The sequence below is a fragment of the Rhyacophila brunnea genome, unplaced genomic scaffold (assembly GCF_057557595.1).
Source record: "Rhyacophila brunnea isolate RB1 unplaced genomic scaffold, BYU_Rbru_1.0 scaffold_3, whole genome shotgun sequence".
NCBI classification, from domain to species: domain Eukaryota; kingdom Metazoa; phylum Arthropoda; class Insecta; order Trichoptera; family Rhyacophilidae; genus Rhyacophila; species Rhyacophila brunnea.
Window position 1 is genome coordinate 18,047,390 of NW_028232965.1, and position 210,219 is coordinate 18,257,608.

General features: G+C 33.7%; 9 protein-coding genes across 20 annotated transcripts; 5 read left to right on the forward strand and 4 right to left on the reverse strand.

The window, feature by feature from the left end:
* The first annotated feature begins 2,436 nt into the window (after positions 1-2,436).
* On the forward strand, positions 2,437-32,439 carry LOC147067996 (cyclin-dependent kinase-like 4). Its single transcript, XM_085952560.1, has 10 exons — positions 2,437-2,604; positions 4,985-5,179; positions 16,444-16,613; positions 18,759-18,880; positions 28,595-28,920; positions 30,134-30,355; positions 30,650-30,798; positions 31,606-31,808; positions 31,934-32,013; positions 32,342-32,439. Exons 1-10 carry the CDS (start codon positions 2,437-2,439, stop codon positions 32,396-32,398), a joined length of 1,692 nt encoding a protein of 563 aa, XP_085808686.1. The 3' UTR covers positions 32,399-32,439.
* Positions 32,440-32,927: 488 nt separating this feature from the next.
* On the reverse strand, positions 32,928-122,705 carry LOC147067997 (SH2 domain-containing protein 4A-like). 2 transcript variants are annotated; one of them, XM_085952027.1, is made up of 10 exons: positions 122,283-122,705; positions 105,079-105,136; positions 49,159-49,282; positions 44,418-44,549; positions 40,794-40,979; positions 39,680-39,940; positions 38,667-38,841; positions 37,067-37,351; positions 35,029-35,229; positions 32,928-34,829 (listed from the first exon to the last, which is right to left on the reverse strand). In XM_085952027.1, exons 3-10 carry the CDS (start codon positions 49,261-49,263, stop codon positions 34,714-34,716), a joined length of 1,461 nt encoding a protein of 486 aa, XP_085808153.1. In that variant the 5' UTR covers positions 49,264-49,282; positions 105,079-105,136; positions 122,283-122,705; the 3' UTR covers positions 32,928-34,713. The 2 variants fall into 2 exon arrangements, with proteins under 2 accessions (XP_085808153.1, XP_085808154.1); XM_085952028.1 differs by lacking the exon at positions 105,079-105,136 and having other exon boundaries at positions 122,283-122,691.
* An 11,521-nt stretch (positions 122,706-134,226) lies between these two features.
* Positions 134,227-153,820, forward strand: Nmdmc (NAD-dependent methylenetetrahydrofolate dehydrogenase). 9 transcript variants are annotated; one of them, XM_085952036.1, is made up of 7 exons: positions 134,237-134,377; positions 136,869-137,049; positions 140,341-140,525; positions 140,838-141,108; positions 144,568-144,776; positions 145,029-145,154; positions 153,546-153,820. In XM_085952036.1, the coding sequence occupies exons 2-7, from the start codon at positions 136,970-136,972 to the stop codon at positions 153,662-153,664; spliced, it is 990 nt and encodes a 329-aa protein (XP_085808162.1). In that variant the 5' UTR covers positions 134,237-134,377; positions 136,869-136,969; the 3' UTR covers positions 153,665-153,820. The 9 variants fall into 9 exon arrangements, with proteins under 9 accessions (XP_085808166.1, XP_085808162.1, XP_085808163.1 ...); XM_085952037.1 differs by having other exon boundaries at positions 136,937-137,049; XM_085952033.1 differs by having other exon boundaries at positions 136,962-137,049; positions 153,546-153,819.
* A 2,197-nt stretch (positions 153,821-156,017) lies between these two features.
* LOC147067999 (glyoxylate reductase/hydroxypyruvate reductase) lies at positions 156,018-161,144 on the forward strand. Of its 2 annotated transcripts, XM_085952030.1 has the most exons (4): positions 156,018-156,222; positions 156,348-156,601; positions 158,721-158,982; positions 159,192-161,144. In XM_085952030.1, exons 2-4 carry the CDS (start codon positions 156,444-156,446, stop codon positions 159,831-159,833), a joined length of 1,062 nt encoding a protein of 353 aa, XP_085808156.1. In that variant the 5' UTR covers positions 156,018-156,222; positions 156,348-156,443; the 3' UTR covers positions 159,834-161,144. The 2 variants fall into 2 exon arrangements, with proteins under 2 accessions (XP_085808156.1, XP_085808155.1); XM_085952029.1 differs by having other exon boundaries at positions 156,018-156,601.
* Positions 161,145-161,460: 316 nt separating this feature from the next.
* On the reverse strand, positions 161,461-162,597 carry bug (thioredoxin domain-containing protein bug). The gene is made up of 2 exons (XM_085952041.1): positions 162,531-162,597; positions 161,461-162,417 (listed from the first exon to the last, which is right to left on the reverse strand). The coding sequence occupies exons 1-2, from the start codon at positions 162,571-162,573 to the stop codon at positions 161,540-161,542; spliced, it is 921 nt and encodes a 306-aa protein (XP_085808167.1). The 5' UTR covers positions 162,574-162,597; the 3' UTR covers positions 161,461-161,539.
* Positions 162,598-170,393: 7,796 nt separating this feature from the next.
* Marcal1 (SWI/SNF-related matrix-associated actin-dependent regulator of chromatin subfamily A-like protein 1) lies at positions 170,394-185,156 on the forward strand. The gene is made up of 13 exons (XM_085953131.1): positions 170,394-170,862; positions 172,434-172,549; positions 173,886-173,983; positions 174,868-175,002; positions 175,719-175,908; positions 176,164-176,344; positions 176,756-176,906; positions 177,910-178,074; positions 180,355-180,505; positions 182,216-182,347; positions 182,500-182,625; positions 183,174-183,233; positions 184,624-185,156. Exons 1-13 carry the CDS (start codon positions 170,490-170,492, stop codon positions 184,855-184,857), a joined length of 2,112 nt encoding a protein of 703 aa, XP_085809257.1. The 5' UTR covers positions 170,394-170,489; the 3' UTR covers positions 184,858-185,156.
* Positions 185,157-189,080: 3,924 nt separating this feature from the next.
* Positions 189,081-200,220, reverse strand: LOC147068002 (uncharacterized). The gene is made up of 8 exons (XM_085952577.1): positions 200,182-200,220; positions 199,716-199,936; positions 197,159-197,276; positions 195,108-196,695; positions 191,822-194,326; positions 191,111-191,349; positions 189,514-189,718; positions 189,081-189,155 (listed from the first exon to the last, which is right to left on the reverse strand). Exons 2-8 carry the CDS (start codon positions 199,858-199,860, stop codon positions 189,081-189,083), a joined length of 4,875 nt encoding a protein of 1,624 aa, XP_085808703.1. The 5' UTR covers positions 199,861-199,936; positions 200,182-200,220.
* A 546-nt stretch (positions 200,221-200,766) lies between these two features.
* Positions 200,767-202,711, forward strand: colt (carnitine/acylcarnitine carrier protein colt, mitochondrial). Its single transcript, XM_085952147.1, has one exon. The coding sequence runs from the start codon at positions 200,842-200,844 to the stop codon at positions 201,733-201,735; it is 894 nt and encodes a 297-aa protein (XP_085808273.1). The 5' UTR covers positions 200,767-200,841; the 3' UTR covers positions 201,736-202,711.
* A 250-nt stretch (positions 202,712-202,961) lies between these two features.
* Positions 202,962-207,820, reverse strand: LOC147068004 (G patch domain and ankyrin repeat-containing protein 1 homolog). 2 transcript variants are annotated; one of them, XR_015071343.1, is made up of 3 exons: positions 207,569-207,820; positions 207,021-207,249; positions 202,962-204,869 (listed from the first exon to the last, which is right to left on the reverse strand). XR_015071343.1 is itself a non-coding variant. In XM_085952478.1 (2 exons), the coding sequence occupies exon 2, from the start codon at positions 204,851-204,853 to the stop codon at positions 203,849-203,851; it is 1,005 nt and encodes a 334-aa protein (XP_085808604.1). In that variant the 5' UTR covers positions 204,854-204,869; positions 207,021-207,251; the 3' UTR covers positions 203,803-203,848. The 2 variants fall into 2 exon arrangements, 1 of the variants encoding a protein (XP_085808604.1); XM_085952478.1 differs by lacking the exon at positions 207,569-207,820 and having other exon boundaries at positions 203,803-204,869; positions 207,021-207,251.
* Positions 207,821-210,219: the final 2,399 nt, after the last annotated feature.

Sequence of the window (210,219 nt, forward strand, 5' to 3'; positions counted from 1 at the left end):
CGCTTAGAAAAACTGAAAAACGGGCCTAGAGTCTGACTCCCAAGTACGTGCATACTATTATTGTGTGTTATCACTTATCAGTTATCAGTTATGTCATATTCAGTAATAATTAATTTAATTTTCAGGTTTTGATTATCGGAAAGAGATACGCTGATTATGTTTAAGTAGGTAGGTACTTATTACGTATATGCGTGGAATTTATGTTTTTTTAATCTTTTAATTTGATTTTTCAAATAAAAAATAAATAAAAGGATCGACAATAAATACCATATAGGTCAGTGGCGCACCCAGGGGGGGGGGCAAGGGGCCCTGGCACCCCCCAAAATATGAAAATCATCAGAATGATTTTACTTATTGAAATTGAAAGCCAATAAACTATACCTTGGGGCTTAGGCAAATAACACGGCAAAAAAATTAATTGTAATTCTCCAGCACCCTTTTTAGAAAAATTTCTTAGATTTTAATTTCTAACACAAAAATTTCGAAAAAAGTCGGGTTTTTTTAGACCGTTCCCTAATGAACTGTCAAAAAATTCTCGGTCTCCACCCGAATTCCAGAGTGGTGTAGGTCATGGCTGGGGAGGGCTGACAGGGCTCTAGCCTGGGGGCCCGGGCTGTGGGGGGCCCGGCGTGTCGGGTTGACCAGATAAATGAGATAAACACACATCATAAATTAGCTTTAATAGTAAAAAAAGTCGCCTGCGGCGCCATTATACTTCGTGACCATGAAAATTTTAAATTATATAATTGTCTAATATATTTTCTGATTATTATGTGTCGATACTCGACAGCTCTATTATTAAAGTAGATGTATTGAAATCCCCAATAATTCACTGTATAAGTACCCTCAATTTGAACTAAAACACAATTTGAAAAACGTTAATGTAGTGTTTCACACTGCCTTTAATCTAAGCGGTGAATAGGGGGCCCGTCAAATACCCTAGCCTGAGGGCCCGTTTCAGGATGTGGGGACCATGGTGTAGGTACACCGAGTGCAATAGACAAAATACCGATGAACGAGATATTAGGCTGTGTTGTGTTGAGTAGGTTGTGTATAAGTTAAATGCAATAATACTTTTTTTTTGTCCATTTTCAATTAATATTTTGGAACCTCACTATTAAAAAACCAAAAATCTACGATAAACATTCGGTGGTGGTGTAAATCAAAAGAACATTTTTTTTCGGTGGAATTCGGCATACATATTGTAGCTCTCTAGCCAGACCAGTGTTCCCCAAACTTTCGACATCTGTGTACCCCCTTCTATAATTTTCGTAACACTGAGTACCCCTCGTCAAGGAAAAATGCATATAAGTACTTTAATAACAATCAAAATATATTTATATTTTCCTTTTTTAGTAAACAAAATAATAATAAACGAAAAATAAATTCATTCATAATAAATATAAATATGTAAAAGTTATATTTTAAAAAATAACATTCATCATAATCAATGAGAAGGATGAAATTGTTTATGTTGAAACGACATATCATCGTAATTTGGTTCCCTGGTTATTAATTTTAATCTGAGATACGGTTCCACACCCAAAAGGCTGTTCTTTTTTTTTGACTTAATGTCTACAAATGCTGAAAAAGCTTTAAAAACTTCACATAGATACTAAGTTGGAAAAGGCAAGATGTATTTCAAAAATTTCTCTGTTAAAACAGGATACACATGTTGCATTTGCAACCTAAATGATGTTTAAGTACAATCCTTATATTTATTTTGCAAGAATCCGTCTGAAGCTAATAATTCTAACATTTGCTCTTCTTCCGCATGCGATAAACCTTCTAGCATGGATGTTGTATTAATGCTTGTTGCACCAGGCGCAGCCATAGCCTGGTGCAGCGCGTGCCCCCACCAAACTCTTCCCGTACCCCTGGGGGTACGCGTACCACACTTTGGGAAACACTGCTCTAGACCAAGCGGGTAACACAGCCAATATTATTTGAGTAATGTTTTAGCATACTAGGTGCACATGTCCAGCATGGTCGCTGTAAGTCACTTCCAATCCGCCAGTCGCTGATGACACGCTCAACGGTTACCGCCACTATGCCTCCAATTTAATAAAAACTAGGAGAAACTGTACAAATATATCGCCATGTATTGTGAAAATATGTAAAAATAAGTATATGAAGGAGAAAAAGAGCCTATGGGACTAATTTACATTCTCCTCCTTGCCCCCCCCCCCCCAATATTAAATCCTGGGTGCGCCACTGATATAGGTACATAATAAAGAAATGTTTTTTTTTGTTTTTTAGATGCTGAAACACTCAATAATGGAAGGCTTTTTAAAAATCCCAAAATATGGAAACTCATGTGACAGAAACAAATGAAAACACTGCACCGGTATATCAGCTGTCAAATTCACGACAGCATAATATTATTATTAATGTCAGCTTGGATGGCGGTTGTGAACCGTTGAACACTCCAATGAGATGGACAAGTACGAGCAAATTTCTGTCGTCGGCGAAGGTTCTTATGGGGTCGTGATGAAGTGCAGGCACAAGGATTCCGGACAGCTGGTTGCCATCAAGAAGTTTCTGGAGACCGAGGATGATGCGACAGTTAGGAAAATGGCATTACGGGAAATTAGAATGCTCAAGGTAAGAAAAACACAATTGTATTAATATAGTTTAATTTTAATTTGGTCGTTCATTACCTACTCCCAATTCCTTGTGTGCACGCCTAGGTGTGGTAATTAATTATAATAGGCAGGTAGCTATTAAAATTATGGGAAACAATGATAAAAACATTTACAACTTAATATCTAGTACCTAGATAGAATTAACAAAGAACTTTATTTCATACCAATATTATGTATTGATTGTGCAAATATGTATATTGTACTTTATGTAATTGTAATATATTTCTGTTGCGATATTATTAATTATGTAGTAAGATGGCAAAACACGACATGTCCGTTTTTCTAAATTGTTCAGTAGAGAAATTTTAAACTTCAAAAATATGATATCTTGGAGATCTTACTGAGACGAGTCTGAAAGTAGGTACACATAACTCAATTTACGGCCATACTTATCATGTTTGCCATCTTACTACAGACAACTATCTATGTAGATACCTACCTACATGTTTAAAATGGTTATGAATGGATGTCAGTTCGAAATGATTTGACTAAAGTGAGCAATTACATTGGATATAACATGAATTATTGAATGAGAATCGATATAATTGAATCAATCAAGCTATTTTATTTGGGATTCGTGAAATCAAAGAATAATATGAAGGTTATTCTACTTGCCACATACTTTAATACAGTGGTTTCCAAACTTTATGTTACTAATCTAAAATCTAAAAAATCTAATCTTGCCCCCTCCCATTTATTCCATTAAATATTACAGACACCTTTTTAAATAGTTTGTAATATTAATACAAAAATGAAAAAAAAATATAAAAAAATAAGGTTTTACTACTTACATTATATTATTTTAAAATTAATTTGTTTTTCATGCGACGAATGTGCTTGTTTATTAGCACAATCAATTTCAATGGTAGTCAATCCAAATTCATCATCGTTGAAAATTGCATTAGCAAACTAACCAAGAACACAGTAAATAGATTTTTGTTTGGTTCAATAGGTATATCTGGCGCAGAAATCATAAGTGGAAACATGCCAAACTTTTTTTTTTTGTAATTTTGATTTCCAAAGCTCCAATTTATTATGAATGCCTTCACTTTGTCTTTTTAAATCAGTGAATGCATTTAGTGGTCCTTACATTGATTTATTCACTCTTTTTTTTTAATTTCAACCAAATAGACTTTAGTTTATCAACAAAATTATCGTTCCTAAACAAATTTGCCTGAAATTTCAACATTATGATTTGACACTTTTATTTCATTTTTTCGCGAGATATCCAGCGCGCTTCACAATAGTATAAAAGTGAGGTAGGTATTATAAAATTAGCCTTCATATTTTCAGACATGTTTGCAAACAACCTTTTATAGGAGTGTTTTTTTATGTAGTTTATAGCTAGCGGCCGTTTTATAAACTATGCATTTGCAAACTGCAAACCTATGGCTACATTAATTGTGTTAAACTTTTCGCACCTCCCTTTGCAACACTCCGCACCTCCCCAGGGAGGCGAGACTCCCAGTTTGGAAATCGCTGCTTTAATATCTTCATAGGCCTCGGTTTTGAATCCCGTATCACGCAAATTCACATGTTGTTTTTCAATGTGTGTTTGAACAACAGGTTAAGCAAATGGTGAACACTGATTTCTCATAAAAAAAAACATTAGTGTAAAAACCTTTTCGTGAGGCAGCCAAGACCCATACTTCATATAATTTATGAGGTTGTCAACTTTTATCTGAATGCAGGCGCAAGGGGGCGGGGGATTTTTGGGTCCAAACCCCCCTCCCCAGGAACGAGAAAATAAAGAAACATGAATACAACTTATTTAAATGAATGGAATATTACTTCTTTTCCTTTTTCGTCATGACCCTTCGGATGCTTTGGCTCTCGAACAGTCTTCTCAACGGTTTGGTCCTTCTCATTTCGGCATTCTACGACACGCACCTGTGCAGTGGAACTCTTAAATTGGTGCAACCATCTGAGGCAACTAATGTTAATATTCTGACGCGGCATGTCTAAAAGATAAGACAGCGCGTATGACACGAATGGACACTAACGATCCTAATAATGATGACCGTTAGTTCACGCGCATTAAATAACCGGTCTTGGATGCGACAGCTCGCAATAGACTCAAAAAGCAGTGTCTGTGTATAGGCAATGCACCCGGAAAAGTGCGGGGTCCACAGTTGGTGCAACATGACAAACTATAAGACAGTATATTGTAGTAGACGGGGTAAATTTAGAAGTCAGTGGCGCTTGCCAGATTTCTTTAACCTCACCCACTCCCTGTCTACTCTCAGTACGTACATGGCTTGACAATCCACAGAATAGACTACTGAATACTAATACTTTTTAATAACACCAATAAAAATATGTTTTATTTGTTTCTGTAGAAATTAAGGCATGAGAACTTGGTGAGCATGCTTGAGGTGTTCCGGCGAAGAAAGCGCTTTTACCTGGTATTCGAATACGTGGAACGCACCGTTCTTGAAGAGTTAGAGGGTGCTGGCGGAGGCCTTCCTGACGATGTAGTCAGGAGACATGCATTTCAACTACTACGAGCACTGGATCATTGCCACGCTAATAATGTAAGTGATATATGGCGATAATTTAAATTTACTGTATTTGGATAGAACTTGGGTGGAGCAGGGTGAACGGAGGGATTCCGAGCACTAACCTTTTGAAGATGAGACTCATGGATTCCTTGAGGACTCCTGGGCTCAGAGTCACTCACACGCACACTTGTTATGTTTATGGTGGGGTTGTGTTAGCGACGGTTATATTGGCGCTAAATTTAAAATCTGCTCAGGATACATAAAGGTTTGGAGTGGAATTTTGATATTTTGGCTCCTACATTACTACTGTCGTTTATTACTTCGTAGTAGCAGTAGTCATCGTATATATTATACTTTCTATAAACTCGATATGCTATAAATTACCGCACTGTGATGGCCTAAAAATACCAACTAACATTACCATTGCGTCACGTGCCGTCATGCTGAGATAGAGACAGAAATTTTGAGTTAGAGATAGTGAGTTACTATTTATTTTCTATCTTAACGTTTCTATCTCTCTCTATATCAGCGTGACAGCACGTGACATCACGTAACATGATGGTAATGTGTTAGAGCCTTAATCTGTCAACATTTTATGAGAGTATTCTAATTAAAATTTGTTGTGTTTCACGGCGTTTACGTGTATGTTTTCTCCCTGTCTCATTCTTTCGTACACATTTATATAATATTTTTCTATAGTGCGTTACAGACAGACAGTTAGATAAATCAAGACAAATATATAAAACATTATAAGGGAATATTTTAATATAAATAATAAATGCAATTGAATTTAAGTATCTATAAGTGTTCTAATAATATTGGGAACAGCCAATTTTTGGTGGGAGGTTAATTAAAATTAAATTAAAATATAGTTAAAAGATTTGTTAGTACCGGTATCTGTCCATAAATTGGTCGAAATACATTTTATATTTATCAATAAATGTAGGCATTCAATTTCAAGTCTGTACAATTTATAAAATAAACTTTATTTACTTTCAAAAATTACACAGATACTTTTACAATACATTTCGGATGGATGTCATAATGTTTAGTACATAAAATATGTTACCAAATGGCAAATCAATATTATCAGCACGAATAGTACAAAAAATATTAAATTTGGAAGCCTACGACGTAGACCGGCTTGATTGTATTGAGTGCTACGACAAAATACGACGTATCCGATCAGTGTTGCCATCTGTTTTAAACAAAAAACACAAGTGCATTATTTATAACAATGGTTTACAGTTTAAGTATTTCTATTTAAAATGGTTTTAACGAAAGGAAAAGGGCGTTAAGTCTTAATATTGAAGAATGTGTTAAATATGCCAAATGAATCATAAAATGCACAAATAGGAAAAAGTATAAATCGATTAACTTGACTCTCCTGAAAATTAACGACTTTAGACACCTTCTTCCTTTCGCACATATACCTACGTGTTCTATGTCAGCATATAATTTTAGTTTTTCACTTCAGAGTTGGATTCGAGGACTTTTTATTTAGATCTTCCAAACTGCCAATCGAAAATTTCCCTTTCGGATTCAGATGCTTGAAGTCTTTATTTTCTCGTGACAATGAAATTGTGTACACGTGTATATATTTTTTCATAATATTAACTTCCCGATTTTCAAAGTTATAGTATTTTTGTCGTACTATACCTACATGGATGCATTTTTTGATATCGTACATAGTACGCACTTACGCAGTCCAAATCATAGTACACAATAGGCATACCAGTGTTGAGTGTAGTACAGTTGGCAACACCAACCCGATGCTACGTCATGATTAGTACGATCACGTGGCCTTATTATAATAGTAAGTACCTACCTACATTTTTTTAAATCGTCATGCCCACATCCTAAATCACTCTTATACATTTAGTATTTGTAGAAATCTAGTAATAATTGACAAGGTCAACTGGAAATAGAAAATTATTCTATCCATGTTTACATAATGAGGTTGTTTTACAAATAGATTTGTCATCACGATAAGGCATGTTTCATTTCTATTGAATTTATTATGTATTAAATTTTTACGAAGGCACATCATCATCTATTGTTATTTATGTACCGAGTACCTACCTTAAGTATTTAATAATATTACAACCGATATTAAATACATTTAGAAATTACTTCTTTTTTACGGTTATCATTCTGATTTTCCAAGCGATTCGTAGTTTTAAACTAAGTAGTGAGCAGATGGGCACCTCAGCGAAAGTTGTGCTCGCGTTCCATCAATCATTATTTTGTCCTGTTCAACAGCAACCGTTCTTGACTCAACATAATATTATTATGATAATATTTAGTATCTAGAATATATAAAATGATAGGTATATTGTCATCGTAACTACCGATTCATACAATACATACATGCAAATAGCCATTAAAAATGCACATCGACTGAAGATATGGACAGGCAACGTTTATCAGCGCCGCAGGTGAAAATACAACGCATTTTTATGAAATATACTCTAAAAATATATATTTATTTTCCTTTTTGTCTCTATTTTCTGCATATATACCATCTACCCCCACGGGACGTCACTGTATTTTTACTTATAATTAATAATGTATTTATTCTGATTGATTTGATTTAATATGTTGATTTAGTAATAACACAATCGAGAGCGTCCCTAGGACATACGCTGCCCCTTAAATAGACTGAAAATGCCGCTCTTCCGTATTTCAAGAAAATATTATTATCCTTCACGTATATTAAAAAAAAAGATTTAAGAACCGGAACTTTATAATAGCTTGAGGATTTTACTAGACGGCTCGCTGGAAGTCGGATATTTTACGAACCGGTACGCCATTTTCGAGGTTTTTACGAACAGGAACGCCATCCTCGGAAATCCCACGAACCGGAACGGCGCTCCGGTGCGTTCTGCTCCATTCCGAGCACTGACCTCGCTAGATATTCAACAACCTACTCGCTCAACCAGCCACGAACCTTCCGTATGACACTGCTGTTTTAACCTTTATAATCGCAAATTTAGCCATAATTTCAAATTTAATTTAATAACTAGCTACTTACTTATTTTGAATAGGTACCCCCTAATATCTCATACGTTTGCGGTTATAGCTATACCTTCCTGGTTTCAATGCATATAAACAATAAATGGTACCTAGCAATGTATCATATTTTCCAGTAGCAATCAGAGCTTTATCAATTATTTAAGCTTCCATTATATTAGTAGGCACCATCTAAGTATGTCCGATCGAGCTAGTAATTTCTGAAGAATTGAAGAATTATTCGGTATTTTCATATAAGTACATAAATGAAATTGCAACTGTTAAGCTTTTAGTAGAGCTTTTTTCATAATATAAGTAATAACATATTTCATAATGATAATAGCAATAATTTCATACAAACGCATAATAATTAACGTTAAATTAAACTAATAGTTTGTGATTCGGTATATTGTTCTCAACCACTCATTAATACGTAAATGGATGCGCTCACAGGAAAATGGTATGGGGGGGGGTTCATTTAAAAATATCAATAATAAAAAATTTACTACCTATTAATATTTAGTGGTTGTAGGGGGCGGGGTTAACAAATCTAGCCGGAGCTCCTGACATTGTAGCTGAATTTGCTTACCTACTTATAGCTTCTCATCGTTTCAACCGCAGACCTCACACTTTGCCAGATACATTCCCCGTACCTAGATACTACGCTCTTTTAAGTCTAGCGATGAACACCTGTCTTGCAGTCTGATTGAGTGATAACTGATAGTGATAACAGTGATAACACTGATAACATAACACTCTGACAATCCTTGTGCACGCGCCAGGACAATGCATAATATAATTTTACATTTTGGTAGGCATCTAAAGAAAAAAATGACTGTTTGTTTTAGTGTTTTGCCTGCTGCCAGTTCAAAAACCCTTTTGTTGGATAGACAATAAACTATTATTAGAGGAGTAAGTAGGTACCTAGGTCTATTTAGTATAAGCAAAAATATTGTTAAATCTGACATTTGCACGAGATGTCGTGCAATAATAATAATTTGAAGTTGTGGATATTGAAATTTATATCTCTGGCGTTTTGTTTCGGCACGAAATTGATAAACTGTTTTGTGCATATAAATAATAATTGTTGACGTTATAGTTTGGAAACTTTTTTATTTACTATATAATCGCTTTTGGATAGAAAGTAATAAATTAGATGTATTGTACCTACAGTTTTAGACAGAATTTAGGTTAGGTAGGTAAAAAATAAGTAAAGCGGATTTCTAATAAGGATTCTACCATTCTAGGTACCGTAACATCTAGCTAAGAACCGGTGCATGGAATGTCACGAAACGTTATAGGTAGGTACATACGCTATTTTACTGCGTATTGGCTGTATAGGAAGCAAATGTGGTGTATGTAGGAACATGAGCCAGGAGTTCATAAGATAAGTGACAGATTGGTGTCGTCTGTCCAACCATATGATTCCCATACCAGCATTTGAAATAAGTACTTACCTACTTATTAATGCATAACATTGTAAATACGCAAATACACATGACTGGTGGTATTAAATACATCTCATTGTACGATTGTAGTATCAGTAACGTTGACATTCACTTCCGAAAACACACGCTATCTCAGCACGAATACGAATTTCTTGCCATGTTAATTAAAAATATACGAATCTTGTGCCTACTCAGGTACCTACCTACTTTAGTAGGTATAATCATAATGTATCCACAATGAGTCAATAGTTGATTCAGTCAACCACTTGACTGACAATGCAACGGTGATATTATATAAAGTTTATAATATTAACTACTTACTTAAGTATTATTTTATAATTACTTATTCAATTTTCATCATAAGATATTACTTACTTATAAGATTGTATAAAATAATGCTCTTAAAAGAAATAAGTAAGTACCTACCTACGTAGGTACTATAAAACGTTTGCTATAAATTCTTAGTATCTTTGTCAAAGATCTTTTATAGTCTAATACGGGCTTTGCTTTATCGCAATAGGTAGGTATTTACCTAAGTATTTAAAATTGTAATAGCAAAATTTGCCTATCGGCCTCATTTTTTTCACATCTACATTATGAATAGGATGAAAATCAACTAAAAATAAGAATTAAACGAAGTACCTAGGTACCTACCTACAATAATTATTTACATAAATTGTAGGAACTTACTTACTATAATTGATAAAAAAACTACCTTTTACCTTCTTATAAAGCACTGGCGAAGGGTGGAAGTAGGTTGTGGAGATACGATACGAAATAAATAGTGCATAGGTACTAAAATTTGTCAGTTATACGTTATCTTATACCTAATGTTACCAGACGTCCCGTTTTATGGCGGCGTGTCCCGAACCGGGACGCCAAAATGCCCCGTTTTTGAAAAGAATGTAACTTGTGACCAAGGTAAGTACAGAAATATTATTTGAGTACTTATTCACTTTTTACAACGTTTTATTAGCTCGTATTCTTATTTGTCCGGTGGTTGTTTGTCCGGTACAAATCTTGCAATCGATTTTTAACTAACTTCCCGACTAGCTAGACATTTGAAACTTTTAAAATATATCAGAACACGATGCCAATGCATTCTTTTAATACTTTTAGCCATCTATCTATAATTAAGTAGAATTGAATTCATTTTCAGTTAATTCTGTTTTGTACGAAAAGTTATTTTGGAAGAAATCCGTAATCCAATCCACTATTATTGGTTGCTAGGAGTCTGGGGTCCTAGCAACTAAATTATTAATACTATATACGTGCGTTACTATGGAAATCAATATGAAATGTCAAAATGATATTTCAATATTATTTCTACCAAATACAATTTTTTTGATCGTTTAAGCTAGTCAAGTCAAGTTTATATGATTCAACGTAAATTTAAAAACGTTGTAGGTATATAAAAAGTACTTTTTATCTTGTAATTATTTCTAATTACATTACACCGCAAAAAGTTTCTGAATGGAACACTGGGAATGTTTCAACCGAAAGTCGTTGGGTGGAATTGTTCAAACACTTTCGCGCCAATAATTTGGATAACAAAAATTTTCGTAAGTATAATAAAATTATTGAATATATTTTATATCTGCCCGGCACTAATGCACATGTACAAAAGTTCTTCTCTCTCGTGAATGTAGACGAGTGAAAAAACACAGTTGAAAGTAGATGTCCTTAAAGCAATGTTAATTATAAAAGTAAATTCGAAAAAATCCTACCAAGAATTTCATACGTTTTTGAAATCAAAACCAGATATTATACTATAATTATAATAATAATAAATTTGTTCTTCGGAAAAATATAACATAAGATACATTTTCATGTAAGTATTTATACCTGTGTGTACTTTTCACTAATAAATAATATAATAATAATATGTACTATTAAGGGGGCAAAGGAATAGGCTACCTACCTAAAAACGGGACGTTTGGTCACGTTAGTTAGGTACTTATACTGTTTGTTTTCATTGAACCAATAATACAAACTACAGACGGTATTGGTTAATTTTTAAAATTCAATTAAAAACCCCACCTAAATGTAACCGTACCTAATAGATGTTAGATTTAAAAAAAATATTCTTTCTAGGTATATTGACGACCCCAAAAAGTTTTTGGGGTCGTCAATATACGTATTTAATTTTGCCCTCGTTAAAAGAAAGGTTACCCATAAAAGAGATCTTTATTTTGTTGCACAATTTAAAAAATGGGTTCTAGGTATGCTGCATGACTTTACTTGCATAAAGCGTCAATATTGAGCTACTTTACAAGCTGTTTGTTGGCGAATTTAAAAGCGGGCGATTCAGCTACTGCGATTGTGATGATGGCACACAAAACTTTCTATTCGCTGAGAAGCCACAAGCCAGCTACTATTTTGACAGAACGTAGTTCGTTTTTTTACCGCGAGGTCTCTACTGCGGAGACGCAGTAGGCCCACACGCCGGCGTGTAGCGTGTCAAGTTGACCGGATTTCAACTTTTTTCGGTAGAGTGTTTATAATCTGCTTGTTAGCTTGTTCGATGATGGCACTGGGCGACTTTACAGGCAGATTGTAAATTCGCCAACAAGCAGCTCGTAAAGTAGCTCAATGTAATTGACGCTTTAGATCGATACACCTAGGTACCTAGTAGGTAGGTATGGCTTGATCGTTAAAATTTCAGATATTCTGAGGTCCTTCCTAATTAAATACAATAATAAAACCCCATATAACCACTGCAACAAAGTATGAACTAAAAAGGCATTACGACTTACGAGTTTAAATTTTACACAGATTTGTTTTTATTTCTCCGCTGGTCCGCGGTTAACGACATATTTGGGAACGAAAATCCAAAAGCAAAACAATAAATTATTAATCTATGGTAGGTAAGTTATTTCTTTCCATTTCTACATGGCTGCACAATAGGGTCGCCAAAATGTACAACCATACTTTCCGATCATTAAATTTAATTTGGTATGTAACTTACCTTACTTACCTACATATATTATAATTATATCCAAGTTTTTCCGATAGTGATATGGATAAGATTGAAATGATTATTGACTGATTTCATAACTAACGATGATAATCAATCAGTATCGGTGACGTCCCTAGTCAAAGTGCCCCCCTTCATTTTAGTTTTAAATTGTCAGAAAATTCGTTTGGTACCTAGGTACTTTACCTATTTTATTATTAATTAACAACTACTAACAAATGACACAAACATACATATTATACCTACGCCAAATGCTTTATAATACTTTACATCAAAAATCTTTAAATATACATACATACACACCATGATGATCAGAGTATTTCCGTGAATCCTACTGTCAAACATTTGTGGTTTTAGGTAAGTGCGTGGAGTTCTGTGGCGCTGACAGGTTTAGTGGCACCCCTGTGAAAACTTTCCCTGTGTTATAAACCGCAATCACTTACAATATGTATTACAATACAATAATTGAATAATAGGCAGTTACGTTGTCAGGATTTTCTTATGCTTCGATTACTTTTTAATCTGAGATGTCGATACTTTCTAATGAAATGACCGCATCTTCTGCTTAACAGCCACTGTTCTCAAAGTTGTAATAAGTAAGTAAGTATTTGTATTTGCTCCTTCAGTTTAGTTCCTTGTTCATGATCTGCCTAGCTAGCCTGACAGGACGTCACTGACCATTGTAGGTACCTAATAATTGACAACACTCATTCGCGTACATACAATTCTCATGCAATCTATACATTGATAGTATTATAAATAGTAGGTAGTTTAGGTACGTTATCCATAATACAAAACAAATCTAATATTAGTATACATAGTACTTACCTGTATTCAGCCTGCATTCAGCATTACATAACTTTTAATTGTACATATATAAATGTACCTAGGTATGACTTATTTATTGTGAGTTGTGAAACAATACATTCTTCTTCATTCTGTGTTCTCTTTAAAAAATGTTTATTTTCACCATTAAAAAAAAATGAAATCCAATTCTCTGGCAAACTACTTAATTACCTATTAAATATGTACTTAAGTAATATTTCTCTAATTATATAAACATTCCACCTACCTACCTACCTACTTATTTAATCTACATTATTTATACTACTTACATCAGTGACTTACTGATGTTATAGGTAGATTAATGTTGTCACTAACAGGAATGCTGCAATATTATTATAATACATAGATACTTACTGTATAGTCGTATCAAAACAAATCAAAAATCTACGATAAGAATGTTATTTTATATTATATTGGCTGTGATCAAAATCTACGCCAAGTGGTTAAAGTTGAAATTCAATACCGTCCCTTATCAATTCAGAACGCTTGGCGACACTCATTCCATCGAAGTTTTGAATAAATTACATATTATTATAGCTTTGTAGGTGGTACTTACGAACTTACGTGTGAATGATCCATGTGTTAGTTAGGAGCTAGAAGGGCGGGCGCATGTTGAAAAAAGACTGCATCCATAAAACAGATTGGTTTGTAGTGGTCTTTTTTTGAATGCGCTATTGACGGTTGTGGCGATTTCGTCACGCAAAGAGAAAACAAAGCTGCGATGTCCAATGATACAGGGGTCTACAACACTTCGCCGGCGAACACCTCATTAATGGCACACATTGTTTATTTAAGCTGTGTACTAAATTATAGTCATCTAATATTTTCATTTATATTGAGCGTATTGCAGCGGAAAAAAATATTTTATACACGCGTAAGTATCTAAATACGCGGCTCTCGTGATGCAGTGCGTAAGGCGCTGGCCTTCCATCCGGGAGCTCTGGGTTCGATTCACGGTGAGGACACGATATACTTACTTATGTGATTTTCTCAAAGCCTGGGTGTTTGTGATTGTTCAAAATTACTAACAACCACCTTGTACAAAATAACGAGGACACGGTTATTAATACTTTAAAAAAAAAGTTAGTACTCATGTAAATACACAGCATTTTAATAAAACCTATGTATGCAAAACGATTCCTTCCCAAAATTATTCATTTTAACCTCTGATTAAGTTTTAAATAAACAGATGTAGCATTTAAAATAGTTTATAATAAAATTAATGTAAATTCCTATAATCATTAACGCTTAAGACCCCAGAACACGTTATGGTGCATTTTTTCATACTGAACAATTCGTTATACGAGTCTACTAATGGCATACTAAAATTTCCATAGTTTTCTCAACGAAATGTATGCAAGTAAGTAAGCAAACGTTTAGAGCAAACCGCCATGTCGATTTTATTTACGAAGCGTTGCCAACATGGACACTATTGAATTTCCCAGTTACCAATATAGCCATACTAAATTCGTCGTAGAATATTTTTGTTATCAAATAGTGCTTAGTAGTTAACCAAAAGATTCGTATTAATCTCTCTTTATATAGTCGAAACTAATTGAGTTCAACATTGAAAAATCGCAGTAAAGGTAAATAACGTCAAGTAAGTATAAATAAACCATTCTACAGTGGCAACATGAGCGATTCGCAAGTGTATTGGTATTATTTGCCTGTTTCAATGCTAGCAAGCAATACGAATACAACTGCAAATCGCTTTTACCGTACCCACGATACCATTGTATGCTTACCGACATATTATATGCTTATTTATATTTTCCTCTCAGATTAAATTAGATGGAGTGTTAGAATCGGAGAAAGACAGAAATAATACACTATTTTTTTTTAAATCAACGAATAATTCATACGATTTAATAATGTACCTAACATTCTTTTATTGAACATACATAATTTGAAAGAGAGAAAAATCTTCTGAGAAATATATGACCACTAATTATACCTAAAGTTACCTCGATTTTAATCGAACTATGGCCCGGGCTTGATTCTAATGCTTATAATAGTGTATTAATAATTACTATACTAATAATGACTATATTATAATTACGTAGATATAGAACAGGTATACGGTTTGCAGTTTGGTAAGTACCCACATTTTTACATAAACCATTACGATTACATTATTGCAAATGTCATGCGAATTACGGTTTTTGGGTTGCTGTTGATATAGTTTACATTTATGAGTACCTATTCGAAATTGACTCAAAAAATATATTAATTTCTCTGAATATTTGGACTGGTTAGATCAGTTTCGCCAAATTGTAACCTGTTGCGAAGAGGTTGCTAAATGATACAGATCCAAAAAGGTTTGCGTTCCCTTACACCACCAGTTTAGTTTATTACTTTGGCATAATTTATTAGTTTCAACTGTGTTTTTAAAGTTGAATGCCATATTTGTATTACTATTCGATAACAATTTCAGTGGCTCTAAACATTCAAGTCATGCCTAGTCCAAACCAACATACATCAGTTCTGTGAACATAGCACATTAAACATTGTATATGCAGGTACCTAGATGCTGTTCGAAAGTTTTATCAAAATTGTTTCCGAACATTTACGTAGGTACATTTAATAATATTATCTTCCGCTTTGTTTTCCGCCGATGGGTAACATTGCATATAATATTATACAGACGTTCTTGGTCTAAATTCGAATTTAGAATTTCGATGGGCAAAGTGTGTGAATACTAAAATAATGCATGGCCCGAGTTCTCTCGTATAAATATTATTGTTTATTAAAATAGTTATTTACAGATGAAAGTAACACGTTGTTGTGTTATCCTGTCCAATCCGTCTGAAACCATTTACTGTAAAAATACACCTAGTTTGTACTTAAAAATGAACCATACCTACATTGCAATAAAGACGAATCTAGCAGATTTTTATGATGTTTCTGTTAACCATTTATGGAAAAGTGCCCACTTCAAATATTGTACTGTGTCGTATATTCTGTACGTCAAAACTTTGTATTACTTCCAATAATTGTTCATTGTTGTCCATCAGATTATTCATCGTGACGTGAAGCCAGAGAATGTATTGGTGTCGCGCCTCGGTGTAGTGAAGCTGTGCGATTTCGGATTCGCCAGAGTTGCCGCCCTCCCAGGTGAACCTTACACGGAGTACGTCGCCACTAGATGGTATCGTGCTCCTGAACTGCTGGTTTCTGATCCAAGGTAAATAGTAATAAAACTTATCACGTTTTCCGCTCCCTGAATCCTGCCGCCCGAGTGCTTTACACCCCCAAAACCCCGCTTGTCGCGCACCTGCCTCTCAGATAAAGTTAAATAAACAGACGTCTAGACGTAAATACTACTCAGTTTTTTGTTAGATAAATTAAGCCATTTCCAAGACTCGACAGTACTAAAACTAAACGCATTGTGCTATCTACTAGTTTCATTCCTCAAAAGGACTTGCTCAGCATATTAGCTTACGGCTCGTCTTAGGTAAGCGCGTTCGGCGGCGTGTCGAGCGGCGCGCGAAACTCAAATGTATAAACGTATAACCAAAAAAAAAGACTTTGTCTACGAACATTTTCACAACGGTCATACGTTTGAGTTGCGCGTGTTACTCAGCGCTCCGCCGACTTCGCCCACGTAAGACGCCCAGTTAGTGTTCTGACTTCTGGATTCATTAAAAAAACTTGTGGATTTCTTAAATGCGGGATTCAAAACCATAATACACTGATTTTGAGATGAAGTATCACTTCTCAACAGTGGATTCCCCGCATCTTATTACATTATACATATGTACCAATCTAACAGTTTTATTAATAATAAGCACTGTTATGGAAATATCCCACTCTAATATGAGTATATTTCTCTATACAAGCCAAGACTCGATAAAGTTTGCAGCATAATTTTTAAGTCATTGTACCTTTCCGATTACATAAATTATTATGGTAAATTTCTGTACAAACAATAAAATCAAATTTTTAGACGTAATACCTATTAATCGACATTTTTCTATGTTAAATCTGGTGATTTCATTAAGGCTATACTTCAGTTGAGGCATGGTCTAAAAAGACCGTGGCTAGGTGATGCGCGGATTGTGCAAATGACGCATGCCGAAGGAAATATAATTTGTCATAAAAATCCAACATGCGTCTATTGTTATATTACTAATAATAATAGTATATTCATTGAAATGTTTTCTTTTTTAATACGTAAAGTTTTTTAGTCATCTTTCAATCACTTACGATATTTACCTACCTACCTACTAACAGTGTTTTGATTTAGTTAATATTCTGGCTTACCAATTATATTATTATAAATATACTAAATTAAATATGAATAAACTTGACAAATGTTTAGAATCTCTGTTACGTGTCACACTCGCTTACCCACACACATTGTGAATATTAATGTACTGGGAAACTGTGGGCTATGGTTCGCCGTGACAAATTTAATAATAAACATTATTATATGTATCCTAATTGGAACCTTTTTTCTTTTTGTCAGAATACTACGTAGATTATCGAAACCCGTCAGAATCTTGTTGGCAAATTCAATAAATTATTATATTTTATGACAAACTCACACTTGTTTGCATTTTGATGAAATGCCGACGCGTGTGAATTGTACTCACGAACTAACGGTTTTCTGTAGGTAGGTACTGTACGAACCATTTGAAAGAAATAATAAATTATCGTGTAGGTATGTATGTGCAGTTCGCTGTATAGGTAACATTCACAGAAAGGAAGTTCCCTGGGTTCTTGAGTTTCCTGAGTTCTCTGGGTACATTATAAGTTATAAGATAACCGTGGGCTATTTACCGGAATCATATGACAAGTATAGCACTGAGTTCCCTGATTGAATGATTGCAACCAAATGATGCGTTGTTCCTGAACAATAAAATTCACCGTGTACCTACCTAGTCATTTTATACGCACGTGCGTTTTTTGAATACAATGTTTATTTTCTTGAGAGTTAGTGATGTTCGAATGTACCTACCGTAACTCAATTTGGAGAGCGCTTATGAGCAAGCATTAAAAAGGCCAATAGTTAAAATTCAGTCGTAGCATAGTGGTAATGCACAGGGCGCGATACCCAAGAGACGCAGGGTCGATTCCTGCAGGTTACTTTTTTCAAAAAAGATTCTCATGAGTGTTTTCAAAATTATGTAAGTATGTTCGATGGTACATTCTTAAAATCTCGTGAATTATTCGTTGAATAAAAGAAATACTTGGTTAATTAAAGATAAGTACGTAGGTACTTACCTATATTATTATGTTTTCGGTGAACTGCATACCTACCTACGTACAATTATTTAGGTGTAACCTTATAGGGAGGTAGGTACCTAACACAGTTTTTTTGACCCAGATATGGAGCCGAAGTGGATATTTGGGCTGTCGGGTGCCTTTTCGCCGAAATGATGACCGGAGATCCTCTGTTCCCAGGAGAATCGGACATCGATCAACTCTATTTGATAGTCAAAATCATAGGTAAGTTTTTCGCATTATTTTATTTACTTACTAATTAGCAGCGGCTTAGGGTCGTTTCAAACGGGACACCGATGTCGCGCTCTTATATAATAAGGAGGCCTTTGTATTCGAATAAAGGGGCCTTTGTATTATGTTTATGAACGCCCCAGAGCTAATGAGTCAACGCGTGTCCGGTACACTTTTCCGTCGGCCGCCACATTCTCAAGCCGCCGATACACTTGTTTTTATTACCGCAGCCAGTTTTATGTTCTAATTTATAACGCGACATTATGCATTGACTCATTAGCTCTGGGTCATTCGTAAACATACTACAAAGCCCTTTTTATTCGAATACAAAGGCCTCCTTATTATATACCAGCGCGACACCGGTGTCCCGTCTGAAACGGCCCTCATTCTGCAACTGCCTCCCGCTTCAAAATTAATTGTCAGTAAGGCCACAAAAACCTGGAAAATTCAACTGACTTCAGAAAATCGACTGTATTTTTACAACGTTTTTATTAGCTCGTATTCTTGTTTGTCTGGTGGTTGTTTGTCCAGTACAAATCTTGCAATCGACTTTTAACTAACTTCCCGACTAGCTAGACATTTGAAACTTTTAGAATATATCAGAACACGATGCCAATGCATTCTTTTAATACTTTTAGCCATCTTTAAGCAGAATTGAATTCATTTTCAGTTAATTCTGTTTTGTATGGAAAGTTATTTCAGAAAAATCCGTAAAAAGTAAAAGACTATTTATTATTGGTTGCTAAGGGGATGGTCCTAGCAACTAAATAATTAATATATACGTGCGTTACTATGGAAATCAAAATGAAATGTCAAAATGACATTTCAGTATTCTATATTATTTGTTTGTTTGTTTTTTATTTACTTCATATCAAGTTTGAGCATATTGATCATAATAATTCGACAGAAAATTTAAAAACGTTGTAGGTAAGTATATAATAAGTTCTTTTTATCTTGTAATTATTGTGTTTCAGATTGACTTCCATTAGTTCCATTCATCTTATAAATTACAATAATTGAGTTTACTTTGAAATTTGAATAAACTTTAAATTTAATAATAATCGTGTAGTAAAAAGGCATGGACAAACCCACGATAGCCGCGCGGCTTAAGCGTCGGCTTATAGATAGCGTCGTGGGTCCCAGGCTCGAACCTGGTCTGGCAAGTACCTACCGACACATATTGTTTTTCAATTTGTGCATGAGTCAGAGTATGGACCTAATAATATTTTTATTGTTGAGCAACTGGCTGACATCCATTTCTCGTAAAAACTAAATCTGTTAATACTAACCTCCCCTCTGTGGAGGCGCATATTATGATCTTATTAGGATCGGCCATGGTCGAAAAAAGGCATTAAAATTTTAACTCTTATGTGGTTGGTAGTAGGTATATTTTTCGTTTCATTATGATTATAATAACATTTATAACAAAAACAAATGAGTGCAAAAACTATCGTCGGTAATAATTTGTAAAAAAATAATTTGCAGAAGTAGGGACGCTTAGTAATTATAATTATTAAGTACTTACCTACCTATGTTACGTATTAAAACTTCAAACCAAACTTAACCCAAACACAAAATTAAGACCGAATAATAATCAATAGGTAGGTAACCAATTTATTCCGATAGGTAGGTAAGTACTGTGGTGAAAAAGAAGTCACACTTCGAAAACAATTAATAATGAATATTGATCAAATTGAGCTACATTTCAGAGAATTTTATTATCCATTCAAATGAAAATCGTTTTTTATACTGTCTTCAAATACGGGAGAACGGCATTTTCAGTCTATTGAAGGGTGGCACTTTGTCTAGGGACGTCACTGATTGTGTTGTTTGTTGTTATTACTTATTATTAGTATTACTAAATTAACATACTTAATAATAATAAATAAACTACATAATATGTACCTACCGTAAGTAATAGGTAGGTAGGTACAGTAAAAACGAAACAATAACGCGGTCGGTCGATAGTGTGCGTGCGTATGGGGAGCCGTGATAAATCCCTGGCAGCCGATGACCGCGTATTCGTACGTATACGTACATAAATACAATCGACGAACCGCATCATTGTTTCGTTTTTACTGTACAGTGTTTATTATAAAGTAAAAAGTCTTGTGACATCGTGGGGATAGATAAACCATAGGCGGAAAATGAACGCAGAAATGAGAATAAATAGGCACTTGAGTATATTTTTAGAGTAAATTTCGTAGAAATATGTTGTATTTTCGACTGCGGCGCTGATAAACATGGCATGCGCGTATCTTCACTTTCAGTAGGTATAGGTATGTATGTGCGTGTCTAATATTTGAAAACTGATTTTATTTAAACATTAGACACGGGGTACCTCCCAAGGTACCTATAACAAAAAATCGAGCATACGTAAATTTTTGGAAAATTATCGACTGCTCCCTCCCGGTCGTAAAATTTTGAGCGCTGAAAAAAAATATTCTATGTTGTGGTTGAAGAGTTAGATCCATGACCACGTCCGGTGCGTGCTATCACCATGATTTTTCGTATAAGTATCAATAGGTACTATCGCCTTTATTAAACGAATCGCAAAATAAACAGAGTACTTACCTATATCATAATATTATTATGCAGGTGAATCCAAAGTGCGCGCATGGTGCCCATCAAGTACCAAGTTATGGAGGTGAAGATTTGGAGACACGACGACTTCCTAACACAGGGCCGTTTATTCGAATACAAAGGCCTCCTTATTATATACGAGCTCGACACCGATGTCCCGTCTGAAACGGGCCTAATACATAATTGTCATTGTCGTCAAGTAGAGGAATCACAAAATAAAGTGTGTCAAGAGTGTGGGTACTATGTGGTATGTGGGTACTAATGCCAATTCCATTACAGCACACAACTAATGTTTATTCGAACAATATTTTTCAGTGTTCCCTTTATTTTTTCATGACTATGTATTAACTCTGCATTGAAAAAAATATAAAGAGCTTTGCAAAATCAAATTAGTAGCTCTAGGTACCTACCTAGTTTTCCAGTAATTTTTGAATTGTTTTAGAGAAGTGTGATATAATTAAATTTATTACAATTAATAACTCACAATGAAACAATTAACCAACTCACTCATATATTTATTTTACAATTTGGTATTTGCCCACCCATGCAATGGTTATTGTAGAAACAATGAGGCACACGCACAGTAGCGGAACTTCAAATTCTGCCCCCTTATAGGTATAATAAAAATCTAAGTTACCATCCTACAACTTCCCGAATAGTTTTATTTTATATTAAAAAAGTCTAATTAAAAACTAAAATAAAGTGAAAATATGATTGATGAGTAGTTAGTTGAACGCGGTAGAACCCATTCATTTTAACGGTTTTGAAATAAAGTTTTTCTTGATTCTACCATCGTCAAGTTATTTATATTGACAGCTGTTTCGGCTTATAACCCCATCCTCAGAACTAACTTAATAAAACAAATTGATCGCTGGAAGCTTAAAAACTTAGAAATATGTATGGGTATATTGCGCAAGCACCTATAAGTATGTTTTTCAATAATGTGCATACCTACTAAACAAAGTTGTGTTGCATGCGACTTTCTACTATTCATGGAATACAATGTATTTATAGTACCTAGGTCTAATAAGGCGTAAAACCCACTTAACGCAGCAAGTGGGGCTCTCGCGCAAAATTTCACAAGTGGCGCGTAAATCATCGAAAATACAACGTAATCAAATACGCCAGCGCACACTGGATTTGACGACGCATTATGCCCGCCTGCCCCATGAGTCATCGTTTTTTGGCTTCTCGGCGATACGAATTAACGAAAATACAACGTAGTCCATTCATTGAACATGGCGAGCAAAATCACGCTCCTCGAAGCGTCATCGATGCGACGGGCGAGAAGCCATTATTTAAGTACAGCGAACTCTTTGTTTAGTTATTGCGTGTCCGATTTTAATTACAAGCCCCGAGAAATTTAATAATATTTTTATTGCTTTGTTATGAGAGACGCTGATAATAATAATTATTTTGTGCTCCTTGAGCCCCTTATTACATAGGTGAAGGGTAATGCGCGGGTGGGAGGGGGCCTACTCAGTAGTGAGCGCACCGAACGCTTTCTTGGTGGGCTTTATGCCTTAACGCGGCATCTTACGTGGGCGAAGTCAATGCGAATGCGACGCGACGCGGGGTGGCACGAAAATATCAAACAGTGAACGCCACCTGTAGTAGCCTACGTTCAGATAAATGTTCACCCACATTGAGGTGCATGTCGCGGACTATCACGTGAACTCACGGCGATAAAAATGTCTATGGTTTCGTCATTTTGCAGAATATTTTGAACGTGCACCATCTCATAAATTCGCTGAATAATGACACAGACGAAGAGTGCCTACTATAATGTATTAGTAATTTGAATTATTTTTAATTATTCATGCTAATTTCAATTAATTTTAACAGTTTCTTCGTGTGCGTACGTTAAAATACATTCATAGATAATAGAACATAGCCTGCAGACCATAGATAATAGACAACATTCTCATAGAAAAATACATTGTTCCAACTGGTAAAAACAAAAAAGAACGTCAGTTTGACAGTTTGACGTGACAGACGAAAAGTGGCATGTGGAATATGATAAAAATGTTCAATTGTCGTTCATTGAATCATGCAGCTGCCGATGCAGTGAAGTTCAACGTGAAATGCGCTCATTCTTGTTTTCATGATTACGGCATATTTGCCAACTGACAATGTTCGTTTCAAGTTTAAAGGTTCAAAATGTGCTACGGGATGGGAGAATCAGTCTGATAAGATTTTAAACATCAAGAACAACGACATTACACACTTTTTTCCCGTAGCGGCAGCCCGTGACAGCAGGCGACAAGCACCGTGACATGTATCTCAATGTGAGTGGGCCTTAATACTCGGCGAGCGGTGCGGGGCTTCAGCGACGCGATCAAACGGGTAATATCATAGGCGGTAATTATTTACATACATCTAAATATTTCTAGGCGTTACCATTGTAATAAACAAATTGTATAAATGCGCGATGGTGATAGCTGGTGACTCAGCTACACGTTAGACAACGATGCCGCTTCGCATCGTTTTGGATCGTATCGCTTCAAACCGCATTGCGATCGCGTTCGCATTGACTTCGCCCACGTAAGACGCCCAGTAAGAAAATGAGCTTTTTTTATTTGAACGATTTGAGGAAAATAGGATGAAATCCAAGTCCGGAGCATAGACCTATTGAAAACGCAGTAACTTTTACCATGCACGGTTTTAGGGCGGTTTGGCCCTATAAAAAAATGAAAAGGGTAGATAACAAATAGATAACCCAATGTGTCATTATTGATTCTTTGAATCGAATTGGCTTAAATTCACTGGCAAACTATTTAGTAGGATTTCGTCTATGTCCTATGATGAAATCTTAAGAGAGTTGGTAAGTATCATGTATTGTGAGTCTTGTAACATTTAACAATTAATAATTAGTAAGGACACAATATTTTGTATTGCACAATATTTATCTCCAAATATGGCTATGCTGGCTTGTTAGTCACTATTTTTGCACACGTTTTCCATCCGCGATGGAATACAAAAAAAACTGGACATTTGTATATATTTTTTTAATCCTTTCTACGCCGCAATTAGTTAATTGGTGTAATTACGGCGCGTAAACGCGCTTTCGGCAGTTAACCGATTTGATCTACAAAATATTCGTAAATAGTTATTATAAAACATTCAAACAATTTTTTACAGTGTTCATTTATTCAAGAACAGAATAAAAATGTCTCTTGGTCTGGACTGTGTTTATTGGCTCAAATCTCTTTTAAAATAAGATATTTTTATTATATTTATATTCACCACCTCATATCACGAATAATGAAATTATAACTTCGCTACCATTCACTACAGACCCATCGCTTTTTCAACTCATGCAAGGTAAGATTATATGAGGCATTTAGCCGCGAAGACTGTGTCAAAGTTTTTCCGAATAAGTACATAATTATTTGTCACATACTAAAACTAAATAATGTGTAAACCAACTGTAAACGTGCATGTAAATAAAATAATACTTTGAAAAAGTACAATAACTACGGGTGAGGATTATTCAACATTTTATCATAGGGATAAAAGATAAGGTATGATAATGACATGGGTAAGTAAATATAAATATATTGCTTATAACGTTTAAGGATTGTTCGTAGATCCACAATCGGTCCGATTAAATGGTTTTTTTAATTCATTAATGAACATGCACTAACACAACTATTAGGGACATACCTACATAATATGTATGTTTCTAAGGTTCTTCAAAATGATACTTACTAATATTTTTATGTTAAAAAATAATCCTAACTTATGCCAAATTGCTATAAATGGTTGATTTTAGGTCCGTTTAGGGCCAAGACTATTTTTCTATAATCTAAGGCCAAGACACACAGAAACGCAGATGCCGTTGCGTCGACGCAGGTCCTACTTACCTATTTACCTATTTACCAATTTGAGTGATCTTACTTGATTAGCGAATTGCCCGGACTTTGCGCGTCTTTGACATCATTGAATGATAAAATATTCACGATTTTTTTGATTTGCGGGTGTTCGTCTACGTACACAATATGCAAACATTCCCTTGGCTACGGCACGCCACTGCACAATACCTAAGGGCTAAAAATGGCTAACATGGTTTTTTTATCTGACACTTTCATGATGATATTATGAGCTGTGCGAAATTCAAGTGCTAGAGGATTTTTATTGGATGCAGGTGACTTGCCTGGCTCTCTTCGTGATATGTCGTATTATCTATATTAATATACATACCTAACATTTGAATATTATTTAGACAGCGTTCCAAACCTTTTGCACCTGCGAATCGGTGAAAAATGGAAATCGCTCATGAGAAAACAATACCTCGTATAGTTAACACAAAATACGACATGTAAAAAACTCTCTATAGTCACTATTAATGCATATATTTTTTAATTTTTTTTGTATTTCACTAAGTATAAAGATTAATACTTAGTAGAATACGAAAAATACGTGATAAATTTGATGGAATCATAGGTTCTTATCTAGATTTTTCTCATCTCATGTATAATTAGTGTCATGTGGCATACGAGGTATTGTTTTATGACGATCGAAATATAATTCGCGGACTACAGTCGCAGAAACAAAAACTATTATTTGCATAGTAATTTGTTTATTAGTTTTTTTAATATCATATCCATGGCCCCACAAAGGGGGGGGTCTGACAGGGCTCTAGCCTGGGGGCCGGGCTTTGGGGGGGGGGGGCGTGGCGGATTGACCAGATAAGTAAGATAAACACATCACAAATTTGCTTTAATAGTAAAAAGGTCACCTACGTGCGGCGCTATCTTACTTCATGAAATTTTAATTTATATTATGTCTGTGCGATTTAATTTAATTTAATCAATATTATGCCGGGTCCACACCGAAAACAAGTCGCGCGACAACTCGTTAAATTTTACGATAAGCATGATAATTATCGTAAAATTTCTTAAGCAATTATGATAATTATCGTAAAATTTAACGAGTTGTCGCGCGACTTGTTGCCGGTGTGGCCGCACTTTTATGTCACACACAATTTACTTTAACATCGCGTGTTTATGTATAGAAACTTAAGTCGTTATTTTTAAAACCGAGAAATTAAGTACCTACCTAAGTAAATAGATACTTAAGTAAGTCATGTTATTTGTACCTACCCAAGATATAAATACGTCAGAGAAGGTCAATAATCTCATTGGAGAAGGTAATTTAAAGGAATTCCGAAGTTATTATGGAAAATACGTTTTTTTTAGCAATGATGCGGCACTTTATTTTATTTAGCATCTAACTACACCACTGAATATTGCAATAAAATTGTATGTTGACAGTAAAGTTGACAACACTTGAAAGATGCCAGATAAAAGTCGCTCTTCACGCCATCCTAAATTAGATAATTATTAGATGATAATTCTAACCCCTTTGGAAAGCAGCTAATTAAAAAAAATACAACACCGTGTTTCATTATTAATTGTATAGGTAGGTACTTACTTCACCAGTCGCCACGCATATTAGGTACCTACCTACCCAATGTTATAATGGGCTGAATATCTTCGATCTTCGTCTTCGTATTTCTCACTGTAGAACAGTGTTTCCCAACCTCCCCTTTCAAAATTTCATATTTAACTAACAAATTCTGAAAAAAATGTTTCGCTTCAAATAAAAAATGCACATAGGCAATACTATTTTTAATTTAACTTTTGTAAGTAAGCACCTACCTAATGTATATTATATTAGATGTACAACTCGGAAGAAAATTAGTGCGATCCTTATGCTCGATGTGAGCCGCAAAGAGTTTTTATGTGAGGTACTAGTTTGGTAAATTTTAATCTTAAATCTCCACAGTTTGTGATACTCGTATCAAAACAAATCAAATCATTTACAGCGCTAAACGCATTCAAATAAATATTATGATGGGAATGGCAACAGTAATTTTCTTGGAAAGTCATGGTTGCAATATCAAAAAAATATTTTCGAAAATGCGTTTTTAACAACAAAAAATGTACCTACCAAATATTAATGATTTGCACATTGCCCCCCAAAACATTTAAATTGTCCCCCGGTGGGGCGTACGCCCCACGTTGGAAAACACTGCAGTGTAGAGGCTGATTCTTTTTAATGTCCCCGTTAAATCTCTCCAGCCACAGCGGTCCCTGTTGTATTTCACCATACGTATAGGTGAAGGTATTTAGGCAGTTAGGCCATCGTGTGTCGTGTGTGTAGGCGAGTAGATCTAAGATCTTTGATGTTTTCGCCGACGATGAGACTTTCCAAAATTGTTTTCTATGGGAACAAAGAACTGTATAGGTAACTCTTTGGAAACTTATTTTGGAAAGCCAGTCCTTTACTTTTATTTATTCTATCACCTTTGGAATCCTTAGCATTAATCTTCAGCACCACATCTCGAATGGTAGATAGGTATCACTCGTACTTATTTATTTTACTTGCGGTCGGCCAGCGGTGATGCAGATGACGCAATCGATTTGTCATAAAATTTAAAAAGAGGTCTCGAAACAGTTCAAACCAGTCATATAATTATTATTAAATTTAAGAGATGCATATTTCTATTTTCTTTATATTTCATAAGATGCTATTAAAATATTATTTTATTTCCCAAATCATAATAAAATCCCTGCATCGAATATCAATCTAACATAAACACTCAAACAGTTAGGTAATAAATAAACCACTATGTGCCATCACTGTCATCTTCAATAATAATTATTTTTTAGTTACAAGATGTAATTCTAGGATGAGGACTGAAGGGTGATTAGTGCAGTAAAATATTTTCACATATTTCATTGTTTAGTGGGGGGGGGCATTATAATATAATATTTCACACAATAAGATAAAAATAATATGTATATTCCCAAGCGCTATATAAAACACTAAAACTATGATGACTTGCCAATACCAGATCAAATATTATATTGGCTACTTGCTGTTTTAAGTCTTAATGCACATTAGCATTTCTTCGCATATTTAATTAATCTATAGTGGAGCCAAGATGGCAATCATCCAGTTGTTATGGCATTCAAATTCCAGATGATGTCATCAAATCAATGGCATTCAGGTGGCACTGCCAATTCGTCCTAGACCTGATTGGATACCTACTGTGTTCATCCGAAGATTCCCAAGTTGATTGACATTATCTATTATTTCAATTTTCTGACCATATAGGCAAACTGTCCACACGGCAGCAGCAATTAATATCGCGACAGCCGCAATTACGTGGCGGTGGAATAATCAGCACCAGCGGAAGTGGAAATGGAAACGGCGGTGGCGGAGTGTCCGGTCCCGCTACTGGAGGAGCTGTTCGCGCCCTCAGAAGGCTTCTGCCGTCCAGAAGGGCACCGGCGCTGGCTCTCCTGGCCGCCACACTCCGTGCAGAGCCGGCCAGACGGCCGCCCTGTAGAGACCTGCTCCGGCACACATACTTCACACATGACGGGTTCGCAGATCAGTTCCCTACAGAGTTAAGAAGGAGGGCACAACAGGAAGCTCAGGTAAACATATTCATCATTATCATCCATTGATGTTGTGCAAAATGATGGATGGGGCATTGCAAACTGTTTGAAAAATATATTAATTCCGGACAATCATAATACAGCACGCCGATGCACGATCACAATGATAGATCACATTGTTGCACCGGTTTGTGATCTCCAGTGCTTCCACTCATGATATAAAATTGGTTTTGAACAGCACCTATCTCATATGAACACCTGTGGGTCTATTCTATACTTATCGAACACTAAATTGATAAATAGTATCAAACTTAGGGTAGGTTTGTATCAAAATATTAGCACTTATTGTAACAATTACACGAAGCCGGTTTTTATTGTTGCAATAAGTGCGATATTTTAACAGCAGCAAGATAGGTGCTGTTAAAATATAGCACTTATTGCAACAATAAAAACCGGCTTCGTGTAATTGTTACAATAAGTGCTAATATTTTGATACAAACCTACCCTAAGTTTGATAATATTTTTCACTTTATCACTTTAGCGGTCGATAAGCATAGAATAGACCCACTGGTTTCAAAAATACCTTTAGAAAAATAATATGGAGAAGTTCATATGGATTTAAGATCTTAGAGAAATAAGGGCAGGTAATGTGTGGCTTGAAGGTTATGCCTTGCTTGCAGGTGTCAATTAAGAAAGGTAGATTTCATTTAATCATCAAAATATCCGCCTGTGGTGCTAATGAACTGTGTATATCAGGATTTAAAAAATTCTCTTTGTGTATCTGTTAACATGATGAAATAATACAGGTAGTCAGAAGTAGGCAATGGCTGTACATAAAATTTGAGACTAAATATATGGGGCGACCAGGTAAATGTCTAAATTACCATCTAAATTAAATCCAATAAAATAGGCAGTTTTTCATAAAAATAGAAAAATATAGTTATTTTATACTGAAAGTTTAATAAAAAGATAATGAAATACATAAAGAAAGGCTTAAATCTCTATCATTTGATTGTAGGGGGTTTCAAAATCAGTCAGAAACTGGGGCCTCCATGTAACTTAACTCGCCAAGTGGTATTGCTCTAAATAGGTAAAAAAATAGTATTTTGCGTTTACTTTCTTGGCAGTAGAAAAGGTATTTCTGTCATCTTCTGTCTTGATTTGAATAAATCTTATTTAATGATCATAATATAACTTAGGCATTTTTTGGATATATCTAATCACACCAATTAATGTAATATCTTTTCACCAGGCTAATCCTCTGTTGAGAAAATGGCAACCTCCCAGTGGAGGGCGGCCGCAGCGCGACAACGGAGATGTGGCGCGGTCGAGAGGACTCATCGACCAGCCTCATCATCACATCGCTTCTCAACCGGCCGCTCCCTTGCAGCCCTCGAGCGTTCCTGTTCCCGTTCCAGTATTGCCCAATGTAACACTTGCTCGCGCACCGGGAAGGAGTGCCAAAAGCGCGGAGGTGCGCAATATTATAATACCATGCGGTCATATAAATTTAAAATGGATAGTGGTTTCGAATTTTTTTGTTAATTCTACGATATTACAGCTATTTAATTATCTCAAAATGGCGGAATATAGGGGTTACCAACTTTGAAACTGACAGCCTCACTTATGATTTATTTTATATGATCTCTATAAAAATATTTTTTGGGGATTATATTAGGTATATAATATTACCAAACTATTTAATTGCTATTACAAGATGACGTGTTCTTATACTAATTTTAATATGTAACGGAATTCAATTTTTTAGAGAGGTAGTGGAGAACGAGTAGCGGATCCTCCCCCCTCTCCTGTGACGCCCCTTTCTCCTCCGCCTCAACTTTTGCAGCCCCCTGCCACACTTCAATCCCGGCTGACGCTGCAACCTTCACCGCCTAATAGAAATAACATTATGACAAGGTAATCTATATGATTTTCAAAGTTATCTGGAATCGATTGCGTTTCAAATCAAATGAAATTTTATTATTAATTTAAGATAGATTGTTCACAATAATTTGAATCAGTCTAGAATGCACCCACCATAGAGCAGTGACTAACATGCACGGTACATGATAGGTGGATCGTAGACTCTAATCACATGGCCGGTTAAGGTTCAAGCAATATTTTTAACTAATTATCATCATCATCAGCCTGAATCTATCCATTGCTGGATGAAGGCCTCTTCAAGCTGCTTCCATTTCTCTTGGTCCTGTGCGTTGCACTGCCACATACTTCCACAGAACTTTATCATTTCATCGATCCAGCGGCCTCTAGGTATACCTAGCGGACGTTTTGTACCTCTTGGATACCACTGGATGACTAAATTTGTCCCAACGATTGTCTCTTCTTCGAGCTATGTGTTCAGCCCATCATAACTAATATATAATATGGATCCTAAACACTGGCCTAATTTTTTGACAATTGAGACATAGACAACGATAACAATTATGTTAAAACACCATTAATCGAGGATATTATGATCCCAGCTGGAGAGGAAATGTTGATTTACTTTAAATAATATTATATAGAAAATCCTTCATAAAAACAACTCATAGGAAGCACCATGTCTACATACTATTGGCCAATGCTTGGGGTGCTATCTGAATGTTGCACAAGGTCAAGGGTGCCAAGGGCTCAAGGGGTTGAAAAACACTGTCCTAGACTTTGAATTATAAAATCAATATTCCCCTGATAGTCAAGATAGATGCTTAATGTTGTATGTTCCAGATCGACAATACAACACACTTTCAATCAATTTCCATCGTCTCTGCATTACCAACCACGATCACACCTCACAAAACGGTTAGAGAAGGGATCTGGAATATTTGGTGAAGACACGCGCCCCGGACGAGGATATGATGGGATGCGGCCCTTACAGCTGAGACAACCTCGCCCCAATGAAGACTTTACTTTGCCAACACTTCCTGGAGGTACGATAATAATTTTACTGCAATATTCAATATGATGTTAGTGATCCTTTTGTAGGCAAAATAATAATTAGTTATTATTTAATTATGTACTCAATAGTAATACAAAATTCCATTCTCCTTTTCAGCCACTAGCAGCCCTTTAAAGAGTTCAAAAATTAAACTGCAGCCATTAGAAAATTCTTTGAATATTCCTCCATTCAGACAGGTAAAATTACATTTTATGATTTTTCAAATAAATTGTATAATAAAATGGCAATGCCATCTATGGTTAAAACTTAGTAGAGACATCTAATTTCAAATTGAAAGCAACGGTTATAAACTAATCTCAAAAGATGTCACTATCTTCTAAAATAACCTCTTATTATTTTTATCATCAGCTTTCAGTAGCAATAATAATGTTTCAATATAATTATTATTGTTTTATTAAATTTACAATAAATTGTGACGTATTCTAGTCTTTGTTAAATTCATGTAAGAATTTTGTTTGTTTCTTCTCTATAAGGATATATAATTGTTATAGTGTTTTGTTCCAGGGATCCGAAAACAATTCAGGAAACAGAACTACTAATAATTGCCTACCATACATGTAGAAATTTTAATTTCTTATTGGCAGCGATATAACATTTAATAGTGATTGGTGGTAAATACAATAGTGATATATAAATAAAATGTGAAACGTGATTAGCAAATAATAAAATAAATAAAGACTATTAAAAAATTCAAAACATTTGTACAGAACATTGGAAATATTTATATTAATAGGTTATTGTTATTTTTTGTGAAATTAACTATGCTCAAAATTGTAAATATTTAATACTAATAAATAAAAAAAATTGTCATCAAAAATATTATCAGTTTTTTTATATTATGTTATGCATCAAACTAATATACGTCTTGTATATGAATATAAAAATACAGTGATGAATACCCAGTATAACAGGTAAACACTCTGTAATGTAACAATCAAATGAATGAGAATTATATACATATCAGTAAGAATATGTATAGGTAGAGAAGAAAACAATAATAAAAAGAGTTATACTTTTATGACATGTTTATTTAAATACATTAAAACAATCACAAAATATTTTATAACTCAATGAAAGATATAAACAGGCACAGACAATAATGAAAACTTTTAAAGGAGGTAAAGCAAAACATGCAAAATGGATGAAAACATTATTTAAACAGACCAGAAAAATATATTGTTAATATTAACATAGCCTTATTGTATATAAATGTAATCTTATTTATAATAACGAGAGTACATCATAACTTTAATATTTAATAACTTTTAAAACAATTTATAATTATTACAATAAAATTATTTTTTCAGTTCTTAATTGTAAATTATATTAATTCATTACACGATTACTCGCGTATGAATAATTGACTAAGTAACTAAGAACTTTTAGAATTTTATAGATATACAAATTTAATCATGCCTAAATTATCTATGGCAATGTAATTAAGTAAATTAATAATATTATAATACCTATAGCATGACTAAATATCAGATAGGTCACATGCAACATTACACAGTTAATCTCATGACCGACACACATGACTGCATTTTGCAGTCGTAATCCCCTCACAACAATGTTTGTGATTCATGTGGCGAAGGCCTAAGAATCTTATTTTAACGTCACTTATTGTCTTTTAATGTACTAAATAAACTAATACAACACAGTAAACCTTCAACATAAAAATTAAATAGTATGTCTGAGATCTCGTCAATATTTAAAACTCTATCATTAATGTGGGAAAATAGTGGCGTCATTATTAAAATGAGAATGATGTCCCTCCAAAAGAAAAAAAATCAGGCAGCAGCAGAACCCACTCAGTGTGGGGGAGGCCAGTGTCTATGTGGGGTCCACTTTAAAATAGAATTACGTGAATTCAAAATACATCATCGTAGTACAGCTTGTTGAAACATGCATCGAGTATCTCGAATGAACAATAAAATTATACTGTTTGAGGTATACAGATGTTTTTTACACAATTTTATTATTCAAAGTCATATGATATGCAACCTCCCCCTTGTAAGAAAGCATATTCGGAGATACAAAAATTTCTGAACAATACATATTACAATAAAAGTGCTGGGCATTAACTTGGGAACAACGGACTCTTAATATCGTCACTGTTCTGGCAGAAGACACTAATTGGAAAAAATGAAATATTGAGTTAGTACCAAAATGTTCCTTATTTCAAACTTTACCGTCTGGAAACCTTCTTAATAGGTAAACAGTCTTTATTTTAAAGTCATCCTTTTTACGATTACTTAATAAACTCACATGATAGGCCATTATTTCAAACATTTTAACAATTTCAAGGTCAAATTACTCAAAACTAGTATTCTCCAGTTTGTGTGTTCTGCCAGAACAGAGACGATATTTCCCTTAAATCTTTTAAAAAATCAGAATATTTACTATTCTTAAATATTTGTTCTTTGTGGCCACGGTAAAAATTTGCCAGCAACGGAATTTTGTTCAATAGGTATATACATTTTTTAAATTGTGCTTGTGTTGAAACATTGTGATGTTACCTAATTTCTTTCCGGTATAAAATGAATTTTCTTCTGAATAAAGGCTTCACAAAAACATATCAAATGACTTCCTTATACTTAGTATAATATTATTACATCACTAGTAAAAGCATTAAAAATATTTACAGTATAGCTTGATTATAAAAAACACAAATTCGAAAGACATTTACAATTTTGTTACTATAATATTAAAGGTAATTTTTAATGAGATTGCATAGTTCACAGTAGTAAAAAAAATCTAAAATATCTACACAATGAATGCACTTATATCACAATCAGTTAAATTACCACAATTTGAAGTTTTAGTGGTATTTTATAGTAAAAATGTAATAACTGTTAATTGATTAAACATATTCTTCAGCTGACAGGAACAGATATAATTTGTGGGACAGCATTAGCTTCGCACGGTTTCAGTAGCAGTTCTTTACCAGCCTCCGTAATGAATTTCTTATTGTGATAGTCCAACAAGTTTGCTGAAAGCATACAAATTTATTAGACAGCTTTTTGTTATAAGTAAATTGTTTATTTATGGAGATAACAACAAATCTTTCGTCTACGAAACCTGCTCTGAAAAGTTTTAATACATAGGTATTCAAATTGCTTGCTTTATTTGCTGCCCCTAAGCAGTATTAAGTCTGCCTACCCCATAAGACATGAATATGAAATACTCACCAAGAGTTTTGTGGGACACCTGATTTGTGCCCACGAACTGGTAATGGGTATCTTGAGATGCGTCTACCAAATAATGTTTGCATCTCTGAGCTGAACGATAAGATATGGCATAACCCCAGATGCGTTCCGACACTCTCACCAGATATGAACCTTCCGAGCAATCTTGTAAAAGGCTTTCTGCTTCAGTTCTCGTAATTAAACCTAAAAATAAAAATTTCAAGATTTAGATAGATAATAATTTAATGTCATAAATGGTTGGCTAGTACTGATGGTATTGAGATGTTCGGGGTTCCAGCGGCTAGCTCAGGTGTCCATCGAACCCCGGATTCACAAAAAAGGAAGAGTTAAACGATTGGAGTGTAAATAAAACACGGCCTTTCGTGCTCGTAGTCTTCTAATATTTTCTTAATTTTTAGTTTTACAAATTATATTTGGGATTTTTACAGTTGTAGTCGTCAGGTCCATACGATTTGAAAACCAGACGCTCACTACTTTCTTTCTCTTTTTCAAATTTCGCGTACCCACGCCGTTCAGCAAAAAGGACTCTCGTGATTGGCCAAATTTTATCTCGTGATGCTTTTGATTTGACGAATCACGAGGACCACCCCGGCGCAGGCGCGTGGAAATTTGAACGTTGCCGGCAAGCGCGGAAAAATTTATTATATATGAATACTTATATTTAGTCTTAAAATTATCTCTCTCATCCATTATCATTTATACTTTTTTAAGTCAAATTAAATTTATCTTAATTACACCTCCGCCCAGTATATGATTTTCACACACCGGACGAAGGCCTTTACTTATGAATAAAAAAATTACATAGTTGAGCAAGGAATCAGATTAGATGTTTTATGAAGCCGTTTCTAGAGGTCAGGGTTACGTTTCGACTTATGACTACTAAATGATTATTTTACACCGGGAGAAGCCCGCCTGTAATAATAAAAACAGCTGTTTATGAATGTATTTTTTTTTGATTTGACCTATATATTTTACTATAAAATAATTATATCACACACATAGACAAAGTATGCATTAATTTTATGGAATTCTCGACCTATAGAGTTTATCTGATAACCTATTCTTTTCTCTGGGTCAACACAATCTTGACATACTAAATAAATAAAAATAATTATTTGATAAAAATAGTAGCACAATATTTCAGAATTATTTATCTAGGACAGGGTTTCCTAAACTTTTTCTGCAATGGAACACTTTGCAAACCCGAAAATTTTAACGGAACACTTAGCTTATTTTTTAGATTGATTCCTACTAGATAAGATTTAAAAAAAAATGTTATTAAAACACAAAACTAACAAAAGTCATGAAGTATAATAGCGCTTTTTTTTTAAAACTTTTTTTAACTATTAAAGCAAATTTGTGATGTCTATTTATCTTACTTATCTGATCAACCCGCCACACCGCGCCCACCCAGAGCCCGTGCCCCCAGGCTAAAGCCCTGTCAGCCCCCCCTGTGAGGGGCATGAAAACAATAATAGCTTGTTTTGAAAAATTGGGGGTACTCTTCTGACAAACTTGCCTAGAAATCATTTAAAGGCTGATCTTCAAATCAGAGTCACTAATTAAAGCTGTCACGGAAAATGGATTCCGAACCCAGGAATCGTCCTTACTAGTTTTCAGAAAATATTGCAAAAGTGTATAAAACCTTTCCAAATTGTCGCGGAACACCTATTCAGGTTTGGCGGAACACTGGTGTTCCGCGGACCATAGTTTGGGAAACCCTGATCTAGGAGATAATTTTATGACAAAATAGAGAACCAAATAAATTATCCAAAAGCAGTATGCTCAAAATTTGTTTGAGTTTACATGCTTATTTGAAATTGAATGGTATAAGTAGGCAAAGGAAAATGCCACATTTCGTAGCTTAAGAACCTCTGTGATCATTATAAGTGCAACTCTGAGCAAATTTTTCGCCCTGATGGTGGTCGACCTATAGTAGGGGATTGCACAATAAGAAGAAGATAGAAAATCGATAGATTTTTTTTAAAATTACAAATTTATAATCATTTTATATGTTTACCATGGAACCATTTAGCGTGATTTCCACTCTCATCAAGGCCAGCTCCACGGGAAATTTCACTCTTCGTAAACCACTGTATAATAGCATCTCTACTTGGCGGCTTCATTTCTTCGCTTAGGTTAACAGAGGGGTCCATATAGCAGATGTCGGATGAGTCTAGACTGGTAGGGCTTTGCCGAGGAGTCTCTTGAGGCTTGTCGCAAACTACCGATGATCGTCTATGTTCTTCACGGGCCCGTCGAGCTATTTCTCGTATTTGCGACTCTGCTTCTTTGGCTTTTCTCTCTAAAGGGAACATAAAAACAGATAAGATTGTTAATATATTTTTTTGGGCTGTCATAGTTAAATGATACAGTATTTGACTAATCATTTGTCCATTATGAGCTATCTCAGAAGTGACAAACACTTATCATGCTGTATGTCCTAGCAACTGCACAGTATATAATTATATATCTTCTGTGATTTGCGGAATAAAAAATCAACTGCTAGAATACAATATCTAGTCATAGTACTCGCTCAATAGTAGCATAGTCATAATAAAAAGCAACAATATATTAAATGAGACATCTATTTCCAAAAACTGATATTGGTGTCCAAAATTCAAAATTTGTAGTAAACAACATTTTTATCCACCATTTTTTGAATATGGTAAGTATTTTGAAATTAAATTAATAAGCCGATCCATTATTGCAATAAATATAAGCAAAATAAAAATTGACATAATATTATTATGTAAAAGCAGCTTTATTTGTATCATTTTAATACTATTAAGGCTATACTTTAGTTGAGGCATGGTCTAAAAAGATCGTGGCTAGGCGATGCACGGATTGTGCAAATGACGCGAGCCGAACGAAATATAATTTGTCATAAAAATTCAACATGCGTCCATTTAATGTTACGTTATTGTTATATTAGTAATAATAATAGTATATTCATTGACATGTTTTCTTTATCAAGTAAATGGGTAACGTTTATTAGTCATCCTTACATGATTTAAGAATATATTCATCCGACGCCATCACAAAACAAATTGACGTGCTTACACCTCGACTGTCGGTCTCCGATTGGCGACGAGTGAAAAATTTCGTCCCACCTACTGTTGAAAATTATTTGCCGTTTCACTTAGTTTTTAAACAATTTTTTATGCTTTTGGTAGGTTTGTGAAGTTTTATACCATTATAATCATTATATCAATCATATAACAAATGGAATATATAGATATGTATTTTTTGTTAGATTTTGACCATATTATGTGTCCGTATCAGTTTTATCAGTTTTTTGGAAATAGACACCATTTATGTTTAGTATTATTGAAATGTGTTAATTTAAATATAATAATACAAACATTGCTAATAATATAATGCTTCTCTTTACTGTCTTTAGTAGAAAGCCATGGTAAAAATAACTTTTTTATCAACCCAGACCACTGTCGCGCATTTCCAACATAAACAAAAAATAACATGACAATTAACAGGTTTTTATTAATAATTGTCCTAATGGACTAAACAGGTTAATTTAAAAAAAATAAAAGTAGCAGACATACAAAATAAAAATTGTGTTGGTAATCAAATAATATGTACAATGAATTATTGTTAGTGACCTTGCTCTTGCCACAGGAGATGTTGGGATCTGGCCGTTTCTTCTGCTTCCTGCAAAGCCTGCGCTTGACGATGGCGGATGTTCTTGAGGATTTCGCACGCTCGTTCTTCGGTAACTCTACGCTCCCACAATGCCACTCTCGCTGACACTTTATGAGTCTTATTGGGATTTATTTCCTACAACATAGATTTTTTTGTGAGAACTTCCACGGAGAAAAACCAGAAAATTAAATAACAATAAAAAAATTATAAATTATTAAAGCTCTTTAGAATAGGTACCTATACTTAACAATAAACCACATTTTAATAAATCTTTAGTTTTAAAAAAATGGGAGTTAATTTAATATTAATTTTTTTGATCACAGAGTATAATATATTGTGTTTTTAAAATTAGATGTTTATATTTACACAACATCCACTCTCAGATGGAGCATTTTGTCACCGAGTGATGGAGGACTTTTACAGAGTATAAAAAAGACAAGTGTGGGTCACCTTCACGTTTTTGTTATACTTATAATGTAATAATGTAGGTACAGTGCTATTTTTCTAGAAAAATACTTTCTTGAATGCTGGTTTCTTGAACTCCCTGATATGGGGGTTAGTGAAACTACTAAAAAATATGCATCATGGCATAGTGTAAGTACCTTATAAAAGTATTTCATAAATATTTTGGGATGTAAGTGCAATTAAAAATGCCATAATATCCCTGGAAATATCATCATTAAAACAAAAGCATATTTTTTAAAAATAAACAAGAAAAATTCAAAATTGATGAGTACAATATATTGTTTTGGTTGATATAACTATTGATTGATACAAAAATATGAAGACATTGAATTTAGAAAAAGATTTAACGGTATAAAAATAATCAATAATAATAAGATTTGCTCAAAAGGAGCGTCTGGGACGCTGTGTCCAGTCATTCCACTGTTCTGAGGCATTCTGGCTGAAAAATAGCACTGTGTAGATATATACTATATTAAAAACATATGTTTAATGAATAATAATAAATTACCTGTAGTATCTCTCGTCTTCCTTCGATTAAATTAAAATTAGTTATGTTATTTTTATAATTAGAATTATTCTGGTTATTATTACTTTTCTGGTAATTATTTGTAAAATCTAATGTTTTGGTGGGTGTGTTATTGTTGACTATAGGTTCAGATGTTTTTATTTCTGGCGTCATGTTCTTCATTTTCTCTCGAAGCTCGTCCACCGAACAATATATATCCATTGAGTCTTCGATATTTTCTGATTGTTTAGGTGAAATGCAGTTCTGAAATCAGTTTTACAAAAATCATAATATTTCTTTGAACATTGCAAACATTTTCTATCTATTAAATTTCATCAATTATACATCAAAATAATCATTTAGGTCAGTTATTTCAACAATGTAAGTAACTAACAAACAATGTAAGTAACAAAAAATACCCTTAATACACCTCAAATAGTATTTGTTGTCTATCGTTCTGTAATTATCAACAATTCTTGGTGGAATACTTACCATACCTACCTATACTTTAATTAACTGGATAATAATCATGTGGATTAAGTATTACTTTTATTTTATCAATACCTATGATGTGTAAAAATTATGTTAGACTACCATAAAGTTGTTCTATTATGAGAATAAATTATCATTTCATGTAGGAATATGGACATTAAAAATATAATATATTTATAAACGCGGGATTCGAACCAGCATCCACAGCTTCAGAGAAGCCTTGGTGCTCTCCCTCTACTGGAGCAATTACTTATGGCATCCACATCGTGAAGCGGGCCTCCAGGCTAAGGTTAAAGCCAGTGTGACGCTCTATAGTAGCGTTTTCCAAATGGTGTCTGAGGTAATGTTAAGGGTAGTTATTCAGTGTATTTTTAATGGCTCTACTTGAATTATGGAGTTGTCGAATATCGACATATTCTAAAATTGCATCGCAAAACCACCTATTTTAAAATATTAATATTCTCAAAGGAAAATAGTGCACAGGTGACTTTTTTTAATATCAGGGCAAATGTGTGATGTGTTTTTATATCATTTACCTCGACGACCCGCCACATCAGGTCCCCAAACTAGGTCTCAGAACAATAAGAAAATACTTAATAAATATCATCAATATTATTATTAAAACCTTTTCTATTGTGTTAATCTCTCCATTGTTGAAGTCCATCAATCCACTGACGATGAGTTCTCTCTCAACCGACTTTCGTAGTTCTTCTGTTTCTCTTATGGCTTGACTGTGAGCTTTCGCTTGGACTTCTTCTTCAAGGATTTGCTCAATTGTTTTATCATTCTTGTGTTCGCCCATTATCCATACCTGCAAATTATCAACAATGACACAAAATTATTATACTGAAAACATAACTGTATAGCAGGGGTCGGCACCATGTCCAACTAATAAGTCCCTAAAGTATAGAAACATTTAAAGCCACTGCATTCTTTATAGTTTATACTAATTCTTAATGTCAAAATATTTGTGTAAAAAAGAAAACGAAATCATAACTCATAACTCATTCTATATTATTGTCTAGTTTCTTAGGTTATTATCCAGGTACTAGGTAAATTATTCAAATTTCATTGACTATCGGAACATTTGTATGAGAAATAGGGAAAGGTAAATGTAACCGAAATAAATCTCAATAGTCTGTGATCTGCAGGCCTATGTTATAACTGGTGATATAAAGTCACCCGGCGACATGACGTAATTGTGACGTAAGCCAATACACGCTCGAGGCAAGCCGCCCAACACACACTGCTCACCATAGATATTATTATGCTGAAACACCTATTTGTGTATGGGGACAATGAATAACGCCAGTATTTGACTAGCGTTATTTTCTCGAATGCTATTATCACTCCGGTAGTACGTCACAATGATGTCATATGACGTCATGTCGACCGGGCGACTACAACTCGCAAGTTCTAACATAAGGCCCCTGTATACTGGTAGTAGGGATGTGATTATTTAAATATTCAAGTCATGTGTCAATAATTCCATAAATACCTATAAATAACTTTACCACATTCCATTCTATAAAGCCCTACATGGGCCCCACAGAGTGGTGGTTGTATTAACAGATTTTTGTTTTTATGAGAAATGGATATTAATCACTTCCATACACTGGGTTCAAATACATATTGAAAAAACATGTGAATTTTTGCCAGACCGAGATTCGAGCCCAGGACTGTGACGCATAACCGGTTAGTCATCGCGGGCGATTAACTTTACCTAACCTAAGCTAGCATTATTATTGTACAGCTTCTTTCATTCACCCACGATGGTTGAGCGGTAATTATGTTCCTTATTATGCCGTGGCTCCTGGGTTCGAATCCCGGGTCTGGCAAAAGCATGTGTTGTTTTGTTCAATGTGTTTTTGGACCCAGAGCTAGGTTGAGCAACATCCATTTCTCTTAAAAACAAAAGTCTTTTAATACAGGCCATATGAGACCATATGACCCTTTTAGGATCGAGCATGGTGATATGTGTCATCATACCTAGTAGGTGAGGATTGCAATCTCGTATAACATTTTGAATCCAGGATTTTGGGATTATTATTTTCAACCAATCCCGGCAGGATTTGTGAAGGCAAAATTTAATGTTTTCACCAATACATTATTTTTTAGTACTTAAGTATACCAAACTATGTTATAATATGGATCCAACGGAAAAAATATATTTCAAAACATTTTTTTAAATTATCATGAGGAAGAATAATTTTGTAATCTATAAACGACTTACCGATCTACAAACCGCAAATAAATAAATAGGTAAATTCGTTAAAATAGAAATGCTAGATTAAATTTTTTTGGAAAATCTGACAATAATCTTGTTAATATGACGAAAATTAGGACAATGTCCTTGTAACATTTTAAAATACTTTTAGAATTAGACGATGTTGTTAAATATATGAAATTAGAAGGATTTACACCGCAAGTTAAATAGATATTAATATATATTTATTATCTAAAAACTGTCACTCTCTTTGAGATTTCTTAAGTTCACGAAAATTCTCCATTTTGGGTAATAAAACATAAAAAAAACTAATCCCGAATAATTCCGTGATTCAGGCTTGTCAATCCCAAAGGTAACGGGATCAAGAAATCAAGCGGAATTACGGGATTGCAAACTAATTATGAAAATGAATTTCCATATAAATATTATGGACAGAGTTAACAATAGCCGCTATATTGTTATGTTATAACTGTAGCCAATAAAAAAGACAAAAAAGTATAATGTGGGAATGATACGCAGTAATTTACGCTATTCACGTCAAACAATACCGTTGTTATGTGCGAAATTCCGCATAAGAAAATTGTCATGTATTTATTGTCTATACTCTATATTAAGAATTTCAAAAGAAATGGTTAAGTTCAATGGTAAGTAATTGGTTCTCTTTACCGCAGCAGAATACAAAACGAGTATAGAATAATATTATAGATGATTACACCGTAAACAGTTAACAAAGTGATGCAATTTGTTATAACGGGTTAACAATCGTAACACAAATTTATTTGTTTGCGTTTCATTTAAACCCGTAATAAGCATAAAATGACAATATCAACTCAATAAGAGTTCAATATACTAATAATTCAGATTTTTTTTGTTTGTTAAATTAGCTCTACAATCCGATGTGGATCATGATCACCTCACAAAGAGGTTTCCTAACAGATTTTTGTTTAACAATAAATGGAGGATAGTCATATAGTATAGGTCCAAACTCCAAACACATATTGAAAAAAAAAACAAGTGATCTACCAGTCCGGTATTTAAATCCGAGACCCACGACTTTGTTAGCCGACACGTTACCGTTCGACGCTATGTTTTATAAACATAAACTTTTAATTATGTACATCAGGGCCAGAAAACCAGTCCATTTTTTTTCCGAAAATGAGTAAGTGCAGATTTTGTACCTAAATTAACATTTATATTATGTCAGGCCCAATTCACACGTTCACATTCATGACAGATATCCGAAATTCGTATGTAATAAAGCCGTAATTAAAATAGACATGAAAAATTGCGTTTTTCCGATAGTGTTCATTTTAGAGATATAGAATTTATTTGACAATTTTAAATCAGAAAAAATTGCTTGCATCGGCAAGAAACTAAATTAAATCTAATACGAATAGTAAAATAAAACACCAATAAATGAGACTTGTGTATAATTAATTAATGAATATGTATGAACATACTTATTGTGCTTGACAACAAAATATATCATTTTAGTCTAACGTAATCTACGCTCCAATGCCAAGACACTTGAATGCACCCTGTACCAAACATCAATAAGACCTCGATGACCTCAGATATCCAAAACGTTAGGAAGCACGCTTGGACAAACCTGATGGAGGCAAATGCGTGAGGATGCCAAGATACCCAAAGCATGCAATAGCGACACGAATCGGATACCTATTTCATTAGCAATTACAAACCCTTGGGAAGTCTTAGAAAACATTGAAAATGCATTTTGTTTCAGACTGATTATTCGATTTTTATTAGCATGCGTATTGTAAAATGAATTTCAAGATCACGACACCGTTAGGTTTGTCAACAGTTTTCCCTGAATCATCAATAATCATCATCACTCATCTGACTCATCAGCATTGCAAAAGAAGTTTAAATAGTTACACGAACATGCTTCAGAAGACACAGAAAATACAGTTAGATACTGGGTACTCAACAGTACATACAGTGTAATATTTTTGTATTGTATATTATTTTTATATTTGTAGAAATATCATAGTATTTTCTTACCCAAGGTTCTCCATTATCGCCGGAAAGAAAATTGACAGACTTTTTCTGTGCAGCAGTGAGCGACGCTTTACGATTAGCACCGGCTTCTTCTTGTTGGTTGAGTTTCTGGTCCCAGAGCCGCCACCGACGGACCTATGAAAAAAGATTAAAAAAACGAATTATAGATAGTACACACAAAAAATATAAAGAGCCGTTTAGACCAGCGTTTAGTTTTACACTGGAAACTTCAATTTAATAAAATAAGAGGTGCTGGTATATCTACTATCTTCTTTTTACAAACGAAATAGTGACACGCGTTATACTGTATTTATCGCATTAAAGTATCGGGTTTCTACTAATTTTATTACATTTTCTTAAATAATTTTCAAATCTAAAATGTTCGTTCGAACGACGTGACGAGCTTTCCAATTTTCATTGCAGATCTAATTTTTGAAGATATTTTTTTAACGTGATTTTTCAACTGATGATGAAAGCGGAAAATATTAAATTTAATGTAGGTAAGTAAGTAAATATTTATTTTGAGTCGTTGTCTTCCAAGTAGGTAATAGTCTTATCTTATACATATACAACATGAAATCAAATCCATAATATAATATATTTTTAAACAAACTGAAAGCTTAAATATGCTCGATAGAAAAGTTGAAAATAATTGTCGTAAGCTGCAGCGAGTTTTGTATTTAATAATAATTAATTCTTGCAACACATAATAAAAAAATAATAAAACGAGCAGAAAAAAACATTTTACCGCATCAAAGATTTTGTTGAGATAATAAAGCTGGCGAATCAATAAGCTTCATAATTAAACTGTAATTACTATCATAACATTATGGAATTCGAATTAAAATTGTACTTTAAAAACATTTAATCCGTTAATCTCAAAAAACTCAAAAGACTCATACAAAGCACTTTTTCGAAAACATTTAAAATTAATCTAATACCAGAGGAATGTATTTGACTGGGATAGATAATGTAATAGATTTATAACACCCACCGTTATTTTAAATATAGAATAAGCACGAAGGCTTGCTCCTATTTTGTTTTTTGACAGTTTAACCAATAATCATCATTTATGGCACTAGAACCCTTGGCAGGTCTTAGCCTCTCTCAAAAACTTCTTCCATCCTGGGTGATCCAGCGCTGATACTCTCCAGTTGCTTTGACCGAGCATTTTTAAGCCTCCCGTTGCGCAGTCCAGTGATCTCAATTTCAGCCGTCCACGTCTTCTCTTGCCATCGGGGGTTGCATACATAGTCCACCTTGCCGGTATATCCTTTTACATTCTATGCAGTCTCTGTATTTTCATATACCGCGTGATCTTATCGCCCCCATAAAGGGCGTACAGCTACTTTGACCTCCAAATCCCGCATTCTTAAATAGCCCCAAAGATTCTTCTGACAACTCTCCTCACAAAGATATCCATATTTCTCGTATCCTGTTTGCTGAGTGCCCAGCATTCTGATCCATAATGTTAATACCGGGCGCAGGTGAGTTTTTTGTTTTGGTTTTCCATGAGAGTGCTTTGCTCTTTCGAAGCTTTTGTAAGTTTATCCAATACATTGTACAAGAAACATATCGATAATAAAATATTATCAGCTTGATTTTTGAAAGCAATAATATTAAAAATTTTAATGGTACAGCAAAACGGAAAAATTATTCTTACAGACGTGAACATAGGTACTGCCTATCGAATTGTTTCTAAATGGGTATGGTATATAATACCTATCAGCGTTTCAAAATTTTAGCTAAAAGAATGATGGATATCTTAATTTTCTTGTCATAAAAAAAATACTAACGTACAAGATTAATGTGTTTGGCACGCAGGCATAGATAAGTGAGTAAATTGGGTAAAACTTAATATGATTGTATTCATTTCTCAATGATGCATTTTTTTATCTTACGACAGTGACATTAATATGAAACGAAGCGAATCGATATTTTTCACAAACTGTCAGTAAAAAAGGTTAAATCGAATAAAAGGAGACGTGATTCGAAATTTTCGTTAAATTACAACCATTGTAGCGAGATATTTCGAGACAATGCAAACCATAATCGGTTTAAAGATAAATAGATGGAAGGGCAATAAAATTATAGTACCTATTGCTGCTGAAAAAATTCACCAGTTTTGATTTTTTATATAAGTATTTAAATAGGTATTATGTAGATAATACATTCATAGATATAATATATCTATATACGAGGGTAGTCCCAGAAGTACCTGACTTAACAAAGAAAACACAAAAAAATTGGGAAAAAATATTTTTATTTCTCTACGTAGTCTACTTTTAGGTCGATACACTTTTCCCAGCGATTTTCAATAGCTTCACCTGTATATGGTGAGAATCGTCGAGCTCTTCAAAATAGCCATCAACCGCAAACTCCACCTCTTCATTGTTGGCAAATATTTTACCACCGAACCATTTTTTCTAGTTTAGAAACAGAAAATAATCCGAGGGGGCTAAATCTGGCGAATAGGGTGCGTGAGGAAGCAACTCGAACTTTAACTCATTGATTTTGGCCATCGCGATAACGGATGTGTGAACTGATGAATTGTCCTGATGAAACGAAACTTTCTTTTTCGCCAAATATGGTTGTTTTTTCTTGATTTCGTCACTCAAAAGCTGCAATAAATTTTCATAATACACGCCGTTGATTTAATTTTCCTTTCTGAAGATAATCAATGAAAATTACCCCACGCACATCCAAAAAACTGACGCCATGACCGTGCCTGCAGATGGAACTGTCTTCGCCTTCTTTGGAGCCGATTCTCCCCTTTCAGTCGATTGTTTTGACTGTTCTTTCGTCTCAGGTGTGAAGTGATGGACCCATGTTTCATCCATGGTTATGAATAGATGCAAAAACTTTGCTTTATTGCTGTGAAACTTCGCCATACACTCGATTGAAACATCCTCACGATGCTGTTTTTGTTCCATTGTGAGTAATCGCGGCACCCACCATGCGCACAGCTTTCTCATGTCCAAATTTTTAGTCAATGTGTGATGTACAACAGCATTTTTTGAAATGCCTACCATGTCTGCTAGCTCGCGCAATTTCAGTCGACGTTCATCCAATACCATTTTGTGGATTTTCGTCACGATTTCTGGCGTGGTCACCTCATTTGGTCGACCACTGCGATGTTCGTCTTGGCAGCTCGACCGAGCTCGATTAAACTCAGCCACCCAATATGTTACTGTTGTAAACAAAGGAGCAGACACCCCCAGAGTAGAATCTAGCGCCGCTTTGATATTGGTTGGACAGAAGCCTTTCAAATGAAAGTATTGTATCACATAACTAAGACCAATTTTTTTCCATATTTACAAATTCACTGAGAGCGTTCACTGTTGATGGCTGACAAATAATTACTGAACAACGTGGCGTCGTCAGACTTCAAACTTAGGCTTTATAAGGTTGGTACTTTCTATCATGGTCATTATTTTCAAACAACAACTGCTATCTATACACCAGGTCGGGTACTTCTGGGACTACCGGTACTAGCTTAAAAAATATTATACACTGGCACATTTTATTGTAATTAACGAATCAAATAGAACAACTATAAAGTTGCACTATGTAGTATATTATGATTTATGAATAATAAATAAATCGTAAATTTAACTATCAACTGTGGGCGCTTGATTGAAAATTTATATTCAGTATACGGTTATACGGCAGTAGGTACGCATTATCTACTTCTTCACAACCGACAGTCGGTCAATTGAAAATTACCAATCTCAGATCTTTTTGACAAGAATATCAGAACCAAAAGAAATAGAAAAAATGTCACTTCACATTTAAAAATGAATTCTATTTAGATTCTATTAGAAGTCCCGTGTGAACAAGGAAATAAAGCAAACGCCAGGGGCGGCAATTCGATGTTTAGTCAATTTTCATCTACTTAAACTCTACGTACAGGAATAACCAAACTTATTAGTGTGCAACACTGCACTACATAATTTATGTAATACTACATAATATATCTAAATCAATAAAATGCTAATCGTAAAATGAGCGAGTAATGGCAAATAAAGGCCTGTGGCGATATTCGTAGTTTAATTATTCGCGAATGGATTGATTTAAGAATGGCGATCAAAAAATGTTTATTTTATATCTTAGCTCCAAAAAGAATAGATAACTTTCGAGAATATTGTGGGTCGCATTTTGGATTTTCTAAAGGTAGCATATAAATTGCCTAGCGCCAGGAAACACAAAAAATAATGGGAGGTGGGTTGCTTTCTAGGCGTGGCCGAAACAAGGTTTAATTCTTCAGTGTGGAGAAATATGGGATAAACTTAAGCACGCATTAAACAATATGTTATTTTCATGTTACGTCTGTATCATGATATGCATTAGAATTTGTCACGTAAACGAAATGCGCATTCAATATTGGTAATATTTGAGGACATTCTGGAGGATTTGTATTTCTTGGGATGTTTTATGGCGTGACCGTCATTAAGTCATAAAACAAATTTCGATTCAAATTCTTGGCCTGCGGCGACTGGGTTCACATTTTTATTTATTTATCTGTTCTGTGGGTGGAAGTCAGTGAAAATTTCCGTGATATACTTTTACCATTAGCGATCAAATTCTTTTTATAACCTTTATGTACACTGAAAATATTATATCACGGAGTGGTTTGTTTCTTTGCTAGTAATATAATTGACAATACTCTATGTATATTAATAATTGTACCTACCTATATGTTGATAAATACCATTAATTTAACGAGTATGTAATAATAATTTACCTGTTCTTCTCTCATCCTGCAAAAGAGATTCTGTTTCTGCGTGTCGTCCAGCTCTGCCAGGATCTCTGGAGCGACTCTCATGTCACGAAGAATTTGTTGCAGCATTTTGAATCGGTTGATGGCACTGCAAAAAGAGAAAAAGGTTGGGTTATTTTTAGAAATACGCATATTATATCTGGAAGCTAAAAAATACCAGCATTTTACATATAAATTTAAGTTGAAAGATAAATTAGGTAGTAGGTATTCTGTTATTGATCAATCGAATGGATAAGAACAATCAGCCGGTGTGAATTCGAATCCCACACGGCCCATATTTTCCAGGATTTAAATACATACTATGTATCTATGATTCTCAAAAGGTTTTTCAAAACACTGATGTACATATTATATTTAATTAGGTAAGTATGTACTTTATATTATATTATAATGTCGTTTCGAATCTGTCTAAAATGGTCTAAGCTACTTCTTGCGTGGACAATACCTATATATCAATATGAAGGTATTGGTTTCTTGGGCGCAACATTTTAAAGATTGTTAATTAAAACATATATTTTATATAATAATACATAATATAAGTATCAGGGTCACGTGACGTGGATGGATTTTCCTTAATACCTTCTGTATTCAACGTTTTTTACACAACAACTGCTACCAACTGCCATGACAAATAATTGTATTTGTTATTTTATTGTGATGGTTATTGAGCTTCGCATGGTAGGGTACGCTGAACCCCGCGGCGAGTCGGTGTGTCACAACTAGCAACATTGAGATAATTATTTAATATCGTCAAATTTAACACTACGCCAATATCCCAAGAGAACAAAAGCTATTGTGCTTAATTTTCATCGGAAAATTAGCATAATAATTTCGCGCGGGCACTTTAAAATATCCATTATATTGTGATGTGTGGAAATAATGCAAAACTGGTCTTCGCAGGTTGCTAAAAATATATGTATTATTATTACCAGTGGTGTAACTAGAGCTGATGGGGCCCGAGGGAAAACGTTGCTTGCAGTCTCCCGATTTAGAGTAGGTGCATGTCGAAACAAACAATTCGTTGGAAAGAAGTCGTGCAAGTTTTGGGCTTAATATCTATGAAATAAAGCAAACTACAGTCGACTTTGTCCATATATGTAATTGCAACAGTATCTATTATTACACTGTACATTTCGTTTCGTTCGTTTATGCGCAAAAATTCAGAGAATAGCCATACATGTGGACAAATATTATGGGTTAAAAGGGGAGTGTAGTGTAACCAAGGACATCTAGGAATTTCATCAAATGAAATTTATAAAAACATATCGACCTAGATACATTTAAAAGTATTTTAATACACATCGAACAACATAAATAAATCAAAGATTTTAATTTCTATGTTCTTAGTACTCTTTAGGTGTTCAGCGGTCTGGAAGAGATACTTTATAATATCTATACTATCGGAAATCAAGGATATTTTGAATTTTATAATATAAACTTGTATAATTTTACATCGATACTCACCATTATTTTGTTTTATTCTTTCTATTCTATTTCTATTTCCCAAACTTTCTACAAAAACATATATATACCTACTTATAATTAATTAAAACAGAAATAAATGTTCGTCGAATGGTTTCTGATTAATATGAGTATCAAACTTCTTTTTTATGATTGTAAATTATTAGTTTAATAAGTTCTTACGAAGATGCCGACAAGATTTTAAATTAATAATTCATAATTTTATTCCATCTTTTACTACACCTACCTAAGTAATTAAAAAAGATCGATTTTTATAAAAAATAAAAATGTGATTAACTTGAAATTCCGTTGTTCAACCGACCTTTTTATTATCACAATACCAATAAATAATATAATAACACATTGATTACACAATATCGCTATTATGTATAGGTATTATAAATTAATACGAGATTTTGATTTTAGTTAATATTGGATTTACTTTATTATAAACTTCTCTGATAGCATATATTTGTTTATTAAATAACAATAACAATGCTGACTACAACCTACGAGCAGTGGAAGGATTTGAAGAGAATTTAAAGGTGTTGTCATTTCCGAATGAGCTAGCTACCAAAGAATTTTGTACAATGGGGCAAGATATGCAACCGTGCGTAAAGTACCTATACAATTGAATAAGAATGATTTATATAAAAAAAAATGAAGGCCAAATAATTAAACCATCAACCATAAAAATGGAATTGCATAATAATTTCAAAAAAAAGGAACAGAGTTTAAAAGCAATCAATAAGAAACCAACTAAACAAATTTTGAACATATAAAAAAGCCTAATCAAAATCTTTGAATCTCAACTCAGATACACTTAATAACGATTCCATAAAGATTTTAGTGACTTGGTAACTATATAAAATGGGATTCATGTCTACTACAAACAGCACTAAATAAATTGTTTGCAATTGACGGCCTGCTGTTGACTTCTTTCTTTCGTTACGTACTTACTTTATGTCCTGTTATTTGCGAATTTATGCGATTGTACATTAAAAAAATGAAGATTTCACGTATCAATAACTTATTTTTAGACTAATAACAATAATTTTAGGCGTCTGTCTGCGTCTCGCGGCCTAAAAATCATTCAAAATGCGACAAACTCGGTGACTTTTTTTAGCTATTCTATTCAGCATACTGTATATTATTTTAAAATTTCGGGATACTCCATAGAGGGTTTTATTAGATCTCCGAAATGTCAATCAAAATAATGTCCCTAGGATTTGAAACGCAACAGTTTTTTTATTCGTGTCAATTTATATACAGTACATATTTATTTTTTGAATCTATTATTTTTCCGATTTTTAAATTTATAATATTTCCAACAAGCAAATATTTCCAATTAAAGGACAAATGAATAATAAATCTAGAGCGCTAAAATAAAGGGCTGTCAGCTAAAACAAAGGACGGATGGGTGCCGTATGTACCATATACATAACGGCTCCGTCTCAATATACGAAGGTTCATCTTCATTATCTTTTAGTCATGTTCATATTACAATTTAAAAATGCGTAACGCACAGTAAATAATATACTAAATAGTACATAACTAAACATTATGATACTATAAATATTGATATTCAACGCCAGACCAACGTTAATAACCTATATTTAATCACAATTATTATTAAAACAATATGGGTCCAGAGTATCTCAGGTTAACTAGGTATATTAGAATATACTAATATGTATATTATAAATAAAAACCGGTATCACCGAAAACAAAATATTTTAATTTAAATTTCACTCATATAATTGGACTGTAAGTGTATAAGCAAAAACTACAGGAGAAAATTAATTAAATAAACGAAAATCGGACTTGCTCTCAAAAAAGTCAATCGTTCGATTAATAATAAATGAAAAAAAATATTGAAGAACAACTCAATGGATTCTGTGGGGGCCGGAGCTGCGATCGATTTAACGTCATTCTAATATCCGCCATCGATCCGAAGAAGTCAGCCATTTTCTCATCGGAAATATTGACAGTACATAATTATAATAATGAGAGTGAATGTACTACAATATGAAAATCTAATACTGAATTGATAGATACGTAAAAGTCACAGCCTCGAACCATAAAATATAAAACAATGGAGAACATTCGTCACAATGGGCCGCGCCCATGCGCCAATGCGAATTAAAATCTGTACCTACCCAACATCAAATCATAATGATGAACCATCATTGTCATTTAAACAAAAACTGGAATGGAATTAGCAAGTTGGTCATGAAAATGTTTCATTATATTGTTTTACAAACGCTGCAATACTTTCAACATACTAACATATGAATATTACATTTATCGGTTTTTAACCACGTCTCTAGGTAAAGTGTAAACTCAAAATGTCGCCTCCTGGCATGTGATGGTATTTTTAATTTAATTGCCTATAATATTTTACTGTTCCTTCCTTAGTATCATTTAAGGAAAATTTAATGAAAATCTTTGAAATTATGGGTGCGACGACGAAAAATCTTTTCATTTACACGAAACCTTCTTTCAAACATTCGCATTCATTCTTTAACCTGCAACCTCCAAACAGTGGTAAGTGTACCTACCATCAAAACACGTCACTAATATCATTGATTGAACCAGCATATTATTGTTTTCTACCTAAGATGATGTCCCACTGTGTTCCATTTGAGTTTCTTATAATTTATAATATTATGTTATGTACTATTAGTATATTAACCATATGAATGGTTTATAAATTCAAATTCGTCCATCAGTATCTCAGTTATCGAAACCTAAACATTCTAAATAAAGAGCCAAATCAGGAAGCCTGTGTATGTATGAATAAAGCTAATTCACTCAAAGTCGGTGATAAATATGTGGATGAATAAAAAACATTTTTTCACAAAACAAAACAAAAACTGTAAAATCGTTTTACATTGTCAGCAGAAATTGTTGTTAGGTAGATATTAGTGATTGCAGTCCCAAACTGATTCTCACTCAGAATTTCGGGATTAGTATTCACGATATCAATCCTGGGATTGGTGAAAATGTACAATTTTGTTATTGTGTATAATGAATACCTACTGAGTTTTATATTTTGATATGATTACATTTTAAATAATATTATTTACTTTCATTACCTTGATGTAATTTCCTACGTCGTTCATATTAGATTTTATTTAGAAAGTGTAACTTTACTGTAAAGTAATGTTTATTTATTTCATAAAAATACACTGTTTCGTATACATACATATTACATAATATACTTAAACTAATTCCGGGATTCCCCTATTTCAATCTCCAGATTTCGGACAAAAGTAATCGAGGGGGATCTCGGGATTGGATACCCAATATAGCGAGTGGCGAACCTATGGAACTCTCGAAAATTATACTGGCACAATTTCTGTCGAATTGTATAACTTAAAAGGCATTGCATTTTGGAGAGTATTGGGGAAAATATGGAAGAAAGTCAAGCCAAAAAGGGATTCTAAACGGATTTTGTCGCACTCTTAAAGGATCACTTGGCACGCCACCCATTAATACAAATATTTTTTGGCACCTAAGCATAAAAAAGTTCGTCACTCCCGCTCTGTAAACTAGCTTTTATCTCGAGGCGCCAGCAGTTGTACAATATATTATTATGACCCGTAAATTATGATAAATATACGCACATATTATACAGCTTATCTATATTTTTACTTATTTCGATGTTTAAATTTTCGTTAAAAAAAAAACATCGATCAAAGGTCAGAACCTCTTTATTATCATCGCAGCATACTCATCACGCGAGGGTCATTGCCTGACAGCTAATTATTATTATCATTAAAAATATGACAGATAAATAAATTGAATGATAAGCTAGAAGTGAATGCACTTTGTGCAATCTTATAAAGGTCGTCGGAAGATTGTAAATAAATAAATGCCGGATGTTGCGATGGCTGTGAAAACACAACAAGTAAAGCATTTTAATTCGAATGCTTTACAAATAACGTCAAAACACTAATGATTAATTGGTATAGAATGTTAACTTTCGTTATTTAACAATGCATATTTTTTACAGTTAGTGTAAACCTATAAAAAGTATTGGACGCAGATCCAATGATTTCACGAAAAAAAATATGTGTAGGTAGTAATTATTATTTTATAAAATTATGAACTAACGCATTCATTTCTGCGCTCTAGAACCCAGAATCTATACCAATGTACCTATAGCATAGTCGAACTCTCCATAATTTAAAATAAGAATCGAAATTTGGAAAGTTTTTTTTTATAAAGAAATAATGACATTTTTTTATTGTATGTCACTCCTACACACGTGATTATACATTAATTATCACTGATTTTGAATGATTTACGATATACTTGAGATTCTTTTTATAAACATAAAGTAGCGCATGGAAATGACCAGATTGACTCCAGACCAGACCATCAGACTAATTCTCAGTTCTAAGACGAACACATCATGCGGCGAATTACAACATGCCGATCTTATCCTCTGGGAGTGTCCCCATATTATGTCGGTGTCGGTTGAAAGGGAAGAGCTTCTCAGTTGGTCCGATGCGATTTGAGGGAAAATATTTCAGATTTCAAAAAGTTTGCAGCGTTTTAGGGTGAGCGAGATTTTTTCTTACCGAGGATTGACCGTAATATATTATATCAAAATAGAAATCACACACACTCTTGTGATTTATAATTTAAACTAAAACTTACCAAACGTATTTCATATATCAGTGGTTGCGAACTTATGGCACGCGAGATGATTTTGCATGCCACGCGAATGTTTTATTTTGAAGAGAAAAATAATAATAATGAATGACAGATCGCATTGTATAAAAAATAGCAGGCAAATACTCTTCAAGAATAAGCATTACGTTTAATATAAATATATTGCATAGGTCGGTCCTTAGACTTAATGCGTCACAAATAATATTATCGCACTAACCTCATCAGGCGGCGGGAATCCCACGCGCGAACCTCTGATTTTATTCGATTTACAATGCTTGAGACCACTGTAGCGAGAGAATGCCTGATCTGATCGGGGTAATTTTGATGTAAATTTGGATGTAAAAAAAAAGTAATACAGTAACAAAAAAAATCATTTCTACCTACAAAGTGGATGTACCAAATAAGAAACAAAAACTTGGTGGAGCTTGTAGTAATAATACTGGCAGCTTTCAAAATTTGTGGACCGAAATGTATGGCGTAATTAAAAAACGTTATAAAGCTATTATACTATGAGTGCTGTGTTTTGGGAGTAGTATATAGAGCCGATCACATCCTCTGGGAGTGTCCCCATATGTCGGTTGAAAGGGAAGAGCTTCTCAAGTCGGTCCGACCCTCAGTTGGACCGGTCGGCCATTGCGACTTGGTATCTACGAGGGAAAATTTCTCAGCTTTTAAAAAGTTTGCGGCATTATACGGCGAGCGAGAAGGTCTTTTCTCATCGAGAATTGACCGTAATACATTATATGGAAGTAGGGATCACGCACACTCTAGTGCACGCCAACCAAGGTCTTGGGAAGTTGCTCCTGGGACACTTTCGGCACAAATTTGAACAGCGCCTATCGTTCGTTACGCCACGGTATACGCCTGCATAACGGGTGTGGAGACGTGGTGGAGGGAAAAGCAAGTAGTATATAGAATACTATCATTTTTTAATAGTATTCCTAAAAAAACTATTTTTTTCTCCATGAAAAACTGCTCGGCACGTCAGATAGTCGAAAAATAATATTTGGGAAATTTTGGCACGCGTACATAAAAAGGTTCGCTAACCCTATTATATTTTAGATGACAATACAAGTTCAACCTTTTTGTTTAGGTACGCATATATCGCATATTAAGACTATCGATTTACTACAAATCGCAGTGTTTTCGACTGGTTGGGTACCTGCGGACTTAATATGTAGGGTATTTGACTAATGCACAATATGGACGGTTGGATATTGTCAATTGAGATAAATGCGGGCTCGGCGGGCTGCTGGATAAAATAATAAATAATTTCTCTCGGATTTGATTAGCGGATGTAGGCCAGCGCTGCGAATGTGAGAGCGATCGCCGATTTGCGAAACCGCATTCTGTCTTGTCTTGACATTTAACTATTTGCAGAATGTGCAGATACTAACACTACTTGGATACCACATTAGATTAGATTTAACAATGCGCCCGGAGGGGTGAGATATTGGCAGCGAGCCCTAAGCAGTGGCGTCCCGTGGGCGTAGGCAGGTCATGTGTTACATACGGGCGTCATATTATAAAGGTCAGCGAATAAAGGAAGGAATACAAGTATTACGAATTTTGAGAGCAGTGGGAGTTTTCCATGAAGCAGACGATGCGGTCGCTTCATTGTGAAGTACCTATCTATATTTTAGTTTAATAGACAACATAGGTAGTATTGTAATATGTTTACGGTTTATCGCACAGATATTTTTTACAAGGGTAAATCCAAACCTGTCAGCACCACAGGCCTTTACGTGCCTAAAAACTACCACTGTTTGAAAGCAGGTTTTGAGGAAATGCTCTGTAGATGGTGTCTATGTAATTTTAAAGATTTTTGGTGTATTTCCTAATACATCCTAAAATAAATAATAAAATAGGTAGGTAGGTACCTAACGAATTTGCTGACAATTTGAAATGAAAAATGATAAGGGGCCGTTCTGTATGCCTGGGACGTCAGTGGCCCCAAGAGATAACAAATTAATCGTATGTAATTTATATGTATATGTACATAGTGTAGTTATACTACGGATAGCTGCATTGCGCAACGGTCAGTGTTTGCTTCTATATGCATGTTAACTCCGAGACATACTATTATAGTCAGGCCGTGACACGAAACTGCATTTTTTAAGGTAGTGCTATAAACATAGGTACCATATAAGCATGAAGTTTGAAAGTTTTGACAGAAAATATGACGTAGTTAGAACGACGGAAAGCGAGAGATGCAATAGATTTCATGTAAGAGCAGTCTGAAATAATAACCGTAAAATTAATTAAATGTACTATATTATGTAATTCGTGCGCAGTAGAAGAAATCGCAATCTGCGAAACTTCAAGGTTAAGTTGTTCCACTGTAGTTACTTCGAATGCAATATTATGATAAAATGTTTGTAAAAAATGATATTGAAATAAATGGTAGATAATAATTTTGAACGAAATATGAAATCGAAAATCTTCATTAATTGCAAAAAGATTACCGCATTGCATTCGAATATAATCAATAACTAGCACTACCAACGAAATTCGCAATTCAGTGCGACGACCTGAATATAGTCGGCCTTGGGTAGCACCCAGGGGCCGATTTACCTGTGTGCTTAGGAATAAGACTCCAAGTCAGGCAAGTGCTCCTAAATTGAAAATATGTTAAAGTAGTCAACGTTTAAAAATAATATGAAAATAGTTTTTTTGCAATGTTTGTTTGGTTTGGTTATTACGACGAAAATATGCAGTAAGTAAATTTCTGCACTCAAAAAATAATCGTCTATTAATGAATGCAGAATTATTATCTTCTCTCGAAGCATTTATTGACGAATAATGAAAGGGTTTTTTTAGTATTGATAAGGATACAATGTCTTTGACAGAGGTTCTAAATACTCTCCATTTTTATAATATTTTTTAAATATTAAACAATAGTTCCCTCTACATAGAGCATCGATATAATGATAAGTTGGTGTTGGAATTGCATATAAGCATATTGAGCAAGAATAGGGGCATTACAATTACATATTTGGGTAGGTATAAGTACCAAGTTTTATAGATGAAGTAGATAACCCATGGATCTATATAAGGTGTTTGTCTTTTCCAAGAAGTTTTGCCTGCGATACTTATATTACAGTCTCCATTCAATGTGTTTATTCGCACAAAGATTTTTTGTGTATATTTTTTTCTGTTTTGTGTCAGCTATGTGTATACATAACAACTTTTAAAAGTATGAAAGTTAACTTGTAAATGTCAGATTGCCTTTGTGGGGCAATCGTGATGTGCAGTTCACGACTTTATGAACAAAATAAATCAACTCCGTGTACATAACAAAACAAATCCAATTTAGACGCTGTTTTGTGTTTTATTTAAATCTAAATGTAAAGTAAATGGCAAAGTAAATGGAACCAAAACCGCCAAATATTTATGATAACTGGAATTCTTTTCATAGTGTCTACTAATTTACTTTAAATATAATACCTTTTCGTTATTATTCAATATTTCGTCACTGTTCTGGCAGAGGACACTAATTCGAAAAAATGACATATTGAGTTAGTTATACCAAAATGTTCCTTATTTCAAACTTTACCTTCTGGAAACCTTCTTAATAAATAAACAGTCTTTATTTTAAAGTCATCCTTTTTACGATTACTTAATAAACTCACATGATAGACCATTTCAAACATTTTAACAACTTCAAAGTCAAATTACTCAAAATTAGTATTCTCCAGTTAGTGTGTTCTGCCAGAACAGAGACGATTTATAGAAATACAATTATTTTGCTTTACCGTACTTAAGTAGGTACTTCCTAAATAGGTTTATTATAATGTTGACTATTTTCCAGGTTGAGCCATCTTTCGTTTCCACATAAAAATTGCTGCAGCAAGTTTCAGTTCGATGCAAGTGCCATTTATGTAAGAATAAAGAAACAATAAACAACACAACACTAGTATCTGTATGAAAAATAAAAGAAAACGAAAAGAAAGAAGAAGTGGTGGAAGAAGCCTCAGGCTCAACAATAACAGGTACAGACAGTAACGTAAAGCCTGCAAAAATGGGAAAAAGACAAAGGGGAAGACAGATGTTAATGCGATGGAGGAAATAATGAAAGTCTTGCTAAAAGGTGGAGACTGGCAGCAGATCATTGAGAAATTAATAAATAAAGGAGTGGACTGGGTATACAAACACTCCAAAGAAGGACATTTAGGAGAAATTGTGGGGGAGGTTTTGCAACAAAATGGATAGTAAAAATCAAATTAGGATTGTGCAATAGAATTCCAGAACTATGAAGCAAAAAAAAAGAGTGAAATTGGAAAGTTATTTAACATAATAGTAGTGAGAATCTGAGCGGCGGATCCCCTTCTAGAAGAGAAGAGGCGATATGCCAGCAAGTCGCAGTCAAAGCCTCGGTAAAATAAAAAAAAAGTATTCTTAGTTTATTATAAAAAAAAATGGATGGATTATAGATAGGACACCAGGAAAATAGTTGCAAACGAGGGCAGATTCACACGTTTATTCAAAAATCCACTATTTACTCACTGTAATATCGAAGAACATGAATAAATATGCCAATATACAAGGATAACTGTGTATTGACCACTTTTGTGATGAATTGGGGTGTCTTTTAAGTTTACAGAGAATTTTGTTGTTCACTCTATGTATTCATAAATAATATAGCAACCAAACATAATATAAATGGTGAAAAAATACAGAAAAAAAACAATATACCTTAGTATTTCGTCTGTAGTTCCGTCAACTATTAGGCACGATGTAAAAAAGCACGTAGGTATTTTAAATAGACACATGGGGATATTTTATATATTATATACTACAGGGTTTGCGAACCTTTTTATGTACGCGTGCCAAAATTTCCCAAATATTATTTTTCAGCTGTCTGACGTGCCGAACAGTTTTTCATGAGGAAAAAATAGTTTTATAAAATTCTATTAAAAAATGATGATGTTCTAGATACCACTCACAGAATATAAAACACGTACCTATAGTCTTATCACTTTTTTCAATTACGCCATCCATTTCGGTCCACCAATTTTGAAACTGTTTACTAGTTTCTAGTTACTAGTTTACTAATTTCACCAAATTTTTGTTTCTTATTTGGTGAAGTCATTTTTTGTTGATAGAAATGAAATTGTTTTTTAATGTATTAATTAGTTTGGTTCTTATTGCACAAATTGGCATGAGAAATGTTCCGATCAGATGAGGCATTCTCTCGCTACAGTGGTCCCAAGCATCGTAAATCGATCAAAATTAGAGGTTCGCGGCGCGGTATCCTCCGCCGCCTGATGAGGTTAGTGTGATAATATTATATGTGACGCATTAAGTCTAAGGATCGACCTATGCAATTATATATTTACGTAATACTTATTCTTTTATACAATGCGTTCTCTCATTTATTATTATTATCGGTATTTTTTTTCTCTCTTCAAACGCGTGCCATGCAAAATATCTCGCGTGCCATAGGTTCGCCACCCCTAATATACTATATACTTATCGAAAAATTGGAAGAGACGTGAAAGTAGTCGTCAATGACGATAGAAATTATACTGCAAATTAATATTATTAATTAATAATGCGGCCTATATATGTAAGTAAGTATGTAGTATAGGTATACGATAAAAAGCTCGTTCATTATGTAGGTTTTAATAATCATAATATCAATAAAAATTAAAATACGGACAAATTAAAATATGAAAAGTATTATCGTAGACTAATTGAAATTAAAATTTTGTCGTGAAGTCTATATTTTACGATACAACGTATACTGTTCATAATTTTATTATCTACTTAAAATAAATTGAATTGGAGTGGATTTGTGCCTGCTGAAATGAAACATCAATAAATGGCTAGATGCAATCGCGTTAGAAAACCTTGCCGTAGTACCTATTCATAGCAAAAGTTGTCTTGCTAAAAAAACATAGCGATTGATGAAATCGTCATCGGTAATTGTGATACCGAGTTTCAAAGCTGGTTTCATATGATTAAAAACTTCTCAATCGTAAACTATTCCTAATGGATACGTTGTTATTACTTTTATAATAACACAATATTTGTGTCATATTTGTTGCATTATTCATTTTTATTTCGTATATTTAGAACTTTGGAAGAGCAAAAATATTACTTACCTAACGAGGAAAATGCGGTCTTGTCTTCCTAATTTAGACGATAAAGACAAGAAATATAGATACGCAAGATGCATTTTAATTGTGGTGCTGTCTAGTGTCTGTATCATGATGTTGGAAACTGCGGACACGGACGGTAGAAGATAGTATAAAATGTTATAAAATCCTCGGTTTGATTGCGCGACAGTATTCGGTTTATCATGGCAGAGGATAATAATATTGAAAAATCTCCTAGTAGTTGGTAAGGTTGTGGAGAAGGAGCTCGCTCAGATGGATGGACCAAATTAGGACTGCGACGGGTTTTTTTCCTCTGACACAGGAAGACACCTGCCCCTGCATGCCGAGAGGGATGGAATGCATCATTATCAGCAGATTAATTGAATTGTTAATTTATTATAATAATTTAATATAAAGCTAAATTTAAATAATGTATTCTTTTGGTACTAAAATATCAATTAATTATTCAGTAGTATAAATCAGCTGAAGAGCGGTTTTTAATTTATTTTGACCACACGTTGTCATTACATCATTTTTCTATAGACGCATAAACAGTAATGAATATTTTCCAGCGTAACGAAATTGCATTACATTTTGATGCACAAATACCTGAAATAGTTTGTTTGTGGTATGTTTATGGTAATGCACCTGATATGTACACCTAATTAAATTCGTGCTGTGCTTATGTGGCATGAAGCTGGAATTCGTTAATAGATATGATCTGAACATTAATGGAAAATAATATACGAGAGAAATTTTCAGCAATTATGCGGTGTTGCATCATGTTTAACTACTGGATAACTGAGAAAAACTCTCATTACCGTGTAAAATTATTTCGGATAATAAACTTTCATTGTAAATGTCAATAAGCAATGTAACTGCGTACAGTATAATTTAAAAAGAAACGTTTCGAAATGATTTAATTAAAAAGGTTTTAGTCACAAGCAGTACGCCAATATTTTGTTTTTAATGATGGAAAATACTCAAATGTAAAAATACGATGTTTATATGAGCACTTTTCATCAATTACCATACCTGCGGAATACATTATACTATTATAGAGAGGATATTGCGTTCACATAATACGTTGTCAAGGTGTGTAAATTGACCGTGATATTATACGAATGCGTGGTGTTTGAATAGTCACAATGAAAGCATTGTTTAGATCAGGGGTCCACAACAGTTGTTACCAGGGGAGCATTCGTTTTGAACCTTAGACAGGACTATACAATTGAGAACCTATGTCTGAAGTCATGTAAACATCATACGTTTGGTTCTTCTTGTTGGGATATTTTGGAGTTTGAAATTCAAATGGGGCAATCTAAGGCGGCAAAATAAGAAACAATCAACACGAATTATACAACTCTTCAAAGTATCTAGTTTACGTGGAGATGACATATTTGATGTGAGTGTGATTGTTTGCAAATGTGTATGTACTTATGTTCTATATCACGGCCCCCACAACCTAAAACGGCCCCCCTACCTATCGCTAAGTTTGATGGCATGTGTGACGCACAACAACAAGCGTTTTCAAATATTGTGATAGAGGTAGAAGTTCAGTTTATTTTTAGCGATGTTTTGTAGTTTTAATACATCTACTTGAATTATGGAATTGTCGAGTATCAACATAAAACAATCAAAAAATGCATCTTACAACCTCATATTTTAAATGTTAATAATCCCCTCGTGAAGTAGCCTTTTTTTACTATTAGAGCAAATTTGTGATGTGCGTTTATCTCACATTTCTGATAGACCGGCTACGCCCCCAGAGCCCTGTCAGCCCCCCTTGTGGGGTCCATGACCTGTATCATAATATAGTATTTAATCTAACCATTTCATTGTTTAGGAATATTTTGGATTTTCTTTGGGAGTAACTTAAATTTGGCATTTTTCATAACATTCATTAATTTATTCATGTTATACCTACGAAAAGAAAATAAAGAAAATCGCATTTCGCGATTTTATCAAAAAACAAAAAAAAGATAAGATAGTTCTTGAACATGGCGCCTCATTAACAGAAGCCATTATAATAAGCTGTTAGCAATTTAGCTAAAAATATGACAAGCTTGATTTTTATATCGCAGAAAAGCACGTGATAAGATGTAATTCAGCGTAAACCACCGTGAACGATTTTTGCATTGTTTTTCTGTTGCTCATTATCTTCGTCCAAACGAAATCAAGCGTGGATTTAATATTGTGACACAATGTCAGAAATTAGTTCCGTTGAAATTGACGAATCCTGTAACATTTTTTGGCAGTCTTTTGTACAGATCTTTTTAACTGCGGATTCTACTATTTGCAACTAATCCAAGGGTATTGGATATTGCGGGGTATCAAAAAAACGTACATAGAAAAACTCGCTGGAGAATTGTTACGTAACAGTATACCAACGAAAAAAAACAGCGAAGTTCAAGTAAAATAAACGATTTCGTTGGATATGTAGACACTAATTGCACTGTCCTGTCGCTCGCCATTGCATATCCCCATGTCATACCATCATCCCGTAGCTATGCTATGCCGTAGACACGCTGTCAGTGACGTCCCGTATGGGCAGACAGACTGTGATAATTCAAGAAATAATAAATAAAAATAATAGAAATTAAAAAAAAAATCATCAGCAAATCAATACTCTTTAGCCAACCAAATGTTGAGACACATTCCCAGATCTTTAGATATGCCATATGGTATTTAGATAATATTCTTAGATAATGCAAACCTAGTCTATTTTTTATCACACGTAAATAATACTCTCTTAAGGCGAATCCTCTACATACCAGAAGCACCTAGCCGAAAAATATGAAGCTTGCAATTTGAGACATTTTTTTGATAATCTACATTTTGATAAAAAAAAAAATGATACAGTTAGGTATATAACGCTTATATAATAAATTAATACAAGAAAGTAGTTATAAACCTTATTATCTACCTACCAAGTAAAGGAAAAGAATAAAAAATAAAACTAACAAATAATTATGCATTGTTGAATTACTGTTTGTAAAGATACCAAAAGGCGAAGCCCGGGTTGCAAAAAAACGATCCAAATGAAATAGTACAAAACTTAAATCCATTAGAATTTAAATTCAAATTCCATCAGTATTCTAGATATAGCATAATATATTATATAAATTAGATAATAGGTACTTATATCTACTAAAATTTAAAAAAAAATCTAGCCATTATTTAAAATTGGAATACATGCATTTATTACCTACTAATTACTTTTCTATAAGCTATCGTTTAAATACAATTATGAATTAATACAATCAGTGAGAGGTAACAACATCGAAACGGATTATTACGAAGCAAACCAACTATTTGAGGTCACACAAGCTACTTTCGAGCTAGACAAAAGCATTCTGACTATGGCATATAAATTAATATTGTTTCTTACTGCGTTGGTATCGTTTGTTGTCTGGACCTTGTCACGATTCTGCAAGCCGGGTTGACCACTGCATATTGCAAAATCAACAAAACCAACGTGGTAATTTTAAGTCACGTATCAATTTCAATTCTCGTATTCTCGATGTAATGCAAAATTCTTACCTAATGACAGAGAACTTCTTTCTGTGCATTTAAAACGTTTACCTTACAACAGTAGTGAAGGATGGATTTAGGCTGTTGCTGTTAAGATCCGACATAAAAATGCACAATATTTTTTTTCAGTGATACACGTTTTCGTTGAATTAAGAATACATAATAATATTACAGGAGGTTTTCGTTAGTTTTTTTTTTAATTCACGAATCCCTACCAAAACAAAACCATAGTAAGTATATAAAAAATAATCTTCTATCTATAAAGTACCTAAAATTAATTTCTAAAATTTTATATGATTTAATGACATAATTTTAGATATTTTATAAATAGATGAATATTTTTCGACTATAATCATATTATGGGTTGGTTTCCGCAGGGTTTACTTGAATTTAAAAATAAACCAATACTATCTGTAATTTGCAGTCTTATTTAAATGAAAACAAATACGTACGACTGAAAAAGTTTATTGTGCATTACTTATGTTGGATCTTAACAGCCAACCTCCACCCTTCGCCAATGTCTTACGATAACTTTGTTTTACCAGGAAGTATTCGTAGATACCTATCTATTATTTTGAGATTAACACATTCAAATCGATAAGCATTTAATTATGTACCTATTCCCAATAATTCTTTAAATACAATTTCATTTGTCTGCTGCAATAGTCCTGTTCACTTTGTAAATGTAATTAAAAAAAAAAGATTATTGAATGTAAAAAAATATAAGGTACCTAACCAATGGAAAAATCTGATAATCGACTGGTACCCAAGAGACATAAAACCTCCGCATCGGCATAACCTATCTAGATGACGTTGGTACGACTAGATAGTGAAGTTCTAAGAAAGTACGTGACATCGACACACACAGGAGTGCGAGGAATAGAATCAGCTTGGGCGAAGCCTTGATCTAACGGTGAATTAATCCAGGCCGATTATCATTATAGAGTTATAATAACATAATAAATCGATAAAGAAACGGTAAATTGGTTGTTTAACTTATAAAATGAGATCTTATTTTAATTTAGCATATTATTATGTATATTATAATATATGAAAGTTTATAAATACATTTTCGGTCGGTGTATGAATATATGAATACCAAATAGACTTAAATGTGGCACTGGTGATGTCGATTCTACAAGTTTACGTATTTTCATTTTTCGCGAGTTATTGGTGGTCTTCGGTCGAATCGATTGAACAAGTCCGTTTTACGCTACTAATATATTATGGATCTGTCAATCCATATCAATATTTATTCAATTATACAACATACAATATTCTTTTACCTTAATAACAACACACGAGTTCAAAATCGGTTATTCTGTCACAATTTCAACGCGGGAGTATTTTTTAATGAAAGTGCATCGCACTAATATTACTTAATTGTTGTATTTTATTATCTTTCTTCTATTGATACAAGAATTTTATAAAGTAGCGCTTGTATTTCCCTACATTACCACAGGATAGAAAAGAGGGCAAGGCGGATATTATGGTCTCGGTGGTAGATAGAACCCGCATCCGCTGGGTTACAATTAATAATGATAACGATAACAAAAAATATGTTTTATTGTACCAGAGCAGTTGGTAGGAACAATTGAATACCTATAGTTGGAAATATACTTGGTATGCCACAAGACAAATTGATAAAGAAGGTCAAATAGGTAGGAATTTCATTCGATACACACATAGATAATTTTATAAAATGTTACGATAAAGTGCGCAGTTGAGTCGATTTGCAAAATGACCACTATATTTTGCGCTGCATACAATGACATATTAAATGGACAACTCACTTCATATCGGCGCGCACGAGAAATTGTGCATGAAAGTTATTCACAGATGTATAGGTAGACGTCTCGTGACCATATTATGATGTATCCATTTCCATTACGCGATACAAGCTCCGAGAATTTATAGTAATATAACCTTTATTGTAATGGGGTATTAGTGTCATTTCGTTAGAAACTGATTCTCGGTTATTTACCACTTCTCGGAGATTAGACGCAAGTAAGCCCAGCGCATCACAGGCGTCTGTCCAATGGTTTCTGTCATTCAATTGCATTGAATAAACATTCATCAAATGGCATTTTATCAATAATAAATAATACTAACACATGAAAAGTGATATCCCATCTTTCTTGGAGTGTTTAGTAGATTTTTTTTTACAATTTTTAACTAGGCACATTGGCATTTTGTAACACAATAACGGCGTAGTCAAAACCTGACAGTCAGAAATTTTGTATGGGCAGACCCAGCGGTGTCGCCAGACCGCTTGCAAGCAGAATATTCATTTAAGCGTAGGATACCGATATTCAAATATGAATTTCGCCATCCGGCAGACCCGACACATAGTGAGTGTTATTTTATTTTCCAGGTGCTTCGTCCATATTAATGTCATTGGCTGCATATTATGAAACCCATGGCTGGCTATCGATCATACACGACAATTATTGATAAAACGACATGCATTGACCAGTCATTGGATTCAGTCTACGTTGCTTAAAGAGTATAAATGATAAAAAATGTTATTTTCAATTTTAAATAGTGGGATAAAATAAATTAGTATGAAATTTATTTTGATACTGATTCTCAATTCGGTACCCGATAATAAGATAAGTCATTTTCTTTGTCGGCGACTGTCACAGTCATTATTATGGGAAGGTAGTGAAGTTGATGTTCAGAGCATTTTTCTAGAACAGGGGTAACTCGACATGAGGTAAATTATTTGTGGTGGACCGAAAAGTGTGTAAATATATTACAATCTCTTCGTCAAATTGTAAGGTAGGTTCGGATCTAAATGCACACTTGCTTTTTTGTCCACCACCCATCATTGATAAGTTTGATTTTAGTGATTGTGTGAAAATAGGCTATTTTTTTTTAATTTGACTAATTTTAAGGAAATCGATCACAATCAAGACAATCGTCTTGCGAATTCACTAATTTCGACCATTGCCAACAACATTATTAGATACAAATAATAATAGACGTCATCATCATCATCATCAGCCTGAATCTATCCACTGCTGGATGAAGGCCTCTTCAAGTTGCTTCCACTTCTCTCGGTCCTGTGCATTGCGTTGCCACGTACTTCCGCAGAACTTTATCATTTCATCGATCCAGCGGCCTCTAGGTCTACCTTGTGGACGTTTTGTACTTCTTGGATACCACTGGATGACTAGATTTGTCCAACGATTGTCTCTTCTTCGAGCTATGTGTCCAGCCCATCTCCATTTAAGGCTTTTAATAAACTCTATTACATCGCAAACCCTTGTCTGCTTCCTTATCCACTCATTCCTCTTTTTGTCCTTTCGCGTTATGCCCAGCATGCACCTCTCCATACCACGTTGTGCTACTCTAAGTTTCTGGATCTCTCTTTTACTTAGGGTCCATGTTTCACACGCATATGTCATCACGGGAAGCACACACTGGTTGAACACTTTGCGCTTTAGGCACAGTGGAAGGTCACTTTTGAAGACATTATTCAGGCGGCCAAAAGCACTCCAGCCTAGCTTTACTCTGCGAACAATTTCGCAATAGACGTAACAGACAATAACTAGGCAGTCGTTTTGTTTTATTGTTTTTTCTCGTCAACGTTATTTTTAATAGGTACCTTGTATTTTTCTATGCAATATTATAATGTAAGTATATTACAGCAACATTATTCTTTGTTTATAAATGGTATGTGTGATTTTTTTTTAAAGGTATGCAGAATAGTAAATAGGTTGGTTTGGTACTACGTTTAAAAATGGATTTGACATTGATTTGTAAAATTTATTGAAATTAAATTCTAATTTCAAAATTATGTTCGATATTCGAAATGTTTGAATTGGTAGAATGGAATTAATGATGTCGCGCGAGAGGCGTAGGTCGTGAACGGATACTTTCTATTAGATTTTTTTTAAATATTCGAAATTTAAGGTCAACCGTACATTTCTTTGATCAAAATCATATTGGACACATTCTCACAAACATTGTAAATATTAAAGGAAAAAAAAATCTAACAATACAAATTGAATTTGGAGAATTGGTATCCATTAAAGGCATTAAATAAATTATCGGAAGAGAAGCAATGTGATCGATTGTAAATTACATAGAGATTGCTTATTTACGAGATAGTATTCTTTGAATGTTGGTCATCATTTCTGTCTCGTTCATCTTCAAGGCAACTGAGCTGTCTTTGAATCACAGGAGGAGAATATTATTTAGCTAATAGAAATGTGACTTCTTCTTCGACTTCCCTAGCCGTATATTTTCCCCTATTAAACTATTGCACATTTATCGTTTTAGCGAAGTTGTTCTGTACACAAGGCGGCTATCGACGGTAGTTTATCATATTTATGTATTGAGAGGTTAATTGTTACAATGTCCTGTGTTTTAACAGCCCCTTTCTTGGCTGTGTTAACTTTTAGAGCGAGATAGACAGTTATGTCAGTATAGACGGTTAACTAATTGTAACAGATAACCGCCTCAATACATAAATATGACAAAGCGATAATATTTATCACTTTAGCAGTCGATAGCAGCCTTGTTATAGAATAGACCCACTGATGACGACAGCAATAAATTCAAATCTTCATAACAGATAATAAAGAAAGGAATAAAAATATAAGTACCTTATCAGTTTGTATTACATTTTAACTTCAGATGGATTATATTTTATTTATTAGGTGTCTTACAATTTTTTTTGTGTTAATCATTTAGAGATTGGTGATAGATGTCGGAACCTTACCAATAGATTATTTTGAAAAATACCCATGCCAGTGGATCCAGTTACACATTGATTAAAAATATAATATTGTCATTTAGCCTAGGGGCGTTATATTGAAAGAAAGTATCGATGCGAATAGGTATCGGTATCGGTAACGAAATAAACGTATTGATACTTTGTTGACTGTCCTAATGCAGCCAAAGCGATTCAAACCATAAACCAGCATATCAATAGCAATAAATGCAGTGGCGCATTTAGGGTGGTGGAGGCCCGACATACTGACTGATTTTGAGGCCCCCACGATAAAAAAAACATAAATTCCAAATATTTATTTGTATAAAATTTAGTTTTATTTGCATTTCTTCTTCGTAAATAGGCTACTTTACAAACTCAACAAACATACTTTACAAACTTACAATTAATATTAAAATACCAACACGAAAATTTCCAACTTACATAAATACAGTACCTAACTAATCTTCTTATAAAAAATATTCTCTTCCTTCCTTCAGATTTGTATGCACAGAATAAATAAATAATATTTCACTGTTTACATAGGTATTCAATGTGTAATAATTGTTACACAAAATCTACTACCTATCGATATAGTTATATTTTTATTTGACTAGGTAAATAATGTAGATACATTTAAAATGTTGGTATGTAGATACATTAATAATTTATTCAATGTTAGAGGCCCCCTTTTAAATCTTATGACGAATTTATTGTGTCATTTGCGTTATATAAAACCCGAAATCGAATGAATGTAGTGGCGAAGGGGGGAAATACTCTATTATAATATTATTATGTGTAAAAGATCTAAATTAGTTAAATAATTATATGAATGGACGTTATTAGCGTTATTATTTTCTCTTGAGGGTTTGCTAAAAGCTTTATCGAAATACCTACTCCGATAACATCAGTTAAATGAGACTTGTGAAAAATGAGATATCATTCTATTAAAGAGGAGAGGAAATCCGCTCTGACAAAACAATGCTTCTCGAATACTGGCTGACAAAGCAATTTCACGTGCTACATGGAAACGACTTCTTGTTGAGACCTCATTTTGTGGTAACATTTGACCTTTTCGAAGCGATGAATGCAGTGAAATGAAAGGGATTATTTCTACGAATGTTTCATTTTGACGTCATCTCGTCAACTATAGGTCGTGAAAAATGCTGGTAAATGTAGTTAAAAGATACCCAGGCAACGTTTTTTCATTACGACAAAATAAAAACGTTATGGATGGAAAAGCTAAGTTTACTTTATTTAATATTATTTCGTAATCGTTCAGCGCTATGCTATAATATAAAGAAAGGTAATTGTAAGAGTTAGAAACAGTGGAGATTACTTTAAGTCAACCTTTAAATTTTCTAGTAAAAACAATCTTATATGAAAAAAATAATGGTTCCCATTCAAAACGAATTTTATATATAGAGTATAGATTTATTTGACGCTGATGACGCAATCGATTCATCAGAAGCTTTAAAATGGGGCCTTGAAACAGTTCAAAATCGTCACACAAGTATTAAATTATACCAAAAACTTAATAAGATTTCAAGTATTCAATGGGCACCTACTTAATAGATAATTACAAAAACATCAAAAACGTATTTTTAAATTCGATAGTTATAGGTAAAAGTAAGTAAGTATGTCAATATTGTAAATAAGTATGTATTTAATATTTTTGAACGTTCCATTGAAGACATCAAGACTATTTTGAAATTCAAAAATAATTTAAGTAAGTACTAGAAATAATATTCCAATTTTTATAAATTTAATGTTGTCAACTTTCGAATGAAAAAATGAGGGCACATTTTATATGTATAGATGTCACACTAGGTACAAATGTTGCCATAATAAATTATATTCGATTATTGAGTATTTACATTAAAATTCTGTTATAGTAAACATATTGGTTATCTTTTAGGTATGTTATTATAAGTATTATACATACAAAAGAAGAGGTCAGTAGACTGCGTAGGTTTCGACGGACTAAAAAAACATTGTTAAGTTCTAAACATGGCATTAGATGTTTGCCTAATTTTGGCTAATACAATCGTTTCTAAATAGAGGTTATCATTGTATAATTTTATTGTTTTACTATGTAAGCTTTTTAAAACATTATAGCGATTTTTGTTCATTCATTCGTGTGGCGGCAGGTTATATTGTTGTATGGCGATGTTTGGAAAGGTTTTGTTGAGCGACTCCAGTATTAGTAAACTAACGTATTAGCGTGATGTTCGATAGTTTTGACTGAAAACAAAACATTGATCGAGAGAAAGTGATGCAGTAGACTTGATAACGATGGCCTAATGTTAATATTCCGCAAGTGACTTTTTACAAATTGTGCATGAAACTAAAAAAAATATATATTTAATATCCCGTATCTCACTGTTCTGTAGTTAACACATGTTGTAACTAAATAGCATGCCAATAACCAGTAACGTAAAAGATGGTAAAGCAAAGCACATAACGCCTAATATAATGATAACACCCAATAAAATGTGACATTTTATTATAAATAAAGATAAACATCCAAATTTGTTATATTACTTACTGTTTTACCTTTTAAATAATTCGAAAGTGACATTTTGAAGCTGAATTCAATACACGTCATGCAACACGCTTGACATTTTAGATGCAAGATACTGGCTATTACAGGTTTATTCCTGCAATGCTCAGATACGGAAAATTACTAAAATGGTTGTACTTACCATTTTTGTTAAAATAACTACAGATATGGGAATTTCACAGTCGATGGACAGTATTTTTGTTGTTTTTAGTAGGTACATCAAAAAGACATTTTCATTAGAACATCGATAAGTGCAGTTGAAAAAATAATCACATTTCCCCAGCCTAATTCCTGCGCACAACAAGAAATCGCATCCGCGAAGGTGAAATTGTACCAACGTAGTAATTAATAATAATCGTCCAGAGATACGCAAGTTGCTTTTAAAATGAAACCGAAGATAAACATTAACAAAGTTAATAATTTTCTTAGTTAATTAATACAAAATGGTAGCCATTAGAATCCCAAGGACTTACGACCATACATTATGTTATCACTATTGAAAGTATTTTCTGATAAAACCAATCAAACAAAAAAATCAAAAAAACTTGGTAGGCATAAAAAAACTAGCTTTATATCGAGACAGAAAATAAGGAATCTAAATACTCTAAACTATGACAAATATTAAATTTCCTCATTGAATCAAGTAAGTAGGTTAATGATAATTATAATATGTAACATTAGAATTTAACAATAAGTGAAATCAATATCTTATCGTCATATTATGAGGGTTGTTCACTGTATCAATGATGACAGTAATCCCGAAATACATGTTTTCTAAAAGTTATTTCGGAGACTCCCAATCAAATTTGTACCTGAGAATCAGACTAGGTATCTTATCTCCAAAATATAACACTTTTGGGGAAATACAACTATATTTTTTTCATGCTCTTAATGTTTATGTAATTATAGTTTTATTATTATAAGAATTTCGGGTTTCTATCATGAATAAACTCAAAGAAAGTGTGAAATGGGCTTGAAATAATAATATAAATATTGTGATAACATTGGTACAAAATCTGCACTTAACTCATTTTCAGATAATTGCTGAGATACAGAATTAATTAAGTATTTCAAACAACATTGTTTTCATAAAATAGATACATGTTATGTAAAAATATTCATTTAAAGACTACAATTTATTATCCGCCTACATTAATTATCTATGCGGATGTACGATGCACTACAGTATCCACTAAATGCTAAAATTCATTAAAAAAAATTGAACATATCATTTAAAAGATTATTTTAAGATAAAACAATAATATTTTTGCTCTGTTCGCAGTAATGAGTGTTGACTGGTGATAATTTTATTAATCTCTGTGACTAAACGTTAAAACAAATAGGTAGCAAACATTCAAAACAACCAACTGTAAGGCCGTTGGTGTTCGTAAATTAATAGTCATTAAAATATGTGTAATTTTATATAATCATAAATAAATAGTGATTTAAACAATTATTATTAATATCGTTGCTGGATTGCATTTTGTGAAATTCACAAGGTTACCAAGCATCAATCATTTTTGTGAAAAATCAAGAAAGGTGAGACAAATATTGAGTCATCGAAATCAAGGTTTCATAAATAAATTGTGTATGGTGTAAACTATTTTATTACACACGCTGTTCATATCAGATCTAAAGCAAGCGCAGCGATTTTACGAACACATACCCACAAATGTTTACTATGTTTGCCTATTTTATTGCTAGAGCATCAACATCCGGAAAATCCTTGCACACACAATACCTTCCTACAATTTCCGCAGTAAGTTGGATAGATTAGATGGGTACCTTACCAGCAAAGATATTAATATTTGAAAGAGTGCCGATAACCAATGCGATGCGCAATGAATTACTAATGTGATTTAATACACGTTTACCTGTCTAATAAAAAATGAAATAAGTTTTATAAAAATTCTTAGCTTACACACAGGTAATTTTTTCCACAGTTAATATCACTGGATATAAAACATAAGCACGCTTTTCCGGTAGCAACTGAATGTTTGATGGTTGGTCTAACAGTAATGATGACATTGATGACGATAAGTTACTGGTGAAATAATTATTTTATGATATTGTAGATACCTACTACTTTTATATTACTGAATACGAAAACTCTTTACTTCCTATATTTCTAATTGGGGGAGCATAGTGCAAGAAGCCGTGCGATTTCTCGCGCAACACCCGCATCGCATGGCCACGCGAAGTGTGCTTTGTCGCCAACATTGTATGATTGCTGATTGTCATAGAGCATTCGGGAATATGCAGCCTCAAGTGTAGTATTTCTGAATCTAAAGGAAATTCCTTCCTTATTTCCTGAAGAAATTAAAAATTCCTATTAAGGGGGGACGTGCGCCGCGTACGCAAAATTGAGCTTTTATGGTATTTTCGAAGCATGGTCCTGGACATTCCTTAAACGTTGTAGATAATCTATTTATATAATTTTGAAGCCTTTATATTTATTTTAAACATTTGATCACTGCATAAAGTAGTTTTACTACATAAAATAGTATTCTTTTAAACTTCTCAATCTAATGTTTTAGAATATAGTCATATTTCAGTACATCCATGTGCAGTTGTGTTAAGATTTTTTACATTTATAAATTTTTAAACGCATTTATAAAACCATTAGTAAAATTTATGGTGACATTATTATAGTAAAATATTCACGATTAAAAATTATATTGATAATCTCTGTGATTCCAAATTAGGCACTTTATTATTAAAAAAATGGGCAATATTAACACGTTTGAAGATAATTCTAAAGATACTGATTATAAGCTATATCCTTGACCATTCAAGTGTGATAAACATCCGACGAATAATGATTGTTTTATAATAATTATTAAACTAAGAATAAGGTAGTATTTTTTTGAAATACGCCATTTCTTTTGGCATTTCCCATAAACTATAACTGAAGTATGGAGTATGATCATGTTAACGCGCGTGTTTGAACATGTACCGTTTAAAAAAAAAGATTTTTTTTCGGTTAGGTTAGGTTAAAACGTTTTTATTCGACATTTATTATTTTTATTTTATTATTAAAATACACAATTAAATTGACAAAAAGTAAAAGATAAATTAAATAAACCTCCCCGACTGACGGCCACAAATGAAACATTAGTAATTCATAAGGGTTTTTTTGACAACCGTTATGTTCACAGTTTTATTCTAATGTAATTCTAGATCTAGACTAGAACGTACGTTAACTTTCCTAAGATCCGATTGAAGTCTTCGGCGATACGGAAGGACATTTTTTAAATTTTTTTAAAGTCAGTTATTACCTACATAGAATTTAGATTTTTGCCAAATAATATACATTTTGAAGTGTATCTAATTGAATTATTTTCTTGGATGAGGTCTTAGCTTAGAAGATTACAGCTGACAGAATGCGGATTTGCAACATGATAAGATTTACACTCATGTCATATATTTAATATATGATTGTTTTAACTAAATGTAACTCAGCTAAATGCATCACGACTCACGAATATCATGACTATGGTAGGTATTTTTTTTAAACTATGCTTCACTCGCGGAAAACATCTCGAAACAATAGATAACATTTGATTACATAACAGACCCTGCATTCGACTCCCATTAAAATATTACACTTAGGTACGTAAAAATAACGGTTTTTAGAATAATATCAACATCTAGGCAAGATAATATCTATTGTAAAGTAAAATAATATTATTGCTCCAAAGAAAAGCATTTCGGATGTAGGTACACAGAATGGAGGTTACATAAACAGAATTTATAGTTAGCCATTCGTGTGACCCATTAAATCTTTGTTCTTGATGAACACACAAGTAATGCGAAAAACGACACGTGAATTTACCGTAAGCGGGATTCGAGCCGAAAACGCCGAGTTTCAGATACAATCTCGCGGTCACCAAAATACATAATATTATGTACCCAGCGGTGATTTTCTTTGATTTATATGACGCAACCGATTCGTCAGAAAAATTAAAAGGGGGCCTCGAAAAAGTTAAAACCTGTCATAAATTAATATGCGTATTTCTCACAAATTTAGTATAATAATATTACTCAAAGTATCACAGAATCCCTAAATACAACATAAAAGGGGCCCATTACATAACCACTTAAACAGACGCGTACTTAGTTATAAACAAAAAAACATGTTATCCTCAATAATAATTATTTTTAATAAAAGGGTGTGATTTTTGGTTTTCTTTATCGTGGGGGGGGGAGCTCAAATTCTGTCGGTACGTCCCTAAACTCGCCACTGTCACGCAGCGCTTGAAATGGAAAATTTTACGAACCGGAGCGCTCGATAATACTACGAAAATATTAACCTATTTATCTAATTTTAAGGGGATTTTATAGAAATAAGTGTTTTTATATGGCATATTTAGCTTAGACCAGTCTTTCTCAAAGTGGGCGATAAATCCCCCCTGTGGGCGCTGAAGGCTTCCAGGGGGGCAGTAGAAGGCTCAAAGGCTCAAAGAAATTAGGGTGCGTTAAGGAAATCTAGAGGGGCGACGGCAGACAAATTCTATCTATAAAAATCCGACGGAATCTAGGTTGACACTGGGTTATGGTCGGTTGTTCAACGATTTCTGATAGCAATAAATTCAAGCCTGATATTAATAAACTCGTCGAAATACTTCAGATTCATCCTTCACATTAGATAAGTTTTATATAATATGATTAATTATGAGTTTTATTTCCTCTCATTGAAACATTCTTTGATCTAAGAAATAGGATATAGGTGACCTATAATAGGTCACACCCTATCTACCCTATCTATCTAAGTTAAAAAATATGGGGGGCACTAGATTTTTTTTAAATCTCAAAGTGGGCGGTGGTCGAAATAAGTTTGAGAAGCCGTGGCTTAGACGATCAAATATTTTTTTCCACGAGACGGAGCGATAATTTTGGAAATTGTAAGAACCGGAACGGTGCTCCGGTCATTTCGAGCCCTGCCACCTTGTGTACGAAGTTTTTGAATATTATCTTCCGTTTGTCATGAAAACATGATACTAGTCTATTATTATGACTTCGCTGAGGTCAAAAATATTTGTTTTATGCTCAAAATAAAAGATTTGATGTGGGACCTTGTTTTTAATTTGTTTACTTAGATAATGATAACGAAACATGTACCTTCGTGTTAGTAGGCAGGTAGTATATTATGTAGTTGGTTATATCTTTTACGGAAATGACTAAAATTATATTAATGTGATTTCTATTGTGACTGATGATGACTAATAACGAGTGACTAATCGGTTAAATGATGGTAGAACATCATTTTATTTTATGTGGATACTATGAAAACTATTTATCTAAAAAAATTATAACTCAGAATAATTATTATTGTTCTTTGTTTTTATTAGTAGGTCAGTCATTCACTCATCAATCATCATTAATAACAAGAAAGTCTAAAAAAATAATTGTCTATGTTTACACATAGACAGTGTTAATTTGTTATTTGATTAGAAATGTATTGATAATCAAATTGCACATTTGAAAATTAAATCCCTTTTTATAATAAATACATTGTTACCAATCATGGCCCCCACATTCTGATGCGAAGCACCCCAGGATCTTTGGAGGAGCCTATTACTGATCGGAAAAGTTAAGGCCTATGACGTTCTACAGTAGCATTTTCCAAATGATGTAGGTACGTGGTAAAATTAAAGTGAAGGTGGGTATTTTTAACGTTTTTTTTTTTGTATTATTGAATACATGCACTTGAGTTATGGAATTGTCGAGTATCGACACATAATAATTACCTACTATTAAAGGAAATTTGTGATGTGTGTTACGCCGGGCTCCCTCTCAGCCCGGCCCCCTTTGTGGGGGCCAGTGGTGAAGGGTGGAGGTAGGCTTTTAAGATCCGCCATAAATAGTGCACACTAAACTTTGTCAGTCATACGTATTTGTTTTCATTGAAATAAGACTACAATTTAAAAATGTTATTGGTTAGTTTTTAAAATTCAATCGAACTCTGCGAAAACCAAGTCTAAATAGATAATAGTCAAAAAATACTCATATATCGATAAAATATCTAAAATTATGCAATTAAAGCATATATAACTTTGGATATTTTATAGATACAATAATATTTTTATCTATTATAGTTTAATTTGGTCAGGGCTTAATGAATTTAAAAAAATCAACCAACAATATGACGTGTAATAATTTGTATTCTTAATCCAACGAAAACAAATAAATATGAATGAAAAAGTTTGCACGATTTTGACATATCGCCCAAAATATACCAAAACTATTATGGTTTGGTCCAGGCAGGGTTTAATTGATTTTTAAAAAATAACTAAGTAACACCATCTGTAAATTGTAGTCTTAGTTCAATAAAAACAAATACGTATGACTAACAAAGTTTAATGTGCACTAGTTATGGCGGAGCCTACCTCCACCATTCGCTACTGGTGGAGGCCATGGTTGTCATATTGGTAGATAATCTTAACATTAAACTTACTATAAAATAATATTGACAACCTGTACTCGATGTTCTATGACCTTGCATTATCTCCATAACTACCTAACAAATATAAAATAAGATATACCTATTCATTTTTAATTAAAATTAGGCAAGTCCAAACTTAATCACCAACTAACTACCTTTTATAAATAATTACAACATCGAACAGAAATAAATTTAGTGATGTCATCATCCGATCAGCAGGCATTATGAAACTGCTGCAGAAGTCTTCTGAAAAACGAGTCTGGCGTCCATACTGCTGGATTTTTAAACATGGCCAATGGCAGATTCCATGACAATGTGACCTTAATCAAACGATGTTAGTCCTGACAGTGCATGTTTAGTTCAGTTAGTTATTATAATTAATTATTATATTGCCAAACTGCTATTTATTCAAAAATTTGCGCGTACCTACTTCAATATAACTCGCTAGTTTTTATTATACAATAAGTTTTTTTTGCAAGAAACGAATTATAATAAAATTTAATTAGTACCTACTACATTTATGATTATGTTAATACTTTAAAGATCACTACATTCAACATAAGAATTATTTATTTACTGACATTTGACATAAAAAAATACAATGTTGCAGTGTTATTTTTCTTGTCGTGTTTTTCAGTACCTAGATCCTAGACCAGTGGTACCCAAAGTTGACTGGGCTCCGACCCATCTAACAAAAAATTCCAATCTTGGGACCCACCTCTTAGCTGTCTTCCCTAATGGCGAGTCGTGGAACTATTTAATGCTGTCTTATTTGTTCTAATTGATTGTTACCAATATGAATGAAAAACTGTTGAAATAAGAAACACAACTTAAATAAAAAAAAAATATTACTTAAATACCTACACCTGCAAGGTTTTTTTACAAAGTTATTTCAATGGGAAAGGATGTATTTGTTTCTTATTTTTCTTCATTACAGTTTTAGCATCAACTTCAACTTTAGTTACTTTTAATCGCAGTGAGTTTGATATATCCAATTTATTTCGGTATTTAGTTTTAATGTTAACCATAGCCGAAAATCCGACCTCAGATAGATATGTGGTAGTAAAGAGGAGGAGGACTTTCATAGCTTCATCGAACAGGCAATGATAATTATCAGCAACTGAGAGCAAGAATTTCGTTAACTGTTTACGATTGAAACTATTTTTCAGTGACGTATCTTCTGATAAATCAATGAGTTCTTCACTTGCTTTTGTTGACATACTAGTTGGTAAGTCGTCTTGAAATGGGTTACAAATCCAACGCAACGAATCAAACTTTTTCATCTCTTCCACAAAATAGTCGTCAAAGTTATTTATAAACAGTGATAAATGACTGGAAATTTCAGACAGTGCGTTCATCTTAGGCTGCACTTGGGTTTCAATAATAAAAGTTTTATTTTTTTATTATTATTATTTATATTTATGTATACAGTGGCGAGGGCCACTCAATATTTGCTCGCGACCCACTGGTGGGTCGCGACCCATAGTTTGGGAAACCATGTCCTAGACAGTATAGCTTGCAAAATTCGCCTCTGGCGTATGGCGTTAAATCTATCGTAACCTAACAGCAAAATACTTTAAACTTCTCATAAAAAGCTAAAAAAAAACACCAGATTTACTTGAAAATCAACATGCTGTCCTTTTTTATACCTTATATCTTACATAAATAAATAAATTTTACGTAAGTACAATATTTAAATGATAACCCTACTTAAGGAGGTACCACAGAACAGATAATAAATAGAATACCGATAGGCTATATTCAATGCGCCGCATCTTGATGCAGGGTTTTGAATGTGTGAGTGTCATACGAAAATAAAGCACGCATTATGCACGTGCAATAGTGTGTGTAATACACCAACATAAAATGAGCGTAAATGCATAAACCGAGAGCAGTTTTCAGTATTCGGCGTAAAACGTATTCTTGACACGTGTGTAAGTTTAGCCCGGATTCTTCCTTACTCGAGTCGGTTACCTGCTATCGCCTTACCCGTTATATATTTCAGTTCCTATTATTTCTGAGTTCCCTGGGAGGCACTTATTTAAATGATAACCATACCTACGAGTTTGTTCATGCACGGCTTGCCCAGGAAGCTGCAATTTCGACGAGATCCTACAAGCCGAGGAAAATGGTGTTGCGTTCGCCAACTTCTGGAGCGACACATTGTAGCTATTGAAGACCCGACACCACGAAGAAGAGTGATAAAATAAACAGAATTCGTATGTACATGCAAATAATAATATTGTATTACTAATTGTGCTTTGTGTAACAATAAATTCCCTTTCAATCTTTGTTCTCGTGAAAACAATGTTGATAATTATTATCTTTCAAAATGTCAGTTTCTAAACATTTTATTTAAATTTTGAAAAATCTAACATTTTTTCTGCCATCATTATCTGGTATATTTTTGTGAATGGCAGTTGGCAACACTTACAAAAATAGTAAGTGAGCACGAAATAAAAATGTATGATTTTCTGTTTTTACTAAATTTATTTATAAACACCATAAATATACTTATAATGTTTTTTTAATGATTTGTATATTTTAAATATTAGAAGTTGTTCACATTTGAACACGATATAAACTATAAAGAGATAATTATTATGCATTATTTAATATTATGGAAAGATTTGAATACTTATCTACTTTTATTTGCACATTACGAATGACATCACCAACTATACATATTTTCTAAACGCTAATTTTGGTTTGAATGTCGTTTAAGTGCTATTAAAAAACCGCTAAAATTATTAACTTCACAAAAATATATTAAGTATGTCCAATTAACGAAAAGAAAGGTACGTAATTGAATATTGTATTATAAATATATAAATAAACGAATAGAATAAGTAAATTGCCTAAAAAGAAATGTGCTGTATGAAAAACGAATGTCATGGAAAAGCAATCTTTGAATAATAAAAAAGTCACTATCAGCGTCTGTCCTTCTGAAAACCAGTTTAACGGTCGACCGATTGTGTAATGGAATTTTTGAGGCACGGTCTGCATTCCTTCGCGCATTCGCCAAATCTGAATAATGAATATATTCTTACTTGGTTTTACTTGGGTGCGGAAGAATTTCGTTGCACCAGCGTTGAACACGTACCTTTTCACCACATCGTCTCCAGAATGAGCGTAATTATTGCAGACTACTAGAAGATGACGTGTAGTTAGTTGTTTATTCATTTAATGTTTTACTACAATATTTGTAATTGCTACAGTTTTTTTCCATAAAATGAAAAATATTATTATAACAATAATTTGATAATAAATCAGAGTGAAGATCTTGCCGAGAACGAAGCGTCTGTCGAAAAAGTGGACTAAATTATAAAACCATTACATGTGTGTGTTTTGTATTATTTTTTAGTGATATTATTTTATTGTAGATATTTTCCTAAATAAAAAATCTTCAAGTCCACTTATGTAGGTGCCTCATAAAGTGCGATGTTTAAAGTTAAGTCTACTATTTTTTCCATAACTTTACTGGTTTATGTTTTTGCAATATTACAAAACCCAAAGGAAATCTTTAAATGTGAATATCTCAGTTGTCCAAGAACAAAATTAAGGGGGGACATGCTCAGCGTAGGTCAAAATGGAGCTTTTATTGCATTTTCAAAGCATGATCCTGGACATTTCTTAATCGTTGTAGATAATCTATTTATATAATTTTGAAGCCTTATTATCCTTTATATTTATTTTAAACATTTGATGACTGCTAAAGTATTTTTATTACATAAAATAGTATTCTTTTAAACCTCTCGCTCTAATGTTTTAGAATATAGTCATATTTCAGTACATGCATGTGCAGTGGTGTTAAGATTTTTTAGATTTATTAATTTTTAAACGCATTTATAAAACCATTAGTATAATTTATGTCGACGTTATTATAGTGAAATATTTACGATAAAAATTATATTGGTAATTTCTGTGATCCCAAATTTGACAAGAATTAGGCATTTTATTATTCAAAAAATGAGCAAGATTAACACATTTTAAGATAATTCTAAAGACACTAATAATTATAACCTATGTCTTTGACCAGTGGCGGCTCGATGACATTCTAGGTGGTTGGGTTTAGCCATTAATTATTAAATATACATACCTACAAAGTATCATACCTCATATTATACATTATATATCAAGCTAATTATTATAATATGATTTTGTTAATAAGTAAATGAGTAATTTTTCCTAAAAAATAATATGATTATCTGAGTCGTCACATCTAAAAAGTATGCTAATTAATAATAGTAATACTTATTATAGAATTACCATTAACAATTATTATAGAAGACAAACTACGACATACAGTGAGCGTTTTTATTTATCATGGGGTTATTTGACTGGGGATAAGACGGAGTGACCCCCCGGTCACCGAAAAATAGACGCTATAGCTTTTTTAATTTGTACATAGGTGTCATCGTGGAATAGGGCGTATTAAATTTAATTAATTATTTTAATATTGCGTAATCGTCAATTTTTTATTACATAATTTAGAAATATTACTTTATTTATTTGTATAATAATAATACATATATATATCTATACAATTTCGACGGGTTTAGATGGATAAAATAAATTAAATACATGTAATTAAGTAGGTATATTATGACAATGATAAAAATATCGGACGTGTATTTTTGACATGATAACGATGTGGGGATGGTCCCTAAGAACCCTTAACGTAGAGCCGCCCCTGTCTTTGACCATTCAAGTGTGAGAAACATCCTACGAATAATGATTGCTTTATAATAATTATTGACCTAAGAATAAGGTAGTGTTTTTTTGAAATACGCCATTTCTTTTGGCATTCCCCAGTGGTTAAGCTACAACATACGGCCGTAGCCATAAATTGACAAACTATAATTGAAGTAGGGAGTAAAATGATGTTAACGCGCATGTTTGAACATGTACCGTAAAAAAAACGGTTAGGTAGCATGGAAAATATAAGATGGAAATGCGAAACCCAGTCGCCAGAGACCAGGCTTTGTTTTTACGTAAAAAGCGATCAGTTAATAATTATTAATATTGACGACAGCATAAAAAATTTTTACCTCTCTAAAGATAAACCGAAACGCAATAATACTTATAATATGAATGTAAGTATTTGATTGAAAAAAATATTTTACAAAATACCTGCAATAAATTGCATGATTTACGAAAACGATTTTGGTAAAAAATAATAGCTTAACCTTAATAACACAGCTACGGGTAAGTAGCTTCTCTAAACAGAAGGTATTGTAACTTATTTCGCGCAGTCAAAGACTGATGCAATGTAACAATAATTTTGTCACCGCAATGACAGCTAACTGATGAAATATATTATTTTAATATGATGGTTTCGCTCAATTTTCTAGCTACAGAGTGCAGAAGTAGGGCGATTTCTTTCAAAGTGTGGCGCGCGACGACCGGTTGCCGGCACCCCGCCAAGCGAGACGAAATATTTTTTATTCCAACAAGTAAATGAATTAATATAAGCGTATAATATGTAATCATTGAATTCATGACAATAATTTACACATGTGATAAAACCTATCAATGACTATGAATAATTAAATATGTTTAATCCAGCTAGCTTATAGGATGGATTGCAGACGTTTGGTATATTCGCAATACGTAATTTACTATTCATGGCGATTTGAATTCTTAAGGACTTGAACTGACCCACCGGCAATCGTCGTTTTATGTGATACGCAAAAGGACAAGAGTCACTGACAAGTTTGGTATTAGGAACCCCCCACCCCACTTACGAGATTATTACTTGTGCCTTTGAGTGATAAAATACAACAATAGTTAATATTATATTATGTTCAATTGATCACTGCCAGATCCGAGTTAACACGTCAAAGCATGTATGTCGCGTCAGGCGATCTTCTGAATATACTGTTTGTGTATATTTTATAAACAAAATTCATCATTTTAAGTAAAAATATTCACGATAAACTCGAGAAACATGTTGATTTTGGTAAGTTTCCACAAATAGGTATCATTTCCTATCCTATTCCATTTTTTAAGGGAGTTATTTTATTCCAAAAATAGCTGGCCCACAAGTGTCCATACAGAAAGTATTGTCTGGCAGTGATAAGGTTAAGCTTTGGTAGTTGTATTTTTAAGATTTTTTTATTTCCTAACGAAGCGACCGCCTCGACTGATTCATATAAACATAACCATCACTGCATTTAGATAACTTGAAATGTTGCCAACCAACGATCAACATTATCGATGACTCATAGGCAGTGTCAACGTAACATTTAAATTAACTCAGTTTACGTATTTTGGGTACAACACATAAATTAACTTAAAACTTTTTTTAAAACTGTTTATCTTAGATCGCATCATTTCAAATCAGTTAGTTTATGAGAAACCGGCGTCAAACCTGATTATATTTTTTAATACCGCATACAAGTTACATATTTAGTTTTCTTACTGATTTCGTTTGCTTTTGGAAATTATATACTTAATATTAATATGTGTCAAATAATGAGCTTTTTTAACGAATGAATATACATAAAAACCTTCGTAAACCTCTAACACAAAGTTGTTAATACTTTTTTTCAATTTCTGATAACAATAATGTTACGCCACAAATGATTCGCGAATAGTTTGAGAACGTCTGCTTTAGGGGATCTAATCACCATGGCTGGGTGCACTCAAACAATAACCACGCCGCGGCCACTGCGCTGAAAGGCGGATGGATAACGCAATACCTTTCAAAATGCAGACAACAAAACAAATAAGTAACGATAAATAAAATAGATTCCAAATCAAATTTTAAAAAAATCATGATAATATTCATAATGGTTTATATGAAAAAAAAATCGGTGTGTGTATGTACGCACGTTAGAAGTTATACTTCTTTGGCGTAACAAAATAAAATAATCGCACACCGCGTTAGTCAAAATTCACATCAACCAAAAATATCCAGACAGTTAGAAAATAGTTTTCACATAACCTAAATATGTAATACCAAACAAAAGTACCTATCACACTTAAAAATATTAAGCTTAGTTCGTACATATAAAAAGGAGTAGGTACAATAATTCACAACGCGAGAGAATATTTTTCACCAAGCAAAATAATACATACTCCTTATTCTATGGTCACTATGGTCGGCTATGATTACATCATTGCGCGAGACGTCATGTTTCAGATCTGTCAAATAATAAAGTATGATATAAGATAGAATTGACGTTTTAATAGCCCCATATCAATAAAAACTAGAATAAAGGAGGGTCACTTATTGGAGTGCCGCTGGTTTATTTTTACACTTTAATATCTATCACTAAATAAATTATTTAATTATTTCTCGTTGTTTTTATTTTATTTTGGCCAACAACAATAAATTCGTTTCCTAGGTAACGGAACATTTCTTCGTACATATAATAATACATTCGCTGCCTAGGTAACGGAACAATTCTAAACTATATAATATTATACTGTATAATCGTCACGATTGCATTGTCATACTGTGGCGTAAAGGCAGTGCGTTCGGCTGATAACCGAACAATCGTGGTTCGAATCCAATTGAGTGCGATTTTTTTGTGTGAAAAAATAAATTATGTGTTACATGTTACACACCAAAAATACACTCTGATCTGATTTTCCAAACGCGCGTAAAGAAGTATAACTTCAAAAATAAAGGATTGTGTTATTATTTTGTCTTTATATTTTAAGAGATGAATTATTACTGAAATTCCTACTTACTTATTGGAAATGTATGAGATATATTTGAATAACATAAAATTTCTCAAGATATCCATTTGTTTGTATTCATACAAAACGCTTTGATTTACACATAGTATGAGGGATATAAAAATTTGTATTTTCAAAAGCCGATTAATCAAAATCTGGCATAAATACGTGCCTAAATTTATTAATTATGTGAAATTTCAGTATTCTGTAATAATGATATACCTACAGCAGGCGTGTCTAACACGTCGATCGAGGGATGGATTTTAGTCGATCACAGTATTCTTATAGACCCGTAAGAATTGAGTCGTGAACATGTAAAAACGGTGTACGTTTAGTTGTAATATAATTTCATGAAGTTTAAATTAACTTAAATTTGTCGTATAATTTGATTCGTGGAGTGAGAGAAAGAGAATAATTATATGAATCCTCGCGCTTTAAAGTGGGTGTAGTTTACCCTTACCGTCTTGCAGTAACGGTACAATTAACGGGTAGGAGAATAGTTGAAGTGAGTATCCAAAAGAAAACCAAAACCCTCTTTCATTTTGTATAACAATCCAAACACGTTCGTTTACTTTACGTTTACGAGACCTAAAGTCGGTGTATTGTGCAGGTTCTGTATTGCAAATTACAATAATAAAGTCAGTTTTGTTTAGCACATGTACCTACTATTAAGTAAAAGCGATCTAACCCACATATTGTCTCGTCTCAGATATAAACGTAAATACATTTTGTTTTTACTTTTAATAGAACCTATTTGAGAAACGTTGCTCCCTAAGAAGTTCTTGTACTTATTACCTGTAATTATTTAAATCATTATCTATTAATGATTCGTCAATAATGATGAAAATCTGAAACCTGATTATGATACAACTACACAAACTGGCTATGTTTAAATTTCGAAATGTTTAATGATAGTTTGCAGTGCCGAAATGTGTATTAAAGTTATAACATTAATGGTATGAATAATGAAAGTAGTTTTATGTATTCACAACTAAAAAAAATTATTGAACCACGACTTTTGGAAGGTCGTGCCATATTAATCGCATTTTTCTCCAGCGACCTGGATAGTGGATACGCATATTAGTAAAATACGGTGGATACCTCGATAGGCAAACAAGACAGACATACGGCTGATGCCAAAAAATAATGCAATAATGATAAATTACTGGCAATGCTGGGAACGGCAGAATAATATGCTGTTCTAAATATTTTATCTATGGTAGAGCTCAACATAAATTGGCTTGCGTTTACTACTCACGAAAAAAAATAACCGATACAAGAATCGTTTGACCGTAAAACGAAAAATGACAAGTAATGGAGTGGGCTTGAATCTGTATGAAATGTGTTCTCATGATTAATGTGTACTCTCAAACATCGAAAACTCAAATTTTCACGGCTATACTCATTTATCGACTAAATCGATTATTATGAAATAATATCTAGAGATTTTTTTATTATTTTCTTAAGATCATATCAAATACTAGGTGTATGAAAAAAAACAACGCGACAATCGCATACATGCAGCCATATATCAAATATATGGGTTTTGCATAACATTTATATTATATGACAATAATATACTTACATTAGCGCTCGAAATGGAAAATTTTACGAACCGGAGCGCTCGACAATTTTCTGAAGATATGTACATAGGTATTAAATTTTTATTTTATAAAAATAAGTGTGTTGGATTTTTTGTTATATAACCCAGTATTTTTCAATCTTTTAACACCCGCGGTCCGTCGAACATTGGAGAAATATTTCGCGGTATCAGCCAGAAATAAAAACCAATATAGATAAAATTCTATTTATTAAATCATATGTTATAAAATTAAAAATTTTGGTAAGTGCGTCAACTGCTGATGCTTCTTTGTAAGCAATATATGTTCACGGTAAAAAATTCAGTATATTAGCAAATACATCAATAGATCTACTGAGCCAGCATTTCATCTACCGGGAATTCTCCGAATTGTGTAGCGATATTATAGTCGGTTGAAAGCATAGTAAAAGCTTTCGCGGACCGTCAATAAATTCTTGCGGACCGGCACCGGTTGAATAACACTGATATAACCTATCTGTCTCAGACGGTCAAATTATTTTTTTCACGAGACGTAGCGAGAATTTTACGGATTTTACGAACCGGAACGGCGCTCCGGTGTATTTCGAGCCCTGAACATATAAAGAGTATGTGGTTATCGCGTCCAATAATTCTTAAATCAAACAAGCATAATTATTATTATATCATTTGATAAACCTGTATAAAACACCTTAATAATTATTTGAAAGACCAATCAAAAATTAAACAAATAGGTAGTTATCTTTTTACAATGAGAATACCTAACTCTTTCTCATTTATCTGTGTTTTGTACTATTTCTCGTGAACATTTCTTAGTGACCCAGGTTTCGCCATTCGGGATCAATTTTCGGTATTTTATGTATACCATTATGTAGATAAAGAAGTATTTAAAGCGCATGACAATGTCGAAAATCGAAGCTCGAATCCTTATTGCCAAAACTTACTATCACACAACATAGGATGTAATGCCAAAAACAAATTACACTGATCGTTGCAAAAAAGAATAATAATTGATTTCGCTGATATTTTGTTCAATTTTATTACTGGACGAATTTGATTGTGTTATGAGAAAACGTTCCTAAATTTTTCGCATTGGTGCAATCTTTTCTGTGATTTAAGTAACATCATGCTTTTATAACTACTCACATCCTCCAGGTCCATGGACTGGTGACAATTTTACATAGCATTAATATTTGCAAGAAAATAAAGAACCCTTTTGATATAGAATCATTTATTGGTTTATAACTTTATTCTTCGAAAATATGTGTGTAGTATGTACGTATATAAAGTTGCCGTGAGACCTCTGATTAAAATTTATTTATTCACTCGTATGGGGGCAGGATGCGTAATGAAAATCATAAAAACAAAGCAAATGTATAAATACAAATGTATAGATTATTGGTAGGTATTAAAAAGACATCGATATTTTACATTGATATCGAAACAAGTATGGATACTTGGTATTGATATGGAATCAAAAAAGGATCGTGTGTGTTTGTATCATTGTGTTTTCACCACAAAGTTTCTGAAATTGTAAGCAGCTCAATAATTTCGTGGGTTTTTCGCAAAAATTCATCCGCGTCCCATAGGTTCGATTCCGCTGCCCTAGTGCCTACCTCCAATAGTAGGTACCTACATTTTTTGACTAAATACAGCATTTCGATGCGACACCGTTTACAATTCTACCGGAAACGTCAAATTGTATTCGCTAAGTATTTCCATTATTTACTAACGGTAGTAATATCGGTCAACGTTATGCATTATCGTAAAAAAACACATTAAAATTGTGCCGATTGGAGGAAATATAGCCAAACTAACAATAAAATAAAAACTACGATAAAATTTTTCACAATATTAGTTCTCGCTGTGCAATTACCGCTAATCAATAATCGTCATAAAACAAAAGATTAAAAAATCTTTATAGTAATTATTTTTATACATGTACCTAGTACGGAGCAGTATTGTGAGATAAGTACTGTTATTCATATATTCTTTACTGTTTTATTATAATCATAATATAATATAAATAAATAAAATATAATATAGTTAATATTGTTTAATTCGTAGACGATTTACCTAATTTATTGGCCCACCACTGGACTTATTATGCAGAATTAGTCCATAATATATTAGTAATACCTATGTGATTATTTATGCCTAGCTTGAGATACCTAATACAAAAAATCCGGCATCAATAAAATTTCGGTCATCTGAGCTATCCCACATTTTGTAAATAATTGATTACTTATCAGTTTATCACTTATTTAATCATATTCAAATACCAATTGACTTCTTATTTAAGTGAAAAGGTAATTTTAGACCAAACACATATTGATGTTGGCCTATTTTAATTATTTTCCATGTGGTGTAGAAGTCTTTTTTAATCCACCTGTAAATATGTATTCCGTGTATTTTTTGTATTTTAAATAAATTCACTTGAATTGTTAAGTTGTCCAGCGCTCGAAATGGAAAAATTTACGAACCGGAGCGCCTGACAGTTTTCAGAAGATATTTACATAGTTATCAAATTTTATGTGTATTTCATAAAAACAAGTGTGTTAGATTTTGTATTATATGGCCTATCTAGATCAGACGGTCAAATTGTTTTATCCACGAGACGGAGCGACAATTTTTCCAACTTCACGAACAGGAACGGCGCTCCGGTCCATTTCGACCCCTGATTAGTTGTCGACATTAAATGAAGCACTACTTGCGATCCCCTATTGTGGTAGCCAAGTAACATGCGACCCCTATCCATATCGGATAGATAGCCATTTTTATTATAAACAACCAAAAATAATTATAAAATAACATTCATCACGTGAATTATCATTTAAGTTTAACCATCATAATTTAAAAAAAAAATGTATCGCACGAACACATACTTTTGAAATTTTAATATATATTATATTTGAAGTAAAATAGCACCATGGGCGACTATTTTTTGCTATTAGAGAAAAAATGTGACTTAGCTAGTCAATCCGCCACGCCAAGCTCTCAGACTAGGGTCCTATCAGCCCCTTGTGGGGCCAAGTTTATAATACTCACTTATAAACTCAATGAGGGTATTTTTAAAATATGTGATATATCACAATTTATTATGAATATACTATGCAATATAACAATATAATGTATAGAACTCGTAGAATAATACGAATATATTTACAACAATGGAATTTTTTGCATTCAATACAATTCATGCAAGTGAAAACTTCAAATAAGTATTTCTTGTCTCCTCTTATCTTTAATTTATTTATGAATATGTTGTACTGAAGTTTCAGTACAAGAAATCTAAGAAACTTTGAAAAGAAACGTCTTCAGAATACGAATTTTTATAATATTTTCATAACTCTACAACGCCGACGCATAGATCAATAAATTCACTTTTGAAATCATAAACCGTAAGTGAAGATAAGCCGGTTACCTATTTTCCACTTGTCAGATGCTTTAAATAATTTTCAACAGTTTTGATAGGTACACATAATTATTTTATGTATGTATAGTTTTCAAGATGAAACCGGTCTGAGAGTAAATAAAAAAAATGAGAAACAGTACAAAAATAAAAATATAAATAACTATAAAAATGAAGTGTTTGTTATTTCATAATAAATTAGTACTGGGATGGGACAGCTTAATATACTTAACTGTATGTTTGATTTCATTTAAAAATAGTGACATAGATACAGGACAACAAGATTATATCGTTATAAATCGAATTAATGGCGAGAAGTTGTACTGAAAATCATGTTACTAATAATAACCAATACGATAATAATGATTACATCAATATGACTTCATAAGTTCATAGAATTGGCTTGGGAGGTCACTGCTCATTTTAATGAAATTTTATCAGGTCATAATTAATGTTGTAGGTATTATGTTTTAGTAACATTTTTTTGAGTAATATCTGGTTATCACGACGTTGGATGTCTACAACAATTTATTCGATGTACATTACAGTCTAATTTTCCACAGCATTATAGTTAGGTATGCATCATATCTTGAAGGATCTAATACATTAACTTTAATGAAAATCAAGTAGCAGGCCCTTACATGGACTCCCCTGACACGAAGCTGTCCGGACTAGAAAGAACAAAAAATCAACAGACCGTTGCGCGTACGTTTCTCTCACTTTACTAATTGCCAGCCATCCATTAATTATTATCGCAATCACATAGATATATATTAATCTTAATTAGTTACGTATATATATATAAATCACAATTATCTACAGGACATTTTCCTATGCAGCAATCGGGGATACGTCAACCTTGAATTAAAATAGTAAAAAATCGCTTCCTCTTGAGCCACATTATGCACTAATTTGACAACCTTGTACTTATAACTTTAGTCCGCGTACAACTAATTTGCGCTGGTTATTAATTTTTAATAATAAATATATAATTATCATCGACCATTGTAATATTACATCACGATAATAATAATTATAAGTAGTACAATAGTAAAGTATGTAAAGTATTTTGGTCTTATTGTTTCTAATCATTATCCTCCTTACAAACATGAAAGTATCGTGAAAAATTTCAATGCCAAATTTCACATCGATAAGAGTTCTTTTAGTGGTAACGATTTACATAATTTTGTATACGGATTTCAAAATTTATAAATGTGTAATTCTTACATCCTCTTGGTATTGAAAAACAATGCTGTAAAATTTTGAATTCCGATAAACAATAAATTATTGTATTGCCTTATTGAAATTTAAAAAAAACAATGTTGTAAAAATGATTGAAATTCACTAACTTCACTGACTAGTGAATACATTGTTTGAATATGTGTTATGTCAAATCGTTAGGGTGTGTATCAGTGTATTGAAAATACGTAAATTATTGTAAAAATGATCTTTTTTATGTTCCATGTTTGTTATCTTAGAGTTGGTAGATGATTATTGATAATATATTGGCAGTATGGTACACTTATAGCCGTTTGAAAATATATCAATCAGAAAAGACAGGTGGAAACAGATTAGAGGGAGTTACAGAAAGTTGCTATTACAATATAATAATACTAATTATTAAAATAAATCGCATACTAATTAAGTAGTAGGTATACTTAGTAAAACAACAAACCTATTATTATAGCTAACTGAATCTGATGGTTATTTATTATTATTTATTTAGCCTTGCCAAATTTAGGTAAGATATTATTTTAATAAATTTAATACTATAACAAATACAATATATTCTAAGACTCTTTGCTATTTTATATAACATCGTATTATCGTGAAATTTTATTCTCAACGCGATCTACATCTAAATGTGAACGATAATCCCATTAGCAGCAGCTTACGAATGCAAGGTGATAGTGTATTCAGAACAAACTGTAGACGTGTTGAACGTAACACACTTTTTACAATTTTATCTTAATGGAGACTTTCCCACGACATTATCTGAGGTTACGTGAAACAATTTGACCTAGACCTTGCTCAGCTGTAAACTCATTGACTCGGGTTAATGTATTATTTACATTTATATAATTAGAGTAGCATTTCATTGTCGATAAATTATCATTCATAAACATAATAATAAGACAATAATCCCAGAACAATATTAACACATAAATTAAATAATATTCTCACGACATCAATTTATTTTACCATGATATTATTTAATCTATTAATTACACGATATCCATGAAATTTTCAAATATTAAAGTTTACTTTATATAACTATCATAAAAGGAGATACGAAGATGAGAACCTACCAAAGATACCTATTATCGATAATGTCACTGTTGCTACAACAAATGAAGCGCCTAGTTCCAAAAGCCCCTAAAACGATTTTAGGCAGTTCTGAGAAAAATGAGAAAAACTATTTTAGGTAGTTATGAAAAAAATGAGATAAAATCATATCTATTAAATCTGTGAACTTTATGTATTTATTTTTTAATTTGTTACATTTTAAGGAGTATTTTGGCTTTCCATTTTAGGGGTATTTGAAAAGCACACCCAACCATTTTAGCACGTTTTGAAATTTACCCTATTTTTGATCATACGTATTGACGGTTTTTGACGTTTTATAAATGTCAATCTTTGGCCATCATATAGATAACAAAAATATCCATTTAAAAACATATCTAACTCAAAAAAAATCAAAAACCGTTTTAGGGGCTTTTGAAACTAGGCGCTTCAAATATGTCATAGGTGCGATACAGCGCTAATATGTAGTGTAAGTATGTAGTGACATCCCTAGGCAAAGTCCCGACCTTATCCTGACTTAAAATGCAGTCTTATTTCATTTTTAGTCTCAAATTGTATACAAAATAACATGTTAGGAGCGTACATATTATTATCATTTAATAATGATTAGAGAATTTCTACGAAATCTACTGTCAAACAGCGGTGGTTTTACTTACACGGAGATCTGAAGCGATGATTGGTATGAAGGCCCCTTTATATTTGTTCAAAACTAAGATTTCGGTACTTTATAATAAAGTGAAGTTATCTCTGATACATAGAAAATAGCCAATGCTTTCAAAAGTTGTAATGATTGTTTTCGTTCCTTCATTTGTCCCCCAAAGCAACGCGTGATCTGCCTACCTCTACGGGACGTCACTGAGTGAAAGGGACGGAATTGGAGGTCGGGACGTAAATATGTGATGCAAGGAATTTATAGCTTCGCAGATAGCAGTCACGATATAATGGTAAGACCATAATTAATATGGTACAGTGATCCTTATTAGAGTATGAAAGTACCTAAAACTCGTTGACCATTTAAAAAAAGGTACGAAAAAAGACAGATGCCCATCTGTGGTTTGAACAAGCGGCATGCTGAATATATCTGATAGGATTTATATGTCAAATAAGTTCTTAATAGGAGAGGAAAATAATGGAGGTAGCAGGAAATGGGAGGAAAATTATTTCCACTTTCATTCATTTGAAAGGAACTAGAAAAGGAATGTAATGAAATATAATATAATATACGATGTACACTTATAGATCACGAGATTGATATATTAATATAATTAGTATAATGGTGTTTAATTAAAAAATCGCTCATAGGATCTCATGGATCCATGTTTGGCTGTTCAAATTTTCATTGTTTATTTAAGTTTTTACTGACAGTTTCCAATTCAATTTCCCTCAGTGGAAAAGCAATAATTCATATAAATTATGCACGGTCACAAAATTTCGACAGGTACATTTACATACATATATTTAGATACCGGGCCTAATTATACGCCGTAGAAATCAAACGTAATCGTCAAAGTCACTGTCGAATGTCGATTTATATTTTAATTGTGCATATATTATAGATTACAATATAATATATGTTATCAAATGTGTTACAGTTTAATTGAATCAGTTTCGCCACAGTTTTACCGGTACATCGTGGCTTTAAATTATCAAACTTTATAATATCTTGTTATTCATTATGCGAATCGGACAGTGGCGTACATATCTACTCGAACAAGTCTCCGGTTAAAACGAGTTAAAAAATAACATGAATGATTTTTTGTACTGGGACTCCGTTTTCTACTACTGTATATTAAATAAGATGGGGTTAGGTTGTGTGATATTATGCAATACCTAGCTTATTATTTTAATAACTTATAAAAACTGATGAAAATTCTAATAGACGACCATGCTTTTTGTTTTACCAATTCAAAAAAAATTAATATAGTCTAATGATGTGCTATGATACCAAAATTGTGATTCCTAAAGTCTCTTAATAATAATGTGAAGTGTAAACAATCAAGTTTCGATTTTGTGGATACTTGTCTTATATTTGTATTAATTATTATCTACAGTTTTACTGCTGTAACCTTGTATATAGTAGTGGTGAAGGGTGGAGGTAGGCTATTAAGATCCGCAATAAATAGTGAACATTAAACTTTGTTAGTCATAGGTACATATTTGTTTTCATTGAACTAAGAATACAATTTAGAGCTGATAGTGTTGGTTAGTTTTTAAAAATCAATTAAACCCTGCGAAACCAAACCATAATTGATGGCCATACCTACATAATTTTGGATATTTTATAGATAGAATAATATATTTTATCTATTGTAGTTTGGCTTAGGCAGAGCTTAATTAATTTAAAAAAAAAAACCAATAACATAATATAGTGTAGGTAGGTACTATGTACTTCTAATTCAATGAAAACAAATAAGTATGAATGAAAAAGTGTGCACAATTTTGTCGGATCGCCCAAAATATACATGGTTTGGTTGAGGCAGGATTTAATAGATTTTTAAAAACTAACTAACACCATCTGTAAATTGTAGTCTTAGTTCAATAACAACTAATATGTATGACTAGGGATTGCAATACCGGTATTTCAAAACCGGTATCCCAGTATTTTAATAGTATATAGTAATAAAGTATAAAATATAATTATTTTAAAGAGATTTTTACGTATATAATATTTATTTGTAGATACTGTTTTTCCAATTATTTTACAAATACCGGTATTCAATAGGAAATACCGAAATACCGGTACTGGTTTTTTCATTCGGTATTGCAATCCCTATGTATGACTAAGAAAGTTTAATGTGCACTATTTATGTCAGATCTTAACAGCCTACCTCCACCCTTCGCAACTGGTATATAGGTAGGTACGATGTTTTAAACACAATACCACAGAATCTGAATATCAACGCTGGAAAGCGTTTTATTAGCTATTTATGGATTGGCTTATTGAAAGTATGATCATAAATTACTCCCTTTATCGTGACATCCCTAACGAAGGTCGACCACCATCAGGACGATTTTTGCGTCAGTTCGATGGAGCTGCAATAGTACCGTAAGCCACGAAATGCGGCGTCGTCCTCTGCAACGTTTATCATTGGTCTTTCCTTGGATGACAAGATGGGGAATGCTGTACTTATGTCCTCTTATAATGTGGTGAGGGTGCTGTAATTTTCCTATTCGTCCGTGTCCGTATATATGTCCGTGACATCTCTTTATTTATCATACAATAGAAAAAGAAGAAGTGATTCCTTATAGCAAATAAACTAACGCCAAACGTGAAGCTAGTAGGTGCGTAACGTTAAGTAAATAAGCAAATGAATGAGGTATATTCAAATTGATAAGCATTTTCTACTGTAAACGGAACATACCTCCATATGATAAAAAATAAGTACAAAAAAGAGTTAGAATTATTAGGCCATTAATATTACATAGTGAGAACGTTTTTATTTATTTGTAGGTCCATAAAAAAATCTGGTTACGCCACTGAAAAGAGGCAAAGCGTATGTATGGGCACAGAAATAAAAACACTTTTACTCTCATTGGCCATGGTCGAATAACAATAAGTGAAAGAGAAATGTTAGCACAGAGCCTTTCACGTTAATCTCTACTGATTTATATTATTATGGTTTCGCAATATTATAATGACCACAATTAAAAATGTTAAGTTTTGATAGTTCTTTATATCCGAGCAAAATGATAATGAATGATAAATGATTATAATTTGTATCGTTGTTTACTAAACAAATTTAATACTGTTTGGTGCCTGTCCATATCAAGGCCGCAAACTAATAAATATTGTACAATAACTATTTACAATCATTTGTATAAATACATTTGATTTTTTTTTTAATACAAATGACCTTTTTTTTATATTCCGACGCGATTGATAAACATATACTGACAAACAAAGAAGTGTGATCATTTGGGGTAATTTTGGCTGTTTCATCGGAAGTAGTTACGTGTGGTCTTGTGGAATGTTGTTCTGATTAAATTGTGCAAATTCGTTCTACCTATGTGATATGTCGTCCAAAATAGATTATATTTAGTAATAATATTTGCAGGCGTAGGCAACGTCAACGTATACTTTCAAAGAAATGATTGTGCAAATGCATTTGTGCGGAAACATTAGGTGGTTGGGCTCGCGTAACACGCTTATTCGAGGCCTATATACATTTGCACCGCGTGTCTATATACTGACAAACAAAGACATGTGGCCATTTGGGGTAATTTTGGCTGTTTCATCGGAAGTAGCTACGTGTGGTCTTATGGAATGTTGTTCTGATTAAACTGTGCATATTTGTACTACCTATGTGATATGTCTTCCAAAATACATTCAATTTAGTAATAATGTTTGCAGGCGTCGGCAACGTCAACGTATACTTTCAAACAAATGATTGTGCACGTGTATTTTTACGGAAACGTTAGGTTGTTGGGCTCACATAACACGTTTATTCGAGGCATACATACATTTGCACCGCGTGCCTACGATCTTCGGGGTTTTGTAGGTTCGGGGTTGGTGTCCAGTAAGCTGGGTACAAATCGCATGCTGTTATTTCAACCAATGTGTGTGATTTTTTTACTACCGGTATGGGTGTTTGTCATCCTCCCCTTCTTTCTACCTCCCTGTTTATGTTTCTTGAATATGGGTTTAGCGAATTATCATAGAAAGGTCACTAAGATACATACTTCAACATGTGAGAATCTATATGCTTCGTCTGAAACAATCGTGTGTGGTATTTGAGCGCAAACACTGCGAACTATGAAGCTTAATTTTCCACACGTTGCATAATCCACCTTTGTTTTTAATGCTTCATCGATTCAAAAACAAATTGTATTATACACGGTTTGTTATGGCTACGTTATTATATTAAACAAGATAACATAACATTTTCCAGCTCGTTTTTATATCATTTTCCTCTATATAAGCATATGCTCTACCATGGAATATTGTATATACATAATACCATTATCACTAAAAAACAGTGCATTCAAATATTTCAATTTACTCGCAAGATTTATCTTCAGCAGCCACTGCTATGAATAGGTAATGCACAAAACAAAAAAAAATCCGAGATAAGACAATTCTGAAAAACCGCCTCTTTATCACGGCGTTATTGTTTTAATTTTGGTGTATCACAAAAATCCCCATTTGAGCGTGTAGTGCAGGGTTGGCGAACCTTTTTATGTACGCGTGCCAAAATTTCCCAAATATTATTTTTCAACTGTCTGACGTGCCGAGAAGTTTTTCATGGGGGAAAAAAGTTTTAAGAATTCTATTAAAAACTGATGATTCATCTAGATACAACTTACAGGGCATAGCACACATATAGCTTTATCACTTTTTTCAATTACGCCATACGTTTCGGTCCACCAATTTTGAAACTGTCTGCCAGAATTACTACTGCTAGCTTCACCAAGTTTTTGTTTCGTATTTGGTGCAGTCATTTTTTGAAGGTAGAAATGAAATTCTTTGTTAATGTATTAATTAGTAAGGTTCTTATCGCACAAATTGACACGAGAATTGCTCCAATCAGATGAGGCATTCTCACGCTACAGTGGTCTTAAGCATCGTAAATCGATCAAAATTAGAGGTTAGTGTGATAATATTATAATACGTGACTCATAAAGTCTAAAGACCGACCTATGCAATTATGTATTTATATTAAACGAAATGCTTATTCTTGAAGAGTTATTATGCTGTTTTTATACAATGCGATCTGTCATTTATTAGTATTATATGTATTTTTCTCTTCAAACGCGTGCCATTCAAAATCATCTCGCGTGCCACTGGTTCGATACCCCTGGTGTAGTGAAACTACTTATATTTACACATAAATGACATTCTCAAAAATTCATTCGATTTTCCAACTCCTAATTATTCATAATTCCCCACCAACGAAAAAATACAAATTATTTCGGATAATGAAATGATACTTCTTCTTCGTCATGACCTCATGACATGAGGACCGTGAACCAGATGATTTGACTGTTGAACAGCCTTCTCAAACCCTCTCCTATTGGCATTCATAACAGCCAAGGCTTATGTCAGAGGTAATACATACTGATGAAGCACCCAATGTTTGCATTAATATTCTGACGCAACGAATCTAAAATACAAGACTGGGCGGATGACACAAACGGACAATAATACCCTAATAATTATGACCATTAGGCACCGCACAATCGTTAACCACTTGTGGATGCGGTAAGTCGTAATAACTGGTAGATTAGAACCTGTAGTTATAGCTGCGAATCAGGTATTCTTCGCCGGACTAGGTATGAGGAATGTACCAGGAAAAGTGATAGGGTCTGCTGTTAAAGCAACGAGCAACTATCATTATGTTACTATTTAATTACATTTTGTTAACCTCGCCCTGTCCTAGTGCCTTAAAAAATCAAAAAATATTATTATGGATATTTATTCGAAATGGACCCCCCCCAACCTATATTTCTGTGTGTGCAACTGATGTAATATCTTTATAGTATAATTCATATAGCGGCAGCTTGTCAACGACATAAGATAGTACGTTAAAACAATATCACAATATTAAGTCACCAGCCAAGGGTAGTGTAACAGTATCGTATTGTCAATTTGTTTATTAAATTACAATTTGTATTAGCGTTTGCACTGCTAACAACGGGAGATATTAATATTTAATCTTAAGTCCCATTTTTGGCTGCATTTATTTTGAGTTCACTGGATGACCAATAATTTGGTAAACGTTATCAAATTTGAAATTATCAACCGTATTTGGAACAACATGTTAGGCTAGTAGCCAAACAATGGTATGCTAAGTAGAAACTTATCGAGTGGATATGACAAATGGAATGGAATATGCATGATAATGCGAAAGGATCGTGACAAGAGCGGTGGAAGGAGCTATATACGCTTTCATCCAGCACTGGATCAGGCCAGATGAAAACGTCATTATTGCCGTCGCTATGTTGCAGCAATCTACAGCGTGTTCTATTTGGTTCGTATTGAAATCTCGTCGATTGGGTTGAATTTACATACTCCTCCGAGACGTGTATATTAGTTATGTCCATGCTCCTTCCTCTACTACACTCTAATTAGGGGTTAAACAAAATGATAAACAAGCGGGCCGAGAGTATTATTATCATAATTGAAATAGTAACCAGTTTTCCAGTGACGTCGAAGAAGAAATTTTCACATTTAAACGCATTCGCCTTTATTTGATACGCATATTATGTTATATTATAACTTATAACTTAATACCTCATGTTGATTAGTTGTCACCAAATAAATGAATAATAAAATAGGTAATTTAGGTAGGTAGGTACCTAACAAATTGGAAGAGAATTTGTAACTGAAAATAAAAGGAATGGCATTCTACGTTTGTTTAAGGGCGGCACTTTGCCTAGGGAAGTCACTGGCACTGCCTGCTAATTTGTTTCTGGACTGTACTAATAGTCATAATGGTATATCGAGCACTGCCCCAACTTTTGTGGTAAGATACGAGGGTGGGTCAATAATTCCTTATAAAAAAGCATTAAAACAGTTTTTATTTTTGTATTTTTTTTTTATTTCTCAACATAATCTCCTTGGAGCTCAATACACTTGGGGTTAGACGTTTCTCAATTTTTTTTAAACCGTCAGAAAAATAAGTTTTCGGAAGGTCCTCAAAATAAGCATTTGTCCGATCGATGACTTCTTCATTTGAAAAAAAACGTTGTCCACTTAGCCATTTTTTTAAGTTTGGGAAAAGGAAAAAGTCACTGGGGGCTAAATCTGGCGAATACGGTGGGTGGTCGACCAATTCGAACTTCAATTCTTCAATTTTAGCCATTGATCGTAAACATGTGTGAACACGGGCATTGTCCTGATGAAAGAGGATTTTTTTCCTGTTTAAATGAGGCCATTTTTCTTCAATTTCGTTTTTTAGCTGGTCCAATAAAGATGCATAATAATCCCCTGTTATTGTTTTTCCTTTTTCCAAATAGTTAACGAAAATAATTTCACGTGCATCCCAAAATACAGTAGCCATAACCTTACCAGCTGATTTTACGGTTTTTGCCTTCTTTGGACATGGTTTGTCTTCGCAATCCACTGCTTTGACTGTTCTTTCGTCTCGGGAGTATAGTGGTGTATCCATGTTTCATCTACAGTCACAAAGCGACGAAAAAATTCATCCGGATTGCGTTGCATGAGCGGCAACAGGGCTTTAGAGGCCACCACCCTATTGCGTTTATTGTCGACTGTGAGCAAACGCGGCACCCATCTTGCAGAAATATTTTTCATGCCCAATTTGTCATGTAAAATAGAAATGACGCTACCTTTTGAGATCCCTGTAACCTCAATTATCTCACTCAACTTTAATCTTCGGTCACTTAACACCATATCGTGGATTTTATTGATCATTTCTGGTGTAGTCACCTCTACAGGACGTCCTGAGCGTGGTTCATCCTTTGTTGATGTACGACCACGTTTAAATTCATTTAACCAGTTATAAATAGTTGCAAGTGAAGGAGCAGATATGCCGTGAACTAAATCCAACTCATTTTTTATTTCCTTTGCTGTTAACCCTTTTATATTAAAATGTTTAATAACAGCTCTAAACTCAATTTTCTCCATTTTCCATTTTTCCATTTTCCACAAGCAAATTTTTTTTTAAATGTACGAAAAACTCACAACAACCCGACCAATCTGATTGAAACTTCGCAGCATACTGAATCGGTAGTGCCGCTGCATGAAAACAAACCGCTTACAGTACTAGTCGCGCCACTTGTCGGCTTTTCTAAGGACTTATTGACCCACCCTCGTATTTGATTGTTCTGTTTAAATTGTGTTCATTTAAATTAATATAATATTATCTATCTCAAACCACAATAATTTCTTATAAAAACACGACGAACTACTGTTTTTTAACCTAAATAATTAAATACAAATACAAAGATGTTATCATTCTGTCATAAAATATCATTTCAAATGAATATGAACTCTCAAACTTCTCAGTAATCGATCCGGTTTCAGTAATGTTATTTTAATATGGCCGGTTATGTAAAACGATGCATGTGTTTCTGAGTAATTTATACAATAAAGAATTTGCATACATTAGCGGATAGTTGCTCTAAAAAAACACTCATTTCGACGAAAATATCACCAATTCTTTACAAGTGCAATATTCACAAAGACTGTTAAATAAATAAGGAAATGTATTTTTTCGACGGCTATATCGCTTCCTGAGTTGTCATAATAATATATCCAGCGCAGCTATTAATCAAATTAAATTTTATATACTTGCGCATTTTACTGTACATTGCATCTTTGATCTATTATATTGATAGTAGGTACTAATGATTAATTATAATCAATATTTTTCTTGCGATTAATTGTTTACAATACGACTTGATACAGTATGACATAAATATACCTAGTCGTTTACTCATTTATACACATTTCTATTATAATTTAGAAAAAAGCTCTCGCATTTGATTCTGAAAAGAACATTAGTGATCATGCAGTTAAAAATACTTCCAAAGAGTATCCAATCTGACAACTGATCCAATGTGAAAATAATTTTCGATTGCCTGCTCAGAACATGAAATAGTAGGTACGCAATTCGTCGACACATGCTGTGGCAGTTTTACACAAAGATAATGAGGCGATTGCAATATATTATACTTATAGAATATGTCGCCATTATGAATTTTGTGTTTTTCCAGACACTTATTCATTTTTTTCAGCTTTATTATATTACCCCCACAATTTTCATATTTATCCCATTTGCGGAATTAACCTTGTTTCCCCGAAACTAGTATTTATAGAGAAGCTTTTCTTCTGTGTATTTCTATGTTATATCTACCTTTGCTTTGTTATTTCTTGGTAGATATACTTAGTTGCATTATGTAAGTAGATTTCGAAATGTTTTATAAACATTGTGGAAGAGAACAAAGAAAATCAGGTATATAATAATAATTATTAATAATGCCAATGAGTTGAATGTGTTGATGATACATCGCATACCTCCGCGTAGAAGAAAGGTTTAAGAATGCAACTAAATGCATTTTCCGCGTCACTTTTTGTTCAGACGTGAGTATGCGTATGGAAATAATTAAAAAATGCAATCAAGAGGAAGTATGTTTTTACTATAATTTGATATATGTAAACATTGCATTGTTTATCTACAACCAGTGTATGTAAGTAAATAGTAATCTATTGATATTTTATGCTGAAATGGAGTGCAAGCGTTATTGCTCCTAGATACAGAATGTTATACCAATACAAATAAAGAAATCTCTTTGTCTCTACTGATTAAAAATACACTAATCCAATATTTCTTTTGAAATATGAAATAGCAATTTTCTTTAAACAATAAGTAAGTATTGTAACCGAATGGCTTCAGGTCTTAAGGCCGTGCGCTTGAGTAGGTATTCAAAAATTCAATTTTCACATGGTCACATTTTTTTTAATACTATTTAAAGTAATTTACAACACTGCGGATAGAATCACGGTTACATAACACACCTACTATAGCAAGGGTGGCGAACCTAAAGCACGCGTGCCACAAATGGCACGCGTTTGAAGAAAAAAAAACCTAAAATAATAATAAATAACAGATCGCATTGTATAAAAGAACAGGGCAAATACTCTTCAAGAATAATTATTACGTTTAATTTAAATATAGAATTGCATATGTTGGTTCTTAGGCTTTAAGCGTCACATATAATATTATCTCACTAACCTCATCAGGCGGCGGGGAATGCCGCGCCACGAACCTCTAATTTTTATCGATTTACAGTACTTGAGACCACTGTAGAGAGAGAATGCCTCATCTGATCAGAGTAATTGTGTTGTCAATTTGTGCGTAAAGAAACTAAGAAGCAATTTCATTGATATCCACAAAAATGACTGCACCACATAAGAAACAAAAACTTGGTGAAGCTAGTAACTAGTAGTACCTAATTCTGGCAGACAGTTTCAAAATTGGTGGACCGAAATATATGGCGTAATTGAAAAATGTGATTATATAGTATGTGCTACGTTCTGTGAGTGGTAAGAACATTATCATTTTTTCAAGACAAAGGTGTGACAAGAAAATCATTTTAAAAGCAAAAATTTACGTTATGGTCAGATTAATATAATGTATAATATGGCGTGTTCACCCATGATCCCTTCCGACTGTCTCTAAAAGATTCTCCCCTCAAGTAGCAGACTCGCGGCCGGGCCACTAGTAAGTAACAACTATATTGATATTTTTACGAATGTTGTCTCGAGCACGCGGGAAATTTAAATAAATGTAATTAAACTTGGTCTGCTTAGAGATCAAACAATTATTTTGAAAGAAAGCTATCGGAATATCATAGTGCTAACAGTATGCAGGTATCTACTATAATAATTAGAATTAAAATAGCTAGATTTATGAGAATCGGTAGAGTCATACCTTTTAGAAGAATTCTTCCTGAGTAAAAAGTCTGCGACTATCCTTGCGTGTTTCTTTTCTGAAAAGGAAAGAGGTATTTATTATTAATTAAATCAATCAGAAATTTTCGATTGAAAAAATCAGGAGAAGGTAGTGGGTGATTCATTTGACTACGCAACCTCCGTAAATGACACAATGTCCAAGGCGACTGGCCCATGATAGGGAGGTGTTAGTACTGCAAGTTGGTTGCCAACCTTCAGTAGAAGACGGCTCCAAACAAGAAAGAAGACACAGTGTCCTCTTTTAGTGTCGTGGGTCACGGATTCGAATCCCGTGTCTGGAAAAGCTACGCATTGTTCTTTCATCGTATTGTCAGGACATGGATTGAGCAAATGGCTAACTATTAAATAAATTCGGTCGAGATCCACACTGATGTACAGTGATGATCAATCAAAAAATGCTTGTATTGTTTATTGGTGGAGCCTTTAAACAATTATTATGATTGAAACACAAACATATTTTAAGTTACCTAACAAATCTTTACGTATTAACGACAAGTAACCAATAAGTAGAATTTTTAGAGAAAAATATTGATTACTTAATATGATAAAATTTAATATTACTCATATTTTTTTGCAGTTATTAAGGTTCCAATACCGGTTACGTGTAAATTGTACGTATTACATATCACCGTATCACAATGCACAGTCCACCGAGAGCTGTCGTAAATGCGTTGTTCGTGGAGCATAGCAGACAAAAATTTTCAATTTTATTAGATTCAATAATAACATTGATTTGATAAGTAAGTACGATTTGAAACTTACGAGCACCTACTCGCTTACCTACTTGTGTATCATTCAGAATTTTATATAAATATATATATACGATACGACTGTATTTCTAATTTACTTACCTGCCAATTTTTTCTGTCATTCCCGTGTATTCCGGTAGTTTTATTTAGACATGAATTTTATCTCAATACTATATGGCCATTGGTTTCCAATACAGCATTTCTCGGTGAATTTTCCTGGGAGCCCTATGTACAATATACCCGGTGATTATTTGGCGAAAACTCGCGAGGTATTGAAAATAAAACGCGACATAGGTAGCGACAATGTGAATACTTCGGTCCATAGACTATAGATACATATAGACGCCGCCCGTTACATTGCTAAATGAAGCTACGTGCCGTGCGTTTGGTTTGTGGGCGAGCGAACGCATTCACCTATAAATGTTCGAGACCATAGACCATTTCGCTAGTGCTCGCCCAAAGTGCTCGCACTAGACGCTCAGAATTAAAATATAATTTTCTGTTTTTTTACGTTATATAGTATTTTTAAGCGGTCAAAATGCAACCAATTAGGTAAATATATCCATAATTTAAGTTATTTTAAAGAAACACTAGGTCACTGATATTAAAATAAATAATAATATACAAATAAATTGTCACGAACATATATCAACTTACCTATGAAACGTAATACGATCTTCTTGCTTATCAGTACAGCTACCATATTTTAATACAACATGCAGAACCACCTTTCCTACTTAATTAACTAAAAATATTTACCACTGACTTTATGTTTAACACAAAAAATAGCAAATTTAGCAACACGAACAACACGCTACGTGAAGCGATTCAGCACTATTTGCCGGCGATATGTTTGGAAACCAACTTAAAAATATGTAGACCTTTTATCTTACTCTAGCGCGTGTCGCAGAGATTATAAGGGTGCCGAATACTTTCTCACTCGCACTCATGCATCGTTTTTGTTCAGGCCTTGCTTCGGTCGCTTTTGAGAACTCAAGGTGATCAAGGAAGTGTAACTCCACCATACATACGCATTCAGGTTATACAATAATAATCATACAGGTACATATCCACCTACGAGTGCCTATCTTGTATTCCATTTCATACACTTCTCATGCGTAAAGGGCAATAATTCACGTACTGGTGATGATAACAAGGAAACGATTTCTTTTACCAACAACGTTATCGATTTGTTTCCCCCCTTAGGTTATGTGAATTTTATATAAGTGAAAAATAATTATTATGAAATTAGTTTATGTAAGCAATGTTAATATTTTATACCAAGAACATAATATAAATTATATTATACGTCATACTTTTCCGAATTGTTTTTTAATGATACCAGTAAATTAATTGTCTCTCAAATGGGAATTGATGTTATTATTTCAACTATCATCTAATAATAAATACATTGATTGACAGATGATAAATTAATGTCATTGTGTTTCTTTTGTTTCTACAACTCTGTCATCGTCACGTCGTACATTCAACTTATAGGTATATGACCATATATTATAATAAGTACTCATTTCCCTTGTTTGGTGAAAAGTTAAACCAATTAAGCGGAATTAATGTCGCTTGAAATCTATCTAAATTGTCTAAGTGTAGACAGAAAGAAACAGAACTTGTTTTTATATCCTCTGCAATATACATACATAATATTATAATGAAGAATATAAATAAAACATATAGTCAATATAAAGCTTCGCTACAATGTACAACTGTTGGTTATTTAGTTTTATCTGCACGTCATGGGTGCGGTGCGCACAACTATCATAAACTTGTATCTCCAGAATATCATTAATTTATAAGTTACACACATTATAATTCTTTATCTCAAAGTTAATTACAATATCGCATTTTTACTTTACGAGACGTATAATTGGGGATTGCAATATCAAATGAATATATCAATACCGGTATTCGCCAAAACATACTGGTACTTATAGTAAAAAAAAAATACTTATCAATAAACATAGCTAGTGAAATCTATTAAAAACACTATTTTATAGCAACATAAATAACCTATCAACATTTATTATGTTGACTAATTATAGATCATAATATTTTAGAACTGCTAATTTTTACAAATAGGTACTATAAGTCCAGGTACAGGAAAATCTCTCTCAAATTCAACGTTGGATCAATAGTTATACTTAAATAATTGGAAATATTTGCCACGAATGTTTTCTTTTTCGAAATATGTTAATTCATCGCGAAAATCTATAAGTATATTAGAGGGATTTTGTTTTATTGTTACTTAACTTTTATTGGTTTCAGTCAATATATTTACGTTTTGGCAGCATTAATCTTATATATTAAATTTAATACTCCATATAGGAAGATAGTAAGTGATGAAAAAATATCATTAAATTCATTTTCAAAAAACAGATATGCTTTCTTAATACCGAAAATGTCAGTATTTTGGATTTTTTGAAACCGATATTTCGTTATCGAAAAATAATTGAATAGGTACCGGTTTTGAAATATCGGTATTTCAATCCCTACATATAATATATTATATTATATCGTTGTATATAATATGTATTACCTACCTTCTTCGTGGAGGTTTATAATATAGCATAATATATTATACAGAAGGTTCTTACATTAAGGTTGTATTGTGATGAAGGGGGCTATAAGTAAATTGAACTTGATTTAATGAATATTTTTCACTAGTTACACTCATTTCGTGTCATACATTATCTGTAGAAAAGTTGACTGAATACTTACTGATTTCCTACTGTCACGTCACATAAATATATATTTTTTTAAATCATGAAAAATAATTGATTTTCGATCGGAGCTTGGTTTGGGCGTTTGGCCTGAGGACTCCAACTGTCTTGACCCGCATCTGACTTCGCAGCGTTATTGGAACCTATAGGTACAAAGCGAATAATGTTTAATGATGATATCATTCATACAATTTGTATTCATTGCACGTATCTTCGTTGAGATTTACAATCTTAGTCATTCGCCATTTTAATAAAACAAAGAAATAAAGCGACCTGGAACTTAGCACTATACTATAAGCGTTCAACGTAGATAATAATATTATAAAATATAAACGGACAATATAAAATAGCCATAGGGTATAATGACATTACTCTGACACAATGTTGTTTATGTTTATTTTACATATGTATATTAAACATATATTATAACATCAAGTTTTTTTATGAATCAAATGCGATGATTGCTTTGGAAAACAGCAAAGTCTTATAGATATGCGTATTTTCGCAAACTGGCCGTTAAAAATGAGAGAATTAGAAAAATCCTGGCAACCATTGATTAATTGAATTAACAAGCAACATGACTATTGCTGTAGTAAAATAAAGTGGTAGTTTGTCTCAGACAGTATTTTCACAAGAGGTCTTCCAAACCGGTCAGTGCTACGGGTGTCCACGTACCTTAAACCGCCACTGCATATAACTTAGGTGGTAAAACTAATATGCATGTATGGTAAGCATGATAATTATTCAGGATCGACTTCATTAATTAATGTTATTCTAAATATTTCTTACATCCTCTTTGTTGTCTTATCCATACAGCGATTGTTTGTTTCTTTTTTTTTTTTTTTTTAAATAGTAGTGCTAACCTGGTTCAAGAGTAATTTCGTAATGAAATGATTTTAAGTGTGTATTAAAATATTTTTTTTTCCGGAATCGATAAAATAACCATCTTTAGTAAACGCGTTAAGAGAAATATCACGATAAAAATACCACAGAAATGTTTAATTATGTAGGTAAGTATGTTCGCGTTGATATTTTTAAATAATGACGAGAAAACAATCCTGTTTTTATGGATATTTAAGTAAGCCAACACAAATCACACAGTTAATAAACGGGTTTTATAAATTTATTTTGGGCACTATATAATCCAGGAGTTCCCAACTGGTGTTACACCAGGACCACATACCTGTTTCGTGATCAAGAAGAGAACGGCAAGAAACTTTTATACAATGATACTACATACATATTACCTACGACTAAATGTTATTAATTAACTTATATGATTATGCACCGAATTTTTGTACACCAAAATCTATTGCGATTTTCAACATGTAGAGTTGGACAAAATAGTGTAAGAAAATATTTTATCCATAACTTTCAAAAGAGACGAAATTAGTTTTTTATAGTAAGTAATTTGCTAATATGAGGATGAAATATCTTTTTCTCGTTTCAACTATTTTAATAACAAATGTCCTATAACAAAGACGGAAATTTCAAACGACATAGGTAACACATCTCTATATATATAAAAATCTCGTGTCACGATGTTTGTGGTCGAACTCCTCCGAAATGGCTCGACCGATTTTTATGATTTTTTTTATGTATATTTGTTAGGTATGAGAATAGGTCAACAAGTATATTTCATACCGCTAGGTGATTAGGGTATCTCTATCCAGAAAAATTTTCGTTTATTTTTTTGACAATTTTTTTTTGTATTTTTTTTATTATTTGGCATAAAAAATACCTATAACCTCAAATTTTCACTGTCCTATCCCCATCCTCCCATTTTTTAATCGCGATTTTATTATTTTTGTATGAACAAATTTAATCGTCGTTCGTATTTCAAACAGAACGAAATTATTTATGTTGTTGAATGACAGATGGCACTACGTCCGAGAAGAATTCAAGAGAAGCGTCGCGTCATTTTGACATTTCATTCGGCAAATCACAACGCAGTGCGTGCAAAATTTTGTACGATTTATTTTAATTTATCTATTTTTATGTGCGTGTATTACAGTGCACAATGCCAGCAAGACGCAAGGGGGGCCATTTGGGCCGTCGAACGAATAAAGCAACAAACATGCGAAATAGTAGAGTAGAAAGAACAGACGAACAAATCCAACAAGATAACAAAAACGTGCGTGTAAGCATGTCGCAATTGCGTGCATCTCAATCACAAGAGGCACGAGCTGAACGAAATCAACAACGACAATTGGAACGGAGCCAAGCGCGCCGGTTCGTAGTTAACACACGCAGAGCAAATGACCGACAACGCCAACAAGTACATCGAACATTTACATCCGCTTCGTTCCTTCGTCTCGCATTCGAGTACGAGCCAGATATTGAATATTCCGCTCATCCAAAAGTGCGCTATGGACAAAGAATGTCCCCATTGTCATGCGCTCAAATTCAAACATGAGTCAGCCGGGATGTGTTGTGCATCAGGAAAAGTGCAACTACCAGAAATTGAGATACCACCAGAACCATTGAACAGCTTGCTCATTGGCACGGTTCCAGATTCAAACCTGTTCCTGAAGTCCATTCGCACATTCAATTCATGCTTCCAAATGACTTCGTCTGGAGCAACAGAAATAGTTCACAATACTGCGGCAAATGGTCAACAATTCCATTCTACGTTCAAAATCAATGGTCAAGTATACCACAAAGTAGGCTCATTGCTGCTAATGCCAAACGAACCACATACATTTTTACAAATCTACTTCATGGGCGCGGCGGTGAGGACATCAATCATGTGGATGCACGTTGCGGCTACAATAGCCTCAATTCGCCTAATGCCAGGCGCATCGTCGGCGTACTGGACGCCCTGTTGAATGAGCACAATGAATTATTGAAATTCTTCAAAGCACACATGCACGAATTGGAAAGTGACAATCACGCTATTGTCATCAATCCTGATAAAACACCAGCTGGAAAGCACGTACGTCGATTCAATGCGACTGTTGTTGACGACATTGCTGGAATCATGGTCGGCGACCGCACATCGACGCGAGAAATCGTGATTCGAAGAAGAAACAATAATCTGGGGTTCATCGCTGACACACACCGTTCATACGACGCTCTCCAATATCCGCTAATTTTTTGGAAGGGACAAGACGGATATTGCATAAACATCAAACAACGAGATCCTGTCACAGGTAATTCATTCATTATGAACATCATTACTCAGTTTGAATTGAGAAAATGAATGGTTGATGTTTTTTTGTTTTTATCGGCGGTCATCGTCTACAGTGCTCTATTCCTCTTTCTGTCATAGATCCCATCCCCACACACTTACGATACATTCGTTACTTTTTATTTAACAACCAAAATATTCACTAGAAATAATTTATATAGCAGAACAACGTTTGCCTGGTCAGCTAGTAGTAATATAAAAATGTGTAAACATGAATCGATCCGAACAATTTTATTGTAAAAATCAATGATTGTATTAATATTATAAGTTTTAAACAATATATATAAAATTATTATAGCGAATTTGTTAAATATTTATTTCAAAACTATGATTTCCATTTACAAATAGTTTATTAATATATTCCAGGGATCCAGGGTCCGCGGGCATGATGTAGAAAACCTCTGACTGTCAGCAAAATAATAATGAGAAAAGTTTTTAAATTCAAGTCACAGCGCTCGGTCGATGCACTTTCAAGCTGATGTACCAAGGCGGAAACTTGGCGCCAGCTGGTTAAAAATTGACGGACAATACCTATAAGTACTTAACATCGTTAAAGGAAATGCAGAATTAAAATTTATAACGATATTCGCCTATATATTAAAAATTCCACGGTTTATTTTAGTAAAATTTAAAATTTTAAATAGCCATTTAGTGCAATGTTTCGTATTTATTCATATAGTAGTTTTTTTCCACCCCATTTTATGAAAATAGGTTATAATAATATTCAATGGTATCCAATCTTCTTCTAACAATAAAATCGCTGATCCAAAATTACTACATCTATAGTGAATGCAAATAATGTCAACTTAATTTGGTAATTTTATATACATTTATGTGGGTATAAGATTTATATTTAGGTATTGTACTTAACCAAATCAAATCTGTGCAATGCGAAGGCAATTTCAGTTTGACGTAGGGATTTCAATGCCGAATGAAAACATCAATGCGGTAACAATACCGGTGTTCAATGTGAATTCATAATGAAATTCTTTCACGGCGTACTCATTTGTGAGTGTGACATTGAAGTAAAGTGTCGTCAAATCGCCCAAATGAAAATTCTATAGTCGAGAGCCTTTATTCAACTCTTCTTGCCATTTTTATCTAATCCATCCGAAACCGATGTCGATGGCTTTTTCCTTCTTCCTTCCAAAAAACTTGTTTCCAGTATTGTTAGCTTTTCCGCCAAATATAAATATATAATATGTTATTATGTCATATAGTTTTTTTGCAGTTTATCGGATTTTTTAATACTGAAAAAACCGGTATTTTTATTTAAAAATTGGTATTTCGGTATCTATGAAAATGCCTGGTCCCAGTTTTTAGAATACCGGTGATGAAATCGCTAGTTTATCACAAATGTCATTCTTATAGAGTATATGAAATTGTTTGAAAATTGGTGGTATCTGTTTTCCGTCTCGTCACCATTTTCATGCGTTTATATAAAAAGGTTTCATTCAACAACTATATGTATATATATACATTTTATATCGCTATCTTCGTTATATCTTTTAATAGATTAAAATGATCGTCACTTACTTTACAAATTTCTCAAAAATATGGAGAGTAAAAAAATAATATTACCAACTGCGTACCTACGATTGTTAATTCAGCAAATTCTTCATTCGGCAAAAAGGCCAAATTTGGTATTCCGTCTTGGATAAATATTTAAAATTAAATGATATATGTTGCATTAACACTTTCTTTTTAACCAACGACGCAAAAATATACAATTAGTTACCAATTAAAGTTAAATTAAATGTAATTCGTATGCATGACAGCTAAAGTATGATATGAATAAAAGTCATTTCCATTCTTCGAAATCAGTATGGACGACATATTATCGGCGTTTACGACTTTTGTCATAATTTCCTTTCTCAAAATATGGCATTCGTATATCAATACATTTATTATACGCAGAAATACATTTACTTTTACGGAAAAAATAATAACATTGAACAATGTTATATGCAATTGGCATTGTTGGAAAATTGAATTTCGACTAGTTTGAGTCCTAACACCTGCAGTGCATAATATAACTTGATATAACTGGATTAAATTGGTTCTGTCATTTAATGTGGTAGGTACCTAATAGTCAATGCTGTCAAAGCGGGACAAAAGTTTGAGCACTCGAAAGAGGGCGATTAGGTTCCTACTCAGGGAATTTCTTTTCTGTGTTCCTACTACATTGCATCCGCATTGGTCTACGACCACGCCCTACGGAGTAATAAGGAAAAGTCTGGAAGCTTTCGAGATTCATGCTGAGGATTTGCTGAGCTGATCACATTACCAATGAAGAGATTTCAAGACAAGCCAATAAGGCAAGATGACTTATAACTATTATCAAGCGCAGAAAGAATGCATACTTCGAAGTATGATTTACTTCAGTCCATAATGCAGGAAACGTCCGGCAGCAAATTTAGAAAATTATCATAGCTGCATAACCTCCATAAGTGACTCAATATCCAAGGTATTGATGATCTTATACGACTGGCTCAGGATAGGGATATACTATATACTGTATATACTGCAATTTGATTGCCATAATTCGATAGAAGACGACACGAAAAGAAAATGTTCTGATATTATTAATATTGTTAGTTTGTAGTTGTAGAATTTAGGGAGTGAGGGTTATGAATAAATCTAACTTTTTCAAAGCTTTATGTGAACGGTTGTCATTGATGATTATATGCTGATAAAATTAGGCACTTAGAGAAAAAACATAACATACTGATGAGATTCAGTAATATTCTCAAATATAGTATAGTTAAGTATATCTACATAAAGATATCTAATAAAATAATAGTAGTATTGAGGTGATGATTCGCTTTTAGTTACAAAAAATATTTGAAAAAACCGGATGATACCTTGAAAAAAGTGATAAAAGCGTTGAAACTGGATTTTAATCTTAAAAATTCTTTGTTTGTTAGAGTACAATACTATCAGGGATAATTAAACCAGCGACACGAGGCCATCGCTGTGATTTTTTATTTGCTTATCAAACCTATTTGAACGTAGTTTTATTATAATCCTGTGACCATTTTCCACGATAACTATTTATCGAATAATCAAGTGATTCTTAATCAGTGTTCGTGGAAACTTGGGTTTCCGAGAGCCATCTCAGGGGTTCCTCAATAATTCTCAAAAGATTGCTATAAATTACAACGAACCCGTTTTGGCGATAGGCTAATGGCGATAGGCATAAAAAATGTGTTACAACAAGGTTACATTATATCATTCAAATACGTAGGTACCTACATAATATTATGCTAAGTGTAGGCATTACACTTAATAATACTCTTTCTTTCGAGCTGCGCCGATATACAAATCATGCGTTGCGTAGAGGCGGCTCATCGACACATTCGGGGTGATAAATAACAGAAGGCATGCGAATAATATAACTTTTCAGTGTATATTTCGTGAAAATCAAGGCGCTAACGGATGGTCAATATGTGTGGGTGTCTATATAACAGAACATTAAAATTTTAATTTTTAAGTAAGTATCTACTTACTTATTTTGTTTTTTTTACGAGAAATATGATTTAGTCACTTGCTTAACCCATTAGGCATAAAGCCCACCAACGCGGCGCTCGGTGCGCTCTCTACGAAGTAGGCCCCCTCCCACCCGCGCATTACCCTTCACCTACGTAATAAGGGGCTCAAGGAGCACAAAATAATTATTATTATCAGCGTCTCTCATAACAAAGGAATAAACATATTATTAATTTTCTCGGGGCTTGTAATTAATATTCACGATGACATTATTATACCAGCGAAATATCGGACACGCAATAACCAAACAAAGAGTTCACTGTTATTAAATAATGGCTTCTCGCCCGTCTATCGACGACGCTGCAAGGAGCGTGATTTTGTTAGCCGTGTTCAATGAATGGACTACGTTGTATTTTCGTTAATTCGTATCGCTGAGAAGCCAAAAAATGATGACTCATGGGGCAGGCGGGCACAACCCACTTGTGAAATTTTGCGCGAGAGCCCCACTTGCTGCGTTAAGTGGGTTTTACGCCTTAGGTCGATACTGACTCCAAACATACATTAAAAAACAATGTGTGTTTGACAAACCGAGAATTCGTACCACACATTATAAACTGGCGGAGCCTTAGCCGCTCGGCCATCTGGGTGCGTCGCAAAGAAATAAAAAAATATAGTTGATCATATTAATTGAATATTGTTGTTGTACAATTTTACATATTGTATATATTGTATATTTTTTAATTTACCCATAGAGGTATTAAATAAAAATTTACCCTTCTGTATCTGAATGTGCCATCTAGGTAGGAGATTTTCATCCCACCATAAATCGTCCGATCTTCGAATTTAGAACTAACCTCATCACAGTATAAAAAAATATTGAATGATATGTATGTATGTCAAACGTTAGCATGTGGCGCCCCCACTCAGCGGACAACATAGACTGGTGGATCTATAGTCATATGTTAATCAATACAAAAAATAAATAAAAATAAAATAAAAATGTGGAAATATCGTCTAGGAATATTAACACATCTACATTCTAATTAAATTTGATTCTAATAAACAACCATGTATGGCAAATGTTCAAAAACTCTCTATATTATGTATGTATATTAATATTATGTAGTATGTAACTACATAATACTATCGAGGCGAGAAGAAAAATACTTCTAAATATTATAAAGGATCGTAATGTTCTTGAAAAGTTGCAAAATCCGTACGTCGCACCTACTCAACATTCTCTTTGGTGAAATAAAAAATTATGAAGGATATGCGCTCTGAACAATACAAATAAACAGAAAATTCCTTCGTTGAAGAATTTCCAGCAGTCAGTAACCCCATTTTTACTTACGTATAAGCATGCATCACAGACATGCATGTACTAATGTACCAGTTAGTTGGTACTACAACATCTTGTGACTGGTAAAGACGAATAAAATTACCAACGCATGTGGGAGCCTACATACATGGACCAGTCTCTGTTTAAATATAGAACACGGTAAGTTGCAAAACGTTGCCGCATTGGAAAATTAAATGACTGGGATGAATTATTTTTAATGTTATATTATAATAAGCTTATTTCTACGTGTTCAATTCAAATAATATTATTCGAAAACAAATTTTAATAAGAATTTTGACTAATATTGTCAGATCGAATAGCCGAAAAGGTTCAACATATTCAGCAATATCAAACATATAATATGATGTGTCTGGAACTGATATACCAATATTATTTATTACATTTTAGGTATGTCAACTAAACGAAGGTGAGTATTTAATATGTACTGATGAAAAATATTTAGATGGATTTTAAAAACGTTATGTTATATTTAAAAATCGATTATCGACCATTATTACAAAAATCAATTAAGTACATTAAATAGGTATTTAAAGATCGAGTTCGAAAACTTATATTGTAATCTTCATAATTAAAAAAGGACTTTCTAGTTTTTTCCCTTTATAATACCAATAATTTACTCAGAATGGTAAAATACAACAATTACTATGAATTATGATTATGTTATTAGTATTACAATAAAATTCAGCACGGTTCGTAGCAAGTCGAATAAAGACATACAAAAATATAAAATGCTAGACAATTTAAAAAATGTAATGAAAATGTTGGTACGTTCGTATTCGGATAGTTTACAAAGCCCAGTATTAAATTTAATTATTGTGGCCGTTTTCTCTACAGATGTTTCGTGGACTAATTGGGCCCTGTCGTTAAGGCGCCACAGAGATAAAAAGTACAACGTTTGTTTGGATAATGTTATTATACTTATTATGAACTATTTTATTACGACGGCCACACATAACGAAGGCAAAAGTGTGTTGTTTGATGTACAAAAAAATGAATTCGGTTTTGATTGCATCCATATACAATTTCACCAAATTAAAAATAATACAGTTGCCTACATTTATTATGCGTATTAATAGTATGTTAACTCTTCCACGAATTTTACATAATTATAATCGGATAAAAACATTGCGAGGAAAAAGGATTTCAAAATATTAGAAAAAAATATACAGAAGCTCATATTATTTTCTCTGTAAGGAAGATAATATTATAATTAAGTGCCTACCATTTTTGTCTATGATTGCGATGTAAATTTAATATCGCAAATCATTTCTAATTAAATATTTTTTATTCATACACAAGATGTAAGAATGTAACGTTCTTGATTAAACATAATATATAATTTGGAACAACCTCTGTAACAGACATTAGAAAAATTCTAGATTTTTTTCAAATGATGTATGGAAATCATTCCTATGTTCGAAATACACCTAATTAGAACATTGTGTAGAAGTTAAATACTTAATTAAACGTTTTACTTAAATCATTGTATTGTGAAGACATTTACTGCATGAGCGGTGCACCGATGGGTATATGATTATAATATGCTAGAAAGCTCGCATTTTATTTTATCCGCTGTTTCCAGTGATTGGTAACGAATGGATTCAGTTGAATTTAATTATAATAGGTAGGTGGGTTATATTATTAAAAAATATAGTATTACCCATACACATAGTGTAAGTATATCAATGAATGAATTTCGCAGAAATTTTGTATTAAAAAAATTAATAAAGATAATAATTACCCATGAAATTCTATTTGATACTAAGTCCTAAAGTACATCCGCGGCAGTGTTGCCATCTTTTCAAAGTGGAATTCAGAGCCTCCAAAATTATAGTATTTGGGGAAAAAATATAGTACGCGTTTTGTCATCTGTTGAAAATGTATAGGTTTTTTGTTTCTCAGAAAAAAAAATAACGGAGACTTTGAGAAACTCCGAAACCCCTTTTTTTATTTACGTACCTCTTCCTACCAAAAATGATAACCGAAGAATCCAAGAAATTTCATTTTAAACCAAAGTCAGGGGATTTTTTACGTTTTTCGAGCATTTTTTTTCAAGTTCTCCAAATCTTCTTATCTCGCGAAATTATAGTACTTTGCACCAATTAATCCAACGGAAATATCGAAATTTTAGTAAGTACGTTTTACATATTTTTTCCAATATTCAAAATTATAGTATTTTGGGCGTACTATACCTGTTTTATATCGTACATAGTACGCGGACCAAAATTATAGTACAAATACTATAAGTATAGTACGGTTGTCAGCACTGATCCGCGGTGAATAACACGGTATATCGTTCGATTAAGATATAAATATAGTGAATGAATACATTAGGCCATATGCTATTATGAACTAACCCACATTATAGTAAATAATTGATGATCAATGATTCAAAAATATAAATAATCAAGTATTGGCATTTACTAATACGTTTTAGAATTTGGGCATCTTTTTGAAAACATTATTTTGTAAATCATTCTCTCTCACAATACGTCAGGCTTAGTATTATATGGTGCTTTAAAGTTTAAACGAGTCTATATTATGCTACAATACTCTGAATAGACTGATTAAACATAATATTAGGTACTAATATTTTGACACTTATTACAAGTTGTAATTAAAATAAAACAAACACCGTGCCACTCAATGCAAAATCCGCTTAGATTAGATGTCACCTGACAGCAAGCATGTCGTTTTTTTTAATCCAATATTGTAATATTATTGTATATTTGATTAAGTTATTGTAATTACTTTACCAACCACTACTGTTAGTATTCAAAAGAAAACAACCAACATCTAATCCGTCATGCAAGAGAAAAACATCAGTGGAAAAATTGTTGCGACTGAATGACTTGGACGAAAATTTTTAGTTGATAGGTACTTAGATAATGCATTACAAATAAGAATCCCTTATAGGTAGTATCGCAATAAATAAAATGTTGTACATCGCTCTTGTGGACAAACGACTCTTTCTCTGAGAAAATCTAGATTATGTGCCCACTGGAAAATAGTCGTAATTACGCACTCTATAAAATAAGGCCAAACGTCTGCAAGAAAACTATATTTATATTTATATTGTAGGTACATAATGTTTTATCAATTTACTAAAAAAATATTGTACTTACTTACTTATAAGATTGTACTTATTAAAAAAATGTTGAAAAAGTGTTGCGTATATTTGTTTAACTGGATCACAATAAATTGTCAACTATTTTTATAATGTTTTAATATAGGCACAATTTTAGAATAGTTAGGTACCTATATTGATAATAAATCTTATCGTACATGCCATAACAAAATTTTGTACTAATTAAACAATGATAATTGTTACGTTTATTACTTCCGTACTATAACAATTAATATATTAAGCGTCTAGGTTACATACGGGTTTAAGTTTAAGCGCAGATAATAATTATGCCACAAAACCCAACGTAGGTACATGTCGGTCGCGTAAATGTTGTCGATAGGTCATCCCTTTAGTTACTAAGGGTTTCCCAACCAGTCCACGAATCTCCAGGTGGGAGAGAATGGGAAAGTATTTGTCGATGAAATGTCCATAATTACAATACTAGTAGGTATATTATTATTATTTGTATAAGTACCTACTGTAAGTTTAAAATTGGAATACCTATAAACTTATAAGAAAAATCATATTTGCAGTAATGCAAAAATTGAATGCTGAGATATGGCTGGATTCTGGACTTTTTTGAGGCAGTAAAAAGGTTGTTATTACTGTTAGAGAAGGTGAGAGGCATATAAAAGATTGGGAACCCATGAGTTACTGATTAGTCTATGAGTTAATACAAACAAAATATTAAAAATGGTTATTCAGAAACATAATTGAATGAAAAATGCAGATAGGTACGTCTTATTAAGTTCAAGTTTTTATCACTTTCAAATGGTGATACCTATTATGATATATTAAATATATCATAATAAGTACCTATTACCTATTATTATTATAAATTTTATCAGGATGTTGCAAAATGTAAGTTGGATTAGATTAAGTTAGGTTACAAAACGAATTTAATACTTCTGTAACAAAACTAACAAGATAATGAACAAAATGAGGAAATTTTTCTTCTAGAATAAATAGATATCAATAATGTCTTCATCCAGATCAGTGTCTGCCAAACTTACTAGTGTGCCGCAAGAAGTCTCAGGGTGTGCCGCGAAGGAAGAAGCATCAAAACTGTTCAATTTAAATAATGCCTATTCCTTTAAATTTTCTTTAATTTTAAATAAATTCAACATCTACATTCTACATATTCAAATAAATATTTGTCACGTTCGTACATAGTGGTTGACGTGACACAGGGATACAGTGACATTAGTATATATATGCAGCGTAGTGAGTGTTGATAAAATATTAAAAAGAAGTTACCTAAACTATGATTTCCTTTATTCATATTAATAAGGTACATTTCCTTTTTTAAGCCATTTTTATTTAGTCTGCCGTGGAGCAAATCCCATTCCCCAGTGTGCCATGAAGTAAAAAAAAGTTTGGCAGACACTGATCCAGATGAAGCCTTTTGTAGCTCCCTAAATCACTAAAACAATTTCCAGTTTGATAAAAATATAGGAATATGTACTTACATACTTCCACTTTTGGGCGTTTGTATGAAAATTAGTGGTCTCGCCCAGAGGGCCTTTTCCCCACATTAGCATAATAATATGGTTTTCTACCTCCTACCTAAATATATGTACATATTTCACTCCGCGATCGACGTGTGGCTGAATATCCGCTTCAAGCTCTGTGTTGAGGATTCGAATCCCGCGTTTGGTAAATTCATATAATGAACCTTTGTGTAGTGGACAAGATCATCATAGGATTGTACAAGCAATGGGAAATATGTACACTTTCAAAGGTCAATAATAAATTGGTTAGTACTTACATACTTGAGTACAGCTGATTATTTTGTTGGTAAAAGAAAATTAAATAATTCATTAATTACAAGAGATAATAATCGTAGAATGAATTTACTTTTACATACTACAGCCCAAATTTTATTTCGGATAATACCCAGTGACGTCCCGTGGGGGTAGGCAGATTGAGCGTCGCTTGGGGGCGGCAGTTACTCGAAGAGCGGCAAATCAAGGAAAATCATTTGAAATATATGGAAATAGCTAAGTACCTTAACTCAGTAACAACGAAAATATCTTTCCATTAAAAAATCAGCTCACTGGTTTTGTCGGGTTCGCGATATCTAATTTACTTCCATTGCCCTTCGACGTCCTTGGTGACCAGAAACGACACGTGCAGATTTGCGAATAATAAAATTAATCTGATGTTTGGTTAGTAATGTATTCATACAACACATTTCTTAGATATTGGACTCATGAAAGGATGATAAAAATAATCTATTAACAAATGAGGCGGCATTTTGGCGCTGCCTAGGGGCGGCATTTTATCTAGGGACGTCACTGATAATTCCTATAAAGTTTATAACTACTAACAGGGTAGGTAATAAACAATAGTTATGGTTTCTTTATTTATATACCTATAAGGTTTATATTTACAAGCACGAAAGAAAAATAATACTATTACTTTAAACATTTTTTAATAGTGTTAGTTGATAACATTGAAACGACAGAAAGTGATTAATTATTGTAAATTGGTGAGGTTTCATAGGTACTTACATTCACAAAAAGAATAACAAACTTTTAGGCAGCCAGCACACAAGCAGACAATCCTCGAATATTGTATTATAATTTCAATAATTGTTAACACCTTTTAAACAAATACTCGATGAAAATAAACTGTTTATCTTGTAGTTTTTATAAACTTCCTGCTGGTGAATAGTCACAGCATATTTGAGGCGGGTCATACAAATCACTACACATGCATTGAAATATTTACATACAAAAGACAAATCTTTCTCATCGCATATTAAATAAACTCACTCCACACATATTATTTATCGGCGACAATTTTTAGGTTTTCACTATAATTTATTTATTTACTTCAAGACAAAATAAATGCCACAATGGATTTCCGCCGAGTACGGATATTTATGTTCAAGCAACCGCACGACCAACGGCGACCACGGCTTTTGCCACAATGATTTCTGTTATTTTATTTTGCTTCGCTCGTTCATTTATTTCGTTCTCGACTCTTTGAATTGAGTGAATCATTAAATTAATTTTGTTTGGGGGCTAGGTATGACTATCCTCTTATTCCAGTAATCCAGCGTAATACTATGTTATTATGTAGGTATATTATGAGAGGACCCAATAATAAAATTGACTGGAACAATAGTAATGATTAAATTTGAAGACAATATAATATTTAGTTGATATAGAAAGAGAGCTCCTCAATAGAAATCACTCAAATCACAATATCCAAACATATTATTTTACTAGGTATCAATTTAAATTTTCGAGTTTTTGTTCTATGTCATAAATCATAATGGCTGAGGAACTACCATAATATAAATAATACTTTCTGTCTATACTGCCCATTAGAAGTCGTATGTAAATAAACAATAGATTTGTAGTAGTAGACAACAGTAACAGTAGGAGTAGAACATCGATATATCGGACTTCGGATATAACGGACAAAATATCCGGCCCAATGTGAAAATGTGTTAAAAACACCCTGTTAATGTTATACCTACATGTTTAAATCCAAATGTCACTGCTTGTGAACAATGTTCTGCGCGTGATAATCTACCTAATAGAAATAGACTATTCGTCAGATAACGAAATTCAACTATATTATACGCATTTTCATAATTTTAGACTTTTAGAGAGTAAAGTTGATTATAAAAAAGCAGGTTTAATTCTTTTCTCAAAGCAGGATTACCGAAAGCAAGCGCGTCGACATCGAACATTAACGTCACTCCACAACGGGTGTATCTGGATATATCATCCGAAGATGAATAAACAGGATTTTGTTTGTGTTTTTAACTTAAACGGACACCCCCTCACCCGCATTGGGCCGTTATATCGAGGTTCTACTTTATTTACAATTTTTGCCTTATTTGCTGTCTCTCAGCAACGCATGGGCGTCAATGATTTTAATATTCTTGAATGGTGGTGACTGTGAAATCTAAATCGATATTATTTTAAAACTGGGTGGTTTGAACTATTCAAGTGAATGACCTCACCAAACCACACCCGGTCTTACTCAGGTGATCACGAGACCCTGTGGTTTGCATCCTGTATTTCTCCGCCACATGTACACGTTGAACGGGTAACAAGACTAAGCTCAAAGAGCCTGCCAGCAGAGCTACCATGTCCAGCCAAGAATTAGCTGGTGTTACTGTTAACTGATGATACGGAGTCAAAGCGGTCTCCATTCGCCATTTGATATTTGGAAAAAAATATATATAGGTATGTGCCTGCCTTTGGTTGAGGCATCCCATTTTTTCTGACATGTCTTTAACGCTGCATCCAGCGTCATTAGACGGATAGTCCTGGTTTGAACTGTTCAAAAAAGGCCTCCGCCTTTAAAATTTTCTGACGAATCAAAACACTCTTTTAATAAAATAAACAAAATTAATAACAAAATAAACGTCATATGTACCTACATAAAATAATAGTAATATTATGACTGCAATAAACTGAAGAAAAACAAACAAAACAAAAAAGAATCATAGTTTAATCCTGGTTGGCTTTTCTGCAGTTATTGTGTAAAATTTGTGGATATCTATCAAAATAATCTGATAATACGCACGTGATACCATTTATTATGACGATTCCTGTTTAATATGTCATTACGTGGCACGTATCAAAATAAGTGAGCAACATCGCTCGTGATATAATATAACGAATTCGGATCCCGGGGGTTGTGATGTACGAAGGTTAGTAAACATATTTTTTGTTGTTATGTTAATCTGACAAAAATTCGTCGCATCTTTACAACTTAACCTTAAAAAAATAATTTACGAGAAAAGAGGACGAAAACACAACTTTCAACTATATCACTAAGGTTGGAATATAATAATATATGATAAAATCATAATCTGAAAAAATGCGTTGCGTCTTTATAACTCTGACGTTAAAAAATTACGAGAAAAGAGGACGAAACCACAACTTTCAGTTATATCTTATATCAATAATATAGTCGGAATATAATATGACACAGATGATTAAAATCTCAAAAGAAAGGTTTATTGTTTTAGAGTTTATTGGCACTGTTCTAAACAGTGACGTCCCTAGACAAAATGCCGTCCCTAGACAGTGTCAAAATGCCGCCACATTTTTTTATACAGTACTTTTTATATCCTTTCATGACTCCAATATCTAATAAGTGTGTAGAATGGATACATTACTAAAAAGATATAAGTATACTACTAAATCTAATATAAATGCCATCTCTGCTTCAATAGACAATATTGCCTATAGTCTACGGTTTCACATAGGTAGGTACATTTAAAAATACACCTGACAACTTCCATAACTCGCGAGTGACTGAAAGTGACGTCCAATGACAACGGAAGTAAACTAGACATCGCGAACCCGACAAAAAAATATAGTCATGTTGAAGATTTTATAGTAGTTACCTAATTAATATACTTATTTTGTTTACAACTAGTGAGCTGATTTTTTTAATGGAAAGATATTTCCGTTATTACTAAGTTTAGGTAGCTTTCCATATATACCTAATGATTCTCCTCTATTTGCCGCCCTTTGAGTAACTGCCGCCCCCAAGCGACGCTCAATCTGCCTACCACCACGGCACGTCACTGGTTCTAAATACAAACTGCCTGACTGGTTTAAGTGAACCTACAGTGCGAGTAGTGCGACGTTACTTATCAGCAGGGCTTTTTTTTAAAAAAAAAAAGGTGCCGGAAATCACTTCATGTCAAGCTTTTTACTAAATAAAATTATATTCAAATGTCACTTAAATGAAATTTAAAGGAGCTATGCCACGAAGCGAACAAAAAAAGGTTGATTTTTACGATAATTTTTTATTTTAGTCAAAACAAAGCTACAGAAACAATAAAATACATACATTATATTTGAAATATATTGTACAAATAAGACTAAATAAGACTAAATAAGACTAACTTTAAAATATAATTGTAAATACATATGTAATGTATTTATTTATGAACTTGAATAAAAGTTTAGAGTGATTTCCAAAGTTTTTTCCAATTCTCGTCTGATACATCATCTCGATTCCTTTTCTTAGTGTTAGAGTCTAAGGCCGAATGTCTTCCTTTAAGTAACCACCTATCAACATATTTTGAAGGATCGAAAAGTGTCAAGGGTGGTCCCACGAGTTTGATGAACAAGAGTGCCGAAACTGTTTTAGTGTTTAACGAAGCTCTTGTTGGGGTAATAATAAGATTCATTTGCGAAAACCCCCGTTCACATTCACTTGAAGAAATGGGAATAGAATTCAGAGCATATACCAAACGCAAGAGTTTTTCAGAATATGTCTTTTCGAGAATGTATTCGCGAAATCCACGAATCATTTCTCGTTCATCTAGTTGTAGCCTGATCGAAATGTTTCTAATTTCCATCTCTCCAAATGTCAACCGATTATCAATGTCTTCAGGCCAATATTTTTGGTCAAGTACGCGAGCCCAAAGTGCAAACTCAACATCTTTATTATCTAGCAGCCTTTTTTCAATTGACGTTTTCAACGTGGAATAAAATATTTTCGGATCAATAGGAGGATCATTTTTAGAAACTTTTTCGTGAAGTAAAACTCCACGAAAATGCAGATTGCTTATAGCAGCTGCAGCACATTTATAATAGGGTCCAAAATTCTGTTTTCTTTCTTCAAAAACTTCAACGAGTTCATTTATTTTTCGATTTGCAATGTAAAGGTTCACATTGCGATTTTGTAGGTCCAAACTAAGTTCCGACAATTCTTGGAGAGCGTCGCACATCAATGCTAGATCCAATAAAAATGCTGTTGATGTTATTTTGTTCTTTAAGCCACTGTAAGTACACTTGTCATTTTTATCTCTTGTAGGGTCATTCATCGCTTCTTCAAAATGACGCACAAGGGATTCATAATTATTCCACACAGCCGAAACTGAACGAAAACTAGATGCCACCCATCGGGTACTTAAAACTCTTCCGATTTTCAGTACCTCAACGCCTAGTGATTCTGCACATAAATGCAACTCTCTATTATTTTTCGGCGACGCGTGGTATAAAACATAAAGTTTATCAATAAATGATTTGAATCTATTGATCCCTGAAATTTTTTTTACAACTTCACTTACTGATAATTCTAATCTGTGATTAGTACAATGCCAAACTATAATTGAAGGAAATTTTTCTGTCAGCAATTTTTTCACTCCATTTTTAGAACCTAACATCACAGCAGCGCCGTCGCATGCAACCGAAACTAAATATTTTTTTAAATATTCTTCTGTCATCCCATATAAATCAAGAGATTGGAGCAATGATTCAAATATTCCTTTTGCCGTTACGTCTTTAAGTTCAATCAAATCCAAAAACAAATTAATTGGTGAATTCATTCCAACACTTTCGACACAGCATCGAACATACACAATGAGGGTGGTTTTTTGGCTTATGGTGGTAGACTCATCAATTATCAAAGAAATTATATTTTTCGATTGAACAATTTCTTTGAAAACATTTTTTCTCATTTCATCACATATATGATTTACAATGTTAACACATGCGTTAGTGGAATGGAGAATATGACCCATTTCGATCCCATTTAGTTCTTGGAGATTAATTTCACTTTCAAACATATTGAATGATTGATTTTCCTTAGCTACTTTATATGCAGTTCGAAAAATGTTTGCTGTTATTACTTTTTCGCGAGATAACGATTTTAAAAAAGTATTTTCAATCTGCTTTTTTTTGGCTTCAGAAATGATTTTTAACGCTGCTTTGTGTGCAATAGATCCTCTGTGATCGAAAATTTTTTTTCGAAGTGACCCCAATTGTAGCTTCCTCTCTTTCCCAGAATACGTGATTTCATTATTGGCCCATTCTTTGGATATTTTCATTCCCATTGTCGTTTCAGTTCCAAGAGTTCCAACGTTTCTGCAAATTGTGCAGCCAAGTTTCATTTTGTGTACGTTCAACCATTCGTTTTTTGAGCAAAAATCGTTTTTTTGATCTAATGACCAGCAGTCTGGCCAATCGTTTTGAGTTCGACCTTGATCCCCGAGATCAGCTAGAGATGATTCAGGAACATCTACATGTACCGATATTTCCATATCTTCTGTCATCGTTTCTGTTTTGAGCTTTTTATTTGCGGAATCGGCGCCGCTGCCGGTGGTTGAGAAGTAACAGGAAATTTTTTTCATATTTAAACTTGGGGTTGCACTAAATAATATATAAAATAGTTGCACAACACGTAATCGTAACACAAACTGACTAAACAAACGTAAATAACAATATACGCAGATGCTGCCATGCGATAAACGTCAAACTGTCAAAATCATAATACGCAGCATACGTATGAAGCTAGTTACATACGCATGTTTGCTATTTAAACTATACGGTTACTTCACTAACACTAACACGCCAACATTCAAAATGGCTTCCACCTGTACCTTATTTTATCATTTTAACGAATTATTATTGTAATTACTTAAGCGCAAATATTTTTTCGTTTAATTGATTTTGAAATAAAACCGTGAAAAAAGGTGCCGGAACGCCGTTCCACCGCGTTAAATGGAAAAAAAAGCCCTGCTTATCAGTAAACCAGACATCCTTTTTTGCTTCAATTTCATAACAATTTAGTGTCCATCTATCTATATGAGAATTTCATATATTTAGAGTCCATATTATGATGTATCTATTGTCTAAGGTCCATATCTAAAAAGTTTTTTTCAATACGTTTGGTTTAAATCTTTAATTTAAAAATTGTAGAATTATTAAGCATTACATAATTTATCGATTCCAACTCTTATGCATCATCTAGGTTTTAGAGTACCAGGATATTAGGGCACGTAGCGTATTAAGGTATTTTAGCGCCCAGTGCAACAACGAAAAATGCGCTCCTTAATTAATACTAAGCTTGTAGGCACCTATGCACACTTAAAATCAACCTATAAATAGGTACTAAGTTCGATAGCGTCTGATTACCATTAATATAATTAAATAATACGGATTTAATAACTAATATATATTTAAAAATGTAGGGCTCTCTAAAACTGAACAATTCAAGAATTTTTGTTAGTATAAAAATCTTAGAACTCTTCATATACCTACTTATTTTTTTAAGAAAATAATGAACTTTCAACATTATAATATGTAACAGTGGTGAAGGATGGAAGTAGACTGTTAAAATCCGACATAAATAGTGTACACTTAACTTTGTCAGTCAAACGTATTTGTTTTCATTGAACAAGACTACAATGTTTTTTAATTTTTTAAATTCAATTACACCCTGCGACCCTGCCTAATCCAAGCCATATTATAGTTGAACTGGTCATTTCGAAAACCCCATAACTGACAGAAATCAATTTTTCAGGAGAGATAAAAAACCGTGTATTTTTTTTTGTTTAGTGACGTACGTTAAAAAAAACTCCTCGAAAGCTGTAGAATAATATATGGAGTATTTGAGTTCCAAAATAAATAGGAAATTTTATCTAATTTAATGGCAAAATCTGTTTTAATTTCTTGCAATTGTGTTGTTTTCGAAATGACCATGTGGAATACCGTTATAATTGTTAATTATTAATTAATTTCAATTTAAAAAAAAATATTTAAGTCATTTAATTTTTGTTGTACTGGATCTTTCTATGAGAGAAGAATACTCATATGAAGTATTGATCCAATCTTGACGCCGGATTCAGCGTTTTGCAGTACCGAAATCCCTATCACAGGGAAGAAATGAGTGACCCCGCATTGGTACAGCATAAAAATACTTTGAAATCTTTCGTGTCAGTCAAAGTAAGAAAAAATCAAAGCCACCGTCTGAAAAAATGTACAATTCTGTAATTTGCGAGAGTACAAATCGATCTATATAGTCCATCAAAAATGTGCACACTTCATTTGGCCCTTTTTTGCTAGTCCTTCGTAGTAGCAATACAATCTTGCCTTATTTGACTTAAGGTTATGTATAAAATAGAGTTTACCCATAGCTTGCGATAATCAGAAAATTCATGCACATGAATATTCGGAAGTGAAAGATTTTGCATATAGTCGATGTACTGTAGCTAAAGATAATCAGTGCGAAAACAACACAACTACTGCATTTATGTTGTTTTCGAACTGACTTGAAATTTTGACTTGAAATAAAATCGTGTTGCATATTCACAATTGAGTTGTTTTCGAAGATAATGATAGGTTTACCCTCAATAAACAATAATCCGTAATAAACGCATTTTGCCATTTTGTCTCAGTTATGGGGTTTACGAAATGACCAGTTCAGTTAATGTTAATACTTACCATATTTTACTTGCAGAATTAGTCGATATTTACCTATTGATTTTTTTCTTAGATACCTATTATAATTCTTGAATAAGGTGTCGATGCCGAACTGTTGAAAAGTTCCGTCCAAAATGAAAGTCTGCGACTTCTTCAGCTTTCCTATCAATTTTTTTCGTTCGACCTGTTTTATCGTCAAATTAATTTTTTCGTTTTGTTTTTCTTCCAAGAAAATAATGTTTTTTTTAATAAAATTAATGTGATGGACACCATGCTCAAATAAAGGAATTCCATCTTATATAAAGAGCAGAATGATGTCATCGTAAATTTACCACATGGTGCATATCTCAAAAATGTATGGAGTACGACCCCTCAAAGTCAAGAGGTCTCACGAATATTCAGGAGAGTCGCAGATATCGATAATTATATTCCATCTGTGTGAGCCGAGTTTATGTGGACGTTGTTGTATACCACAGAACAGATCTGTGTTCCATGTAGATATAATACCTACATATATTTTCAAGAGTCAGTCTATTTAGCTATCTCGCAGTAAGTACTTCATTTATATAAATAAATATATTAAGTATATAAGTATATATTTCACATTCTTAATTCGTTAGCTTCATTTTTTCCGTCAGTAGTGAGGTCAAACATGGCTGAAACCAGTCTTTTGAGCCTTCTTTTGCCAGGACTTCGCTTACCGGAAATGTTCTTTCGAATAATACGAGACATACAGACCTACAAACTTATCTGGAGAATGGCCAAAAAATGGAACTACGAACTACTAGAAAATATCAAAGAGATTGACCGTACAACGTCTTTGGGAAATATGCATTTTGAACAGTGGATTAATTAAATTTATCAATTTACTTTAATAGAACAAAACCAATAGCTAAGTAGGCATACAATAAAAAACTAATATTTCTTTTTATACAACATACATTGAATTAGATAAGTAAATGATAAATGTTAATATTTTTGGAAAATTATCGAGCGCTCCGGTTCGTCAAATTTTCCATTTCGAACGCTGATTAGTGATTACAAAACCATCTAGCAAAAGGTTATAAATTAATATAACTTTTTAATTTACGCAGAACCGGTCTCAATGTCGAATTATTATATAATATATTACCATTTATTAACAATTTATATAATATATTAAATTTAAATAATATATAGTAACAAAACTGGCAACAATTATTGAAAAAAAAATCATTAAAGATTTTCTCAAAATTTATGTTATTAGCTTCGTCACTTTGAATGGATAAAATTTCAAAGCTGTTTGGTCTGTTCAACGGTTGGTAAACAAAACGTAAATCATTGTTTTTCAATACCTAGTAGAAAATTTTAGAGATCTTTTTGATTATGTTTCCAAAGGGTCGACGGCGACAAAATTCCTCTCTAGATTGAGTAAAAGAGCTTTTTGGTCTACCTTTCCATCCTATCAGCTCTATCTGGTTGATTTTTCTATAATCTAAGCTGGTTGGCTAATAATTTAGAATTGAGTGCTGCAAAGGTCCCGCGTAGGCTCAAAACTAACTTTCATTTTTTTGTAAAATTTTCCTCAATAGTGTCCCAATCAAAAAGGGACTGGTCCCGGGATTGTCGTTTTTTCGATAGTTAATATTTTTTTATTATTTATACAAATAAATAGCATTGATAAAATCGGTCAAGAATGTCAAGTATAATATTTATACTATTTAAGACATTTAATGTTAATGTGTACGTTCAATCTTGGAAATACATGGGTTTATGGAGTAAATAATATTCTAATATAGATAATAATGTGAAAGTAAAACAGTTTTTTTCATTTATTTAAGAAAAGATAACATTCATAAAATTCGGCGTAGAAACAAATGCCTGCCTGCCTGCACGTCCGTGGCACTAGCGAATAGACGCCGTTCGCGTGCCAAAACGTCAGTGGCGTCTAGCTGGTTAAATGAACGAATTTATTATTTTTCTGTTGTTCTTACGATTGCGACAACAAAAAATGGTTATTTATTATCCGTGAGCATCCGGCGATTCCCCCTGTGACATGTGCAAGTACATACACTTCACTAACATAATTTTGTACACATACTGATAATTGATTGTGATTGATAATAAAATCAATTCGGAAGGTTTCGGGATTATATTTAGGTACTAATCCCGGGATTCATAGGTATTGAAAATTGTCCGGGACCCCGGGATCCCGGAATTGGATTCACTAGTAGTAAGTACTTTGGACAAATAAAAGATGGCAGCGCTATTCTGCATTATGCTTTGATTCGATGGCAATATAGAAATAGATGCTATCGAAAGAAAGTATCGATACACTGGTATCGGTAATGGAAGAAAAGTATCTCTAAATATCGGCTAAAAAGAATTGATACCTACTTTTACTACCTATCTCGAGAAATAAGAAGGCGCACACAGATTGCGAAAATTGCGACGACACGCCTTCCCACTATAATACGAAAGGATCGAGGAATTTTAATCCCTACGTGATGCTTGTGCAAAAATTTTAGGGTTCTTCACGTTTTTGTACGGTGTCTAGCCATGGACACTGAGGGCAAAGGCAAGTGATGCCTTCGAAGTATGGTGTTGTCGCCGAATACTTCGTATTTCGTTGACAGAGCACATTACGAACTAGTCAATCATTCAGAGCAGATAATGGAACGGCTTTAGACAATTTGAGATGCACCCAGGGGGGGGGGGGCAAGGGGCCCTGGCACCCCCCAGACATGAAAATTGTCAGAATGATTTGAAACATTGAAATTGAAGGCCAATAAACTATATCTTGAGCTTAGACAAATAAAAACACGGCAAAAAAATGATTTGTAATTCTCCAGCACCCTTTTTAGAAAAATTCTCGGTGTCCACCCGAATTCCGGAGTGGTGTAGGTCATGGTTGGGGAGGCTGTTGGGGGCCCGCCGTGTCGGCTTGACCAGATAAGTGAGATAAATACACATCATAAATTAGCTAAAAGTCGCCTGCGGCGCTATTATACTTCATGGCCATGAACATTGCACTACCTATCTATTCCATTTGAGTAGTTTTTTTGCAACCCGGTTTTCGTCTTTCAGCATCTTCAGGCACTATGCGCACTTATCAATGGTAAATATACACTGAGGACTTGGTGCCTGAAGATGACGAAAGACAAAACCCTGGTCACAAAAAACGACTCTAATGGACTAGTACAACACTTAAATCCGTTATAATTTAAACATAGGTGTCTTGTAGGACTTTAATGACTATCCCGATAATGAGGATACTCGTAAAGGCAATCTATGAATTAATAAGCCCTTCATGGAATATATAAATAATTCACGTGCATTTGCAAATAATCACGTTGATTTTCTTAAAGTTTATCAATCTACACCAGTGGTTCTCACGTGAAATTTAACTGTGGCCGCACAATAGACATTGACAGTTCTATGGAAACGTCTGGTGGCCGCACCAAATTTCACTTTTGGTGTGATTGAAAAAATTAAAGCTAAATTTTATTTACTAAAATAATGGATCAATTTATTTATAGACAAGTACTTACATTTATTTTAAGTAGGTACATATCTATTTATTTAAAAATAATGCAAATGGAAATTCCTCAATATGTACTTCTTTTTTCCAATGCGAGCCGCATGGCTGCTTTTCAATTCTGTCAACTGGCTTCGTTATGAATGATTTTTCACAGTATACAGTAGACGGTGCATCGTAGGAAAAATCTACAATATTAATAAAGCAATTGTTGCCAATTCTTTGAATTGACTTGATCCTTGGTCAACGTATAATTTCGACCAAAAATTTTCAACCGTTATTATTAAAATGGTTTTTATTAAGTACTTGGTTATGACTCATTTGCAATAACGCATATATAACGTTAGCCCAGTTAATTAAATTAAATACTGAAAATGATGTTGGTGGCCTCAGCAAAATCCTCTGGTGGCCGCACATGAGAACCACTCGTCAGCTGAATGCAGAACTATTCTAACTCACATTTGAAATATTTTGCAGAAGAGTTTTTTGAAATAGCCTACTTCAATTATTTATTATTTATATGGACAAGTGTATGCACCATTTTTTTTATCAATAATCCTACTAAAATATGATGCATCTATTTATCCATAAAGATAATACCTACATAATTTCAGTAAGTTGTTTCAAAAAACTCTCTCCTCAAAAATTTCAAATGTAAGTTAGAATAGTTCTGCATTCAGCTGACGCACTGATCTACACTGATATAGAATAAAATATACTGAGTTGAATTTTTGAAAATGTTATCTGGCAGCACCGTCAACACAATCTGACGTCTGACACTGACACATCGGTGATTTCTATACAATACCTATATACCTATATTATAATTTTTAAATAACCAGATACGTGCGTGATTACGAATAGTTTTACGGATATTAGTAGATACATAAACTTTATGGTATACAAATTATTTATGGATTTATTATCATTTAATTTAGCTTTTTGGTGTTTTATTACCATCTGTCAAAATGTCAGATTGATATCCTCATGTCAGCATTATTGTACATTTTGATCAAATAATTTGATGCTACAATATGTCACCTATATATTATTGTTAATTTTAGTGAATTTAGTAATGAAAAAAGTTAAATCTAACAAGTATGTTGGGTAAAGATACAGTAGGTAAATTGGGGTCAATAGAGACACGTTTTTTCATTTACGACCATGTATCTTTATTTATGGAATAAACCTGTTTCTATAGCCCTTCTACCTACATGTTAATAAAATTGTTTTCAAATATCCTTTAAGATTATTAAAACAGACAATTTGGCTAGATATCTCTAAATGCCTGTCTGGTAAATTGAGACGAAACAGCTGTTTCCTAGTGATAAAAATTTAATTAGGTAGTGTAAATTATAAATTGATATTAATTTATAGAGTTTAATAAGTCATTCATTTTACAATTGCGGTAGTAAAAACATATTAACTATAAAAATAATACTTATGTATACCTACATAACATTTGTGTTTTGTAGCGCATGTGGATCATTATTATGGACTTGTGGCATATTTCTAATATGCAGGAAGCATTCTAGAAACATAAAAAAAGTATTCCACCGGACATAAAAACTTTTTAAACGACTGTAATATTGTAATGAATTTGTTTCAATTTATATAGATCTTTGAGGTGCTTTGGTTTTGCCGTTTGAAAACTAATATCGGGATATTATACATTTTATACATATTTGAGACCAAAAACCATACCAAAACCTAACACAACCTACTTCTTTTTGGGTTACAGTATGTTCTGTGTGATTATTATTTGTGTTAGTTTTCGGTCTCAAAAGACCTCGATCACAAAAACGATATGGAGTAGATTGTTTGATGACATTCCGAATATTTTTTTATAATCTACTTACTACCAATTTATTAGATGCCTTAAAAAGTGCCTATTTATTTCTTGGTAATTGATTTTCAAAATCAATACCTTCATCTCAATCAATTACTTACCATAATTATTATTGCTTGACTTTTTCACAAATCATTAAGTATTTGTTTTATTCAATTGCTACACAAAAATCGTATCACTCTGCATATAGCATTTGTTGAAAATATAAAAAACACATGTATAATAAATGCTGAAATGATATTGTTTGTGTGTTTTATGATGCAACAAAATGAACTGATGAATAAATGTTACGTGGTCGTAACCAAACATCATATTATTATGTTTCTCTTAAATGCAACATCTCTATTTCTTGTTAATGAACAAGATTAAACTCTTATCTTATCTAACTATGTGACGCTGAATAAGGAATGTACCTATCTTACAATATAACGGCTTTATTTGTCGTCATAATATGTTTCTGTGTACTTTTTTTTAAACAAGTCTGTCAGTGGAAAAGTATAACATATTTTTTATGTCATTCCATCATATTACAAGCACCATCTCATCGTTTTTTATACATTTAATTCAGATTTTTCCACTTTATGTTGTATTTAAACAAATTATAATAAATTGCATAATACAGTGGAGTCTCGCTTTTACGTGCCCGGAATTCATATTTTCCCTCCATTTATGTGTAGTTTCTGCAGTCCCGTTTTGTTTTAGTACATTTCATTCCCGGTTTTAAATTTTTATTGCCAACAATTCATGTCTGAAATATTAAAAATTAAATCAAAATAATGTTTAAAATTAGAAATCTAATCTATTTGAACATAGATATTCAATTCAATGTATTTCAATCATTTAAATGAACTAAAGACACAATATGTGTGTCTGGAGTTCATTTACTGACATGTCAACAGTGCTCAAGATCGAGGTTACACAATTCGATTGTATAAGTTTTTTTTTGTTCACCCGTTCAAATAATATCTCAGTCGGTTCAAGAGAAAGGGAACATTCACGAAAAGATGGAAGAACATGTTAATGTTAATGTTCTTTAAACCAATTTGTATGGTTTTTAAAAAAATTCAATACTTACCTCCAATATATTATTATGTTTTTTTGGTCACTGCATTTAAAAATGAAAAATTAAGATCTCACTGTGTTTATTTAATATTTATAGCTTTTGAACATACATAATTTAAGTAAGTAAGTGAATGTTACATTCTTAAATCTTGTGAATTATTCGTTAAATAAAAAAAATTGTTAATATAGCCTTTGTTTGGGGAGCATCTTATTGCTGGTATTGATAAGATCACAAGCTCTTACCATGACCACAACATGTAGCTGTTTTTTTCAAATCTTTAAAAAACATACATACTACTTACCTAGCTGTTTTTGTAAGATTATTCAATTAAAAAATAATTGCATAAAACTAAGATTAATTTGTCTAATTTATAGGTTTCTACTGCGATTTCACGGAAATACTACCATATTATATAAGATAAACTACTATAATGTTAATATTTATACATAATCGTTCTTTGGTTTATAATTTTTATAGAATTTCGAAAAAAACCCAATGTACCCACGTGAAATTTTTAATCAACAAAACTTGGTTGAATCTTTCAGTACTCATTTTTGTATTTTCGAAAAGGCTTAAAAATGATTACTTCAAAAGCAAGACTATTACCTACTATCATGAAAAAATATTTTTCCAATGAAAAATCCCAATACAATACCAGGTAAATTGTGTGGTATGATTAATTATTTATAGTTGTTTTTGTATTTAATTAGTAATCTGTGTTGAACTAATGAGAAAAATGCTTCATTAAACTTTCACATATCCACTGTGGAAAGCAAATCTTAGTTCCCCAGTACACATCCCATCATTAGTAGTGATCAACACTTTTGTGGGACTGAAATGGGTAGTGTGCATTTAAACATTATACCTCATTTACACGTGCATGGGTTTATTGCTGACAGTACGTATTATCGCGGCCATAACAAGACAATACATGTGTAAATATGTGTTATCGTGCAAGTAGCAAGATTGCATGCATGGATCAAATAAGTTCAGCAGCTTCTGAATTTTCAATTGGAATTAGTGCGATATCTGCGCCTGCACAGTAAAGGTTCAAATAGACTATATGACGATCGGGCACATATATGCTAAGAGCGTTTTAGTGTCTATGATCAAATCTATGCCATTCCGACATTTATACATACATATTGTATGACAGCTATGACATCGTATTTACACTCTGTGACACCCTGTGACACAGGACGCCAACATAAGAAACGGGTTTTTCGACATATATATGACCGATCGTCATAGAGTGTATTTGAAGCATAAGTAGCGAACCTGTTCGATGTTTACCAATTTTCACAATCTGTCAAATAGCACAATACAATGAAAATAACGGGTTTCGATTACGCTTGAAGAAGTTTGCGATTGGCGAGGCAGTCAGCACTTTTATGTGTATACAGTTATTATTGCGATGGTAGAATTTACACACTATTTGTGCCAGTAAATCCATGCACATGAACAGGTGCTATAACTCTCTTTACGACTAACAAATAAATTGGCTTTATATGTATACTCTCCATTCCATTTTCCAACAGTGTCGGTCACCGATACCAACTGAGTTGGTAATTCGTACTGATGGGCGTAAATGCAGTGAAATTCTCCATGAAAGAGCTATATTGTAGTTATATCTTGTAAACCTCATGAATCCAAATCACTTTTTTTTCAAGAGACTGTAAAAACTGTCTTAATTTTCATTTGAAACATAATTTCGACATTTTAACAAGAGAACAAACTCTATAAGAAAATGTTTATTACTGTTTTTTTTTAATGTTTTTGTGTATTGGTTTTTTAAATGATTAGATGTTATTATAGGTGAGGTGAAATAATCTTACATATAGGTAAATATTTGATAATATTTTCCCAGGGGTAGAGAACCTGAACCCTTGTAAACCATTGAGTGCAATTTTTTCAATGATCAAAATTTCCATTTTTTTTAAATTTAGTTTGTTTATTCTACAGATTATGCCAAAATAATGCACATATTGACTGCATAGTGATTAAAGTTTCTTAAATTTTTCTTAAGCGTCAATTACATTAAGCTTCTTTACGAGCTGTTTGTTGGCGAATTTAAAAGTGGGCGATACAGCTACTGCGATTTGATGATTACACACAAAACTTTCCATTCGCTGAGAAGCCACAAGCCAGCGACTATTTTGACAGAACGTAGTTCGTTTTTTTACAGGGAGGTTGCTACTGCGCAGACGCAGTAGGCCCACACGCCGGCGTGTAGCGTGTAAAGTTGACCGGCTTTCAACTTTTCTCGTTAGAGTGTTCACAACCTGCTTATTAGCTTGTTCGATGATTACACTGGGCGACTTTACAGGTAGATTGTAAATTCGCCAATAAACAGCTCGTAAAGAAGCTCAATATAATTGAGGCTTTATTGAGTTACAGCTAACTTAATGCAGCTTTCCAAAATGAAAATGTTCTCTACCCCTCATTAAAAATCAATTTTTTTACCAAAATAATATAATTTATGAATTATTAATTTATTTTACATGATTGACCAATGGTATTATTAATATGCATCATAACATTTGATGTAATTTGTTATTTTAGGTAATTTAACTGATAACAGATTTTTGTAATTGCCTTTACTGGTTTGTAATATATTAGATATTTTATTAAATGTTCACGCATTATGTAAATAATTTTGATTGACTGTATTTTGTATCAAAACATGGTACAGATATTTAAATTGTTTTTTAGGTTTAAAACTTTCTCACGATACTTATAGACGGCTTACATTATGAATTGTCAAGAATCAAAACCCATTCCAAAGGCGTAATGTGGTTTCGAGTAAATTCCGAAAAGCTATATTGATCATTTACTGAATTTGTCTGTCTGTTTTGTATTCATACAAATTTAGACATGATACTGGATAATACCACAATGTTTTCAATACCGCATACAGTATAATACAGTAGAATTCGATTATTTGGGAATGAAGGTGGACCGGATAACAATAAATCTGGGTAAACGAAAAAATAATAAAACATCTATTTTCCTTCTATAATAGTAATTGTTGAAGAATTCATTTTTATTTATTAATTATATATTTGAAATTGTACCTTTTCCGTATATTCATACGAAACTAATGATCATAAAGAAATCTGTATAATTAAAAATCCGTATAATCAAGGTCCAAATAACCAACATTCTATTCTAATCATATTATTCAAACTAACTACGAAGTTTAGAAAGGTACCCTTTGTTTCATATGTTTTTGTTTACACAGAACACTCGCATGTAAATGACAAAAATTAGATATTGGCGGATAAAAAAAAATATACTTTTATTTTTCTTTCCTTGAATTTTTTGATAATTTCTCATGATCTGGTTTCTTTGTCTTCACAAGAAGAGATTTTATCATGCGTACTAATAAATTTTGAAGCGATTACTAATGACATTGTACAGTAGCCGACATATCAAATGAAAATGAATTGCTGCTTTCTGATTCGCTGAGGAATATGTTTCTCATGACTGGGTATTTAAGTTTGTAGTACTTAAAAGTAACACAAGATGGCATTCATTACTAATTCTTTATTATACAAAAATCGCCAGGAATTGTTTTTGATTCTCGATGATTCATATATTGTGATACACATTGTTACGCCTTTTTTACTGTAACCCAGAGTACTGAGACGCTCTCTCATTATGACTGTCAGTATTTAAATATTGAATTGAAAAGATGACAACCTGGCAGCCCGGGCTCATCGATTCTTAATGTCGTTGACACTCAGCAGACCAGGCATTAAGATGCGGTTGGCAGCATTGTTTGCATTTATATCGTCGACTAACATTGCGTGTCCTAATTTTAATGTATAATAATTTTATAAGAATATTAATATATTTGCAATCATATCAGGAATTATTAATTGCATTATTGGCATGATTTACTTATCCGTATTATTACTTTTTCTCCAATTTTCAATATTTATTTTAGAAAAATGGCAAGAATATTGGATGGGAAGGCCCTTTCAGAACAACTGAATTTGGAACTAAGAAGTGAAATAGAACAGTGGGTATTGAAAGACCATAGAAAACCAATGCTCGCCTGTGTATTAGTCGGAGATGATCCTGCGAGCGCAACATATGTTTCAAAAAAATTAGCAGCAGCTAAACTAGTGGGTATGACTGCATTATTTACTACTTTGGTACTTATATAATACAACAGATTTTTTTTTCTCAACTCATTTGCTCAACTTTGCATCACACATAATATTATATAAAAAAAACAACATGTTATGAATTTACTGCCTCTGCGTGGTGGGTGTAAACTGTAAAAAATTCTATTATATGTTTTTTTGTGAATATGTACAGTAATATGAATTAATAGTTACAGTTACATCAATACTATGTTATGTAAATACAAATATAATATAGCGCTGTGGGTTATGATGACTCACATCTTTTTTGACTATCTTCTTTATTTATTGCTAGGAGTGGATACCATTTCTGTACGAATAGAAACCAGTATTAGTGAAAGAGAATTGCTTGAGAAAATTCAAGAACTGAATCAAAATACAAATGTAGATGGCATCCTTATACAATTGCCTTTACCGGAAAGTATTAACGAGAGGACTGTTTGCAATGCCGTCTGCCCTGAGAAAGATGTTGACGGATTCAATATACAAAATGTTGGAAAACTCTGCTTAGATATGGATGCATTGATGCCATGTACCCCCATAGGCATCCAGGAAATCCTAAAAAGGTATTTGAAACAAAATCATACCTAATATAATCTTTGTGTTATTTCGGATGTTTAATGTGTATTTTTTCTTCACTTGGTGTTAACTGTAAATTTTTGGCAGAAAGACATTGTAATAATTAAAATAAAACTCAATATGTGGTACTTATTCCACATACATAATTTAATAATCATCAGGACTATTTTCGTCCGCTTCAATGGGAACTTGACTAACTATTTTGTTTATTTACTTTATTCATTGACTGCTGTTTATATCCAGCTTTACTTGGGGGTTTTCCTTGGTTTTCATGTATTTATATTATTCCCATATTATTTTACGAAAAACAAAATAATGAAAGTGTTGTTATATACCATCATAAAACGTCAGGTGTTCGAATTTAGAACTAAGCTAAACAGTATAAAAAGTATTAAATGATATGTCAAATGTAACATGGGGCGCCCTCACTCAGCGAACAACTTATACTAAGTTCTGATTGTGCGTCTGCTTGATTAGATTACATTCTTCTGCCCAAAATTCTTTCAGCCTTTGACATAGACAATCTTTTTTTGAAATCATTCTCATCTGCCATTGGGTTTTTGGATTATCCGCTCATTACAATGCACCATAAAATTGACCACGGGAGAAGCATTTATCGCGTAAGTTATTTTCTGTCACATTGAACGATTGGTCTTATTACTTATAGCGAAGGCATGGCGAATTGAGAATTGAAGCTACATATAGGCAAATCGCTTGGAATCATTGAGATTATGGGAACAAACACATCCTTGATAACTACCAGTGACGAAGGATGGAGGTAGGCTGTGGAGATCCGATATAAATAGTGCACAATAAATTTTCTCAGTCATCTTTATTCGTTTTCATTGAAGTAAGAATATAAGTTGCAAAGTGCTGGTTAGTTATTAAAATTCAATTTTTCAATTCAGTTTTTTAGAAACCAGGCTGTATATGATCATGTCAAGAACTTTTTCTGGTACAGAAATAACAGCTACCAGCATGTAGTTGTCCACTGATGACTGTAGGCAGGTCAGCATTTACACTTGAAGTACCCCTAAACGTATCGGGAGACCCAAAAAACGCAACTGAACAAAACCAATTTTTAAAAAAATTGTGCTCAAAATTTTTTTTGATTTATTTCTAGGACTTCGGGGCCCGTATCATTATTATAGATACCACGCTTATTATTTCGAGTAACCTTTGACATCTTCCATGTTTCTGGAAAGATGCCCCTCCATTGTGAAATTAAATATAAGTTTTTTATTTCTCGTAAATATACCTGACAAGTGTGCTCTTTTTCTCAGATCTACATTTTCGCAGCCTACCTCTTTCCAAAAGTCACTCTTCGCCAATGCTGTATATGAGTCGTATACTATCAAAAGTAGATCTGTGCGTTATTCACCATTTCGAGAAAATGACGAAAAGGTTTTGTTGGGTTTTTTAGTGTTATAATAGCATGAAATATGTTTCTACATTTAGAAATTAGAAATTCAATTCAAATTCAACAGTTCTACTTTTGTTTCCAAAGTATTAAATAGTTCTAATTCTGATACCAAGCCCTATTTTCCATCACAATTTTATACCACACAGATATGTTTTTGATTCGAATATTATATTGCTAGAAGTACATCATGGTCAGAAGAATAATTTGGCATACTTAGCTAAATTTCGATATATTTGCGACAGTTCTACTTTTGATACTATACGACTCATATAATGTGTGAAAAAAATAATTATTACTAACATTTTTTTTTATGAAATCAAATGAGCAAGGAGACAATGCTTCTAAGGATTTGAGAACACACACAAACTAAGGGTCGTATGCATGAGATTCCCAAAAACCTTATAGGCTATATACTGCACGTTTGTATGCATGAGTACAAACGTAATTCGTTGTTTAATGTGACGTCATCATGTGTCAGTGTATCCGTATAATGGCAATCTTATAAGATTTCATTCCCCGATCAATAATTCAAAATTTTGAAATTGTAAATGTGTCTGAAAGTGTGCGAACGGTACCATAGAAATTTAATAATTATAAATGAATAATTATTATGAACTTTAAATAATTTATCAGTTATTTTATCACATTTATTTTATAATTCTACTGTACGAAAGGATAAAGTATTGCCAGTAAATATTTCCATTTGGTGGCAATACTGAATACATACATATTATTATGACTAACTTCACTTCAATTATGAGATGTCAGAACAGAATAAGAATAAATGACAGAAATGCAAACGGATTTAGATAATAATATGTAATGATCTCTGTATAATATTATCATTTATACCAATCACCGTATGACACTAATGATGTATCCAGTGTATTTGAGAGTTGTGCCTTGTTTATTACAGTTATCTTACATTAATTAACTAGGTAGGTAGGTACCATAATATTTTGAAGAATGCAGAATGCTTCCAATTGCATAATTTAATGCCAGATACAGCAGTAGGTACCTATTTTTGCGGTCGTTTAGCGGAGATATTTTATCGTAATCTTATGTAAATCCATCTTATCTCTCCATGATAAATATTGCGCTTTGACATTTGACATTTGAAAGTGACAGATAAAGCAGCCATTTTCAATGGCGTGTGACGTCAGATTGCTTACGTCACAAACAGTGCTATACGCTATATGATGGAAAATCGGTTAAATATCTTATAAAGAATTTGGGAATCTCATACATATGGCCCTAAAACTAGCTTTGTCTATGTAGTTTAATTTTTGTCCACTCTCTAAAGATAAGTTGAGGCGTCTAATTCCAAAAAGCGATAAGTCCACATTTGGTCAAAATCGAGAAAAAAATACGCACGTATTCTTTGTATAATTTTACACAATATGTATTGATTTATAAATTCCAAAACGCGACATAACCCTACGAAAAATATTTTAAGTCTCGATTTATTACAAAAAGCGCCAAGTCCATTTTTCATATTATTTAAAGCTTGGTTGATTTCGCGCGTGTTTAAGTCAACCAATAAGGGAACGTTCAATATTGAAAAGGGCGTCTCCCATGCTGTAGGATCTGGTAAACTTATGACAGTGCCACGGAAATATGTGCCTTATGCGGGATAAATTAAAAAGTGAAGTACAAGTAGCGCTAAGTCCAATTTTATTTTGCCTATATTTATTACATTTAAGAGTTTATCGGCTGAAACAAATTGCCATTTGGTTCTAATTTCGACATAGAATACAACAGAAAAAAAAATCTCACGTTAAAACAAATAATTGAAGCTAGAAACATAAAAACGTTGTTTCCCGAAAATATTGAATTGTGGACTTTTGTCGCTTTTTGTAATTAGACGCCTCAGTTAGTGGAATTGTACTGACTGCTGTGATTGTTCATCTGATAATACATTAATCATGCATGCATAGTTTTTCTTCTCTTTCAGATAATAGGTACTTAGGTACAGCTGTAAAATTGAAATATCCTAATCTTATATAAAATTCTCTTTTTCTAGAAACAATATTGAAACATTCGGGCGTAGTGTAGTTGTTGTTGGTCGTTCTAAAAATGTCGGTATGCCGATTGCGATGCTACTGCACACGGATGGCCGACATGAGTCTCACGCTGGAATGGACGCAACCGTCACCATCTGCCATCGTTACACCCCTCCTGAACAGCTTGCATTTTTTTGCAGAAATGCTGACATTATAATATCTGCTACTGGTAACTATATTTCGTTTTCACATTGACTGCTGACTAGATTACTTTTTAATTACCACATTTAAATAGCATGGTAATTATATCGAATGGCCACCTTAATCGTTACACGCTGGGCGCATCTTTAGTGTCCAATGTATTAATGCTGTGCACTATACCGATTAAAAATTCTCACTAATGGTCACACGAGGACAATATGTACTAGGTAATTGCAAAACATGTTCTATAGATATACTCAGTTCAAGTTGTCTTTCGCAGGGTTACCAGGATTGATAAAAGCAGACATGGTGAAACCAGGTGCAACTATCATTGATGTTGGAATATCTAGAATTACTTCGCCTGATACAGGAAAGACTAAATTAGTAGGTGATGTTGCATTTGATGGTGAGTTATCAATAAATAGCAGAAACATATTTTATTATTTCTAACATAATTGTTATGGTGTTATCTTAAATACACCCCTGAAAGAATTTTTATAATTCTTTCAGGGGTGTATTAAAAACTTAATGATTTTTTAAAATGAACATTGTATTTGGGAATGTTTTGAATTTCGAAAGATAACTTATTTTGTAAGAGATATTAGGCTAGCGGCTAGCAGGAGTTGGCATACTCTTGGACAAAAGGAGACAAATAATATGAGTAGCACAACAGCACAACGGTTAAGAATTTTTTCGAGAGCCATAAATATATTTTTACAAATACGATTTATTTAATTGAATTAATTACATGTTATAATTGTTTATTTATTAAGTGAAGAAGATTTCCTGATAAAACTAATGTAAATACAATCGAACTCAGTTATTACGATCACGGACATAGCAAGATCTTGGATGGAATGAGGAAACATTCGTTGACATTTTAGTTTATGATTTTCTCCATACATTTATTCACTTTTATAACAAGCTACTTATCGGATATACCGAGCAAAAATATCGTCAAAAACTTTCTTAAAATTGTCAATGTGTCGATTATTTAAAAACATTTTCGACCCTAAGCAATAAAATCCGACTAGACCGATGCCGTTGGTATCGGATTACGTTTATGACACTAGTTAAGTCTCTAAATACCTAATTGGTGTTTTCGCTGGCAACATTGAAAAAGTATTCACCCATATGGTTGAAATTTCATGTAAAAAATCCAACCTGATGTCAGTAGCATTGGTGGCCTTAGGCTAGAAAAAGTGGTAGGTAAATTTTGAATATATTATTTTAATTTGCCTTTTCGTTGTATACTTAAAAGACGTATTGCAAATTGGCTTTTTATACATTATAGAATAAGTGCTAGAAATTGTTAAAGGTAGGTACCTACTTACCCTTCAAAAAAATGTCCATTTTTCACATCGCCAACCCATTGTTCACCAAAATTGCACACGACACGTTATAATTTATTGTAAATTAAGTCCACTCTTCTTTCTTTGGTTTTTGAAATGCATGTACCTGCCTGACATCTTCGTTTGTAGACGCTTATCATAGTGTTATTCTTTATTTCGTTTAAAATATAATCCACCGAATTAAACATTTTAAATTAAAGTGTCAGTTCAAACAAATAAACCGTCGCGATAAACAATGCCACAATATCACTAAATAAATCACTAAAAACCAAACTTTGTGTGTTTATTTATATAATAACTGTACCTAATACTATTTACTTAAGATTAAAACAATCAAACACATTTTTAATTAATTTAATACTCCGTTGAACACCTTGTGGCTTTTTCAACTGACAGAATAACATACTGTGTCGGCATGGTAGGTACAAGTCAGTCGACGTTATATCTGTTTCATTTGACACATTGAAAATGTATATCTGTTTCATATCGGGCAATGACCGAATATAGCGACATGTTGCGAGAAAATGTGAAAAAGATTATGGTGAACGTTGTGCTTTCTCTCCGACTCACATGAAAAATGAGAGAGAAAGAAATATTTTATTTCAGCATATCATCAATTGACCGCGCTGAGTTAGCGAATGTGAGACATATTGTGTGTATGGGAGTTACACACACATGTACATTGGCGTGTTCTCGCGTTGACGTATTAGATGATAATTATAATTATATATGACATTGTACATATTATGTAGATTGTAAGATATTTATTTTTGTAGGGTCATTGACCATTTGACCTAAAGAGTCCATTGGTCAGTAGGTACCTACCATCGTTCATTACAATAAACAACTTCTTTTGTAGTTTATGAATGCCATGCTTGTTCCGGGATTTTTACGATGGTTTTCAGATTTTTTATGTTCTACTTCTATTTTTGTTTGAATTGCGACTTTTTGTGTTATGTGACCGCTCATTTAAAAATACCTATTCTCTGATATAACGAGCAAATTCAGTCGGTCCCATATTCCTCGTAATAACCAATTTCAACTGTATACATTTTTTATTGTTGAAATTATAAATGTATTTATATAATTTTTACAGTGTATGAATTAATGAACTAATGTGAAACCTTGCATTTCTTTGGACAGTTTCTGTATGTTTGGTCTGTAACTTGTAGTTTTTAATTTCAGGCACAACTCCAAATTCTCATCAGTTATTTGGCTTCTCAAAATGCTATTTATATGGTTCATGTTTGAAAATGATTGTTCACATATTTATTATGTAGACTCGAATATAGTAAGAATTGCAAATGCAAATTTTTTCAACTAGTCATATGAGTTCGGAAGGCTATTCCAAGTATTAAAAATCATGGTATCAAACTTTTATAGATCTTTTAGAGCGCTCCACTAGTGTTATGAAGTTTAATTACATTTTTGTCTCTCTAAATATTCAATTTCTATGGCAAGACCTACAAATTTGGAGCTGCATAACTCTTTGCTTGTTAATTTTATGTCTTCGACTTATTGGTAGGTTACATTTCAAGACATTTTAACATTTCTTTCTTCAACTGTTTTAGCAGATAATTTGAATTTATGCTTTGTTTTTGAAATCCCGAAAAAGTTCTTCAGATGCATTTATGTGAATGATTTTCCTCTCTTAACGATTTCCTGACTTACGATAAATCTTGTAAAATTAACATTATTCGAAGATTGCACCTAGTACTTAATTAATTAAAGAGCTCGATTTTTCAACACTTTTCTCAAGTTCTTCAACTGCTTTCTTGTGTCACCGACAGCATACGCCCTCGCAAATAAGTTGTGTTTTGTTGTAAATTGTGAATTTGGCAGAAAACAGCCAGCATGCGCATAAGAGCCGCGGTTTGCTGAGCTCTCGTCTAGCCGACTGTGACCTGTTGTAATGTTTTGAAATACAATAGAACATTGGTAATCCGGACCTCGATTATCCAGATTTTCGATTAACTATATTTTCGATTATTCGGATCCTTTTTGATCATCAGTTTCGTATGATTATAAGAAAAATGTATACCTACCTACGTAGAAAATATAATTAGTAAAAAATAGTGATTTAAAAAAAATACTACTACAGTGAAACCCCGATTCTACAATTTTCAAGGGACCCTAGAAAAAAACCATAAATGCGGGATATACAAGAAAAAATTAAAAAAAACTCGTTTTTCTCCTAGATTTTTTCGACGTCTTGAATTATTTTCAGTTTCTCAGCTAGAGTTGTAGTTTTCTTCATGGGGGGAATTTTAGTTGCGACTTATAAAACTTCGTGATACGAGATGCGAGGCAAGCCTAAGCGTCGACCGAACTGTGCAAACAAAGCGACGCAACTGAAATATCTGTAATAGCATCTATGTATCATAAAGAATTCTACGAAAGCGAAATGAAAAATATTCAACAAAAACGGTCAATCGGGATAATATTTGTGACGGGACCATAATATTTAGACGATAGATCGAGGAAAACGATAAATTGGGGAACGGTTAATGCGGGATTATTTAACATTGTTCTTATGGGTGTTTGGCGGGACTATCAAAAATGAACGATCCGTGCGAGAAAACGATTTATGCGAGAACGGTAGATCGGGGTTCCACTGTACAGTACTCTCTCAGCAATCCGTCATCCTAAAAACCAGACAAGTGTCCAATTAGTGAAAGCGGCGTATTATATTGCATACAGACAAAATATGGTAAAAATTAAAACAGGTATTTCGTAAAAATAGTTTTTTTTTTCAGACTTATTTACTAGCAAATTACGGTTTTATTTATAATCAAAATCAAGTATTTACTAAATTATACATATTATTTTTTATAAACTAAAATTTTTATTGAAACTTTTATTAACTAAATATTAAACAGTAAATCACTTGACACAACCAGTTGTTCAGTGAGGCAGATATTCTTGAATGGCTTAGGATTCCTGGCTTTCCCTATGACCAAAAACTTCAGTTTGTGTGTCCCGGTTGCATTGGAGTACGGCATAATTGTGATGCGGTCCTTGGGCACTTTCCTCCCTGGTACATTACTTTCTTCGCGATGAACGTATGTTTTACGAAGAAGTTTCCAAAATAAACCTGTCTCATCTGTATTGTATACTTGTACGCAGTGGACTACTGAATTTGACAATCGAATACTAGAAATTATAGAGCTTGATTTTGTGCTTTCAACTAGTAAAATTTAAATGTAAATTTAAAAGCGAGATTAAGGGCCTGCAGATTCAACTTCGTGATAGGCAATTAAACATTGAAAATCAAAACCTGGCCATTGCTAATTTGAGAGAGCAGACGAAAACTCTCAAAACTGCCACATTACAAATCCACAAGGAGCCTACCATCACTGCCCCCCCTATTAATACCACCTGGGCTACTGCGTTAGGAAGGCGGCAGCGGCGCCATTCACGGCACATGCTGTCGCTGGGTCAGCATTTCCTTCGCTGTTGCCGCTAGCACCAAGGCCTGGAGTCCTCTTCTTCCCTACGGGAGAAGGAGAAAAACGATCGGAAACGACAAGGGAACTCATAAAGAAGTCCCTTAATCCCAGGGATATTGGGGTACAAATAACGGAAATTAGAAACGTCAGAAACGGAGGTGTTATCGTACACCCCCGCTCTGAGGACGAGGCCAAGCGTATTGTCAGCGCTCTGGAGACCTCAGAGACTGCTCTGAGAGTTAAACTCGCAGGAAAAAAGCAGCCTCGCATTATTATTTTTAATATGCCGGCTTCCACTACAGAACCCCAGCTTCGGGAGGCAATTTACAACTCTACAAGAGAGCAGACGGGTCTATCTGAGGAGGCCTACCAGGCCGTACGCCTCAGCCACAAGGCGGGTCCCAGGACTGGCAGATGCCATTATATCACTTATGTACCTGCCGCAGTGTGGTCTGCTCTCATCGCAGATGACAGACTGTACATGGGGTGGGACTCTTTCCCACTCCAGAACTATCTAGGGGTAACCAAGTGCAATAAATGCCACTTATATGGGCACATGGCCAAATCGTGCTCGGCAAAAGACGTCACCTGTTCTTACTGTGCCGAACCAGGCCACGACCGTGCGGACTGCCCCGTGAAGGAAGCTTCACCAAAATGCGTTGCCTGCCGCCGTCACAAGCGGCCATATGACCACCCGACCCATAGTGCAACATGTCCGGCTCGCCTGTACGCGGAGCAGAGGGAGCGATCAATGACGGACTACTCAAATGAAATCCCTCACCCATCCACAGCATGACTCGCTTATAATAAGCATCATTCAACAACCCCTGCACCTCGGTCATGCCAGATTTATTATCAAAATGTGAGAGGCTTAAAAACTAAAGTAAATACATTTAAAGAGGGTTTATTGTGTGCCCGACCATCGATAATTGCTCTTAGCGAAACATGGCTCGACGACACCATATCGGCCAATGAGCTGTTCGGAAGTGAATATTCTGTGCATAGAACAGACCGTCGAAATGGTAGACGAGGTGGGGGCGTTTTACTGGCAATTAGAAATGGGGTAGCATTATCCACACAAACTTTATATCCAACCAGATCAAATTTGAGTGAATATGATTTTGATTTTAATTTGTGTAAAGTTAATTTTAACTTTTGTTCACTGTACTTGGCCGCTGTATACTTCCCTCCCGGCAGCTCAGCGACTACATACAGTGACTTTTTTCACATAATAGAAAATTTGGTACTGCCCAACAAAAAACTTATTATTTTGGGAGATTTTAATTTGTATTCCGCTGGTATAATTGAATCTGATTATACCAGCTTTAATAATTTATTTAATTTAAAACAATTTTCTTCTGTGAAAAATAGTCTCGGTCGGACGCTTGATTTAGTGCTATCTAACGTTGGTTGCACGGTGGTCAGCGAGTGTGACGAGCCTCTCGTTCCTGAAGATGTCCATCATCCCTCTACTTGCACAATTGTATCTTTTAAGCATGTATCGCACAGAAATGATTCGTCGATTCCTCCACTGAATAGGCATAATCCGCAATGGAATTTTTCAAATGGAAATTTTTTAGCGTTGTATAATTCTTTGAGTACTACAGATTGGATATCTTTATATGAACAAATTAATGTAAACACGGCATTAGATATTTTCTATAATAAATTTTATAACAGTCTGGACTCCTGTTTCCCTCGCCGGCTCGTTCATCTACCGAAGTACTCATATCCTAAGTGGTTTACGCCAGAAATTATTTATAATCTGAGGTCAAAGGCATATTATCACACACTGTGGAAAAAACATGGACGGACTGCAGATTATAGTAAATTTTCCTGTCTCAGAAACTCATTGAAGTGCGACATCTCTTCGGCTCACAAATCATATTTAACGTCGATTGGTCGAAATATTGTCTCAGATCCTAATTGTTTTTGGAAATATATTCATTCGCTTAGTTCCAGTAGTACTACAAAAGACAATGACATGATGACGTTGAATAATGATCCTATAGAGAACCATGGTATATCTGATGCATTTGCTAAGCATTTTGAATCACTTTATAGCTCAATAGAACCGCTACTTGACCCCGATTCTGCTGGTCCTTCGTCTGCAACGCAAGATATTCAAATCTCAGCTTTTGACGAGAAAGATATGGAATATAGGTTTTCAAATTTGTCTCCCAAAAGTTTATTTGGTCCAGATGGCTTGCCACCTTATGTTGTTAAGGGCTGTTACGAACATATATCCTTTCCGCTTAAACATATATTTAATTTAATCATAGCATCCAGCACTTTTCCTGATGCATGGAAAATAACCCGCCTAAGGCCGCTTCATAAAAAGGGATCTAGATCAGAGATCTCTAACTATAGGCCAATAGCAGTTCTTTCGGCTCCATGTAAATTATTTGAATCGATATTACATATACACATCAACCGTTAAATAGACTCTCGCCTCTCCGATTCGCAGCATGGTTTTCGACTTAGGCGGTCCACAGTAACAAATCTTATAGTGTATAATAATTTTATTTCAAATTCTATGGATAAGTCAATTCAAGTTGATTCTGTGTACACAGATATTTCCAAGGCATTTGATCTTGTTGATCACGATATTTTATTACAAAAGCTTTGTACATTTGGCGCGTCATATAGTATAATATGTTTTTTTGCTTCTTATTTGAAAAATCGCCGTCAATTTGTTGATTACCATGGGAATGAATCGCGGATTTTTAGAACAAACTCTGGTGATCCTCAAGGTTCAAATCTTGGCCCAATTTTGTTTTTAATATTTTTTGATGATATTGTCAAAGTTATAACCAATTCTTCTTGTTTGCTATTCGCAGATGATCTTAAACTTTTTCGAACTACTGAAACCCCATTATGCTGTGCGATGATGCAGTCTGACCTAGGTGCTATCTCGCAATGGTCTATATTGAATAAACTTGAATTCGCTACCTCCAAATGTAATATTATTTCATTCAGTCGTTCAAGGCACACCTTATTGTTCCCATACACATTGTCTGGTATAATATTGAGTAGGGTAACGGAGATAAAAGATTTGGGTGTATTGTATGATGCAAAGTTCACTTTCAATCAGCATATTCTTGACATCAGTACTAGATCTAGCAAAATGTACATTATACGTATCATTTGTGTTGAGTATTCTTGAATATGCCAGCATTATTTGGAGTCCTAATAGGTCCATCCACACAATTAAGTTGGATCGAGTCCACAATAGATTTCTTAGATTTCTCTACTTAAGAACATACGGGTTCTTTCCTTATGATAATGACAATAAAATGAATTTCCCGACTCGTTTTCTTCTGGGTATGCTATCAATGCAATCCCTGTCTACCCGAAGAGTGATTGTTCTTTTAAAGCATTTCTTTTTACTTCTTCATGGGTTCATTTACAATCCGTATATACTGGCAAATATTAATTTTCATGTTCCCACCAATATCACTCGTAGCTCCACGGTCTTCAAGATACCTCGTCGCAGGACAGATATTATGTTTCATGATGCTGTGTATCGTGCAATTAGCGTATTTGATGGCACCATAAAGGTTGATTTGTTTTTTATTAACTATATAATGTTTGTGGACGTATTAAATAGGCTAAATTTATAATTGTATAAATTATCATATTTCATTAATATTTACACATGCTGTCTTTTTATTGTTATTTGTAATTAAGATATTTTTATACATTTGTATGTATTATGTATTATGGCGCATTGGCCAATAGCTGTAATGCCGTAATACTGTTTTTATAAATAAATAAATAAATAAAAATAACGGCGGATTATAGTAGTTGTCGGATAATCGAGCGGCGGATTACTGAGAGTGTGCTGTATTTTCTTACGGTGAAATAGATGTTTTATTAGTTTTTCGATTATCTGAATAATCATAATAATTGTAATAATAATAATAATAATAATTGCTTTTATATTACTTTAATGTTAAGTAATTATAAAAAAAAATATGGTTGATTTTATTACAGAAGTATCAAAAGTCGCCGGAGCCATAACACCTGTTCCCGGTGGGGTGGGACCCATGACAGTGGCCATGTTAATGAGAAACACCTTTAAAGCTGCAAAGAATTTAGTTAATCGTTCATAAATTTGACTGTTTTGTATAATATTTACAAATTTATTATCAGTTTTATATAAAAATGATATACTTGAAATTACTATGTCGTCATGGAATCAAAAAATACATAATAATTTTTAATGTATGTATTAATAATTATTGAAATATATTATGATGATAGATGGTACCTATATTTATTTATTTTGCCTATGCATTAATGAAACAGCGACACCGGAGGTAAGCAATATATTTATTGTGTGAATTCCAACATTTCGACACCCCCTACGTATAAGGTCGGAACTGCAACATGGTACTTTTCAGTATGTACTAATAGAATTTTAATGACACCGCAACGTTAATTTTTTATGCTGGAACTGTAATTTTTAGCTGATTGATATATGATTTTTTAAATTATTTAATAAAAGGCAATTAAGTCAAAATAGCCAAAAACACAGTTCCGACCTTTTAAGAAGGTGTCGATTTGTTACCATCTGTTCCTCAAGGAAAATCAACATGCCTTGACCCCAATAATTCACATCATATTAACAATTTTTTCTGATTTTTTAAACTTACTTCAAAAATATTGTTCTTGTGCAATATCCAAAATGAAAACTAGGTACCTAAATTAAGCTGATTAATAATGGTAGGTACCCGTAAATTATTTTGAATATATTACAACTAATTAATTTATTGTTTATATTCTAACAAAACTAATAAAATTGTTAAGTCCCGTTTTGTGAATGCTGTAGGAAAATATAAGTACAGACCTACAAACTTATCTAGAGAATGTGTAAAAATGGAACTACGAACTACCATAGGACGCCATATTGAAAAACGTTAGATTTTGCCAGTTACAAGCCGTGATTGGGTAGTTTTTGACAGTGGCTCCCCCATTTCACTCTTCAGAAAGATTTGTAGGTCTGTCGTCGATGTGTTGCTTCACTATATACCCAAATAATGCCAAAGTAAAGTGCTGCCATCCGTTAAGATATTAAAAAAATATAGTACGCAAAATACTATAATAATTTTGAATACCTACCTAGGTATCGGAATAAAAATGTATTTTTATCTTCAAAATTTAATTTGGAGATTAGAAAAAATACGTCGAAAGTACTAGAATTTCGACATTTCCGTACTATAAATTAGTACAAAGTACTATAATTTCGTAATATAATAAATTTTGGCGAAGGAAAGTTGCTCGAAAGAGGTAAAAAAGCCTTTGATTATTATCTACCTACAGTGTTGCCATATTTTGAAAGTGGAATTATAGTACAGTGCCTTCAAAATTATAGTATTTCAGCAAAAAATATAGTACGCACAAAGTAATATAGTAAGACAAAATTCAAATGTGAAGTCAGTGGTTTTCAAACTTTATGTTACTACGTCTCCCTTTTTAAAAAATCTAATCTAGGCGCCTCCCCCCCCTTATTTCATTAAATAATACAGACACCTTTTTAAATAGTCAACAAAGTACCTACTTTTCAATTTCAATAGTCGTCAAGCCAAATTCGTCTTCGTTCATTGACAAAAGGATTCTATCATGGACCCCACATCCCGAAGCGGACCTCCCGAGTCAGTATTTTTCAACCACATATGTAATACTTTTGAAACAAAGCAGCGCCACAGTCGACTTTTTTTGCTATTAATAACATAATGTGAAAAGTGCATTAGCAAACTAACCAAGAACTCAATAAATAGATTTTTTTTTGCTTTAATATATCTGGCATAGAAATCATTTAAAAGTGGAGACATGGCGAACTTTTTTTTTTGTCATTTTGATTTCCTAAGCTCCAATTTGTTATGAATGCCTTCACTTTGTCATTTTAAATCAGTGAATGCATTAGTGGTCCTTGGATTGATTTATTCACTCATTTTTTTTTTAAATATCAACCAAATAGACAAGTTTAACAACAAAATTATCGTTCCTAAACTAAATTAATTATTGTTAATTAATTATCCTAAATTATGATTAATCTCACCCACTTATTTAATTTTTTTACGAGATAGCCATTGCGCAGTTTATAACTAGCGGCCGTTTTATGAACTATGCTTTTGCAAACTGCAAACCTGTGGCTAACGTCACCCTTTTTTAGACATGGGGATTATTTTTTTTTTGCTTCTCACGGATTATTTTGACGTTGTTTTTCTTCTATTGGCACTTTTTTTCCGATTTCTCAAAATTATAGTATTTTGGGCGTACTATACCTGTTTTATATCGTACATAGTACGCAGATGAAAATTATAGTACAACTACTATAATTATAGTACGGTTGGCAACACTGCTTTGCCGTATACCGATATCTCGGACGGAAACATTGACGAAAAGATCATAAAGAAAAAGAAGAAAAGAAACACTATAAAGAAAATATCCACATTTTAATTATGGCAGCACAAAAAACTTTGACACTTTTGACAGTCGTGTCATAATAATATTATTCTGACCGCAAAAATATATTTACATCATGAGTTTTAATCGAAGTACATAATTATTGTATAACAAAAATATGTCTATTATGAAATATACTTCTCAGCGTGAAACTCGTTTCATGTATTCAATTTAATGAACGTATATTTGAATTACCTACTAGGTACTAGTAAAATTGTGTTTTGTAAAAAAAAAATTGTCTGATGATATCTAGAGGTTATATCATTGTAGGTACGATATGTACCCTACATCTGACAGCCTATTTTTTGAAACCGATGTTATTTTCAGAGAAACCAAAAGATAACCTATTAAACTCCGAAATACCAGTGTATCTAGAAAAGAATACTAAATAACTACTGTAAGGTTACTTCGTACGAACTGGTCATGCTCATTAAGCTGATAAAAAGAAATAAATTTCGCTCTACCATAACGGAAACAGTCAAATTTCAGAACCAGTACTTTATACATACAATGGAAAAGCCAAAAGTACTTGTGACGAGGCCAGACTTTTCTTCAGCAAGCTTAAATATTCTAAAAGAAAGGTAAGATTTTATCATTCTTGATTAATATTATACTAGTTTAAATAAATTTCAAATAGGTATTTTAGAATCCATTCATATCTACTGACACCAGACATGACTTTTTCAATTCACGCTGACATGCTATTTTCAACAAGCCACAATGCTAACCCATGCACAGAAGATTGCATCAGAACGCCTTTTTTCATTTGGACTGTATTTAGTTATTTAAGTATCTGCTGAATGAGGAAGACCAGAAAGGAACCAAGAAAAATTTGATTGCTTCGTTTTGCCTACTGTTGTCAAAATGGTAATAAAAAAGAAAATACTGGACAAAATCTTATACATGATAAAAATATTTTTTTTTTTATCTTTATATTTATTAATTGAAATTTATAATATTGATATTGTGGAAAACAGCCACAAACTAGCACAGATGAAACATTCTTTGCAAGAATGTCTGCTACATTAAGTGTTTGTCATGTTGGATGTCGATAGGTATGAATAGAGTTTTGTGTTGTGATTTGAAACATAAAAACAAACCAAAACCCAACATTTATAAAGTTCTTGATTCTAGGTTATGAATGAATGTGTGTGGTTTTATGTTCCAAATGGCCACATTAAAAGTTAGCTACCATTATTATTATCGGCACTTTATCCCAATATGGTCTTCGCTGCCTTCAGTAAACGTCCCCACCCCCTTAGCCCCGAAAATGAGTCTCTTTCTACAGTCTAAACTCTGCAGTTTCTTTCTGGTCTATTGAAGAGGAGTCTCTTGGGTGGTTGAGTGTCTTCCTTCCTTGAGACATGGCCTGCCCACTGGAGTCACCCCATTTTCACATGTGAAACTACAGGAGGATTATTGTACAACGCGTATAATTCGTAGTTGTGCTAATGCTGGCAGTTCTCGATCAATGTTAACTAATCTATTTTACACACATATGAAAAGTGGGTATACAGTAGAGGTGAGTTGGAAATACTGTCACCAGTTTGTGTACTCAAGTCTCGGATGAAACTACCCATACTCAGCATGTGTGGCCCAATAAACTTGTTCCAAAAAACTTGTGATGATATCATTGCGAGTCGCTCGCCAGTTGGTAGACTTTCAACACTATTGGCATTAAATGCGCACAAGCGAGATAGCACTTGAATACAAGTATATTTTAATTTATTAGTCTAGTGGATGAATTTTTTTTATTATTTGAGATTACTGAGATTTTGAGTGTTCAGAAAAACAACTCATAAATTTATGTGTTTAAAATTTTATAATAAATGGGATATTTCGAAAAGCCGAGCTTAGTGTATTTTTAGCGATTCTATTGAAGCCGATATTTCAAATACTAGTATGGAGTTGGTTTTAGTTCCAGTTGAGTATGAGACTTATGTCGCATACGCACGCCAAACGCTCTATATAGTATTCCAAATACTGGTAAGTATTTTGGAACAAGTTTTGATACCAAGTATTTTTTTATAGTGGTATTACGTATACTTAGGCCATCCTCCCACGGCGCAACTTATGTCCGTTGAAACTGAAACTAAAATTCCAGCCAGTATCTAGCTAATGTATTTCAATGACGGCTCGCTGACGGCGAGACTGGAATCTCTCAGCTTCAAAACGGTCGCGAAGAGATGCGACATGCTAGTCGCGCGGTCTCTGAAGTTTCCAGTCACCGTAAAACAGTAGTACCAACATCATTAGATTTCGGTGAAAAATCATATTTTATTACCAAAATTGGTAGCACTTCGTAAAGCCGCTAGCGTCATATCGTAAAAACCAAAACAACCAGAGACGTGAAAAGTAAATATTAATCGGAAAATTAAAATAACATAATTGTAAACGCTGCAGCGCGCGTATTGTCAGTTTTTGTACAACACAGCTGACAGTCCAGACTCCAGTTTGATAGTTTGAGGTTATGTGATTATTATTTCAACTGGGTTTCAGTAGCGCCGTGTGCGAAGCATCACATTGGTCAGTTTATGAGTTCCTTCACAAACCAGTTCCATCAGATTTCAGTTGCGCCGTGGGAGGATGGCCTTAGTCTTCAAAATCGACCAGTTTTCCTACCTCTAGTACCTATACAGAATATTCCAAGAGATAAAAATATGTTTCTATTTAAACATTTTATTTCCATTTTGATTACAGATTCAACTTGACAGTATGGAATCAAAGTTCACCAGCACCCCGTGACTTCATATTAAAAAATATTGTCGACAAAAATGGATTATTATGTTTTCTTACTGACAAAATAGATATAGAATTACTTGATTCTGCTGGTCTAAACCTCAAAGTAGTGTCAACATTTTCAGTTGGCTATGATCACATAAACATTGATGAATGTAAAAAAAGAAATATAAGGATAGGATATACTCCAGATGTATTGACTGAAGCTACAGCCGAATTAACGGTGATCACTGAAATCAGTTTATTTTTATTCATAATTTCATATGGTTTCTCCACATTCATGTAATGTCTTTTATATAATTTAAGCTTATAGTATTGCAGGAGTTCTGATTCTGAATAGTACATTTTTTTTAATAAGAAATCATTGACATCTAGTTTAAAAAATGATTGTATTAAGTAATTGTGCTAATGTTTATAACATTTTTTTTTTAGTTGGGCTTGCTCTTATGTACATCACGTCGCTTAATAGAGGCTCATTATGAAGCAAAATCAGGCGGATGGAAAACCTGGGCCCCTTCATGGATGACAGGACCAGGTCTCATGGGGTCGACAGTCGGTGTTGTCGGTTTTGGCAGAATTGGTCAATCAGTTGCATTAAAAATCAAAGCTTTCAACGCTGCTAAAATTCTTTACTATAATCGTTCAGATCGTCCAAACGAAGCTGCTAAAATTGGAGCAGAAAAGACTGACATTGATAGGTTGGTCACGGAAAGTGATTTTATAATTTGCTGTTGCGCCTTGACTAATGAAACATACAAAATGTTTAATGAGAAATTATTTTCAAAAATGAAACCAACCGCCATATTTATAAACACCAGCCGTGGTGACTTGGTGGATCAAGATGCTTTAATAAAGGCACTACAAAATAAAACAATTCGAGGAGCCGGTCTGGATGTCACATCTCCAGAACCCTTACCATTAGATAGTCCTTTATTGAATATGGAAAGTTGTGTTGTGCTACCTCACATTGGTAGTGCCTCCATTGAAGCTAGAGATGCAATGGCCGAATTGGCAGTTGACAACCTAATCGCCGCACTTGAACAAACCCCAATGCCAGCGGAACTTATTCGATAATATTCTATTTTATTTATTAATAGTAGGTACACGAATTATCTGACTTTAACGGTGAAATCAGCTATTAATTAATTGAGGAACTGAATAGTAAATCTGTAGAAGACTTGAGAGTGCCAAAGCAGGTAACTAATATCAGTGGTACATACCGTTGTCATCGATCAACATGTTTTGTATATCAAATGTTTGTAGACAGTGTCTTTTTTGGGGCATATCACACACGGTTATACGTTTGAGTTGCGCAAGACGCTGTTGCCCGCCTGTCACTGTGGCCAAGTGCTTAGACTTGAAGACCACAAACGCTAGTATTTTTGTGTACCCAATTCTACAAGCACTATGGTTTTGGCTATTTTTTAACTCGGATTTACTGTTATTGTATCCACTAATATTTATTTATCTATGAAATATAAAATTATAAACTATAACCAGCAATTTTATTTAAAAAAATCATGAAACTACAGACAGTGTGTACAAACTTTGTAAAAACGAAGAATAAAACCATAAAATTATTTATGAAAATTTTAATTTATTGATAAAAAGGAAAGAAATATCTTTTTATTCAATATTTATTATACCTTGAAACAGCGGTTTTAAAACTTTTTCATTTCAGAGCACCATTAAACAGGAATTAGTCAGATAGATTTGTGCAATTATTCCATGGATTTCTGGGTTCTGCAAAAATTCACTAAAAATTGTAGAAATAAATAATTTTTAACAAGATGAAGCTGCGATGGCTGAGTAATAATGTGTCTGCTTGTGTAGTCGTAGTCATGTTATTTGTCAATGTGTGCTTGGACCCAAAGCATGGTTAGGTTAGGTTGAGCAAGTAGTTAACATCCATTTCTTGTTAACAAAATCTGTAAGAAATTTCTTTGTGAGGCGGCTAAAGCCGGGTACTCTTTAGCGAGTCGTAACTGTCACCAACTCTAGATGCAAAATAGCTATTAAGGTTTCGAACTAATTATTCAGCATTCATACTAGTTACTGTATCTGCAACGGTCACAGATACGGCTCGCTAATGAGTACCTCGCTTAAGATACGCGACGGATTGTAGAGACAACGAAACATCTTATTGAAAGATTAGCTTAGCACGCCAAATATCACTATTGAAATAGTGAGTTTTACTTGTGGGTGATTTTAGCAGCATTAATAATTATTATTTACTATCTCGAGCAGTTATTTTGTTAGAAAGCAAAAAAATAGAATGGAATCATTAACAATTACTTATATTCTTTCTACTAGAATTAACTAATTGATATAGACTTGAGTCTCACGGTTACAAGATATCTTTTTTGGTATTTGGACTAACCATAATATATTGTCCCTTCCTTTAAATGCCATTCTCAAGAGATGTGTGAAAATGTAGTGACCGACCGCATTATTGTTTCGTTTTTACTGTACTGAAATATTAAATACTTATGCACTTGATATTATTTCATAAAATAATATTACCAGCTGTTTTGATAAATAAAACCACTTATTTTGAAGGGCTTCATATCAAAATGTAATGCACGCGGCTGATTCTTCTATATTGTCTTTTGAGAATCGAGAAGGAAGGTGATAGCTCAACTATCAAAAAAACCACTTGGTATTGCAAATGACGTGGAGAATTAAATAAATAAGACTGACGTAATTAGAAGAGTTTTATCTTCAGATCAAAACAAAAATTTTTACAGGAATTAATAAATAATAATGCATAATATTTCAATCTAATCTATATGTTCACGCTGGGCCTCAGCTTCGCGCCAATTATTTTGAATTAGTTCCACGATTTTTTTACACCAAACCGATCTGCTGAAGAAGTAAAATGCACAACTGATGATGAACACCCACGACAGAACTAAATAATAGTCTATTTCTTTATCCATTACATTTGGTACGGGTCCTCTGAAATCCTGAGAGTGCACCATTACTGTATCTTCTGTAATGGCAGTGTACATCTTCACAAACTTAACAAACGCTTGGATCGTGTATTCAGTTCCATTAAATTTAGCTACTGGACGGCCATTATGAAAAATTATCATAGTGGGAACTCCGACGATACCATATTGAGTGTTGACTCCGTGATATTTCAGAGCGTCCAAAGCAGCCAACTTCAAATCTGGAAATGATCTTGCGAGTGCATTAAAATGAGGGCCGACCATACTGCTGAATGGACAAAGCCTCGAATAAAATAACACAATCATACAGTGAGCTTCCGTTTCTTTGGTGGTTATTTCAGTATCTGGCATGAGTAGCTCCGTAAGTCTGGTACCATTTATCAGTTCAACTGTTTGAACTTGCCTTTCTTCAGCGGTTGAATTTTCTAACATTAATTTGCAAGCTATAATTTTTTTTGTTTCTGTTGAGTTAGCGGCTTCCGACACCTCATCAACTATGTTGCTTTGGGTAATATTCGCAAAGGAACTGTCATTCATATCGATATTGGCTAAAGAATCAATTGAAAGGGGGTTCTCCAATATTTTATTAGAGTTAACGATTTCAATTGAAACTTTAGTTTCTTCGCTTAACTGTAAGCCATCGGTGTAGTTCATATACATAGGAGAGAAATGAGTATCATCCTGGCTGAACACAATCGTTGCGATACCTGAAAGAATTTCGACAATTTGTAAGTAGGCACGGATAAATAGAAAAATATAAATAAGTAAATTGAGCATATGCAGCTATTTAAAGTATACAATATTAATCAGTGTTACTTACTGTGGGTAATAATAAATATATTTAATATCTTGTAAAAACGCATGATCTTGACGTAAATGTTTGACAACAGAGCTGTCAAATAATAGCCATAGGCCATAGACAACTAATTTTGGTAGAGAAAAATATTTATTCTTCAGTGTTTCACTTGTCATATTAATTTAACTTTGAAGTCCTTGAGAGAGGGTTTGCTCTTTCTTCTCCGCGTGAGGTTATATTCTACTAATTTATTTTCCTTTTACTTGTCGTTGGTCATTCCTCTGTTTTTATTTACTGGTCATATCCGCGCGTCCATTTTTTATGTATGGAGTTTGGGACCCCTTTGTCTTTAATCTGGATTTGGCTTTCTTATTGTATACATGTTGCGTTTGACAGTTCATTCTAACTATCAAAAAAAATATCTTGGACGAACGTTAAGTGATAGTTAAGTGACGTTAAGTGATCAGTGATTATGGCGCAACATCTGAATGACCGTTAGGAGGATATTCTAAAAGCAACGGACACCAAACGGCGAAGCAGAACTGCTACAGGAAGAAAAGTTCAACGTACGAGCATCGATTAAGATGCTGATGTTTGAGGTATCCTCGTTACGTACCTTATTTCAGCAGGAGGACCGGCAAGGAGTGGCACAACGCCCAAAAAACGATTCTTGGCGGCCCCTACGGTCGTAGAGTTAGGTCTAAATGACAAGTTGCGTCGGTGCGACCACTCGTCATCAGCTAACCATCTGACGGAGAGGACCATCGCGGCCCTCCAGAATGCGATGTTTTCCCAACGGGACAGCTTCTGAACGGGTATGCAAGGATTAGTGGATTGGGCAATCAATCCTCAAAACATCATGACAGCGATGAGCCTGTACCAAAAAATCCAAGAGGGTTTTGGGGACAACGCATCATAAAATTTGGAAGAACATGACTCAGATCCTTATCGGAAGGATACCTTCACTCGGGAGCCACTATCAAGGATTCCTCCGAGCTGAGAGTCCCGAAACACTCACATTATGGCCGGGGTACTCCCAAGGTGCGACGTCTTGTGGGAAGGAAGTTCTCCATCGGAGGTACGGGCTCCACCAGGGATCCGTACTCTAAGCGGAGGTGACCGCATCTGGACGACCAACAGCATTGGGGGCCGCCTAAGAGACTTTAGGGGAGTCCGGATGGCGTAGTGTACCCCCCCCCCCAACATTGGTAAAAATAATAGCCGTAGCCTGCGTAAGTCCTTCTTTACTTTTACGGAAAGAATTTCAAACGCAACAATCAGCAGAGGTCACTCTCGAAATCGAGGACTTAAAGAACTCAGGGGTTCTAGAAGAAGCGGGTCCAACCTCCAGCTTTCTCTCAACCCTGTTTCTGATCAAGAAAGAAGACGGGACCCTATGCCCTGTTTTCAACCGAAAGCGTTTGAATGCGTTCCTACAGCTAAAGCCATTCAAACTAATTCACCATTACGAGGTTCCAGCCGTCTTACAAACAGAAAACTGGCTAGTAATAATAGATCTAAGCCAGGCGTACCTCCAGGTACCCATGGCTTCTCAACATCGTCGATTCGTTCGACTAGCCTACCAAGGAGAGCTCCTACAATTCACGTGTCTCCCGTTCGTGCTGTCAGCCACTACGATTATGTTGGCATCCCTGACCAATTGGGTAGCCGAACGCCTACGAAAGAATAGCTGAGAATATTCACTTACCTAGTCGACTTCTTAGTAGCCAACCAATCCGAGAAACAGTCTGGGTTCAGGTGGAATACATGATAACCTTCCTACAGTCTTTAGGGTGGTTAATAAATATTAAAAGATCCTGTCTGAACCCAAGCCAACAATGAGGGTTCCTGGACATCACGTGGGACACACACACAACAAGCGGAGGTTTCTGTCGCCGGAGAAGTTTGTAGCACTCCGTCACTATCTGCTAATGCAGGTACAAAAAGGCAGTTGGGCCCTTAGACAGGCACATATCCAATCCCTTCTGGGGCGACTCAACTTCACATCCTACCTCCCCGAGGAAGGTTGCATTGCCGATGACTACAACTCTCCAGTCATCAATATGGCCGAGGTCCCATCCTCGCCAATTGATGACAATCCCACCACAGGCCCAACAGGACATCATGTGGTGGCTCTAGGCGATAGGATCCTCAGAGTTGACACAACGCAGGTACAAAAAGGCAGTTGGTCCCTCATACAGGCACATATCCATTCCTTTCTGGGGCGACTTAACTTCACATCCTACCTCCACGAGGAAGGTTGTATTGCCGACGGCTACAACGCTCCAGTCATCAATATGGCCGAGGTACCATCCTCGCTAATTGATGACAATCCCACCACAGGCCCAACAGGACATCATGTGGTGGCCCTAGGCGATAGGATCCTCAGATTTGACACAACGCAGGAATAAAAAGGCAGTTGGTCCCTCAGGCAGGCACATGTTCAATCCCTTCTGGGGCGACTTAACTTCGCATCCTACCTCCACGAGGAAGGTTGCATTGCCGACGGCTACTAAGCTCCAGTCATCAATATTGTCAAGGTCCCATTCTCGCCAATAGGCGACAATCCCACCACAGGCCTAACAGGACATCATGTGGTGGTTCCAGGTGATAGGCTTCTCAGAGTTGACACACAGAACGACATTCAATCACTTCCTGACGATAGACGCAGCCGACACAGGCTAGAGAGCCCAACTGAATGAACACCACCTATCAGGTACGTGGGAACAAGACCAGTTAGCATGGCATGTCATTCCAACAGGAAGGAAATGTTTGCAATTCAATCTCGGGTACAATCAATCATAGGATCAGGTCTGCTTCTGCAGACAGACAACAAAACAGTGGTGGCATACATCAACAACGAGGGCGGCACAAAATCTGTCACCCTCCTAAACCTATGCCGACAGTTACTAGTATTTATTTACCAGTCGAGCCAACATCCCGTTTACTGCACAATACTTCCGCAGAAATTACAACTGCGTGGCAGATCATCTCTCCCGCAGACAACTCATTCCGGCAACCACCCCCCTGTTTCAAAGATGGGGTGTTCCCGAGGTCGATTTATTCGCAAGCGAAACAGCACATGTCATTTTTTTTCTAGAGTCCTTTATGGATACCTCGCATTTACTATCGAGGTTTCTTAAGGACTTTGGCACGCAAACTACTCTACTTGATGCTAGTCAAATGAAAATTGTGCCGGCTGAGAGAATATGCCTTATTGAAAACTGTTCTTCTACCCGCACCAGGTATTGCTAATTTGAATTCGGCCAGGGCCTATGAAACCGCCTTGCAAAAACCCTGGAAAATTCTTAGTAGCGCAAGGCGGAGGTGATTCTGATGAATATTTTGTCGTATTCATTGGGAACTGAGGACTGCGATTTGCAGTCGAGTTTTTTCCCGTGGTAAAAGAAATGTCGCATAGGACTGATATTCTGAGCATATACTTATCCTATCTTATATGATTGCAGTCACTGGATCTGTAAGGCATGAATCATCATTACATGTCACCATTTATTATTTTTATTCTTTTTATTACATCAATACAGAAATTAAAAAGTGCATCTCTTCCGGCCTCGTTTGCCATGGTCTCCGGAAGGTCTCGAATGTCCGCATCTGCCATCTGTAACAAAAAGTTCAGGTTGTGCCGCTCCTTGCTAAAGATTTGACAATCTAGGAGTAAATGTAGGACGTCCTGGTCGCTTCCGTCGTCGCATGGACACTTTCCATCAGATGTTATTTTAAACCGGTGCAGGTATGCTCGCATGACTCCGTGACCTGTAAGAATCAGAGTCATCTCAAAACACAGCCCCTTATGCACCCTGGTCCCTGACGTCTCGTGCTGCTAAAATTGAAGGTAAAAACTTTCGGGTCAACTCCCCTGTCGATGAGTTTATGTATCGTGAGTTCCATTCGTTTTTCACCATATCTGAAATTGTAATTTTCGCGTAGCTCAGAGGAAATTTGTCATAAGCTATCGCGGTCTTGGGTTCAGAGGGACCATGCCGAGCCAATTTGTCAGCTCTTTCGTTTCCTTCTATCCCGGTGTGTCCCCTTATCCACTTGAAGTGCACCTCGGGGTGGCGCCGTCTCAGTATTGCGGACTCGCTGTGAATAGAAAAGACAATCGGATTACTAGACAAGGGATCTCCAATTGCTTGGATTGAGCTTTTGGAGTCCGAATAAATACAAATACTATGGTTTTCGGTGAGCTTTCGTTGGATTGGATTTGAGCCTGCCCACTCCAGAGCGCATTGGATGGCATAGAGTTCGGCCTGCATTACCGTACAATAGCTGACAAGGCGGTACTTACGAGCCGCTATCTCACCGCCATTAATGTATGCCACAAACCCTGCACCAGTGGGTCTATTCTATACTTATCGAACACTAAATTGATAAATAGTATCAAACTTAGGGTAGGTTTGTATCAAAATATTAGCACTTATTGTAACAATTACACGAAGCCGGTTTTTATTGTTGCAATAAGTGCGATATTTAACAGCAGCAAGATAGGTGCTGTTAAAATATAGCACTTATTGCAACAATAAAAACCGGCTTCGTGTAATTGTTACAATAAGTGCTAATATTTTGATACAAACCTACCCTAAGTTTGATAATATTTTTCACTTTATCACTTTAGCGGTCGATAAGCATAGAATAGACCCACAGTACTGCCATCAATTTTGCTCCCATCTGTGAAAATCGGCATGTTATTGCATTTGTTGCTTTCCAACGTTGCAGGATAAGAAACCACTTCAGAAAATAGTCTATCCGGGTGTGGCAGCCTTCTATAGTCCACCGGTTTTTCGTAAAGCCTGTCGTCAGGCAGAAAACCTGCGAGGCCCTCCTCGCCCTTCTTAGCTCTGTAAATGAGAGCGATTTGTTTTAAACGTAAATCTAGAGGCATAAGTCCTGCTAGCAGGGGAGGGCAAACTGCGGCCCCCGGGCCGCATGTGGCCCGCCGGGTATTTTTTTGCGGCCCGCCATCATTAATTGTACTTCTGATTACGAATAACTTTTTATAATTTAAAAAAAAAAACATTGACAATAGATTTGAATTTGAAGAATTTGCTGTTTCGTAAATGTATCAGCTCAGTATGTCTTCCTTGCGTCTCGTCTCACACCATGTAATGACTATTTTCTACGATTAACATCGATTTCAATAGATATTGATAGTGTACCGACACAGCTACAACTTGAGATTATTGATCTACAGTGTGACACTGATTTAAGAGAATTGCATCGTCGTGAAGAAATCTCCAAATTTTACAATGCCCTTAATTCAGACAAATTCGACCGACTTAAACATTATTTCAAGAAAAATGTTCGTTATTTTTGGATCAACCTATATATGTGAACAAACATTTTCGATCATGAACCTCAATAAAAATTATTTACGAGCAAATATCTCCGATGCCCATTTACAAGCAGTTTTGAGAATATCAACTACAAAATTAACACCTGAATTTAAAAAAATGTTCAAAAATGCACAACAGTTTCATTCTTCTCATTTTTTTTTTGTAATGTTTATTTTTCGTGATAATAAATAGTGTATATCTAAAAATGGTATTTTACTTGCGGCCCGCCGCTCATTTTGAATTCTTGAATTTGGCCCTCCATCCAAAAAGTTTGCCACCCCCTGTGCTAGAGCTTGCGTTGAATTGAGCGAAGCCGTGCGGTAAGCTCTGCATATTCGTATCGCTAGTGCTCGCTGAACCGATTGAGTTTTTTTGCCATGTTTTACCGTTTGGCAGCTTCATACCATATGATGGCCGCATACGTGTCATAGGCTCAATAGCACAAGTGTAGAGAATTCGAAGAGCTTCAGAAGATACACCCCATGTGGGTTTGGCCATTCTTGCTATTTTGAGCGAAGTCACCGCTGCTCTTTTGCAAATGCTGTCCGCGTGCTTTGACCAATTTAGTTTGTCATCGATTACTACCCCTAAAAGTTTAAAATCCCTAGAAAAAGATAGAGGTTGCCCATTCATCACCAGCGAAGGCGGAGAGACGCGCCTCCTAGTAAAGAATAAGGCCGCGGAGAAAGACAGTTTGACCTTCCTTCCCCAGGCCTCGACGCTCTCCAACACGCTGTTAGTCATGGTTTCTAGAGAACCAAGTTCTTTGGATTCCATAATCAGCAATACATCATCAGCAAAGGCCTGTGCGTGTACACCTTCAGAAAACGGCATAGAGAGAAGATCGTCGAGAACTATGTTCCACAGTACAGGGCCGCAAGACGAACCTTGCATCCCTTTGATGTCTCTTTGGTAGCAGATGCTCCAGCATATTCGACGAAGACTTCTCGGTCGGATAGATAGTTTTTGATGAGCCTGAAAATGTTAGCGGGACAATTTTTAGATTTCAACTGTTGAAGAAGATATGGCCACCATGCGTTGTCAAACGCGCCTTTAATATCAAGAGATACCGCCACTACGAGCTGACCATCGCGGTTAGCCCCCCTGATTCTATCAATTGCTGCATGAAGCGCGTCTTCAGTACTCTTTTGAGGGGTGAAACCGTACTGGTATTCGCTGAGCAGATGTTTAGTCTGAAGTTTCCAGGAAACTCGATTAATAAATAATTTTTCGAGTATAATTTAAATTTAACGAGTATAATAACTTTACCGAACACGGGCAGCAATCCGATGGGCCGATATGACGAGACGTTAGCGTAGTCGTCCTTTCCCGGTTTGGGAATAACCACCACTCTAGCTACCTTCCAGATTTTTGGAAAATGACCAATTCGCAAACAAGCATTATAAAGAGCGACAACTATGCTAGGAACAGTTAAGAATGAATTGAGACAGATATTATCTGCCGTGAAACTGTCGTGTCCCGGAGCTTTAGCTGGATTGAACAGCCTCATTGTTTTTTCGACCTCCTCGAGAGTGAAGTTCTCGTCGTCATCTTCCTTTGAAGGAATCGAGGCGGCATTTCGGATCAATATCTGTTGCTCCGTTTCGTTTGCAATATTGTCGTCTGGAAAAAAATACGCAAGAAGAGCCTCTGCAGATTCGAGAGCCGAAGAGGTGTGCGACCGTTGATTGACAGAGTTTCAGGCGTTTTGAACGCCTTACTTTTGAGCAATCTCTGAAGACTAGACCATACATTCTCTTTTCCCTGAGCCGAGCAATGGCTCTTCCAGCTTTCTAATTTCACTTCCGCAATCGCAGTTTCATACTTATTCTTCGCGGCTTCAAAAATCTGTCGAGTGTACTTTTTGTACTAATTTGCTAATGTACTTTTCACATTATTTTATTAATAGCAAAAAAAAGTCGCCTGCGGAACTGCTTTGTTTCAGAACTATTAAATATTTTAAATATGTGGTTCAAAAATCCTGACCGGGTCAAGGGTCCGTTTCAGGATGTGGGGTCCGTGATAGAATACATTTGTCAATGAACGAAGATGAATTTGGATTGACTACTATTGAAATTGTTTGTGTTAATAAACAAGCACATTCGCCAAAAAATAATGTAATATAAGTAGTAAAACCTTCTTTATTTTCTTTCCATTTTTGTATTCGTAAGTAGGTACATTGTGGATTTTAAATAGTGTACACTATTTAAAAAGGTGAATATTTAATGAAATAAGCGGGTGGGGGAGGCGCCTAAATTAGATGTTTTTAAAAAGGGAGGCGTTAATTACCCTTCATGGATGTGTTGTCTAAAAAAACCAGACGTTAATTACCCTTCATGGATGTTTTATCTAAAAAAACAAGACGTTAATTACCCCACGTTTAATTTTTTGAAAATGCAGAAAATTATTGGTCACTCAACGCGTACTATTTGCCGAAATACCTACTATAATTTTGAAGGCACTGTACTATAATTCCACATTCAAAATATGGCAACACTGTCTGAAACTCAACAACTACTGTCAAATATGTGTCAAGCATGTGTCAAGTGTCAAAACGAAAAGTCAAAATAATACCGCGCTCTTAAGATAAACTTAAAAATACTATGATCATAATTTAAATATTATTGAAATGGCATGTTCCAGCGAGGAGATTGAAAGTAAACGGCTTCAAGCCATCGAAAGAATACGCGCTAGGAAATCAAATGTAAATGATTGCTCGTTAAATATTTCACCAGTCAACCAATACTCGCCTGAACATTTTCAAAATGATACGCGAGTGGGCCCATTGCGAAAGATAGGATGTACAAAACCAAAATTTCAGCCTTACTGTAAAAATATATCGGAAACCAGACCACCTAATTTAAATACTACTGACTCACCAACTTCAAAAATAATCTCCGGAACTGTATATTTAATTTCGGAAAGTAGATTTGAAGTGAATCCGAGTGCCTATAATGATAAATTGATATCAATTTTTAAAACAATTCCATCTAAATCATATGGTAAGTAATGCATGTGGAAAATAATCTATTTATAAGATACAGTATCATTTTAATATGGGTTTACTATTTACCTTTATTTTATCATTCATAAAATATTTCGTTTTATTATTAATAATGGTAGTAGGTACTAAACTTGCAAAAGTAGCAGGTAGGCTTAGTAGTGCAATATTTTGTATTGACACAGACATGCATTTACTTGATCGAATTCCATTTAAGTATAATGAACATCAAACAAACTTCATTGCTAATTCGAAAAGTTTCAGTTGGTGAAGTTGATAGCTATTTTGGGCTATAATCCCATAATTAGAATGTTATGTCAATTGTGTCGCTAAATTTCAAAACCCGCTATAACACTTTTTCATTATGTTGAGAAAATCAATAAAAAGTTTTTGAACAAAAAAGGTTTATGAATGTTTCAGTAGTGTTATAGCGGGAATTGATAGACGCATTGATTTTGTTTCATAAAATAAATGACAGTCAATCGTAGCGGATTTTGAAAGAGGCGATAAAATTTTCATGTAGAGATTATATTCAAATCTATCGATATATATATATATATCTTAATTACAGTCGCACTCGGTTATTACGATCACGGATATAGCGAGATCTCGGATGTGATGAGGAAACATTCGTTGACATTTTAGTTTATGATTTTCTCCATACATTTATTCACTTTTATAACGAGCTCCTTATTGAATATACCGAGTTAAAATATCGTCAAATCTTATTTTTTTAAACCATGTTTAATCCTAAGAAAATCATAATATGGGCCCTCCACAATATGGAGGTTGTTTTTACGAGAGCCGTTTGCTTAACCTACTAGGTCCATACTCTGGGTCAAAACACATATTGAAAAAGAACATGTGAATTTGCCAGACTTGAGACCCCTTATATTATAAGCCGTGGTTTTTTTTATATTCCATAAATTTCTTTATATTCTATATACCCAAAAAACTAACATTAAATTGATTATAGAAACCATTATAGAAAAAGTCTTTTTTTAATAAGATTAATACCTTCAATGTATGTTGTCACCACTTCGGAGCTAACACTCGTTGATGACGAGCCCCCCACCATCTGTTATTCAGACAAATGTAAGTGATTTGACTTACAAAAAAAAATATAACTAGTACTTTCATTTTTGTAAATATCAAGAATTTTTCATCTCTCTATGAAAATTTTAATTTTGCCAACTACATTTTAACAGCCCAATGAAAACATATTTATATTCCATGGGAAAAGGTTGCCGACAGGGTATACAAAAATAAGGGAAGTGTATTATTACCTTCCAGGTTTTACTGTAGGAATGTTCGATTCTCGAGTGTGGACAAATATGGGATAAACTTAAACATGTGTTAAAGATTATGTTATTTTTATTATTTATGTCTATCTCATAACATTCATAAAAGACAAAATGCGCATTAAATATTGGTGATATTTGAGGACATTCAGGGAGCTTTGTATTTCTTGGGTTTAATGGCCTGACTTTGGCTCAGAAATAAACCAAAAATGCCTTATCTTATTAATCTATTGCGGTTGCCGACCTCTGTCTTAAGTAATTATTTTTTTAGATGGCGGAAAACGGCTGTGGAGTTTTTCACTAGAACATTATGATGAACTTCAAAAGAGAATTTTATCACTTAAACCTCATATTGTTATAGGCACAATTCCTCAATATGTGTTAAAAGTAAGTATAATTTTTATGACTGTATTAATGGATCTTATCAAAACGGTTTGTGTATAAAGCTTGCCGTATTGTCACTTATATATTGCGACCTACATATTCAGATCATCATTCGTCAGATCCCTATTTAAAGCTTCAATTTTCGTCTTCACAACAGGCATTAATTGAAATGAATTGTCTGGCGTCATGATTTTTTAATGCTTAAAGACGTTGTTCCCATACCAGTGGCGGAAGGTGGAAGTAAGCTGTGATTTGTTTGGCTGTTTAGTTAGGTTGATTAGATGATGTGGTTAGTTTTTTAAGCATGGCGTAACACATTGACTGCTGACTAGATAATTACTAATTAATTACCACATTTAAATAGCATGCTAATTATATCTAATGGCAACCTAATCTTTACGCACTAGGCGCGTCGTTAGCGTCCAATGAGTTAATTGAATTTTAAAAACTATCCAACACCATCTGCAATTTGTATTTTTACTATTTTTAGTTCAATGATAACAAATAAGTATGTCTGACAAAGTTTAGTGTGCACTATTTATGTCAGATCTACACAGCCTACCTTCACTCATCGCCACTGCCCCATACAGCTTTCAACCAGTCTAATAAAAGCCTTTCCAGGTGGTAACTTTTCTTTTGGAATGGTTTTTGTTTTAATATCACGAATGGAGAAAGTTTTTCGTAGAGCCCAAATATAACACAAATGCTTTTTATAGAAAAATATTTCAAGAAAAAAAACATACTTAGGTCTATATTCGGGACAATACAATATGTAAATCATATCCGTAGACGACTTTCATAAAGAAGACAAAAGGTACTGTGCACTTTCTATATATTGACATACATCTACTTCATGGCGATATATGCGATTACAGTATTACGCCACGTGATTTTTGCATACTGTTTGTGTTGCAACGGTTTTAGTTCCAGAAACGGCCGCAATTACGTGTATGTCTTGATATAGAAGCCGAAGTTTATGTGTAGTGGGTATGTATAGTCCAATGTGTAAGTCACTGGTTTCTCATTCTGGGGCTCCGAGTACAATTCCCAGTGAGGTCACAATACATTTATGTGAATTTCTCAAAGTCTGGATGGTTCTGTGATTGCTGTTACCAGTTGTAGCGTAAAAAAAGTAAAATAATACATAGGTTATAGGTTCAAAGCCTGCAGTGGGTTAAATTTATTTTTTAATCAATACATATGTTTTGGATATTACTCATGGATCCAGTAGATTGAGCGAATAACAAATAACTAATCCTCTTAAAAAATCTGATTGTGAAGGTCGATTTTGACAAGCTTTTTATTATTGCATTGATTTAATAATTTTATGTTATTACAGGTGATGCAAGAACCTCCAGCAAACTACAATGTTGATATAACTCTTGTGGGCACTGCTATTATGAATAAACTATTGCCATTTCAAGTTGATGGTGTTATGTAAGTAAATTATGAATGACATGGGATTTATAAGTTATTAACAAATAAACAAAAGACATCAATGGTGCAGTAGTGGCCGAGTGTCAGTCTATGAAACTATGGGTATTAGGAACGAATCAGGGCTGTGGAGTCATTTAAAAAAAATCCTATCTAAAATTCGATGTTAATCAATTTTTGGAGTCTGTCGATTTCTAATGACGCGAAAATCGACCGGATTTTGGTCGATCACACCATAAAAATTGAGTTGTAAAAATGTAGAAAGTACGTTCGTTTGTTCGTTCTGTACTTTCAGTTGTAATATAATATGATTTCATTGAGATTTTGAAGGGGAAGCATTAACCATTGCTATTTTTATATTCTTAACCAGCTTGCGTGAAAATCTATTTCAAATTAACCATTAGTAAACCTGTGTGACCTTGTGTGTCGTATCGCTTAATTCTCACTGCATCCTGCTGCAGAAGTGAAAGAAACTGATGATGTGTTTTCTTTTTCTGTGTGCAAAAAGAAAAGAGTCTTCAAAATTTAAAAACGAGTTGAATACCCCCAAATCAATCATAATTCATGTATGTCAAAAGTCTTTGCGTGAGTCCCACAGAAACATAGGAATTGCCTTACAAAATTGTCCAAAACTCAATCTTCCTGAAAAGTAATGATTTTAGACATATCTTTATTCTCCTTTCGCACAGATTTAAAACTTCATTAGAAAACAGATAGATCTATCGGTATAAGTTGTCCGAGAGTGCTACATGCTAACATTTGACAAATAATTCAGTATTTTTTTCTATGTACTTTGTTTTGCTTAGTTCCAAATTCGAACAGCAGATGACTTATGTTAGTACATAATATTATAGGTAGGTATATTATCTATGGTATTTTATTTGCAGATTTGGAATTCAAAAGAATGGACGTTGCATGATAGCTGATGATATGGGACTAGGAAAAACATTACAAGCTTTAGCTATCGCACACTATTACAAAAATGACTGGCCTCTTCTAATTGTAACAACATCATCCATGAGGTAATTAACATATCTTATCACTATAGCATAGATAACCTTCAAATTTGAAAAATTCTTTATAAAAATACTGATACCCTCCGTGCTGGATCCTGAGTGACGATGCTCGGGAGGCCTTCAGTTTTGGTTTGTGTTGTAGGTGGCTTTGCATAATATACATAGTTGACATGGTTATTTTAAAGTATAAAAAGATTAAATAGAAGGTTAAACGTTTGGGAGAGTTCAATATATTATTTTAAGGGCGTATGACCAAAAAATATTAGAAAATCTTAAAAGTATTTAGTTGAAATTGCATTTTATTTATTTCATTAGCTAAAAAAAAATTTGTTCTCATAATTAATTTGTGATAGAATATTCAGTCCGTGTTCGAAAAACGTGCTTTTGACAAATTTTTGAGGTTAACTGTTGGCCGAGTAATTCTTGTTACAATATGTTGTTCGTCAAATTATGATGCAGGGTGTTCATGACTTGTTATTGTTAGATTTTGGATCCAAATATTTCCATCTCTAATAATATTGTTTATTCGTCCAAAATTTTTATGCATATATTAACTTATATTTTAACCGACAACATAATATATTTTACCGTTGTCAATATTATCAAAAAATATATCTTTTTTTTTTTAAATTATAGCAAGAGATAAGTAATTGTATTTATTATTTTGTGATTATTTTAGTATTTTGACGATCTACAAGATGTACATATTATTTTGTTTTCAGGGAGACCTGGCAATCTCACGTACATGAACTTTTGCCATTCGTACCGACAGTATCTATTGTGTGCGTTTCATCGGGCAAAGAAAAGATATGCCTCACAGATAAGGAAGTTGAAATCGTAATAATTAGCTATAAAATGGCCTCGCTGAGCATTAGCCATCTCGTCGAAAAAATGTTCCGAACTGTTATATTGGTATGATTAATTATTACTTAACTCATTTTTAGCGACAAACTTGTATGTAAAGGCGGGACAGGTATATTAATTAACAGGTCAGCAGTGATTGTGTTAATTAAAGGCGCGAATGGTACCTATATCTACTATATTATTTCATGTGAATATGAAATGTACCCATTGTTTTGTGGACAAAGTATAAATACCTGTATGCAATAAAATTCATTTAAATTTTAATATTAAAATTAGTTGAATATTTGTTTATGCAATTAACAGGATGAATCACATCTATTGAAGTCATACAAAGCTCAGGCAACCGAGTGTATCATGAAAATAACCAAACGTGCAAGACGAGTGATTTTATTGTCAGGCACACCTGCACTCTCACGACCGAGTGAACTTTTCACCCAACTGCAAATTATCGAGCCGAGGTTTTTCAGTGGTTTCACCGAATTCGGTTTGTAGACAATATTACAAATGTTTATTATTTATTCGTGCACGTTATTTGCTCAAATTTATATCGCACGAGTTCACTGTCCACCAGTTTTGCGATCACGTGCCTACTCTTCGTAATCCAGATGTTTTTATGTGCCACATTTAAATACTTAATACCTATCATTATTTCAAACTTTAAATAGTACGCAATATCAAGAATTAATCATACTTAACTAAAATATGATATATAAATGAACTGAAAACTGCAATACATAAATATATTTCTTGTGCATTATCTCAGACGCAACAAAACTGACGAAAGAATTTTCTAAATATTCATGTCAGTCATTATCATTTTATTACCGTGTGACATTAAAATCATTGTATTCAAATTATTGTAATTATCTTTTACAAAACATAATATTTTTTACAGGGAAACGATACTGTGCAGGAAAGCAAACAAGTTTTGGATGGGATATGTCGGGGCAGTCAAATTTACTGGAATTACAGGCCATGCTTCAAAAAAAGTTTCTTATCAGAAGAACCAAAGATGATGTTCTTCCTAGTCTAAAAGAAAAAACTAGGTGATTACTTTTCTGTTATTAAAATGTCTTCATCTCTTATTTTTGTGCCAAATCCGTCATCATACATCGACTATCATTTCGGCTATTTTTCTCCGTCTGCCACTGCTCTAAATAGGAATGCCAAGGCGAGGTCTCACTTTCCAGAGATCTTTTCTCAAATGATAAGATGATATATCTCTGGGGTCCTGCATGATGTAGCCAAAGTATGCCAATATTCTTGTTTTTTATTTAACTGTCTTCCCAGCTGATACAGAGAGATTTCTTTGAGTGTCCACGCCCCCACTCCATATAATAAGACTGAAATGACTGTACCATCTTACGATTCTCATTCTGAGTCCTAGGTTTAGATCGTGGCTACATAGTATTTTCCTCAGTTGTGTAAAAACTACCCTGAGCTTCTCGACTCGGCATTTCAGTTCAACTGTATGGGCTATGGTCTCAGTTATCTTCCAGAAGTGCTACCTAAGTTTTCAATAGAATATGCTTTCTCTGAGGGGGCTCCATTCAATTCGCAGGTTCTATCATCTAAACATCTAAAGGGGTCTTGATTATCCTCATATATTTGGTCATATGTGTCGCAGGCCTCTGTTAATGAATAATTTTAAACCTTTTCGACTATCTATAATGAGCATTGCATTGTCCGCATATCGCCAATTATTGTAAATGACTCCATTTACGTTGATCCCATTAGAACTTTTTCAAAAATGTTTTCTGAATGCTATATATTAAATAAATATATTTTTTTGAAAAATCTGGGAAACATTATGTATATACTTATTAGAAAAAAATCCTATTAAGAAAGTTGGATCGAGTAGGGTTAAAACCCATAACTTTCACTGTCCGGAGTGAGTGAATCCCATTCGGTGCAACTTATTTTCTAGCATTTTTCCAATAGGTATATTTCTGAGATTTTTCAAAATTATATGTTTTTGATTAGATAGAGTTAAGTAGTCCATTTTGTGAACCCATTTTAAAACAGTGTGTATGTATTACTTTTATTCAGGGAAACTGTCATATTGAATCAGAGTCTTCTAGCAGTAAACGAGGAGACAAAAATTAATTTGTCACAAATGGCTGAATCATATACGACTAAAACAGCTGCCCACAAACACATTGCCTTGTTGACATTTTTTTGTGAAACGGCCAAAGTCAAAACTCCCGCAATATGGTATGTTACACACGGTATTATTCATTTGAAACTGTACAAAATTCCCCAAGAATAACCTACATTTATTTTGAAATACGGAACACTACTTTATAACAATATAGTATAGGTTATTTTTTAAGATAACAGAATAAGTCATTGATATCCACAGATCAATCATACAGTCATAGACACACATTATCAAAATTACAAACAATAATAATTACTACTGTTATTAATTCTTGATCGAGAAAGTCTTAATTTATTGCTGTATTATTTTTTTTATACACTTCTGTACCATTGACATCTGTTGGAATGTTTTCAACTGATGTGTATCGGTTAGTTAAAAGTAATTATGAAAGAAATATAAAATGAAAAATATAATGAAAATGAAATAATAATTGTTGCTATGTATTTACCTAACAATAATTGTCGGAATAAATGTTAAAGCGACACCCGGTTTCCACCTGCTGTGCGTTTATTTCTGCTTTACAACTTTTATTTAAGACCAGCGGCGGCTTCTCTAACACCATGCATATGCGCTGCACTCCTTTTTCCTAAACATCACTCAATGTGCAACAATGCTATTCATAAGTCATCACTCGTTTATCGCAATGTAATCCATGTAAATTTGTACCAAAAGCATGTACCCACTGAACAGTCATTGGAAACGGGCGCTCGTGGTGAGCGCCCTAATATCGATTTTAGTTTGCTATTCATATTACATTGTGTAATAACAGTTCAACCCGATATGTGAAACTCATAAACAAAATTTTATGGCCGTTTGGGACTCCGACCAGTTCACAAAATTCGACACAGAAAAAAAAGCATACGCCGATAAATGTAGTAACTGAGATTTAGCAGGATTGATAAAAAAATAGATTTTTTAAATTTAAATCTCATATAAATTCATTGGAAATAGGCTGATATTGAATACAAATTGATTATCAACATAAATCTTATGGATACGATCCTTAAATCATTCAATATTTGCAAATATTTCAATATAATTTATAAAAAATTAATATCTTAGTTACCATGTTCTTTTACCAAGTGAGTGAATTATTATAACATGATGTCATATTTTTAACAATGCCTGACTGGCATGAAGTTTTATTGCATTTTGTATACGAAGGGAGTGAGAAGGGACTGACGCCTTGTCGAGATTAGAGTCGAAAAATTCGTACCTACCTATTCAAAACAATCGATAGTTATCCATTTTTTTTTTTAATATTGTCTTGAAATATCATTTACTTACAATACAAAATTCAGTATGGTTTCTGTTGTTGCGATCTATAGTCGGCCTTTTTAGATGTTTTGTCACATTATTTCGATAATTTTGTTTATAAAAATAAATTTTGAATAAAAAAATTCATAATAATACATATAATTGTTATTGTTTAATCAGTGAAGTGTATGTGTTTTAAAATGATATCGGTAAACGTAGGCTTTATCAAAAATAATAAGAATTCCTTCGAAGAAAGAGTCAGAATAAAAAAAGGATGGTCCGATGACATGTGGAAAGTGAAAGGTGTTTTTCAACCCTTAAAAGAATTATTGTTTTAATTTAATAAAACGCAAATTTTTGTAGTAATTATTCCACTTTTAATCAATAGATTAGGACCGGTTTCGTTTCAACATTGTTGAAAATGTCCCTCTGAGGCGGACGAAACCGGTCCTAATCTATTGATTAAAAGTGGAATAAGTACTACAAAAAATTGCGTTTTATTAAATTAAAACAACAATACAATGCAGTTCCACCATGAATTGACAGTTAACAAAATAAAAGAAAAAAAACTTAAAAGAATTAAATCGTCTTTAAGAAATACCATGAATCAGGACAGACTTAACTGTCTATCTGTGTTAAGCATGGAGAAAAAACTTTTACTAACGGTTCCAGACTTTAATGAGAAGTGATTGAGGTGTTCGCTAAACAGAAACAACGCCGAATTGATATTCTTTTTAAATAAGGTAAGAAAATGTTTAGTGCACCCCCAATGAAAGCAATTTTGGAAACCACCGGCCGCCACTGGTTAAGACCACAAGATTATCCTTACCTTTCTGGCGTACAGGCAATTTTTGTTAGCGGTGTCTAATTAACAATTAGTTACTGATTAAAGGGGTCCAAAATAATAGCTGCTTCCAGTGACAGCGCTGAAAGCAAATGATAGAAAAAAGACAACACTATACATGTTTTGATATCACTTTGAGAGCATAATTTATGTCCCGTTTCTATAGCGAAGCGAAATTTATTTTAATCTTTATATTCCAACGATAATGTCATTTATATAAATTGTTTTTCAGTAAATATGTAACAGATATCATAAAAACCAATGAGAAATTTTTGATTTTTGCTCATCACAAGTCTGTCATTGAGGCAATCTGTCATACTCTTGATGAACACCGGATGCATTACATTTGTATCAATGGCACAACTAAAGGCACTGATCGTAGTGTAAGTACTCCAGACATTTATGTATATCGTTATTAAGATGTTTGTATTAAAGTCGCTGAGGAAACCCTTCTCAAAAATACTTCATTAAATTAGCTGTCACTTCGTAATGCATGCATTTATCTTCGAAATTAATTTGTCACGGATCAATGCTATTTTTTAATTTTGAATTCGTAACGCGTTCACCTTATATGGTATTTGAAGCATTCACATTATAATGCAAAATGTCTATGAAAGACGAGACTACATCAATTATGGATAAACAGCCAATAGCTATCTGTGCACCCAAGACCCACGATTTCATATCTATACAGAGTTCAGTGTATTTTAAAATTGAAATAAAACACAAACAAGATGTCAACTCAAAAAGTTAAAAGAATTGTTACAAAATTCCATAAGCCTATTATATCAATCTACTTGTTATGTAAAGTATATTGACCTCTAATTTTTTTTGTTAGCTAGAACAAATTGATATGCGTCGATTGGTATTATAAAAGATTGATTACTTCATCTAATAGGCAGTCTTCACCACTACATGACACGTCATGCTTTTATCTTTCTCGGTACCGTAAAGTGGGGTGACTTTGATCGATTTTTATTTTATATTTACGATATTTTGAAAACCGACTATAGGAATAGACTGAAAAAATAATGTAAATATTGCATTATAAATACCAACCGAATAATAATATTAAATTTTAACGAATACGTATTGAAATAAAAAATAAGTCACACCATGGGGTGAGGCTACTTTGATACCTATTTTTTTTATGCTTTCGTTAGTTTATATGTGGGACTTCAAACCCATCCCTATATTTCATTATTTTTTTCAGGAGTTACAGCTACATTAAATAAAATAATAATATGAAAACGTATTTTCAATCAAAAAAATGTACAGATTTGCATTATAGCATTTATTCATTATGTTATCAAAAAAGTACAGGGTAAACAACAAAGATCTAGGAACATTTTTATACGAGACCAAAATTACAATACAAAATAACCAATAAAACTTAAAATAAAATAATTTGAACCTAGTTTTCTTTTGTACTGTCGCACCATCTTTTTCTGAAATTAAAAACATGGAAATTAAAAAAAATCACAAGAATATTCTTAAAATTTAGCAACTACACCATCCTCACTCAGTATAGGTAGTAGGTGTGGGGGCGACTTTGATACCCCATATCAATGACGCCCCATACTCTAAATCAGCATGTTACACAAAAGTGTACTTCACCTCAATAAATTTAAAATATGAAAAAGAAATAGTGATATCACTATAGTATTTAAATAATCATTGGATTACTACGATGATAATAAAAGGGTACTCACATTTTATAGCTCTTCAAATAAGACACCAAATTCACCTTGATGTTTACGGATTCCGATATACAATAAATTACCGTATTTGTAGTTTGACAGGTAGACCATAGATATATCTTTTAAAATAGACCGGTAACTTATAATTATACCGTTTCGGTGGGTACTGTGTTGTCAATTTCAAAAACATTTTCAAAGTATCAAAGTAGCCCCTCGATTTCAATGACGCCCCATTTGACGGTATGCGCCAACTTCACATATTATTCTTTCAATGCGATGCCAATATTAGTCTTTTTCCCAGACACAACACTGATACTTTTTCATTTTCAATATTACGTACTTACTAGAGAGAGTTTTGATCTCATTGATGTTTATTTATTATTCTTTTTATAGAACCTCGTGGACTCATTCCAATTCAATGAGTCGTGCCGCTGCGCTGTCCTATCAATAACTGCGGCTTGTGCTGGAATAACTTTGACGGCCGCACAGCTGGTAGTCTTTGCTGAATTGCATTGGAATCCTGGCGTAAGATATTCTTCATAATTAATATTAAAAATTTAGCGATTACAAACCAAATCAAAAATAATTTTATTTAGTTTTATAACGCCACATTATATCAGCCTGTGTTTATTACGGTTCAACGTTACTTTATGGATGTGATATTTTTCTTTTTGTAGATATTAAATCAGGCAGAATCTCGAGCTCACAGAATCGGCCAGAAAGGAGGCGTTTGCGTGAGATATCTACTCGCCAAAGGCACGGCGGACGATATTATGTGGCCTCTGCTCCAAAAAAAATTAGAGGTCAATATACTTTACATAACAAGTTTATTTAAACAACAGACTTATGGAATTTTGTTTCCTTCCTTTAATTTCTTTAACTTATTGAGTTGACTTGTTTGTGTTTTATTTCAATTTCGAATTAAACCAAAAGTTTTTGTTCCGCATCGTAAATATTACCCCATCTATGAAGAGAGAGAGAGAAATGAGAGAAAACTCGTTTGCTCCTTTTTTAATTATTATTATTATTAAATTATTTTATTTTATATAATGGCTGCCCTCCACCAAGAATTGACAGTTATTAAATAAAATTGTTTTGACTCAAATTTCTGAAGACATATTTTCCTACTATAAATATATCACACTGTAAATAAGGTTTGATAGTTCCGACAGATAACAAAAAGAGCGTGAGAGTAATTTAGTGAGACAAACCAATAGGATAAGAGCGATATAAACACTGTCGGCGATGGCAAAATTATACCTAGTTTTTTCGCACCCAAACAAATTATATTTGTGGTTCTTACTTTCACTGTGGTACCAAGTTAAGAGTTATTTTAATTGATTATTTTCAGGTTCTTAATCAAACTGGACTAAGCAATGATACATTTGAGAATACAACACATTCCAAACAGGTAAATTACACACTGCCATATCAATTTTATTGTTTAAAAGTTATTATATGTCAACGTTGACACCGGCGGCGCGATTTAAGCGTCGGCCTATAGCGTTGTGGGTCCCAGGTTCGAATCCTTGATTTGACAAGTACACATATTGTTTTTCAAATTGTGTATGAGTCAGAGAATGGACTTAATAGGGTTGAGCAAGTGGTTGACATCCATTTCTCGTAAAAACAAAATCTGTTAATACAAACATCCACTCTGTGGAGGCCCATATGATCTTATTAGGATATTAAACTCGTCTCGTCTGCGACACAGCCATAAATCAAACCTCGTAGGAATGTTACATTCATATTGCAGTCGGCCACGCATATAGGAGCCTGGCGACAGTGACGATCGCAACCTCTTGAAACGTCAGTTGTCAAAAAAAAAAATTAAATGTCATTGCACAAAAATACCATCAGACGCCAAAACAGCGATTGTTATGTATTGAGTGCTCTCTCCTTGTATAATCATATGTGTACGGATATTTTTCAATCTCTTGAACAAAGTATATTGGTGCGCTCGTCTGTCATTTTCTAGATTTGGCGACTGGTGAGTTTGAATTGAAATAGCTGACTCGTAGCGGACACCAGATTTATTTTAAAATGTTGCATTCCAGCAGTGTGAGGTGCTCCATTAGGTAACATGTGTTTTTTGAATAACAATAACACATCAACGGTATTTGACATGTTGCAGACAAAATGAGTTTAGATGTGCGAGCCTACTAAGGCATTTAATGTACTATTGCAACCATGGCCCTCACTAGGGGTGCTGACCGGGCTCTAGCCTAGGGGCCCGGTCGACCAGATAAATGAAATAAACACACATCTTAGATTTGCTCTAATAGTGAAAAAAGTCGCCTGTGCCACTGTTTTACTTAGACATTATTACCATTTTCAAATATGTGGTTGTGCAATGCAATTTTTGGTTGTCTTGTGTTGATATTCGACAACCCCATAATTCGATGTGTTAAAAAATCGCTAAAAATACACTGAATTTTATTTGACCTCGAATACCATTTAGAAAACGCCACTGTAAAGCGTCAGAGTGCCTTTAATCTTAGCTATAGGTAGGGGTATGAGTCAGAGTATGGACCTAATAGGTTGAGCAAGTGGCTGACATCCATTTCTCGTAAAAACAAAATCTGTTAATACAAACCTCCACTCTGTGGAGGCCCATATGATCCTATTAGGATCGGACATGGTCGAAAGAAAAGAAAGATAGGTAGGGGGCCCCGCCAAAGATTCTGCCCGCTTCAGAATGTGGGGGCCATGATTGCAACAATCCTAAAAAAAACAAAATCCTCCGAGTAATGTAAGTTATAAAACAAAGTATGTATACAATTATATATATTATTTTTCAGGGTAACAGGACCAATGAAAACACTTTAATGAAGATGTTCCCCAGTAATATGCAAAACGAATCCAATAATTTTATACCTGGGACAAATATACAAAAAGGATCCGAAGGAGGGCCAGGTCAATCATTGAAGGATAATATTAGTAAAAACATTTCATATGGTTTTCAGGATGATCTAGAAACAACCTTTCATGATGATGATGAAGGAGATGAACTTTTAGCTCATTTATTATTATAAATAATTTTTTCTATTGTTTATTTTTTTAAAGCGTAACTAAGATTTAAAGAATTTGAAGTACAAATTGAAGGAGTCTTATACGTTCGTTAGAGTGATAACATTTGGAATTATTTTGCAAGCGCATGAAGCATGGTTAAGTTGGTAAACTCCACAAAAAATATTAATATCACTCAGTTGCCATTCCGATTTTCTTGCTCAAGCAATGCCGGCCATTTTTATATACATTTCTTATTCGAGTGCAGTTATAAAGTTCAACACAAATTTTACAGGATTTTTAAATAAATATAATGTGAAAATGACGGATTGTGTTTTTATATACCTTGCAAATTGGGAAATAAATGCCATAGTAGTGTTTGAAGTTCTCTAAAAATTAACTTGCAATCAATGTTTCCTCTAATTTTTCTATTGTGTGTGCGGATCATCAACGCATCTGAGTCACTAGTCACCTGGTGCGGTAATTTACACCCCCCCCCCCTTCCACAAACATACAATTTTTCATTAAAACTTATATTTTTTAAATTAACGTACAAAATTAGCATTTTTTGCACTGATATATCCGTACTTCATCAACAATTAATGTATCAAACCGAGACTTCCGTAATTTGTCAAAAAAATCTTTTTTATTGACTGCATTAATGCATTCGGCATTTAATTTGAACGCATAATTTTTATTTTGCCAGCTTTCGGGAATATCTGTATATGTATTTAGATACATGATTATGAATATCTTCTATATAAAGCATAGAAGCATTTATTTTTATAGCCCAAGAGATGCAGGTTCGATCCTGCCGGGTGTTTTACCTTTTTCAATTGGTTATAATATATTTTCTCAGAAGTGTTTTTCAAAATTATGTAAGTATGTTTTGTTTTTCATCAAACCTGTGAATCGTTTTTCTTGATGCTGAAAATTTACAAAAAGTGACGGTTTTTGCACGTAATGCCCTCATCTATTTCATATCATTATAAATATATACTTTACTCAGTTGTTCCTCTGAATCGTGTCAAGTAACGTTAATGGAAGTAGTGAGGGTATTATATCTCCATTTTGTACATACATGATTGCCTTATAATATTAATTGAATAATAAAAAGATTGTTCTGATTTTTTTGAACATTTTTAATCAATTGTTTATAAAAAAAATAGTAAATATGATAAAACAACAGGCGCGCACAACAGCAAAATGGTATGGGGGGTCCATTTCAAAAAATAATATCCATAATTTGTTATAATATATATTTTAAAGGTAGCGGGAAGGCGTTGGGGTTATCCCATTCGAGACGGATTTAAAAGAAGCAAAAACTGGACCAACAGCCAGATTCAATTTTTTAGTAAATTTTCCGAGCGTTTAAGAGCGCAATACAGAACCATCTGTTATAACTAAAACGGTCTTTGCGAAAACACTATGCAGAATCACTAATGTAGCCCGTCTTAGTTAAGATTGTGTTGTCTATGATTGACCGCATCTTAAATAGCTTCGTGTGGTTTTGCTATTGAAAATAATACCATATTATTTTAAAAAAAATGTTAAACGATGACAAAAATATGAAAACTATACAAAATAAATTCAACTATAAATACACAATTAATATTTAATTCAATTAATTTAATGTCTGCGCAATTAGTGAATATAAGTGATTTTTTGGGCCCCGCGTTATTTCTCTAGTCCGCCATATCTCCACTAAACGTCAGATGTCATTGTTTACAATTTACAGATATGCCATGATGAAAGATGCATTAGAAATAATATATAGAATGATTAAAACTAATATTACCATTTTGGTGTGTAGGTAACTACTTATTAGAGGTGAGTTGGAAATAGTGTCACCAGTTTGTGTACTCAAGTCTCGGTTGAAACTACCCATACTCAGTACGTGTGGCCCAATAAACTTGCTCGAACACATGCGATGATAAATCATCGCAAGTCGCTCGATAGTTGGTAGACTTTCAATACTATTGACATTAAATGCGCGCGAGGGAGATAGCACTTTAAAACAAGTATATTTTAATTTATTAGTCTATACAAGTGAATAACATAATCTCATGTATGAACAACAGGGAATGTGGTGAGGTGACGGCAGAGGCTTGTTATGACCGCTCAAAACATGAATTTAAAATTTAAAAAAAATATTTTATGTTAACAAGAATATTATAACCTAACATAAAAACAACTAATAAATGTATTTAAAATTTTATAATAAATGGGACATTTGGAAAAGCCAAGCTCAGTGTATTTTTAGCGATTCTATTGAAGCCGATATTTGAAATACTAGCAGTATTTTGGAACAAGTTTCGATACGAAGTATTTTTTGATACTGGTAGTAAGTATACTTATAGTCTTCAAAATCGACCAGTTTTCCCACCTCTACTACTTATATATTTCAACCGTCAATTGGATTTGCTTTATCTGTATTTGAATAATAAAAGTTATTTCATAATTATTTACACTAACGAAAGTAAAGAAGACTATTTATTAAATTACACGACACAATTAAAAATGTCGCATACCTACCGACGTAATCATATTCAATGCCTTTCTTGTCGACACGTTATGACATTGTACTTTTGTTATCATATTTTAAGTATTGTGTTTCAATCAAAATATCTATTACTTTTCCCTACTTGTAAGGTTAGCCGACTTATGTGTTCGCTAAATTATTGTTTATTTCAATTTATTATTACGTAACATAAAATATACTATCATGATAGGTACCTACTGTCCGAAAAGAAGATCTAGGCAATAACCAGAAGTCGCTGGAGTCGAAGTGCGATTAACTAAATAGGAGGGGCTTGTTAGTTCACAGTTTTAACACATAGAGGACAACTCGTCGATAACCGGAAGTCGTTGCAGTCGAAGTGCAGTTAAAAGTAGGAGGGGCTTATTAGTTCACAGTTTTAACACGTTGACAAGATCTTGTTCGACAGTACCTATATTATATTCTCTACCGCTTCCCAAATTCAATTTGTGAACAACTGCTTGTAGCTACCTACATAATATATTAATATCCATATTTCTTAACACGACATTCAATTATCGTGTTTCAATCGAAAGCAAAAGATCTCTTTTCTCTATTTGTGAGGTTGTCCGGCGTATGTGTTCGCTAATTATCCCATCTAACCAATTCATTATCACATACAATAAATACTATAAAAGTTATATAATAATATATTATATTCTCTACCGCTTCCCAAATATTATAACCTGGAAAATATTCATACATATTAGATATATATTTCTCGCAGCAAATATTTTCAATCAAATTTCATTGCTTCCGTCGATACTTTGACAGCTGTCAGTGGGTCACATGCCTTCTATACTTTTTTTCTGTAAAATTTACTCTCACACGACAGCTCGTTATGTATGGATACAGAAGGCGATGCAGTCATAAGATACATGCCTAAAGTAGTCTATGGTTAAGGAATCCTTTTCAGTGACTTCAAGTTAAGCATGTAACTATGATTCTGCATTGCGCTCTAAGAGTTTATTAAATCTGCTACAACTTTTTTTATTATATATCAATATTTTATTTAAATTCGTGTAAATAAAAAAATACAACGCATCAATTCATACTTCTCTTCTTAAATATGTAGGTAGGTTAATTTGAAGGTTTTTAAGAAATATCTAAAAATAAAAAAATAAACCATACTAAAGATAAGCGGTGCCAAATCGACGCCGATTGTCCAGAATCACTTGATCAACAATTGGCGCCGATTATCTCCAATGGCAAAATCTAGCAGGTACTGTTGACTTCCGCATTTACCCCACCTACTACTTATAGCTTCAAATCGCTTCAACTGTGGAGCTCCACCCCTGCAATTTTCCGAGTACGTTCCCAATACCCAAGCACTCCAATACCTGAGTTATTGCGACCTGTCACATCCACGAGTGGTTATCAAATGTGTGTGGCTTAACCATCACAATTATTAGAAATCCGTTGCGTCACATAAACTGTAGTGTCTTTTAGACATGTCGCGTCAAAATATTAAAGCAAACATTGGATGCCTCAGTTGGTTGCATCAATTCATGAGTTTCATTGACACAGACCTTGCTTGTTGTAAAATGGTGAAAGCAGAGGGGCCGACCTGTTGGGAAGGCTGCTCGTGACAATTTCCTGATGAAAGATTAATATTCTATCCACCTAAACGATTTCTATTTATTTTTTAGATTCTGGGGAGGGCCTAGAGTGTGCGTCTCTGATAAAAACTTATTTGAACTTAAATGTTATTCACTTCTCAACGATAATATCTGTGAAAACACCCTCCTTCAACTCTGGTACATTTCTGCCACATGCTGGGATGGACTGGAAAAAAAATGTAATTTGAGTTAGTTTAAGATCCTGCTGATTTGCTATTATCTAACTAGAGCCATCTTGAGTAGCGATTGAGAATTGCTGTCTCCAGAGATCATGAAAAAACTTGAACTCGCTTCTCGTGAAATTTATGTGTATATTGGAAAATTCGATTCAGGTATCATGAATACCTATAAAATAGAAATACGAAAACTACTACATACATACATCAAGGTTTCAAAAAAGACTTGATACTCTGAGCATAACACATACTATTTATTACAAAATCTGGAGTTTGAAGAAAAAGAAATCAATGACAATGAGTTTACATTAGATTTTCACCATTAATTTAATGCAAAATTGTACTTACTTTGACTCTGAATTCAAACGGCAGGTATTGTTGAATAAAACGATAGAATTCAAAATGCGTTTTGACAATCTTCAAGCGAGCCATTTCATTCTTCAATGTGTCCACAGATGGATGATAATCTGTTTTGGCATCTTCAACCAAATTGACAATTTGAACCAAATCTTTTATGAACTTCTCGGCTCTTCGTTTGGTCTTAAATCCATAACTGCAAACAATAAAAATTACGTTTCAATAGGAGACTCAATTGTTCATACAATTTTTTTATACATACTCCATCAAATATTGTGCATTTACGGTGTTCCACTCTAACTCATAATAAAATAATTACAAGATAAAAAGAACTTTTTATATACAACATTTTTAAATTTTCTGTTGAATCATATAATCTTGACTTGACTAGCTTAACAGGTTCGCTGCCGCCGGCTACAATCGGAGCCACGTGGCCACTCATAGTCGGTGCCGCCGTATCGGATCGGAGCCGCCTGTATAGTAATCATGAAGATGTCATTCTTTCACTGGCACTACCATTGAGTGGTTTATTTCTTAGCTGGCATTATTTTTCGCTAGTCGGTTTTTATTTTGCATCATAATTAGATTTTTTATAGACATTTTTCGGCACCTGTGTTTTATAAGGTCTTACCTACCTTACCACTTATCATAATCATTTATCACATGTTAGCAGTGGCAGCATTAGGTTATTTAGAATATTTTTCAGTATGACTTTATAAAGATAAAAAGTTTTTTAGACAAGCACGCCACTGTTAGAAAATATTAATTGGTCTTGTGTTACTCAAATGGATTGCTTTGAAATTTGATAGTTTTCATAACATGGTGAGCACCAAATCCCATAAAAGCAATTAGGAAATCAATAAATTTCATTAAAAAAATCATAAAACAAAATTGCATAACATAATATTTTGGAGCATTTTAAATTTTAAAAGCCCACTTGAATGTTTTCAATGCCTAGGTACTGTGAAAATTTTTATAATTTACGACTTGTTATGACATAACTTATTTATAACAAATACAGTTCACTTTCAAGATCAAGTGCCAGTGCCGGCGGCTCCGAGCGTGAATGTAGCCATCACTTATTTTCGTCTACCTTGACCTAATTTTTACGTTTTCGTGGATTGACACATGGGGTCAATTCTATGTTATATAGGGCGGCAGCGAAGCTGTTAAATGACCAAAAAAATTTGTACTTGATAGAAATAATACTGAAATGTCATATTGATTTCCATAGTAACGCACGTATATATTAATATGAATAATTTAGTTGCTAGGACCCACTTAGCAACCAATAATAGCTTTACTTTCTACGGATTTCTTCCGAAATAACTTTTCATACAAAACAGAATAAACTGAAAATGAAATCAATTCTACTTAAGTATTAAAAAAAATGCATTGACATCGTGTTCTGACATATTCTAAAAGTTTTAAATGTCTAGCTAGTCGGGAAGTTAGTTCAAAATCGATTGCGAGATTTGTACCGGACGAATAAGAATACGAGCTAAGAAAAACGTTGTAATAATGGTATTTGCCTTCACGGTATTCGATCACAGTACACATAATGAACTAAAGAGTAGTAAAATTCTACCTAGGTTCCAGTTTTTTTTCAATAAACGAGCACAACAATGATGTTATCCACTGTTCCTTCATGAAGGGTTGGCTCTTTTTTTTGTTTCCCTTGGCAGGTGTTTCCAATTCTTTATTCCTCAAAGTATTTGCGGCAGCAGTCCCCTTGGCAGACTTCTTGTTTCGCTTCAACGTAACCTTTTTTTGTACAAAAGGCTTAAATACGTTTGTTCTGGTCATGATATTTTTTGAAAAATTGTCCTGGAAAAATAATTAAAAAGTACATTAGGATCTTTGAGCCTCAACAGAGTCAAGGTAATGTTAATATATATTTTTTTAAATGAATGATTCTTAGCCATTCGTCAAACTCATCGGGTCCTGGCACTGGATCAAACGCACATTGAAAAACATGCATTTTTTTGTCCAGTCTGATGGCTTCAGAGACATCCGCTTTATCGTGGCTGCATATTATATTAAGTATTGCATGATTTTAATATTGGAAACATTAATATATAATCATTAGCTTAGAGCTCACAATATTGTAATAAGGTTTTTCTGTAATATAAAATGAATTTGAATTCAGACTTCACATAATATTCTTTATTTGTTTATACTTAATACCTACTTAGTTGATATGGGCGTAATGAATTTACACTGTCAAAGTCTTTGTTTTTAAAGCATCAGGTAGGTATATGAAAAACTTAGGTAAGTATGCAATATTAATATTACATACCGCTTTCTTTTTACGTTCGACATTCTCAACTTGAAGTTTTTCCAAATATTTTATGAGATCAGCTTGAGGTATTTGAACACGTTGCACATTTTCCTTATTGTTCGTTTTCACAGAAGACGAAACGTTCCTCGTAACCCTTTTAGAAATTCGCGATTGGTTACCGGCATCAATGTAGTCCATAGATATTTCAGATAAGATCTGGGACACCGATAAGTCTTGCTTTTTTAATTGAGAGCGTCGGTTTTTTTCTGTTTCAAGCGAGTTTCCTCTGATGTCGAACAATTCTTCCGACACATCATCATCAGATGAAAAATCATCATGTGTAGACTTATTCATGGAATCGGTTGTACCGCCAACCACGAGCATTCCATTTTCTTTTGTCTTCGATATGTTAACTGCTCTGGTCAACTCTGCAGCTTCGGCAGAGCTTTTATACAAATTGCGCATTGTTGAATTATCTGTGTCTTGTACATTGTTTACTGTAAGATTGTCATCATTCTTCGGAGTGAAAATATTTTCAGGAACGGATTCATCGCTGGATGACATATCGACATAGGCAATGGATAAGTTTTGGGCCCGTGATTCTTGAACGGCTTCATCTTCTAGTTGAGCTGCTTCATCGGGCATGCTCTCATCCGATTCCGCATTGCTACAATCATTCTGTTCCTCATTCACGATCGATGACAATGCATCATCGTTATCAGCTCTATCGATCGACTCATTTACAGTATCAACATTGGACATTTCTACATCGTTTTGATTTATTTCAATCTCTGACTCGGCGATCACCACGGATTTTTCAATTATTTTAATGTTTTCCCTTTCATGTAAAGTATCATCACGATTCTCCTCCATATCATTAATATTAGAATGATGAACTTTGTGAAGTATTTTTGAATTTGTACCTACGTCGTCTTCGTTGAGATTTTTATCGGTAGCCGAAATATCATCGTGGTTCTGCTCCCTACCACTCACAATATTCGAATGCCGGACTTTATGTGTTTTCATGTTATTGTCACAAGAATTATTAGGCACCAAAGAAATCATATCTGCGTCATCTTCATTGAGATTTTTACCGGTAGCCGAAATATCATTATGGCTCTGCTCCCTATCACTCACAATATTCGAATGTCGGACTTTATGTGTCTTGATGTTATTGTCACGAGAAATATTCGGCACCGAAGAAATCATATCTGCGTCATCTTCATCGAGATTTTTACCGGTAGCCGAAATATCATTATGGCTCTGCTCCCTATCACTCACAATATTCGAATGCCGGACTTTATGTGTCTTGATGTTATTGTCACGAGAAATATTCGGCACCGAAGAAATCATATCTGCGTCATCTTCATTGAGATTTTTACCGGTAGCCGAAATATCATTATGGCTCTGCTCCCCATCACTCACAATATTCGAATGCCGGACTTTATGTGTTTTCATGTTATTATCACGAGAATTATTCGGCACCGAAGAAATCATATCTGCGTCATCTTCATTGAGATTTTTACCGGTAGCCGAAATATCATTATGGTTCTGCTCCCTATCACTCACAATATTCGAATGCCGGACTTTATGTGTCTTCATGTTATTGTCACGAGAATTATTCGGCACCGAAGAAATCATAACTACGTCATCTACATTGAGATTTTTACCGGTAGCCGAAATATCATTGTGGCTCTGCTCCTTATCACTCACAATATTCGAATGCCGGACTTTATGTGTCTTGATGTTATTGTCACGAGAAATATTCGGCACCGAAGAAATCATATCTGCGTCATCTTCATTGAGATTTTTACCGGTAGCCGAAATGTCATTATGGCTCTGCTCCCTAATACTCACAATATTCGAATGCCGGACTTTATGTGTTTTCATGTTATTATCACGAGAATTATTCGGCACCGAAGAAATCATATCTGCGTCATCTTCATTGAGATTTTTACCGGTAGCCGAAATATCATTGTGGCTCTGCTCCCTATCACTCACAATATTCGAATGCCGGACTTTATGTGTCTTGATGTTATTGTCACGAGAAATATTCGGCACCGAAGAAATCATAACTACGTCATCTACATTGAGATTTTTACCGGTAGCCGAAATATCATTGTGGCTCTGCTCCCTATCACTCACAATATTCGAATGCCGGACTTTATGTGTTTTCTTGTTATTATCACGAGAATTATTCGGCACCGAAGAAATCATATCTGCGTTGTCTTCATTGAGTTGTGAATCAGACGCCGAATCGGCCATGTTAACATGTCCGTAAGTGGATCGCCTAACAGGGGGGTTAGTTCTTTTGGCCATCATTTCCTCTATAACCTGCTTATCGATATAGCTTTGATTCAGAATCGGGACAGCATCGTGTTCAGAGTCTTGCAATTTTAGCCAGGTGCCTACAGATTGTCGTGTTGATATTTCTAGAGGGTGTAATTCAGGAAAGGTTGGCGCGTCACGTGATTCGACACATAAAATATCCACATCTATTGATTGTTGCTGCACATTTGAATGCTGAAATAAATAAAAAGTATTCAGTGTAAGTGTTCAATCATTCAAATAATATTAGTCATGTATTGTAAAAAATTACTCATTACAACAATAATTAAAGTTGTATAAACAATAAAAAGTTTTAATTGAACTTTGATAGTATGTAATGCTTAACTTTGAGCAGTATTTTTCAAAAAATCAAAAAAGGATTTTTAATACCATAGTGACACCACCACCAATGTTGAAGATAATCTTCTATAGCGATACAATGAAATATATATGAAAGTGGTACAAACTCTTAAGAGTCAGAAAGGCATTCATTGTTTGTTACATAGAAAAATTGCACTTATAGTCAACTGAAACTCGTGTGAGCAATTTTGGTAAGGAAACCACAGATGCAACCTCTTTGGACACCACAGATGTAGTGTGCACTGTGTAGATTCCACTTCTTGCCGATTCTTGGGATCGGACGATCTGTGAAAAAGTAGTATGGCAGTACTGACAGTACGATTAGCTGAATATCATAAAACTTATAAAGAACCGAAGACCGCTGGGTGGGACACATAAAAGGGATGAACAATATATCAGCCCTGAAGCGCTTAACACTAACAAAGCCAGAGGAAAGATGACGTGCCTGAAGACCACGACTTCGGTGGCTGGATGGAATAGGAGAGGCGTCCAATTGTCTCGTTGAGGAGATGGAGAGTAAGTAATGTTGGAGGCGGATAGGGCACAAACCAGACTGTGGAGACGGTAATAATAATAATGGCATCTATAAACCATAAAACAATAATCTGATACTGACCTTTGCATCTCTAAGAGCACCCGGATGGTCTTCCATCTGTTCTTCTTCGCCTTCAGGCCAATCTTGAGCCGTCGTACAACTCTTCATTGAAACATTATTTATTCTCTTCATTGATATACGCTTTGATTTTCGGGATAAATTGTTTTCATCTTGAATATCTTTTTCCATTATGAGAGACGTATTTGAAACATTCTTAACTGTTTTATGCAGTTGATCAACGATCACGGCAGACGGTACATCAATATAATCAGCCGGCTGCACAACCTGCTGAATGCTACTGTCCATTACCTGCTCGGTCACTTTCGAATCTTTTTTTGTACTAATCGAAGCGACGGTACTGGTTTCTTCAACAATATCAGAATGCATCAACGACTTGGCTGGCAATAAGCTTCGCGATGCTCTTCTCTCGCTTCTGCGGGGAGTTTTAGGGCTCTCCATCATGGTGGATGAGACGAGGTTCTTCCACTTATCAAAATTGTTCATCTCCGAAGTGACACTAGTCGGGGAATACCCGGATACCACGCTTAATGCATCGGTTTCAGACTGCCTCCTCGATTTTAATAGTAAAGAGTGTCTACGTTTTTTTAATGAGTTTACTTTTTCTACCTCCGCTTCCTGCTGTACCTCTATTGGTGGATCATTTGTATCTTTAGAATAGGCTCTGTCCGTTTCAGGCATGTCTGAAATAGTATCCAATTCAGAATTCATCGTTAATGCCTGTGCAAAAACTGATTTAGCATCAACATTTTTCCCCCTGGCTTTCTTGAACAGATTTCTTTTCAAATCTTGTGATTTTTCTACCCCCACCTCTACTTCGGGTATTATAGATTTGTCGAAACCGCGTGATGAATTCTCTATAATTTCTGTTGCATTCGATTCAGAATCACTTGACAGGGCGTCAGCGAAGATTGATTGCTTTTGTGGATTTTTTATGTGAATCTTTTTGAAAAGATTTTGTTTCTTTTCCGCTCCAGATAATATTGACTTGGGAAAATATTCAGAAGTATGTCCAATTTCTGAAGGTTCATTCGGTTCAGATGCATTTATTAATGCTTCTGCAAAAAGTGACTTTCGTTTGACATTGTCCTTAGTGGCTTTCTTAAACAGAGTCTTTTTTGGGTTCTCTCTGGCTGCTCCAATTTCTTTTGAATGTTGTTCGATAGCCTCAGTTAAATGGGATTCATCCGAATCACTTGATAATGCGCCCTCGAAAACTGACTTTCCTTTGTGCTTCTTCGTTGGAAACATCCTGAACAAACTTTTTTTAGGTTCTCTTTGTGTTACCTCTTCTTCACTCTCATCTACATTTTCTTGATGTTCGGAAGATATTAAAGCTTCTGCATAATGTATTGGTCTAATTTCTGACATTTTACGTTTGAATAACTTCTTTTGTGGAATTATTTCATAGTTATCGAAACTGATTGAATTGTCCGTTACCGCCACATTTAAAGATTTTTTTCTTTTTTTATCTAATTCCACAGCTCCCCTTTTTTTAAAAAGGGGTTTAGAAGGAAAAGACATGTTCAATGAAGACATGTTTAAAGAAGACATAATGCTAAAATTGTCTTCATCGGCTTCATATGTCTCACTGAAAAAATAGGTTGGATATATTAATATATCATGTAGTTGTATATAGTATAATAATTATTTGTGTTTTATAATATTTATTGCCAGCAATGTTTATAATAATTACACGAACCAATGGTGGTTACTCCATTGGAGCACAATCAAATATTACAATGTTGTACCTAATAAATATGTGTTATTCTTAAGTCACTTCTCGAATGTGTAATGCAAATAATTTTAAATGCAATCGACTCGTAGCTTTGTCATTTCTCTCTCTCATTTCTATCTCAGTGAGCTTGTTTTACAGAAATTCTCATGGAGCTGATCTTAATCAGCAAATGCGGCTCAAAGCGAAGTCAATTGCGAGCTGTCTGTCTAACATTGGTTGATCATGGTAACTTATTATTAATTGTTTTAACAAAAAAACTTCAATAGCGCTAATATTAATTATTTTGAAAAATGATTAAATATGACAAGACATTAACCTTTCCTCCGCTTGAATGCTCATGTCATCCTCCATTAAGTTGACATGAGTGCTAACCGGAAAGAAGTCTGCCGTAGTATTGTTGTCACCTGAATTCAACCTCTTCCACCATTGCAATTCTAAAATAAAAAAATAAATATAAACCACCATTCTATATAAGACCATAATATAGAAATCTACAGCGGAGGTACATAAACGTTTTTTTTTACAAGTATAGTTTGTAGGCACTTTGCTGTGCTTCTTGAGGCTATGCCCTGAATAATAAGAATACAATAACTGTTTGATAAACAACATATTAATTTGATTTGAGTCAACAGGAACAGAAACCAAAACAAAGCGTTTGAAAGTATATTTTTTTACTTAAGCGCACCGCCACTCTAACGAGATGCGCAGTAGCAAAACTCTAAGGAGAGATCATTTCTAATTGCTTTGCGCATGCATTTGGCGTGGTGGGGGCACGCCTTCATGAGGTAAACAAATTATACAATGCACCAACTTCTGCCCCACTGTGTGCGCTATAATGTATTAATAGCATTTGATCATTATTCTTCTATCAAAAGAGCTATAGATAATATTTTATAAGAACCATCTAATATTCCCTTAGAAATGGATGCAGCATGTGAAAATAAAAGGACCCTGCATCGACATCTGGGTCTGCTCATACACCTTTCATTATTTCATAAATTAAATTGTGATTGAAAAATAAAATCTGCCTGCATTGCAATAAGGGTGATTAATGCAAATCTGTATTCATTTTCCTGACCAATTCTACTTTAATATTGAGATTTTGTATGTGACAAAGTGTCTTAGTATACACTGATGTCCCATAAATATTTAATTGATTAATTAATCCGGTTTTATCTTGGCAGAACTCCATTAAATGGTTTTGAAACAAGTGTTTTGTTAAATCTGTAAAGCTACAGATGTTGCTGAATACTTGAGCGGTATACCAACACATTTTTTTGCACAATTATACATGATGGCTATAATATAGCATCCACCTCTAATGAATGGTATCAGTTTACAATAAACTATGTCATCGAAAAACACAATGAAAAATATAAGTCTGGTTTGCGCAAGTCTCTACTACACACATTCAGTTATAGCCATGCAAGTATATAGTATATACATTTAAACATTCTCATGTCGCTTGTACAGTCAAAAAAAATGTGCAATATTATCATATACTTGTACAAAAATATTGGCTCTAGTAGGTATGCAGTTACATTTGCTGCTTTAAAATTATTATAAGTACCCCGATTTTCGAAGAACAAATAAAATAATAACTGCTAATAAATTGATAAAGCTCTACGTAAGACTGAGGTAATTGTTTATCATAAGGTCAGTAACGTGAGAAGCTGAATTATGATTTTTTTATCTTCTCAAACTAAAGTTTGGTGTACATTGAAAAATGGTTACTATTTAATTATTTACTGAGACTGATGTGGACAATATAAATATACAGGTGGCCCTCGACTTTCGTACGTAATTGGTTCCTGAAAATGTGTACGAATGTTGAATGTACCAAAGTAGAGCAATGTAATAAAACCATCAAAAAGTAAAAGTATTTTAAAATATTTATTTATTAATGGTTATAATAAAGTTAATGAGGCGTATTAGCAATCAGGTGATTTCTTTATAAACTTGAAAAGATAGTTGGATACCACCCTTTTTTTCTTTTCTTGATAAAGAGTTCCATAACATGCTGTGTCTTTATCAATTGCTTTAAGTACTTGAGATAAAAGCTTTCCGTTGGGATCACATTCTTGCATGATAGTCAAAAATTTGTCATTGAATATATATATCAAAAATCATTTATATTTTTGATTGTATAAGTCTTGACAATGACTTTATCAGCTTCTTCTTCTTCACTTTAATTTCGTATTTCATTTAACTCTTGTTGCTCAATTGAGTACCTATTTATTTGACAGACGTTTTGAGTGAGATTCAATTAACGTTGACGTCCAAGTTTAGTTCATTCATTAGGTTAACTGTTTCAGTTGTGATAATTTCCGGAGTTTCTTCAGAAATTACAAAATAACTCATCATTTGTGGGCATAATTGTTTCCATGAACCGTTCATTGTTGACTCTTTTATTTCAGCCCATGAGTCTCCAATTATTGTTTATTGTGTTCCGTATATTAAGATAGTTCTTCCAAAATTCTCTAAATGTAAGCCCACTTTCCCTGTCAGTTGCCTTGGTGGCCTGATTCAATGCACTATTGTCCTCATATAATATCGTTTAAACATAGTTATCGCTGTGTGGTCCATGGGTTATAAATGAGGCAGGTAGTATTGGGAGGAAGAAACACAACATTAGTGTCCAGGAGCATCGGTACGCGTCCTAACGCAAGACTAAACTTGCTTAGTGACGGGAGCTGAAGAGAGGAGCGACTGCACGGAAGCGCAGTTTTTGCATCATCAACCGAAATCAAAATTTTAAGAAATTTCGAGTAACTTGATTATCAGCTTGCAAACGTATCGTCTCAACCAACATTATTAACTCTTACATTTTATATTACTGCACGGAAAAAACGTACTTTACAGTACCTACATACCTTTGTTATTGGAGCTCGCATCTGAATTGTCACTTAGAATAGATCCGTTTAAGCTGGGATTGTTTCCAGATCTCCTAAGTATACTGACTCTCTTGGGCAAGCTTTGTCGTGGGGGATCCATAGAACCCGGTTTCCACGATGACATGGTTGCTATGGAGCTTTCGATTCTTTAGATACCAGTTACTATGAGTATGTAGATCATAAAAAAGTAATGCTGAAAGCTAAAATATATTAAAAAATAAAATAAATTGACGACAACATAATGTACTATCGCAATTTCTTTGCTTTCTAACCTACTAAGTTGTCAATAATAACTCAATATGTAATTATTACAACCTTTTAAACACTTAGGTCATAATTACAGATCAATACTGTTCATTGTCAACATAATTCACAATTTGTGCGTTTGTCAAAACACCCCAACGACAGATTATTCGATAAACAGAATTAGAAATTACTGACTTACAGAACAACACCTGTGACGGACGTTACTATTCTTTCGTTCGAATTTTAAAAGTTTAGGCTGTTTGGAATACTGTTGGTAGTCCTGTATTTTAATATTGCCAGAACGTGTTATCATAGACAATTTTAGTAGATTTTTAGAGATTTAATAGGTATAAAAAATTATGTACAGTCCAGTCCTACAAACTTATTGGAAGAATGGGATAGGGGAGCCACTATTGAAAACTACCCAACCAAGACTCGTTAACGGGACAAAATCTGATATTCGAATAAAATTTTCAAAATGGCGTCCTATGGTAGTTTGTAGTTCCATTTCTGGCCATTCTAGAGATGAGTTTGTAGGTACCTATGAACGTATACACTTGGAATACATTTACCTAATATACGTAGGTACGCAAGTCTTAAATTATTATTAATAATTTTAATAGGTATTGAATAATATTTAAAATTATCGTATTACTATCAATCTATTCATTTTTTAGAAAACGTTGTAACTTTTCACTTATAATTTTTTTACAAAGAGGTCGGTGGTCCGACCAAACACCCGTAAATACTAAATTCTCTCTGGTGATTTGTCCATGGTCATTGATCTCGCACGGTGGACTTTGATTTGACTTGATAATTTTGACATTCAAAGTTTAGAAAAAGTGTACCAGCTGTTAAAATGTCTGACACCATTGGTCCTGTGAAATATTTTGTTTGTGGAGGTTTTGGCGGAATATGTACAGTTTTAGCTGGACATCCTATGGATACTATTAAAGTTAGACTTCAAACGATGCCTCTACCGAAACCTGGTGAAAGTCCCTTGTATAGAGGGACGTGGGATTGTTTTACAAAAACAATTCAACGTGAAGGTTTCAGAGGTCTTTACAAAGGAATGTCAGCGCCTCTCACAGGGGTAGCTCCAATTTTCGCAATAAGTTTCTTTGGTTTCGGTGTTGGAAAACAATTGATCCAAGGTACATCCACTGTACCATTAGACAAATCCCAACTATTTTTGGCCGGAGCTTTTTCTGGTATATTCACTACTACGGTTATGGCTCCGGGCGAAAGAATTAAGTGCCTTTTACAAATTCAACAAGGAGGAGGCGCTCCTCAAAAGTACAACGGTATGGTTGATTGTGCTAAGCAGTTATACAGAGAAGGAGGTATGCGCAGTATTTACAAGGGTACACTTGCTACGCTTCTTCGGGATGTGCCAGCAAGCGGAATGTATTTCATGACTTACGAGTGGGTGAAAGAATTACTCACTCCGGCTGATGCAGAGAGCGGTAAAATTGGAATAACTGCCACAGTTATGGCGGGTGGATGCGCTGGAATCGCTAATTGGCTAGTTGGAATGCCCGCTGATGTACTCAAGAGCAGATTGCAGACTGCACCTGAGGGGACATATCCAAATGGAATCCGTGATGTCTTCAGGATCTTAATGAAAGAGGAAGGGCCTTTAGCCCTTTATAAGGGTGTTACACCTGTAATGTTAAGAGCATTTCCAGCAAATGCTGCTTGCTTTGTTGGTTTTGAAATCGCTATAAAATTTTTGAACTACGTGGGCTTATAATCTTATTTTTAAGTTTTTTGTTAGACGAACATCTAGTCTGTTGTGGACGCTGATTTAAGTGAAATATATTATCACTGGAATTTTGTTTCGGAGGCAAACTGCAAATTCATTGTTACGCTGATATGCCCAAGAAGTATTAATTACAAAATTCAAATATTAATTATTTACTACCTTGCCCTATACAAAGGAACTGATAAAAATATATGTAAATACTAACGGTCCTTTAAGTATTATAATATTATGAATGTAATGGTTTTATGAAATTTGCATGAAGGATTTATTATAAGGAACCATATTGATTTATCTTTAGTAACTAATACCAAGAAACAACATAAATCTTCAAATTCATGAAGACGCATATAATCTTATAAGATGCAAATGATATTCAACGTATGATTCTTTCGAGGTATAGTAACCTTCCTCGAATATTATATTTATTATGTTTTGATAGAGTAATAAGCGAAATGACTTGTACCTACCATGTCAATATCATTCAGTTTAATTTTATGTTCACCGATTATTTGAATATTAGGAGCAGGTAAATCTATTTTATAATAGACAAAATATGCAAATTATAAAAAATTTATCTCTCTAACAGTGATTTTCAAGAAAATTTCCCGGTGGTGGGTAACCTGACCACGACAAATTGTTGGTGAGCATACTGGAGAAAGTCAGTCATGACTATAGACCCTACTTAATGAATACATTGAATAGTTAGAAAAATTCTGATACACATCTAAAGAAAAGCAAGAGTAAACAATGTGATTAATTGAAATTTTATTGTTAATTTCACTCTATCGATTCTAGCTTAGAAAACTGGTAGTGTCAGCCACCGCATTTGAAAACCACTTTTATAGGATATTGTCTTTCAAGTGAGGTCTCTAGCATAAATTTCATGAAATTATTCGGATTGTAGCTATATTTTTTTATACGAAAATGTTTACAAATGTTGAAAAATAAAAATATAATATTTTTACAATATAAAAAGTTTTAATCAATCCTATCGCCTGGGTACTTAATGGAAATTGAATTAAAATAATTCTAATTGATGAATGTCCTGGATTTCACCTTTTGGCGTTTTCAGGACCTATGGTATGTATTTATGCAGCTGAAATTTTGTCATAGTTAGAGGTTGTAATCGAGAATTCTCAAAAAATAATCAGAAAAAGTGAATTATACTCGCAATCCAAGGTCTGACGGTACGTAATGAAAAATAACTGATTTTTAAAACACATTTTAATCCACATTTTGTAAAAAAAAAATCATCCATGATTTGGACACTACACACCCGCCTCCGAGAATTTCTGTCGATTGCCAGTTTTCTTGCATCTTCCCAGGTCATGTCATCATCCCATAGCTCCGCCTTATACACTGCATGGATGGTATTTAGTGGCCTTCCAGGACTGTGGAATCTGGTTGTCATGAAGAACAGGCAAGCCAGGTTGAAATTATTTTGAGGCATTTAATGTTTTGCTTCACTCGATGTGATAAAAGATTGCTTTATCCGGTGTCATGTCTTCTCATTACTCTTAAAGTTATACTATCGCACACCCACCCATAAATCCATGTTCCTTCAAGATAATTTTGAAATAACCAGAATTATGTTGGGTTTTAAAGATGCATTCAAGAACAGACTTCAGATTGAAGTCAATTCAGTTGGCAGACACACCATTCTACAATTAAATGAAAAAACCAAGATTTGATAAGGCTAGTTTTAGTAAGAAGCATCAATCACTAACTCTGCTCCAAGATAGAGAATATAGACAACGCAGAAGTATTTTAACATTTCATACCAGAATTATTGGTCGATAACATCTCATGTCATACATTGATTAAAAAGTATCTCAGGTGTGGGATTCAAACCCACAGATCAAGCAGCAAGTAGTTTAACCTTTGATGCAGAGTGGACATATAAAAACACTGTGCATCACATCAAGGATCTATAACAAATATAAATAATCAGTTGACACATTAAGAAAACAGAATCGATTTTAGTAAAAAATAATGTGGAACATAACGGAATGTTAATTGTATGAATAAAAGTAATACTAGCCCCAATTTCGTACAAATCTATATTCTTTAGGTAATAGTTTACAATATTTCTATTAAGTAACTAAGATAATTCATTTCGAATACTTCTTTCACTGATCTTCTCTTGCATTAATTTTCTGCCATATTCTTTTTTGTTTAAAGTTCGTCTGGATTCAGTTCTACGTTTAACTGCACTTATGTCATTGGCACAAAAATGTGTCACTTTGGCTGCACCCACCTTATTACCAATACCGTACCGGTCGACTTTAAAAACTGATTTCACTGGATATTTAATACCTTCACCATTAACGCCTAATCCCATTTCACTGTTCCACCCGGTTTTTAAGAGTATTTGAAAACCTTTATTGCTTTCAGGAATTCCGTAGTACGTTGGAGTTTTTCTTTTCCCAGAATGAAATATATGTACTGTTGACGATAAATGTTTTTTTTTATTAGCTGACAAATAATATTCTTGACATATTTCACAGTACACTGTCTTCTTATTTTTATTGTTGGCTATAGTTTTTTCTTTGCCATGTTCTTTAATATCTAATAATAACATGCTTTCAACTAAGCTTCCCTGAACAGCTAACGAAAATGCAGTTTTACCACTTTTTTCTTTCAAGTACTTATCAGCTTTGTGTTCAAGTAAACACTGGACAGCTTTTTCTGCATTTGATTTTACTGCACACATTAATGCAGTCCATCCATAACTGTCGGTTGAATTCAATAACAATGGAAATTTCAATAACAGTTGTGTAACGAGATTGACATTATTATTTTGAGCACTATTTAAAAAAAATGATATTCGACGTTCCTCGGTTGTATTTATAATGTCATCGGATAATGAACAATCATTTTTTTTTGTCTTAATCCTATTGGTATTTTGCTGGATTTTTTTGTGATTATCACTTGAGGTTGATAAGACGTCTAAATAAAAATCCTTTGCATCATTTCCGTTTAATGTGTCTTTAACCAAAGTTTTATTTATTCTTATGTCTGGGGTCGGCGAGTGTCCTTCTTGTATGAATGTTTTTCGGGGAAAATCAATGCTGGCTAACGCTACCCAATTCGGATGGAGGCTCATTTCTAAATCCTTGAGGCTAGAAAAAAATATATTCAACAATTATAAAATATTCTTTCATAATAATTTAACAAGACTTAACATGGTATTTTCAACAAATCAATACATACATAAAAGATGTTTGACATGTAACTACATCAATTCAACCTAAAGGTTCTTTTTGCACACAAATAAGTACCCTCAGCAGAAATGAAGTAAGAATTTTATAACCAGCGCATCATGGTTGCGATTTCACGGCGCTGTATGTAGCACTCATGGCATATTATAATGATAAAACTATAAGTATAATATATATAGAGGAAGTCACTATATGTATACTACACTGTACACTATTGATAAAAATGATCTTCAAATTGTTAACACCTGCAGAACCTTAAGATTTAAATATTATTTCTTGGGAACCATTTTGATGAATTTTTGTGGCTAAAAAAACATGTGATCCAACTTTTTTTCAGAAAATAAATAAAGTGAATCAGTTAATCCCAGAAAACGTTGAGGCTGTGTGAACACAGTTTGAATACCTCTGCTATATGTACGGTGCCCGGTTCCAAAGTAAAATAATTCCATCTAAAACGCTAGATTTTCTTGAAATTAAAAAAAATCTATAAAGTAGCATTTCAAAAACGTCAAGAATTTTGGAGATATATTTAGTGTCACAATATCCTCGGAATTTTTAAAATTCTGTTTCAGAATCAGAGTAGAGATTTTTTACAAAAATCTATGTAATGAAATAATCCTTCTAAATTTTAGGTCAAAGTAAATTTTTTCCACATGTTGAAGGAAACCGTGACTTCTTGACATTTTTATGGATTAGTTACTTAACTCATTCACTGCTAACCAGTTAATTGCTAGGTGCAGTGTGCGCGTTGAACGACTTAATATTATGTATATCTACAAGGTGGCTTTCAGCAATGTCCCTAAAAAAAGTGTCACCCATAAGCAGAGCCGCCGCTTAATATTTTTAATCCTAAATGTTATAGGTATCTTTATTATTTCTTAACAAGCATTCATTAACATAATATCCATTACCATTAAGATTTTGAACATATTTATGAGTGTCGCAGGCAAAAAACCTTTTCATTTTCACCGAGTTTGTTCTAAAAAAATGTGATTATTGTGATTTTTTTCCCATAATTTGCCATTCAGGCGCAATACATGCTCTGCCTACCACCATGAGACATCCCCTGGGAGGCGATTTCTGAACGAAGCACCAGTTCGCCGTTGCGCAAACCTATTTCAGTTAAAGTACCAGCAATACACAAAAAAGTCAACAGGCATTGCCGACTGCAGATGGAATTGAGCTACATAATATATTTGACGATAGAGGTACTCGACGGTCGGTTTGACGTAAATGTCAGATTTTTTATTTTGGAACGTAAAGGCTGGTTATCTATTACATGTCTTTTATATAACTATTACCGTTGAAAGTGTTATTTTGTGTTTAAATTCTCATTTAAGTATTTATTGTGATTTTGTAATACAGAAACACATGTTTGTTTGCAAAATACAACGGAAATTCCGAATTGTAATATTTGAGACGTAACTAGCTTATTTAAGGATTAATTAGCTACGTACTTCTACAATGAATCGTATAATAATGCAACGTTAACGGGTAAGTACTGATTAAATATGAAATCAAAATGGATAAAACGTTATTTAATTTCCATGTTGACATGTTATGTTTTTAATTCTTCGGTAAAAATTCTATCTTACTCTAACGCATGGACCGGAGGTATAAGGTTAATTTTTATTCATGGCTCGATGCCATTCGAAGCTCTTAACACACAGTATTTCCTTTAAAACTAGAAATTTTACGTGCTTCAGTCGAAGCGGTTTGGTGGCGGGTTTCGCAGTGCTTTGTTCAGAAATTGGTCTCCTGCATTACTACCAAAAAAAAAAATCAAAAACTGGACTTGTATAGAAAGAAAAATCAAATGGTGGAAAACCAAGTAATGCAAGACATTCTATAATTATAATTCATGGTCATTGTGGGAAAATGGCATGTATGGAAAAATCGAAATTTGGCATTTTCTTTCTGGAAACTGGAAAGTGACGCTGAATAGTGTAATATGCTTATTACAATATACATCTGACAATTAATTAGGTATATTCGAAAAATCTTATGTCAACATTGTACTAGGTACTAAAATGATAAGAAATATAGACATACCTCAATACTTATTAAAACATCAATTTAGTATAATATAATATTGTGTTATTCACTATTATAGTAACCGACAGCCGTATTTTGATCTAAGGATGACTAGCATAATATTACTATTCGGACTCATGTCGGACTACTTTCAGTAGTTTCAACTTTCAATTTTGACACATCAACATACTATAATACAATCACGACGTCCATCTACATCTACCATGTTTACGTATATTATCTATGACTGTCTATGACCTTATTCACCTATGTTCATGACCATAGATAATATACGTAAATTTATGACGTCTATGGAAATAAGCATAGACTGCATATTATGATTGAAATGGGTACTGTTCGTACCTTGAAATGCACATTACCATAGACAATCATTTTGATTAGGTACAAATGGGTGGGAATTAATCGGACAATGCAATAATCAAAATTCACAAAAAAAAAACTTTAACATTTGGAAAGTAGTTTTCACATATATTAAATGATTTCACAAATAAATAGATGAAATCACATAAAATAGTTTGTATCACAAAACAAAAATCATAAATCACTCATTGTAAATATAAATTCACTCAATTTTGACAACTGCACACATTTGTAAAATTGTTTTCACCGACAAATAATATATCGCACAAAGAAAAGGTAGACATTCACAAATGTCAAACTAATAATTGTAGCAGCAATACAATTTATTAGAAGGCAATCGCAAAAATTATGCTTAGGTGTCAATGTAATTAATGTTTAACGCAGTAACATAAATATGTGTATATTCGTGCTGCTATCGTTCATATATTATTTGATGTAAATCTACAACCAAATAATACCACCTAGGTATATCTTTGTCGGTTCATCAATATACATTTTGGTAAATGTGGCGCAGATGCCGTCATGAGATTGTATAAGTATCATTTTTGAACTAAACCTAACCTAACCTATTCTAACGTAATCTAACCTAATATAACTTAACCTAACCTAACCCAACTTAACCTAACCTAACCCAACCTAACCTGACCTGACCTAACCTAACCTAACCTAACCTAACCTAACCTAACCTAACCTAACCTAACCTAACCTAACCTAACCTAACCTAACCTGACCTAACCTAACCCAACCTAACCTAACCTAACCTACCCCAACCTAATATTAGGTACCTAATAATATAATCTTAGATTGTGATAATGAAGTATCAAAATCTATGAGCATTTCAAATTTTAAATTAACAATTATTGGATCGAAAAACCTATGTGCCGACAGAAAAAAGGTATATTATTATAATTGTCTACTGGAATAAACTTTTTTCGTAAAAAAAATCATAAAAGCTCATGACGGCATCTGCGGCACAATTACCTAAGTTTTAATTAACGTCACTTTCTAAATAGGTATTTATAGTATTATTTGAATCTGAAAGTAGGTACCTAATACATACTTATGTTTTGCCAAAATATTGTTTAAAATCATTAAACCTAATTTTCATAGTGTTTGTATTCTTTTACGATTAATTGGTTACAATAGTATATTGTTACGTGAAGACTACTTTTTCCTTAGTGCAAATCGATCATCTGAGTGTTGTAGTTGATTTGTGAATATCATCCATTTCCGATGTGACGAACATCTTTTTAAATGTTGTCAGCGCTTTGTGAAAACAGTCTATTCAATTGTGCGAATATATATTCCCCGGTACAAATCCAAACTTATCTAATGCTTCAAATACACTCGACGATCGGTCATATATATGTCGAAAAACCCGTTTCTTATGTTGGCGTCCTGTGTCACAGAAAATACGATGTCATAGGTGTCATACAATATGTATGTATAAATGTCGGAATGGCATAGATCTGATCATATACACTAAAACGCTCTTAGCATATATATGCCCGATCATCATATAGTCTATTTGAACCTTAAAGAATGATGGGATCCACTGTCAAAGACTACCCAATCAAGACTCGCAACTTGACAGAATCTGACATTCGAATGTCGTTTTCAAAATGGCGTCCATATGGTAGTTCGTAGTTCCATTTTTGACCGTGCTTTAGATAAGTTTGTAGGACTGTCACAGAATTTGAAATTAGAAATGTAAAATTCATCGCCATGGACCAAAGTTTTGAAGCAGGGTACTTTATGACGATTAGAACAACTGCCCTCAATATTGAATGCATGTTACATTAACGTAACTATTTAAAATAACATTAGGTATTCTTTAAAACGTAAAATTATAGACACTAGAAAACTTTTCCGTGTGGAGGGCGCGTTGTAGTGCACCATTTATTGCGTTTTAAAAAAATTTTCTTCCTCTTTATAGTAGGTTGGTATAATAACAAAGCCTGGCTGCCATATTGTTTTCCTGAGAAGCTTTTATCAGGGAGATGTTGATCGTAGGCACCTATTTATGGGTAGGTACGTATAAAAATACAGAATTGAAAATAATATTAGACACCTAGGTATGTAATTATACGATAGCTAAAATCATCTGTCGTAAAGTATAATTGAATCACGTGTAGCCGAATAATTAACATAATATTGAAGATATTTGAAATATAATGACTCTGGTTGGCGGTTTTGATTACAATATGAAATTAACTTAACCCGTTGATGGGAAGATATTTTTTTAAGTCTGAGCTTTGATGTTTTGATAAGTTCGTATCATTGAACCTGAACTGAATGAATCAAATGGCACCGTTGGATTTATTTGATTTGGAACCGTTTGGTAGAATGTCCACGGAAACGCTTTTCTGACAACTAATTAGTATTGCCAGTATTTAAAATTAATTTCATAATATTATATTAGTATCTAAAACAGAAACATATTTGAAACGTCAACTTGTTATGAAATTCTAACCTCCTATCGTGGTCTACAATAATACAAATTTAACAAATTCATTCATTTAAAATATACAAAATATAAAGAATGCTTCATAAATAGGTAGCTATTTAGTTAATTTATAAGATTTATAGGTATGACGAGTTTTTAAAAATTACTTTTGATTAGAGCTTTTCATAATTGACTACTTTTGTTCATGTCGACAGTATGATATTGTGACTTAGACGACAATCGAACATATTAAATTCGTTAGGTAATATAAATATCATTCCGGGTTGATTTAACACAGTTTGTAGCTTAGAATCTCCGTTACAAAATATAAATAAAATGAAAATAAATTCCTAGTCTGACATAATTATAGTAATGATATTAAATCGAACT

Coding starts and splice junctions, on each gene's coding strand:
- LOC147067996 (XM_085952560.1), top strand. CDS start 2,437: ATGGACAAGTACGAGCAAATTTCTGTCGTCGGCGAAGGTTCTTATGGG. Junction 18,881..28,594: donor TTTGATAGTCAAAATCATAG/GTAAGTTTTTCG, acceptor CTGACCATATAG/GCAAACTGTCCACACGGCAG. Junction 30,799..31,605: donor AGAAATAACATTATGACAAG/GTAATCTATATG, acceptor TGTATGTTCCAG/ATCGACAATACAACACACTT.
- LOC147067997 (XM_085952027.1), bottom strand. CDS start 49,263: ATGCTGCAACAAATTCTTCGTGACATGAGAGTCGCTCCAGAGATCCTG. Junction 44,550..49,158: donor GCAGGATGAGAGAAGAACAG/GTAAATTATTAT, acceptor CTTTTTTCATAG/GTCCGTCGGTGGCGGCTCTG. Junction 35,230..37,066: donor TCACGCTAAATGGTTCCATG/GTAAACATATAA, acceptor TTTTATTTTTAG/GTTTAATTACGAGAACTGAA.
- Nmdmc (XM_085952037.1), top strand. Junction 144,777..145,028: donor CATTATAATATCTGCTACTG/GTAACTATATTT, acceptor TGTCTTTCGCAG/GGTTACCAGGATTGATAAAA. Junction 145,155..153,545: donor AGGTGATGTTGCATTTGATG/GTGAGTTATCAA, acceptor ATTTTATTACAG/AAGTATCAAAAGTCGCCGGA.
- LOC147067999 (XM_085952029.1), top strand. CDS start 156,444: ATGCTCATTAAGCTGATAAAAAGAAATAAATTTCGCTCTACCATAACG. Junction 156,602..158,720: donor TTAAATATTCTAAAAGAAAG/GTAAGATTTTAT, acceptor TTTTGATTACAG/ATTCAACTTGACAGTATGGA. Junction 158,983..159,191: donor AAGCTACAGCCGAATTAACG/GTGATCACTGAA, acceptor TTTTTTTTTTAG/TTGGGCTTGCTCTTATGTAC.
- bug (XM_085952041.1), bottom strand. CDS start 162,573: ATGCGTTTTTACAAGATATTAAATATATTTATTATTACCCACA. Junction 162,418..162,530: donor TATATTTATTATTACCCACA/GTAAGTAACACT, acceptor AAATTCTTTCAG/GTATCGCAACGATTGTGTTC.
- Marcal1 (XM_085953131.1), top strand. CDS start 170,490: ATGGCATGTTCCAGCGAGGAGATTGAAAGTAAACGGCTTCAAGCCATC. Junction 176,907..177,909: donor AGTCTAAAAGAAAAAACTAG/GTGATTACTTTT, acceptor ACTTTTATTCAG/GGAAACTGTCATATTGAATC. Junction 178,075..180,354: donor GTCAAAACTCCCGCAATATG/GTATGTTACACA, acceptor ATTGTTTTTCAG/TAAATATGTAACAGATATCA.
- LOC147068002 (XM_085952577.1), bottom strand. CDS start 199,860: ATGTCATCGTGGAAACCGGGTTCTATGGATCCCCCACGACAAAGCTTG. Junction 191,350..191,821: donor TCGAACGTAAAAAGAAAGCG/GTATGTAATATT, acceptor TTATTTTTCCAG/GACAATTTTTCAAAAAATAT. Junction 189,719..191,110: donor GAAAAAAAACTGGAACCTAG/GTAGAATTTTAC, acceptor TATTGTTTGCAG/TTATGGATTTAAGACCAAAC.
- colt (XM_085952147.1), top strand. CDS start 200,842: ATGTCTGACACCATTGGTCCTGTGAAATATTTTGTTTGTGGAGGTTTT.
- LOC147068004 (XM_085952478.1), bottom strand. CDS start 204,853: ATGAGCCTCCATCCGAATTGGGTAGCGTTAGCCAGCATTGATTTTCCC.